At 44.0% G+C, this 216,337-nt stretch overlaps 2 protein-coding genes and 2 non-coding genes across 8 annotated transcripts; 2 read left to right on the top strand and 2 right to left on the bottom strand.

Annotated features, from left to right (window-relative positions):
- Positions 1 to 15,087: 15,087 nt before the first annotated feature.
- On the bottom strand, positions 15,088 to 55,763 carry MDM4 (MDM4 regulator of p53). 3 transcript variants are annotated; one of them, XM_066600146.1, is made up of 11 exons: positions 55,585 to 55,763; positions 52,548 to 52,662; positions 48,181 to 48,255; positions 34,401 to 34,534; positions 33,888 to 33,937; positions 30,387 to 30,448; positions 29,744 to 29,822; positions 25,543 to 25,694; positions 22,277 to 22,426; positions 20,255 to 20,335; positions 15,088 to 18,221 (listed from the first exon to the last, which is right to left on the bottom strand). In XM_066600146.1, exons 2-11 carry the CDS (start codon positions 52,626 to 52,628, stop codon positions 17,697 to 17,699), a joined length of 1,389 nt encoding a protein of 462 aa, XP_066456243.1. In that variant the 5' UTR covers positions 52,629 to 52,662; positions 55,585 to 55,763; the 3' UTR covers positions 15,088 to 17,696. The 3 variants fall into 3 exon arrangements, with proteins under 3 accessions (XP_066456243.1, XP_066456244.1, XP_066456245.1); XM_066600147.1 differs by lacking the exon at positions 55,585 to 55,763 and adding an exon at positions 52,766 to 52,786; XM_066600148.1 differs by lacking the exon at positions 15,088 to 18,221 and adding an exon at positions 18,741 to 19,017.
- A 306-nt stretch (positions 55,764 to 56,069) lies between these two features.
- On the top strand, positions 56,070 to 56,142 carry TRNAK-UUU (transfer RNA lysine (anticodon UUU)). The gene has a single exon. It is a non-coding gene; the product is annotated as a tRNA-Lys (tRNA).
- A 299-nt stretch (positions 56,143 to 56,441) lies between these two features.
- TRNAK-UUU (transfer RNA lysine (anticodon UUU)) lies at positions 56,442 to 56,514 on the bottom strand. Its single transcript has one exon. It is a non-coding gene; the product is annotated as a tRNA-Lys (tRNA).
- A 9,524-nt stretch (positions 56,515 to 66,038) lies between these two features.
- PIK3C2B (phosphatidylinositol-4-phosphate 3-kinase catalytic subunit type 2 beta) lies at positions 66,039 to 191,150 on the top strand. Of its 3 annotated transcripts, none has more exons than XM_066600143.1 (34): positions 66,056 to 66,169; positions 69,786 to 69,884; positions 99,056 to 99,874; positions 100,550 to 100,650; positions 102,866 to 103,020; positions 104,408 to 104,528; positions 108,113 to 108,224; positions 109,610 to 109,689; positions 109,932 to 109,995; positions 111,321 to 111,467; positions 111,797 to 111,830; positions 116,326 to 116,521; positions 121,996 to 122,118; positions 129,236 to 129,403; positions 130,744 to 130,852; positions 145,763 to 145,905; positions 156,192 to 156,380; positions 156,985 to 157,078; positions 157,162 to 157,256; positions 158,877 to 159,057; positions 159,177 to 159,284; positions 159,971 to 160,063; positions 161,874 to 162,003; positions 168,256 to 168,392; positions 169,183 to 169,352; positions 169,484 to 169,640; positions 171,379 to 171,488; positions 171,968 to 172,169; positions 172,583 to 172,707; positions 174,604 to 174,721; positions 179,129 to 179,210; positions 181,278 to 181,384; positions 188,231 to 188,356; positions 189,553 to 191,150. In XM_066600143.1, exons 3-34 carry the CDS (start codon positions 99,152 to 99,154, stop codon positions 189,739 to 189,741), a joined length of 4,689 nt encoding a protein of 1,562 aa, XP_066456240.1. In that variant the 5' UTR covers positions 66,056 to 66,169; positions 69,786 to 69,884; positions 99,056 to 99,151; the 3' UTR covers positions 189,742 to 191,150. The 3 variants fall into 3 exon arrangements, with proteins under 3 accessions (XP_066456239.1, XP_066456240.1, XP_066456242.1); XM_066600145.1 differs by lacking the exon at positions 69,786 to 69,884 and adding an exon at positions 67,560 to 67,670; XM_066600142.1 differs by lacking the exon at positions 69,786 to 69,884 and having other exon boundaries at positions 66,039 to 66,169.
- The last annotated feature ends 25,187 nt before the right edge of the window (positions 191,151 to 216,337 follow it).

Genomic DNA, 216,337 nt, shown 5'->3' with positions numbered 1-216,337 from the left:
CACTATCAGCAACATTAATTGGGACAACGTCCTCAAAAATAACAGGACAGGCGACAAATGGGAGGAGTTTAAAAACATCCTAATGTGAGAAATTTATACTCTTTAAAAATTAAAGAACTACAAGTAGAAGGAAGCCAATGTGGTTCAACAAGACTGTAAGTGGGCCAATAAGCAAAAAAAAAAAAAAAGTTTAAATTATTAAAACAAGAAGGCAGTGAAGAAGCGCTAAAAAGATACAGGGAAAAAATTATTTAAGGAAAAGATCAAAGCTGCCAAGGAGAAGGCAGAAAGACTGATACTATTTTTCAGTTACATAAACGGTAAAAGGATTTGCACTGAAAGCACTGGCCCGTTAACAAATAATGCAGGAGAAACCACAGAAAATGATGGGGAAGGCAAACCTATTAAACAGTTTTTTCTCAAGTGTATTCATGAATGAAAAAGAAATGTCACACAAGATGCAGGGGGATAAAACAAACCCCCCACAAAATATCACCTGCCTAAAGCAGGAGGAAGTGCAGAGTCGGTTAAAAAAAGATTAAAATAGACAAATCACCAGGCCCAGATGGAATACACCCAAGGGTCCTAAGGGAACTAAGTGATGTGATAGACAGACCACTATTTCTTATATTAAGGGACATTATTGAGACAAGGGTTTTACCACTGGATTGGTATATTGCCAATGTGGTTCCAGTATACAAAAAGGGGTCAAGAAGAGAGCCTGGTAACTACAGGCTGGTAAGTCTCACTTCAATAATTAGAAAAATATTCGAGGGGTTTCTGAGAGATAGTCCAGAGAAATTGGAAGTACTCATTCGGAAGGGGGAAGGATACCCAGTAATTTACCTATGTGGTAGTTTTACTGGCCTATATTTTTCCTTCAGCTACCAAAATGATTTTTGCAGCGTTTTTTTTCTATGACAAATAGGGCTATTTTTTAAATATCTTTTTCACTGACTTTATTCCCATTTTTTTTTTTTTTTTATTGTGGGTAAAAAGCTAAAAAAAATTTTTTTTCCCATTTATAGTTATTTTTTTTAATTAGTATATTTACACTAAAATAAAGTATGGGAACGGGTTCCTCATATTGTTTTGGACGTTTTGATATATAACATGTAGGGTTTTGGTTTACAGGGCGCATACGACGATGGTTTTGGTTGGCGCCAGCTTTGGGTTATTTTATTTCTTATGTATATATTGTTGTATTCTGCAATTTTTATTTACTGATGTATGTAATTATGTTTTTTACTATCTATGTCTCCCATGATGTCATATAGGACCTCTGGGAAACATTCACGTTTTTTTTTTAATTTGACATTTTTCCACTGTAGCGGGGCATCCATTGGAGCCCCAGTTACAGGGAAAAACACCCCCTGTAGTGACATTAGTCACTGGCAGAGGTGATCAGGGTCTTCTGGGACCCTGTAGCAGGGAATCCTGGCGGTCACTTGACCCCGGGGCTCCTGTAGTGAAAGTTAGACTTCTACTTTCACTTTTCAGTACACAGCGCTCATCGAGCACTGTGTACTCAGGGAAGGAAAAGGCAGAAAGGGTTAAAAACCCCTTCTGCCTTCTTTTCCGGGTTATCAGCTGTTACTAACAGCTGACAACCCGTCCTGTCTCTGATTGATTGCAGAGCAGGAGGCTTAAATCCCCGCCGTAATTTTACATACGGCTGGGCTTTAAGCTCGGGACCAGGCACTGGAAATTTACAGTGCCTGGTCCTAAGTGGGATAAGGCACTTGTCAGGCCTCACATGGAATACTGTTTACAGTTCTGGAAAGACATTGCAGTGCTTCAGGGGGTTCAAAGAAGGGTAACTGAATTATTAAACGGAATGGGAGGACTAGAATACCCAGAGAGGCTATCAAAATTGGGATTATTCACCCTGGAAAAAAGACGGTTAAGGGGCGATCAAATAACTATGTATAAATACATTAAAGAACAATACAAGGATCTCTCCCATGATCTGTTTATACCCAGCACTGCGACGGTAACAAGAGGGCATCCTCTACATTTGGAGGAACGAAGATTTCATCACCAACGCCAAATGGGGTTCTTTATTGTAAGAGCATTGAGACGTGGAACTCTCTGCCTGAGCACGTGGTGATGGCTAAATTAATAGGAAGAATTCAAGAGGGGACTGATGTCTTTCTAGAGCGCTATGATATTACAGGATATAAACATTAAATAATCAGCAGGGTCGTTAATCCGGGTCTTGGAGTCAGGTAGAAACTTTAAAACGCTGATCCAGGGATTATTCTGACTGTCATTATAGAGTTGGGAAGAAATATTTTTCCTCCAAATGGGCTAAAATGGCTTCGGCCTCATTGGTTTTTTTTGCCTTCCTCTGGATCAACAAGGGGTTGGGGGATGGAAACAGGCTGAACTATATGGACATTGTCTCCTTTCAGCCTAACATACTACCTGTGTGTTACTACTATGTTACTATGCTGCTTGAACTTTATTCAACTTAAAACAAAAGCTAGCTTGTAATCTGCTGCTTCTGTGTTGGTGCCACCTCACTTGTTCTCCGACCAGGGACCGCCTACTAACGCCCACATCCGCTCTTTGGACTCCTCCAGCTGGTACAGCGGCTTCCTTGATCAGGGATTCAGACTACTTGTCCTTTCTTACAAAGGAGCTGCACCCAGAACCCTGTGCAACCCTGCATAACAAAACATAATGCTTTGCACCGATACCCCCATGATAATTGCAAGTCCAAATCTCATCCATGAAATGGACAGAAATAGAACATGCTGCAAATATTTTCACACAGACCATTGGTTTGTGTTCAAAAGTGCTCATGTGAGTAGCCCGATTGCCTATAATGGGCCTCTGTGCTGTTCGTGAAACACATGGACAGCACAAGGAACTATTATACCCCTGTCTGAATAAGCCCATAATACAACTTTTTGCTAATTTTATCTACAGATGCATTCTGATGGTTTGAGGTCTGAGATCAGACTAAAATGTCACAATTTGACATTTGTGGATTGTTTTGAATATATTTTCATCTATTTGAACAGCACTTTGAGTACTGGGTTCTTCTGATAAATTGCCTTAATGAGTAGGAGCCTATCTGTGCACAGTCCATGTTTTCCAACTGTTTATACAATAACGGTATGTTCAGACGTAGCGGCATTTTAACATGCAGAATTTGGCATATGTAAAATCGGCAAATTATCTCCAGTAGTGCTGAGAAATTATTTACAATACACAGCTTTGCAATGGCGGTTAACTTCTCAGTCGGGAAAAATAAGATTTATTTGTTTCTGATAGGGTTATTTGGTTGACACAGTTGTTATTTATAGACTGAGGAAGTAGTATTGGGACACTATAAATGGCAGTAATTAGTAGGCTACACACGTCGAACTGCATGATACTGCTGGCATTATCGGCAAAATCATGGCTACCATTGGTGCAGATTCGGACTGGCTCACCAGGAAGCCCGTGAATCTCCCAATGGGTCCCTGAGCCAGACACATTTGTCGATTACCATGAGTGACTACTGAGGGTCACCCAGGTCTGCTGCTAAAACTTCAGCAGCTGGGAGAGGAAGGGGTTAAATTTATGATTGCATTCACACAACCTTCCCAATGGTGCCCAGCAATCTCTTACAGGTTCACAGCACATTATCACTTCTCACCTGGCTCCGGCACTTACTGTACTTGGAGTACTGGAACACTGGACAGGAGTGAAGACCTCATGCTGTGAGAGATTGCCAGTAGCATTAGGAAGGCTGCGTTAGTGCGATTATAAATTTTACCCCTTCCTCTCCCACCTGGAAGGTAGACAACATGAGTGCATTAAGGAATTTAACCCACTCCTCTCCCAGCCGGTGATGACACCTGTGATCCCTGGAGATAACTGCATTGTAAATCGCTATCAATGTGCTGGTATTTCTGTATACAATATGGTAACTGTATTATTTAGTGGTATACTACAGCTGAGTCACTGGGTGAAATCTGGGTTAACCTACTTCTGTCCAAAGTATATGGTCACCTCTAGCCAAGTAACTGGCATTCAAAGTGATCCAATATTGTTGCTTTCGCAGTCTCAAATAAAGTTCTCCCATCAAAAACAAAACACTCCTTAATGGGGAAAAAGGGGCATCAGCCATTTCATAGCTGTGCATCATCAGCGAGTTATGTCAGTGATCTGTTAGATCTTTTCTAATTGTCCATGTGAACGGACGTTTGGGGACAGTTACAATGTATCAACATCCCTCAGGTATGAAATAGTGATGAATAACACCTGCCAACAATTCACAACGGTGGAATACTGTATACTTCATGGATTAAACAATGTACCAACAGTATAAATAAAAGAGGTGAAGGAGAATAGACTTTCATATAAAAAGCATTTCCCATGACCCTTGCAAAACTATTACTAGATTGCTCTTGCTTCTAAAGGGAACAATAAGAATATATTCGAAAAATGATATTTCTGCAGTTTCCTGACTATACACTACATCACCAACTGTTCCTTATTTCATTTCAAAATCATTGCAATTTGTATGTAGTTGATCCTTTCCGCTGCTAGAACAGACCCTGCTCTTGTGGTAAGGCTTACCTCTGGATTTCAAGACAGATTAGATTCTATTTAGCCACAAAATCACTGCTGGGGTTGAGCAAAGCTGTGGCCAGACAAACCTTTCCTGACAGCCGATGTTCCAATTAATCCTCAGTGTTACACTTAAAGGGGTTTTCAGAGTTAATTTTATATTGTTTTGGGCTCCCCATTCCCCAAACTATATGAATTATACCACCTATAAAGAAATAGATGTAATAATGAAATGTGATTTCAATAAATACTACACACAAAGAAAACAACAAGTTTACTTATCGTCAATACCGAGCCCATGATAGAAGCTATGAAAGAGCTTGCCTCCCTCTGGACAGGAAACAGGACCCTCCCAGATCACTTTAACTGAGGGAACACCTTCCATCTCCTTAGTTCTGTAGCAAGACCCATGAACTATATGAGGCATTTTTCTATTTTATATTATACCTAAACTTTTTTTTTTCACACTTAAACATAGCAGTAGGGGAATATTAGCAGTGCTGTCACCAGAAAACAGGTTACCGGTAATCTAATTTGGTCTTCCATACGCCCATGACAGCACCTATGAGAGATTAAACTAGATAAGTAACTAGGGGGGATGCTAGCTTTAAGTACTATTTCATCGTTGAAGGGTTTTCCTGCACCTGCAGAATAAGGAACCTGTGAGGCCAGAAGTAAAGAACCTTTCCTTCTTGACTTCCAAAGATAGGGGAGCACGAGGATGATTTCAGATCTGGGAGATCTGGGAGGTTCCCGTTTAATATCCATAGGTAGGTGCTGTCATGGTAAGGTAAAAGTAAATTGCTCTACAAAAACCATGAATACATAATAAAACTAACTTATTAATACAAAATGAATACAAATCTGAAAGTTAAAATGGTGAGGACACAATCATGACTACCAAACAAAGGGTTAAATCTAATATAAATAAGCCTACATGCTTTTTCTAGCCCCACACTTTGACCTCTTTGCTTTAGCTTTGGTGTATGATGTTGGTGTCATTAGATGACACACACTCACCGATGCTGTAAAATCATCAAAAGTGAATTTAATACATTCAGGGACCTGCCAGGCGGGTTGAAAAAAAAATAGACAGAGCGAGAGAGCGAGCAGTAGAGAAGCAGACGGAGCGAGCGACAAAGCAGCAGAGCGAGCGACAGAGCAGCAGAGCGAGCGACAGAGAAACAGTCAGACAGAGCGAGCGATAGAGAGACAGAGCGAGCGATAGAGAGACAGAGCGAGCGATAGAGAGACAGAGCGAGCGATAGAGAGACAGAGCGAGCGATAGAGAGACAGAGCGAGCGATAGAGAGACAGAGCGAGCGATAGAGAGACAGAGCGAGCGATAGAGAGACAGAGCGAGCGATAGAGAGACAGAGCGAGCGATAGAGAGACAGAGCGAGCGATAGAGAGACAGAGAAAGACAGACCTAGCTATAGAGAGACCGAGCAATAGAGACACAGAGCGATAGAGACACAGAGAGCTAGACAGACAGACAAAGCAATAGAGACAGAGCAATAAGGAGACAGACAGAAGGAGAGCAATAGAGAAACAGAGAGAGAGTGATAAACAGAGAGACAGAGCAATAGAGAAACAAACAGAGCAATAGATAGAGCAATAGAGAAATAGAGAGTGAGAGAGAGCAATAGAGAGACAGAAAGAGAACGCTAGAGAGACAAAGATAGTGATAGACAGAGAGAAACAGACAGAGAAAGCAAGCAAGAAAGACAAATAGAGATAGCTATAGAGACAGAGAGAAACAGACAGAGAAAGAGCGATAGACAGACAGAACGAGAGCAATAGAGAGAGAGCGCGCGATAGAGAGACCCAGACAAAGTGATCGAGACATAGAGAGAGCGATAGAGAAACAGGGAAAGAAAGAGACAAACAGATAGACAAACTATCAGGGTGTGCTCCTGGAACCCTGTAGTACAACAGATCCCAGCAGCACACCCTGACACAAAGAGAGAAAGACAGAGAGAGACAGATAAACAGAGAGAGAGACCTGTAGGCTTTTTTATATTAGATATCTGCTCCAAATACAAAGTGACACTCTAAATAATCACCTAACTAAGCAGATTTGGAAGTTCACAACCACCACTTTTGAAACATTTTATGTTCGCATAGCAAACATCGGGTCAATCTAGTAATGTAAATAATCATACAAAAAGTTCCCACCAGCTAACAATAACCCCTAAATACAACATATAGCAATTCACAAATACACAAATGCTGCAATGGCAACTTAAAGGGGTTGTCCCACGATAGCAAGTGGTGTTAAGCACTTCTGTATGACCATATTAATGCACTTTGTAATATACATCGTGCATTAAATATTGGCCATACAGAAGTTATACACTTACCCCCTCCGGTGCTGGCGTCCCCGTCTCCATGGCGCCGACCAAAGCCGCCTTCTGCCTGGATTAGACGCGTTTGCGCTGAAGGGGCCGCTCCAGTGTGCCCGCGCCGCACAGGTCTTCTGCGCATGCGCAGAAGGCCTCTGCGGCGCGAGCACGCCGGAGCCGGACAGAAGAGAGCAGACTGCGCAAGCGCATGTAATCCAGGCAGAAGGCGGCTTTGGTCGGCGCCATGGAGACGGGGAGGCCAACACCGGAGGGGGTAAGTGTATAACTTCTGTATGGCCAATATTTAATGCACGATGTATATTACAAAGTGCATTAATATGGTCATACAGAAGTGCTTAACCCCACTTGCTATCGCGGGACAACCCCTTTAAGTAGGGACAGGAACGAGCATCGCTAAGTGAACAAAAGGTGGAGAGGGCCTCCTTTCCCGCGGAATCCGCGGCCCGTCCACAAATCAATTGTGGGCAGTCCACAGATCAGACAGCTTCCATTGACTACGATGGAAGCCGTCTGTGCAGGATCCACAGCAAAATGGGGCATGCTACAATTTGTTTTCCGGACCAGAAGGTCCACAAAACAAATCTGCATGCTTTAATTAAGCTGCGGATGCCCATGTCTCCCTATGGGCGGCTTGAATTGCGGATCTTCTGCATGGGTGCCCCGCGCGAATTCCGCAATTCAAATCATGAGGCCTTAGTCCACGGCTGTCGCAGTCATGAAACGATTTAAAAGTGCTTGAGGATTATTTGTAATACAGAAATGTCATTGTCTGCAGTGACTGCTTGAATACTCAAGTTCATGTGCCCTCCTACACAGTTCTCTGAATGTACGGCCTATGTATTTGTGAGTGCATGGACACGAGGCCAAATAAACCACACCCATTATGGTGCATGTAATACTATGAGTAAAAACATTCTTTGTTGTTAGACGAATCGGAGAAAGTATCCACCACCTCTATAGTGGAACGCACTACACACTTGCAAGGGCAACATCCTCACCTGGGGCCCCGAGAACCAGATATCCGACTTAGAAGCTTTCTTGGATGGTAGCTCCTGACCACGATGTCCCTTAGATTCTTAAACCATTGGAACATAATTGATGGTTTGGCAGGAAAGTATGATCTAAGAATTTGATCAATCAACAAAATGTCCCAATAGATAGCTGGACCAAATGCATATTCCTGCTCCTCAAGTTGAACAACTAAATGAATCTTATCTGTTGGTCATTAAGAGTTCTTGCCTGTGTGCACTCTCCATAAAGCCTATTCTCCTATTTAGAAGAGTAGGCTTTATGAACTAATCTGTCATTATAGTATGAGCCCTAAACTGGTCCCCCAACTCCGTTGCCTGCCTTTCAAAGGCCTCATCAGTGGAGTAAATCCTATACCTATGAAGAAACTGCTCAGCAGGGGGTGCACCCTCCTGAGCGTCTGTACACACTATGTTGGATATATATTTCTATTATCTAATTTTACATCATTAATTACATTCCCTACTTAAGTTTTCATTGCAGCACTTTTGTATTCATGAATTAATGTATGCTGTATTGAGGGGTTATTGTTTGCTGGTGGGAACTTCTTTTTGTATAATTATTTACATTACTTAACCCTTTGTTTGGTAGTCATTATGATTGTGCCCTCATCATGATCAATTTCTTTTGTGTGTGCAAAATGTTATCAAATCTATATAAACACCGTGGCACCAGACCACTGCTTCCGTGGTTCCACGGCATCCGACAGATGTGTTTTCCTTTTTTCTATGACTTTTAAATGCTCATGTAAAAGGACTCAGAAGAGACCGAGGACCCTTGATGCAGGCTGGTGAGCTTGTGTATTTTAGCCAAAATATCAACCAACACCTCAATATTTATCCAAAAATAATGCTGCATGCCCCATTCTTGTCCATATCACGAACAATGTGCAGTGGCCTCCTAAATCCAGGTTGGACAGGTGTCCATGTGCTGTCCACTGCGAGTTACGGGTGAGATTCTCGGGCGCAACTTTCAACATGACTAACCGAATGAGGCCTCAACTGTATGAAGCCATGCTATCTGAATTAGCTCCTATTTAGAAGAGCGAGTCAAATTTTCGTCCCCAAAAAACAGATTGATTTTAATCTGCTTATGTTCAACTTTGACTTCTGTGTTTTTTTAAATCCTTAATACAACAGTGAAAGGAGGTGCAATTTTTATTCCAGCATTGCTTGAGCAATGATGAAATGAAAAACACAGAGCGCACACAAATGTTATCCATGTATATACTTTTTTTTTTTTTTAAACACACTCATCATCTTGAATGGGTGAGTTACAGAGAAATTGGACCAGAATAGAACAGACTTTTTCTTTAACATGAGCTTCACCCCATGTACAGAAAAAACAAAAAACACACGTCTGCATAGCCCCATTAACTATAATGTGCAGTCAGTTGCAAACACACAGCACACAGAAATGAAACTTGCATGTATTAATAAGCCTTTATGCTGTAGCTATTGGGGGAGGGGATTTCCCTACAGCATTACCTCCTGAAAAGAAACTGTGGGGTAAAAATACTCATGAAACTTTTCAGTGGATACATTAAGGGGTGTAGTTTTTAAAATGGGCTATTATTCTGAGAACTGTGAGCCTATGCAATCTTGTCTTGGTGTAGGAAAACAAAGTGTTCCTCAAAATGTTCCTCAAAAGTCTCCTAAATGGTTAAAAAAAAAACAAAAAAAAAAATTAAGGTTTTTCACATGTGCGTCCAGAATAAAGTAAAAAGATAGAATTATACAGCGGGGAAAAAAGTATTTAGTGTGATACCAATAGTACAAGTTCTCCCACTTAAAAAGAGGAGACGCCTGTAATTAACATCATAGGTAGACCTCAACTATGAGAGAAAACACATCCAGAAAAAATCACATTGTCTGATTTTTAACGAATTTATTTGCAAAATTAAGGTGGAAAATAAGTATTTGGTCAATAACAAAAGTTCATCTTAATACTTTGTTACATATCCTTTTTTGGCAAATGTTTTCTGCAAGTCCTCACAAGGTTGGCAAACACTGTTGCTGGTATATTGGCCTATTCCTCCATGCAGATCTCCTCAAGAGCAGTGATGTTTTGGGGCTGTCGCTGGGCAACACGGACTTTCAACTCCCTCCAAAGGTTTTCTATAGGGTTGAGATCTAAAGACTGGCTAGGCCACTCCAGGACCTTGAAATGCTTCTTACGACGCCACTCCTTTGTTGCCCTGGCAGTGTGCTTGGAATCAGTGTCATGCTGAAAGACCCAGCCACGTTTCATCTTTAGTGCCCTTGCTGATGGAAGGAGGTTTGCACTCAAAATCTCACGATACATGGCCTATTCATTCTTTCATGTATACGGATCAATCGTCCTGGTCCCTTTGCAGAGAAACAGCCCCAAAGCATGATGTTGCCACCCCCATGCTTAACAGTAGGTATGGTGTTCTTTGGATGCAACTCAGCATTCTTTCTCCAAAAACGACGAGTTGTGTTTCTGCCAAACAGTTCTACGTTGGTTTCATCTGCCCGTATGACATTCTCCCAATACTCTTCTGGATCATTCAAATGCTCTCTAGCAAACTTCAGTCGGCCCCGGACATATACTGGCTCAAGCAGGGGGACACGTCTGGCACTGCAGGATCTGAGTCCCTGGCGTCGTAGTGTGTTACTGATAGTAGTCTTTGTTACGTTGGTCCCAGCTCTCTGCAGGTCATTCACTAGGTTCCCCCGTGTGGTTCTGGGATTTTTGCTCACCATTCTTGTGATCATTTTGACCCCACAGGGTGAGATCTTGCATGAAGCCCCAGATCGAGGGAGATTATCAGTGGTCTTGTATCTCTTCCATTTTCTAATTATTGCTCCAACAGTTGATTTCTTCACACCAAGCTGCTTACCTATTGCAGATTCAGTCTTCCTAATCTGGTGCAGGGCTACAATTTTGTTTCTGGTGTCCTTCGACGGCTTTTTGGTCTTCACCATAGTGGAGTTTGGTGTGTGACTGCTTGAGGTTGTGGACAGGTGTCTTTTATACTGATAACAAGTTCAAACAGGTGCCATTACTATAGGTAATGAGTGAAGGACAGAGGAGCCTCTTAAAGAAGTTACAGGTCTGTGAGACCCAGAAATCTTGCTTGTTTTTAGGTGACCAAATACTTATTTTCCACCATAATTTGCAAATAAATTTGTTAAAAATCAGGCAATGTGATTTTCTGTATGTGTTTTCTCATGTTGTGTCTCATAGTTGAGGTTTACCTATGATGTCAGTTACAGGCCTCTCATCTTTTTAAGGGGAAGAACTTGTACAATTGGTATGTGACTAAATACTTTTTTCCTCAATGTACCTCATCAAAAATGTGTACAGTATGTTTGCACATATTTGTGCAGTTGAAAAATGTAAAAAAATATATTTTTAGAAATGTTCCCAATTTTGGCACTTTTAACAAATATACACAAATTTTAAAATCGGTCTATTTGTACCACCTAAATAAAGTACAATATGCGAAAAAACAATGTCAAAATTTCTTGGATATGCAAAACCATTACAGAGTTATTCTATGTTAAAGTGACACGTCAGATTTCCAAACTTTGGCCTAGTCATTAAGATGCAAACAGGCTTGGTCACCAAGGGAATAAGATAGGTGTTGTTAAGACTGGTGAGGTTCCAACCACTGAGATCCCAACCAATTACTAGAGGGAACCTAGTCTTCTTTCAGGCTACGAGGTACATTGGTCAAATTGCACTTGTCAGAGTAACAGTTTGGATTGCAGTCTATGATGGCAAACGTTGTGCGCAACTTGTGTCCACAACTTCAACAGTTATGTATTATATGAAACTGCCATGTAATGATAGACTGACAGCTAGGTAGGATTGAAATCATTAGATTGTCGAGTCTTATCGATGCTGGATTGGATCCGCAGATGAAGTAGCCGAGCCGGTCACTGGACAGTAAGAAAAGCCAGGAGTAGTTATCGGGAAGTCACAGTATGCAGTACAAATGGGTGAGACAGAAGCGTAGTCAATGGAAGCCAAAAGGTCAGCAGCAGGAGGTATCTATATGCAGTACAAATGAGATGAGATGGAAGTCTAGTCAATGAAAGCCAAGGTCAGCAGTAGGTATTAGTATGCAGTACAAATGGATGAGACAGAAGCGTAGTCAATGGAAGCCAAAAGGTCAGCAGCAGTAGGCATCAGTATGCTTGTAGAGGAGCCAGAGGAAGAGCAGTTTGATCAAGGTGGTGGAACACAATAGTCACACACTGAGGGAGTGACAAAGCCAGGCTTTTATAGGAGATGCAATGAAGGCAAAAGGCGGGGTCAGGAACAGGAGGCATAAGCTAGTTAACTGCAATCAGAGAACAAGGCTGAGAATTATGCAGGGAAAGTGTTCACAAGATGTATAGCTCAATAAGGCAAAAAAATGTAAATACAGCAGCACTCCTATGGAATACACCTATTTGTGCGAAGCCTGGATCTGATTCTCTCAGAGAATCCCAAATCATTGGACTGCAGAATCCATCACACCAAAGCATAGGCAGAGCAGTACAAACCAGTCGTCCAAATCAGTGCTTCTTTATTGAAAAAACAGTAGCATAGAGCAGCAATGTTTCAACTCCCTCCGGAGTATTTGTCAAACTAACTCAATAAAAACACCATACACTGTATACAATCCACAGACCAATCACAACATAGGATTAAAATGTACAATTAAAACCTACAGCCACCCCCCCCCCCCCCCTATAACATACTTACTCTTCTCATGGTGGCAGGTGTGGGATCGGGAGGAGCTACAGCGTGCAAGTTGGTTCAATGCACATGCACAAGATTTTACAATCATTGCAGGACTTACCAAACACACAGCGTCAGTCCTTAAGAATAACCTCTACATCAAGTTAGAGAAATTTGAGTTAGAGAAATTTGAGTTAGATCAGACCCAAATACAATTTCTGGGATACATTATCTACCCTCCAAAAAGACTTCTTAAAAAAAAAAAAAAAAAAAGAAATTCCACCAGTAGTGGCGTTTTCCCTGTTGAGTCCCTATGCATACCCAATCATCCTCCCAGCAACCTGAGAAGGGGCTTTGTCTTCGAAACATTTTTTGCTGGTTTTTGATTTGGTCTAGTAAAAATAAATAAAAATTATCTTCCACCTGTTTTTTCAGTGTCTTTTTGGAGGGTTGTGCCACAATCCAGTAGTTCTATCTATGTCTCGATATCATGATAATGGCTAAGAATCTTTGTTAGCCAATGGCCAAGACATCTAGCTGCTTTACAAGTCACAACTATCCAGCAGAACAGTGGTTGCCAAACAGTAAATCGTGATCTACATTTATAGACCTCAGAGCCAAACTAAATTTTGATGTCAGGCCACGAAGTGGTTTTCTTAAGATGGCTTCAAATCAGAAGTGATCAATCTGCCTTTTACTTCATATTTAAATGTATGCCTTGTAGCAGCCTTTCCTAGTGAAATCCTGCAAATCATATAGGGACGTCATTCTCCACTAGTATTATCTGCTGCAGGTCTTATAGATTCCCTAATATAACCTCTTGTCGAGAACACAACAAACTTTTGAACCCTACTTAGTTAACTTTATGGTCATATCAGGTTTTAAGTTAGGAAAGAACTCATTTGGACAGATCTCCCCCCCACCCCCACCCCCGTTCCAGGCATCCATCAATCTCAGATTTGTTATTCAGAATATCTTAATTCGGAACTCCAGACTCCAATGGTGGCGAGTTTCTAACCACCCAAGCTTCTGGTTAGAATTGTCCATAGAGTTGTCAGGCATGTATACAATTGTTCACTTATGGAAATCCATTCTAAAAAGTTCATGCTCTTTCAAAAGGCAGTTGAGAACTTTGCAGTGAATGTTGCAAACCAAAGCCAAGTTAGTATACACAAGTCAGTCTTGATCTTACAGACTGTGGCCATCAGTTCCTGTAGGAGCTACAGTTCTCAGAACGTCTCAACAGCACTCAATTACTTAGACATATGACAACTGACTGAATAGGTTGCATCCTGCAGTATTGGCAGGCAATTTGCCTACAAAGATAATGTGAATGTATGTTAAATGGATGAGGCGGAAAATGCACAAATCCACCAATTTGACTGATCACATACTTGGGGCCATGTAGTATAAACTTACCAAAGGTGAACCTGCACCAGATGGTGTGCATATTGCGCCTTTACAGAGTTTTCTTCTTGTTCATCAAGTCAGTGAAGTGGCTAATTAGTTCTCGAGGGCAGTAGAAAAAAAACAAAAAAGACACACAAATATTGAATCAGACTCCATTCACACTGTGCTTAAATCCCCAAGGATCAGCATAGTGTGTAAGGCCAAAAAAAAAAAAAAAAATCCGGAGGAAGGCCGGTCTCACACTACCGGATTTCTATTGCAGAATCCGCAATAGTCACCCGAACAGACAATCCGTGGTATTCCACACACATTAAAAGAATAAAACATTTGCATATCCGCTGAAATAAACGGAAAGTGATTGCGAGTACTGCGAGCGGATTTTAAATCGCAGCATGTTCTATTCTTCTGCAAAATCTACATGGATGGCTTCCACTGAAGTCAACGGAAACCTTCTGACCTGCGGCCCATCTGCAATTAACATTTTGATGGTGTAGGAAAAACATTAAAAAAAATATAGAAATTTGTACTGCTTATGACCGACGGCAAACGTCTGCAATACAGATAAGCTAAGGTACACAGGGTCACCGGCCGTGGTCAAAGCCAGATTCCGTTGAAAGCTCCCGCATGCAGAATCCGACCCGTCCATGTAAGACCAGCTGAAGGTAAGGATGGAAAACATTTCCATTAATGTTAGAGGCTAACCACACAGTCTTTAGCTCTGTCCGTTTCATGTACAAAGTTCCGAAGTGTGTGCCGGAGACCTGTAGTAAAGCCGGACCTGAACGCGAAGCATGATACATGCATATGATGCTTCAAATCAGGGTTCACAGACCCACGGTCAGGCTGGGACGCACTTCGGAACGCTTTAGCTCTGTTTCATGTTTCTCTAGCCCTGAAGAACACTGAACTATTGATATAGCTCTTGAACTATTGATATAACTTAGTCTTCAGAGCCTTTGCCTTCACTCAAGATTTTACAATTTGGTCAAGATTTTAGAAGTCATAAAAAAAGGACAAAAAAGTATTTTACAAAATATGTTGTTTATTTACCAAAACCATAAAACGAAAAATCCAACAAAAGTTATAATCACGGTCTTAATGCATCTATAATTCTCCTTGCTGTGAACAAATGCAGATTACTTGCTACAAAAGGATCATATAGTGCAAATAGGTCTTCTTGTCTTTACTTACATACATCAAAAATCCTCAAAACGGAATAAGCAATAGGCTTCTTACATAGAATCACAAGCTCAGGAGCAGAACAAATCCTCTTTCAGGTCTTCTTTAGGGTTCCTGTCCACGGACGATAGTGCATTGTGTTACTCGCGACGATAATCTGGTCCTGAGTAAACGCAGTGCACGCTTTCCATAGTGTTGCTATGGAAAGCGCAGCCCCCTGTCCATAAGCTGAGAACCATAGCGATTTGTGCGTTTTTCCGCAGTAAGCCTATCTGTCAGGTAGGCTCACCACAGAGAACTGTCAGTTCTCACCCATGGACAGGGGGCCTTAGATGGTAAAAGTGAGCTAACCAAGTTTACCAAACTTGCAGAGCAGAAAATGAGAAAACTCTACTGCTGCCCACATAAGCAGCAATACTCCACAAACAATACGAATGGGTTAACAGTAAAATTGTCACAGATGGATTATAGAGGTGGTCTCACAAAATCGGGACCCTAACTTGCTTTTATATCCTAAGTGTCAGATTATAGAAGTGGGGTGATCATGAGACTCCCCTCTAAACGTCTGACCAGTATAGAGAAAAAAAGGTTAAAATTTCAACTAGACGTGGCAACTAGTTTTGCCTTTACAGTCTGAAATAACTGAACTGCAGATTACATATGAGTAGCTTACAACACTGCAGGACCTCCCTGTAGCTTGCTTTTTTCAAGTTACAATACTGGGATGAAGGAACTGAAAGAACAATACTGGGATGAAGGAACTGAAAGAATAAAAGAATGTGGTTATGAGCAACAAATTAAATGTGGTTTCTTTGGCCACAAAAGCAAAGTTAAGCATATACTTGCATAGAGGATCATAGTACAGAAATACTATATTGCTCAGTGTCGGCAAAATCATATCAACCTTCGGCTAAGTGGTCAGCAGCGCTCAAAAGGCTGGATTCACGCAGGCGCTTACTATATCAATTCGAGAAACTTGGACCAATATCATGATCTTAAATTCACAGTTCTGGATGCGAACGTGATATGTTTTTGCTTGACATCTATGCACCTGTGCTTTTCTGCATGTCAAAAGCTCTCAGGTGCTTCCAACAGCTAAAAAAAAAATTGCATCGCACTGGCATGTCATGCGAGTGTGACGTGAGGATTAAAAAAAAAATCCTATAGAAAATAATGGGTGATGAATCCCCCCAAAATGGGTCATGCGGCGATTTTTCAATCTTGCAGTACCACTTCAAGAGAAAAATCAGTAATGAGAACGCATTGAATTCTGTGTTATTTCCACATACCAGTTCCGTCCATATCACAACTGGGTGGAAATGGAATGTGAAAAATCGCTGCTGTGAATCCAGCCTGAAGAGGGAGATTCACATGTGATATCTTTCCACCACATATTTGGCCATGGTGAGTATGTTGCAAAATATGTATGTGTTGGTTATATGCCTAATTTCTGCACTGCAAAGGGTAAAGTCAACGGCAAATCAGCAGGGAACAAATGCAGATTTTGTATTGGATTTACCATCGCCAAATCTGCAATGAAAATAAATAAATGATGGATTTTGAAAAAAAAACAAAACAGTTGCCTACATCACTTTATCTCAAATGAGATATCACAACAAGTTGGAATTAAATTTTCAGTGGGCAAAAGAAAAAAAAAAAAAAGGAAATATATGACAGATTATAGCAGGTACAAAAGTAAGGTGCAAGAACAATGTTAAAGCAGGCGAGCCTCGGCTATAGTTTTCACGGACATGTAAGTTTTCTAAACACATCCACTATTTTATTTGTGTCATTTGCTTGCTTTCAGAAGTGCACATGCAAATTTAATTTGCTCTGGGCTTGTCAGTCATTTTCACCGTAAAGCCACATGTAAAGGGAACGCTTTAGCAAAATGAGCATCTGTACAATAGAAGAAAAATCACAAGTTTTATTGCCCTCTGCAGATATAGAAGAGCTAAGGGCATTTCTTCAAAATTCTTCATATTCGTGAGAAGGCAACAGAATTATAATACGATGAGAACAAAAGTTGAAACTTGGAAAACTGTAACTTTCTGTGATGCATTGCTGACTGTAGTTGCATTGTGACAGGTTGCAGAAAACACTGGCCGGAAGGGGCTTGAACACAGATTCCAGGCACATCGCACCGTCCAGATATAAATATATACTTATTTCTCCTTTATACATTCTTAGATCTTTATAAATACTCTGTAAGTGTTGTATTCCCGGTCATGCAACAGGAAATACTTCAGGCATAAATCATGGCAGTGATAACGCATGGTCAGGTATGGAAACTGGAATGAGGGGAAAAAATTCCGCTACTCCAGGTAAACAAAAACAAAAAGTCTTTCACAATGCAGCTATCCAGGTCTTCTTCAAACTAAAAAAAAAAAGGTGCTTAAGGAAAAAAACATTAACTTGCAAACAGCTGGAGGCCAGCAGCGCTCCTCGCATGCTACGCCACGTATGTTTTTACCACCATCTGTATTGGTTTCTGGCACACTAGACATCCCTGTCGAGTCTTCTTCAGATTGCACGCACAGAGAAAGCACGTCACCAAGTGGGCCGTCCGCCCATGTACTATATTGCCATTACGTGGTCGCCGGTGGCACAGCCTGCACAGTTCCAGTAACGGGCGGCTTGACTCCAGTGAGGCTTCTTCAGAGCTCAGCAGAGTTTCTGTGCTTTCTGAGAGCGTTCGGACATTTGATGCCAGGTCTAATGGCTCCAGAAAAGGAACTTTGAATTTATCATTGTTTCTCAAACGCACCATGGGGGCAGAAACTGTTCTGCGGCAGTCAGGAATGTCAATGCCATTTGATTCCTGGGAACTGACCTTAGCCGGCAGAGTGGGTGTGGAAAGGGTGTGAGTGAGCTTTGGATAGTCTGCATACCAATCCTTCCGTAGCGCCCAGCAGCGAAAGCAGTAGCGCTTTGAAGGGGAATTAAACTTATGGCAATTGGCGCACTGCCAGGAGTCCTGAAGAAAGACAGATAAAAAAAAAAAAAAAGAAGTGTAAATGTATTGTAAAACTAAACCATCAAAATTAAAAAAGTGGGTTAAAGCGACAAGCATGTCCTAAGGCCTCATGTGCACAGCCATAATGGTAAAACGCTGCGGGTCTCCCTGCAGCGTTTTACTCTTGTCTGTAAATACCGACTCTTTCAGCGGAGAGCCAGCAGAGACCGCATATGGCTGCGAGTGCGCTGTGCATGTCTGCGTATCACACGCACAATCTATTTCTCGTACGTATCTACACGCAGTGTCTACTTGCACATGTGCATAGATCAAGGAGAGTCCTTTGACTCTGTTTACCGCATATCACGTGGCCATCCATCGCACACGTGATACGCGGTGGAAAAACGCCAATGTACATGAGCCCTTAAACAGAGGAGAACCATATACCAGGAAGTCGAAAACATCTACATATGGTAGCTGTGGACAAAACGATCCTACAGATATGGATTGACACAAACCCACCTCCCTTGAAATTCTTTAAAGAAACTCACATTTCTCATGCAGATGGACTGGGTAGAGGCCTCAGCAGCAAAGGACACCCGGGTACACAGGTTTTTTGAAAGTTGGGAAAACTTTATTAACGTGTTGCCCCGATGAGCGAGGAAGGCTATTAATGAATCCTTTAATCTAACATCTTTGTATACAGGAACAATGGAGGGGGATCCCCCCAATAGCCCTGTGACTGATGTGATCCTAGGTGTGGGGAGAGCCCCGTATGAGCAGCCACTATGCAAAACTCCTGGCCGCTATCCGAGTCCTGTTAGGGCAATGCAGGAGGGGAGACGGCAAAAAACAAAAAAACTAAGCTTAAATTACTCATAAAGCCAACAAAGTTTGCTATTCAGTTTCCATTTGTTATAGAGGTTTAGTTACAAGACCTCACGCCTCCCTTCCTCCCTCCTACCCCTATGCAGTCCCCTGTAGTCCAACTCTCCCCCAACTTTCCCTCCAAAACTTTCCTTTATTAAAATGCAACAGGATAGGTTATAAACGTTTGTTCTAAATTACAATCGAATCCTCAGGACCAGACGTATCTACCACAATGCTTGAAAATGATTGCTAAGGATCTGATATCCTATTGCATCTCTATCACGGTATAACGTGCATCTACGTCGTAAGGCCCATTTAAACGCAAAGATGATCGCTCAAAAGATAGGTTTTCAGCGATTGTTTTGCATAAACTGCTAATGGACACGAATGTCTATTAGCAGATCATCACCTTTATTTGCATGTAAATTAGCATCCCGGACCAATATGCAGAGAACAGCAGTGGGTCTGTTCTCTGCATCCAGCTCCTTTGTTCTACCGTGGGGCTTCAAGTTGATTACAATGTGATCAGCAGCTCCCGTGGTGAATACAGCACCATGGACAGCAAACGGTCTATGTTCTCTTCTCTCTGGCTGAACAATGGATTTTATGCCCACCTAAAAATCATCATTCAACCAAATAGTGAAAGATGGAAGCATTTACACACAACGATTATTGCTCAAACGATGGCTTTTGAGCTAATTTTGAGCGATAATCGTTGCGTGTAAATGGGCCTTTACCCCACTTATGAAAAAAGTTAAAACATTTTGAAATAAACAGAAGAGGTGAGACTTAAGGCTCATTTACACACTAAGACAATCTTTCAAACAATTTTACATAAAGTTCTAATGGACACTAGTGCCCATTAGCACTTTATTAGCATGTAAATGAGCCTCCAGGAGCAGCTTGCAGAACACAACAGGTGGTCTGAGCTCTGCAATCAGCTCCTTTGTTCTCGCAGGGGCTGTCAGATGAATAGAAGGTAATTAGCTGCTCTCGTAGAAAGAAGCTCACCTTAAAATCATTGTTCAGCTGAAGAGTGAACGATGGTAGCATTTACACACGCAATGAACATCGTTTGAATGAATTTTGAGTGATGATCGTTGCGTGTAAATGGGGCTTTAGCTACAGAACTAATGGACAGCTGGGGATAAAAATGCAGTAAAGCCAATGTAAACAAGTCAAACCTCAGATTCGATCTCTGTATCTGTATCACTCAAACTTTGTGTGTCCTCTAAATCGTCTCCATTGACTGTAAGCTCGAGCACCTGCGGGGCACCAAGAAACAACTCATTACATGCTTGTATCTGCTATTGCAGCACAAAAAAAAAAAACTTGACTGAAGGAAGAGATAACATTTAAAAAGGATGCCGGCACATCACTTTCTGACACATCGGAGGGATTTAGTAAGCAAATTATGAGGACGAAACAGAAAAAGTGCCAAACGAATTGTGTTTTGACAGTTTTATACCTACCTTCACAGAGTTGTATTCAAAGTAGCGTATAAAGAAAATAACATGTCCAACATGCCTAGTTATACAAGTGGGCTCATAACCTGTTCAGTAGAGTCAGAAGACAAGTTAGCCTTTCCAACGGCATTGGCCATAGGTGCAGCACTCTCCTGACCGTGCTACCAGATTTTGGCAGGGCCCTGAGGAGTGCACAGAGCCCTTTTCACAGAAACATTGTGTAGCGAATTAACCCTTTCCAATCCACTGTTTGACGTCTAAAGTCATTCTGACTGAAGGCTGTACAGCTCCGATGTCGGAAGACGTCCGGCAGGGTATTCTTACTGTATATTACTGGCCGCTCTCTTGTCGTGGGCCTCTCCAGCATGTCCAATACCGCAGTACTGGCTCTAGCCAGCAGATGGCGCTATTGTATAATGGCAGAAAGAAAAAAATCCCTAGGAAAGCCTGAATCCAAAATTGGATTGCAAAGGGTTAAGAGTTGGCAAAGCTTTGCATCTGCTGGAGGATGACAATGGGATAGGGTTGAGCATTCCTACTGTAACCGAAGCGTTTCACTGCATATAGCGGCTTATACTGTGGCAACATTTGTGCAGTGTACGAGTGACATATGAACTGTATTGGTGGCATGTGTCCAATTTTTGAGCAATTAGCCTTCTGCATTCAGTGTGTGTGATGCAATTATCTGAAGTGTATGCTACGCTTGTCAGATGTGTGTTTTGCCCTGGGCTGATGTGTCTCCTACGTGTGTGCTGTGCTGGTCTCATATGTTCCCTGTGTATGCAGCGTGTATCTGTTGTAATTTGCGAGTCACTTAAGGGGGAGCAGTGGGCATACACAAATCTTGCATAGGGGTCCTTTGCTCTCAAATGGCCACAACTGCCTAGTGACTCGTACCAAGTTTATAACAACGCATGCCCAACTTTGATAAAGGCCCCTTTAGATGGAATGATTGCCGTTCAAAAAAAAAATTGTTCAGTCTAAATGCAGCCAACAACTGGACAAATGGTAACACTGTCCAACACAATTTTTGTAACCGATAAGCAGATAGGCCGCTCATAGTAACTTTAGTGCGCTGAATTCAAATATGACATCTGTTTTTTTCTGTCACGTAAGGTTTCCAATTATGGGAAATAATGTAATCCAATTGCTGTTGTATTTTTTGAAAATCTGCCTATACAATTAATCCAGAAGGCTCGCCATTAACCTTGCTTAATGAAAACAAAAGTGATTGCCCAACTATTTGGCAAATCACTGCTACACACACACATGCTGACTGAGCACTATAAGGGTAGGTTTATGTAACATGTAGGATAGGTTTCCACGTGCTGCATAAACGATGGATGATGAGCTGAACGCTGATCGTTCAGTGTAAATAGCGGACATTATGTTAAGTCAATGGAGAGGGGCGGGGAAGCGCGAGGAGAGAAATCTCCTGCAGCCTCTTCGCGCCCCTGCTGGCTGCTTTGTGAGCGAGCCAGCAAAACTAGCTCCCGCGCAACAGCACGGGAGCGAGTGTATGCGGAGATGAGTGTAGGGCATCGATTGCCCAACATTCGTCCCGTCTAAATGGGGCTTTAGGCTCCGTAGTCAGGTGATAAATGCAGGATTTTAAAAATACAGCTTGTAACCGAAAAATTGAAATAAAAAAAATTTAAAAAAAAGGCACCAAAATTCTTAAAATATAGGTTTAATGCAAAAATCTGATTTATATAGAAGATAATTTCCATTTAAACTCACCTTCTTTCCTTCATCTTTCGCCTCTTCATCCTCACCATCTTTAGAGTCCATACTTTCCACTTTCACTTCCACATTGATTTGATCTGAACGACTGTCATTTAAAAACCACAAGTCGTCAGTGGTATCAGAGACAAGTGCTGTATCTATGTCCTGCAAGGTGGAAGAGAAGGTTATTATTGGCAGGAGAAGCGTTCACAGTATATCAAACAAATATCCATTTAAAGCACCATAAACTAACTCGGGTCGCTTTCATACGGCTGGGAAAATTGGTGAAATTTGAATGGGGTCATATACATTAGCAATTTTTCTCTGCATTGCAGTGTGGGGGAAAAAAAACTGCGGCATGTTTTATGTTCGGGCGTTCCCTCAGAACGCTTCGCTCATTGTTTTTGACGGGGGCGCAAAGATATTGCACGGGGTGCAAGGTTTCCCATGGAAAACACATCACGGCCCGTATTGCGCTCGCCCATGTGAAATTAGCCTTATGAGAAGCCGATAGGGAGTCAGGGGAGGTTTTTATTTATTTTATACTCCCTGGTTCCCGCAATACCCACCTCTGAAGGATGTGCGCCAGACAAAAGTCCTGTGTGCATGCTTTCCCATAGACTTGTATGGGCGAGTGTAAGCATGGCAATCTGAAGGATCCAGGGAGCAGGAGTGTATAGAAAAAAAATATATATATACACCTCACCCGGCTCCCTGTCACCTCCCTAACAGCACCATAACTGCTGACAGGTTCCCTTTAAGCACAATTACATTAAAAAACGAGGGAGGAAAAAAGCCGGTGAATTAGCGGAGTCATGCCATCCAATGCAAACTAAAAGTGACCTAATGTCTACCAATCCAATTATATTAGTTCAAAGTTGAACAGAGGGACAGATTTAATAACATGCCGAATAATTAACAAAGTCAACCGAGGTATTCTCTACCCCTAATATAATGAAACCTTGTCAAATGAACAAGAAAGTGTTAGTTTCACTAATGACAGCGAATGGTTTCGTTTGTTTCCATTTTGGGGTTCCATCACAATGCTATTTTTTGCACCTGTGACGTAACCTCCAAACAGAATCAAAGCGTATTTAAAAACACTGTGGGAACGCTCCCCAAGCCATTAACCCCTTGAGTGGCATGCCCAGAGATTTTCCGGGATGACCTCCACTGCCCATTTCCGGGCTATCACTATGGGATCTGTAGAGCACAATGCCACAAGCTGTGGCATTCCTGCACAGTCCCACAGAGAACCAGTACAGGAGAACCAGAAAACAGAAGCAGGAAGATATTGCCGATCTGCCGGCATTCTCCCCCTTCTAAATTCAAACTCCTGTACTGGTTTGTTTACAGGTTGCCATAGAGACCATTGGCTTGTCAGAAGCAAGCCTATCGTCTCTGTGGCAGGGAGAGCTGGTGCTTGGCTGTCAGAGGACAGCCAGGCACCAGCTCTTACAGCAGAGATCAGAGAAAACCTCCGATCTCTGCTGTGTTAACCCTTTACATGTTGCAGTCTATGTGACTGCAGCATGTAAAGGGCTGTCACCATCGGACCCCCGGAATGTGATCAGGGGGTCCTGATGGGTCTCTGTGGAAGTCCCCTAAAGGGACAAAAAAAAAAAAAGGAAAAAAAAATTTTTTTAAAATAAAATAAATAAAAACAAAAAACACTTGTCTCCCTTTACTTTGTAAATAATTAAAATCACACATGTGGTATACCTGCGTCGTAATGACCCAGAGGAGGAAGTTAGTACATTATTTAACCCCTTAATGACATGGCCCCTTTTTTTCTTTTTTCCCCCCTTTTCTTTTTTTCCTCCGCCCGTTTAAAAAATCATAACTCCTTTATTTATCCAATGACGTCGCTGTATGAGGGCTTGTTTTTTGCGGGGTGAGTTGTATTTTTCAATGGTGCTATTTAAAGTACCATATAATGTACTGAAAAACTTTTATGAAATTCTAAGTGGAGTAAAAAGAAAAATGACATTCCGCCATCTTTCAGTGTGTCTTGTTTCTATGGCGCACAAACTGCAACAAAAACGACATGATAACTTTATTCTACGGGTCAGTGCGATTACTACGATACCAAACTTGTATAGTTTTTTTTGCTGTAGTACTTGTAATTTTTTTCAGACATTTAATTTTTTTAAATTATTTTCTGCGATCATCTTGTGTGCGCAATAACTATTTTACTTTTCTGTCGACATAGTTCAGCGAGGGCTCATTTTTTGCGGGATGTCCTGTAGTTCATGTTAGTGCTAATTTGGAATACATATGACTTTTTGTTCGCTTTTTATAGCATTTTTTCTGGGAGACAGGGCGACTGAAAAAGTGCATTTGTGGCGTTCATTTTTTACCGTGCGGGATAAATAATGCACTATTTTGATAGATCGGACATTTACGGACGTGGCGATTTCCCCAAGTGTGAAAAAGTCATGAAAAAGTAAAAAAACTATTACAATTTGGTATTGGTATAATCGTACTGGCCTGTCGAATTACCTTAATACATTATTTATACTGCTCAGAGATTACAGTGAAAAATAAAAAACATGCCAGAATTACAGATTCTGTTAATCTTGCCACTAGAAAAATTAAAATTAAAAAGCAATCAAAATTTTACATGTTCCAAAAAATTAGATAAATGAAGCCTAAAGTTCCTCCCGCAAAAAACAAGGCCTTCTGGGGCTCTGGCAATGGAAAAATAAAATGTATACGGATCTTGGAATGTGGCGACACAAAAGCAAACCTTTAAGAAAAAAATGTTTTAAATGTACAAAAATAGCAAAACATAAAAAACAAAAAAACAAAAAACAAAACAAAAAACCCCCCAAAACTGTATAAACTTGGTATTGCCGGGATCGTGCTGACTCAGAGAATAATGTTATCACACTATTTATTCTGCATGCTGAATGTCGTAAAAATGAAATCCAAAAAACAAATGGCAGAATTTTTTTTATTTACCCAATCTCCCTACAATTTTTTTTTACAAAAGTTATGCAATACATTATATATACCCAAAAATGATGCCATCAAAAAGTACAACTTGTCCCGCAAAAAACAAGCCCTCATATGGCTGTGCCAATGGAAAAATGAAAAAGTTATGGCTCTTGGAACGCAACTGCAAAATAAGTTGAAATTAAATGATTGGCCCATTTAAAAAACCTGCCCTGGTGGGTCTGACAGGGTGGTAGGAAACCCGCCACTGAAGGAGTTAATGAGGCAAACAAACAAAAGAGTATGTTTACATATAGAAATCACTGACATATAAAATATATTACCTGGTTAGAAGGGATGTCTGTGGAACCATTACTAAGTGGATTGTAATTTGTCCGCAGGTTGCCTAAAAACCACCAAGGTAGTCCTGCACCATCCCATTCTTCAAAGGAGAGGTTCAACCCATCAGACGTTAAAATTGCTGGATTTTCATTATCTATAATGGACAAAAACCAGAAACCTTATAAATTTTAGTACCATCTCCACCTGTTAACCACTCTATGAATAGGGAGGGATTTTTTATATACTAAGCTAAAAGATTCTGTTAAATATATTTATCAATGACCTGATAGAGGGTCTGCACAGCGAAACATTGATATATGCAGAAGATACAAAATTATACAAGATAATTAATACGAAAGACAAGCTGGGGGCTTGGGTAGAAAAATGGCAAATGACGTTCAATGTGGATAAATGTAAGGTTATGCACATGGGCGGGAGAAGAAACGAATGTCACCAATATACACTAAATGGGGTACTGCTAGGGAAAAGTGATATGGAAAAAGGGCTGGGGATACTAATGGACTGTAGATTTAGCTGGAGCAATCAATGCCAGTCAGCTACTGCAAAAGCAAGTCTTGGGGTGCATTAAAAGAGGTATAGGGGCGAGAACATTATTCTTCCACTATATAAGGCACTTGTCAGGCCTTACATGGAATACTGTGTACAGTTCTGGACACTGGTGCTCAGGAAAGATGTTGCAGTGCTTGAGGGGGTATAAAGAAGGGCTACATCTAGAAAAAAAAGTAGGCTTCATCACTAACACAGAAAGGGGTTCTTTACTGTAAGAGCAGTGGGACTGGAACTCTCTGCCTGAGGATGTGGTGATGGCAAAATCGATAGAGATTAAAAGGGGACTAGATGCCTTTCTAGACCGCTATAATATTACAGCATATAGACATTAGGCGACCAGCGGGGTTGTTAATCTCAGATGTTGATCCAGGGTTTACTCTAGCTGCCATTATGAAGTCAGGAAGGAATTTTTTTCCTCCAAGTGAGCGGGTGGGATGTTGAAACAGACTGAACTGGATTGACATGGTCTTCATTCAGCCTAACATACTATGTTACTATGTTTTGTTAGCTTAACAGGGTTATCGGACTTGTGTATAAAATAAAGTATTTGCTTTAAACCCTTCATGATCGCCCTTATGCATTTTTACGGCTGTCACCAAGAAGCCTTACTTGCATGAGCATAGGAATAAGGTAGACACTGGTGTCTCGTGCTAGGAGGCTGTCTGTCTGATGGCCGAAACAGCTGGGATCAGAGTTAGCTCAGATTCAAGCCACTTAATCCCTAGGATGCTGCAGTCAATGTGACCACCACATTTGAAAGGCCAACAGAGGGGGAAAAAAATAAATAAATAAAAAAAAAATAATAAAAATCCCCCTCTGTTGCCTTGAAGGTGACCTGAAGGAGAGTGAAGTCAAAGAAGTAGAATAAAACGTGCTTTATTTCAAACAGGTAACACTTTCCATGCCCTTTTCCTGCTTATGCTGCTTTTACGCTGGACAATTCTCGTTTAAACAAGTGCAAGAGAGAATGACATCACCGCTAATTTGTTTGCAGTTGTTTAGACAGGCAGATCGTTGAGAATTGTTCAATACACGCCCGATGCTTCACATTCCTATGTATACATAACGAGGCTGAAACTGAATGACAAACGAAAAGCAAACAAGAAGTGCACAATGACTTGTGTTTATACACAACGAGTGACAACTGTTACGTGTAAATGGGGCTTTGCTCACCACTGCTGGCCATGAATGGTTTCAATTGCCTTTGCACTTAGGACCATGCGAAAGTAATATACAATTCTATTCTTACCCAGCTGTCTGATGAAGAGGTCTGCGATACAATTAAAGGCCCATTTACACGGGACGAGTGTCATGCAAATGATGCCCGACGGAGTTTCCCAGTGCAGCTCGCTCCTGTGTAATTACACAGGAGCGAGTATCGCTGGATCACTCACAAGCGCGACCAGTATGGAGGCGGTGCGGCCAGGTAAAAACGCCCTTCCCCCTGCCCGCCTCCATTCAGAGTAAACAGAATTGAACGACTGCTGTTTACACTAAACGATTGCTGAATGTCAGTTTTCAAGCATGCTGAAACTGAAGGACTTTAATCCAGTTGTTCAGTCTCTGCATGCAGGGTTTTCAAACTACCACCAACGATAACAGTCCTGTGTAAAAGGGCCTTTACCTGCTGGTTTGAAATAAAGCTTCTTGTAATCTACTTCCTTGGCTTCACTCTTATTTGCGTTAATAGCAGGGCCAAGGTCTCTCATAACCCCATTAAGTTATGTCAACAGAAATGTGAAAAAACCCCCCCCAAAAAAAACCAAAAACTGGCTGTAAATTAGGTCGGCTGTCCACGGGCGTTGTGAAGTCCCGCGGCAGATCTCCGCCACGGGAGCCACCGCGGAATCTCCACCGGTTAGGCCTATCTAATAGGCTGACCGCGGAGAATCGGGGCAATTCGCAGCATGCTGCGAATTGCCCGCCGCTAGCGGAGAATTGCAATGGTTCTCCGTTTATTGACAGGAGCAATGCTATGGAAAGCGTCAGCCGGCACGGCCGTCTGCACAAAAATAGGTCGATTCCGCATGCGGGAGCCCGCAGCAGAATCCGACCCTGTGCCCAGCCAGCGCTCGCATGTACCTGTCCTGAAGTCTCCATCTGTACTTTGGATGGTAAAACACTGTGTATAAAATGCAGAGTTTTACCAATGTGTGGAGCTATGATTGCACAGTATCTCACGCATGCTGTCCTGCAACAGCTTCCTGGTTTCTCCTTCTTTCCTTGCTTCCTAGCAACATGTGTAAAAACCGCCACATGTACACAATGAAATTGTGTATGTAAAGAGTTTTCAAACACACAATAGAGAACAATAGGGCTCTATCACACAGTAAAATAGTATGCTCTCAGCCAATCACAGCCGTCACGTTGGTTCAAAGAGAGTGCTGCATTGTTTGGCTAAGAGCAGCGCTCGCTGGCCAATAAGAGACATCACTTCCTGGAGGCAGGATTTATGAATGTCACAACCAGGAAGTAATGTTCTGTCGGCGGCCGAGGAGTGCGGGAAGCCCTGCGGAGCTGTGGAACTTCGAAGACTGGCAAAAGGGACATTGACTGCACCTGCTAAGTAACGTATTCATTTTTTTAAAAAATGGAGTCTAGCTAGGGCTTATTTTTGGGATAGGACTTAAATTTCAAGCCTCTGCGAAAATAGCCAAAAATCGGGGTCAGTCTTATTTTCAGGGAAACACAGTAGCTAGGCTGGCTTCACACGAACAAGATTCTTGCACGGGGTTTGTGCATTGCGAGACGCACAAATCTTGCACAAATATGAACTACATTCTTTTGAATGGGGTCATACATGAGTGATCTTCACGATGAAGGAAAAAAATGAATAAGTCATGGCATGTTCAATCTTTGGCCGTGCTCTCGCATCACATGATCTATTGTTTTCTATGGGGCCAGGGGCAGCATCGCACCACGCTTTAGGTGTATGCAAGTCCGATGCCAGGTTTCCCACAGAAAACAATGGGAGACCCTCCGCGATCCTCTGCGGTGGATCACTGCTTTCTTAAAGTGATGCAAGGCGGTTTAGATATAAAAATGCCTCACTTCCATGGAGAAATTGCATGTTGGCAAGCACAATATGGGATTGTGATTCACGTCTCGATATTGCACTCGTCTATCTGGAGTTAGCCTTAAACCCCATTTACACTGATAGATGATCGCACAAAAGTCACTCAAATGATAGTTTGACAGTTTTGAGTGATCATCTTTGCATACTTTATTGTAGCTAATTAGCTACTATATAATATGCAGCTGGAGCAGGACACTGCCACCACAGCTAATAGAATAATACAGCTGCTTTGCATATGCAAACAGCTGTAGTGTTCTCTGTGCTTACAGCCCCTGCCCCGCTGTGAATTCACAGCAGGACACAGGCACAGAGAATGTTATCAGTGCAGCCAGCTGATAACACCCCGCTCCACTGATAACAGCTTATTGATCAATTCTAGCAAGCTAGAATTCAGCGATTAGCTACTCATGCACGAAACCTGCATGATGTCCCTGCATGCATACAGAACGAGAATCGCTCAAAAGAACGATTTTCGAGCGATTCTCGTTGAGTCTAAAAGGGCATTTAAACATAAAGTTCCATAAATTAGTGTAGTGTGTACAAGATAATCCACGCACCTTGTGCAAGCAGCTTCGGAGATAGGGAGGATGTAACCCCGATGTCCATGATCTCTTCTTTACTAGATTCATCATAACTCTACAGAAAATGCAGGTAAAACAAAGGGAAAAGACATCAACACCAACGTCATGATACTATGCAGAAAAGATGCAGCAATTATATACCAGCCGCCTTCTGAGCACCCGAGAGTGGACGGTTCCAAGAACATTGATGGATTCAGAGATTTACCAGGACTGGTTCAAGAAGAAAAACTCTTCCTCGTAATCATCTCTTCTCCAGAGAGGATCACTTTTGTGACCACATTACATACGCAAGGGTTTTATGTATGTAAATGTGTGCAATTAAGACCTCCTGAATTACATCACTGCTCTGTGAAACTGAGCAAACAGATTGCGCATGGAAGCAAGCAATTTCCTATTAGACAGAACAAGGTGGTGGCCGGTAAAAAACTGCTGCATCACTTTCACAGCTGTAAAGTGAGACGCTGTGAGAGTAGAAAGGGAACAGAGATGGGTAACTCTGTCCCTGCTCCGTGGATTCCAGATGAACCTGAGTGGTTTGTAAAAGCGGTCTGGAGATCCGACGCTGGCAGGTACAGAGAAGGGGGGGCTCTGTACAAGGTCAACAAACACCAGGTTTTACCTTCCGCCGCTCCAAACCGCCCGTAGCCTGCGTTTGGTCTCTTGAGGGACTTTGAGCTGCATCTGTAAAATCGGATGAAAAAAAATCCCTTCCCCAGTAATATCTGCGACTTTTAATCCAAGTTGTGTTAGTTTGTCTATGAGGACGCACACAGGGAGCCCCAAAAGAATGAACACAGTAAGAGGGCCTTGTGTACTTTACCTATGTAGCAAACAAGCTATATGAGTCAGCTGTACTGGAAGAATAGCAAAAACAGTGTAAAGAAATACATTTAGCAACTTCAGAACGGCCCTAAAGGAAACAGAGTTTGTCTCTTTACATAACGGTAACATATGACATGAAGCATACACTCATTTTCACTAAAGTTTGATTATATTATGGTAATGGATCCTAAAAAAATTCTGCAGACCTTCCATACTAGACCATCTCTAGTGTTTTCTCAATTAGAGTAGTAAATGTATCACCCCGTCTGTCCCTACAAAGGGACTATTTCTGGCAAAGCGACTTGTTCCCAGAGTGGGTTCATGCCAGAAAGGATCTAAACAAGCAAGAAGGATAAATCTTTTACAGGGAAAGCTTCACTTTATCCTTTTCTTTTCTTGATCTCTTCATGAAGGACATTTAAAGGAATAAACTGATTCTGAGCAGCAAGAAAGTATAGATCTACCTACAAAGTTAAAGCAGTTGTCCCACCCCAAAAAAAGTAATTCCCTGTCCACAGGATAAGGGGTAACTATCCGATTGTGGGGGGTTGTCTGCTAGAAGCCCGGAGTTCCTAAGTCCCTGTATGAATGGAGAGGTGCTTGAGCATGTGCACTGCAGCTCGACCCGATGCATTCGGGGACCTTCGGAAACACCATTCTTAGGATTAGTGGGGGTCCCAACGGTCTGACCCCCCCACCCCACACAGTTATCTGCTCCCCTGTGAATAGGAATAACTTCATTTAGTGGGAAAAACACCTTTACACCCTTAAATACTTTGCTTTAATCTTGTATGGATTGAGTTACATTCTATTTATTCCGCATTCATGTCTAAAACAATGAAAAATTCTGCCCTTTTCCAGGGATCATTAGGCACAGCACTGTGGAATCCAAAAAGACACACAGCGATATACAGCCGACATGTCAGGCTGCACGTCTGACAGCAAAGTCGACAGTTGACCTGAATGTGGATGGAGAAAATACTAAATAACTCAAAACCAATATTAAAAAGAAAGAAAAAAAAAGTATCCGCAAAGCTAGGCTCTGCTGACACAAAGCATCATGGCTTCCCTTACCAACAAGACATAACGGATCCCATTAACTTCTAATTTGTCTGTCATGTTTGCGGTTTTTTTTGCAGGAGGCTACCCACTATTTGCCATCAAAAAACAATAGAAACTTGAGAGAACTAAACTTAGTCTTACTATGAGCAGAGGCTTACCCAGCTTCTCTGGTAGGTTTAATCAGTGAAAGGTGGTCACAGGCAAAATTAAATGGATATACAGTTACTGTATGTATATGTGTGTGTGTGATACTTTTTGTATCAATTCCTTTTCAAAACCTCTGCTTGCTGCCATTCAAGAGAAGCCTCCATTATTTTCCTTCAACAGGTAAAAAGAATCCTACGTCCGTGTGATCACATGACCACTATGAATTCTTATGGGCCTTTTACACGGGCCAGCAGTCTGGTAAACATCTGCATGAGTGCCGGCATCACCGCTGGGGTCATCTGTGCTCATGCAGAGCGTTTACACTGACAGAGTTGCCGCTGGATAGCGGTCTTCTCGATCAGTGCTTTACCTTCAATGTTTACACAGAAGTAAAAGGCCGCGATCCAGCCATTATTTTATGCTGACTTAAAAGGCATCTCAAAAACCTGTGAACGAAAAAGGAGTGTTTTCTGTACATTTACATTGCACGATTATTCCCATTATTGTTCATTTGAACACATTTTGAGCTATAATCGTCCCGTATAAACGGTCCATAACCTAGAAGAAGTACTGAATGACAGCAGAGATAGTAAAAACCCGATGAATTAATGGTCAAAGTATATAGAGAGGAAAAAAAAAAAAAGCTTAAAAATAACCTTTAGTTATTGAAAGGTGCCATCGTGTGCTGGGAAAGAACTGTTAGAATTTTAATTGCGCTCTCACATTTCAAGAGGACTTATCACCTCCCCAAGCTAATCTCCCTTATTGTATAACTGCTAATCTATACATAAAAGGTTGTTACTGTAGATCTACCTTCTGTAAATAGCGCCCACAGTAGCTCTAATACAGCAGAGCTAATCAGCGATGGTATTAATGATCAAAACTGCTGTATTAGTACTGCAACTAGTGTTTTAGGCAGACTTGTGAGATCCCACGGCTCCCATGGAGTATGCGGCCAGGGGAATTATGGGAGCACGACTGAGCTGGTCTGAAGCCCCACTAATTGGAAGTTTGGGCCAGACTCCTAAGGAAGATCTACAGAGCAAAACAATTTTTTTTGTAGATTGCGTTCACACGTAGCCGATTTGCTGACTATTTTGGTGCAGATCTGCAGCAAACACCCCTTTAATTTGTATTCAATTGAAGGGGTGAAGTCTGCTGCAGTTCTGCACAAAAATCTGCAACAAAATCCACCGCAAATCAGTGATGTGTGAACGCACCGATAAATATGTATTTTAATCAGTCATTAATAGCTAAACGTTTTACCTCCCTACGGACTAAAACCGATGCTGTCAGGAAGGTGATGCATATCAACTAGCATATGTCACCAATCTGTGAGGGATCTGCGGCAGCAACATTAGAAGAGCAACTTGGAATTTGTTGCTTTTTTTCGAAGAAAAAAAAAGTAGTAGATCAACCTCAACCCTTCTATGATGTATACACAAGTCAGTTTTGCCACTTTCTACTTCTTTTGCGATTAAGTAAAAAGCTTTTGTAAAAATCCTGTAATAGCAGCTTGTGTAAATATACCGTTTAAAACTAACCTGTCCCAATGACAGACCAACTAATGGCCCGAGATATTGTGTGCGCTAGTCCTCTCAGCTAATTGGTTGAGAGGGATCATGTGGGCACATTCACGGCACCGTTTGTGCAAAAAATTCACGATGTGAGATAGCTCTGAGGCTTGAAGCCCATATAAAACAGTGTTTTCCAAACTCCACCCCTCGTGTCTTCCAACAGGTCATGATTTCAGGATATCCTATGGAAAGAACACCCGTGGCAATGTCTGAGGTACTAACAATAACCTCACCTGTGCAATACTGAGGAAATCCTGACCTGTTGGGGGTGGTGAGGACTGGAGTTTGGAAAACCTCAAATATAAAAGATGCCCCGATTTAAAAAAGGTCTAACAAACCCTCTATAATAAAGTCTCATGCAGATACACATTGGCTTTTATATTGTGAGATGTCTTAACTCTTCACAAGGTGCTGTTGCTTGCAGTCAAAGTATAGACAACGTTATAGCGAGCGACTGTCAGTGGCCCTAACCTTAATGTAAGATTGTGATATACAAAAGAAGAAATAATTACCTGTGCAAGAAATTTTATGAAGATTCTTCTTCAGCATCTCATACAACGGACTGTAGATGGAGAGCAAAGAAAACGATTACTAAAATTCCAGACCCCCCCCCAACCCCCCAAGCGCCATTATAATAAAGGACTAAGAGCCCTTTTCCATGGATCAACCTGTTGGTTACAGATGCCCGAGAGGTCATTCCAGCGATAATCCTTCCTGTGTCTGTACACAAGGACAAACATCGCTCAGTGAATGGAGGCGGAGCAGCCGGGGATCGTTCCAGCCCACCCACCTCCATTCACAGTAAGCAGGCCATCGTTTATAAGTCATGCTGCCTGTTTACACGGGCCGATCAGTCGTGGCATGAGTTTACACTGAGCAGGAATCTAAGCGATTCATTGACCCATGTAAAAGGGCACTCAATCTGAGCAGAGCCTCTGTAAATATAAATGGTTCCAATTCCAAACGCCTCGACTTATAACCACTTTCAGGTTGAACATATCATGAGTACGTGTAATGTCCATCACCTGGGGTCCTTGACAGAAAATGTTGTGATGCCCAATAACTTCCCAAGTTCATCTGTGCCACAATGTACGATATGTTGCTGCTGCTTGTCATACAACTGTTTGACCATGATGTACTGGCCCAAGAAATACATGACCTATGGAGAGACAAGGCAATTAATTACACAACAGTCACTAGATTTAATTTAAAAAAAATCCTACCCATGAGAGGCTGGATGAGAACAAAACTTCAATGCACTTCAAAATCTGAAATATTTTTTTTGTATTTTTAAGACTGAGTATTGAGATTCTTGTGCGTTTTTAGTTCTGTTTATCCAAAACAATGTCTTTATTCCTTTGGCCTGTAGTGTTAAACACAATACTGGATTGTAATGGAGTAAAGAAATAGTTTTGGACAAACACACAAAAATCTCAGAAATTATTATAACAAAAATCCATGACAAAATCAGAAAATTTCATGACTTTCATAAAATTCCAGGTTTTCCATGACGAGCATGAACCCTGCTTTTGCATTTTTCTTTTTCTACAAGCCAATCACTTAGTACCTCCATCCACATCACTGGAAAACGTCCCAATTCCCAACATTAATAGAATGGCTGCATACTTTATCAGACACCTATCGAACCAAATGTTCATGTGTATTGGGGGGAGCCGCTGAAAACAGCTGTCAGACAATAGATCGCTCATCCAATAGTTGTTGAGGGTGTTTAGGCACTTTCGGATACTTAAAAGTAGTAACTACAGTAATTTATACACCCAGCACAAACACTTTCACAGTTTTGAGTGGTTTTATTGCATTATTGGGTCTACTGACATTGACAGGGTTGTTAAAAAAAAAAAAAAAAAAAAATCACAGAAAGGCATGCTGTGTCATATGATAAAACAGAATTCTAATTTAAAAAAAAACAAACAAAAAACACTATTTGCACCCTAATCCGTCCAAAGCAATAACCTGTATATAGCAGGTGACCGCTCTGAGAAGGACGACCCCGCACAGGAACCTATTTCCTTTGTTCTAGGGTTGGTACTTCAAAACAAAACATCATAAAGATAACTGTACAATATTACTTAATATTGACGCCATTATATCCAGATAACGGCTTCACACCCTCCCTACCTACTAGATTCAAGGTGTTCATCAAGGACCATGAATCAATGACACATGTCATGGTAAAACTTCCAATCATATATAGAACCAGATATTAACATATACTGTGTGTTATCACCCGCACAGGCAGATATGGAACAAACCCCACATCCCAGAAGCTCCCATTTTGAATCTACAGTATATCAGTCAATGGTCATTTCTCGCAGAGAGTGGATCATTGATATATACACCCCTAATGCAAAACTGGTGCCAATATAATATTCTAAAGGATATAGATATTCGATATAGTCAATCTAATTAATATATGCTACACCATGTAGTACTCTGTCTATGCCAATAATTTCGCTGGTGAGATATGTATTAGAATAATCAAGCATTAAGGATCTAGACACCAAATAAAAATGGAACAGAATAGAACCCCTCAAGGTGTGACCCTCACACTAATGCAGATCTAGTGTTACACCGGGGCCACATATTACATCAGTGACCAAGTATCAAATGAATAGTGCAGTACTACACCACACCAGTATGGATAGGGGGTAACTTACAATCTTAGTACAACCCATTAGACCCCATGAAACATGAACAGTTTGTTTTACCATGCCCATAAGGGTATATTCACATATGGCAGATTTCTTACAGGAATTTCTGGTACCCCCTCATTCATCTGTAAGAGGCTTGTAGAAATCCAACCGCATTCACAATTTCAGGTCACAAAGTTCGGCAACAGATCTGCCTCTTGAACGTACCCTCGGAGAGGAGCTACAGGGAGGTGAATCAAGTCCAGCAGCAGTTTAGACATCGCTAAATGCTTTATTGCCTTTATTTCTCCCCGACACCAATTGCAGCTAAATAAGTTATTAAAATGCTCTTGTTTGAAATAAGTCACAGAGTGGCCGACGGGACGGACATACTAGTAATGGGAGCGCAGGATATTTAATGCCTTGCTGACAGAACTACTCTGCTCCTGACCTTCACTCTTGTGGGTGATACGTAGATAAAAAACCTTTGCATTAAGACCCCAGTCAGACATGCAGATAAATCACAGATTAGTCACCACAGTAAGTCTGCCATTGTAGAACTTCTCTGTCAGGCTGCAGACTGGACGATTGGTTAGCAGGTATGGAGAAAGTGACCTCCTTACAAACTTCTTATCCAAGGCATTTAAGGTCAAAGATGCTGATAGAGGTTTATTGCTGGTCCTAAATAAGGGGGCTTTTATACAAAATGAATATCATTCAGTGTAAATGCTGCGCCAACTGAATGATGAATGAGAAGTCTTTTGCTTCTCACAGTCATTCAGTTTCTGCATGCATAAAGCTGAACATATCATTCAGTGTAAACATAGGCGATGGGGGAGGGGGGGGGGGGCTTTCTTCCAAAAATCTTTCGGTTTCTTTCTTCCAGAAATGGAGCAGAGAGATGGAAACCCTGAACTGACCCCAACGCCAGTGTGAAAGCCGTCCAAGTCAGCATGGCTTGCAGGGTTTGTGTGGGTTATCGCGAGACCGTGCCAGTCCTTCATGTACCGAGCCATCTGGAGCACAAGCTGCCGCTCTGGCAGAGGACATATTAAGAGGTGATCATTCTTAAGCACATGCTAATTATTTTGGACATGGCGTTGTCAGTACTACAGTCAGTGTTAAGACTAGGAAACCATTACAGTTTTGGAAGGTCCTTAAAGATTTCCAGTCACAATAATCTACTTCTCGCAGGTCTCCACTTGCTTCACAAGAGCCGCCGCGCTGTTAGATTCTCACTTATTGTACAGTTATTGGAGGAGCGACTCAACGGTTTTAGGAGTGAATCAAATTATAAGAATTCTTTACATCCACATGAAGCGGATGCAACTATTTTTGGAGTATAAACAGGTTATACAGGATTATTTGTAAAGGTGGTGCCATCCGAGCAGCCCTAGTAAATTCACCCCCTAGAATTACTGTCACAACACATAATGGATCACAAATACAGATGAGCGAGCACCAAAATACTCGGGTGCTCGTTACTCGAGACGAAATTTTCGCGATGCTCGAGGGTTCGTTTCGAGTAACAAACCCCATTGAAGTCAATGGGCGACCCGAGCATTTTTGTATATCGCCGATGCTCGCTAAGGTTTTCATGTGTGAAAATCTGGGCAATTCAAGAAAGTGATGGGAACGACACGGCAACGGATAGGGCAGGCGAGGGGCTACATGTTGGGCTGCATCTCAGGTTCCCAGGTCCCACTATTAAGCCACAATAGCGGCAAGAGTGCCCCCCCCCCTCCCAACAATTTTTACTTCTGAAAAGCCCTCATTAGCAATGCATACCTTAGCTAAGCACCACACTACCTCCAACAAAGCACAATCACTGCCTGCATGACACTCCGCTGCCACTTCTCCTGGGTAACATGCTGCCCAACCCCCCCGCACGACCCAGTGTCCACAGCGCACACCCAAGTGTCCCTGCGCAGCCTTCAGCTGCCCTCATGCCACACGCTGGCCTCATAGCCACACCACCCTCATGTCTATTTATAAGTGCGTCTGCCATGAGGAGGAACCGCAGGCACACACTGCAGAGGGTTGGCACGGCCAGGCAGCGACCCTCTTTAAAAGGGGTGGGGCGATAGCCCACAATGCTGTACAGAAGCAATGAGAAATCCAATCCTGTGCCACCTCCATCAGGAGCTGCAAATGTGGGCATAGCAATGGGGAACCCATGTGTCACACACTATTCATTCTGTCATGGTGTTTGCATGCCCCAGTCAGACCGGGGTTTTTTATAAATAGTCACAGGCAGGTACAACTCCGCAATGGGAATTCCGTGTGCACCCACAGCATGGGTGGCTCCCTGGAACCCACCGGCGGTACATAAATGTATCCCATTGCAGTGCCCATCACAGCTGAGGTAACGTCCGATTAAATGCAAGTGGTCTTCGGCCCACACTGCATGCCCCAGTCAGACTAGGGTTCTTTAGAAGTGGACACATGCAGTTACAACTCCGTGTGGACCGACAGCATGGGTGGGTGCCAGGAAGCCACCGGGGGTACATAAATATATCCCATTGCAGTGCCCTTGCAGTGCCCATCACAGCTGAGGTAACATCAGGTTTAATGCAGGTGGGCTTCGGCCCACACTGCATGCCCCAGTCTGACCGGGGTTTTTAATACATAGACACTGGCAGGTACAAATTCCTAATGTGAAGTCCCTGTGGACCCACAGCATGGGTGGCTCCCTGGAACCCACCGGCGGTACATAAATATATCCCATTGCAGTGCCCAGCACAGCTGAGGTAACGTCAGCTTTAATGCAGGTGGGCTAAAAATTACTAGGATTACACTGTAGGCGAGGGCCCAAAAAATTGGTGTACCAAGAGTACTAATGTACCTCAGAAAAATTGCCCATGCCCAACCAAGAGGGCAGGTGAAACCCATTAATCGCTTTGGTTAATGTGGCTTAATTTGTAACTAGGCCTGTAGGCAGCCCAGTTAAAATAAAAATTGGTTCAGGTGCAAGTTTCAACGCTTTATTGAATTGAGAATTGAAACGTATAAACATTGTTTACAAAAGTTATATGACTGAGCCTTGTGGGCCTAAGAAAAATTGCCCGTTCGGCGTGATTATGTGAGGTTTCAGGAGGAGGAGCAGGAGGAGGAGGATGAATATAATACACAGACTGATGAAGCTAAAAGGTCCCTGTTTTTTATGGTGATAGAGAACGATGCTTCCATCCGCGGGTGCAGCCTACGTATTGCTTAGGTATTGCTGCTGTCCGCTGGTGGAGAAGAGAAGTCTGGGGAAATCCAGGCTTTGTTCATCTTTATGATTGTAAGCCTGTCGGCACTGTCGGTTGACAGGCGGGTACGCTTATCCGTGATGATTCCCCCAGCCGCACTAAACACCCTCTCTGACAAGACGCTAGCCGCAGGACAAGCAAGCACCTCCAGGGCATACAGCGCGAGTTCAGGCCACATGTCCAGCTTCGACACCCAGTAGTTGTAGGGGGCAGAGGCGTCACGGAGGACGGTCGTGCGATCGGCTACGTACTCCCTCACCATCCTTGACTCAGCCTTGACTGGGCAGCGGTGACACAGTCTTGCTGGGGAGCCATAAAGCTGTCAAAGGCCTTGGACAGTGTTCCCCTGTGCTGTACATGCTGCCTGATCTCCGCGCCTCCCCTGCTACCTGGCCCTCGGAACTGTACCTTCTGCCACTAGCGCTGTCAGATGGGAATTTTACCATCAGTTTGTCCGCCAGGGCCCTGTGGTATAGCATCACTCTCGAACCCCTTTCCTCTTCGGGTATGAGAGTGGAAAGGTTCTCCTTATACCGTGGGTCGAGCAGTGTGTACACCCAGTAATCCGTAGTGGCCAGAATGCGTGTAACGCGAGGGTCACGAGAAAGGCATCCTAACATGAAGTCAGCCATGTGTGCCAGGGTACCTGTACGCAACACATGGCTGTCCTCACTCGGAAGATCACTTTCAGGATCCTCCTCCTCCTCTTCCTCAGGCCATACACGCTGAAAGGATGACAGGCAAGCAGCATGGGTACCCTCAGCAGTGGGCCAGGCTGTCTCTTCCCCCTCCTCCTCATGCTCCCCCACCTCCTCCTCCTCAACGCGCTGAGATATAGACAGGAGGGTGCTCTGACTATCCAGCAACATACTGTCTTCCCCCGCCTCCGTTTCTGAGCGCAAAGCGTCTGCCTTTATGCTTTGCAGGGAACTTCTCAAGAGGCATAGCAGAGGAATGGTGACGCTAAGGATTGCAGCATCGCCGCTCACCATCTGGGTAGACTCCTCAAAGTTTCCAAGGACCTGGGAGATGTCTGCCAACCAGGCCCACTCTTCTGTAAAGAATTGAGGAGGCTGATTCCCACTACGCCGCCCATGTTGGAGTTGGTATTCCACTATAGCTCTACGCTGCTCATAGAGCCTGGCCAACATGTGGAGCGTAGAGTTCCACCGTGTGGGCACGTCGCACAGCAGTCGGTGCACTGGCAGATTAAACCGATGTTGCAGGGTGCGCAGGGTGGCAGCGTCCGTCTTGGACTTGCGGAAATGTGCGCTGAGCCGGCGCGCCTTTCCGAGCAGGTCTGACAAGCGTGGGTAGCTTTTCAGAAACTGCTGAACCACCAAATTAAAGACGTGGGCCAGGCATGGCACGTGCGTGAGGCTGCAGAGCCGCCACCAGGTTACGGCCGTTGTCACACACGACCATGCCCGGTTGGAGGCTCAGCGGCGAAAGGCAGCCGTCGGTCTGCTCTGTCAGACCCTGCAGCAGTTCGTGGGCCGTGTGCCTCTTCTCTCCTAAGCTGAGTAGTTTCAGCACGGCCTGCTGACGCTTGGCCATAGCTGTGCTGCCACGCCGCGCGACACCGACTGCTGGCGACGTGCTGCTGCTGACACATCTTGATTGCGAGACAGAGGTTGCGGAGAGGGTGGATTAGTGGAGGAAGCATACACCGCCGCAGATACCAGCACCAAGCTGGGGCCCGCAATTCTGGGGGTGGGTAGGACGTGAGCGGTCCCAGGCTCTGACTCGGTCCCAGCCTCCACTAAACTCACCCAATGTGCCGTCAGGGAGATATAGTGGCCCTGCCCACCTGTGCTTGTCCACGTGTCCGTTGTTAAGTGGACCTTGGCAGTAACCGCGTTGGTGAGGGCGCGTACAATGTTGCGGGAGACGTGGTCGTGCAGGGCTGGGACGGCACATCGGGAAAAGTAGTGGCGACTGGGAACCGAGTAGCACGGGGCCGCCCCCGCCATCATGTTTTTGAAAACCTCCGTTTCCACAAGCCTATACGGCAGCATCTCCAGGCTGATCAATTTGGCTATGTGCACGTTTAACGCTTGAGCGTGCGGGCGCGTGGCTGCGTACTTGCGCTTGCGCTCAAACACTTGCGCTAGCGACGGCTGGACGGTGCGCTGACAGACATTGCTGGATGGGGCCGAGGACAGCGGAGGTGAGGGTGTGGGTGCAGGCTGGGAGACGGTCGTGCCTGTGTCCTGAGAGGGGGGTTGGATCTCAGTGGCAGGTTGGGGCACAGGGGGAGAGGCAGTGGTGCAAACCGGAGGCAGTGAACGGCCTTCATCCCACCTTGTGGGGTGCTTGGCCATCATATGCCTGCGCATGCTGGTGGTGGTGGCTCCACGGTTGATCTTGGCGCGACAAAGGTTGCACACCACTGTTCGTCGGCCGTCTGCACTCTCAGTGAAAAACTGCCAGACCTTTGAGCACCTCGGCCTCTGCAGGGTGGCATGGCGCGAGGGGGCGCTTTGGGAAACAGTTGGTGGATTATTTGGTCTGGCCCTGCCTCTACCCCTGGCCACCGCACTGCCTCTTCCAACCTGCCCTGCTGCTGCACTTGCCTCCCCCTCTGAAGACCTGTCCTCAGTAGGCTTAGCAAACCAGGTGGGGTCAGTCACCTCATCGTCCTGCTGCTCTTCCTCCGAATCCTCTGTGCGCTCCTCCCTCTGACTTACTCCAATTACTACTACCTGAGTGATAGACAACTGTGTCTCATCGTCCTCCTCATCCACTGAAAGCTCTTGAGACAGTTGCCGGAAGTCCCCAGCCTCATCCCCCGGACCCCGGGAACTTTCCAAAGGTTGGGCATCGGTCACGACAAACTCCTCCGGTGGGAGAGGAACCATTGCTGCCCACTCTGGGCAGGGGCACGAGAACAGTTCCTGGGAGTCTGCCTGCTCCTCAGAATGTGTCATTGTAATGGAGTGAGGAGGCTGGGAGGAAGGAGGAGCAGCAGCCAGAGGATTCAGAGTTGCAGCAGTGGACGGCGTAGAACTCTGGGTGGTCGATAGTTTGCTGGATGCACTTTCTGCCATCCACGACAGGACCTGCTCACACTGCTCATTTTCTAATAAAGGTCTACCTTGTGGACCCATTAATTGTGAGATTAATCTGGGGACGCCAGAAACGTGCCTCTCTCCTAATCCCACAGCAGTCGGCTGCGATACACCTGGATCAGCAGCTCGGCCTGTGCCCACACCCAGACTTGGGCCTCCGCGTCCCCGCCCGCGTCCACGTCCTCTAGGCCTACCCCTACCCCTCAGCATGGTGTATTACCCGTAGTGCATAAACAGAACGCTGTAATTAAATGTGCCGCTTATTGGCCTGTGGTTGGAGGCTGACTTCGCTTACGGAACGCACAGCAGAGCCAGGAAAGAATTTTGCGCAAGCCTGTAGTGAGACGTAGGTGCGTATGACTGAGCTAGTGGAATTCACAGCGCATAAGCAGTCAAGTGTCCAAAGGCCACTAGTAGGCCTTAAATATTTTGCTTCTATTTTTTTAAAGGCTGAGCTGAGACAGCAGACAGATACTGTAGGCAGCGTATATATGTATACTGTTTCCCTCTGGACGGGATGACGGCGGTGATGTAACGGGCAACGCAGAGCCAGGAAAGAATTTTGCGCAAGCCTGCTCTAACACTTAGCTGCGTATTAATTAGGACTACTACCCCCAGCAGAGACGCAGTACACTCAAGACGGTCACAGGCAGCCCAAAGATAGTATTTTTACCAAATTTGTTTGAAAAAGCCCACTGCCTATATAGACAGTATATCTCTTTCCCTGCCTCACCAGTACTGGCCCTATACTATGTACAATGACTGCAGACTGAGGACGCAATGCTCTGCACGCCCGATATACAAAAAAAAAAAAAAAGTGCAACACTGCTAAAAGCAGCCTCAACAGTACTGCACACGGTCAGATGTGGCCCTAAGAAGGACCGTTGGGGGTTCTTCAATCCTAAAATAACTCCTAACGCTCTCCCTATAGCAGCAGCAGCAGCACTGTCCCTGATCTATGTCAGAATGCATCTGTGGCGAGCCGCGGGCGGGGTAGATTTAAATACCTGATCTCCCCAGCCACTCACTGCAGGGGGGTGGTATAGGGCTGGAACATTACAGGAGGAAGTTGTAATGCCTTCCATGTCTTTCTATTGGCCAGAAAAGAGCGCAAATGTCTCAGAGATGAAAGTGAAAGTAACTCGAACATCGCGTGGTGCTTGCCTCGAGTAACGAGCATCTCGAACACGCTAATACTCGATCGAGCATCAAGCTCGTACGAGTACGTTCGCTCATCTCTAATCACAAACTACTCTTAAAAAGGATTTTCCCTGCAGCAGTCGAAGTGATTGCCTCCATATCCGACTTTATTTCCAAGTACAAAAGCTCGGAAATGAGGGAAATCCGCTCCCTCCCCTATTATCGAAAAGTAGAAACAAGTTAAAAGCAATTGTGCCATATTATACAGAAATTGTATATACTTCATACCAAAAACACAGCAAAATGATGCCAAAACCAAGGCCACCCCAAATTTAATTGTCTAGTATGGAGTAACATCAGCTAAATCTGTACAATAATAATTAATGGGGTTGTCTCGCAGCAAACATCAAAATTTTACATGGGGTCCCCCTGTCACTCCCCTGGCATAAAATAGCAATTTAAAGCAGTTTTTAAACCGCTTGCTACTCACCGATCCAACGAAATAAGGAGTTTAAAAAATCTTCTCCCTAAGATGGCCGCCGGTCCTTTCCCAGGGATGCACTGCGGTTTTCTCCCATGGTGCACCGCGGGTCTTCTCCCATGGTGCACCATGGGCTCTGTGCGTTCCATTGCCGATTCCAGCCTCCTGATTGGCTGGAATCGGCACACGTGACGGGGCGGAGCTACGATGAAGCGTTGACCAGCTCTCCGGCACAAGCGGTCCCATTCACCAGCCAGAAGCACGGACTGCGCAAGAAGACGCCAGAAGACATCCGAATTAGACGGATCCATGGCGACGAGGATGCCAGCAACGGAGCAGGTAAGTGAATAACTTCTGTATGGCTCATATTTAATGCACGATGTATATTACAAAGTGCATTAATATGGCCATACAGAAGTGTATAACCCCACCTGCTGCCGCGAGACAACCCCTTTAGCTAAAACAAAACTTTTAGGCCAGATTCACACGTGTATGCGTATTTTTGCGCGTTTTTGCAAATCGAGTGTTGTGCATCTGAGTGTGCAACTACATTCATTGTACTTTTTATGCACGCAAAAGTCACGCAGTCACGGTCCTTAATATTAAAAATGCTAAATAGCCTAATTAATTGCAGATGCTCCATTTCCCAGCGCAAAAGCCACAGGAAAATAAAGCATGCTGCATATTTTTTTGTGTGACGGAATTACAGTGTCAAAATAGGCGCTTGTGAACGAACCCATTGAAATCAATAGGTTTTGCTCACTGCGTATTGCGCGTGCAAGCATGGCTGTGTGAATCCGGCCCTAATCCTCTCTCACAGCAGCGCATTTCAAATTCATATTTTGCAGACTGGAACACAGACCTTCTGACAGTCATTAGGGCCATTTATATGTGTGGTTTTAAAATACCCAGTATGCGCTACCTTACTGAAGAAGTTCACCCATTATAGTCTATTGAAAGTGATTAAAATTCGGATGCATCCATTGCCATTTTCTATTAGGCAAAAACATGGATCAGTTGTTTGCACAATACTGTAGAATACATATTATGGGATGGAAGGGCGCATCCCATGCAAAGTTGTTGAGAATGCAGAGAGGTGTATGTAGACAACAGGTTAGACCGGAGCAATACATGAGGAAGACAACTAAAGGATGAGGGTAGTGGGTGCAAGGTTAGCAACTTTTAACGCAATTTGCCATGTTTATCCAGTAGGCTATCAGACAGCGTTTCATTTATAAAAAACACAATAATATGCATCCATTTTGGATTTGACCTCCTGTTAAAGGGGTTGTCCCGCCCCCAAAACTATTTTTTTTTCCCCCCATGAATGCCCTGTAGAGGAGAAGCATCACACACAACAGCCTTTCCCATAAAAAAAAACTATATTTTCCTCACCTTTTTATTCCTTTTCTTCCCCTTATAAAAAGCTTGCCTGAACTTTTTAAAGATGGCGCCGCTGGGTAGTTCCCATCATGCACTGCTGCCTCTCTCTACTCAGCGTGCGTGCTCCCGATGCCAGTCACTTTGTGAGGATATATATATATATATTGCCATATGTTCTTTATACTTTTATACCTATATGCAAGTTTTATTCAATTCCAAATAAGAAAAAAAAACTTAATCTGTCGCCTTAACATCAGATATTCCAAGGCTTTAGAAGGCTGAGAGAGATGTTCTAGAAATTCAGAGATGATACCGAACCAGACATGAAGGCCGCATGTACTTGGCCGTTTTCCCAGAAGTGCCGTATCAAGATGTTCAACCATGTACATAATTTTCACTGTCCCAGGCCGGAAATCCGGACTTCTTAGAATTGAGTGGGTGATTCTTTGCATTGGAGTTAATTAAATACGTGATTTTCTGTACAAGCCAGAGGCGCCTCACTGTCTAAGGCGGAAATCCGGACTTCCCATATGTGGTTATAAGCCCATCACCCCTTGTTGGGGAGGGGACAAAGGGTATAAGATCTCATGTAATCTGTAATAAAGCACGTCGGCACAGCGCAGCCATGCCCCGTGTGAGGAATGATACCAGATCCCTGTGTGGTGTCTCTTCTTACCGCCGGCAACGGGGCAAGTGGGGTGGGCCCGATTGGTGCTGTACTTAGAATATTTTATTACCCTGATAACATGACTGGAGGATCGGCGTCATGGAGACTCACGCTTCACTGCTTTGAATGGAGCCGGCAGCCGGCTGGCTCCATTCAAAGCAATGAGAGGGCAGTGCGATCTCTTGCTACTGCTCTGACAGCTGTTAGCAGGAGATTCCTTCATCTCCCTGGCATGTCTCCTCATCACTGGACACTGTGACAGCCCGACTCCCGCACCGACCCCTGCAAAGTGACAGCCGGCCCGCCGACTCCCGCACCCCCCCCTTCCCCCGCAAAGTGACAGCCCGAGCCCGACTCCTGATCAACCCCCCCCAGCCACAAGTGACAGGCCGCCCCCCTCCAACAGCCCAACCACACCCCCTTCCCATTGACTTACCCAGCCCAGAAGGAAGGTCTGCTGGGGGAAGCTACTCCTCTTCCGTCTGCCGGAGCCAGGGGAAGCCAGGTGAAGACTGCGCATGCGCCTGCATCAGGCGCGTTCACAGGGGCCTGAGCAGCCAGAAGATCTACAGCGCCTGTGCGACTGGCAGAAGACCGACTGATGGGAGAAGAGCCAAGGAATGGTCGGAGCCAAGGCAACGGACTGGTAAATATAGGGGGGGGCTGGATCAGGTAAGTATATATCTACTGTATGGCGTATTTACAAAGCACACATTATATTATAAAGTGCTTTGTAATAGCCATACAGAAGTATATAGGGCCATTTGTCACGGTGGGACAACCCCTTTAACCTCTTAGTGACCGGCCCATCATGTTTTTACGTCCTGCAGCTGCAGGACGTGTGGTGATCTCCCTCCATACAACACGGCCGCCGGCCTGTTTCTTAAAGCAGACACCCGGCAGCAAAAACTGCGATAAGCTACATGGCTCATTGGATCAGTTAACCCTTTCAATGCTGTCAATTCTGACAGCGGCGTTTAAATCCCCTGAATGGCCCCCCACAATGAGATCGCAGAGAGCCGTGTGGCTGTCATGACAACATGCCTATCAAGCCATTTCGTGGGGTGGCTTCATAGACTGCCTGCCCGATCGCAGTATGATGTGTAACCTAAGAACTAAATGTAACATCTGGTTTTGTGACCCATTACACTGCCACTTCACACCAGCATCAGCGAGTCCAGAACCTAAATCAGCATCGTTTAGCCTGCCATCCATATATAAACCTAACGTTTATAGTTCTGGCTTGTATCAGTGATGCTTCATCCCCATCTACAACGTCTTGACGCAACTTTTTAATGATATATTTTTTATCTCTCAGTGCTTCATTTGTTACAGCCTGATGAAGAGGCCTTTGTGATTTAACATCACATATTTTCACGACTAACAGCGCCACTATTTTTGCCATCCATCTTATATTTTCCATTATACGTTGGTGTTTTTCTGCCATGTCTGCTGAAATAGAGGGGATTAAATGTTTAAAATCATGGACTCTTGATTTTAATCAAGCATGGTTGAGCCACAGCCCATGGATTTTGCCCTAATTCTTTGAATGAATCTTCCCCTCGCTATCCATACCATTTTGGAGGACAACGACACTTAGGACAGCAGCATCTTAACCACTATACACAAGATTTACACAATTCAAGCCTCTGCGATTTAAGGCCCATTGGGCTCACAGACAGAACTGCCCACAGGAACCCCATATTGGCCGCATAATGCGCTCTGATTGATTTCTTCATTACGCATTAGCCTAATCTGCCATAAAAAACATGAATGGAGTAGCAGTGTGCATGCATTGCCACTGCTCTATTCATTTAAGGAACTTCAGGACCAACGTTCCAGTGATGGGTGGGGGTCCGACCCCTATCAGTTTTCACCTGTCTAGTGAACAGGTAAAAATATGAAAAACAGTCACCTAACCAAAACACTTGGTTACGCAACGTGCTCAATAATACACACGAACGGTACAACTGTTTGAGTGTTACTAGTTTAGCTGGATTGTCATCCTAATCGCATCGACAAGTCCAATCAGACCACATTTAATTATCAATGCAGAGATCCAAATAACTACAAACGCTTCCCTTACTTTTTCTTGCAACTGTATGCATCAAGTGATGAAGAATAAACATAGTGGAGATGAAGAAAAAGAAAAGCTCACCTGTTTTAGGGTAAATGTATCTCCCTTGGCCCCGGCTGTGTGCAGAAGCTTCAGAAGATCTGGTTGTGGTCGTACCTAGAACGTGCAGAGATAACATAAGATTATTCTCAAGGTTATGTTGTGGAGGGAAATCAAAAAGTCTTCCATTACTGGGTAGGACTGCCTAGGAGGAGTGGGTGAAGTTGTGCAGATAAATGCCTACATACCACTGGACTATTTCACAGCACATTTTTCAGAACAGCTTGTTGGAGCGGACTGTTAGGCCGCCTGCAGACGGGCGGAAATCCCGCGGCGGGATTTCCGCCGCTCAAAGCCTGCATAGGAGTGCATTACAATACGCACTCCTATGCTGACGGCCGCGCGAAATGTCGCGCGACAAACAAACCGCGGCATGTCCTATTTTTGTGCGGGGCTCTTAGAGCCTCGCACAGATACGTCACTCACCCGGTCGCCGGCTCCGGTCTGCGCATGCGCCGGCTGCCCGGCAGCCGACACATGAAAGAGCCGGGGCCGCCAAGCACGGGTGAGTACGCGCTCATCTCTGCAGGCACTCAGGTCGGGTCCCGCGGCGAGAATTCTCGCCGCCGGATCCGACCCACTCGTCTGCAGGCGGCCTTAGGATGCCATTACAGGAGTGCCACTTGCTGGGCTGCACTTGGACTTGCATGTCCAGCCCGGCAATTGGCCCTAAATAGCACTAGCACTCATGTATTAGTGTCCTTAGGTTGCTCTCACATGACCAGATTTGAATTGCGGAATCCGCACACATTAAAAAAAATAGTATGTTCGAATATCTGCTCAGATAAGCGGATAGCGATTGTGATTAACGTGAGCGGATTTAAAATCACAGCATATTCTATTTTTAGATTCCATTGAAGTCAATGGAGCCGTCCGACCCATGGCCCACCCGCAATTGACATTGCAAATAGGTTGCGGGTACCCACGTCATCGCCTAGTGACGGCGTGGGCAAAGCCAAGATTTAAAAAAAAATAATAATCTGTACTGCGCATGACCGATGGCGAGCTGCCACGGTCATCTGCAATACAGAAAAGCAAAAAGGTACGCAGGGTCAACGTCCGGAATCTGCTGCGGAGACCGGCCTTACCGTTGTCCAATGTAACAATCTGATAACCACGTTATATCACCCATTCATTACTGGCAGCCATTCTAGGAGTTCTAAAACCATTTATTGGGGTGGTCAGACAGGATGTTTGAGCTGGCAGGAGAAAAGTGCTGCTATCTACAGGGTAGTACAACTACTAGGCTTAGATTTATTTCCATATGGCTTTTAGACAACTATGATGGCTATATAGATGGCTGAATTACCATATCCATATGACAAACACATACTATAAGCATCAATATAATATACACTTATTTAGTCATTAACAGTATTTCCGACAGATATTTGGCTGATTTATTGTTATTTTCAGGACACCACCATCAACACTGGTATATTTTGAACATTTTTTTAAAAAAAGTGTCTAAACGTGTTTTTAGTTTTAGATTAAAGGAGATGTCTCGAGGAAGCAGTTAAATTTTTTTTTTGCCCAGTCCCCCCCATTAAGTACACATTACTAAGCCCCCCTGTAAATGACATTTCTAGCTGGTTCGTACTTACCGTTCCAGCGTTTCAGCAACTTATAAAAGTTTTCTCAAGATGGCCGCCGGCTCTTTCCCCGTCGCTCGCTGCAGCCCGACGTGCGCGCTCCCGAGACGCCGCCAGCTGTGTCTCCATGGCAACCGGACGCATCGCAGCCGCCGACCAGACGCCCCGCAGCCGCCGACCAGACGCCCACCGCCAGGCAGCAGGTAACCGGCGCTAGCCCCCGGCTCCCCAGCGCTAGACCCTCAGCCCAGGTGAAGGCCCCGGAGCCCAGCGCTAGTTCCCCCGGCCTAGCGGCAGCCCCCCCCGGCCTAGCGACAGCCCCCCCCGGCCTAGCGACAGCCCCCCCCGGCCTAGCGACAGCCCCCCCCGGCCTAGCGACAGCCCCCCCATCGCAGCGGCAGCCCCCCCGGCCTAGCGGCAGCCCCCCCCGGCCTAGCGGCAGCCCCCCCCGGCCTAGCGGCAGCCCCCCCATCGCAGCGGCAGCCCCCCCCATCGCAGCGACAGCCCCCCCGGCCTAGCGCTAGTTCCCCCATCACAGCGGCAGCCCCCCCCCCGGCGCAGCCCGGCGCAGCGACAGCCCCCCCCGGCGCAGCCCGGCGCAGCGCTAGTTCCCCCCCGACCCATCACTTACCTGGGACGCTTCTCGGGGCTGGGCTGGGCTTCTCCGCTGGGCAGCTCCAGTTTCTGCACCTTCCTCTAACAGAGGAAGGTGCAGAATGGCCGCTGCAGCGCGCTCCCGAGCAGTGACAGCTCGTCTGCGCATGCGCAGAAGAGCTGTAGCGGGGAGCACACTGAAGCGGCTCGTGCTGAATAGAGAAGACCGGACTGCGCAAGCGCGTCTAAAAAAGAAAGCTGCCAGCGAATTTAGACGGAACCATGGAGACGAGGACGCTAGCAACGGAGCAGGTAAGTGGAATAACTTCTGTATGGCTCATATTTAATGCACAATGTACATTACAAAGTGCATTAATATGGCCATACGGAAGTGTATAACCCCACTTGGTTTCGCGAGACCACCCCTTTAATGATTGGAAATCTGTCCTTACATCATGCAATGTGCAAAGGCACCAGAATTCTGGCACAAATTACACAAAAAGGGGCATACATGCTGTATGCCAACAGCCTTTAGGCACCTTTTGCACTTCACAGAACACCTTTCAAAAGTATCAAGTACTGTGTGTATGGCTGTGTTAAGGTTAATAAGGTTATGAAAGGAAGCCAACCAAGTTGGAGAAAAAAAAAGTGTCCAACCTGTTTATCAAGATGCAGCAAATCTAACTGACAACCTGCACCGCCGTGTAAGATTCGGGGAATCTTCTGCCTGCTTGCTCTGGTTTTAAATTAAGCCTGAAATTCATTTTAAAAAAAACTCATCCATGTTGCATCTGCAAAATACATTTTTTTCTTCCATTTGAAGTTCCATATCACATCCATTTTTTACCTTTGTATACCATCTGCTCTTCACATTCACAAGGAAGACTTACAACATCCTGGTTTGTCAATTTTCTTTTCTACGTCTTAGGCCAACTTTACACAGGCGAGCGCGTTATGGGGCTGTAAATCCCACCCCCATATCGCGCTCGCCATCCATGTGAAATCCCAGAGGATTTTTCATGGCAAAACAGGCTCTCATCACTTCGAAGATCACAGAGTTTCTCCCATCATTTTCAATGGGAGACCTCGGTGCAATGCTGCCACTGGTCCCATTGAAAACAATGGGCGCTGCGATGCAAGAGCACACAGCAAGATAGAACATGCTGTGCTTTGTTTCCCACTTCACATCAAGGGGCCATGCAGGAAGACATCGCTCATGTATGAGCCCTATTCAAAAGAATGGGGTTCATATTGGTGCATCTCGCAACAAACAAATCTTCTACAATTTTGATGCCCGTATGAAGGCAGCCTTAGCAATGGTTCCATAAATACAGATGCATGCGGTCGCTATCCACGTGCTGTCCATTTTTTCTCTCCTTTCTATGTCCCCAATGACTTGAATTGGTGAGTCTTGTTCACAAGTCGGACAAGAATAGTGCTGAGTGGAAAAGCAGATGTATGAATTGGCATACTGACTACAGTCCGAGTCTAGATTGTTGAGTCGGACAGCACAGACTGAAAGTATAGTTGATTTCTTATATTAATATAATCCCTACAGCTCCTGCATCACATGACTGCAACCACCAGTAAAGCTATGTTAGATGTATTACTGGCTATTAGAGTAGGGGGGTGGACTCTATAATACATCCAGCACCCAAAAGCACAAGGGGATGAACAAAGCTCCTGTGCCCATATCATCACTGCGACATAAGTTAATGTAACGGCACGTCAAGGTGTAAGAAAGGGTTAACTGAGCATGCTACCATGTCCAATGGAACATGAGCAGTCAAAACCCTGACTTGAGGCTCCAGATAAGCATAAACCTTAGATTTCTATACCGCTAAATAAAATTTCAAAAGGCTCAACAAGTCACGTAAAAAGAAATGGACAGAGTTTAATTGACTATTCCTATGAGAATACAGAACAGTGATTCTAGCTCAAAAAAGGGTGACAAAATGGTATTTATTTGGGGTGAAACCGTTCCGTACTGCTAGAATAAAATCCTACTATCAGCATGCCTTTGCACGAACATCAGTCTAGAAAATATATATATCACACACACACACACAATCATAATTTACAGAAATTGGCCATCATGTTTGTTGCTTTGAAAACAAAGTGAAACTTTTCTATGATGCCCTGTGATGAGATGCTGTCACATACCGCATCCCCCTCCGAGTCCTGCATGTCACGATTAGAGGGGTCAAGTCCCAGCAGCTGCTGCGAGGAGGTAGAAGTTGACATTTTGGCAGTGTCAAAGCTGTCTGTGAAGATGTACCTATAGAAGAGGAGAGAGAAAGAATGTAATAAGCCACAAACACCCAAGAAACTGATAAACCGAATAGATTCCTGTGAGAGCAGATTGTCCTCCCCACACGGACCCCCAGGTGGATCGCCTCGTTCCTGTGCATTCTTCTCATTAAATAAAACAGAGCGGATGTGGGGGGAGTTCCCTGGGAATGTACCGCCGCACACTTATCTGCCACAACATGCCAAGACATGTGTGGATATCTATAGTACTAAGCGAACAAGGACCCCGGGGACAGTGCATGGTAAGAAACTTCTATCAATGCAAGGGAAGATGCCCTTCCCAGACAAAGCAGCACAGCTAGTACATCCCTTTAATATATATATATTTGGTATTGCCACATACGGAAAAGTCCAATTTATCCTGCAGGTGAATGTTGTCAAGGTGGAAAAAATAAAAAACAAAACAAAAACACCCCGTGCTTATTAGGTTATCCTGTCTGTAAGATAAAGTTTACAAAGAGACCGTCACCTACTTTTATCCCCATAAACTTAGCTTATTGGTTGAAAACCGGTGACCTGAATCCAGGGATGCAAGTGTTAAACTTACCTTACCCATCGTTCCCCCGTGTGAGCACTGGAAACCTCAGTGCATTGAGCGGCGCACCAAGTAGTCCATCCGTTTCAATTACATAATGGGCGGACTTCTTAGCAGAGCCGCTAAATGCGCTGAGCAGCGGCTTCCAGCGATGACACCGGGGAGACAAGGAGAACACTTACATCCCCGGACTCAGCGGGTCGCCTACTTATAACCCAGGAGCTTAGCTCATAACGAATTCCCTTTAATAAAACACAATAAAAAAGTCACATATACCCCAAATGGATACCAGTAGAAACTACCGGCTGTCCCGTAAAGAGAACAAGAACTTCCACGCAACCTTGAAGTTATGGTGGTTAAAAGCTCAGATTTGTTTAGTAGTAAAAAAAAAAATATATATATATATATATATATAAAAACAAAACTGGTCTACTTGTAATCGCACCGACCAGCCGAATAAGGTTAACACGCCATTTTAGCCTCACCGTATATGCTGTGAAAAAACACTGACAAAAGCGTTGCAATTGCATTTTTTCCCCAGTTACAATTTTTTAAACGTTTTCAGTACCCGATATCGTACGTTAAATTGTACCACAAAAAAAACTTAATACAACTTATGCCACAAAAAGAAAAAAAAATACGTAGCATGTCCTGTTTTGATGTGTATTATGCACCGCAATAGCCCATTGAAGTGGATGCGCAAACACGCTGGAAACCTGAGTACTCACTGTATCTGCGCAGCAAACACACGGGCCTTCTGCTTATTTGCGCACACAGAAGTGGGCGAAATACACTGACGCAAGACATTTTCAGTCATGCAAATACACATAGTAGTCACACGACTGAAATACGCCTGAGCCCGTGTGAACGAGCCCTCAGCTATACCGCTATCGCAGCACAACCACTAATACCACCAAGCAGCACGTGTAGGGGATTTGCCACGTGGCACAAGTCAGTTGCTCAATATGGCGCAGATAAGAATAGTACAACCTGGTGTAGTTTAGCAACACTTAGTTAATCCCAAGCTTCCCCCCCCCTCCCCATTTTTTTTTTTAAAAGGGGGGAGGAAAAAATGACAATCATAACTCCTTTATTTATCCATCGACGTCGCTGTATGAGGGCTTGTTGTTTTTTTGCAGGGCGAGTTGTGTTTTTCAATGGAGCTGTTTATTGTACCATATAATGTACTGGAAAACGTTTTAAAAATTCTAAGTGAAGAAAAATCGTTTGGGGGATTTAAATGCCGCTGTCAGAACTGACAGCAGCATTTAAAGAGTTAACAGCTCAGATGAGCCGCACGACTTATTGGAGCTATTGGCTGTAAGAATATGTTGGCAGCCGTGATGTATGGAGGGAGATCACCCGCGATCTCCCTTCATACATGCCCTGCAGCTGCAGGACATAAAAACACTAAGGGGTTAAACGGTACACCATGAGTTGAACGCCACCTTACTGGCACCCCGCCACCTTACTGGGACCCCGGAGCCACTTTGCTGACAAAATGTTACAATTTATTTACTGAGAAGGGCATAAAACCATCAGCAGATGTGACCTGGGGATCTTTTCCAACTATAGATCTACAGAGGTCCTCCTGTTGACGAAGGATACAGGTTGGCTGAGGCGAGATACAGGCACACCAGAAATAATAAACCTTCCCAATGTGCAACCCACAAACAGCACCCCTTATTCAGACTTCACAGCTGTCAAGAGAGAATAGCTGAGGAGGAGGATGTATGAGTAAGGGCGGCTGCACTCGGAGGGATTTGTTTTGTGGGATCTGGACTGGGCATCTTTCAGCGTTTTCATGTTTTTTATTGCATCTCCGCACCCTTCACAGTGATGGGGTGCGTTAAGAAGCGTTGCTGAACGCCGTGACATGCCTTCAAAAATGGCGCTTGAAGTCCTGGCAAAACGCAGCAGTTCCGAGCGGCATTTAACTGAGAGCGGCCGTAGACAGCAGGTTGGCGCCAATGATGGCAGACTTCTCTCTCCTCTGTATACACGCTGAGGGGGAGCGTTTACACGCAGCGAGAAGTCAGCGGACGGGCAATGGTTTGTATGCGGGCTGAATCTGAGGGACGAGCGAAGACGAATAGCAGACGATGGCGGTGCGGTCAGACGTAACGATTAGCACAGACTTTTGCTTGTTTGAAGAATTTTGCGCTCTACCCGTCCCCTAATCCTGCCCGCGGCCCCTCAGGTAATACCCCACGGCCGCCGTCTTCACCCCACGTGACCTGGCCCGCCCCTGGACACGTGACTGCTCGGGCCGCCCGTTACCTCACGCTCTGAGGTGAGACAGTCGGTGAACGTCACCCGCCGGCGCAGGCCAATGTCATCTGTGTAACCTCTCACCCTATTGTCGGCCTATGGCCTCCCGTGCCCACATCCTCGCCAGTTCTCAATCGCCGCCTTCCTGGCTACGACTAAGGACGACCAGACGCCATATCCCGGGGAATCACCGTTTCCGGTTCCCGTAACATGGTATCGCCTTACATGTCCTCCGCTCTAGCTGGTGTGCAGTACGAGGCGGAACTGCGTACCATAGAGATGCCCACGCGGGCTAGACGCACAGTACGTGCTGTACAGTCTGGCTGGTGGTTAGAGCGCCAGGGGGAGGCAGCGGTTGAGAAGGTCACTACTGCTCATGAGCTGTACACATGGCGGCAGTCTTTACGCGGCTACGTCCATCTGTAGACATCACGTTATAGAAGAACGCTCTCTCCGCCTAGTGACGTATGGACATGAGATATCTAGTGTCATAATGGGGTGTTACGGAGGTCATCGCTTGCAGAGAGTCACACACAATAGGCTGTAATGGGTGCAGAGGACTCCAACGAGCCCGGATAGCTCAGTCGGTAGAGCATCAGACTTTTAATCTGAGGGTCCAGGGTTCAAGTCCCTGTTCGGGCGGCTCGTTTCTATTTTATTTTTTAATTATAATTTATCTCACTTTTTCATGACAAATCATCTGCATTTGATGGAAACCTGAGCTCTATTACTACATACATATATATCTTTATATTGTTTTTTTTTCTAGCAATGTCTGTAGTAAAAAGCGCTAGAGGCAGCATACTTATATGTACACTATGACGTATGTCATGTCTATGGGACATTTTTATAGCTGTATATATTATGTTGGGCCAACGGAAAGGATTGGCTTTAGACTCAATGTATTGTTAGACAGAAATAAAACTAAAAAAGATGAGTGCCGCCCGAACAGGGACTTGAACCCTGGACCCTCAGATTAAAAGTCTGATGCTCTACCGACTGAGCTATCCGGGCACTCATGTGTTAGAGTGGGCAGTAGTGCTGAGGGTAGTCGATGCTAGCACTAAACAGCCAATCAGGACACAAGTTGCTCTCACCAGCGTTAGGGTCAGCTCGGGGTTTCCGTCTAGCAATCTCAATGGTGTTTAAAAAAAAACGAAAGGCTTCCATTCCGTCAAGTGTCCATTTTTTGAAAAGAAAATAGCGCAGTCTGCAGCGTTACTTATCCCTAAATAAAACAGAAACATGACGGAGTGGAAGCCTTTCCATTTTTTTTAAATCCCATTGAACTCAATGGGGCAAGGGGGGTTATGGATCATCTTTTTGGCATTTCAATTCTTCTCCTTAAAAAACAGAGCAGAGAGGCGGAAACCCTGAACTGACCCTAACGCAGGTGTGAATACGACCTTGGGTCACTTGCACATCTGCACTGCAAATTCCGTTTGGAGGTGCCGTCACTGATCTGGCAGAAAATACCGGAAGAAATAGCGCGGCATGCAGCATTTTTTCATCCAGTAAAATGCTGGGCAGCTGAGCGGAAACCAAGCGCACCCAATCATAGTCAATGCGCTCCGTTTGTCTTGATATACATTGCTGCTGTAGACAGGGAGCTCCGGCGCTACGGGGGTGGGAATACTACCGGCTCCAGGGACTTGGGGGACAGAAGAGCTGCATTATCATGGCTGGGAATGGTCAGCGAAACTGTTACATAATTCACACACCTTCTTTTCATACTTTTAGAACGTAAGAAAGAATATCTTGGTGTCTCAGGCCCCCTGTCCACGGCCGAGGCGGAATATCGCTATCGATATTCCGCTGCTGGGAGAGGAGGGGGAAGCGCTGACAGCTCTCTGAGGTGAGCCTATCTAATAAATAGGCTCACTGCAGAGAATCACGGCAATCGCAGCATTCCATGATGTAAATCCCACGAGCGGAGAATCGCTATGATTCTCCACTCGTGGACGCCAGCGCTGCGCTTTCCATAGCAACGCTATGGAAAGCTTCACAGAGCATGAGCCTCGCCCGCGGATCATCGCCCGTGGACAGGCAGCCTTAGGCTTTATTCACATCTGCGTTGGAGGGTCCATTCAGAGCCCCCGCTCTGGGGTCCGCCAGAAACAGTTTGGTTCTGTTCTGAGACGGATCCGTTCAGGAGATTCCGTTTTCCTCCTCCCATAATGGAGTCCCCGGCGCAATCTGCAGCATTTTTAATTCGGTAACATTTTGTGCTTGTGTTTCTTTCTGCCATTTTTGACTTTCTATAGAAAACACTTTGGGAAATACAGCAGAAAAAAGCCATTCTGAAAAATCACAGAAGAAGATCACACAAGGACGATTCAGGTTTCTAGCAGGATGCCGCAGGCCTTAAGCGGACTTCACAAACGGCATTTTTTGGAGAACACACTTGCAGATTTTTGAGCCAAAGACAGAAATGGATCCAGCAGGAAGGAGAACTACTGTGTTTCCACGAAAATAAGACCCTATCTTATATTAATTTTTGCCTCACAAGAAGCACTAGGTCTTATTTTCAGGGGACATCTTATTATACGTACCCAGCAGGTTGGGAGCTCCCGCAGGCTTCCTGCAGTCCTCAGCAGCCCACAGAATATTGCTTCCTGTTTATAGGATTCATAAATCCCAAATCTAGGAAGCGAGAGCTCTGATTGGCTCGGCAGCTCCCGAGAACCAATCAATGCAGCACTCAATGAACCAATGCGATGGCTGTGATTGGTTCATCGAGTGCTGTATTGATTGGTTCTCGAGTGCTGCTCAGCCAATCATAGCCATTGGTGTTGTGTAGGTGGGATTTATGAATTGGCTGAGCCACGACACTGATTGGCCAATTCATAAATCCCCCCTCCCCAACACAATGGCTGTGATTGGTTCTCAAGCGCTGCTCAGCCGATCAATGCAGTGCTGCATGAACCAATCACAGCCATCGCATTGGTTTATCGAGCGCTGCATTAATTGACTGGAGAGCAGTGGCAGGACCGAAGCTGCTAGGTAATGTATTGCTTTTTTTACGTAACAGAGCTAGGGCTTATTTTCAGGGTGGGGCTTTTTTTCTGAAAAAAAAAACTGAAAAATCAAGGTAGTGCTTATTTTCAGAGTATGTCTTATTTTCAGGGAAACGCAGTAAAAGTCTTTGCTTTGTAGTTCTCAGTCTTCCTAATCCACTTCTGGCTTTGGCTTAAAACCTGTATTAAGTGTGCATTATAAGACAATATTGTATCATACCCCCACCCCATTATAACACAACATTGTATCATATCCCTGCCTCATTATAACACAACATTCTATCATACCCCAGCTCCATTATAACACAACATTGTATCATACTCCACTCATTTATAATACTTCATTGTATCATATCCCCGACCCATTATAACACAACATTGTATCACACCCCACTCCATTATAACACAACATTGTATCATACTCCGGCTGCATTATAACACAACATTGTAACATAGTAACATAGTTCGTTAGGCTGAATGAAGACAATGTCCATCTAGTCCAGCCTGTCTATCCTCCTGTGTTGATCCAGAGGAAGGCAAAAAACCCCAAGGCCAGAAACCAATTAGCCCTTTTGGGGGAAAAATTCCTTCCCGACTCCCTAATGGCAATCAGACTGTTCCCTGGATCAACCCCTAATAGTTCCTACCTGCCTGTATACCCGGATTGACACTTAACCTAATATTTATATCCTGTAATATCCTTCTTCTCCAGAAAGACATCAAGTCCCCTTTTAAACTCCTCTATGGATTTTGCCATCACCACTTCCTCCGGTAGAGAGTTCCACAGTCTAACTGCTCTTACAGTAAAGAATCCCCTTCTATGTTGGTGATGAAACCTACTTTCCTCCAATCGTAGCGGGTGTCCTCTTGTTACCGTCGTGGTCCTTGGTGTAAACAGATCGCGGGAGAGATCCATGTGTTGTCCCCTCATGTACTTATACATGGTTATTTGGTCGCCTCTTAACCTTCTTTTTTCAAGAGTAAATAGTCCCAATTTGGATAGCCTCTCTGGGTATTCCAGTCCCGTCATTCCATGTATTAGTTTAGTTGCCCTTCTTTGAACCCCCTCCAGTACTGTAACAACTTTCCTGAGCACCGGTGTCCAGAATTGTACGCAGTATTCCATGTGAGGTCTGACAAGTGCCTTCTATAATGGAAGGATAATGTTCTCGTCCTTCGCCCCTATACCTCTTTTAATGCATCCCAAAACTTTATTTGCCTTTGCAGCAGCTGACTGGCATTGGTTACTCCAGTTTAGTCTATTATCCACTAATACCCCCAGATCCTTTTCCATATCACTTTTCCCTAGTGGTACCCCATTAAGTGAATATTGGTGACATCCGTTTCTCCTGCCCATGTGCATAGTCTTACATTTTTCAACATTGAATTTCATTTGCCATTTTTCTGCCCAAGCCCCCAGCTTGTCCAGGTCCGTTTGTAGCTGTACATTGTCCTTCGTTGCATTAATTATATTATATAGTTTTGTGTCATCTGCAAATATTGATATTTTGCTGTGCAGCCCCTCTATCAGGTCATTAATAAATATGTTGAACAGAGTGGGGCCTAATACTGAACCCTGTGGCACCCCGCTAGTGACTGTGGTCCAATCAGAGTATGAGCCATTTATTACCACCCTCTGCTTTCTATCATTGAGCCAATTTTTTACCCACTTACACACGTTTTCGCCCAGTCCGAGCTGCCTCATTTTGTATATTAGCCTATTATGTGGCACGGTGTCAAAGGCTTTAGAGAAGTCCAGATATACAAGATCAATAGATTCTCCCTGGTCCAGCTTAGAGCTTACTTCATCGTAGAAACTGATAAGATTTGTCTGACATGAGCGACCCTTCATGAATCCATGCTGGTGAGGAGTTATTCCCTTAATCTCCTTGAGGTACTCATCGATGGCGTCTCTCAGAATCCCCTCGATGATTTTTCCCGTTACTGAAGTGAGACTTACTGGCCTGTAGTTACCAGGCTCACTTTTGCTCCCTTTTTTGTAAATTGGAACCACGTTGGCAATGCGCCAATCCAATGGTACTACACCGGTCTTGATAGTGTCTAGAAATATTAGGTATAGCGGCCTAGCTATCTTATCACTTAGTACCCTTGGTATCCTTGGGTGTAATCCATCTGGGCCCGGCGATTTATCAATTTTAGTTTTCTTTAGACGCTTCCGCACCTCCTCCTGCGTTAGGTATGAGATATTTTGTGAGGGGTTCGTTTTATTCCCCTGCATCTCGTGTGGCATTTCCTTTTCTTTTGTATCACATCCCACTCCATTATAACACAACATTGTATCATACTCCGGCTGCATTATAACACAACATTGTATCATACTCCGGCTCCATTATAACACAACATTGTATCACACCCCACTCCATTATAACACAACATTGTATCATACTCCGGCTCCATTATAACACAACATTGTATCACACCCCACTCCATTATAACACAACATTGTATCACAGCCCTGCTCTATTATAACACAACATTGTATCACACCCCAGCTCCATTATAACACAACATTGTATCACACCCCACTCCATTATAACACAACATTGTATCATACCCCTGCTCCATTATAACATAACATTGTATCATAGCCCTCTTCATTATAACACAACATTGTATCATACCCCTGCTCCATTATAACACAACATTGTATCACACTCCACTCATTTATAATACTTCATTGTATCATATCCCCGACCCATTATAACACAACATTGTATCACAGCCCTGCTCTATTATAACACAACATTGTATCACACCCCAGCTGCATTATAACACAACATTGTATCACACCCCCACTCCATTATAACACAACATTGTATCATACTCCGGCTGCATTATAGCACAACATTGTATCACACTCCACTCATTTATAATACTTCATTGTATCATATCCCCGACCCATTATAACACAACATTGTATCACAGCCCTGCTCCATTATAACACAACATTGTATCACACCCCACTCCATTATAACACAACATTGTATCACACCCCCACTCCATTATAACACAACATTGTATCATACCCCTGCTCCATTATAACATAACATTGTATCATACCCCTGCTCCATTATAACATAACATTGTATCATACCCCTGCTCCATTATAACATAACATTGTATCATACCCCTCTTCATTATAACACAACATTGTATCACACCCCCACTCCATTATAACACAACATTGTACCATGTCCCTGCTCCATTATAACACAACATTGTATCACCCCCCGCTACATTATAACACAATATTGTATCACACCCCCGCTGCATTATAACACAATATTGTATCACACCCCCGCTGCATTATAACACAACATTTATCATGTCCCTGCTCCATTATAACACAGTATTGAATAATTACCTACTCTATGACTGTCCCTGATTGCATAAATAAGTAATTCCATGTTCCCCGTTTTCATCTTCTTCAGGGTGCGTTCACACGAGCGCATAAACGGCGCGTTTTTGCGCTCAATTGTATAAACATGACCATCTAAGGCATTGGTTTCCAATGTATTCGTTCGCACGGGCGATTTTACGGCGCGTAAAAATGGCAACCCGAAACAAAACGGAACATATGCGACCGAAATACGCGCCAACGCATATTCGATGGCCGAAAAGATAGTTTGCAAAGTAGGAACAAACGATAATACGCTTTCTAGCTCTGGTCATGATCGCCGAAAAACGTTCTTTCCGGCGATTATACGCTGCGCACGTGCGAACGTAAATACGCCTACGCTCGTGTGACCGCGCCCTTACAGTGAGGTTTACATATGTAGAGGAGTTGCCAAATAAATAAATTTGCTATTTAGGCCAATTGAGTTTAATAAGTTCATTTACATGTGTGTGTTTAGCGCACACATTTGATTTGCACAAAAAAATACACAGCATGCTTGTCTTTCCTGCGCACAAAAACAGCACATATTTAACTAATTAAGTTAATTGCCCATTGCAATGAATGGGAGCATGGCTGGGTGTTCTCTTTTGAGCACATAAATGTGCGCAAAGAGTACAGTAAAACACTTATTGCATGCACAAATATTGTATGCAAAGCCCATTGCATAAATATGTGGCGCAAATGCGCTTACACCCAGGTGACACCGACCCAAATAATACGTTCTCATCAGGATGTGGACATGCAGCGCGTTCACTATAAAGAAGTGTATGTCCGTGCGGCCGCCATACTTGATGAGACACTTATCAGCTCGTGTTGTTGCTGTGTTCTGTACATCAATAAATGATGGCGGAGGATGTTTTCCAATACACAGAGGAAGAAGGAAAGCTGCTGGCAAAACGACAATTTTTATAAATGTGCCCCATTGTCAACAAGCTGGTGCCTAACCCCAGTGTTAGCAGATTTCCATCCTGCAAAAAACAAGAACTCCATTATTTCATAAATGAGGATAATTGTCAAACTTGCAAGCACTTGTCGTGGACGTGTCCAACAACGAGAGCTTCATCTCACAGGAAAAGATGGAAATCATGCCTTTACCACCATCACACATGTCCCCCACATTGTATCACTCCTTTATAAAAACCTGACTAGTTGTTCAATGTGGAGTTCTTGGTCAGTGGAGCTGTAATAATCTGCCATGCACCTGGGCTGTTCAATACTGCATGGGTTACCACCAAATATATATAATCTGCCATACACCATAGGCCCTGGGCTGTTCATACTGCTTGAGCCACCACCAAATATATAATCTGCCATGCACCATAGGCCCTGGGCTGTTCATACTGCTTGGCCACCACCAATATATAATCTGCCATGCACCATAGGCCCTGGGCTGTTCACACCGCTTGGACCATCACCAAATATATAATCTGCCATGCACTATAAGCCCTGGGCTGTTCATACTGCTTGGGCCACCACCAATACATAATCTGCCATACACCATAGGCCCTGGTCTATTCATACTGCTTGGGCCCCACCAATATATAATCTGCCATGCACTATAGGCCCTGGGCTGTTCATACTGCTTGGGCCCCACCAAATATATAATCTGCCATGCACTATAGGCCCTGGGCTGTTCATACTGCTTGAGCCACCACCAAATATATAATCTGCCATACACCATAGGCCCTGGGCTGTTCATACTGCTTGGGCCCCACCAAATATATAATCTGCCATGCACCATCAGCCCTGGGTTGTTCATACTGCTTGGGCCACCACCAAATATATAATCTACCATGCACCATAGGCCCTGGGCTGTTCATACTGCATGGGTCACCACCAAATATATATAATCTGCCATACACCATAGGCCCTGGTCTGTTCATACTGCTTGGGCCCCACCAAATATATAATCTGCCATGCACCATAGGCCCTGGGCTGTTCATACTGCTTGGGCCACCACCAATACATAATCTGCCATACACCATAGGCCCTGGGCTGTTCATACTGCTTGGGCCACCACCAATATATAATCTGCCATGCACCATAGGCCCTGAGCTGTTCATACTGCATGGGTCACCACCAAATATATATAATCTGCCATACACCATAGGCCCTGGGCTGTTCATACTGCTTGGGCCACCACCAATATATAATCTGCCATGCACCATAGGCCCTGGGCTGTTCATACTGCTTGGGCCACCACCAATACATAATCTGCCATACACCATAGGCCCTGGGCTGTTCATACTGCTTGGGCCACCACCAATATATAATCTGCCATGCACCATAAGCCCTGGGCTGTTCACACCGCTTGGACCATCACCAAATATATAATCTGCCATGCACTATAGGCCCTGGGCTGTTCATACTGCATGGTTAACCAAGTATATAATCTGCTAATCGTTCTGCGTATCTAAAGCGGTATTCCCATCTTGGGCAATCATGGTCATGTTGGGAACACTGCTCTATACTAGATGCCTGGAAACAACCAAGTAGGTCTGGGCTATTCTGTTTCTGTAACTCCCATAGAAGTCAACAGGAGTTATGCTAAGGCTGGGTTTACATGGGACAGATTTCCAGTGTAATTCTCGCGGATTGGCCTCACTGAAAATCCGCGGGAATTCCACTAGAAAACTGCTGCGTGTTTTGGAGCGGCTTCGCCACCTGCATTTCTTCTGCGGCCATCTCTTCCCATAGAGAGGAGATCTGCTGCTGTGGAAAAAAAATAAAAACATTTTCCGTGCCGAATGGCCGTTTCCGCACCGTTTTTCTGCAACGGATTGTCCACAGCATGTGGACGAGATTTTTGCAAAATCTCGTCCAGTTTGCTGGCTAATCCTGGGATTATGAGATTAGGAGCCGCGTGCAGACAATCCACGCAGCAAATCCATCCCGTGTGAACCCAGCCTTAGAGTGTGTCACAGCCAGCTCTGCTGTTGTCGTCACTTGGGAGGTAAGCAGTGTAGCTCACCGTACTGCGCTGTTTGTACCTCCCATTAACTTCTATGGGACTTGCAGAAACAGCATAGAGAAGATCACTTGGCTATGTCCGTAGTCCTGACCATCCCCCATCACCTCGTACAGCTAAACCAGAAAGGGCCACAACTAGAGATAGTCCTGTGGATCTGCTCTAAAAGTCTGAAATGGGACACCCCTCTAAGCTTTATTCTAAGGCCGCTTTTACTGGGTCTCCGCCAGGTCTTAAAACTTTAGCCACAGACTTCCCTGTCCTCAAGGACGGTATTTTCTTTGCTCAAAAACCTTAAGGGGGTTTTGCAGGCAGCACCGGCTGTCAGTGTCTAGATACACCAGGGTTGGAGTGGAAGCCGCAGCTCTGACCTGTGTGGTGGCCGTTGCTTGTAATTGCAGGCGCAGCTCTCATTGAAATCCCCACATAAACGAGGTCATGGTGCTGCTAGGAGGCCTGACAGGGAGCCGGGGAGGTATTCTCTATACTCGACGGCTCTTTTGATCCAGCGCTGTCACCCGGTGAAGATCGCGCCGCGCGCACAAATCTGACTCTTTTCAGGATCTTGTGCGCAGGCTCTCACAAAGACTTGTATAGGAGAGCGGGCGCACGGGAATCTGAAAAGAGCCAGACATTCGTGTCCTATGTGACCTTCACCGGGTGACAACTACAAACTGTGCCGCATACAACGGCTTCTCGCTTTTTTTTGTTTTTAGTAAAAACAACAGGAAAATGTAATCTTTATTGAAAGGGCTTATTCTCACAAACGCATTTGTGCTGAATCAACGGATTCTATACACTGCATATTGCACGTGCAAATATGCTGGTGTGAATCTGGCTTAATACTGGTGTCATTTTATGTGATGGAGAGGCCTTTGGGCCCGATAGTGACTGCTACCTCTGCATCCCCTGTGGGCCCCCATAGACTACAACACCCATCAGCTGATCCTGGGGCCAAGAACTTTGCAAGGGCCTCTAAAGTATATTTTATTCTAACATTTATTGGAGTTGAGGGGCCAATGGCTCCTAGGTCATTCTTCCACTCTGTTTGCTGGCAGTACAATGTTTTATGCAAATGAGTCAGCCTGCAGTTGTGCCCGCGTCCGACAGGTGGCGCCTGTCCGTGGCTCTCCATTGTCTGGCCGGCGAGCAGTGTGCGGCGGCAGTAGCAGCAGCGGACACATCAGCGCCGACTCTCCAGGATTTCCCTCGGATCTCCGCTGCTCTCTCCGGAGGATTGCGCTGGACTGCTGGAGGCGGAAGCAGGTGAGCGGGGAGCCGGGGGAGCGCGGGGGGCCGCCGGCAACATCTCGCTTTATTTGTAGCAATTCCCCTCCGCGTTAACCCGTGTGCTGCCGGCTCGGCAGGGGTGCGGCTGGTCCTCCCGGCAGCTGCCGATGGATGGAGGACTAGTGGGGAGCTAGGAGGCACGAGGTGTGTGATGCCCCAACACCCTGCAGTGATGTGCCCTGTGCATATCTATAGCAGACAGTAATGTATGGGGCTTATTATATAGGGGGTGGAGGGTGTAGATGGCAGGCGTTATGGGGGAGACTCCTGCACCCCACAAATGGTGACAGCACCCTCCTACCTGCTAGGTCCACAAACATAGCAACAGTGACCGTCACGTGGAGCTCCATGGAATCTGGGGCTGACAAAGGAGGATTGCTGGGAGCGTGCGCCCGTCATGACCTGGTGATGGATGCCGAGAGCTACCTCTACAGTAGGCCACCGACGGGAAGACATGGCCGTGAGAATTCGCAACACGTGTCCTGAGTGGTCATCTCCCACGTTACTCGGGTGACAATTGTCCACCTGTCAGGAATTGCATTCCTTCCTACAATGGTTTTGGGGCGCTTATACACGGAGCGAGAAATCATTCGCCAGAGTGAATGATGGCACCGTTTGTTCATTCGCTCGGCCGTCAATTTAGACACAAAGATAATTCCTATATATATGGGACGGTTCATCTCGCTGTAACGACTGACTGTGGGGTGTTCAAACCAAACGAGCCAACGGGGATTCTCATACTTCCCTGCAGTGGACAGTAATGTGTCCGCTCATCGTTGGATCGCTGGCCGTGCTTACACTGAACCATTATCATTCACACTTGGACGATTCCTGTTATTGTGTCGTTAACGTTTACCCAAAGCAAAGTATGAAGGATGTGACCCAAAGCACCAGGGGATTCCCATCCACTGGAGCTGATTAGTGGCGTAGATGTAAGGGAGGTAGAATTGCCTAGAGCAGCGCTTCCCCGACTCCTGACCTCAGGGCCCCCCAACAGGTCATGTTGTCAGGATCTGCTACAGTGAGAACACCCATGGCAATATCTGAGGACTGGTGCTAATGACATCCCCTGTGTGAGGGTGCATTCACGCAGGCGTACATATGCTGTATATTACATGTGCGTAATACACAGTGAATAGAACGCGTTGATATCAGTGGGTTTGTTCAAATGAGTGCATTTTTCCATGCGATGTGCGATCTTATGAAGAAATATGCAGTATGTCCTATCATATCATAGTGTGTATTATGCACCATAGAAGCCCACTGAAAAGCAACGGGTGTACGTAATCTTGTGTGAAATACTCAAGAAACCTGCATATTCACGCTTAAAATAAATGATATTTTGTGTGTTCTTTTTATGCGCTAGATACACAGTGAAAACACTGCCGATACGCAGAAAAACACAAGCGGCAGTGTATCTTGGCCCTTCAACACGCATAGAGCCGTGTGACTGCACCCTTAGACTGCTTTCACACAGGTGAGAAAATCGCGCAAGATTTGTGTGCTGCAAGACTCGCATATGAATCGCATTCTTTCGGATGGAGATATATGCATGACTGACTTTTTTCTTTTTTGCCGCATTGTTTTACCGGTAAAAATCGCGGCACGTCCTATCTTCGGGTGTTCTTCGGAATACACGCTAAGACAGAGAATGGGGATGTTTGGCACATGGCAGGTACACACTGCATTACATACTTGCTGCGCGCTGCAAAATCCGCTCATGTGAGAGCCCCCGAAGGCCGTGTCCACATTGCCATCCGTTCTTTCTGTAATGGCTTCTGTGATAAATGATAAAAAGATGGCGTGGAGTGCTGCGCTATATCTGTGGGAAGATGACAGAAACTGGCCAGAACCCGCTACAGTCATTGCGGTCCGTCAGGCATCGCTGATTCCCGTGGCGGGTCACACGGATTGTATTTTTTCCCCCGTTTTTCTGTTCCATGACAAAACATCGAAAAAATAATGTTAGTGCGACTGGAGCGAAGAGCGCAGCTGTAGGGGGCGCCGCATACTGCCTACTGGATTCACTTCTGACTTGGGCTCAAAAAACACGTGAAAAAATGCCACAAAACCTGTATGTTTCCAATTCCTGTTAATTGCCGGCTTCTACCTGGAGCAGTAATTTCTAGTCTCAGCGTTAGTGCTTGTGTAATAGTGTCCGTATGGGCGTGCTTAAATACAATGACACACAGGACCCCATAGGCCCCCCGCACATGGGCGGAAATTCTGTGGTGGGATTTCCCGCAGAATCTCCGCCCGTGCCCGCCTGCATAGGATTGCATTACAAAACGCAGTCCAATGCACAGAGCTGCGATTTGTCCGCGTGAAAATACACACTGAAAGCAAATCGTGGCATGTTCTATTTCTGTGCGGGTCTTGCAGAGGCCCGCACAGAAATGTCAGTAGTGACAGGCTGGCCCTGCTCTGCGCATGCGTCGGCTGGTAGTCGGCGCATAACAGGGGACGGAAGACGCCGGTAGCGGGTGAGATGCAGGGGCACGGGTCTGCATCCCGCTGCGAGAATCCTCGCAGCGGGATCCAACCCGGCCATCTGCAAGCGGCCATAGTGTGGGCCGGGCATATCGTATATGGCTGCTCTAACATTACATATAAACACAGACTAAGAGGAAACGGCACAAAGCTACAAATACTTCATTGAAAACATAAATAAACGCCACAACAAGAACGCACAAGGAGGCTGCAATAAAATATCCGTGATACACTGAATAGAGTCAGTGGACTTTCAATGATCCATGCACATGCGTGTAGACACGAGAAATAGATCGCAGCATGCTTTATGTTCTGCATGCCATGCAGCGTGAGCCTCATACATTCGTATGCAAACGCCGCCCATACGTAATACATTATGTATAATATGCAGCCCCGCTATTCAACAGAGCGTGGTATTTAAAGTAAGAGTCCTGCTTGGCTTGTGCAGTATACTCGCTGCCATACACGGTCTTTGCCGGCAGCCCGGTAATTACAAACACCGATAAATCGCTGCGGGGAAACCGTACGGCCGTGGACAGGAGGACAGGAGGCCTCAGCTAGAATGGCATTTTTTGTTTTATGTAATTCAAGCTTGTTTATGTTATAAAGTAAACTGGTTCCACTTTCTTTTTCGCGATCTGTTGTCCGTGCGGGGCACATGCGTGTTTCTGTACATCTGTGAGCCTAATATTTCTCCCAGCTGAGCATTTGCTTGGTCTTGACCAGGTAAGTAGGTAGGTAACTTCTGTGAGGTGGAGATACAGAAGTTATGGACCTTTCATATGGGGATGTTATTACGCCGCCCGATCTATAGCTGCGAAATGTCGCAAAATACTCGGGTCAAACTGCCCGTTTTGATGCGGAACTGCAAGCAGGTTTTAAGCGATCTTCGCTTCCACCTCAATATCCACAGGTAGCTTGCAGATTTTAGTGTAGAATTTAGCGCGGCTTGCGGTGCGTCATGCAACCTGTTCCGTCCCGTGTGAAAGTCCCCTCGGGGTGCGTTCACAGTAGCGTTGTGCATCCTGCACAATTACAGTTTCTCTGTTCTGTCTTTAATTGAAAAGCAGAAAAAAATGTTTTCTTCTCCCTTTAATTCTAGTGGGGGTCTCCGTTTGCTTCTATTCCGTTGGTTGTTTTCGTACTGGACAGAATAGCGCAGCAGACTGTCACCGTGCCGCTCCGTCTGGTAAAACAAAAGGTAACTTAATGGAACGAAAGCAAATGAAAGAGAAATGTACAAATGAAACCCCATTGAAATAAATGGGCGAAGGGAAAAGGGAAGCGTTTATTTCTGTTTTTTTGTTACTAACGATGAAACAAATAAAGACAGAAATTGCGCAGGCCACACCACGCCATTCTGAGCACACCTTTACTGTAGATCCCCCATGATGAAAACATCCTGCCCTCACACAGAAGATACGACTACGTTTAGGTTCCCTGCTGCGCTTCTGCAAGCTTCTACTCATTTGAAAAGTATTTTGACTTTGATTAACCCATTGCAATCCAATTTTGGATTCAGGGTTTCCTAGGGGGCTTTCTCTTTCTGCCATTCTACAATGGCACCATATGCTGGCAAGAGCCAGTACTGTGTTATGGGACATGCTGGAGAGGCCCCCAACAACAGAGCGGTCAGTAATGTACAGTAAGAATACCCTGCCGGACGTTTTCCGACATCAGAGCTTTATAGCCTTCAGTCATAATGTCTTCAGATGTCAGACAGTGGATTGGAAAGGGTTAAAAAAAAAAGTTTTCCCTTTTTTTTTTTTTTTTCGGGCTGATTTTTTTTATGCACCCCTGGATGAGATTTGTTAGACTGTCAGCCACACGGCTTGTACTGTAAATGCTGTGGCCATATAGCTGAGCTATAGCTGACCACACACTAGTGGCTATTGTCATCCGGATGACTCATTTATGACTGTCGGTCGCCCGTTTTACAGGATATGAAAGGCGGCTGTTCTAGATAGGCAGCTGTGGGGCTTATTCACACAAAAGCATTTGCGTGCAGTACGCAGTGACTAGAATCCATTGCTTTCAATTGGTTCTTACACATAAGCATATTTTGTGGGCGCATTTCGTTCACGCAAAAAAATCTGCAGCACGTTCTATTTTCATGCGTATTGCGCACAAACCTATCAACAAACTAATTTAACTTGTGAGAACGATTGCATGTTACGTTTGCTCAAAAACACACAATGTGCGCGCACAAAAAATAGAGTAAACACACAGCTACGTGCAAAAACGCAACACCCATCGCGCAAAGCGGGTTCAGTTCAGGGTTTCCGTCTCTCTGCTCCATTTGTGGCAGACAGAAATTAAAATAAAATGGCGGGAAAAAATGATTTAAGAAAAAAAAAACCCGGAAAAGACCTTAGTTTGCTTCAGCTCTGTTCAGTTTTTTTTTTTATGGACGGGAGAATAGCGTAGTCCGCAGCATTATTTTTCCGTTAAGAAAAAAAAAATGGAAACCTGATGGAATACGATGTTGTTCTTGAAACCCCATTGGAATTGGCGCAGCATTTACACTACGCAATAATCGTTCACATTCTTGCTGGATGCAGAAACCTAAACGATTTATCGGGCCGTGTGAAATGGCGTGAAGGCGTTATGATCTACTGGGGCGTGTCAGAAATCTAGCAGTAGATGCCGATCTGCTGGTAGCCTACAGAGGGTCTGCACAAGCCTGTGTGAGCAAATACCACCAGTAGTGCAGATCTCTTTCCTTCTGTATCCAGCCTTGGTGATCCTATGTACAATCAACCCCTTTAAGTTTCCAGCTTTGATAAATGAGGTCTGCGCTAGTTCTGTCTGTAGATCTAAGGGCTCCTGCACACGAGTGCATTTAATTTGCGGAATCTGGGGCCGGCGGCTGCCCCTGGATTCCGCAGCAAATATCGCCCATAGCCTCGTATGGAAAACCGCGGCTTCCTGCACACGAGAGGAAATCAACTGTGAATTGCGCTCTCAGCAGCGTACTCCATTTCTGTGCGGCTTCTGCCTGGACGGCTTCCATTGAAGTTAATGGATGCCGGCCGTCCCGCGGCCCTTACACAATCATCATTGCGGAATGGTTGTGGGATCCACATCATCGCCTAGTGAAGGCACAGCATAATCTGCGCATGCGCAACGGCCAGCGCTTCCGCAGTACTGATAAAGAAGAGTCCGGACAGGTAAGTAGGATCGCCGGTAGGGCACAGGATCTGATCCTGCATGCCGGTACTGCAGCAAATACTGCCGATAGCGTGCTGTGGGAAATTGATTCTTCTTGCACACCTGCGGAAAACAAATGCGGTTTCCACAAGCAGAGGAAAACTTGCAGCATGCTCCATTTTTGCGTGGATTCCGGGTGGACAGCTTTCATTGAAGTCAATGTAAGCTGTCCGATCTGCAGTTCTTCCGCAATTGGCATTGCGGAAAAGTCGTGAATTCTGCGTTATTGCTAGGCGATGACGCTGGAAAAGCAGTAGTTTAAAAAAAAATAAAATCTGTACTGCGCCTGTCCGACGGCGAGCCGTGCGGAGCATCCGCAGTACAGATGGAAAAGAAAGTAATCAGGTACGCGCGGACGCCGCTGCTCCCAGGGCCGGATTCCGCTGCAGGCTCTGCCGTGTGCAGGAGGCCTAAATAAGAACATTGCCGTTCACTGCCAGCAAATGAGATCTTGAAAATTCTAAGCATTTAAAACACAAGATTTACTAGAAAGCAGAACAATGGTTTAGAAGGACCCAAACTGACCTGATTCTGACAGATTTTCAGAGTGGAAGGCAGCCAGATTGTGCAAGGAAAAAGGCAAAGGAACTTTGGCCCCTTTGTTCTCAGTTGCAGGGGGGGCCCATGGTCAGAACCGCATAATCAGAGTGTTCAGTTCATGCCTTTTTTGGGGAAAGTGGGCGTGGTTCACTGGAGGGGGTGTGTCCGGCAGATTTCTAGTGTAATTTATACCTGAAACTGATATCAATTATACCACAAATCTACTCCAAGTCATACATGCATGTACTATCTGAGATATGCCGAATATATGGCTGGTCATGCACCTCTTCATGTATAAGGGGAATTTTGCGCACGTGTGGATCGAATTAAGACCAGCGATTGAGACCCTGTTCGTAATAAACTTCTCCTTCTGAGTTTAAAGAGACTGTTGCCGTGTTTTTGCAGCCCTAAAAGCACCATAAGGGCTTATTTACACAAGCGTATATCGGCCGGCGTTTTCACGGCTGGCTGATATACGCTTCCATCTAATCAGTTCCCCCCCCCCCTCCCCCTCACTGCCTCTCTCCTCCCCTCTGAGCGGTTTGCAATGGGAGTGGGTGGGACAGGGGTGGAGCTAAGCTCCGTCCTGCCACCTCCCATTGTAAACGCCAGAGTGGAGAAGAGAGGCACTGCTTAGATGGAAGCGTATATGGGAGCGATATCTGCTTGTGTAAATAAGCCCTAAGGTTGTACCTGTCACACTGATTACAGTGGCTCCTGTGTGAATTTGTGCAGTACTTTTGAAGAAACTTGCATTTTGTCAGTAGCCAGACCCAGAAGTAGTCCTGCTTATTCATGAGCTGCATCCAAGCCACATCCACCCCATCCTCCAGCCAATGATTGGCAGCTCTCTATGCACAGTGATAGGCAGACAGCATTCAATCATTCCCTGAGGCTGGAGTGGGTGGAGCTAGCCTGCAGCTCAAGAGTATCAGGACTACTTTAAGTAGTCCTATATGTATGTGCTGCTACTGATAAAAGTCTGGGAAGTGTCATGTGCTGAGAGCAGAACTGAAGAGTTTGTCGCTGTGAAAAGCCGTGTCTGGCTGTACATTTGCCCTACAGTGCTGCCTAGAGAATAGTTGTACTACTGCACTGGGTCGCTTTGTTCTGACCTATAGGGTCTGGGGTGCGTGAGCACTAGACCCCCTCGTCTGAGGCATCCATATCGCCTAAGTCCGCGATGTGCATCAATGTATTCCCAGGTATCCTCCCAGCGTGTGACTATCTGTCCCTGATGACCCAGCGGGCTTGCATCGAGCAGCTGTAAATTGTACCTTTCCTGCACATTCCTATTGCTGTAATCTGGGTTTAACTAGTTGCTCAATATGGGAGTTGTTAGGAAACACTGATTCATCCCATGCATGTTGCTGCAATACGTAAATTAGGAATAGATTATTATTTTTCTAAGAAGTGGAAATGGGTCATGTTAGGATGCTTTCACGCCGGCGTTAGGGTCAGTTCAGGGTTTATTAACCCACTCCATTTTTGGAGGAGAGGAACTGAAATAAAACGGGGGGAAAAAAAACGAATCCGTTTTTTCCCCCTTATTGAATCCAATGGATTTTCACAGAAACAGAAAGCAATAGAGAAAGGCTTCTGTTTGCTTCCATTCGGTCAGGGTTGGGGTTCTTGTACAAGATAATAGCGCAGTTTGGAGTGTTATTTTTTCATCTAAAAAAACTGAACCCCGAAGGTACGGAAGCGATTGCAGTCTGTCCATTTGCTTTCCGCTTTTTTTTTTTATAAATCCCATTGAAATCAATGGAGGGAAAAAACTGATCCTTCTTTTCCGTTGTATTTCAGTTTCTCTCCTCCAAAAATGCAGTGTAGAGACGAAAACCCTGAACTGACCCTAACGCCGGTGTGAAACCAGCTTAAGGGCTCACATCAACGGGTCAGATTCTCCATGCCGATTTCCACAGTGGAAGACCTTAAATCGTTCGTAGAAAGTCATGTGAATGATTGCGGAAGATCAATGATGTGAATGTTTACCGCATGGATGTATGTGTATGCACAGCATAACGTTCACGTGGAAGAAAGATCTCTCAACGTTAATTGCGTATGGGCGACGGGACACGCGCATCCAACGTGGGCCGTCCGCATGGAATCTGCGCTAAAATAGAGCAATGGGCGAGGCGTTCCAAGGAAATGTCCAAAGATAGGACGTGCACCCATTTTTTTTTCTTTTACGTGATTCAAAAAGAATAGTCTTCACATTTGTGCGAGATTTGTGTGTCTCGCGATTTTCTCAGCTGTGTGATTGTGACCATAGTCATTGATATAACAGCTGAATGATTTGTGTGGACGCTACAGTCCACTGCTCATATTTGGTATCTGCATGGGGGGAGCAACCAGTCTGTTTTCAGTCCTTGTTAGTGGACATTTTTCTGCTCATTGGAGATATTACATTTTCGGTGGGTCCTGCTGAGATTGATAGAAACTGCCAGGAAAAATCCTACATCTACAACCAACTTTAGGGCTCATTCACATCACCGCTTAAGAATTCCGTTTCTATGCTCATTTATGGGAGCACGAAAACTGACTCCCTGGTAGAATGGATCCTTCTTATGACTGAATGGTGCCTATTGAATTTAATGAGGTTCGTCCGGCTTCCGTTATGACCTCTGGCATTTTCCTAGATACAATGAACCCTTTTTCAGCTGCGATTTTAACGGAAATCTGATGCGCAGGCTCTGATGCCGATGTGAACAAGCCCCAACACAGTTATAGTTAAACTGTCAAGTCTGTGGACTGCAGAAAAACCATGTATCCCAGGAAGAAATTGGCAGCGTTATATACAATATATAACTTAAAACCGTGCAAAATATGTAAAAGAAAAATATTAACGTTACTAACAACAAAGTAAACTTTTTTCCCTGCTGGTTTTTCCAGTTGAAGAGTTCCCGAGGGGAGTTTACATTACAAGGGCAGAAAGCGTTTGATGTGGATACTGTAATATGCTGGGATTAGAGAACATGTCTCCACCAAGCCGACTACTTTGGAGAGATTAGCAAAAAAACCTAAGCCTAGGAGTTTGTGCTACGTTGGGTTAGTCAGTTGTATATCCTTACACAAGCCGGTGTTTTATGGCTGACAGTTGGAGGGCTGGGTGCACCGTCTGCACAGGGATTGTAAAACCAAGAGGTTAAGCAGTCATCATGAATCCGGCAATACCTGTTTAATTCCTGTTTACCTAAGGTGAGTTGCCTCTTATGTCCATTGTAGATATCGGTTTTCGATAGCATAGCAACATGGATCGGAAAGATGCATAGCGTTGCCAGAGCACTAGAATTTACAAAACCATACCAGTTGCCTGCTGATAAGCTATGCATTATTGCATATCATTGAGCATTATAATATGCTGACATTGCGATTCTCTAGATCTAATTTTAAAAAGGTGACTGACATTAGGGCACATAGTTGCTAAGACCAGCCTTTGATACGCCAGTCTAAGGAAGTTTTGCATCCGCCTAAGTGCACAAGACGCTTAATAGATTTACTAGCTCCTAGCTTGGTGTTAATTATACTACATCTGATGGGCCCGCAAAGTCATGTCCCCCTATTTGTATAGCCACAACCGCTTATAGAAAAGTGGCGGAGGCCAGAGTGAAAATAGAAAAAGTTGCAAATTGTGGCATGTGCCTACCTTCTGATGTTCAAATGCCCTAATAGGACATGGGTACTGGACACTGCAGAAGAAATGTATCATTGCCTGCTGGCCTTTCAAACGAATGGCTATCTGTGCGGTATATGAATGGGCCTTTTCTTTGTTCTTGCTCACAGAGAGGGTCTCAAGTGGGAGACCTCCCTCTTATTACATATGGACTGTATACCCTAATTTGGCATATGGGCATCACGTATCTTTATGAGAAAACACCTTTTAATGTATACAAAAAAAAAGTGGAATAGTACCCATAGTAACCAATCAGGATCAAAGCTTTTATTTGCCTAAGGTTGGTGACAGGTGAGTGTACTCCGGCGTCTGTAATATGGATGAAGAGGCAAGCAAAAAAAAAGCTCCATCGTGTAATACGGCAGTAGGATTATAAGTTGGAAAATTGTTACCTGGGACCATAAATAAATGGCAGTATAGCTGCGTCCTTCTAGCAGCAACTAAATGTCTGTACGACCGCCGGTAAAGGTAATGTGGGAGAAGAAAGACCGCCGGTAAATGGTGCGGTTGGCCACAAGTAGGAGACCGGGAGAGGCAGTGGCAACTTGTTTCAGCAGGTATCCTGAACTGAACAACCAGTATCACAGATTCTTATGATACTCGGAGTTCAGGCCAGGTGATCTGTGGTCATGCCGGCACCCTCCTCCATATTACGGACTCATAAATGTGCCCAGACAACACTGCCCTGTCGCCAACCTAAGATGAGCCGATAATCATTTGATCGAACGAGTCACGTCACCGCTAACTCATTCGCTTGCATGCAGCCTGTTTAGAAAGGCAAATGGCTCATTCAAACGAGAGTTCATTCTGTCACATTCACTGTATAAGTGAATGAAAAGGACTGAACAGTTGTTGTTTAAACCGAACGATAATGAAGAGTGGAAGATTCTCATTTGTTGTTGGCTTGTGTTTAGACTGAACAATATCATTCACTTTTATTCACTTGAATGATTTTTTTGAATGATAATTGTTCCGTCTAAAAAAGGTAGAAAAAAAATGATGTAACTAGTTGCTACGGACTACTGCAGCAGTTATAATCAATGCGGACTGTCACAGCTCAGTGCTGACTGGTGATAAGCCTGGTCAAAGGTCAGTGTCAATGGCTGATGTATAAACAAAGTGTAATTAGCATTATCACTCATGGGAACACTGAATATTTCTCTTCAGAAGGAAGACAAAATAAAACCACAGAGACGTTAGATATCAGGAATGTGAGCGCTTCACACAAGATGGTACATTTCTTTAGAAAGTAAAGAAACTTTCTATAAGTCAGAGGTCTCCAGCCTTTTGTACTTTGGGAGCTGAATTCAGTTCTGAGCGATGGTTGGTATCTGTGACTGATGTGTCGGTTACTGGGACGTCCTCCAAAGTGCCTGCTAAAGATGGAGATGTAGCGGTGGTATGTGATGAATTGCTTACCTTTGTGCCAGATGCTCCTTCTGGAGTGTTTGGTTTCTGCCTCTGTTTTTCCGGGCTAACCGAAGGAGAAGAGGCCACAGACGCCATAGGTTGCTGCTGAGAGGACTTCCGTCTGGCTTCCACGGGTTTTTAGGCGTAGTTGCGATCGGAACTGTGTGCTTGGGAAGGAAAGCCTCGCTGTGCGACGGTTTGGAGCTGTTCCCTCGCTGCCGCTCCATGGAATCTGTGTGCTGGGGCAAGTGCTCCACCGGTTCTGATGTAAGAGAAGTGCCCCATGAGCTTCCAGCTATGCCATCTTGGTCCTGTTCCAGGGACTGGGAAAAGAACAGGTAGACTTGCCTGGATTGACAGTCAACTGCTTTCCCCTCCACGGCATCCTGGAGGTATAAGCAGCAGGTGAGGTCCGTGTAACTGTTCTGCTGCTGTAATGCCTCATTTGGGCCTTGCTACTTCCGGAGCTTTGCACTAGGCAGCTGTTCGGTCCAGCAGCCAAGCAGTGCCCTCTTGAGCGATGGTTGGGAGCCATGTCCAACTCAAAAATGGAGGAGAGCAATGCTTATATTTGGGCTGCATAGCAACTTTCGGCACAACAAACATCGCAAAGGTCTGACTATGATCCTGATACATCCCACTCTAATGTACGTGATTGTGGTCATGTTGCCACTCGCAAGTTATTGCAACTTGACAATCTTAAGAAATCCAACCCTGGTAGATATCTTGCAATAGTCGAGTCATGGGTGCAGCAACTTGCAGGATGCCATAACAGGGCCACCTTAGGCCATACAACACATGTTGTGCCTAAAGCTGTATGTGGAAAAACAAGAAATTGTGAAATTACATAAGTTGCAGATAAATCTGTGTGAAATCTGACACCAGTATTATGCAATCTGAATTGGCGCTGTTTAGTCGCTCAGATCTGTCTGCAATAATGGCAATTGCCAGGAAATGTGGTCAGAATTCTGGAGTCACATAAAGAGCCACACAGCAAGACGTCACAAGCCACAAGTGGCTACCAGGTCTTTGGATGGGGATCACTGATGTAGGGTGTCTATCTGTACACATGCAAGTCCGGAATATCTTGGGTATCTTTCTGCTGCAGACATTGAGTTCTTCCATGAATCAAAAACGCCACTTTGGATATTCGCACTGTGGCCTTGTCATTGCAAATGCTTTATACGTATTTTACTGGCTGATACTGTAACTGAAAAAGGCCACAACCCAGCACCTGATGGTTTTGAAAGTCCATTAATCCAGCACTAGTTTTTAGCAGTTTGTTTAACCCTTTTAACGCCACAGGACGTATGTTAGCACAACAGGACTACACCTACGGGCGGTGGATAGCGCGGCTCAGAAGTCAGAACACTGATTAAATGTACATTGCAAGATGTAAAACTTTCATAAAGGGAGCGCGCTTCTTCTGTGACGTCATTGTCCCTTTGCGATGGCTGCAGCCCCTGTGGTGGCCCATAAATTGGGTGGCACTGCAGGTGTCAACAGAAACCGGAGCGGAGGGCCAAGTGCTGTCTTGGGGCATAGCAGTAGTGGGGAGTATATGACCATTTCTTAGTTTAATGCATGGCGAAGTTATCCAGAGTTCTTACAACTCGGAAAACCCCTTTAACCAAATACTGAATGGAATAGCTTTGTAGCAGGGTGACTCTTCCTTTTGCCGAAAGGAATCGATAAGAACTCTCGCCACCACAACGTGGCTCCCGGAGCAGCTGTAGATTATCTGACGGTTGATGTATTTGCTGGCCAGGATTGAATCTAACTGTAATGAGCACTTGGCCTTCTGTCGTTTGACAAATACTTGGCACGCGCACGGCCAGTCTTAGGTTATAACGCTGCCTGCCTGTGAATCATGTAGCTGCTCTCTACCCTGGAGTTACCAAACTTCTGCTCAGAAATTGCTCTGTTCCAAGTGGGTGAGGATCCCTGTTAAGGCCCCTTCACATGGGATGATAATGGTTAAAACGAGCGGAAATGAACGATAGTTTACACTGAAGGTTAATGGTAATCGTTCACTTTTCGTTGATTCTTTGCAGGCATAAAAATCATCGTTGGCTCGCTCACTTAGGGCTCATGTCCACGGGCGGGTCAGAGCCTGCAGCAGAATCCAACCCTGCCCGAGGACTCTGCTCACCCGTCCGTGCCATCTTTTTTTTTTCTGCGCTGTGGATGTGAGCGCAGTAGAGTTGTTTTGTTTTTTTTCCCAAACTCCTGCTTTCCAGCAGAATGGAATCCATCCATGTGGGATTCGCAGTGAAATGGAGCATGCTGCGATTTGATTTCCACACCCAAAGGTCCGCAAATCAAATCTGCATGTTTTAATTCAGTTGCAGACGCCCATACTTCCCTATGGGTGCCCTGAACTGTGGATTGTCCGCGCGGGTGCCGCAATTCAAATCCACCCCTGGACGTTTAGTCCTTCTCGCTTACACAGTGAATGTGAACGGCTGACTGATTTCTCATTTGAACTAGGCATCGATGTATCTGCCGGTATAAACAGGTATGAGCTGAACTCTGGCATCGTTGGCTCATTCAAACAAGAAATCGGTAGGTCTAAATGGACCCTAACTCCATCCTTTTGAGAATACTTTGTATATCGCAGATTATATACAGTAAGGATCCAGATGGTGATGTAACTTGTTTTTTTGGTGCATTTCCTTCCATATTACTAGAGGTACTGTGTGCTTCGTCATTGATCCGCTGCACTTGCCAGGCTGCATAGAGAATGTCTGCTTTGTGCTCTCTTGATTGTATTGATTTAAAGGCCATCAGCCGTTTCTCCCTGGATGTGAGGTCAGCAGTCTGTAGGTTGTTGAGCTTGTAGTCTGTTACTGCAGTTGCATCGAACATTATTATTTTCTGTTACAGTCCCACCGAATGTCCAACTAGGAATTGTGCTGTAAACGTGAACATATTAAAATATCACTATATGGTATTCTATCACATTGGAAGGCCTAATTAACCAATCATCCTCTTATAAGAAAAGGAATTACCAGGCTCCTTTAGCACTAATGGCTCCTAGCTGCTCTGGCGTTGGGTCATTGACTTTAAGCTGGCCATATACATTAAGGCCCATTTAGACACCGATTATCGCTCAAGGTTCGCTCAAAAATCGTTGTGTGTAAATGTGCGCCCATCCTGCATTGTTTGTTACCTAATTGTTCGTTTTCTTAGTCCGCTTAAAATCCATCGTTTGGCAGCTCACTTTTCGTTTGGTTTAAATGACATTGTTCAGCAATTTGAGGGGAGTGTTTAATCGTTTGGCAGGGCGTACATTTAGCCGGCTAAAGGCAGAGCGGTTGGCTGTCGGGAGGACAAAGCTTCAATTTTAACACGCCCACCTAGTGCTTAAACATTGGATGTGCTGTTGTGACGTACCCTGCAAGCAGCCACCAAGATGCACGTGCTAAGGTCTCAGATTCACGGATTGTTTTTTTTTTTTTTAACTCTTTTTTTATTGACAATTAGGAAGATCGTACATGTACAAAATTTAGTAGTCATCAAAGGTCATGAACTCAAAATATACATTTACAATGGTGATGTCATCTATAGGTGTTAACATGTTTTTTTCTTGTACAATGGTAACAATGTATATAGTTTCGGTCCATACTTATATCTTCCATTTTTTCTTTTTTTCTCCCCCCCCCCCCCTCCCCCCTCCCCTAATTCCCCAACTTTTTAATATTTTGGTTTGAAGATGAAGACCTAAATATCTATAAACTTTTAACTTATCCGCGGTAGATCTCATCAGCACTCAGTCTCTCCCTAGCGTCCTATCATCAAATCTCAAGGGATCCCAGTTGGTTTGTGTCCTGATGGATGTAGTACCATGAAGTGTTGGTAAATTGGTTCATGCATTCGTATATTTCTTGAGGGTTAAGGAAGTTTTCTATAAATCTTTTCCACTTTTTAAAGAATTTTGGGGCTTGAAATTCTACTTGTCTTTCTTTTTTTTTTTTTAAATTCTTTATTTAACATTTTCATTTTCATTTTGGTTACCATATAAGAAAAAACAATCTGTCAGGAGGGTCCTTCTGGGTACAAAATACTTAGATAACTTTAACAGATGTTACTGTAATAACTTGTGATAACATTCTACTATGCTGCGCTGTATGTAACTTCTAAAAATAAACTTGCATTTATTAGAAAAGGAAAAATAGGGCGGAAAGGTTGGGGGAGAAGGGGGGGGGGGGGTCAGGTGGGGTACCACTTATGTCTGAGTAAGATCTCAAAGTTGGGCGTACTCATCTGTGTTCTGGAATTCCATCCAGTGATACCAGGTCTTCCTGAAATTGTCTTGCGTGCCTCTCAGTGTGGCCGTGAGGTCCTCCATCTCCATTATCCAGTTTACCGCGTTTAACCACATCCTTGTACTAGGGGGTTCCGACCGTCTCCATAGTCTGGGGACACAGGATCTCGCCGCATTAATCAGGTGGCGGACCACTGACTTCTTATACGAGGAGATAGGTACGTCACAGTGATGCAGGAGGAAGAGAGCTGGGGTTTTGTTTAGGGTCTACTTGTCTTTCTATCTCTAGCCTTTCTACTTTCAGAAGATGCTTTAATTGTTGTGGGATGTCTTTTAAGCAAGGGGGTTTTTGCTACCAGCCAGTCCTTTAGAAGACATCTTTTGCTGATCAGTAATATTCACGGATTGTTTATTTAGGCTCACGCAGATTTCTGAGCTAGAGATGATTTACATTCCAATGACAAAAATACTATCGTTTGTACCACCTGCTCTTGATAAACCAATCACAGCCATTCAGTGATGTCATTCAATGAATTGCTGTGAGTGATCGAGCGCTGGCTGTGATTGGCTGGCGCTTGATCCAATCACAGTGCTTCCTTACACAACGCTGACTGTGGGGGAATTCAAAACCGAGCCAGGAAGATGACAGCGGGGAGAAGTCTGAGGCAGCTTGCCGCACTGCCAGGGAGAGCATCGCGCCAGGGAGACAGACACCGGCTGGGAGGTGAGTATTGTGTTTTATTTTTTTTGTTTTGTTTTTTGTTTTTTTTACCTCACTCAAGTATAAACCGAGGGGGCTTTTATTTTACCACAAAAAACTCGCCTTATACTCGCGTGTATACAGTAACACTTTCGCAATTCCTTAACTTAGATTGCCTATAATAGGCGTCCTTTTTACTTTTATATTAAAGACCTCTAGTTTCTTTCTGTCACTGCTAAACAGCTAGGTTTTTTTAAAAGACCCGATAAGCGCACCCACGATCTTTACGAGCCAATACAAAGAAGCTTTTTTTTTAAATGTTTTTTATTTTTCCCCTTTCACTAAATGCACACGCCTTCCTAACAAACTATCAACCAATTGACGTTTAATGCACACGCTACACAACGATAGCCTAATGACTGAAAGGCCCGGCTGCTTTGTCCATTTTCTAACGATTTTCGTTAGGTTAAAACGTCTGTGTTTTAAAAGCAAAACCATCGCTTACTTTTGATCGTGATAACGAATTTTGAGTGTTCGTTGTCTAAATGGCCCTTTAGATCAATGTCTGCCAATTCCACTGATTTTGCTGGGACCCGTCAATCATCTAATGCAGGGGCCCCCAACTCCAGTCCTCAGGGACCACCAACAGGTCATGTTTTCAGGATATCCTATAGTAAGAACACCTGTGGCACCGACAATAGTAACATCACCTGTGCAACACTGAGGAAATCCAGAAAACATGACCTGTTAGTGGTCCCTGAGGACTGGAGTTGGGGAACACTGATCTAATGTGTTTGGGAGCCCCGTGACACGACAGCAGATGTCTGGGGAGAGAAGAATCGGTCCGTTTGATCTCGACATGTTCTATTGTTTTATTCTCTGAGGAAATAAGTTGTTCACAGAAGTGTCTGTTGGCGCCCCCCCCCCCCCCCCCCCCCCCCCCCCGCTATACATTGTGAACACATGCACGTATATGGAGAAGTAGGCAGGAATAGCTGTTGGTCAAGCAAGTCTTCTCTCGACAGCTTTCTACCGTAATGTGTTTGGCCAGCCTTCAGATATCTTTACATGGAGCAATTATCGTTAAGATTCTTGCTCGGAAACGTCGTTGAATGTCTGAGCGACAGTCGTTGGTTTGCTTTTACTTGTTTGCCGGATTATCGCTCATAGAGGGATCTCCATGCAAATTCATTTGTATTTGAACGACTTGTGACTTTACACAATGTGACTTTTAAACTGAAACAAAACAACGAATGACTAATTGCTTGTCACCCTACCGGTGGCCATGTTTACTCTGAGCAACTATTGTTTGAATCCGCTCTTTAAGCGATTATTTGGTCAATACTCATCCCATGTTAAGGTACCTCAGTTTCTGCCTTTGACTGTTCACATTAACATTGTGGCTTTCGTTCTTAGTGGAGCCATGATTGGTATGGCAGATTCTTTTTTACAATCTGATCTGATTTGGATTGGATCCCAAAGTAAATCTGTTTAGTTTCCTTTTTATTTATTTATTTTTTTTGACAGCAAGAATTGTGCTATTGGCTGTGTTTTTGCAGTCCAAAAGCAAGTGAAACCTAGCAGAACAGAAAATGGCGCTCACGTGAAGAGCTCTTACTGTTCCTGTTTATATGAATTGTATAATTTTTAGCGAGTCTTGTTATGGGCACCAGGCACTGTAAATTTACAGCATATGGTCCTAGGCTTTAATCCCGGTTAATAGTAAAAAATATAGTGCGATATTAAAGCTCCTACAATGTAGCAGGGGCAAGTGGGTTCCTTGACTATAAGGCGCAAAGCGGTTTTAAAGAAGCTTCTGCCTTCATTGCATTCTACATAGTGCTTAATGGGTGCTATGTTGTAAATAGAGAAAAAGGTGTTAATTCCTCTATTTGACCGTGTGTCACATGACTGTCCGTGCCCCTGCCAAAGCAGAGCTGCAGGGTCTTAGTATACCCAGATCAGCTCTGCTAGTGACTACTGGCACTACAGGTGGATGTTTTCCCCTGTAACTGGGGCTCCTGAGGATGCTGCAGTCACAGTGGAAAAGTGTGAAATTTAAAAAAGAAAACGGGCAATGTGAATGACCCCCAGAGGTCTTATATAATATTAAAAACAAAAAGTTACAAAAATCCTATCAAAATTAAAAAAAAAAAATAAAAAAATTTAAAACTATATGTTTAATAGTTTTACAATACATTATTGAGACACAAGATTAGTATCAATAAAAACTTCAGTTCGCCACGCAAAAACCAAGCCCTCATATGGCCCCGTCAGTGGAAAAATAAAGTTACGGTTTTTGAAATGTGGGAAAATCCTCGAAAAATCATTGCGTCCTCATGGCCCATATAGGCCGTGTTCTTATGGAGTTAAAGCCAACATTTGCAGAAAATCTTCTACGCTACATTTTACTGTACATTCTCATTTGTTTTTACTTTGCTACTTCTGGGGCTCATTTGTCAGTTATTTCCTCCGAGCTATTTTAGTAGTTTTTATAAGTTGGTTTTGCTGTTACTAATTTATTACATATTACAATATCTGACCGCCACGGACGCCGTTACGTGATGTGAGGCGGCTCTGCAGCTCATAAGAGCTTTCCATTTATTGGGTTTATGTTACTTTAAGCAAATGTGTGTTTAGAAAAAGTTGGCTTCTATTACTGGAGCTCGTGGCAAGCGGATCTCCCGCCGGGGAATGATGAGTGTTGTGGAGGCTTTTCATGCCTTTTATTGCTTTGTATTATCCACTTATTATAGGCGGGGAGCAAAATACTTTATTTGCAGTTTTCTCCTTTCTTCAAGAAGGCATGTGCATAAGCACTATTAATATTCGTCAAATTGTTTGCCTCCTTTCCTACGTGCCTCAACGTTGTTTGCAGTATTCAGCAGTTAATGTGTACAAAGCCGTAAGCTAGACTCAGTTGGGCGACTTTTACGTGTTTCGGGTCATGCTGTGGCAATCAATAGACAAGTAATATAAGTGTTTTGGATTACAAAAAAGTTGCAGTCAACAAAAACAACTGGCAGCATAAGGCACCCACACACTATAGTCTTCTGAACTGCCATTTTCGACAGGGCCGGATAATTCCTGTATAAGCATGGGGGTCTCTCTATTTTCCTCAACAGATGATGTCAGGGGAAAGAAGTCTTGGGTATGGTGACTTTCAGCTCCAGATCCTTTTGTTTTCCCTGTAGACTGGCTGCTGCCAGACTGCGGATTACCTCCCTCTCCCCATGTCAACCACATGAATGCTGAACAGTAGTGCGTTCATGGGACTGGGGGATTTGGGGGAACTAGCGGACAGACTGCAGGTGTATGGAGTGCTTTAGGGACTTATATACAGTATCACACTGCATGGAAGAGACTGAAGTTAAAGGGAGCCTGTCAGCAACTATATACTAAGTTATGGCGCTAATAGTACAGGGGACGGGGATTCCGGGGGGCTGTGTCACATACTCGCCTGCTCTTATCGTTCCTTCAGTGTCCCTCGACAAAGTTATCTTGTGCCAGTAGCTTGACGCTTTCAGCGAACACATCTCCCATTAATCTCTGTTGGAAATTCTACGGATTATCCATAGCAGAAAATTCCAAAGCATTTCCATATCAAAATTGGCAACTATAGTGTACCCCCCCCCCCCCCCCACCTGCAGTACTTCATGCTGTCAGCGCATCCTGGCAGCTTCTAGTGAACATCATGCCACTGCTTGGTTGATTCGGAAGTGGCATTACCTGAGCAGCGGCATGGCGCTCACTAGACAGTGAAGGGGTGCGCTGACAGCACAAAGTGTTGAGAGGTGAAGCTGCTGAAATCAATTGTGGATATTCAGCTGGTTTCTAGACAAAAATCTGCACCAATGGTGCAATATTTGACATTTTGATGCGGATTTTGCCGCAGAATGATCTGCGGCAAAATATCTGCAGCATTTCTACTTAATGCGAACATAATCTAAGACTACATTCATTGTGAGAAACTCTGCCCGATCACCACATAGATAGAAAACCACGTGGTGAGATGATGACCCAAACCTGCACTATTGGATGGTCTTCTACAAAGGTGGTCCTCAAGGAAGATGAAAGCAGCCTTCGTTATATCTTCTCTTACCTCCAGGCCCAATATTATGTCTGTTGGCTTGGTAATGAAAAATTTCTGTCCTTTTACCACTGGATCACACATGGACTCCATTTTGTTTTATTTTTTAGGTATTTTTGCTCGCAGAGCGCCTGGTTCGGTATCATTGGGATGTTTTTCTGACCACCTGTGATATGTGGTTGGACTCTCAATAAAGTTGAATTGTTTATTAGAATCTGAATAATTTATAACCCAGATTTGTTATCACTTCCGTGGATTAATCTGGAACTTCTTTTTGGCAGTAAGAATACTTTAGGGTCACATACTTTAGTTCACCTGTTTTAACAAAATGTTGTAATGCTAGAAATATTGACCTGAATGGATGCTTATCAGCAATAGGATTGGCTTCTTGCATGTCTAGCATACGTTTACGGGCCGTACCCGCTATAATTTAGATAGACCTACAAAGCAATTTTTACGTAGTGTTTTGCCATACAGTATTGCGAGCCCGACCTAAAAAATTTGTTTGTAAAATTTGGATCTCCAAAAAGTTCCTGTCCCTGTAAGTAGGCAGAAAAGTGAATGAAGAATTGGCTTATTTTGAGGGAAACAGCTGACTACAACTCAGCCAATCACCATTTAGATGGCATCTGAAGAAGGCCGCCTGCACACCAGTGGATTTGTATTGCAGAATCCAGAGCGGGCGTCTGCCTCCAGATTCCGCAGCAAATGCTGCCCATACGATGCTATGGCAAAATGAGATTTCATGTCCCCGAGCGGAAATCAATTGCGATTTTTCCGCTCACGGAGGAGAAATCGCAGAGATTTTGTGTTGGCTTCGCGTGGACGGCTTCCATTAAAGTTAACGGAAGCCATCTGTGCTGCGGCCCTTTTGCAATCGCCATTGCGGAAAGTTCATGGGATCAGTGTTATCGCCCAGCGACAACGTGGCCTATTCTGTACTGCGCATGTGTGGCAGTGCACCGGCCAGTACATCCGCAGAACAGAATAGAAGATGCCAGACAGGTACGCGGGGTCACCAGCCAGGCACAGTGTTGGATTCCGCTGTGGGATCCGACCCGCCTGTGTGCAGGCTGCCGAACCCGTTCAGAATTGTGAATGTGTCACTGCTAGAAGTCTTAAGGTTGCCAGTGCCATTTTACTTTCTATAGCAGCAAGGGCTCATTCAGACAGGTGTAAGGGCATTTCATCCGTATAAATGCGCTGCGTATTTATGCAGTGTAAATTGCTTACACCCGCTTCTGTGGGGTTTTTGTGAGCGCAAATATACTGTGTTTCAGCATGCAAAAAAAAATACACAAAAGGGTCCATGCATTTGCACCAGCCCATGCTCTTCAATTGCTTATTACATGCTGCGTATGTTTTCATGCGATCGAGCATCACGTGAAAATTATACGCTTATGTGAATGAACCCATTGAAATTAATTTATTCACTATATATTGCACCGTTTTAGTCAGTGGGGTCCGTCCAGTGCTGTTTGGTTCCATCCTAAGATGGACCCATTTGGCCTGGGAATTCCCCTTTCCTGCTACCTGAATGGAGCAGGAAGACGAAATCCCCGTCACAGATGTGACAGCAGCCTAAGCGAATCGACAGGGTTTCCACATTGATTACTAATAAAATGTGTTCTCATTGTTACCTTGTGATTAAACCAATCGCATCCATTCATCGAGTCCTGGCTGTGATTGGCTAAGCGTCAGCCAATCACAGCCAGCGCTTTCAGGAGGCAGGGATTTTTCTATTCCCGGCCAGAAGATGATGAAGAAAAACTGTGGGGGACCGAGAAGAAGCTGCAGCGGCGCCCCGGACAGTGCGGGAGAGGTAATGTATACTTATTTTTTATTTTTATTTTCAGCTACAGCTTATTTTTCGGATAGGGCTTATATCTCTTGCGCCCCCCGCCACCCCCCCTCGTGCCCCCAGAATATCCTTGCATGTGGTGCTACAAAGTCGCGTGACTTTCTTACACCACATGCGACTTTGTAGCACTATGAAGTCGCAGTATCACTGCGAGAAACCGCAGCGATATCACACGGACTATGTGCCATGTTGCTCGTGTGAACGAGGCCTTACATGCAGACTTCATCTGTTTCTGCCCCGAGCTGGATGCCGTTGTAAAGTCAGCATGGCTCGTTGCATAGTTCTGTAGCGGTGCCCACTGACTCTGTTGCCGCTTTTCTTCTTACTCTGCTGTGTTTCAGTACAACTTTTTCTAAGAGTTGGCTCTCTGCATATGAACTAGGAGGTCTCCACTACTCATTGTCAGTGGGTGATGTAGGACATGATTGACATGTTGGCATCAGAAATTGGCGGTGAGTAATGGGGACTGCCTACTTGACGCATACACTGTGCCAGGAGGCAGATCTAAGAAGAGATCACACCGGCAAACGAAGGCAAGTAGCAAAAAAAATTGTTGATTTTTATTACTTCATAACGTGACAGATCCTCATTAAAGAACTCATCCCTGTTGATTATGAACCTCATTAACATATGTTCCAATAACATCATTTTCTCTGGGGTTTTGTCCCCCCCCCCCCCCCCCCAACACACTTTTCTTGCATGATGCATATATTGAAGCAAAAATTTACCTGAAACTGCACCTTTAAATGGAATCTGTCAGCACGACCATGATGCAGTCCTGAGTGCAGACATAATGTTATAGAGCAGGAGAAGCTGAACAGATTTATATATTGTTTTATGGGGAAAGATTCCGTATAACTTGTATTTTATTAATTTATGTGTGTGCTCATTTTGAGTTCAACAGTCCAATGGGCGGACCTATCAGTGTATGACTATACATACAGGGGTTACTGTCAAGCACTGATACAGGGGACCCAGACATGGCTACACAGTGCACCCTTAGTACTTGTCCTAATGTATAGGGGAACCAGACATGGCTACACAGGGCACCCTTAGTACTTGTCCTAATATATAGGGGAACCAGACATGGCTACACAGGGCACCCTTAGTACTTGTCCTAATATATAGGGGAACCAGACATGGCTACACAGGGCACCCTTAGTACTTGTCCTAATATATAGGGGAACCAGACATGGCTACACAGGGCACCCTTAGTACTTGTCCTAATATATAGGAAAACCAGCCATGGCTACACAGTGCACCCTTAGTACTTGTCCTAATATATAGGGAACTAGACATGGCTACACAGTGCACCCTTAGTACTTGTCCTAATATATAGGATATCCAGACATGACTACACAGTGCACCCTTAGTACTTGTCCTAATATATAGGATATCCAGACATGGCTACACAGTGCACCCTTAGTACTTGTCCTAATATATAGGATATCCAGACATGACTACACAGTGCCCCTTAGTACTTGTCCTAATATATAGGAGACCCAGACATGACTACACAGGGCACCCTTAGTACTTGTCCTAATATATAGGAAAACCAGACATGGCTACACAGTGCACCCTTAGTACTTGTCCTAATATATAGGGAACTAGACATGGCTACACAGTGCAGCCTTAGTACTTGTCCTAATATATCGGGAACTAGATATGGCTACACAGTGCACCCTTAGTACTTTTCTGTTCCTGTTGCCCTGCTATGTGCCGCTCCTCTTCATCCTCACATGGAAACTACATGCGAGCCGCTACACATAGATATTTCTGTGTCCAGATATTTGGCTCCGCACATTGTGTACCCTTTGCCTTATTCTATCTCTTATAGCCCCATTTTTATTGCTGGATTCGTTACGTGATGAGATGGTATTAAGGATCCAAAGAAGACGGACGTCTGCGGTCGCTATATTTGTAATTCATTGGTATAAATCACAAACCACACTGATTTCTGTAGAGATTATGTATTGACAGGGATTAAAGGGGAGATTAGAGGGGAGGGGGAGGGGAGTTGTTTACTGTAAAATGCCTTATTTTTGAAAAATTTTAATAAAATCATTCAAGCATAAAAAAGAAAAAAGCATCTGAAGTAAAGGCACAAGAAGGAGGAAGTGAAGCCGGCAGCGGTTACATTGTTACCCGTCGGTACGACCATCAGTAGGCCGCATCGGCACAGGGTGCAGAGTACGAGGACTGAGCAGCGCCGGACGCCTATGTATGTGGTGGGAAACTGCCGTACAGAAATAAACATTCCCCCAGACATTGTGATGAATTTTCCGCTTGATTGGTCTGTAGATGGGGCAGCAGGTGCAGGACACAAGGAGGAGGGGGCTGTGATCATACAGTGTATCCCCCTCCTCCCCGCCATGACTTGTGCTTCCTCCTCTACAGATGGGTAACCCCCCTCCTCCACTCCCATCGCAGGTCATTAGGGAGATGCTGCGCCCTTCACAACAAGGTACCTTGGGAATACGGGGGAAGGGGTGCAAGGAAATGCTTATTTTTAGCCAGTAAACATCGCTTTTTTGGAGGTATGTCATCTGATATAATTGCAGGGATGTTTTGGTAATATTGAGGATCTTTACTTTTAATCAAGGAGGCAAGAAATCCTTATTTGTTAATATTTTTAATTATGTGCATGTAATGGATGATTTTTCTCTTTTTTTTTTTGTTTCTTTTCTTTCAAATTTGACGGTTGCATTAAATATCTGGAGGTTTATAGAGTTGTAATTCAGTCCAACAGATTAGGTGTATTTAATTAGGCTGATTCTGAATATTTTGAATTCACGTACTAGCTGACATTAAAATGTGACCTTTTATTAAAGATGCTTTAGGCCAGTCTCATATGACCAGATTTCAATTGCGGAATCCGCGATCGTCTCCCACGTGGACGATTGGAGGTATTTGGCACCCATTAAAAAAATAGAACATTCGCATGTCCACTCAAATGAGCAGATAGCGATTGCAATTTCCACGAGTGGATTTAAAATCGCAGCATGTTCTATTTTTGTGCGGAATCCGCACAAATAGGTTCCATTGAAGTCAATGGAAGTCATCCAACCTGCAGCCACGGGTATTCGCGTCATTGCCTAGCGATGACGCAGCAAAAGCAAATATAAAAAAAAAAAAATCTGTACTGTGTATGATCGACAGCGAGCGTCCGTGGTCATCCGCAGTACAGGAAGTAAAGGTACGTGGGATCGCCGGCCAGGGTCAGAGTCGGATTCTGCGGTGGGCTCCCGCATGCGGAATTTGACTTGTTCCAATTTTCAGTGTTTCCTCCCCACTTTCGAAAAATCATAATTTTATTTTTCCATTCACACAGCCATCGGAGAGCTTATTTTTCTGCAGGACAAGTTGTATTTTTGGATGGCACTATTTATTACACCATTTAAAGGAGATGTCCCGAGGCAGCAAGTGGGGTTATACACTTCTGTATGGCCATAATAATGCACTTTGTAATATACATTGTGCATTAATTATGAGCCATACAGAAGTTATAAAAAGTTTTTTACTTACCTGCTCCGTTGCTGGCGTCCTGGTCTCCATGGTGCCGACTAATTTTTGGCCTCCGATGGCCAAATTAGCCGCGCTTGCGCAGTCCGGGTCTTCTGCTGTTCTCTATGGGGCTCCGTGTAGCTCCGTGTAGCTCCGCCCCGTCACGTGCCGATTCCAGCCAATCAGGAGGCTGGAATCGGCAGTGGACCGCACAGAAGAGCTGCGGTCCACGAAGATAGAGGATCCCGGCGGCCATCTTCAGCGGTAAGTATTGAAGTCACCGGACCGCCGGGATTCAGGTAAGCGCTGTGCGGGTGGTTTTTTTAACCCCTGCATCGGGGTTGTCTCGCGCCGAACGGGGGGGGGGTTTAAAAAAAAAAAAACCCGTTTCGGCGCGGGACATCTCCTTTAATGTACTGAAAAACTTTTAAGGGGAGTGAGAGAAAAAAAAATGCAATTCCACTAACTTTAGGTGGTCTTGTTATTATGGCGTCGGGCTGAATGCAGACGGCAGAGTCGAATTTTGACTGCGAGATTGTCGCAGCGGTATGCGACGCTGTGCCCCTGCATTGACCCCCAACTTACCTGTCCGACATCTTCACTCTGCGCTGTGGATGTGTCGGCTGGCGCACACCTATACGTGCGCAGTGCAGAGCTGGCTTGTCTGTGAGGCTTGCACTAGAAATAGGACATGCCGCGATTTCCAGCCCACAAGCGGAATATCGCAGTTGATTTCTGCTGTGGACATGGAAATGCATTTTTCAATGCATGTCATATCGAGTGTATTTGCTGCGGCATTTGGAGCTCTGAATCCTGCAGAGCAAATACGCCCGTGTGCATTAGGCGTTAAAAGTGACACAAAGACTTTATTCTACAGGTCAATACATTTACTTCAATACCAAATTTTTAGACGTGTGTGATATATCTAAAATTTATATATAAATGTACTATATTTTGGGGATGTTCTGTTAATAAATATGGGAAAAGGGTTTTTAAAAACTTTTGCTACCTTTTTATTTTTTCTAATCCTTTTTAAAACTTTGTTTTTACATTGTTTTTTTAGTCTCCATAGGGGACTTGAACTTGTGATCATTTGATTACACATAGAGTATAATGCAGTACCATAGTATTGTATTATACCACTTACTTATAGGCAGTCTATCAAACCACACCACAGGCACGGCTTGATCAGCAATCAGCCATGGCAGCCCTATGGGCCTTCAGAAGGCCTCAGGATGCCATGACAACCGAATGGCACCTCGGGATCTTATTGTGTGGGGGCCATTTGGGACCCCCAAACACCGATCAGGGTATATAAATGCAACTGTCAGGATTGACAACGGCATTTAAAAAGTTAGCTGCCACAATCACTGTGAGCACTGATCGCGGCTGTTCCGAGTGGGTGTCAGCTGTCAGACAGCCAACACCCGCCGTGTATGGAGTGGGATCCACCTCCAATTTCTATTCTGAAATGTTTTAGGTCTAAGTAGTTTTATATGTAATATATGTAGGACTGAGAAAAGGCTGCATTTTTCCATTTACAGATTTGTTGTTGAAATTACTTTTTGTTCTCTTCTTGCTTCAGTATCTCCGAGTCTGAGCTTACAAGTGTGTGTACAGCCGGCGTCTACGGTGGGTCTGTGTCATTACCCTGTGGTGTCTTCTGGCATGAAGCAAGTAGTTACTGGGTCAGTCGGCGTCTTGCCGCAGAAACCTCTTGTGGTCTGTGTGCTTCATTGATGTTGGTATGAATGAATGTCTGTGGTCCTGTCCGTTCTTGTGTGTTAGCTTCTGTTAGAATATTCAGCATTTGTTACATTTTCTATACGATTAGTTATATAAGTGATCGCGTACCAGTTATTCTTGATTCAACATACAATTAATGTCCTACAATGGAAGCTCTATGTGGACATGTGCAATATGACTGTTACAGCAGACAGAAGAAAGCGAAAGAATTGAAGTATATTAAATATTAACTGCAGCAACTTTTCACAGCATTGTTCCCTCGATGACCCATATGGGGACAGCAGTCGTTGTCATAGCGCACATCTAGTTGCACTATATAGAAAATAAGTTTAAAGAAGGAAATTACATTTCATGAACCATGCTGAACAGTGAAGAAAAATGTAAGAAAACCGTTGTGTGAGTACAGACTTCTTATAGGCCAGGTAGCGTAGCTATAGGGGGTGCAAAGTTTGCAGTCGCTACTGGGCCCTGGAGCCTTAGGGGGACCCTAAGGCCCCTGTATCATATAAGAAAGGACCAGAATTATAATTGGCAAATGGGTGGTTGGGGGGCTAATGGTAAACTGGCCACATTGACCAACAGTTAAACAGAATAGCATTGCATTTACAGAAAAACTCCCAGGTTATGCCCAATAAATTGCAGAATCCGCACTTTAAGCCGCCCATAGAGAAATATGAGTGTCCGCAGCCAAATTAAAGCATGCCGATTTGTTTTGCTGACCTTTTGGTCTGGAAAACAAATCACAGCATGCTCCATTTCAGTACCGTTCCCGCATGGATGGCTTCTATTGAGGTCAGTGGAAGCCGTCCGATCCGCGGCCCCTTGACATTGATATTGCGGATGGTCCGCAGATTCCATGGGAAAGCAGGAGATTTTAAAAAGAAAAAACATCCACTGTGCATGTGCAGCGGCGCGCCAGCCGGCGCTTCCGCACACATCCGAAGTGAAGACCCGGGCAGGTATGCATGGTATTCAGCCACGTGCAGGGTCGGATTCCGCTGTGGACTCCCGCATGTGGAATCCGACCCTCCTGTGGACAGGAGGCCTTAGGGTGGTTTCACACATGCATCGGGTGTTCCTCTTTCCTGCTATGTTCAGGGAACAAAAAAGGGGAATCACCCTGGCCGAATGGCTCCCTCATGGGTGATCCCACCCCGGAATCATGGCTTCAGCTTTATATGTAGAGGCTGTGGAGTAAACTCGACACTACTTACTTCGTTTTAAAAGCTATAGCTACATATATAAAAGATATACGGTATTTATAGAAGCTTTATAACAGTCTGTGTTGACTTGACTTAAGTGATCATGGAGACCAATTAAAGCTATATGTAAAGTATGCATTCCTTTGTTTCTCTGTGCTAGTTGGCCATTTCCCCTGATGGTGTATCTATCTGTGCTTGTGAGCGCTTCCTCTGGTATCTGTGATTGGTCGGGTTTATACAGTGTAATTCTAGAACGGGGGTCTTTGTCAGCTATTTAGGCTATGGATTCCCTGTGAGCAGTGTGAAGTCTATGCGTTTCCATTGCAGCTAAACATGTGAATAATCCTCCCTCAAGAATTTGTGGAACTCATCTGTTTACTTTCCTCTTCATGAACTACATCTAGATAACGTTCCATCTGTAAAAGCGTTTCTGGAGGGAGTGATGATATTTTCATGTGTTCTCTAGGTTAGTACATGAGCCCTGGCTGCAAACATAGAGGTGTGATGTACACAGAACTATTCTTATACCTCCCTCAGACCTTTTTGTACAGTGTTTAGTGTTGCGTTTTCAGTCTTTACAGCTAAACGCTGTACAACGCTCCCATTCATTTCAATGGGGCTGTTCACACAAGGCTGAAAACGGTGCGCTTTTACAGCAATGCATGTTCTATCTTTGGCCATTTTCAGCCCTGCGTCGCCCACTGAAATGAAGGGGCAGCGGTTTCCGCACACCGAATTGGGCCAACATTTATCTAAGGCCACCTGCACATGGCAGAGCCGCATTCAGCATGTGGGTTCCCACAGTGGAATCTGGCTCTGACCATGGCTGGTGACCCAGCATTCCTGCTTTGGCTGTGCTGCAGACACTCGCCATCGGTCATGCACAGTACAGATTTTTTTAAGCATTTGTTTTTCCTACGCCGCCAATAGGTGATGACACTGGTATCCGTAGCCTATGCACAATGTCAATTGAGGATGGGCTGCAGTTTGGACGTGTTTCATTGACGTCAATGGAAGCTGTCCGCAGCAAAATAAAACGTGCTGCGATTTTTCCTCCACTTGTGGAAATCACAATTAGTTTCCACGAGTGTGAAGGAAAAAGCGAGTTTTCATAGCATGCTTTGAAAGTTATTTGCTGTGGATCGTGGATTTTGCAGCAAAAACCCGTTCATATGCAGGCAGCCTAATGCGTATAGCCATCTTAAAAGGGAAACTGGCCTCTTTGCCTGTAACAACGAATCAGATTTCAGCTTCCATGTCCTAAACTTCTCCAAAAAAGTAATCTGCACTGTGATTGGTTGTTATGGACAAGAAGAGCAGTTTTTTGTTAGTTTTCATAGGAGGTCTCATTAATATCCTCCTGCTCCCTTACCCCCTGTTGTGTTTAGTAGAAGAGCTTGGATTTGTAGTGTGTGGCGCCTCTACGCTTTCTATATGGCTACATTCAGAGTGTATTGGTGACGGAATGAAGCATCCCCACTGCCTAGGACATGTGCATGACAAGCCGTCCCACACAATAACACGGACTACATGATTAGATGTTCCATTATGGAATGCTTTTACAGTGAGTCCGTTGACATGAGTGACCTATCTACAATTCTGGTTATATTTGGATCAAGTAGATGTTTCTTCTCTAATGTAGTTTTGGTGACGTCACTACTTGTCAGATACAAGAACATATTTTACACTTTTTTACGAGTTTGTCTTGTATTGTGTATATTAAAAAAAAATCTTAGGAGCCTTTTTAGTTCCTTTTCGAACATCATCAGTTTCTTATTAATGCTATGCTTTAGCAAGGAGAGGGGCATCATAGCATAAATGACTGACTGAGTGATGACTAAACTCCTCTTCATTGCTCATCAAATGTGTTGTCACCTCCAAGGACCAAACCTCCACCCCCTGCCGACTACTTCATGCTACCATAACAAATGGCCAAAATAACACAAGAAGGATCATGCATCCCAAAGTCTGCCTTTTGGGGCTTGTGGATGCTATCCTGGAGAATGTGGCAACCATCACCCTGTACAAACTTCTGGAAAAAGTAATAGTTTTGCTCAATTGGAAGCATCCTAAAATGCTGAATTCAGGTAGTCAATGGTGTAACATCTCTGTAGAAGATAACATATTGTGCCCATGGCTGCCTAGATAAATTGACAAACATTTGGGGTTGTTAAACAAACTGTTCTGCAACCACATTAAAGTTGGCTGCTTAACTCTCTCCCTTTTGCTTTGAAGTGTAGGAGCCCCGCTTTCTAAGGCTTCATGTCTACGGGCCCACATGGATTCTCCGTACAGAATCCCACAGTGGATTCCTGCCGTGCCCGCAAAAAATACATTTACTCACCTGTCCAGACGTGGCGCAGGTCTCCTCCGTCACAGACGGATCTTCTTTCTTCTGCACAGCGGATGCGCTTGGCGAGCCGGCCGACGTGCCATGCACATGCGCTGTGCCTTTTTTCCTTTTTTAATGTCCTGCTTTCCCTAGGACTCGCGGCACGTCTGCAGTGTCAGCTGCGGGCATGGCGCTTTCTGGATTGCTTCCACTGACTATAATGGAAGCTATCCCTGCGGTATCCGCAAGAAAATTGGAGCCTGCTGCGCTTTTTTTCCTGCGTGCGATCCTAACGCCGGGAAAAAAAATTACACCTGGAGGTATTTAAATACCTGTAAATGCCCAAGGATAGTCTATGGGCATATTGAACTGCGGATCATCCGCAATTCAATTATGCCAGTAGGCATGAGGCCTGAAGTCATGTTATCTATGTCATTCTCTATCCTTGGAAAGTCCATTTATTGCCTTTTTAGAACAGACGATTATTGTTTAGAATTCAAATTGTCGCACTCCCTGGGGAATCTGAACGACCATCGTCCCGTGTAATTATCTGCTTACAATGAATAAAGGCGTTTGGCCCGCTCCTCCTCCATTCCGGTAGCGCTGTGAGCGATGCCACCGATACCCGCTCCTGTGTAACAGCGTGAGAATGAGAATCACTGGGACAAGTATCAGCATTGGTTGCCGGACAGCTTGTCCCATGTAAAGGGACCGTTATCTTTCTTTGTAAAGTCCTGTTATCCCTATCCTTTTCCTGTCAGTCCTGCTGTATGTTGTACCGTTTGTTTTTACGCCTAGTTTATCATGGGTTCCCCGACTAGGGCTCTTTTTCCCTTGGTTTTATGCTTTTATATGAAAAAACAAAAAAAGAGAAATAATGAACCTTATCCCAACAGGTTTATTGCATTGATTCTGGCACAGCATTTTGTACATTGTCATATATTATTTCTTTTCTTCTTATCTTGGTGTACTTGGTGGTAATGTTTTAATGCTGTATTCTGCATGTCTTTCTTTAATTAATGTTCTTTTAAAAAAAAAAGTTAAGAAAACCCACCTCATCCATCTATGGTACCCTCCTATTCAGATAAAGTAATTTCATAGGTCGCCTCTTCTATTGCTTGTAATTCCTGTTCTCTGCATGGATATCTGTAGACAATTGAGGGCTAATAAGTCTGATGCAATGGTATGCTGTAGGTCTTACCGTATGCCACCAGATTGAGGAAGGGGTGGGTTTCTTCCCTTTCAGCCCACCTCACCACAATCTCGCAGCCCAAGTTAGATCAGCACTCCCCAAGCCCTACCTCCATAAAGCCACGGTTTCCATTGTCTGCACTGACGTAGGCCAAGAAGACCAAACCGGCTATATGCAAGAATGGTGCTGCACTTATTAGGCTGTTTCTTTGCTAGTGACTTTGGATGGAAAGTTGGCCACTGGGGGCAAGAAGAAACCATTTGCAGTCAATTATGTCAGGGTGAGGATCAATCTCTTTTTGAGCAGCTGTGTGCTGAAAGTGAGAATGTGAATACTTCTATTTTAGTGATGAATCTGTACTTAACTATGGAGGCAATGTTGCCTTATAAAAAGCAGAAATGAAATGGTTGGAACATGTCTGGAGAATTATTCCAGGCAGTTGAGGGTTTGAGAAGGAAATACTGCTGCAAAATATCATCCAAGAACACATGGTTATAGCTAGAAGGTAGAAAGTGGTCAGGCTAGACATGAGTGTTTAAAGCCTCCTTAGAAGAAAATCACGTGCCAAAGCCTTATTGAGGTAATGACGTACAGCAGTAAATGAAGCTCTGTATTTGATGGTCTGTATTGTCTTTCTTCCAGGTGGCGTTGTGATCATTATGCCTCATTCATCTGTAAAGGAATTTTCCCGGCAGTAGCCCTCTTCTATCTCCTGTTTGTTAATATACGTTTTCAGTAATGTCAACTTCGGGTGGAAAGAAGGAACAATGGAACGGCCTAGAAGCACTGGGAATGAGTCGAAAAGAACTTGCTTTAGCAGAGGCTCTGCAAATGGAGTATGATGCACTCTCCAGAATCCGACGAGATAGTCGACAGTCTTTGACTAATGAAACTCCTCTAATCTCCTGGGAAGATGTTTCCCACTCTTCTTCAACTGTTCCTTCACCTCCGAGAAACAAACCTCCACCATCTGGAGACTACCTGTATATATATGGCGATACATACCACAGAAATGGTCAAGATGAAGGAAGGAGGTCCCCCAAAAATATGTCCCCTCCGGTATCCAACCACTCTGAGGTTATGAAGTATTTTAAAGACGTCTCCTCATCTACTGATAAGACTTCTCAATCTTGGGATGTAAATGTGTACACTGAAGACATGGGAGGTAAACTGCTGAGCCGTAGGATTTCCGAAGAGGAAGATGCAACCTTGTTAAATAGAGGAGAGGAATGCTTGGATTTAGACTATGAGGAAATTAATGATACAATTACCCGACTTAATTTGGCGCCTACCTATGATTCTGACCTTTTGCGCCAAGCCGAAGGACATTGGAAAGATGTACGTTTGAGAAAGGGAGTGACTGGAAAACCAGTAGCACGAAGCAACACATTGCCACCTCAACTACCGCCACGTACCTATGGGCAGAAACAGTACAGGAATACTAGAGCGTCCATTGGCCCTGTGAGTTATATGCACAGTCGAATTATATTATTTGTCATTGCATCACGTAATAAATTTTTTTTCCATAGCCTAAAGTTGAGCTTTAGAAATAAGTTGTAGAAGACTGGAATGAAGTTCCAGTGGTACCATGTGAATATACCATAACTTATGACACAATGTTATCTACTGAAAATATTGCAAGCTGTCAAAATGTTGCCATTGCCGTATCTCCCGCTGTATCCCAGTAGATAAGGGAGTATGTTGTCACAAATCCGGTGACATTTCCTCTCCAATGGGATACCTGCATGGAAGTGTTATGTGGGTGAGAAGGAGGTCGTCAGGGAGTAAGAGCGGAAAGCAGGGTGGATGGAGGGGAAGGAAAGGGAAATGCACAGTAGAACTGGGAGCCCTGAGACCTGGTTTCCTGCTGATTAGCATTTAACAAGTCTTATTAAATAATTCCAGCCTTGGATTATTAGCGTAATGAGCCGCTTTATTGAAAGAGTTTCCTTTTAGTTGTATGATCCTAAAGACCCTGCTGCTTTCTCTTCGGCTCTGATTGTCCCCACCTTTGCTCAGTGGTGTTTACTGTCAGTGACAGACAATCCTCAGTGGGGAGAGCGGGATAGAAGGGTCGTTTCATGAACGGAAGAGGAAGACCTGGAATGTCTTAGTAATGTTGCTGTTCTTGCACAGGATTCCTTGCGGCCGTACCCTCAGCACAACGGCTGCGAGCTGTTTGAGATGTCCGAGCAAAGGGATGAGGAGACGGCTGCATTTTGTCACATGCTGGATGTGTGAGTAAATATTTATTAATGTCTGAAGACCAGAGTCATATGGAAAGGGTTGTGGACAGCGTGGCGGACATATGTTCTGATGAATAGGGCTTTCTACAGAGACTCTACAACCAACGTTCTTCTTTTGCAAAAGAGATCAGTTTGTATAATTTGACATTTTTGAAAACCTTCTGATGCTGTAAAGTGATATTAAAAACTGCGGTCAGTAAAGGTCTGGACCTTAAGGCCCATTTAGACCCAATGATTCATTCACTTTGCATAAGTGTGTAAATGAAGGCTCACACTGTATGCGGGACCGCTATCTTCTGCATACAGCTGTTGTCTTCTCGGAGCGCTTAGCTGGTATGCAGCTGAGCGCACCGAGCGGGGTATACAGAAGACAGCTGGAGCGCTGTCATCTGCATAATCCTACTGTATTCTCCGAGCAGGATACTAGCTGAAACACTGTCAGCGGTATCCCGTTGAGAACTCAGCGCATGGTCCTGATAAGACTCATCTTTGTCTTTCAGCTAGCTGAAGGACCACAATGAGCAAATCGTTAATGAAAGCTGCACGATGGCCACGCGTTAGACACAGCGATTATAGCTCAAAAGATGGCTTTTGAGCGATAATCGTTGTGTCTAAATGGGCCTTAAGACCCCAGATTCAGGATCAATGCAGAGTGCATTGAGCAGGGGGTTGGACCAGATGACCCTGGTGGTCCTTTCCAACTCTACCATTCTAGGAGCGTGATGATGCCCAGAAGAGGTCCACAGCCCTTTCATTTAGTGATTGTGAATGCAATTGCAGTTGTCACTCTTGTGGCCATGGCAAGAACTAAATAGAAAAGTATCAAAGTGTGAGAATTGTAAGAGAAAAGAGAAGGAAATGCTAAAAGAAAGTTTGAGAAAGTTGGTCTTATGTTTGTTTTTCCACCTAAATATAATGGCATATAGCTACTGTGTTTTCCTGAAAATAAGACCTTGTCTTATATTGATTTTTGCCTCAAAAGAGGCACAAGATCTTATTTTCAGGAAATGGCTTATTTTACTTACCTCGATTGGATCGGCAAGAGTTGCTCTCAGCCACTCACAGCCGTTGCGTTGGTTCAGCAAGCTCTGCATTGATTGGCGGAGAGCAGCGCTCGCTGAACCAATGAAAGACATCACTTCCAGGAGGCATGATTTATGAATCCTGCAATCAGGAAATGATGTTCTGTCGGTGGCCGAGGAGTGCAGGACGCACGCTGGAGCTATGGAACCTCATAGATGAGAGGGAGAGACCCAGACTGTGGCTGCTAGATAATGTTTTTGTTTTTTAAATGTAGATGGGGCTTATTTTTGGGGTAGGGCTTATTTCAAGCCTCCCAAAAAAGTCAACGATCAGGGTAGGGCTTATTCTAGAGCTAAATCTTCTTTTCAAGGAAACATGGTAGAACATGTAACCACTTGATAGGTGGGTCATGAACGCTGGGTCTCTCATGATTATGAGACCACAGTTGCAGATGCTCCATTATTTTCTCTGCACTGACTGTACTGCTCCCAGCCAGGCCTGTGTGGAAAATTGTAGCATAAACCCCTGTTCAACTGAGTTGCAATACTTGCAAAGCACCAAGTCTGGATTGGTGTTAAAGGGGTTCTTACACTTCTAGTTTTTTTCTGATAGCTCAATACATTGCACAGTGGCCAAGGTTGGTACTGCAGGCTGAGCCAGTGCACAATGTAAGGTGCGCAAATGGCTAGAAATGGGAGAACCCTTTTTAAGGAGGGGAAAAAAGCTGAAGAGGGCCATTGCGATTAAGTAGCTCTGTAGGCTCTCGTATGCCAGTGTTGGCATATCCTAGCAGTATGACATCACTTATTTAGGTGGAAAAACATTTATTGCTCTAGTTTGTTACCCAGCACTGTCAGGCCACTATCGCACATTGTTTAAGAACACCATTTTCGACCACGTTTGACAGCGTTTTTAACACAGCCCATCATCTCAATGGGTTAGGTGGTGCGTTAAAAACATGCTGAACTCATGAAAATAGAACATACAGCACTTGTTTTAACGTGCGTTAGTGAAGTGTTTCTAAACCGCTCATCTGAGAAGCCCCATTCAAATAAGCAGAAGCGTAGGATCAAACGCCCGCTAAATGCTGTAAAAGACGCCTGTGTGAGAGTGGCCTCAGGCTCAAATCTGTTTGGTGGGATGTTTAATAACCTACATCTGATCATTGTTTCTACCCTTTTAGTCTACGTTCTGGTCAAACTATGACAGATCAGATACATACAGGTATTGTATGGAGTCCTGTTAACCTCAGTCCTGAGCACCTTGGTCCTGGAGTGAGCTTGAAAATTACTGTGATCATTGACGGCGTGAGAGATCCTCTGACTTTCACCTGCGATTGTGAGTTGGTATTTATTCCGAAGTTCAAATGTATTTTGAAGTATTTCCACGATTTATTAGGCAATCACATAACGCACTCCGTAGCGTCAGTCTAGATGTTAGTGCGTCATTTCCTTCTTTTTTAATGTAAAAAGACCGAGTCAGGGCCCTTGTACACGGGCCGATAAAGCACTCAGATTGCCACATCCAGTGATTATCCTTCAGTATAATGCATGCCCCGACTAAACCATGAATGAGAATTCATTCGCTCCTCGTTCATCATTCACTTTTTGCATGCAGAAAACGGAGCGATTAATGATACGAGTGTATGTGTATATATAATATAACTCCCATTGTATGCATTGATAAACCCTACTACATGAACTCCTAAGCTCATCCTAGTGGTGGCTGCTAACCTCTTTAGAGACAGCTCCAACCTCTATAAAGCTACGCTGTATTATGAGGTTAATTGGCACATAATTTTTGACTCTATATAATGATAGCTGCACTTTACAACATTTTTAGGTTAATGTTCCTTCAACATGTTTGTGGGCAGTTCTTGAATTTCAATTTGTCATCGATTACATCACTCCCCCACAGTAAGCCCTCAAATGGCCCATGTTCTGTATGTGCTAATAAAGTATTTTAGTCCACTGCACTATTTATCGAAGCTTAGGAGTCTGAGGGACGTGTTAGTGCCCATTTACACACAACGATTATCACTCAAAATTCGCTCAAAAGACATTTTTTGAACGATAATCATTGTATGTAAATGCTTCCTTCTTTCACTTTTCGGCTGAAAAAGGATTTTTTGGTAAGCATAAAATCCATCGTTTAGTCGGAGAGAAGGTAACACATGCTGTGTTTGCTGTCCATGGTGCTGTACTCTTCATGGGAGCGCTGATTACATTGTATTCAGATTGCAGCCCATCCACAGAACAAAGGAGCTGAATTCAGAGAACAGACCACCTGCTGTTCTCTGCATACAGGTCTCGAAGGCTCATTTACAAGCAAATGAAGGTGATAAGCTGCTAATGGACATTAGTGTCCATTAGCAGGTTTTGAGTGATTGTTTTGCATACACTTTCTTTTTAAGGGTTATCTTTGCGTGTAAATGTGCCTTTACAGTGCAGAGCATGGACCTTTTGCTGGCTTACTGCAGGGGAGTGAAGGTGGCTTCAGAGATGATAATTACATTCTTGGATCTGTCTCTCTTCAGTTCTACACACATTCTAGTAGTTCAGGGTTGTTTTTAATGGTAACAGGTTCTCTTTGTTCTAATGTTCCTATACTGCATATTAACTCTTTATGACACTGTTACTATGTATTTTATTTAATAACACAACTATATGCCTATGTAAAATAACTGTGGGACTTCTCTCCTTAATTAACCCTTTTCTTTCCACAGGTTCTTCTACTGTAGACCTACTCATTTACCAGACTCTCTGCTACACCAATGATGAACTGGAGAATCTCAGTGTTTCTGACTATGTGCTCAAACTATGTGGCTTGGAGGAGTTCCTGCAGAAGTGAGTTCTCGACAGGGCAATGTTATCAAAAGGTTTGGGCAACGTTGATGCTTCAGAAAAGTTATACTATAAGGCACGTTGTGTCATAATTTGTGACTTTTCTCTCATCACTTTTGAAAAGTAACATGGAAGAGTTGGCGGGATTTAGTGACTGGACACAGAAGTTCCTCAAACTTATTTAGTTTCAAGCAAAAAAGCCATAAAAAGCAGCGTAAATCTATACCTGCTCACAGTAGACACTGTTCATTTTCTGGTTTTAGAGAATCCCAAGATGTGCCAAACTTATTAACACATTTGTCTCAATTTCCTTCAACGCACTTCAGATTAAGCCTGGCATGGTGCCACCTGGGTATTCCATGCTGTGATGTAGGGTGTCTCTTTAAAGGGGTTTTCTTGCGAAATCAAGTGGGGTTAAGCACTTCTGTATGGCCATATTAATGCACTTTGTAATTTACATCGTGCATTAAATATGAGCCATACAGAAGTTATTCACTTACCTGCTCCGTTGCTGGCGTCCCCGTCGCCATGGTTCCGTCTAATTTCGGTGTCTTCTTGCTTCTTTAGACGCGCTTGCGCTGTGCGGTCTTCTCCCTTCGGCTCTGCTCGGCAGCATCGGCGTTTTGGCTCCGCCCCCTTGTACGCGTCATCACGTAGCTCCGCCCCATGACGTGTTCCGGTTCCAGCCTCCTGATTGGCGATTGGAGAAGTGAATAACTTCTGTATGGCTCATATTTAATGCACGATGTATATTACAAAGTGCATTAATATGGCCATACAGAAGTGTATACCCCCACTTGATTTCGCGAGACAACCCCTTTAAGTGCAAATCTATGAAATGGGCTTTATCCATTGCGACCAGATTAAAGGGGTTGTCCCGCGCCGAAACGGGTTTTTTTTTTTTTTTTTTTTAACCCCCCCCCCCCCCCCGTTCGGCGCGAGACAACCCCGATGCAGGGGTTAAAAAAACAAACCGCTCAGCGCTTACCTGAATCCCGGCGGTCCGGCGTCTTCATACTTACCTGCTGAAGATGGCCGCCGGGGTCTGCTCCCTCCGTGGACCGCAGCTCTTCTGTGCGGTCCATTGCCGATTCCAGCCTCCTGATTGGCTGGAATCGGCACGTGACGGGGCGGAGCTACACGGAGCCGGCATTCTGCACGAGCGGCTCCATTGAAGAGAGCAGAAGACCCGGACTGCGCAAGCGCGGCTAATTTGGCCATCGGAGGGCGAAAATTAGTCGGCTCCATGGGAACGAGGACGCTAGCAACGGAGCAGGTAAGTATAAAACTTTTTATAACTTCTGTATGGCTCATAATTAATGCACAATGTACATTACAAAGTGCATTATTATGGCCATACAGAAGTGTATAGACCCACTTGCTGCCGCGGGACAACCCCTTTAAGGGCTGCAAAATAACTAGCATTTGCTAAGATATGGTACATCTTCTACTGTGTGTCTATATTTGAACTTGCAGATTTAAACGTGGGAACAGGACACCTCCCCCTATATTGTCAAGGCTGGTCGCCTGAGGATACAGGCGGTGCGGTGATTAAGATTCGGAGCCCTGCCCAGTTCCTGCAGCCGATAAACCTTCACTTACAGAGAGCACTTAGAACTTTATTCTCTCACGTATTCTGCGTCCTTCTGGCGCTATCGCCGTGGGAGTATCTTCTGGTCCCTTTCTCTAAGTATAGGGCAGTACAGAAGGTTCTCGTAATGTTAGATTACACCCTAGGTTGGCATTTGTGCCACCTGGTGGTTGTAATTCCTTGTAACTAAGCATTTTATTTAGATGTAAATGGTTTGTAACATTGTTCTTGAAGGGACATATCATAGGGCAGGGGGTGTCGGACTCGTTTTCACAGAGAACCACATCAGTATTCTGGTTGCCTTCAAAGGGCCAATAATAACTGCTCATTCACACGGGCATATTTACGATTTATGTTACACGCATAATACGGACAGCTCAAACCCCATTGATTTGTATTGAGTTATTCAGACATGCAGTTGTGTGTCCTATTTTGGTTTGTAATATGGACCGAAATTGCCCATTAAAGTCAATGTAATTGTTTAAATTGTGTATTTACAGCATATTTATGCATGAAGGTAGGAGAAATCTGTGGGACTTGGTTTCTTTTTTTTTTTTTTTTTTTTTGCACACATGAAAATCACAGTGAAAAAGTGTGTAAAAAAAGGGCAGGAGGATCCAAATATGCAGTTAATATCCACCATTTTGGTCTGTGAAAATGTTGCATATTTCACTGACCAAAACTGTGTCTGCCCGTGTGAATCAGCCCTAAGTGTTACTACTCCTTACATGGCTATGGAGCTCTCTGCACTATGATGGTGTTTCTTCCCTTCCACCTCTGTAGCACTGAGCTTCCTCCCTTGGAGGGTGGCTAGGGTGCCGGGTGCGGCTGTCAGAGCTGTGCTGCCACCTGTGAGCTGCTGAACAGAGAGGTGTGGAGGTGGGCCGGAGATCAGAATCCAAGATGGCACCTGCTGTGTGTGCTGGCCCCATCCCCCTGCCAAGCGCTGGCTTTTTACCCCGGGGAAGGTGGAGAGATGGTCCTTATGTGTCCATACCTCAATGCGGGTATGTGTCCATACCTCAGCAGTGCACTGAGCTCCCGCCTTCTCTTTGCCCCTTGCTACTATTTGCAATGGGAGGGGGCGGGGTGGAACTTAGCTCTGCCCCTGTCCCGGCCCTCCCATTGCAAACAGTGACAAGGGGCAGAGAGGGGGCGGGAGCTCAGTGCACTGCTCCTGGCCCAACCCGCCTCCTCTCCCTGCAGAAAGAGACACCGTATATTGGCCAGGCGTGAAAACCCGGCGGATATACGGATGTGTGAATAAGCCCTTAAGTTTAGATTAAGGCCAGCGTCTCACGTCTTGCATGAGCGCAGCGTATTTGTGGAATGAACAATGCTTCTTTGTGTGCGCATAGCGGTATTTTACTGTGCTTTTTGCATGTGCTAGTGCTTTTTTTGTGTGCAATAAGGACTACTCACCAATTGAAATTGCTAATTAGTCTGAATTCCAGATGTGTTCTTTTTCCTGTGCAAATATGCAGTGTTTCATGTATCCCTAGCGTATTTTGCATGATTTTACAAATGCACAGGAAAATAGAGCAGGCTGCGTTGTTTTTTGTTTTTTTTTTGTGCAACCAAAATATGCACGTGTGAACCAACCCATCAAAATCAATGGGTTCTATTCTCTGCATATTATGCGTGCAAATACCCACATTTGAAGCCTGCCATAGGAAATATGAGTTGTTTAGAGGGTGGTTCCACTTTCAGGACCCTCATGTCACAATGGAGAAGGGCTGCCATGTGGACTTTTCACTCTGGATGAGTCGGCATGTTCATGTGTCATTCTACCTATAGTTGGAAACTAAACACTTGCTTCTGGTTTCTCCAGCGGATTACAGCTGATTGCTTGGGCCTCCAGCAGAGAAACATCTGCTAACAATTAAGGTTTTCACTTTAAGAAAACCCAAAAGAAGCTCGTTGGTTTCCTTCTACATCCACATGATTACTATTCTCTCTCTAGAAGTATGTAATAATGTTTTGTCTTTCTTGAAAGTGAACAGCCTCTCGGAAGTCACGAATACATCCAGCAGTGCAGAAAGTTTGACAGTGATGTTCGGCTTCAGCTGATGAAGAAAGAGGTGGTCCGGGGGGATCTTGCAAGAACGGTAAGACTGAGAGCCAGTTTGCCAACTATTCTTTCACATGCAAATAAAATATGAACCTTGATATGAAAGGAATAGTGAAGATTATTCTTACCACATATCATTCATTTCAATTCAGACTCCAAGCATCCATATCAGCCATAAGCAATAATAATGTGAAACTTTTTTTTTTTTCGTTTGTCATACTTTTTAAATTTTTTGGTATCGGCTGTAGGTGAATATTTTATAACTATGGGAAGTTTAATTTCCATAAGTCATCTATGCAGTAGTAAGTTGTACAGAAATCAAGGATTGAGTGTATAGAAATGTACACCCATTATCCACAACAATTCCTCCCCTAGAAGGAGTTGTAGGAACTGAATGAAATTTATGATTGTAAATAAGTGATTACAATAACAGAGCAAAAGCATCATTTTTTGTGGAGAACCGACCCCTTGTAGGGAGGCTCTAGTACCCCGTTGTACCGCCTCTAGCTGGGGTACAAGATGTGATACGGGTAGGTATTGCGGCTCTAGTACCTTGTTGTACCACCTCTAGCTTGGATACAAGATGTGCTACATGTGGGCATGGAGGCATACAGGTTCCATATGGTATCCTGCCGCTTATCACTCCACATTTGCTGTAACTGAGCCTCTAGATCATGATGAAGTTGGCATCCCAGATAGTCCCATACATGACGTATTAGTGATAAATCTGGTGACCGGGCAGCCGTGGAAGTGTGACAATGTTGTGAGGATATTCCTGTGATCCCCTTTTATGTGCGGCCGAGCATTATCCTGCTGGAAAATGTCTCATGGAAGTTGCTATGAGAGGAACACGTGGCTGCAGGATGTCCTGAACATATCACTGAGCTGTCATTGTCCCTCATACCACTACTAGGGGCCCCCCAGATCATCACACCAGCAGGGGGCAGTGTGCCTCTTTACAGCAAAGGCAGGATTGAGCCGGGTCACCTTGTGTGTCCTCACACACATCCACTGGTCCCAACAGTCTGGTCAGAACGGCTGGTGAGGGCAATTCATCAATATGACCATGTACATCCAGCTTCTCACATCCCAGTAATGCGCCCCTCTCAGACTCTGGTAATGGAGTGAAATCTCTTCTCTGTGTCGTAGAGGCGTCTAGTGGTCAACAAGCTCTACACAACCGAAAGAAGTTACTGGACACAAGGAGCCTCCGAGAGCCTTTTTATAGGCCAAGGGGGGAACCACTTTTAGGGCCTCAGGTGACAAGAACGTTCACCTAATCACGCCATAACTCATCATTTGTATATCTGGCTGAGATGGAACTGCAGGACGAGTTTTCCAGCAAAATGTCAACTTCTTCTGGGGGTTGGCTTGTTTTTTTTTTTTGACAAATTGTTTATAATAATGCTTTTCTACCTCTAGGCCAGTGATGTCCAAAGCCCATCTACTCTTAACCTTCATATCCACCTCCAGGAGAGACCTGTCAAACAGACCATCACCAGGTAGGAGATGAGGCGCTTATATATAAAACCTTGGAGGCGTTCACATAGTAAAACTAGACTGACATTTCCTATATTTTTAGAAGCATGTTTGGCCTACTCTATCAGTGGTGACATGAATCACCGGCGACGCCGTCATGTTTAGTGTTACGGCTTGACTTATTGTTTCTCTTGCTGTGAGAAGTTTCAGGTCTCCATCACAGGATCCGTCTGGGGACCGCAGCTAATATGTTTCTCCTTCTCAGACAGGCGCTGTCTCTGCTCTTCGACACATTCCAAAATGAGGTGGATGAATTTGTTGCATCGGATGTAAGTACACCTTCATTTGTGGTTCATTTTGGTGTAAAATCAGTTCTAACAAACACTGTGCCTGTCCTTTATACTGTGTATATAAGATTTGACAGGTATATGGAGACAAGTCACATCCTGGAGCCTTCCTAATGGCTCATTCACACGTATATTGGTACGTGAATGCGCAGTACATTTACAAACCAAATACACTAATTCTCTGCATATCTATGCTTATCGGTCCTTTTTGCTACAATCTCAACGATTTCTTGTGTAAATACGCAACAAATACTGTACATTGGTTTCCTGCGTATTTATGCAAGCCCATTGATTTCAATGGGCTATTTTGGTGCATAATATACACCCTAATAGGACATGTTGCTGTTTTTTTTTTTTTTGTTTTTTTTTCATGCAACCGAAAATCGCAGCTATGAATTAACCCATTAAAAGCAAAAGCCTCTGTTAACAGCATATTACATGCCTAAAATGCTGCGTACTTACATTTGTATGATTGAGCCCTTACTCCTGAGATATAGAGGGTGGACAAAAATATGGAAACACCGTATGAAGTGCTTGCCCTAAAATCTGTTTCTACATGTCTTATTGAAATATGATTTATAATCCCATGTAACTTAAGTGGAGGTAATATGACACAAATGCTGTCGGGCAGAGGAATTTCTGCCCAAGCAACAAGGTTCCATTGGTCAGGGGTTTAGGCCACTTAGCTGCTATTATCAGCTGGCTCCCCAAACCACCCAGAGCAAGGCAGGAGGTGAAGTAAACACAAATTTGGTGGAAAAGCTCTCAGCCAAGCAGGGATCAAAAGAGCAGCTCAGTGTCAGTGGTTAAAATCCCATGCATTTCGCACATTTTTTTCATATTTTTGTCCACCCTCTATATGTCTACAAGCTCAATGCAGATGTTTGATATATTGGTAAGTGAAGTGCCGTCACATCAGTTAGGTCCTGGGAGCTGGTTTAGATCACTAATAATCTGATGGAAGAGACTTTGGAATTCATTTGAGGCATTTACAATGGTAGGAACAATTTGGTGGGGCGACCTGAACTCGGCTGTTGTGACCTAACGTGGTATCAGAAAACACTAGAATTAGAATTTCCCTTCAATATTGCACTGTTCTCTGCTAATAAACACATTCAGCATTTTCCACCACATTAGTAACTTGTGGCATTAAATTGTGTCAACCCAAAGAGAATGTAACATTAATAGAAGGCCATGTAATCGTGCTGTCATGTCTGGCTCGCCCCGCCGTTGACGCTGTATTCTTGCCAGTTCTTCAGCTCTGTCTTAGTTTCCATGCCTCATTCTTTCACTTTTCTATTTTCCAGGTTGATTACCATTTACGAGCTGAAAGAGTGGTGCAGTCAGTGAAGGCTATCTGCAATGCTTTAGCAGCTGTCGAAACCCTGGAAATTAGCAATGCTCTCAACCAGCTCCCTCCCTGCCCTTCCAGAGTCCAGATCAAATCCAGTAAGGTACGGAATACTAGATCTGAATTGTTGTCGCTCGACCTATTGTCCTTCTTTGCTTCTTCTATCATAGCATGTATTAGAAAAGTATACATCTAAACCAGTAATGATTTGCATGTGGCTTAGGGGTCTCTTTATAATGGTGTCCTGCAATTGGTTGCAGCCACTCCATGCCCATTATCTTTTATTGAATCCAGGTAGCAGGCTATATTCTATTCGGTGCCAAAGCCTGAAACGCGTTTAGTTAGAGTTTTTGATTTTGCAGCTAGATTTGACATTCTAAACAATAGGCTTTTTAAAATGTTTTTATATTTGTTCCTTTTTTCTTTTTGCAGGACCCCAACTTTCTGACCAAAAGAGAGAACAGAGGTAGCATGTCTATTTTATCATCTTTTTAGTAATGAATAGTATTGAGCTTTCAGGCAAACCGCCTCTGCATGTTAACAGGAATTTTATTTTTTCCTGTCATTGTATAGTAATGAATGGTCCTCCAAAATCTGCTTTGCGAATAATGTTTTAAAGGACTTTTTATTAACTCAAAGGGGTTTTCCAGGCAGCACTGGCTTTTAGTGCCAGGATACACTGAGGTTAAAACGGAAGGTGCTGCTCCGACCCCTGTATAGTGGCCACACTTGTAATTGCAGGCACAGCTCTCATTAAAATCAATGGGAGCTCTGCATGTAATTGTAGGCAGTGGTCCAATTGATTTCAATCAGAGATATGCTTGCAATTATGAGTGCCGATCCCTACACAGGGGTTGGAGCAGCGGCTTCTACTCTGACCTTGTCATATCCTGGCACGGTCAGTTGGCGCATGGCAAAGCCGTTTAACATACTCTAGCAGGCTACAGTACTGTGGATCCTCAATACAAAATTCAACTAAGAGCAACATGTGTATGGAGTTTGCATGGAAAGAACATACAACTCACTGTCTTAGACCATCAAGGAAGCATGCTTTTACCCCTCCATTATGACATGATGGGCTGATGACAATACCCCACTATCCTCACCCCGCTGACAAGGTGGCATTCCGCTCTCCACTCCTTTATACCCCCGGTGATGCTGGCATCAACCTCTTCATTACACTAGACCATCAGGGAAATTTTATATTAGTCTGAAATTATTTTGTCCTTGTTTTCTGTCGCCTTAACTAGGATGTGACTTTTAGTCTGACAAATATGTTTTCTCAAGCAAACCATGCCTTTAAGAGGAAATCGTTTCTTCAGTCTGAGGGCTCATTCACATGGGCGTATTTCCGCAACAGAAAATCGCTTATGCGTGCATATTTCACTTGCTCCTGCAAGGTTTTTATGCGCGCAAATACAATGAGCATTTGCACACGCAAAGAAGTACGCAGAAAAGACCATGTATGTGTTGCGTAAGTACTCAGTGAATACACATTCTTCCTGCGTATTTGCGCCGACCCATTCACTTTATCCCCTATTGCGGTGAGTAATACACACCAAAATAGGACATGCTGCTTAGCTTTTCAAGCGATCACGTGAAAAATATGCTCATGTGAGCAAACCCAATGGGTTCTATTGACTGCGTATTTCATGTGCTAAAATTGCACGCATAGAGGATGTGGCGGAAAATACACCCATGGGAACGAGCCCCAATACTACTTTAGCCAACATGTTGTCTTCATCTGTCATTTAATTAATATAGATAAGGATAAAGTTAAAGGGACTGTAAGATGTTACTGTCGGGCAGTACTGTGATTATCATCTAGTTCTCCGATCTTCTATCAGGAATGACCGCCAGGAATGATCTTTTCATAATAACCGTTTTGATAAAGGAATGCCTATAAACCAAAATTATCAGTTCAAAAAATCTGTTATTTGGAGGCTGCGTGTTCAGTACATATTAATCTTGATCATCACAGACTTGTTTTGCAGAACTTTACTTTTATAGTTGTGTCAGTCTGAGTTCAGTGTTCCCTATAAAATGCTAATGATCAGATTTCCATCACATGTGAAACTGTGTGCTCACCAAAACTAAGATTAAAAAATGACTTGACCAGCAGATCCCTTAGGCTGCCTTATACCTGCATTCGGGGGTTCCATTTCCCACTCAGTTATGGGAGCAGGAAAGGGGAATCCCCTGGCCGAACGGATCTGTCTTATGACAGAACCGAAAGGCGCTAAAAGGATCTCATTGACTTGAATGGTGTCCGCTTGGTCTCCTTTTCAGCTAGCCTGCATTTTACCGGATGAAAAGTCCTGCATGCAGCGCTAGTCTTTCTGTAGTTTTCTGCCAAATCTGTGATAGGAACTTCTGTTCGGCAGTTCTAACGCAGATGTGAAAGTGGCCTAATATACTCATAAGAATCAGCAGAGTTCCTTCCTTCTCTGCAGACGGGTTATTTTCCAACCACCTGTGCCTGCTGCTTCATAGAGTACAGATTGTATTCCACTGGTGAATTCTCAGGGCATCCCTAAGGCATTTGGCTTTTGCACAGACATGTGAGTTTATTATCAGATTGCTTACAAACACCAATTCAGATAAGACTACTAGAGAATAGCTGTTCACACTTGCGCTTGGATTTCTGTTGTTTGGCTCAATCAAGGAACGACACCCAATGGACCCCATTTAATTGGGTCCATTGATCTTGCATTATGTTGTCCAACATTTTTCTGGACCGATAGCGCAGCATGCGGTGCTATTTTGTTTGGGATTTTGTACTAGATCTGCGGCAAAGGCATCAAATGGAGATCCCAGTGCAGCCTTATATATAAATCACTAAGCTTTGTGTGAAATCTGATTGACCATATTAACGATAGCTTCTGTTTGGGAATTACCTGTAGAAAAAGCAAACGAATTATCGATTGTCATTCAGTCTACGCGTGCATTTACACTGAATCTGAATGAATTATTCAAATTCTGATTTGATTCAGTAATTTGAACAATTTATCGGCCTGTGTAAAAGAGCCCTTAGACCAGTGATGGCGAACCTTTTAGAGACCGAGTGCTGAAACTACAACCCAAAACCCACTTATTTATCGCAACGTGCCAACATGTCAGGGGGCGGGGTTTATCACCACGTATGATTTTACCTCTGTCGTTATAAAAAGGACGGGGCGGTTTCGAAATAGATCGGGTGCAGATTTTGACTGCTTTTTGGATGCGGAAATGCTGCAGAATGTCCTCAGTGGAAATTTCCGTGGAAAATTCTGCAGCATTTCTGCATTTAAAAAGCAGTCAAAATCTGCACACTTTCTATTTTGAAGCGGGCCTGTCCACTTCCGCCATATGTAAGCATACCCTAGCGGTTATAGTGACACCCCCCCCACCCCACCCATCCTAGTGGCCCCAGCAATAATAGTGACCCCCTCCAGCGGCCCCAGCAGGCCCCCAGTGTAATAGTGACACCCCACAGCAGGCCCCCAGTATAATAGTGACACCCCACAGCAGGCCCCCAGTACTAATAGTGACACCCCACAGCAGGCCCCCAGTACTAATAGTGACACCCCACAGCAGGCCCCCAGTACTAATAGTGACACCCCACAGCAGGCCCCCCAGTACTAATAGTGACACCCCACAGCAGGCCCCCCAGTACTAATAGTGACATCCCCCAGTAGCCCCCTACCACCCAAGACCCACATACTTATCCCCTCCTCTGCATGGAAGCTCCCCTGCTCTGCCTGGAGGGGTGAGGAGGATCCTGGCTGCAAACTGACATCACAGTGTGGCCTGGATCAGCGCCACTAGCAGCGCAGTGAGTGAATACTGGCAGGGGAGCCGCGGCCCCTGCTGGTATTCACTAACAAGGTGAGAGCAGCTGATAGCCACGTGTGCCAGCAGGGAGGGCTCTGTGTGCCACAGGTTTGCCACCACTGCATTAGACTATAACAACAATTACATTCTGCCAAACGTACATTAGGTGTGGAGAGTTAGGGCGCCTGCACACGAGCGGAAATTCCGCCGCGGGATTTTCAGTGGAATTTCCGCTGCTGGTAGCCTGCATAGCATTGCGTTGACAAACGCAATCCTATGCAGACGGCCGCGGTTTGGCCGCGCGAAATCTCGCACGGCAAACAAACCGTGGCATGTCCTGTTTCTGTGCGGGGCTCGCAGAGCCCCGCACAGGAACGTCACTCACCCGACGCCGGCTCTGGTCTGCGCATGCGCCGACAGCTGGCACATGAAAGAGCCAGGGGCGCGGGTGAGTACGCGCTGGTCCCTGCAGGCGCACGGGTCGGGTCCCGCGGCGAGAATCCTCGCCGCCGGATCCGACCCGCCCATCTGCAGACTGGTAAGTATGTGCTGTATGATCCCCGAAGAGTCTCCAGCACAGGTTGTATTAATTGGAACAGGATCCTTCATTCATTATATGTTTGACTGTACCAGCCAGTATCCTATCTCATCTACCGTAGATCTAGGCTTAATGTATGTTTGGGGGGAAGAAGGCAGTTACCGGTACGCCTTAACAGGAATTGGTATAAATATAACTGTCTTTCCAAGGCCAGACTGTAGTCATAATTATAAAGGAGTCATAAAAAAATCTTCCCACCCCAAAATTTTTGTACAGTAATTTACAATAATTAAAATTGGAGCATTTAAACCCTGGTATGTCTCTGCAGTCTATGTTCCTTCCGCAAAACTGTTGGCCGTTGTTCTTCCTGCCTACGAGAAGCGCAGTTGTATTTCTGGCAGTGCTGAATACTCCAGAATATGTACAGTCTAAGCAGGCTTTTTTTTATACTATGCGATGGGAATGCGCACCACCAAACCTTTTTCTAGTCCTGTTTGGTGCAAAAAATTAATACTATGCTACTATGTATGAATTTGTTTATTGGCTACTATGTAAATCTCAGATTGTCTATGCTTTTCTTATGGATCATATAACACTCACTGTTTTACAGAAAAAGTTGTGGAGAGCCTCACAGCAGCTATTTTGGATCTGGTTCATCTGTATTGCAGCACATTCAATGCCGATTTCCAGACGGTTCTACATGCTGAACGCAAACTAAGTATGACCCAAGAGTCTTCACTCCTTACAAGCCCGCTAGCCTTTACAGTGTATGCAGCACACCGGATCCCCATTTCATGGGCAACCAGGTGAGATACAACTACTAGATAAAACCGTGGTCCTATTTTGCAGCTCGTAGGGTATTTTCTGCAACAGGGACTTTGTAGAATCGCAACTCAGAAGTGTCAATGAAGCAACTTGGATATGGAGTATCCGGTCTTTACAGGACTGTAGAGTGTGTCAAAGACAATCTAGGGGTGGCCATATTCTGTAGATAAAGATCGGCCAAACCTACTGATCATGTAATATGTATGGAGGTCTCCCAATTCTTCCCTGGCAACAGATGTTGAGGGAGATAAGGATCAGGTAATTAGATTTCAACTGCCTGATCCTTTTGTACTTCGGAGATAAAAGGTGTCCGGTAGCAGCTTTCTCCTCTCCCTGCATAAGTAGCTGAGCATGCACGTGTATGGGGGGGTTCGAGAGAAATAACTATCACCCCAAACGAGCGTTCAGTCAGCAGCTGTGTAATGTGTATGGGCAATCTGATGTCTGTGTGAAAAGTCTGTTTTGCCTATAGCTACCTCTAGGTGCACTGAGACGCCACTGCTCTGCGGCGTAACTATAGGATGGAGGGACAAAACTTACTTACACCTCAACTCTGTTGGCCATGTCCCTTATGACACATATACAAATAGATAGCATGGAGACCCTTGTACATATTTTACATTAGAGGACCAGTAGTTTTAACCCCTTAATGACACGGCCCCTTTTTTTCCCCATTTGTTCCCCCCCCCCCCTTAAAAAACAAAACAAAACCGACAGCGGCATTTAAAGGGTTAATAGCTGCTATCAGCTGTGCGGTTGATTGCAGCTATTGCCCGCAGGTGTCAACTGTAATAAACAGGTGACGCCCGCACTGTATGCAGAGAGGTCGCCCCGCAACCTCTCTTACATACCCCGACACTCTAGGACCTAAATGTACGTCCTGGAGCAGGAAGGGGTTCAGCTACTCTTCTGTACTGCTGGTAACACTAGATTTTATTTTATTTTTTACCACAATCGGCATTTTTTTCCAATTGCAAATAAACTGTTTATTGATATATTTGAAAAAGCATACAGTTGTGAAGGTATATAAAAAAAAGTGGGTAGCTAGAATAAAATGTAATATGTATAGAAGTAATACAAGAGCATGGCCTACAATTATACATCCTCTAGGGTACGAGTACAGCAAAGTGCTAACGGTTGGATCCCAGTAGTACAATTGAAAGAAACGGGATGGAGGGAAGAGACCGAAGAGCTTATATGCTATACAGTCAGAAGCTGGAGTAGTGTGGATAATGTGATGGAGGTGTAACTGGTATCTCTGAACATATATGGTCACCTCTATGAATGTAGCAGTCATTCTGTGGTTCAGTTTCGTGACTCTAATATCAGGGATGACCTCCAAGCCTAAGGTGCTTTCACATGGAACAATTGTTCAAAAAAAAAATCGCCAAATTGTTCCAATTTGAACAATAATTGCTCAGTGTAAACACAGGCAACGATTGAACGATGAACGAGAATGCGTTGGCTTAGTGTTCATTTTACGCAAGCATGAAAATCATTGCTGGCTCGTTTGTTAATCGTTCGGTTTAAACATTGATCGTTCAGTTGTTATCATTGACCGGTACAGTGACTGAACGGTCCTGCTAAAAAAAATGGCTCCTCTTTATGTTGTAACTGACCTCCCGAGCAAACTTTGTCATCGTTTCCCCGGCGAACGATTATCACTGTGTGTGAAAGCACCCTGCATATAGTGTGAATTGATCCTTCCGTCCAGGCTTTTATAGGTTTAAGAGGTAAAGATAAATTGAATGTATTTGACGTAATCTAGGCACCACAGACTTCGTTCATCTGGGGATCATCACATTGACCACACATGAACAGCAATATGGACATAGGGCCATCTCTAAATTACATACAAATTAGAACTCTGGCGCTGAAAATAAAGGTATCGCTTAGTTTTAATAATTGGGATATTATATTGTAATTCACTTGTACTCCCTGCCTATTATAGGGGTGACCGATGACTGGCTCCTGCACATGTATGTGTATATCCTGCTGTTTTAAAAAGATGAATGCACCATTATGCCAAACCAGCACTCGTGTCACCCCAGCCCTCTTGGATTGTAAGCTCTTGCAGTAGGACATCGACTCCCCTTATTTAAATTGTTTCATTAACTAGCTTATATTCCTGGTGGTTCCTAGGCTTCCACCCCTACAGCACATTCCAGGAACCTCCGTTTTGCATTTTTTGGCGTGATGATAGCTACGTATCTGGTCCAGTTAATAACTTTTGGATGCTGATCGTTGTCCTTGTGAGGATCATAATGAAGACCTTCCAGTAACAAATTGGAATGTCTTTCCGATCTTTATGCATGACTTTCTCTTTTTTTTTTTCATTCGGGCCTCATGCTGTTCCGAGGTCTCTGCAGCCATTGATGTCCTAGCTCTCTTCCACTTGTTCTTAAAGTGGTTTTCTGAGGAGGATAATATTGATGACTTATCATCAGAATAGGTCATCAATAGTTAATCAGACTGGATACGCCACTTGGGACCCCGACCGATCAGCTGTTTGTACACCCGCTGACAGCAGTGCAAATATACAGGGGTCAGAGTGAAAGCTGTTGCTTCAGGCCCCTGTGTAGTAGCCAGCATTTGTAATTGCAAGTGCAGCTTTTCAAATTAGTGGGCCTTCAGCCTGCAATTACAAGTGCTGGCCACTACACAGGGAACGGAGCAGCGGCTTTCGGTTGGACAGCTGTGTTAATGGGTGTACAATCAGCTGGCTGTTTGGGCTCCCGCATGGCGGACCCCAGACGATTAAACTATTCTGAGAAAATAATTGCAGCGTGTCCTGTATTTGGTAAATTCTGTTTCAGAATCTCCTTTTCTTCCCTATGAGAGCAAAAAAAATACACAACATGCTTGCATGTACATGTGAGTTTCATGCAAATGCGATGCACTTTTGCTCCTGTAGGGAAGAATCGGCAATGTGCAACTGCAACGAGGATTGCAAGTACAGCAAAACTTATTGCATGCGCATAAAATTTGCAGCTTAAGCTCTCGCTCACAGCCTGAAGGTTGTGTGTTAATCCCCGCACGATTCAGGCAGCCAGCTCAAGGTCGACTTGGCCATCCAGCCTTCCGAGGTCGGTAAAATGAGCACCCAGCTTGCTGGGGTGGGGGTAATAAATAAATTACTTGAAAGCACTGCGGAATAAGTTGACTATATACAAATAACAAGACTTTATTTTTTTATTTATTTAAATGCACCCTAAGTGTACAAAATTTGGCTGAGATCCATGAAGGCATTAATGAGACTGAAAAACTAACACACACATTTTGACTATATAGATATGGATATAACTCTGGAATGCCCAATTTTGTGTCTCTGTGGCCTCCAAGTTGCACAATATGTTGGTGTTATATAAAAAATATGTTCATACCGTTTGTTTCCACATTAATAGAAGGGTGAGCTGCCTGCATTAGTATTTCAGGAACGGATATTGTAAATGCAAACCCTGTAATGCATCATTTGACTTTGAGCCACTGACCCGCGGGGGGTTGATGAAGACAGTAGATGTTGCCAGTCCCACCCCTCTTGCTCGACCTTTCTTTCCCTGATCATGAGTTCCACGGGATGAATAGGGAGCAGTTCATTTAGCCGCTCCCCTGTGCCCGCAGCTGTGCTGGAATTCTCTGCTCTTGTCCCATAGCTTCCTCATTCTCTCCCCCCTCCTCATTGCAGTGACAGATGGTCAGTTTCAGGCTTGTCCTAGGCTGCAACATGAGGGAGTTTGAGAAGTTGGGTGGAGGGGATCCCCTTTGTCTAAAGGTGCCTTTCATTCTCTCTGTTGTGCTATGGGAAGAGGAGGAGATTAGAGGAGGTGTGGAAATAGGGGAGAGCGTGACCTTTGGTATTTTTCTCTACACCCTCACCCCTCCCTTAATAAATCTGTTACAACTTGCCTTGTGAATGTCTTTGCAGAGGGTGGAGATGGAGCTTGCAGCTGGGCATTGGCTGCACTTGCTCCTGTACAATGGCTCACGTGCCCCCACTACCCCTCTGCTTAATCTGTTTATATTTATTCCCATGGTCTCCTCCCCCATGCCGCATTTCTACCAGGTTCCTGACATCTCTCACTTTCTCATAGATTTTTTTTAAAGCTCTTTTTATTTGCATACTTTTCCTTCGTCCTTGCTTGACTTTTCTCTCTTCTTCTTCTCTTCTGTCTTCGCACACTTTCCAAAACAAGTCTACAAGTGCCTTCCACGTACACAGCGTCTTGGAGGGTCATGCCGGCTGGAATGTTCATCTTGACGGGACTTTGAATGGAAATAGATAGTGTTTATAATGTAACATTTGGAGCTTCCAAAATTCAATAAAAAGCCAAATATAACAAGATTATTTACACAATCGACACAACAGTTTATATTGTCAGAAGTTGGCCACGGAGGGTGTGCACACATTATTAAAGGGGATTTCAGAGGATGTAAAGCTTTTGTAAAAAAGGTGCTTTATGTAACCTAACTGCTCTAATAAGTATAACCGCTACCTTTTTTTCACTGTTCCACTGCCCAATGACTTCTTCCACCACGCCCACTGCAGTCAGTGATCACTTCACTTTCGCTGTTATCACAAAGGTTTGGGCTCTACTACAACAGGGGTGTGTCAAACTCATTTTCACTAAGGGCCAAATCGGCCTTATGGTTGCTTTCAAAGAGCCGATTGTAATTTTAAGACTGTACAGCAATAGTGACTCCCATACCCCCCCTCCCTCCTCCCCCATGGTGGCCATAGTAGTAATACAAATACAAATAAAGATTATTATTATTATCAGTGACACCCCCTATGGTGGCCACAGTAGTAATAGTGACCCCCCCCCTCCCCTATCCTCCATGACAGCCACAGTAGTAATAGTGATCATCCCATAGTGGCCACAGTAGTAATAGTTCAAGGAGGTGCTCTAATAACTATGTATAATATATCAGGGGACAATACAGAGATCTATCCCATCATCTATTTATAGGACTGTAACAAGGGGGCGCCCTCTTCGTCTAGAGGAAAGAGGGTTTCTACACCAGCATAGGAAAGGGTTCTTTACTGTAAGAGCAGTGAGACTATGGAACTCTTTTATTGAGTTCACCAACACCACATACTCAGGTAGAGTGCAAGTGGGGCCTGGATGTCTTTCTTGAGCGATACAATATTACATGTGTTATCACTGATTACTTCACAAGGGACGGTGATCCGGGGATTGTTCTGATTGCCAGATTGGAGTTGGGAACGAATTTCTTTTTCCCTTAAATGAGAAAAATTGGCATTTCCCTCATTGAGGTTTTTTTTTTTGCCTTCCTTTGTATTCACATTGGTGGTGGTAGTGGGGTGAATAGTCTGAACTGTATGGACATACTGGTATGTTTTTTTTTTCAGCTTTAAACACTTTCGCTAAGTATTAAGTATGGCAAATTGGGCATTTGGAACACAAAATCCTAATGTTTGTCTGTTTCCCTACAGTTATGAGGATTTCTATGTATCCTGTTCTCTGAGCCATGGAGGGAAGGAGCTGTGCAGTCCCTTACAGACTCGCAAGATTCATGTATACAAGTACTTGTTTCATCTCATCGTTTGGGACCAGATGTAAGCATTGAATCTGGGCAAAATCCTGAAAATGTCAAATGTATTGTACTTTTCTCATGCGGTATGTGTGTTCTGCATACAGTAAATGCTGGTAATAAGGCATTCTTGCAATAGTCGAGGTGCGGAATTTAACATCTATATCCTTCATGACTTCATATAAAACCTCTGGGGGTCATTCACATTCTGTCTTTTGTTTATTTTATTTCACACTTTTCCAATATAGCTGGGACATCCATATGAGCCCCAGTTACAGGGGAAAACATCTGTATTGACTTTAGTCACTAGTGGAGCTAATCTGGGCCTTCTAGGACCCTGCAGCTCTGCTGTGGCAGGGGGAACCCTGCAGTCACATGATTGCTGGGTCAAATAGCAGAAATGACACTTCTGCTTTCTCTCTTTACTACATACTTGTAGCGCTCTTTGAGCACCATGTAGCCTGTAAAGGAGAAGGCTTTTGCCTTCTCCTCTGGGTCCTTGGTTGTGACTAACAAATAAGGACTTGACCTGCTACATTCCATGGGCAGGAGCTTTAATCCTGCGCTGTATTTTTACTATAGGCCAGAATTAAAGCCCAGGACCAAGTAGTGTAAATTTACTGTACTTGGTTCTTAAGGGGTTAACAGACTTTCCTGACTCTGTAGACAATACTTGGTGTGGTTGATGCTTGTTTACCTCTAGTGATACCTTCGTTTAAAAACCCCATTAGTTTGTATATGTATTGGAAGTCCTCCCCAGTAATGTAGATATCTGCCCGGGCTTGCGGTGTCTTATTGCACTTATGGGCTTTTGCTTATAGCAGGGCCCAGGAAGGGTTTTGCCCTTTAGCTGAGCCCGGGCTGCACCTTTGTTTTCTGCACCACTCAGAGTCTTAAATCTCAGCTGTGCTCCCAAAATAGCCTGCAGGAATTGACTTTGTCCGTGCCCCGTCCCCTCCCTGCCCTGTGGGGAGCATCCGCAAGCATATGGAAAAGAGATAAAATTAGAAAGGGCTTGATGGCCTGCTAGGAACTCTACGAGACAGGCAAAGTAGACGAGGAGACCGGAAAAGACAAGCAGGGACTGAAAGCAAAGACTTAGGGGAACTTCTACCTCCACTTTTCTTGTTCGCTGTATCAAATCCAAGATACGAAAGCTGCTGACGTCTGGATTAGTTATCTCATGTGATGATATAAATAAACAGCCCTGCGAAGAGGGAATCCAACGCCGCAGTCTGAAGTTCTGAATGGCTGTTATCTTGCAACAAATTTCTCAATCTGAAACTTTTAGAAGTTGGACCTCATGCACCCTTGGGATTGAGTTAAAGGGATTGGAAGTTATGGGAGTTTCCCGTGGTTCCCACAGCTTTTGGATCTAATTGCTAACAAGATTAACCCTACTGGGCCTGGCACTGGGAGGGCAGCCAGCAGTAAGGTAATGCTATAGTGTGCAGTAATTGAGCGTCTGGATTGAATTGAGAAATCATGGGTGAAGATATGTTGCTGCAGAGAATTGGAGCTATTTGGGGAAGTGCATCAGTCATATCAGACAGCATGAATATATGTTCTTTATGATTTCTTGTAGACTGTTGTTCAACCTGTATTAAATACATGTCACCATTACACACTAAATGGGAAACCACTAGGGAACACTGACATGGAAAAGGACTTGGGGGTTTTAGTTAACTGCAAGGAGCAACCAGTGTCAGGCAGCTGCTGCTAAGACAAATAAGATCATGAGATGCATCAACAGAGGTCTAGGGGCACATGACGACAACATTGTTCTTCCTCTTTACAAGTAGGGGTCAGACCACACATGGAATATTGTGGACAGTTTTGGGCATCGGTACTCAAGAAGGATATATCAGAGGCTGAGTCGGTACAAAGGCGGGCAATTAAAGTAATAAATGGAATGGACGGACTACAATACCCAGAGATGTTATTAAAATTGGGGTTATTTCGTTTATAAAAAAAACGACTGAGGGGCGACCTAATAACCATGTATAATATATAAGGGGTCAGTACAGAGATCTCTCCCATCATCTATACCCAGAACTGTAACAAGGGGGCGCTCTAATTACTATGTATAGATCTATCCGGGTACAATACAGAGATCTCTCCCATCATCTATTTATACCCAAGACTGTAACAAGGGGGCGCTCTCTACATCTAGAGGAAAGAAGGTTTCACTACCGACATAGGAGGTTCTTTACTGTAAGAGCAGTGAGACTATGGAACTCTCTGCCTGAGGACGTGGTGATGGTGAACTTGATAAGAGTACAAGAGGGGCCTGGACACCTTTCTTGAGCGTTACAATATTACATGTTATATCACTGATTACTTCAGAAGGGTCGACGACCTGGGAATTATTCTGATTGCTAGATTAGAGTCGGGAAAGAATTTTCTTAGCTAAAATAAGGAAAATTGGCTTCAACCTCACTGTTTTTTTGCCTTCCTCTGGATGAACATTGGGGGATTAATAGGTCATTTTCAGCCTAGAATACTATGTTTTTATTGTTTAGTGAACACAAACTTCCTATTTGTATGTTGCTTTGCCTGTAAACATTTGATTCTGAGTTGAGCCCCATTTACACGGGACGAATGTTGGGCAAACGATGCCTGACACTCATCCCTAAATGTACTCGCTTCCGTATTGTTGACTCATAGCGGGGAGGCTGGAGAAGATTTCTCTCCTCACTTCCCCCCCACCCCTCTCCATTGACTTAACACAGCGGCCATTCAGTATTGAACGACTGCTGTTTACACTGAGCGATCATTGTTCAGGATTTTATGCAGCCTAAACAATGAGGGATGATTCTGATCGCTCAGTGTAAACAGCAGCCATTCAGTACTGAACGGCCGCTGTGTTAAGTCAGGGGGCCGGGGCGGGGGAGAGCGAGGAGAGAAATCTCCATCCGCCCCGGCCCCTTGCTGTTCGCTGTGTCAGAGAGCGAACAATACTGTGTAATAGCATGGGAGCGAGTACACGTAGGGACGAGTGTTGGGCATTATTTGTCCAACATTCGTCCTGTGTAAATAAGGCTTGTCCTGTTGTGACATCCACGTATTTTCTGTGTTTGAAGAATAATATAGGAAGGTAAAAACTATACATTAGCTTAATGTCCTTGCATATATAGATTAGCATTTGCAATCCTTGCATGTAAAGAGTAGGATTATATATTTTTTTAATGTTCTCTGTGAGGACACCACAGACATTCGCTGGACATGGGAATACGCTCCCTTGTATCAGTTATGAAGTTGTTAGTTACCAGGGAAAATAGGGCATAATTTAGCATTCTTTTTATCAAGTGGCAGTCCCTTTTTTGTTTTGCCTTGTTGACACAAATGTTAGACACATTCAGATATCTAAAATTTTTAAACTAATTAATGAACTTTATTATAACAGGAGTCTAAGAGCCCTCCAACACCGGCCAAAAAACCCTTCAGATTCCCACATCCAGCAAAGATCTTAAGATTATTATACAGTGTAAATGCTGCGCCGACTGAACAACACACGAGAACGCAGAAAACTGAAAAATGGATCGTTCCATGTGAACAGGCAGTTAGTATCGCTTATGGAACGGCTGCCTGTTTATTGTGGATGAAGGCGGGCGGCTAGAACCCACTCTGCCTCAATTTACTGAGCAATGCTTCTTCCTGTGTAAAAGCAGATAAAAGCATTTCTCATATAAGCAGTTTTCATTACCCTTTTCCAATCCACTGTCTGACATCTAAAGACATTCTGAGTGAAGGCTGTACAGCTCTGATGTCAGAAGACGTCCGACAGGGTATTCTTACTGTAGATTACTGGCTGCTCTGTTGTGGGGGAATCTCTCCAGCATGTCTTATATCGCAGTACTGGTTCTAGCCAGCAGATGGTGCCATTGTATAATGGCAGAAAGAGAAAGCCCCCTAGGAAACCCTGAATCCAAAATTGGATTGCAAAGTGTTAATAGCATTAAAGATTTCTTCCAAAGTAGGCAGGGTGGAGTTTTTCTAGCATTTTGTGTTTTTTTTTTTCTTATTGGTTTGCGCAATCACTGTTTTATGAGTTAGGCCACCTGCACACAGCAGAGCCGGATTCCGAATGTGAATTTCCACAGCGGATTCCGTCTCTGAGCGCGGCCAGCGCCCCTGCGTACTTGTCTCCTTTATCTTTTCTGTACTGCAGATGTTCGCTGTCAGACATGCGCAGTACAGATTTTTTTTAAACTCCCGCTTTTCCGGCGGAATCCGCAGCCCCTCCGCAATTTCAATTGCGGATGGGCGGCAGGTTGGACGGCCTCCAGTGACTTCAATGGAAGCCGTCCATGCGGACATCGCAGGAAAATGGAGCATGCTGCATTTTTTTTTTCTTCCTTCCTTTTTTGTTTTTTTTTCTTCCACAAGCGGAAACTGCAATTGATAACCGCTTGTGTGCAGGAAGCATGCTATGGACGGTATTTGCTGCGGATCTGTGGTGTAAGCAGTCCATAATATTGACAGTGAGCTTCAATGCCACTGTGGATGAATTAAAAAGTACCTCTTTCAATTTGGCATGATTTTACATTTATACGGTGTCGCCCCACATTCTGCAGTGGCTCATGAGGCTCAGACACAGCCCAATCAGGCACCTGACTCATGACGCTCCGTAAAAAAAACAAAAAAAAAAAAAACACCTGTGACCACCGTAGAAAATGGGTCATTAGGTGGTTAATGCAGATTTTCCAGCATCTACGTTGATATTGAAACATCTGAACATGAAGAGAACGTGAATGCTTATCTGGATAAATACCTTGTTTGGGTTTTTTTGTTTCCTTTTGAGTATTTCTGGCATTTTTTGCAGATATTGAGGTTATAGCTGACATGCTGCCATTATGTGCATTTAAAGCTTTAACCCTTTCCAATCCAATTTGTATCCTGGTTTTCCTAGGGGGCTTACTCTTTTTTTCGCTGTTATACAACGGCGCTATATGCTGGCTAAAGCCAGACTGCATGGGGTGACACGTTGGATAGGTGACATGTTAGTGTTAGGTCTTCAGGAAAAGACAAAAATGGTGGGAAAACAGGGAGGCAGGGCTTTTCCCTGTCCTCCCACGGGACGGGCGAACTGTACGGTGTCTCTCAGTATCCCTGTTCTTCCGGGAGCCGTTCCAACTAGATGACTGTGGTTAGAGATGAGCGAGTATACTCGCTAAGGGCAATTGCTTGAGAGAGCATTGCCTTTAGCGAGTACCTGCGCGCTCGAGAGGAAAGGTTCGGGTGCCGGAATGGGGGAGCGGTGAGTAGCGGCAGTCAGCGGGGGGGAGAGAGGGAGAGAGAGATCTCCCCTCTGTTCCTCCCCGCTCTCCCCCGCAGCTCCCTGCCCACTGCCGGCACCCGAACCTTTCCTCTCGAGCGGGCAGGTACTCGCTAAAGGCAATGCTCTCTCGAGCAATTGCCCTTAGCGAGTATACTCGCTCATCTCTAACTGTGGTACATCCACTTGGCCTTCCCGCCCATATCACATCTTGTATCTAAGCTAGAGGCGGTACAACAGGGTACTAGAGCCTCCATGCCCGCCCGTATCACATCTTGTATCCAATCTACAGGCTTATTGGTGATGGATTTTTTTGACAGAGTGTAGTAATAGCAATAGTAAACACTTTATAGGCCTTCTTGGCATCCGTTACACATCTGCTTGCACATGAGATAATACTTGTCTGTGGTTTCTCTCGACTCGTGTATTTATAAAGCTGCGAAATGATCTGCTGGAAATACAATTACTATTACATTTATGGCTTCCATGTGTTCTGTTTGTTCCCTTCCTGGCTTCAATGAAGTCCACATGTCTGTTACTACATTGGATCTACAAATTGAATTGCGTACGTAAAAATTGAAACATTTGTTTAGATTTATGTGCGGAGTCTGCCATCAGCAGCGGCTCTGGTATCTACAGCGCTAGGAAAAATATCACTTGTGTCTACAGTAACATAAGGCGCTTTATGCTTAAAGCATACCTCCAGTTTTACAAGAAAAGGACTTTGCAATACAATGGATTTTCTATTATGCGTTCACACTTCAATGATTTGCTGCCAATTTTGTCGGGGATTTTGGTGCAGATCTGTAGCAGATTTTATGCTTTTAATTGTGTTTGAATTGAAGGGGTAAAATCTGCTGCAGGTCTGCACCAAAATCCACATCCAATCAGCAACCTGTGAACATATTCTCAGAGTATTTTTCTTTTAAACAGCAGCATGGACTGGGTGCATTCGGTGCTGCAGGCTTAACTAGGCAGCATCCTGCTCTACCTCCTAAGTTACCATTTTTAATGCAGAAGTCAACGCCATAGGATGATATGGCATTGGCTTCCACACAGGTCGATTTCTAGTTAAAGAACCACTCTCCTCAAGCCGGTCATGCGATCGCATTCTGACCACCTGAGGATTATTGGGCTTTATGTTCTCTCAGATTAGTCAGTTTTTCAGACAGCATAACTCTGTGACGGACCCTACCACACAAGCTCTTCAGTGGAGGACACAAACTCCTCTCACAGTTACTGCTGATTTAGAGGTTCCTGTCACACAGTTCTAACGAAGGAGATCACAGCTTATCCTCTTGACTGTAGCTTATTTAGATGAATATAGATTAGAGGTGGTAATGGCACTGTCGTCCTTGCAGGCTAAGATGGTACAGTGTCTAGCTGCTCATGTGATGTGCTGATGCATCATAGGATTCATAGCACAGAACAGTGAAAGAGAAAGCAAGAACATATAGCTCTGCATCAGGATGGTGTCTGATAAGCATCAGACAGGAGGTTGCACTGCATGGAACAGACTGCAATATATATGTAGGAGACATTCGGAGTGTGATAGGCAATTGGTTAAGGGAGGCAGGGATGGAAAAATGTATTTTCACTGTACTGGCCCTTTAATTCCAGCCAGCAGCCAGTGCATGCTGCACTTAAAAAGTAAGATACCCTAATACAGTGAAACTATTGCAAAGTCCTGCATTCTAATATTTTTTTAACTAGAAGTGTGCTTTAGAGACACTAAAGTTTACTTTTTAAAGTACTGTGTTTCAAAACTAAATATCAAATTGGAGAAAACAATGTGGTTGTTCTCGTAGTGCCGTGTATTGTAGCAGACACCTGTGCTTAACCTGCTTTCTATTTTCATATATAGGATCTGCTTTCCAGTCCAGATAAACCACCTGCCACGAGAGACTCTTCTAACAATTACACTGTATGCGGTACCTGTCCCCCCTCCTGGGAGCTCCTCTGATGCTAGCAAGCAGCGACGAAACCCTCAGCCGCTGGGTTGGGTCACCACGCCCCTGTTCAACTTTAGGCAGTAAGTTCTTAGTATCATTCTTCATTAAACGCCCACATTGTTTGATCATGTTTCCCTAGGGCATGTCCTTAGCTTCACCTGAAAGAGGAATTTTAAAGGAAAGTGTTGCATGAAAGGTGATCATAGAGACTTAATGACTGGTAGATATTAACTCCTTCACAACCACCTAATGTAAATTTACAATGGGCGGTCGTGAAGTGTGTATGGAGTGGACTCATGAGCTGAGGCCACTCCATACCTGGTGTCTATCAGCTGTTTCTGACAGCCTACAGCCACTGTTAACTGCCACAGAGTTGGCTTAGGTAACATGAAAAACTGCTATATACTGCAATAATGAAGGGTTGCAGTATATATTACGAGCAATCAAGTGATCTCAAGTTCAAGTCCCATGTGGGGACTAAAGAGTGTAAATAAAATGGAACTTTTTTTTTTTTTTTTTTAACAAAAAAAAAGTATTGAGAGTCCAAAATAAACCCCCCATATTCTCCATAAAAATCTAAACAATTAAAAACACCACATTTGGTATCTTTGTACATAAATGCTGTTAAAATAATGCTATATTTATTCTGCACTGTGAGAGCTGCAAAAAAAAAAAATCGGTATCCCAGGTCCCAATAAATTTGAATAAAAAGTTATCAAAAAAACATATTTCCCAAAATAGTACTAATAGAAACTACAGCTCACCATGGAATAAACAAGCCCTCTTGCAGCCCAATTGACAATAAAAAGAAAGTTTTTTAAAAATAGAAAAATATTTAAAAAACCTATATAAATTTGGTTTTCCCGTAATTATACTCACCCTTCCCCCACCAAAAAAATGCAATTGTTTTTTTTTTTATTTGTCTGATTTTCAACATTTTTAAAAGTTTTTCTGTACATTATATGGTACCTTTAAAAAAAATACGACTTGCCCCGCAAAAATAAGTCCTTATCCTGCAATGTTAATGGAAAAATTAGGACATTATGGCTCTTAGAAGATGGGTACGAAAATGGGGGGAGAAAATCTCTGATCCTGTACTGTATTACAGTATTTTATTATGTTTTCTACATTTACAGTAAAGTATCCAGCTTACAATCCTTATAGTTGCTATTTTGTAAAGAAGGGTCAGTCACCAATGATGACTAATGTCAGATTAGAACAATGTGTTTTTTCAGTTTTCATCTGAAATCTGGATTTTGTTCTCAGAAATTTCTGTTTGGTTCCCACTTTAAGTTCTCAAAGTCTAATAAAGATGGCTACCTCTACAACTTTGTATTTGTGATTGAAGCTGTTGTGCTTCCTTGGTCTTCAATGCAGTAATATTACTTCTCTTATTTTTCTTTCTTTCAACTCCCCTAAGACTTCTAACTTGTGGTCGTCGTTTACTTGGTCTCTGGCCGACTACAAAACATGGCAGTGCTAGTTTCAGTACCCCAAATGTGAACCAACCGGACAGCACCATTCTTCAGGTAAAACAAATAGAAACAAGGTGCAACCAAGGCATTTATTATTTCTAATCAGTAAGTCGTTACTCGTCATGTATTTGGCATTTTGACCTTCGTTCTCTTATTTTCATGAAATTAAGCACAAAGCTTCAGACCATCGGAAACATTTTCTAATGACTGCTTTGTAAAATGTATAACCTGTTTACTTCAATCTTTAAATAGTTGTGGTCAAGTAAATAGAGTTTTTGTATATCTGAGTGCCCGCAACTTTTCCAAAGGACCTCACAATGTTTGTATCTGACCACAATACATTCATTAGTGGTAAAGAACAGTTACTTCAGGAAAGTGTGTGGTAATAGCAATACTTAGGGTAGGGTCACACGAGCGTGTTTTTGTGCGTACATACGTACGCACCTAGGTACGAGCAAAAACGTGCGTGAACACAGCTGCGTGCTTGTTGTCAATGGAGCCGCCGACCACCAACAATGCTCTGCCGGCCACCTGCATTCTTTTTCAGGCAAGGGCTTTACATATAAGCCGTTCCCTGAAAAAAAAGAAACATTTTGGTGCATAAAAAAAAACAACTTACCTCGCTGCTGCTGCCGTGACCCCCGCGGGCATGAAGAACACATCTGCCGCATGCGGCAGACGTTTCCTCCACCCCGCTGGTTAAAAGAATTCCCTGCTGCTGCATCTGCCACATATGTGGCAGATGCAGCAGAGGAATTCTTCAATTCTCAACCGCAGCTGTCACACATGACAGCTGCGGTAGAGAATCCTGCCGCCGGCATCCCTGTCAATGGCTTTTCAGGGAAGGGCTTCATAAGCCCTCCCCTGAAAAGCCATTTAAAAAAGTGTATTTAAAAAAGAAAAAAAAAAATCGTCACCTCCCTTCAGCTGTCGGAGCTCAGCCGGGACTCCTGCCGCTGTCCCCGGCTCTGTAAATCTGAGCTATCAGTAGTCGGGGATTTAAAATCCCCGCCTGCTGGTAGCTCTGATTGTGATTGGCTGAAAACACACTCATAAGAACTATGTCCATCTAGTTCAGCCTGTTACTCCCTTAATGTTGTTCCAGAGGAAGGCAAAAAATCCGCAATGAGGTAGAAGCCAATTTTACACATTTAAGCAGAAAAAATTTCCTTCTGACTTCAATCTGGCAATTAGAACAATCCCCGGATCACTGACCCTTCTGAAGTAATCAGTGATATAACATGTAATATTGTATCGCTCAAGAAAAACGTCCAGGCCCCTCTTGTACTCTTATCGAGTTTTGCATCACTACGTCCTCCCGACAGAGTTCCACAGTATTACTGCTCTTACAGTAAAGAACCCCCCTCTATATCTGTGTAGAAACCTTCTTTCCTCTAGACGTAGAGGACGCCTTCTTGTTACAGTCACAATTCTGGGTATAAATAGACGATGGGAGAGATCTCTGTACTGTCCCCAGATATATTTATACATAGTTATTAGATCGCCCCCTTGTTACAGTCCTGGGTATAAATAGATGATGGGAGAGATGTCTGTATTGCCAACCGGATATATTATGCATAGTTATCAAGTCACTACTCAGTCATCTTTTTTCTAAACTAAATAACCCTAATTTTGATAACCTCCCTGGGTATTGTAGTCCGCCCATTCCATTTATTACTTTAGTTTCCCACCTTTGTACCGGCTCAAGGTCTGTTATATCCTTCTTGAGTACCGGTGCCTGAAACTGTCCACAATATTCCCAATATCTTACCATCACTTTATGATCAGTGGAGGTGCGACTGCAGTAACCTCTGTGTATGAAGGGGCTGCAGTTCTGGTTAAGTGCTCCGTCCCCATATCAATTTTTCCTTGTACAGTAAATGGTTGTGAGCCTTGCAGGGAACTGCAGCACAGCTCCAATCTAGTGAATATAACCCTGGCATTAGCTAACCTGGCATCGCCCCTTTCTGGTCATGTCTGCCTATTTAAATAGCTTTTCTAAATCCTTAGCCTGGCACAGCTGGGGGGAGGAAAGTTGGGCACCAAGTAGCTAGAAATCAGACATCCATAGAAAGTGCTAAGTCGTTACTAGACGATAAAAAGAATGGTATTTCCAATGGAATTATTAATATCTTTCATTGGTGAATCATTGGCGTCTGTCTTTAATCTTTCGTGCTGCTGATGGCCAATGTGTCAGCTTTTGGATTCCTTCCACTAATCTGTGTATTGGCCTCTACGTTTTCCTAGAAAACATGTCCTTAATTTACTTTGTTTCCTTCAATCCATGTACTTGAGCAATTGGACAACTGTACAAAGTACGCCTTTTTTTTTCTAAGTTCGACTGATCTGCCAGAGCCGGTGGCACATTTTATAAGAGTTCGCTTCTTATTTTTTTGCAAGTAGGTGATGATAGGAACAGTAATAATATCCAGAAATATTAGAGGTTCGTTCTGCATCATCATTGCATTGTGCAGCTACTGAAGTTTAAACAGGCCTTGCTTCTCTTCTGTGTCTAGTGGTTCCTTCCATGGGTGTGTAGAGACGTTTACTGCAGGCATCTTAGATATTCACATCACTTAACCAACTTCTAGGGGTTGTGAATTGCAGTGGTAAATAACTTAAAGCGCTGTGTAATTCATGGGATTGATTCTCAGATCCTTCTGCAATGTGTCAGCTGTCACATCTGTGCGGCCGCACCCCTTGCCAAATCATAGCACAAGACTTCTGGCATAGCAGCAGCATGCCCGTCTTTCCTGCAGTTATGAGACGAAGTTGGGTGTTAGAACTGCTAGAAGTACTTGTTGGGGCCAAAGTCGTAGTGTAGTCCTAAGCCTTAGAGGGGAAGCCTGCAGAGGGGAATAAATGCCATATATGTCAGGTAATGGCTGAATATTAGTGTTATTCCTTAGGTACAAACACTGCATCTTATTCTGAAAAGTCAAAGTACACAGGGCACGCTTTAACTCCCTAAGGACCAGATACATTCTAGGGATTTTACCCATGTGGTGGTTTTGCTGCCCTCCTTTTTTTTTTCTATTCTTTTTTTCTCCCCATCACATTTAGGGCTTTTTTTTTTTTTAAATTACATTTTTGTTTCGCAGAATTTTTTAACGTTTTTATTCTGGGTAAAAGGCTAAAAATATAGATTTTTTTTAAATTTTTTTATTTTTTTTATTTAAAGCTTATTTTAGTATAAATATACGAATTCTAAAAATAAAGTACATGAATTGGTTCTCCATTTTGTGTTGGTCATTTTGTGTAGTTTCAGATTACAGTGCGCATATCACGACGGTTTTGGTTGGCGTCTGTGTTGGTTTGTTTTCTATTTTATTTTATTTTATTTTTTTTTAACTTTGCAACCATTTTTTTTACCGTCTATGTCCCCATTACATCATATTAAACCTCTGGGGGTCATTCACATCGTCTTTTCTTTTTTTTTTTTTTAATTACACACTTTTCCACTGTAGCTGGGGCATCCATAGGAACCCTAGTTACAGGGGAAAACATTCCCCTGTCGGGACATCAGTCATTAACAGAGCTCCTCTGGGTCTGCTATACGCAGCAGCTCTGCGGTAACAGGGTACTGGACAGTCACCCAGTTATATAGCGGAAATTATACTTCCGCTTTCTCTCTTCACTTCAGAAGTGATTAAAAAACGCTTCTTTCTTCTCCTCCGGGTCCTCGGCTGTGACTAACAGTTGAAGACCCGTTTTTTTTAATTTTTTTTATTTTTATTTTTTTAAAACCATCATCCGGGATTAAAGCCAAGGACCAAGCGCCTTCTTTAATGAGTTAAAGAAAGGAGGACAATATACAGATCATGGGACATATTTATTCACTGCAGTGTAGTCATGCTGCACAAACAGACTTAACCCCAAGACCAATCAGTCTGGTCTGTAAACCACGAATGCTAATTAAGAAAGGTAATTATATAAAACAGTTTTTCCACACTTTGATCACATAAATGATTACATATTACAATCTTGCAATAAAATGTACTATAATTTTAGGGTAAGATTACATTGTGTACGGGCAACTCTAGTTAAGATTAAAATATCACATTCTAAGATATTTCTTCAGGCTGCGCACCTCTTTAATGGATTAAGGGGGCGCACATTCCACATTGGTGGACCACTACCCATCAAAACAATCCATGTATGGGAGAGACTTGGAACAGTCCACCAGAGTGCAATGCTGAAGTGTATCTATTGAATCCACAAATTAACACAGCTTAAAGAACGTTTTGTGTATTCAACCCTTTCTTCAGGCATGAAGCAATCACATGAAGGCGGTAGTAAGCTCGACTAGAGCTCAAGCAAGTGGAGACACCAGCAGGGAACTGAGCAGTTGGGGCTGGGAGATTTCCCATCACTTCAGCATTGTCCATTGCTGTGCCATTTGCAGGCTCTTCTGTACATGAAATATCAAGTTCTTGACCACGTTCTGTGTTGGGTCATATGGCCTGGGACAGCTAGAGGGGCTGGTGGCGCAAATACTGTTGGTGCTTCAACAAGTCATTCTAATGTAGCCAGGGTATTTGGATACATGGCCAGGGCAGCTAACCAATCTTTGCTCCAGGCGAAGTAAGCCTAGTTATAACTCTGTAGATGGCTTGATCTTTTCTAGATCACATTAAGGCCTTCACTACACTAGCGTATTTGGGGCTGTGTGCTATCCGTGTTAATTCACAAGATGTGCATGGCCTCATTACAGCCTATGGAGCTATACCCACAGACGTTTTTTTTAACATGGGCTGATGGTCGATGTGAAAAAACTCATCACATGTTCTATTTTTGTTTGCTTCAAATATCAATATTGCAGATGATACAAAACTATGTAAAGTAATTTACACAAGAGAGGAAAGAAGCTTTTTGCAAGAGGATCTGGATAAGTTGAGGGCAAAAAAAGTGGTAAATGAGGTTTAACCCTTTCCAATCCATTGTCTGACATCTAAAGACATTATGATTTAAGGCTGTACAGCTCCGATGTTGGAAGGTGCCCGTTGGGGTTCTCTTACTGTATATTGCCAGCCTCTCCGCTGTTGGAGCCTATCCAGCGTGTCACCTCATGCAGTACTGGCTTTAGCCAACATATAGCGCCTTTGTATAACTGTAGAAAAGAATAGGCCCCCTAAGAAAAGCAGGATACAAATTAGATTAGAAAGGGTTAACACTAATAAATGTAAGGTTATGCACAAGGCAGAAGAAATACATGTCACCATTAGACACTAAATGGGAAACCACTGCGTAACACTGACATGGAAAAGAACTTGGGCATTTTAGTTAACTGTAAACTTAGCAACCAGTGTCAGACAGCTGCTGCCAAGGCTAATAGGATCATGGGGTGCATCAAAAGAGGTCTATGGACATGTGATAAGAACATCGTTCTTCCTCTTTACAAGTCACTGGTCAGATAACACATGGAATATTGTGGACATTTTTGGGCACCGGTACTCAAGAAGGACATATCAATGCTGGAGCAGTTTCAAAGGTGGCAACTATAGTAATAAATGGATGGACTTCAATATCCAGAAAGGTTATCAAAATTGGAGTTATCTAGTGTAGCTTAAGACAGCTGAGGGGCGACCTAATAACCATGCATAAATATATCGGGAGGGGGGGGGGGGGGGGAACTATACAGAAATCTCTCCCATCCTCTATTTGTACCCAGGACTGTAACAAGGGAGCGCTCTAATTATGTGTAAATGTATGACGGGTCAGTACACAGATCTCTCCCATCATCTGTTTATACCCAGGACTGCAACAAGGGGACACTCGAATAACTATATATATAATATATCAGGTGACAGTACAGAGGTCTCTCCCATCATCTCTTTATACCCAGGACTGTAACAAGGGGGCACTCTAATAGCTATCTATAATATAACAGGGGACAATGCAGATATCTCTCCCATCATCTATTTATCCCCAGGACTGTGACTGTAACAAGGGGGTGTCCTCTATGTCTAGAGGAAAGAAGGTTTCCACACAAACGTAGAGGGGGGGGGGGGGTTCTTTACTGTAAGAGCAGTGAGACTTTGGAACTCTCTGCCTGAGGACATGGCGATGGTGAACTTACGAAGTGAGGAGAAGAGGGGCCTGGATGCCTTTCTTGAGCGATACAATATTATATGTTATAGTCTCTGATTATTCAGAAGGGTTGGTGGTCTGGGATTATCCTGATTGCCAGATTGGAGTCAGGAAGGAATTTTTCCCCTTAAATGTGGAAAATTGGCTTCTACTTCATTGCTGTTTTTTCACAAACAGTTCCACACGTGTCCACCGGCTTTTTCTGGTATTACATCTCATCCCTATTCAACTGAATGGAGCTGAACTGCAATACGAGACAAAGGCCATGGACAGCCGAGTGGCGCTGTTTCTGGAAAAAAAAATTTTTTTTTAATCTCTAGTCTTGGAAAAACCACTTTAAATCCTTTCAGATAGACCAAAAAATGTATTCCTGTTTCAAACACATCAGCCAGTGACTAGAAAGACCGTCACTTGGTCTGATAAACAGGCCTGCATAGGAGCCTGATTCTTTTACCCCTACTCTGTCTACAAACTGTGTTTCCCTTCTTCATTATTTCGTCTTAATTAGAGATGAGCGAACGTGTTCGTCCGAGCTTGATATTCGTGCGAATATTAGGGTGTTTGGGATGTTCGTTATTCGTAACGAACACCATGCGGTGTTCTGGTTACTTTCACTTCCTTCCCTGAGACGTTTGCGCGCTTTTCTGGCCAATTGAAAGACAGGGAAGGCATTACAACTTCCCCCTGCGTCGTTCAAGCCCTATACCACCCCCCTGCTGTGAGTGGCTGGGGAGATCAGGTGTCCGCCTAATATAAAAGTCGGCCCCTCCCGCGGCTCGCCTCAGATGCCTGGTGAGTTAGATGAGGGACAGTGCTGTTTGTACCGGAGCTGCTGTAGGGAAAGAATTGGTAGTTAGTGTAGGCTTCAAGACCCCCCAAAGGTCCTTATTAGGGCCACTGATAGCTGTGTGTTGGCTGCTGTTAGTGGCAATTTATTTTTTTTTCTCAAAATCGCCTCTGCAGAGCGTTGCACCCGGCATTAGGGACAGAAGTGTTGCATAGGCAGGGAGAGTGTTAGGAGTGAGTGTAGCCTTCAAGAACCTCAACGGTCCTTTCTAGGGCCATATTTAAGCGTGTGCAGTACTGTGCTGGCTGCTGTTAGCTGTGCTGCATATTTTTTTTCTTCTCAAAATCGCCTCTGCAGAGCATTGCACCCTCCATTGATACTGCAGGGAAAGAATTGTGTAGGCAGGGCCACAACACAGTCATTATTCATTGAATATACGCAGTGCTGCCTTTTGCTTGTAAAACAACTGAAAAAAATTGTATTTGTCCAGCCTCTGTCCGTCCTAAGGGCTGTGGACACGTGTGAGCTGCGTGAACAACGTTGAAAAATCAGACGCACCCAGCTACGCTTTACTGCTGGCTTCGCCATTTGCTTTCCTTAATTGGGAAAAAAATACCTGCTCTGCCAGAGTTATAATAACTCTGCTACCCTCACGTTCTGTGACACATTAGCAGGGACACAGCACAGTTATTAAACTTCTCATGTTCATTGAATATACGCAGTGCTGCCTTTTGGTGGAAAAAAACTGAAAACAAATCTATTTGTCCAGCCTCTGTCCGTCCTAAGGGCTGTGGACACGTGTGAGCTGCGTGAACAACGTTGAAAAATCAGACGCACCCAGCTACGCTTTACTGCTGGCTTCGCCATTTGCTTTCCTTAATTGGGAAAAAAAATACCTGCTCTGCCAGAGTTATAATAACTCTGCTACCCTCACGTTCTGTGACACATTAGCAGGGACACAGCACAGTTATTAAACTTAGATTATTCATTCACTAGAGGCAGTGGGGCCTTTCGTTTTCCAAAAAGGGAAAAAATTATATTTGGCCTGCAGTCTTGCGCCAATTTATTTCCTGCCTGTGAAATCAAATCACTGGTAATACAGCATGCTGAGGGGTAGGGGTAGGCCTAGAGGACGTGGACGCGGAGGGCCAAGTCAGGGTGTGGGCACAGGCCGAGCTTCTGATCCCGGTGTGTCGCAGCCGACTGCTGCGCGATTAGGAGAGAGGCACGTTTCTGGCGTCCCCACATTCATCGCCCAATTAATGGGTCCACGGGGGAGACGGTTATTAGAAAATGAGCAGTGTGAGCATGTCCTGTCCTGGATGGCAGAAAGTGCTTCGAGCAACCTATCGTCAACACGCAGTTCTGCGCCGTCCACTGCTGCAAATCCGAATCCTCTGTCTGCTGCTCCTCCTTCCTCCCAGCCTCCTCACTCCACTACAATGACACCTGCTCAGGAGCGGGAACACTCCCAGGAACTGTTCTCGGGCCCCTGCTTAGATTGGGTAGCAGCGGTTCCTCTCCCACCAGAGGAGTTTATCGTCACTGATGCCCAACCATTCGAAAGTTCCCGGGGTCCGGGGGAAGAGGCTGGGGACTTAAGCCAACTGTCTCAACAACTTTCTGTGGGTGAGGAGGACGATGACGATCAGACACAGTTGTCTTGCAGTGAGGTAGTAGTAAGGGCAGTAAGTCCGAGGGAGCAGCGCACAGAGGATTCGGAGGAAGAGCAGCAGGACGATGAGGTGACTGACCCCACCTGGTGTGCAACGCTTACTCAGGAGGACAGGTCTTCAGAGGGGGAGTCAAGGGCATCAGCAGGGCAGGTTGCAAGAGGCAGTGCGGTGGCCAGGGGTAGAGGCAGGGCCAGACCGAATAATCCACCAAGTGTTTCCCAAAGCGCCCCCTCGCGCCATGCCACCCTGCAGAGGCCGAGGTGCTCTAAGGTCTGGCAGTTTTTCACAGAGACGCCTGACGACCGACGAACAGTGGTGTGCAACCTTTGTTGCGCAAAGCTCAGCCGGGGAGCCAACACCAACAGCCTCACCACCACCACCATGCGCAGACATATGATGGCCAAGCACCCCACAAGGTGGGACGAAGGCCGTTCAGCGCCTCCGGTTTGCACCCCTGCCTCTCCCCCTGTGCCCCACCCTGCCACTGAGATGCAACCCCCCTCTCAGGACACAGGCACTACCGCCTCATGGCCCTCACCCACACCCTCATCTCCGCTGTCCTCGGCCCCATCCAGCAGTGTAGTTCAGCGCACCGTTCAGCCGTCGCATGCGCAAGTGTTCGAGCGCAAGCGCAAGTACGCCGCCACGCACCCGCACGCTCAAACGTTAACCGTCCGCATAGCAAAATTCATCAGCCTTGAGATGCTGCCGTATAGGGTTGTGGAAACTGAGTCCTTCAAAAGTATCATAGAGGCGGCGGCCCCGCGCTACTCAGTTCCCAGTCGCCACTACTTTTCCCGATGTGCCGTCCCAGCCCTGCACGACCACGTCTCCCGCAACATTGTACGCGCCATCACTAACGCGGTTACTGCCACGGTCCACTTAACTACGGACACGTGGACAAGCACAGGCGGGCAGGGCCACTACATCTCCCTGACGGCACATTGGGTGAATTTAGTGGAGGCTGGGACAGAGTCAGAGCCTGGGACCGCTCACGTCCTACCCACCCCCAGAATTGCGGGCCCCAGCTCGGTGCTGGTATCTGCGGAGGTGTATGCTTCCTCCACTAAAGCACCCTCCTCCTCCTCCTCCTCCTCCTCCTCCTCCTCCTCTGTCTCGCAATCAAGATGTGTTAGCAGCAGCATGTCGCCAGCAGTCGGTGTCGCGCGGTGTGGCAGCACAGCGGTGGGCAAGCGTCAGCAGGCCGTGCTGAAACTACTCAGCTTAGGCGTTAAGAGGCACACGGCCCACGAACTGCTGCAGGGTCTGACACAGCAGACCGACAGCTGGCTTGCGCCGCTGAGCCTCCAACCGGGCATGGTCGTGTGTGACAACGGCCGTAACCTGGTGGCGGCTCTGCAGCTCGGCAGCCTCACGCACGTGCCATGCCTGGCCCACGTCTTTAATTTGGTGGTTCAGCGCTTTCTGAAAAGCTACCCACGCTTGTCAGACCTGCTCGTAAAGGCGCGCCGGCTCTGCGCACATTTCCGCAAGTCCCACATGGACGCTGCCACCCTGCGCACCCTGCAACATCACTTTAAGCTGCCAGTGCACCGACTGCTGTGCGACGTGCCCACACGGTGGAACTCTACGCTCCACATGTTGGCCAGGCTCTATGAACAACGTAGAGCTATAGTCGAATACCAACTCCAACATGGGCGGCGCAGTGGGAGTCAGCCTCCTCAATTCCTTTCAGAAGAGTGGGCCTGGTTGGCTGACATCTGCCATGTCCTTGGTAATTTTGAGGAGTCTACCCAGGTGGTGAGCGGCGATGCTACAATCATTAGCGTCACCATTCCTCTGCTATGCATCTTGAGAAATTCCCTGCAAACCATAAAGGCAGCTGCTTTGCGCTCGGAAACGGGGGCGGGGGAAGACAGTATGCCGCTGGATAGTCAGGCACCCTCCTGTCTATTTCTCAGCGCGTACAGGAGGAGGAGGAGGAGCATGAGGAGGATGAGGAGGAGGGGGAAGAGACAGCTTGGCCCGCTGCTGACGGTACACCGGCTGATTGCCTGTCATCCTTTCAGCGTGTATGGCCTGAGGAGGAGGAGGAGGAGGATCCTGAAAGTGATCTTCCTAGTGAAGACAGCCATGTGTTGCGTACAGGTACCCTGGCACACATGGCTGACTTCATGTTAGGATGCCTTTCTCGTGACCCTCGCGTTGCACGCATTCTGGCCACGACGGATTACTGGGTGTACACACTGCTCGATCCACGGTATAAGGAGAACCTGCCCACTCTGATTCCCGAAGAGGAAAGGGGTTCGAGAGTGTTGCTATACCACAGGACCCTTGCGGACAAGCTGATGGTAAAATTCCCAGCCGACAGCGCTAGTGGCAGAAGGCGCAGTACCGAGGGCAAGGTAGCAGGGGATGTGCGTAGATCGAGCAGCATGTACATCCCAGGCAGTGCAACAGTCTTTAAGGGCCTGGCCAGCTTTATGGCTCCCCACCAAGACTGTGTCACCGCTCCCCAGTCACGGCTGAGTCGGCGGGAGCACTGTAAAAGGATGGTGAGGGAGTACGTAGCGGATCGCACGACCATCCTCGGTGATGCCTCTGCCCCCTACAACTACTGGGTGTCGAAGCTGGGCACGTGGCCTGAACTAGCGCTGTATGCCCTGGAGGTGCTTGCTTGTCCTGCGGCTAGCGTCTTGTCGGAGAGGGTGTTTAGTGCGGCTGGGGGAATCATCACAGATAAGCGTAGCCGCTTGTCAACCGACAGTGCCGACAGGCTAACACTCATCAAGATGAACAAAGGCTGGATTTCCCCAGACTTCTGTTCTCCACCAGCGGACAGCAGCGATACGTAAGCAATACGTAGGCTGCACCCGCGGATGGAAGCTACGTTCTCTCTCACCATCCAAAACGGGGACATTTCTGCTTCATCAATCTGTGTCTAATATTCCTCCTCCTCCTCCTCCTCCTGCTCCTACTCCTGAAACCTCACGTAATCACGCTGAACGGGCAATTTTTCTTAGGGCCACAAGGCTCACTCAGATAATTTTTCTGAACAATTTTTATAAGTTTCAATGCGCTTAAAAGCGTTGGAACTTTAACTTGAACCAATTTTTCGTTACACTGGGCTGCCTCCAGGCCTAGTTACCACTTAAGCCACATTAACCAAAGCGATTCACCTGCCATCTTGGTTGGGCATGGCCAATTTTTACTGAGGTACATTAGTACTGTTGGTACACCAAATTTTTGGGGCCCTCACCTACAGTGTAATCATAGCAATTTGTATGTTCTTCGCCTGCACTCATGGTACAGAAAGGTGTGTGGGGTTGGCCTACACTTTTTAGCTACATAAATGTAACTTGGGCCTTGGCTATACTAAGGCTACTGAAATGGAACTAAGACTGCGCTCCCGCTATACTGCTGCTTCGGAATTGTTACTGGGGCCTGTCTTGAGTGCTACTATTGCTGACATGGAACGAAGACTGCGCTCCCGCTATACTGCTGGTTCGGAATTGTTACTGGGGCCTGTCTTGAGTGCTACTATTGCTGACATGGAACGAAGACTGCGCTCCTCCTATAATGCTGCTAGTGATATGTTAGTGGGGCCTGTCCTAATGCTACGGCTGAAATGTTACGAATTCTGGCCTCTGCCTATACCGCTGCTAATGGTATGTCTCTGGGGTGTGGAAACAGAGGCTTCCCAAAGACATGATGGCGGCGAGGCCATTTCCCACCAACGCGGTTACTGTAAAGGTGCATATAACCACGGACACGTGGAGAGGACACGTAGTGCCTCAAAAACATCCCCCTCCTCCTCCAACAGGGAAAACATTCTTGGCAAATGTCTTTGCATTGGTTCGTCTGGTGGCAGTCCAAGAATTTCACCTTTACCGACACAACGAGAGCCCCCACACCATCCCCCCGCCACGGCCCACTTAATCCTGGCCGCATTCCGAAAACCAACAAAATACAACCGTGCTACTAGGTCCGCAGTCACCACCACATTACCACCAACGCGGTTACTGTTAAGGTACATATTACCAGTCTGACTGGGGCATGCAGACACCTTGACAGAATGAATAGTGTGTGGCACATAGGTTCCCCATTGCTATGCCCACGTGTGCAGCTCCTGATGGCGGTGGCACAGGATTCTATTTCTCATTGCTTCTGTACAGCATTGTGGGCTATCGCCCCGCCCATTTTAAAGAGGGCCGCTGCCTAGCCATGCCAACCCTCTGGAGTGTGTGCCTGCGGTTCCTCCTCATGGCAGACGCACTTCTAAATAGACATGAGTGTGGCGTGGCATGAGGGCAGCTGAAGGCTGCGCAGGGACACTTTGGTGTGCGCTGTGGGGGAGAGGGGGGGCGGTTGGTCAGCATGTAACCCAGGAGAAGTGGCAGCGGACTGTCATCCAGGCAGTGATTGTGCTTTGTTGTAGCTAGTGTGGTGCTTAGCAAAGGTATGCCATGCTAATGAGGGCTTTTCAGAAGTAAAAGTTGTTGGGAGGGGGGGGGGGGGGGCCCACTCTTGCCGGTATTGTGGCTTAATAGTGGGACCTGGGAACTTGAGATGCAGCCCAACATGTAGCCCCTAGCCTGCCCTATCCGTTTCTGTGTCATTCCCATCACTTTCTTGAATTGCCCAGATTTTCACACATGAAAACCTTAGCGAGCATCGGCGAAATACAAAAATGCTCTGGTCGCCCATTGACTTCAATGGGGTTCGTTGTTCGAAACGAACCCTCGAACATAGCGGGAAGTTCGTTCCGAATAACGAACACCCGAACATTTTGGTGTTCGCTCATCTCTAGTCTTAATCCTTTTTACCAGACATTCTGACTACTACTGAAATTACTCCGCAAAAACATCTTTCACCTCCATACGGTGTAACAGGAACTGTAGGGCCAAACAAGCCTATTCAGAATGTAACTACTGACCAATCCTATACATTGGAGTCCATAATATGAGGGTCCAGCTTGTCCATGGCTTTAGTTCAAGAACTATTATACCTTTCTACCACTTATTATCCCCACCCTGAAAATACCTGTTGGCACCGGCCCCTCGTGTATAGGTCGGGGCTAGAATAAAGGCTGCATGTGCCACGTCCTCCACTCTTTGGATTTGGAAATAAAGCAGCAATTCCCTGGATTAAGAAAAAGGGAAAAAGAATGAATATAAAACAGCTGCTAATGTTGCTTTTGCCAGGAAACTGAGAGCGAAAGAACTTTTGAGTTTAATAATGGAGCATTCTTTTTTCTTTTGTGAAACCTAGACTTTTCTTACCAGTCTGTCCTCCTTTAACCACTGAATTGCTGGTGTAAGGTAGCAAATTCTCTGTCTTATTTTAGGGTGTAATCCCATTAAAATTTGAGGAAATATTGGGTGCAACTATTTGGGTAAGAAAGGATCAGGAGCCTTCAGACACAAATTGTGGAGTAGAATTTTGGGGGGAAAAAATGGCCAGGAAGGATTATTTCTCCTGAAAATTGAATTATTACAGATGGCATTAAATACAGTACTATTATACAAGAAAAGCAATAATGAGGAAATGGACAAGTCGGTCAAGACTGAACTTTATGGTTCAAAAGATATTTTATTAGAGAGCTACATGAACATTTTACATCATGTTAATAGAATATACCCTATTGGAATGAAAATATATTTTCTATATGGTCCATGAAAAGTAGCTGTCCCCTTTTATTCTTTATATCTGAAACAAAGGTTTCTTACCGCAAATTGAGTGGTCTGAGACTTTAACTCTGTGGTTTACCAGAATTTGGAAAAAGAGGAGTAATGGAGATAGGAAGCCGAAAAGAGGAAGAATAGGAAAGAAAGGAGAGAGAGTGAGGAAAAAATAACATATGTGACAGCAAGAGAGATCTACCCATAGCTTAATGTATACCTTGTATCATAGAATAATTATAAAGTTAGGAAGTTACAACAGCAGTAAGAAACCAAGCATTTAGGCGAGGAGATCAGCGAAACATGAACCGGGATGCCAAAATGGTGTAGAAGCTAGAGTATTTATCCTCATTAGCGCTCAGCTCTTCTATATACATCTTGGAATCTAGAGTTTCCAGTCACATCCATCTTATTGGGGGTGATGGTGATTTCTGAAGTTTAGGGATAATCTGACCAAGAAGAAAAATCTGAGAAAACTTTTATTTTAACTTTAGTGAGTCATAGATAGAAGGGCTATTTCCGGAGAGAAAGAAACTGAAGTTTTGTATATCATATTATACAAGATATTTACTTCCTGTCATAGGGGAGAGATTAAGGAGCAGGACTACCAAATATGTGTGATGGTTCACGACTGAATTTTAGTGGTAGCAATAGATGATGATGATATATTAACCTGCTAGCATTTATATGGGAATATTGTGCGCCGGAGAAAAAATTCAACAATGCAGCTTTACCAGATCTTCTCACAACTATTCTGTCTCTGTTGCAGATTGATTTTCCTACGTCTGCTTTTGATGTTAAATTCACAAAACCAGAAGGTGAAGCTTTTAGTCCCAGATACGATATTTCTAGCTTGTCAGAGGAAGACAAAGGCAAGTTACGGGAGGCCATGCAGAAGGAGTCTTTATACTGGTAAGTTCCAGGGTCCCAAAGTGATGAGAAAATTCTCTGTGTATGTGGTGAATATATCTGCTATTGCCCTTTAAAAAAATGATGAAAAAAAGTCTCCCCTCCTCGGACACCTAGTTATAGAAGGTGGAGGGAGACTGTGAGAAAGCTTGGAGAGGAGAGGATGTGTCGGGTCTCCTGGGTCTTAGTACATACCAGAATTCCAGATAGCGTAAGAATGCTGGAGCATCTTTTCTTAGAACTATATTCCTCTGTTATTTCTCCTGGGCAGAAGTCCCAATACATATTTTCCAGAACTGTAAAAATATTCCTCGCAGCAGTTTTGAAGGAGGAGTACGCAATTAGCAATAATGCATACTAACACTACATAGGATGTATTCCATCATGCAACCTATCACTCATGCTTATCACATGCTAGATGGTACATGACTGCTGCAAGCAATCTCTGGCCTTAGCACCGGAGTCCAAAGGTTGGCTACAAGTGCCATCTGGCCTGTGACCGCACTACCCAAAAGAGAGCAGAGCTGAGCAGCGGGGAGTGCGAGGGGCGAGGATCTTGTTTGTTTATTTTACCGCAAACACATGCCAGGATCAGTCTCCTGAGTAGAAATATGCATGAAGCTGACTTCAAAGTGTAATTTTGCTTGTGCAGGCATCAGTGTCGCCTGTAGAGGTGTTATTGTGACATCAGCTCCTGGGATTGTATGAATATATTAACAAATGGTTATTACCATTACTATTGGCAGTGGGGCGGGGCGTGTCCCTACACAATCTGACAGTGTTCAATAGTGTAGAATATAATTTTTCCTTTTTTAGGTGGAAGTATTCTTTACAATAGCAGCCTCTCAATTTTGGATTTCTCTTTTATCTACCAATCCATGTCTCTTAAATGATTATTCCCATCTTACGAAGTGATGATATCTCGCTTGGAATGTGCCATCAGTTTGATTGGTGGTGGTCTGAATTCTGTGACCTCCCCCCCATCGATCTTAAGAATGATGGGCTGTAGCACTGGCTAAGCGCTACATCCCCTTCACTATTTTTACATACACAATGGTCTCCACCTACCTGCAGCGCCATTCAAATGAAATCATTTGCTGCAATCACTTAATTCATAGGATCACTTGCTGTCCCAGAGGTTGGACCTTTACTAGTCATAAAGTGATCTCATATTTTAGCCATATGCCATCACTTTGGAAGACTGAATTAAGCCTTGGAAGGATTTGCCTTGTCAGAAACCATCCTTCCCAGAAGGAGTTGTCAGAAAGGAATGAAACAGCTGTAGGTGAATATAACTATGGGAAGTTTAATTTCCATCAAACTACTAACGACCACTTGTCAGTGAGTATATATGTGAGTGCTTTTCATGCTCCGCCCCTGATGTCATCACTCTGCCCTCTGACGTTATCACTCTGCCCTCTGTTGAGGTCATCGAAGGTCCCACAACATAAATAAAACAGCCTGACCAACAGAAGAATCACAGAGTTAGGGCTCTTGAAAAGGGGAGGACATAATTAACAAAATGATAATACAACTAAGCCGTTATCTCAGACACAACTCAGCAGTCCTGACAGAAGACACCAAGCTACCCCCACCACAGAGATCCGGTGGGCAAAAGGACCTGTGGTGACGTCACTGCTGTGGTAGGAGCTATTCTGCAGTTTGGTAGAAAGTACTGTATGTGGGTTCTTATCGCTCCGTCCCCTGGTGCAGTCATCACAGGTCCTACAGGATATACAAAACACAGAGACCGACTTACAGAAGAACAACACAGTTGCAGCTCTTGAAAAGGAGAGGACAAAAATAACACAATAAGAATACAACTAAGCTGTTATTGTCTCAGCGTCCTGATAGAAGACACCGACTTACCACCACCACAGAGATCCAGTGAACTAAAAGACTTGCGGTAATGGCGCTGCTATGGGAGGAGCCAAGCTGTGTTTGTCTTGTGTGGGAATCAATATGGATGTAGTAGAGCTGTGTGTGTAATGTGTGGGGATCATAATGGATGTACCATGTAGCAGAGCTGCGGGCGTGCTGTGTAATGTGTGGGGTCAGGATGGATGTAGTAGAGCTGTGTGCGTATTGTGCTGTGTGTGTAATGTGTGGGAATCAAGATGGGTGTAGTAGAGTGTTGTGTGTGTGATGTGTGGGGATCATAATGGATGTTGCAGAGCTGTGTGGCGCATCGCGCCACCAGAAACACTGGTAATATGATTTCCTAATAATTACTAGTAAGTCATCTATGCAGTAGTAAGTTTTACTGCACCATTTGTTGAGTGTATAGAAATGTACACCCATTGTCAACAACAATCTGTCCCCTAGAAGGAGTTGTTGGATCCGAATAACACTTTCACTTGTGTGATTGTAACATTGATGTAAGTAAGTGATTACAATATCAGAGCAAAAGGATAATTTATTGTGGAGAACTGACCCCTTGTAGAGAGGCTCTAGTACATGTTCTACCGCATCCAGTTTGGATAAAAGATGTGATACGGGTGGACATGGAGGCTCTAGTACCCTGTTGTACTGCCTCTAGCTTAGATGCAAGATGTGATACAGACATGCAAAGAAGCTCTAGTACCTTGTTGTACTGCCTTTAGCTTGGATACAAGATGTGAAACGGGCAGGCATGGAGGCTCTAGTACCTTGTACTGCCTCTAGCTTGGATACAAGATATGATACGGGCAGGTATGGAGGCTCTAGTACCCTGTATTGCCTCTAGTTTGGATACAAGATGTGATATGGGTGGGCATGGAGGCTCTAGTACCCTGATGTACCGCCTCTAGCTTGGATACCAGATGTGATACGGGCCGCATGGAGGCTCTTGTACCCTGATGTACCGCCTCTAGCTTGTAAGTAAGATGTGATACGGGTGGGCATGGAGGCTCTAGTACCCTGTGGGGCCACCTGTAGCTTGGATACAAGATGTGATACAGGCTGGAATAGAGTCTCTAGTACCCTGTTGTACCGCTTCTAGCTTGAATACAAGTTGTGTTATGGGAAAGGAGGTTCTGTATGGTATTCTGTGGCATATCTCTTCATATCTTCTGTAACTGAGCCTCTAGATCGTGCAAACTCATAGGTTGTTGAAATTGGCATTGCAGATGGTCCCATATATGTTTTATTCTGAGGCATTCTGTCACACTGTTGTGTGTGCCGCTGAGTATTATCCGAAAATACCTCTTGGAAGCCACCATGAGAGGAACACATGTGGCTGCAAGGTGTCCTGAACATATCACTGAGCTGTCATTGTCCCTTATACCACTACTAGGGGTGACCGACAGTTGTATTTGTTGGTCTGCAGACCATCACACCAACAGTCAGGTCAGTGTGCTGCTCCACAGCAAAGGCAGGATTGAGGTGCTCGACCCTATGTTTGCTAAACCTAGATTTGCTGTTGAACACAACCCGGTTTCACTCTGTAGCAGTCCAGTTTTCTCATTCCACTGCAAACAGAGGTGGGTGGGTTGCAAAGGCCGTACTTGTAATGGGTGCTGTGAGACCAAATGTCCTTTAGCCAAGTGCCTAGAAATGGTTCCGACAGACATGTGGGCCTGTAATGATCGTGCCGCCTGTCTCTAGATAGTGGACAACAAACTAATTGGAACTGCTCGAACTGTCGGACGATTCTCTCTACTGGGGGTCTGTCGAGGGTGTCCTGAGCCCGGCCACCTTATGTGCTCTCACACATCCACTAGTCCCAACATCTCCTAACAGTCTGGTCAGAACGGCCCACTGGGGGACAATTCATCGATACGACCACCAAGCTTCTCGCATCCCAATAATGCGCCCCTCTCAGACTCTGGTAACGGGGTGACATCTCTTCCCTGCGTCGTAGAGGCGTCTAGTGACCAACAAGCTCTACACAAGCGGAAGAAGAGGCCACTACACACAAGGAGCCTCTAAGAGCCTTTTATAGGCCAAGGGGGAACCACTTTTAGGGTCTCAGGTGACAAGACCGTTCATCTAATCACACCACAACTCTCATCATTTACATATCTGCCTGAGATGGAACTGCAGGACGAGTTTTACAGTAAAATGACAACTTATAGGGGCGCGTTTGTTTTGACAGTGTATTTCAGTGAGAAACTAAGTGTGGTGTCTGCTGAGTATATCTAATAAGAATGTAAGGGCTGGGCAGCACAAACCATGTAAAATTCAGAAGTCTGTTAGTTTTAGCAGCCCGAAAGGTTTGTGCTTCTCTAGACTAGAAATGTACAAGCTTATATTATAAAGACGTGCATTTTAGGTATTCCCAGAAATCCATTCTATCATCTCATCAAAAGAAGTCACTAGGAAGTACAATGGTGGGAATTTACTAAAGACTGCTGATCTTTTGCCAGTCTTAATCAGCAATGAGCCAGGAAAGATGTGCCAATTTCATTAAGAGGTGAATGTCTATTATTAAGTTTGACTTATTCTTGACTGTTCATGCACCAGGAATGCAAACCTATGCCAGCTATAAGCTGGCATAGATTTGCACTATAATTTACGCTAGTTTCTTGCATAAAATATGGTAAATCTGGTGGGTCATAAGAGGCCTCATCGCTTCCTCAAGCCATGTCAACTTTTCCAAAGTGGCAACAGAAGTGCAAAAAGTCTTAAGTATTACATATGCCATAGCTTGTGCCTTTTTTAATTCCACAATTATGGCACACAGCCCTCAATAAATTTCTCCCAAAGTTCATGCCTATTGACATACTATATGTAGAATGTCTATGGACCACATAGTAATTGTTGATCTGCTCTCTAACATGCCTTCTCTGTGTCTGAAACAGAATATTTCAAAAACTGAATTTGTGTTTACATCATGTACTGACCTACCTAAACCTGATATTTCCATTTCAACATGTGGTGCTATCATAACTCCTACCTGCTGGTTTGGGGTCATATTTGATACTGATCTTTTCTTCTCTCTGTATTCAATGACTTGCTTACTGATGTCACCTTCACATCGAAAAAACAACCAACCTATGTCCTTTTCTTACTGTAGAAACAGTAAAAATTCTAATTGTTGCCTTGATCCATTCTTGCCTTGATTACTATAACTTGCTACTGATCGGCCTCTCTGCCCCGCCCAATAAGCTCTCCCCTTTCCATTCTATCTTGAATGTATCTTCTAGGCTTCCCTTTTTGTCCAGTTGCTATACAAATGCCACCACCCTGTGCCAGTCTTACACCGATGCACCCACTGTGTTCCAGTCACTGCACTGGTAACTTATCCACTATAGAGTGCAATTTAAACTTACTTCCTTCCGTAAAGCTCTCCATCTCCTCTCCTCCCTCATTTCTGTTTACCACCCTACCCATGCTCTGCCCATTCTGTTAATGATGAAGTGCCGCTTTTTTCCAAACCTCCCACTCCTGAGTTGCACCCACAGTTCTAAATACACCCTAAAACATATCCCTTTAGGGAAGCCTATTGCATTCCCTATTTATCCCTCATTGCATTTGACCACAGTCCTATAATCCCTGTATCAACGTTTTGAAAGTTCCTGCCTAACTCCAAGCCCCGGACTAACAACCTCGCTAGTTAATTAATATCTATATCTCGTAATACCATAGGACTCTAGAAAGATGTCTAGCCCCTCTTAAACTCCTCTATCGATTTTTGCTATTGCCACATCCTCAGGCAGAGAGTTCCATAGTCTCACTGCTCTTACAGTAAAGAATCCCCTTCTGTGTTAATGATGGAACCTTCCTTCCTCTAATTGTAGAGGATGCCCTCTTGTTACCATCGCAGTCCTGGGTATAAACAGATCATGGGAGAGATCCTTGTATTGTCCCCTCATGTATTTATACATAGTTATTTGATCACCCCATAACCGTCTTTTTTTCCAGGGTGAATTATCCCAATTTTGATAGCCTCTCTAATCATCTGATTTATTAGTTATTCTGCAGAGGTATTTATAAAAGATATTTGAAATGATGCTAGAACATGCATTGTAAATAATTATAATTCATTTATTATCATTAGTCATTAAAAACTCAGCAAGTGCTGTGGTATCTCTTTAGAAGCAGGACTTTTCTCAGGCCAATTTGAAGCGGTTACTCGTAAGACCTCAGTAAATGTCCTTCGAAAATGGACTTGCATTCCTGTGATAGAAACAATCCTAATATCTGAATATGTGCTAAGGAAAGACAGAGAAATGGAGAAGAGCAGGTTACAAGACAAGATGGAGAATAGAAAATATTATGGCTTCTCTCACAGGAGTGAGGGCCCTTTTCCACAAGTGCTTACAATCCATGAGGGGTTTGATGCATGAGGCAGCAGTACATGTTATGTTTGGTGGTCCGGCCATCTTTTATATCAATAAAGCTGTGCCACCTCTCACCAGGTGGCATCTGCGTATGTACATGTATGAGATGGCTGGACTATTGTACAGAACAAGCACTTTTACGCCTGGCACTCCTATTTCCTCATTGTAGTCGTCTACTTTCTCATGGCGGTTTCTTCCAACAGCCATTGGACAACATTGGCTCTATGCTTTTGTTTCTATGCAATATAATTCCCCTAATAGCTACAATGCCCCCATGACTGTCAAATTCCCCCTGGCCCATCTGCTCAGGCTGCACTTACCATTCGCATAAGGTGGGCTGTTTCTTGTTTGTCAGTTACTTTTATAAAGCGAAATACCCTTGGCCTAAGGTTATTGCTGCTATTACTGCTAGTGTGCAATTGCCAGCGTTGGTTGCTGACCTGGAGTTTCTAGGCCACCAGGCATGTTCTCCCGGTTTAACCACAGGTGTAACGGTGCCACTGCTCATAACCCTGCGTCATGTTTCTTGGTTTTACGTTTCTACTTATTTTCTTGCATTTGAAGATGGCACTAGAGTTCAATCTATCCCTTAAGAAGATGGTCTATTATAAATAGTTTTTTTCCCTACTTGTTAAAGGGAATATCATCAGAAAATGTGATATTGTATACATTTAGTTTTTATTTGGTGATTTTTATTTTATTTTTTTATGTTTATTTTTTATTTTTGATGTCACGATCTGCGTTTCAAAATATGCTGCGGTATTCACACTGACCAGAGCCTAATAGTTTGATGCTTCCTGATCTGTGGAGAAAACATTTCAGCAGTCACCTCATTATTACTACAATGGAAAGTGACATCTATATGTAAATACCATAGTACGCACAATTCACAATAGGTGATTGTCACAACTCACCTCTTCTCCCTCCCTATACAATGACCTCTGCAGAGGTCACAGAACATGTCTAGAACAGTCTCCCTTATAAGTCAATGCGTGGGCTCTTGACCATTGTATGAATGTCCATGAAGCTTTTGTAATGCATCTCTAAAAGCTGCTTTACATTTCAGTTCAGCCAAGATGGCTGCCCCCATAGTCACGTACAATCAATAGAATAAAAAAGTTTCAATCAGAACATTTAAAATGGATTACAAAAATGAAATACATTTCACTATCTTGTTTTAACTAGTAAGTAAATACATAGGAGGTGCATTCCCTTTAAAGGGGTTTTCCAACTTTGAGCTGTTGATGGCCTGACTTTAGGATAGGTCATAAATAGTTAATTTGCAGTGGTCCGCGAACTACCCAGCTGTTTGCCGGGCATAGTCAGTGTAAAGAGCCAGAAGCAGACCATGCCATACACTTTGCAGCAGCCTGGGTTGTTGGTATTGCAGGCACTGTTCCTATTGAATTCAATGCAAATTATTTTGTGGCCATTAATTCAGTGGAAACAATGCCTGAAATACCAGCCCAGGCTGCTGCAAAGTGTATGGAAGGTCCGCTTCTGGCTCTGTACAGTGACTGTTCCCAATGAACAGCTGAGGATAGGTCCTCAAAGCCCAGTGCATCCGCTGGGCCTGGCCTAAAATAAAAAGATGGCATACACGTTTGTGCTATAGCCCTGGGATGCAGCTGAGAGCCGGTGTTGGCGGCAACTTATAGATAAACTGCCTGGCGGAAGTCAGGTGTCCGCTGCAGCCAATCAGAGGCCTCAGTGTCCCCATACAAACTCCTGGTAAGTATGTACGGTGACGGTGAGGCCTTTGATATCAGCGGTGGCTCTCAGCTGCAACCTTGCCCTCTTCTTCCCCCCCTAATTTTAGGCCAGCGACAGCAAGTGGACGGGGTTTTGTTGTAATGACAAAACTCCTTTAAGAACTTTCTTTTCCACTTTCATAGTTGAACATTAAGCTCCAATTATTACCACCGACTACCTGTAGTATCACATGAAGCAGATCCTATTTCTTATCACCCTGAGCTCTGACATGTTCTATTGTTATCATGCAATTGCTGCCTATTCACGATCTCCACAACAGTCTACTTCCAGCTCCTTTGCAAATGTCCCCAAACTCCGGCTGTAGATGTCAAAACCGTTGATAACATGTCATGGGTGTGATCCGTGTGTTCCACATGCTCCCATGCATGGTGCAGCTGTCTCATGGTAACCCAATACGAGGGTCGGCCTGGGAATATAGCAAGAAAAAGGGGCTCTAACAAGGTTTCACAAAGACTTTGCCTTGTGACTGCTTAACCTGTCATTTGAGACTCCTAGGATACTGAGACTCACAAGTGATAGCTCAGACTTCTAGTCTCCAAGAAGCTTTGTTCCACGTTTGCTTGTAGTTACTCAGGTTTTATATTGTAATATTGATTTCCTTTCTGGTTTCTCATTCGAATGCACCAGCTAAACCATTTACTTGCATAATTTACTAAAAGAAATAATTGTTTTAATTAGAAATATTTAAAATGTGGTTAAGAGGATGGTCTGTAAGTGACTGTCTTGTGAGCTCCACTGCACCTGTCCACGTGAGAAGAGCTCATCCGGCTGGAGCGTAATCCGGTCCTGCGCTGCCCTCTAGTGACTGTAGTACTGCACTCTATATAATCGCAGGAATCCAAAGGGAATGGGATGATTCTATGATATTCACATTTAGGGGGAGATTTACCACACCAGGCTAATACTAGAATACGTTGGAGCAAGGTGCACCAAATTTATAAGGACAGGCACGCACTTTAAGACTTTTGACAGATCTTTGGTTGTTTGTGTGCCGGAAATGAATCCTTTGCTTGGTATGATGAGATGTAAATTTGCATTGTGATTTCTGCCATATATTGTTGCAAATTAAAGTAAATCTGTTTGTCAGCAAGAGGCAAAACTGCACCCACTTTTCTTGTTACTTTGTATAAAGTATCAGGTAAACTATAGAAAAGCAAAAGTGTCTGTCTGTGCCTCTCCGCAGTAATTCTGTTTTTTTTCTCCTCTTCTATATTGTTTTAAGTGATTTCCCCCCCCCCCCCCCCCCCCATATGCAATGTTTATTTCTACCATAGATCTCAATGGAGCCCATCCGCGCTAAACTAGAGCACGTTGCGATTTTTTTTCTTTCCTTCAGCTCGTGAAATCCACAATTCCTACCCCCACCATTGAAAGTTCATGCCTTTCAATAGCCACATATTACAGTGTATCGTTCGCGTGGGTGCCAATCGCGGAATCTGCTCGTGGAGGTTGGCCTAAGGGTCTGTTTACACCAAACGATTGTAGTTTTAATGAGCGAGTGATGTCAGAGTTCAGTGGTTAGCTCAGGCAGATACATCGTTGGCTCATTTAAACAAGAAGTCATTAATTCATTCACATTCGTTGTGTAAGTGAGAACGACTGAACGGGCGCCGTTTCAATTTAACGATATGTGAGCAAACCAACAGCGTTTTTGTTTGTTTTTTTTTTTCCCCTTCTAGTCCTGCATAAAATGGACGAACAAAAAGTGAACGTCGTTGGCTGCGTTCAGACTGAACAATTATATTTCACTTCCGCTCTTTTGAACGATTTTTTGAATCCTAATCATTGCATCTAAAAGGCCCTTCAGCTGTATCGATGAGCATGCTGTGACAACACTCGCTGCCATACATTCCTGTGCTGCATGCTTGAATGATCATGCCCTTAGCCTGATTTATACCAAACCAAAACCTTTTGGCGTCTGCTCTGGCGGTCTGCGTCATTTTAATAGAAGAAGATTCGTAAGCTGTGTGATTATAAAATGTGGGACACCTACAACTTTATGGCATGTATATCGGGACTATAGGTTGGTTGTATATATGTAGGGTGAACTTCCTCTTGGTTTGGTCAGTGTTTTAGTTGATCTGTGGACAGTTTGTCTGAAATCTCTGCTATTAAACACGCCTCCTATGAAGGCAGTCCGGATGATTCATTCAATCGTGCTTAATCTACATCCAGCAGCATTAAATGCCGCTGTTGCTTTACTGTACTATATTAGGGATTTTTCACCTTTTTTTTTTTTTTTAAACCTTTCAGGTTGACAGATGCCGATAAGCGGAAACTGTGGGAGATGCGGTATTACTGCCACTCGGAGATTAGCTCTCTACCACTGTTACTGGCTAGCGCACCAAGTTGGCAGTGGTCATGCCTTCCAGACATTTATGCATTACTGGGTCAATGGACTCACATGAAACATCAGGATGCGCTGGGACTCCTTCACGCCACGTAAGTACTTGCTGCAGAGGATGTTGGCTGGGGGGTGGGTTGTTATGGTCATAAAACTTTGGTAACTTTCCACTTGTCAGTCCCCTTGTGAGACTTCTCAGGATGACCATCTTGTTCTCTGTTGATGATATGGGGACAGCCTAGGGAAGCGATTCAGGTAATATACTATAGAACGGTTAATTCCATGAGTGTATATATAATATATATATGTATGTATGTATGAGCTTTTCATGACCTTTCTGTTAAATTAATGTGTTCTTGCCTATTGGTAGTGGTTGATACTGTTAGGCATTCATTTAATATAGCAATCACCCATAAGTTATAGACTTCGGGTTAATGGATACATCAGGAAAAGCTAATGACCTACATATGTATCTGGTGCAATAAGATGGCTTCCATAGGCTAGCATGCTTATATTTAACACTGGGCTCGATGTTTAATTGGCAGTATTCTGATGTATACTAGCCAGACAGAGGCCAAAAAGACTTGATCTTTCTAATGGACTAACCTGCATGTCATTGGCTTTCCCGGCTTATCGGGTAAAAGTAAATAAGAAAAAAAAAAAATGCTGTCACTAAAATCGGTCATGCATGTTATTAAACAGCTTCCCTGATCAAGAAGTAAGACGGACAGCGGTACAGTGGATTGATACCATATCCGATGCTGAGCTTCTGGATTACTTGCCGCAGCTTGTACAGGTGAGGATATACTGTAGAATAAAATTCACTGGAAGAAGGGCTTTTTATTTTTTGCTCATCGACCCTCTATCATCCCTTCACAGGCATTGAAATATGAGTGCTATCTGGATAGCCCGCTTGTCAGGTTCCTACTGAAAAGAGCCATCTGTGACTTAAGAATAACTCACTACTTTTTCTGGCAAGTATCGTCTAACTGTATATAGATTGGTATCTAAATATAATTTCTTGTACTTCTGCATCTGTTTGCCATTCACTTACTGTATATACCGGCGTATAAGACGACTTTTGAACCCCGAAAAATCTGCTCTGAAGTCGGGGGTCGTCTTATGCGCCGGTAATACAAAAAAAAAAAGTGTAGAAAAAAAATCATTACTCACCTCCCCCGGCGTTCTGTCGCGCTCCGGCAGGATGTCGCTCGCTCCTTGTCCCCGGCGCAGCATTGCTTTCTGAATGCGGGGCTTGAAATCCCTGCCTCCAGAAAGCTAATACACACGCCGTCAGCCAGTTACAGCCATTCAATGACAGCATTGAATGGCTGTGATTGGCTGAAGGCGCACGTGTGTTAGCAATCACACCCATTCAATGATGTCATTGAATAGTGTGATTGGCTGAAGCCACGTGTGTTTTAGCCAATCACAGCCATTCAATGATGTCATTGAATGGCTGTAACTGGCTGACGGCGTGTGTATTAGCTTTCTGGAGGCGGGGATTTCAAGCCCCGCATTCAGAAAGCAATGCTGCGCCGGGGACGAGGAGCGAGCGATATCCTGCCGGAGCGTGACAGAACGCCGGGGAAGGTGAGTAATGATTTTTTTTTTTCTCCACTGTATTACCGGCGTATAAGGTGAAAGTTGGGGGGTCGTCTTATACGCCCCGTCGCCTATATACGCCGGTATATACGGTATGTATATTCACCTTTAATTTCTTATTACTGTGTGTGTGTGTATGTATATAATATAAGTATATAATGCACTACAGCTCATTAATTTCCATACAGATAAGGCCAATAACATGCAGGACAAACGCGATACTACTGGTTGTTGGATACATGACATACGAGCTCAAAAATAATGCGTAGAGAAACGTCCACGAGCATTTATACAAGTATATGGAGAATTGCATACGGACATAAAGGCATAGCTGCCAAGCCCTGCATCGTGAACCCTAGACAGCCCTGCAAGATAGCAGTGAAGCACAATGCACATATCACAAACCCCATGAATTGAGCAGAAGGGGGAAAAAATAAACTTTTTTGATAGGTTTCAGTTTTGCTCGTTCTAATTAACTGGCAGCATCTGCAGCCTGAACCTTTAGCAGAAATACACTCCATATCAAAATTCAGGCATCAATACACAGCACAGTGAAAAAACTCATATAGGATGTAGTGGCCAATATTCATGAGCTGCAACTAGCCCCACCTAATCCACCCTCCAGCCACTGATTGACAGCGGTCTGCCTATTACTGTGTATAGAGAGAGCTACCAATCATTGGTTGGTTGAGCGGGGTGGGTGTGGCTAGCCTGCAGCTCATGAATATTGAGGACTAGTTCTGGGTCTGGCTGCTACTAATAAAATGCAAGTTTCTCCTAAACTACTGCACAGATACATAAGACCAACCTGTCACTTTAATCAGCATGACAGTCACCACCTAATGCTGCCATCAGAGGGGACTGCAACAAGTTGGCGACAGATTTCCTTTAACTAGTTATGCAGTGCCTGGTGCAAAGATCACAGACAAGAAATTGCAACAACAAGGAATGCTGGGAGATGTTAATCAAGATTGATATGTCTTCAACAGGCTGCTAAAGGACTGCCTGAAGGACTCGCAGTTCAGCATTCGCTATCAGTACTTGCTCGCCGCCCTGCTGTGCTGTTGTGGGAAAGGTCTGAGAGAGGAGTTTGACCGTCAGTGTTGGCTGGTGAACACACTGACTAAATTGGCGCAGAAGGTTCGAGAGGGAGCCCCTTCATCCAGACCTGTAAGTGTCAGAATTAATTCCTGGTTAATTGTTTCCAGGCTAGTCATGTGACGTGAGCAGAGTCTTTTCAGTTTCTTATTTTATAGTAATAATTTTACTATATCTGATTCTTTATTAAGGAAATCCTGAAAAATGGGTTAGAAGATGTCAAGCAGTTCTTTGTTCTAAATGGATCATGTCGGCTCCCACTAAGCCCCAGCCTTCTTGTTAAAGGGATTGTGCCTCAGGTATGTTTCCATATCTTTAGTCATGTAGGTCAGTGAGCAATTAGATGTAGACCATGTCACATGAATCATGTTCATCCATTGATGAGTGCGGTTTGTGCACACATCGTTACCCAGGCATCCTTGATGTTGCTTCATGGAGCTTAGGATACACAGGTTCTTTACTTCTGGTTGTGAGCTGTTAAATGTATTAATAATACTACTAGAATATTTTGGATTGCTTGCAACTGTACCACCTTCAGGAGCTATGGTGTATTGCATAAGTATTCATCACCCTCCACCTCCGGGTGTTTCCTTGTTTATTGCATTACAACATGGAATTAAAATGGATTTTAATTTAGATTTTATGTAGAGTAATTGGATAAGTTTAATAATAATGCTGCCAGTTATTAGGGCTCGTTCACTGGCCACCGTGCTGGGAGAGTGTTGGCCGTACAGTCACTGGTATTGCTCATTCCAGTAAAAAAAAAAATAGGATTGAAAACCGATCTGCAGGATCCTTTTTATCCCCATAGGGGACCAATGCATTTGGTTGTGGAGCCCTTCTAAAGTGTCAGGACTTCAGATTATAATCTAACATATATGCCCAGCTTCAGGGAAAGTCCTTTATAAAGACCGTTACGGAATAGAATTCATCTGTCAAAAAGTAGTTTAAATCTGTAATTAACCAAACGCTTGTGTTTCACCAGGGCTGCTCACACTTCAACTCCAACGCCGTGCCGCTGAAACTTACTTTCCAGAATGTCGATCCACTGGGGGAGAATATACCCATTATTTTCAAGGTACAGAAAGTAATGGGGAAAATGAAGAAGGAAGAGTTTCTTCTAAGATTAAGATCTTTATGTCACTGGCATACAAGATGTATAGCCCTACAGGCACTCTGTCTGAAGAGTTAGTGTCCGAATAGCGTTTGAACGAGCAAATGTCGTCCGTTCACTCGGGCAGGCTGTTTACACAGGCATATAATACCATTGGCTCACTCAAACAAGAAATCATTCAGTTCTTCACAGTATAAGTGACTGAGAGGGACTGAACAATTGGTTTTTAAAGCGAACGACTAGTGAACGAGCCAACAATGATTTTTATGCCTGCAGAAAATGAACGAAAAGTGATTATCATTCTGGCGTTGGCTTGAGTTTACACTGAACAATTACTGTTCATTTTCATCTGTTTGCACAATCTTTTCAATAATTGTTCAGTCTAAAAGCGCCTTATCTCTCAATCCCAGTTTGCAGGTTTACACTGGATGTTCGTATGGTATAGGCGATTTGTCCTCCTGTAGGTGTAGATGATTGTCACAGAGCTGACAGACTCGTCACATTCATCATTTTTTTGCAAACATTTTCAATGAGAAAGAAATCGGTCACGTTGAAAAGTTCTCACATTCCAAGGAGCTCCTGTTTTACCAAGCTTATTTGATTTTCAAAAAAAAAAGCTATTTTATTTTCTGCTGCCATCTTCTTTTTTTTATTTTTTCATCGACCTAGTTGTGTGGTCCTTAAGGGATTAATACATCATATGGTACATTTGGAATTTTTTTTTTTTATTAGGGTTGGAGAAACGCAAGACTAAAAGATGGCAGCGTCCTCAAAGGGGCCAAATGTCACACTGTTGTGCACCTGCTGACATGTATCTTTTAGAATCCTGCATTTCCTTATTGTGGTTACACAGAAGGTTCCTTGTGTTGCTACAACATTGTAGATGGAGAATGTTTGCTGTCGCTGCTTGCCAACTCTGACTAACTGGAATTTTACCATTACGGTTTCCTTATTGAGGGAAGTAATGGTTATTTGAATTCTATGAACTTCCTCGTTTGTACATAGTTGTGTTATTCAATGCAGTTTGTTGCAAGGACATGTCATGGGGGTTACTATGGATGTGGCTACACTAATTATGTGTAGGGGTTTCATTTTTTTCAAGATTTAAAGCCTTGTATAAATGGGAAAAAAAGTTTTTTGTTTTTTTTCAGTTAAACCTTTTAGATACCTTGGTCAGCAATGACTGCAGCATCTGCAGGGTTAAGTAGCGTAGAGGAATGATTAGATGAGCAGGTCCCCATCATTTCACTCCTTTTCTGGAAAAATAAACCCATATGTGACAATTGGAGAGCAAATATGCTTTCTCAATGATATACTGTATATCTCCTCCGGGACAAGGAGATATGCAGAAGCATCACAGTGCTTCTCTGCTGCTGACTGGTTTCCCCACCCCTCTTACTCCACCCTTCACCCCGTTACTTTGCCCCCCCCCCCCCCTTTCCCCCAACATTGACTTAAAAAGCTGTAAGTTCAGTATTCCCAACTCCACTTCCAACAGTTGTAGCTTCGGTTCTGTTTAGTGTCATTTTAAAGGCAAGATTCTTGGCTTTTAAATGACAGTCTTGGAGGCCCTGACAGAACCAGATCTACAGACGTTAAAATTAGAATGAGTTCTGTTCGTCCAAAACTGTAATGTCCATTTCCTGCTTCCTAAACTGCTGAGGGGTTCATAAATTCCCCCATAGAATTGAATTTGAGTAGCGGAGGGGGACAAGTCTGGACCATATCCTACCATCAAGTTCACATTAATTTACAGTCTTGTCTTCTTCACCAGTGCGGTGATGACCTCCGACAGGACATGTTGACCTTGCAGATGATCCGCATCATGAATAAAATCTGGATACAAGAGGGGTTAGACATGCGCATGGTGATCTTCCGCTGCTTTTCCACGGGACGAGGGAGAGGTAGGTGTAATACTTATTTTAAAGTTGTTGAAAAATTTGCACCTCCTGAACTGTCTCATAAATTCTTACTACATGAAATATACATTTTATTATGTTTATATGTCACCAATGTGAGAAATGCAATTTAATGATGAGAAATCAAAGCGACAAGCAGAGAGTAGCGTGCAATATGTAACATCCGGTAGCTCAAGATGTAGGGTTGTGGTTCTATTTGCTACATAACCCTCGAGAAAATGTCCTCATTGGAGGTGCTACCATTAAAGGGACACCCCAGCCGCTTGCCCAGCTAAGGGTTTACCAGCTTTTGAATTTCAGAGTATCCCTAAACGCCTAGGCACATTGCTTCATCACATGGTTTGTCAAGGAGTTGTTATAGAGTAATCTTGTAGCTAAGGGAGCTTTTGCAGTGAGATCCCACCCTGGGGTTAACAAAATACCGAAAATGATATTAAGAAACTCCCAAATAGAACTATTGACCCGCATTAGAATTCCATCCAGTTTTGTTATATGTAGAGTAAAGAATAGCGCAGTCAACATGGTGTCTGTTGCATCTGTTGCAATGCAAGGGACAGGTTCCCTTCAGGGATTCCATTTTACTGTCATTTTCAGTATTTTGTGACAGAACCTTGAGACTGAATTCCACAGCTTAGTCAATAAAACTCTGGGAATGTGCGCCCCAAGACAACAGTGGCAGTGAGCCTCACATTGGTGATACTTCTCACAACTGTTGCTAATGTGTTTATAAAGTTTTTTACATAGTAATAAAGTTTTCTTAGTTTTCTAATCACTTTGTTACCGAAGGTACATATATTATTTATTAATATAGTATGTTAGGCTGAAAAAGGACATATGTCCTTCTAGTATAGCCTATTCTTCCCCCCTTCCCCCCTCCTTAGTGTTAACCCAGAGGGTGGCAAAACCCCCCAATGAAGTAGAAGCCAATTTTCTCCATTTCAGGTGAAAAAAATTCCTTCCTGACTCCAATCTGGCAATCAGAATAATCCCCGGATCACCGACCCTTCTGAAGTAATCGGTGATATAACATGCAATATTGTATCGCTCAAGAAAGGCATCTCAGCCCCGCTTATACTCTGTTATTGGGTTCGCTATCACTGTGTCCTCAGGCAAGAGAGTACCATAGATTTACTGCTCTTGCAGTAAAGAACCCCCTTTTATGTCAGTGTAGAAACCTTCTTTCCTCTAGTTGTAGAGGGCGCCCCCTTGTTACAGTCCTGGGTATAAGTAGATGGGAGATATCTCTGTATTGTCCCCTGATATATTTATACATAGTTATCAGATCGCCCCTCAGCTGTCTTTTTTCTAATCCCAATTGTGATAACCTTTCTGGGTATTGTAGTCCGCCCATTCCATTTATTACCTTACTTGTAGCCTTTGAATCCGCTCAAGCTCTGATTGTCCTTCTTGAGTAGCGGTGCCCGAAACTGTCCACAATATTCCATGTTTGGTCTGACAAGTGACTTGTAAAGAGGAAGAACAATGTTCTTGTCATGTGCCCCTAGACCTCTTTTGATGCACCTATTTGCTTTGGTAGCAGCTGCCTGACACTGGTTACTCAAGTTAAGTTTACAGCAAACTAAAATCCTCAAGATATATTTTATTTATTTTCAACGCTTTCAAGTCATTGAGCAGGCATATCCCAATATTTGATACTCTGCATACATTTGAATCTTTGCATATTATGGTTTTGGATCTCAGTAAAATATATTGGGGAATAGAGTCGGAGCATGTCCAAAATGGCAGGTCTTGTGATGTGTGCCGGGTATGCAATCGTTAGTGCCTACTAAAAGTGGTGCAAGATGGACCAACCGATTACTGTTGACAGGGCACCCAAGATACGTGGGCAGCCGAGGCTAGTTGGTCTTGTCTTATCCCACAGAAGAGCTACTGTAGCATGGCTGGCTGGAAAGGTTAATACTGGACACAATAGAAAGGGGGTTAGAATGCACAATGCACTGCTTTTCTACGTAGCCACAGACCAGTAAAGGCAGCCGTGCTGACCCCTGTCCACCACCAAACTAGCCTACTCAGGGCCGATTTGCTTGGTACCAGATAACGCAGAACAGCTTCAGAGGCCTTATAAAGTCCATGCTATTATGGGTTACAGCTGTTGATGGCACAAGAGGGATCTACATAACCTGACAGGTAATTTTAATGTTATGGCTCACCAGTGTATTTTCTGATAATTTTGATTAATAACACTGTTGTACAAAAATTAGAAAGTTGTTTGTAATGCAGACATGATCAACGTCTGAAAATTATGTAAGATTAATCACGAAAATACCACCAGAAATGCAAGATTGGTTCTTCTTTAAAAGTTACAAAAAAAAAGGCTCAAAAAATGGAAAATTGCTGTATTTTTGGGATTTAATATATATGTGTTCTAACATTCCGCAGCTGCTTAGTTATACATGTTCTGCCACTGGTGTTCCTTCCTGGGAGTCCGGAAGCCAAGTAGATGAGTTGTGTGCACATTGTCTGTATTTGCATGCGCTACACGGCAGTTATACTTGTTTGTCAGTTATGCAAAGGAATGCAAACTACTTCAGGTCTTCCTCAAGTGGCAGTCTGTGTACATTTATGGTTCTTCCCGGACATAACTGTCACTGAGCTTCCAGGTTCCTAATCTTGGCTTTGGCAATTGCAGAAGAGTGAATGGTTGGACTATCTGCACTATGCGGAATGGAAAGATAGAGTGTGAGTGCGTTAGACCTGTTAATGTGCCGGACAGAACAGACTTTCAGTTCTGCTCGGTAAAGCTGTGTTCACACCTGACGCTTTTTGCTGCGGTTTTGAACTGCAAAAAAAAAACTGCCAGTAAAAACCACAAGGTTTTTTTTTTTTAACTGGTCAAAAGAAAGAAAAAAAAAAGAAAAAAGTTTGAGGCTAATAATGCAGGGGCATTAAAACTTTGAGGCTTTTAAAACTACAACGTGTGAACACAGATTTAGTGTTCTTAAGGCCCCTGAACACAGGTGGAGATTCCACAGCGGGATTTCCCGCAGAATTTCCACCTGTACCTGCTGCCAAAGGATTGCATTAGATGCAATCCTATGCAGACAACCGCGATTTGAACGCGTGAAAACATGCACGCAAAACAAATTGCAGCATGTCTTGCTTCTGTGCAGAGGCCGGCACAGAAACGTCACTGATGACGCACCGGCTCCGCTCTGCTCTGCGCATGCGCCCGCTGGGCACGTAGCAGAGCGGGAAGATGCAGGTGAGCAGGGGCACGGGTCAGATCCCGCTGTGAAAATTCTCGCAATGGGATCTGACCCGGCCGTCAGCAGGATGCCTAACGAAGAAATGTCCCGAAGTCCATTTTAAAAATAAACCCAGTGAATTGCCTTCATGATTACACAACAATCTAGTGGTGTACCATGTTAAAATAAATAAAATATAGAGCAGTTGCTGGTTTGGGGGTACGGACGCACATAGCAGAAATGCTATGGATTTTGTGCAGCTGAAAATTCAGTGGCAATCTGCATTATTTCCACATCAAAAAGTAAACCTCTGCAGCGGACTTCTGGCCTTCTGCACCTCTCACCTCGCCATCAGCAGCCCCTCACTGCAGCACACAGAGCAGCCCTCTACCGGCAACCACTGCTAAGTGCTGCGACCGCTGGTCAGGTGATGCGCCCAATTCTGCATCGCCTAACTAACGGCTGTGGCGCTTGGTAAAGGTTGCCAGGTAAGGAATATGAGGACTGCTCCATGCGCTACCGTGAGGGGGCTGCTGATTGCAGTTTCAGAAAAGTGGCAGGCTGAAATCGGCTGCAGATCTGTATAATTGGAGTCATGATTTGCACCAATGGTTTTTGATGTGGAAATTCTGTGGATCTTGCCACAAAAAAGCTGCAGCATTTTCACTGTGTGTGAACGTACCCCTAACCTCTTAAGAATGCGGCCCTTTTTTCCCATTTTTGGTTTTCCTTCCCCTTTAAAAAAAAATCCTAACGCTTTCATTTATCCATTGCCGTAGCCGTCTAAGGGCCTGTTTTTTGCGGGATGAACCGTATTTTTCAATGGTCCTATATAATGTACCATATAATATACTTATACAAAATTTTCCAAAAATTCTAAGTGGAGGGAAATGGGGAAAAAAAATAAGATTCCGCAATCTTGAGGAGGGCTGGGGGGGACTTGTTTCTATGGCGTACATACTGCAACAAAAATGACATGATAACTTTATTCTATGCGGTCAGTATGATTACTACGATACAAAATTTATATCGTTTTGTTTTTGCTGCACTACTTTTTTTTTTCTTCAAAGATATTTTATTTTTTGAATTCTATTCTGCCGTCATCTTCTGACAGCCATAACCTTTTTATTTTTCCGCTGACATAACAGAGAGGGCTCATTTTTTGCAGGCTATCCTGTAGTTTCTATTACCGTATATACCGGCGTATAAGGCGACGGGGCGTATAAGACGACCCCCCAACTGTCACCTTATACGCCGGTATTCAGTGGAGAAAAAAAAAAAAATTTTATTACTCACCTCCCCCGGCGTCCTGTCGCGCTCCGGCAGGATGTCGCTCGCTCCGGCAGGCTGTCGTCGCTCCTCGTCCCCGCCGCAGCATAGCTTTCTGAATGTGGGGCTTGAAATCCCCGCTTCCAGAAAGCTAATACACACGCCGGCAGCCATGACATCATTGAATGGCTGTGATTGGCTAAAGCACACGTGGCTTCAGCCAATCACACTATTCAATGACATCATTGAATGGGTGTGATTGCTAACACGTGCGCCTTCAGCCAATCACAGCCATTCAATGATGTCATTGAATAGTGTGATTGGCTGAAGCCACGTGTGCTTTAGCCAATCACAGCCATTCAATGCTGTCATGGCTGCCGGCGTGTGTATTAGCTTTCTGGAAGCGGGGATTTCAAGCCCCACATTCAGAAAGCTATGCTGCGGCGGGGACGAGGAGCGACGACAGCCTGCCGGAGCGAGCGACATCCTGCCGGAGCGCGACAGGACGCCGTGGGAGGTGAGTAATAAAATTTTTTTTTTTTACACTTTTTTTTTTTTGTATTACCGGCGCATAAGACGACCCCCGACTGCAGAGCAGATTTTTCGGGGTTCAAAAGTCGTCTTATACGCCGGTATATACGGTAGTACCATTCTGGAGTACATATGACTTTTTGATTACATTTTTTCTTGGAGACGAGGGACCAAAAAAGTGCAATATTGGCGTGGTTTGTTTTTTTCTGACTATGGTCACCGTGTGGGGTAAATAATACGTTAATTTGATAGATTGGACTTTTAGCAACGCAACCATGTTGTTTTTTGTTTTATTATTTAAATTATTTTATTAGAAATACAGCAAAAGAGTGTTTTTTAACCTTTTTATTACCTTTTTATTCTTAGATTATTAGTAAAACTTATTTCTACTTTTTCTACCCCCACAGGGGACAAGAACTTGCTATGCTTTGATCTTGTAGTATGATGTAATGCCATAGTATTACATCATACCTCAATCTGACAGGCATTCTATCAAGCAACACCACAGGCATGGCTTGATAGGCAGTCTGCATTGGTAGCCCTGAGGCCTTTCAGAAGGCCGCCTGCTGCCATGGGAACCGCACAGCAACCCGCAATCTTATTGCAGGGGGCAGTGTGCGAGCCACGAATATCGGTGAGGGCATTTAAATGCCAGTGTCAGAATTGACAGCGGCATTTAAAGGGTTCACAACTTCGATGAGCAGCGTGCCTTATCGGAGCTGTTGTGGGTGGTTGTAAGAAACAGCCGGCACCCACACTTCAAGGCGCGGGATCGGCCCACGATACCTGCCATAGATACCTCAAACCTGCGGGACGTAACTATACGTCCTGTGTCATTAAAGAGCATTCCATATATTATCAGTGTGACCACAAATGGCTACTTATGGGTCTCATTTGTGAGGCACCTAATCCATCACGCGCCCCAGACTCCTAACAGACAAGAGTCCCAGATTCCCCAAGATGACGAGGAACAAAAAGTATATAACATGATCATAACCTAAAGAATCTTCTGTGTTGCTTCTTGAATACTTCTATAAATCCGCCCCCCCGGGGCCGAGACCCACAGTATTCATAGGACTGATTCTTATTTATTGGCACTTATACAAAATATACGTTTAGCATGTTACATTTCTCTGATTTCTACATTTCAATATTCGGTAACATTTTTATTTTCTGAAATTATAATCTAAATAAAAATGAATGAATTTCCTGGTATATAATTGTTTTCCAGGGATGGTTGAGATGATCCCATCTGCAGAAACTCTGAGGAAGATCCAGGTGGAGCATGGCGTCACTGGATCATTCAAAGACAGACCACTGGCTGACTGGCTGCAAAAACATAACCCCACAGAGGACGAGTATGAAAAGGTGATGAAGACTATATCATGCGGCGCTTCTTATGATGATGAACATCCCTGTTGAGATCTCTTCCAACATACATTTTAGCATTCCACAGCACTCTAAGACTTAAAGTGGTTTTCCAGGCAGCGCCAAATGTCTGGTTCAGCAAGAAAACCGCTGCTCCGACCCGTGTAGTGGCTGGCACTTGTAAGTGCAGGGGCAGCTGTTGAAATCAATGGTACACCAGTCACAGCTCTTACTGATTTCAATGAGAGCTGGGCCTGCAATTACCTATGCAGGCCATTAAACAGGTCGGAGCTACGGCTTCCGTTCCAACCTCAATGTTTCCCGGCACTGACAGCCGGCGCCACCTGGAAAACCCCTTTTAACATCAAGTCTCTATTACCCAAAATGTGATGCTGGCATGTAAACTTAGAGGGGTAGATTTAGTGTTTTCGTACACGCAGTGATCGATGATCGCCCATCTATACAAAGTCATAAAAAATGTCAACTAGCAGGACTCTCAGACTCACTTTATAAATCCTTGGCAGCAATTAAATAGCTTTTTTACATGAAAATACTGAATCCACTCGTAGAGTACTATGTATTTCTGAGATCGGCATATACCCTCTAATCTCCTTGAAGAGACCAAAATCTGGTATGTGAAGAAACACAAGGTTATATGTTCATGAGTGATACATGTTTCTTAAATCGGCAGAAACCTGTTATAATTGGGTAATGGTGGCTTAGAAGCTTTTAATCTAGGACGCACTTGGAGATGCTGATTGGTAATCCTGTTCCCGATTTAATTGTGCAGGCCGTTGAGAACTTCATCTACTCTTGCGCTGGTTGCTGCGTAGCCACTTATGTACTTGGGATCTGTGATCGACATAATGACAACATCATGCTAAAAACAAGTGGTCACATGTTCCACATAGACTTTGGCCGCTTCTTGGGACATGCGCAAATGTTTGGAAACATTAAACGGTGGGTGATATTCTGTATGTGTTATATGCCAACATGTTTGTAAAGTGCGCATCAAACACAGAGCATTTTATGTGATACTAAATCCTAAACTGATTATTGTGCAAGTTTCATTGTGGTTTTTCCCATTACAGAGACCGTGCACCGTTTGTCTTCACTTCAGATATGGCATATGTAATTAATGGAGGGGACAAGACTTCCAGCCGCTTCCATGACTTTGTGGACTTGTGCTGCCAGGCATATAATCTCATCCGCAAACATACGCATCTTTTTCTTAATCTGCTGGGATTGGTAAGTGACATTTTCTTGTATTGAATAGAAGTACAAATATTCTGCTAATTTACAAAGTTTTAGGCCTTCTGCACATAAACTGGTTCAGAGCTGTACGGTGCTGTAATACAGTACTATAACAGACTATGGTTCTATATCTGGACACCCTGATTTGTATTCAAATGAATTCATGCAGAGCATAAAGGCAGTATGTTATTTTCTAAGTAATGGCATGTTAATGCTTCTTGGAAGAAGACCTGGGAATGGTTGAGTAACATGGGGTTGTATGGATGCACCATATGGCACTACTCAGAGGGCCCGTGACTCCTCTTATGGAAAAGTAAGGCCGCTGTACTTGTTCCATGCAGGCTGTGCTGTCATTACATAAGACTTAAGAATATTTGTATACTTGAAATGCAAACAAAAAGATCTCTAATAAGCACCCAGCGGCCTAGAAGGTTGGCGGTTATAAAGCCCGCCATTCCCAAGTTTTGCTCCGAGGCCTTCATCCTTTTATTAGATTAGTTTTTCAGTCTTGTTTACTCATTGATTGTCATGCAATTTTATTTTCCCCCCATGTATAGTATGGGTGTTCAATAACTTTGCTGTGAAGTCTGCTATAGCCTGGGTGCCCTGAATTCCATCTTTGCATAATAAAATTGGCTTAAAGGCTTCGCTTTGTATATTGTACACTAGAATATAAGGTTTACAAGGTTAAGCTCTCAAGACCAACAACTTGGTCGGTCTCAAGTAACCCTATTATAAGTCATTGGGAGGTTTGTTTGTGACTGTCAAGTGAGCGATCTGTCACAGTGCCACAACAAATAAGGGAGATGGAATAATACCTCCACAGTGCCACCCATTGGAAGGCAGCATTCCTTGAAGCCAAAGTTAAACTCTTTTTATACAAGCCTTGTAACAATGACTGGGAATTAAAAGCAAAGCCAGACTCCATGTACAGACAGCTGTTTCGGGGTATTTGCCCTTCATCAGTGTACAGTAGGAGTCTGGCTTTGCTAGTGAAAGGCCTGGGATGGGGGTCAGAAACGCTATCTTTCCTCCTCAGGGAGAGCACCTAGACAGTGAGTGAGGAGACTCAAAAGACCATTCATGTATAAAGAGTCTGGCTTTGGCTTGAGGGAATGCTGCCTTCCAATAGGTGGCACTGTAGAGGTATTATTACATCTCCCTTATTTGCATATTACCCAGAGGAGCATAAATGGCCTTTTAAGTCTCCTCACTCACTGTCTAGGTGCTCTCCCTAAGGAGAAAGATAGCATTTCTGAGTGCCAAAACACAGATGTGAAAGTCTTTTACACAAATTACTGTTCCCGACAGAAGGAATGGAATCATTTTGCTTTCATCTTTCAATAAGAGTTATTCGGTGATTATTAATACCTTACCATGCTAGTGTGTCTCTGGGGGTTTAATTAGGGATTTATTGTGACCCTAAGTGAAACTGAAAGTATTGTCCACCCTATTAGATACTGAGTGTCTGTAATATGCCTCCTCTACCAATAATTTACTACATCAGAGTACAAAAAAATAAGTTGAGGAAAAAGTGGCATAAAAGGCAACAAAATCCTATTCCAAAGAATCTATAACGCAAAGGTAGATGTTACATGTATTGACAATGTAGCCAAGGCTAAGTGTCAAAGGTGGAGCTTCGCTTTTAGGGTAAGGCCACACGTAGTGGGTGTGGAGTATTGAATGGTTGGAAACCAAGCTGTTGGGAGCCTAACGTCTCACTCTGCTTTAGATGTTGTCATGTGGAATCCCGGAGCTGTCTGACCTGCAGGATCTGAAGTATGTCTATGACGCTTTGCGCCCACAAGATTCTGAAGCGGATGCCACCACATATTTTACCCGGTAATTGGAGCAGAGTTGTAGGTTTAGCACAGTTAGGCTGCTTTCATACCTGCGTTAGGGTCAGTTCAGGGTTTTGGTCTTTCTGCTCCGTTTTTGGAGGAGAGAAAATGAAATAAAACGGGAAAGAATTGAATTGGTTTTTTTTCCAATTGATATCAGTGGGTTTTCAAGAAAATGCAACACAAATGGAAAAGCTTCCATTCCGTTTACATTGAAATAATACTACAGACTGTGCTGTTAGAATTTAACGAAACTGAAGCAGACTGCAGCCTCTCCGTTTGTTTTGAAACCCCATTGAATTCAATGGGGGAAAAAAAACACCCGTTTTATTTCCATTTCTCGCCTTCAAAAACAGAGCAGAGAGACTGAAAGCCTGAACTGACCCTAAGAGAGGTGTGAAAGCAGCCTAATTCTTGTAGATTTCAGGTTATAATTAAAATACAATTAAACATTATACGTCTTTGGTTTTTCTCCACCAGCCTCATAGAGTCCAGTCTGGGATCAGTAGCCACAAAGTTAAATTTCTTCATTCACAATCTGGCGCAGCTGAAGTTCAGTGGTTCAGATGAGCGATTAACACTCTCTTTCGCGCCAAGAACGCATACGATGAAAACAGATGGGAGGATCCGTGACGTTTTCTTAACCCGTTATAAGAAGATATGCAATCCTAACAAAGGATATGTGAGTGAAGTCCTCTCTACACATTTATGGTCCTTTCCATATTTTAAATTACAGTAGCTAAGCTTATGGGCTGTGAAAATAAGTGGCACTGAGTCCGGGGATGTAAGTGTCATACTTGCCTCCCCTATCGTTCCCCCGGTGTGAGCACTGAAAGCTGCCTCTCAGTGCATTGAGCAGCCCTGGTAAGTAGTCCTCCCATTATAAAATAAGAATGGAAGGACTACTTAGTATGTCGCTCAATGCACTGAGCGACAGATTTCAGTGGTGAATGACAAACTGTAAGTATAACGCATACATCCCCGGACTCAGTGGGTCACCTCCTTTCAGCCAATAAGCTTCACTCATAGGACTAAAACTAGATGACAGATTCGCTTTTTATGTCTCTGAACATCATCTCTGGTGTTTTGTTACAGGTCTACGTTATTAAGGTGGTCCGGGAGAACTTGCATGAGACCACTAACATACAGAGATCCTTTGAGGAATTCCAGGAGCTGCATAGCAAATTGAGGCTACTTTTCCCATCGTCGCAACTCCCAAGGTAACTTCAATATCAGAACTTTGTACACAAGTTTTAAGTCGTGGATATTAAAAGGTATCCTCATTTGCAGTTGTGCTCTTCTGTGATACTGGTGGTGTTGCAGCACTTCAGCCTCCAAATCCCTGTTTTTCCTTACTGGAATTCACCTGTGTTGCTTTCCTGACAATGTTAGGAATTTTATAGCAGTAACCTAATGGAAATAACTTGTGATGTCACAGAGATTTAGGGTCCTTTTACATGGAACACTCGTTCACCGCGTAATAGAAGGACACATTATGATTGGATGAGCGAGCAAACACACAGTCATCGGTTAATCTTCTCGTTTAACTGAGCATAAAGATGCCAGTGGGTCAGCTGCATATCTCCCCCATAAACTGCTAGCTGGATGAGAACAAAGAATCGGGTTACCGCTCATTTGCCCCCATAGAGCAGATCATCTGCCACTGTACGCGGAGAGAAGTGCTGACCTGCTGACATGCTTGTTATCTGTCAGTGGTTGTTCATACAAAGCTCTGCAGCCTACCATCTGGGCTGGAGACTCTGCTGCGTCCTCTGTTTATTATTTTTATCTATGGGTTTAGGACTTTAGGTCTAGATAATCTATCATGAGCTACCTGCATTATCTAAGACTGTAGCAAACATCAGCTAGGCAGAATCTGAATCTCTAATCAGCTTAGGACAGACCATCTTCGAGACGTTCTCTCTCTGGACTTATTTATAATATTGACTGTATTTTATCAAACAGCCTATATCAGTCCCTCAGCGCCCCTCTTTCTCACTCTAGGAATATTTTGGTGTTCATTAGTTTTTTTTTAATCGGTTCTGTATACACAATTCTTGATGGTTCCTGATGAGTCGCATGTTGCGACAAAACGCATAGATTGCACAGAACACGAGAGAACAGAATACGAGAACATATTATGAAATAGAACTGAAACGATTTATTTGCTAGTGGGTGTCATATTTGGTACCATGGCATTGTCACAACTAGAGTGGCATTGTTTTAGGGTGGTCAAGTTTGTACAGTATCTATCTGTTGCATCTTGTACCACTCTTTTCGGAACTGGTCACTCTAGATGGATCAAGTCCTATACCATCCCTTAGGCATTCCGTATTTGATCCGCTTTTCTTTTGACCGTTCCATCATCCCAATATAATTTTTTTTTGTAATTTCTTCATGTTGGTCCTTAAATAGCATATGTTAATAATATTTAACAATAAAGGTTACATTTTAAAGGGTCCTACCAAGCTACTAGGTCGTTCGTACAAACGGATTATCTGTCAGCGTAAACGGACTTTTACTTGACTGTAAAGATCAGTAGGCGTCCTCTGTAACATCAGGAAAACCCACCGCACTTGGGGCCCTTTTATGGTGATCTGATGAGTGCAGATGCCTGATTGGTCGTCCCAGCAGTGATCAATCCTGTGCTTTTACATAGGAATGATCATGGATCACTGAATTGAGCTGGAGTGGATTGTTCCAGCTGCCCGCCTCCATTCACAGTAAGCAGGCAGTCGTTCATAAGTGATATTACCGGTTTACACGGCTCATCCGTTGAATGAAGAGTGAATGAATTCTCATTCGCCGTTTTAATCGGGGAATTTACACTGAACGATAATCAGTTTCCTGATGGATTATGGGAATCTGAACTATAATCGTGTAAAAAGCCCATAACCCTCTAATCAAACTGAGGAAGGCTGGAAACAGACACTAGAGGAACAAGCTGGGTGACAAAGACTTGCCCTGAGCTTCCTTAGAACAGGTCTGCTCCATCACTGCTGAAAGGAGCTGTACGTCTCGTTACCCGCGTATGTAATTAATTGACAAAATTAATTTTATTGTATATCCTTTGTTACAGATTTCTTTTCTCATCTGAATTTCCTTCTTTTTTTCAGTTTCCCAAGTCGCTTTGTTATTGGTCGTTCCCGTGGAGAGGCAGCAGCAGAGCGTCGGAAGGATGACTTGAATGCATACATTTGGCACTTGATCCATGCCCCTCCTCAGGTGGCAGAGGTGAGAACAGGGTTTGGCTTCCTTACATTGAGACTTAGAAGATCTAGTTATTTCTCTGACTATTGCAGTCTGAATGTAACGGGATGTAAGTATACTATGGGGAGCTAGCACCAGAAGAGGATCTACTGGAGTGTCCATTGTTGTCTAGCTAAATGGTATGATCAGAGCACACTTGTACACACCAGCTAAAGCTGCAAGAATTAAGTCTAATAATAAGATTTGTTTTCTTTTTACCAGTAAGCTGCTTCCATTTTTTTGCTAGAGATTTATCAGAAATGTCATATAACTAGATACTAAAGCAAAAAAATAGGCTAGTCACTAAGGGGTTAATGATGCAGCGTAGACCAACAATGACCAAGTCAGGTTATGCTGCGCATTTGACCCTATGCAATGCAAGAGATGAAATCTGCTGCGCATTTGTAGCAGGTATTTTGCTGCAGAAAACTCCACAGCAGATCATCAGTGTGTGAATATTGCCAGATTTCTGAATGCATGAAAACCTTTTGGAAAAACATCCAATAATTCTTAATGTACTACTTTTTAGCAATATGAGGGCTCTCTCACGAGCGTTTTTTGTGATCGTATCTCCCGCGTGAAGAGAATGCAGTAGTATGCAATGCATTGCGTACTGCTGTTGGCTGACAAATCCCCATGCGCTATCTTGGCGTGTATGTTCGCGTAATAAGCACCAACATGGTGTATGTTGCGTTCTTTTCTGCGTGTGCATTTCGCATGCTGTGTGAGAGGCACAAGTAATGTAACATTTATTACCGTGTATTATGCGTGCAAAACCCATGTGCGTAATATGCTGTAAAAAAGCGCCTGTGTGAGAGCCCTCAGGCCCCTCAGGCTTGGTTCACATCAGCGTTGGAGGCTCCACTGATCTCTGTGAAAATCATGAAGAAATAATGCAGCTGCTTTATGATCCGTGCAGATGCTAGTGTGCGTAACGGCCTTGAAAGGAACCTAATGTAGTCAATAGGTTCTATTTGGGTTTGCATGTACCGAACCGGCACTTCCATATTTGCTGCCAGAGTGGAACGGAAATGTTAGTTGCCGGTGTAATGAGCCCTCGCATCTCTCCTCCTGTCAGACTTCAGCATTTACCTGATAAGATGTTAATATTTCACCACATTAGCCTTCTGGCTTGAGCTGCACCTGTCGCATTGTTTGCCAAGCTCTCAAGACTCTTCACGCAGTTGTTTGTTAGTAGAGACGGCGCTCGTTATTTCCGTTATGGCTCCATAGGTCTTCCATGCGCTGCATCTCTCAGCTGTTGGATATTGGCAGAAACTCCCCAGATCTGTCTCCTCTTCCTGTGTAGTCTGGAAAGTTCTATCATCCCAGATCTTGGGATAATGTTTTATTTTATCCTTATAAGTGAGTTTTATAAATCTCAATGACCATCTAATAATCCAGAATTTTTGATAATCTGAGAGAAACTCCAATAAATTATTATATAATATGGTTACAGTAAGCAGTGCGAATATTCATTCATAATATTTTAGGATTTTATGTGGAAATGCACTAGCTTCACAAGCATAAGAGCTTCTTTACACCGAACAACTATCATCCAAATAATCGTTCATTCAAGCAAATACAATTGATAGTTCCACAGCTACCAACGGGGTAAATGAGAATTTGTTCGCTAGTCATTTTGTTTCAGTTCACCTAAAGATAGTTGCTGGTTGACTAATTATTGTCTGGTATAAATAAGCAATCCATTGTCTTTAACGATTAGCCAGTGATTTTTGTAGGGAGGTGTGCACTTCAGTGATTGCAAACATGAGCAACGTTCGCTCTATGTAAAAACACACAAACAATAATCTTTTGCATTGTTAGAGTACTCCTTTGAATTTTGAATCTGCAATAAGGCTACCTGGATCTGAGTCCTCTCATGTGTCCAAATTAATTAACGATGATCATCCAAGTAAGAACACGAGAAATCAACTGTGTGAAGTCACCACTGTGCTGTTTCACAGGAGAATAGCCCAGTGTTGGCTTCATTTATCATGCAAAAGTAAAACAAAGAAAGGTACAGTGTCCAGTCATGGTAGACAACTCCCTAGAAGTAACAAATCATTACAAAGTCTAAAGGTGCATTTACACTGAAAGATTATTTACAGATAAGTATCCTAAAATCTCAATTTTTATTTATAAATAACTAAAATAATTGGGCCATAGACTAACAAAGACACAAAAAACCACATAAACAATAATGATTATGTATGGTGCTGAGGGTCACCCCAAAATTGTGCAGTCCACCATCAGGGCCGGCGGCCACGCTATTTATTATCTTTTTTGTATCTCTTCTTTTGCTTTGGTTATGAGCCGGGTGAGGGGGATTGTTCTTACTCCTTTTGAAGCTTTAGTAGGGTATTGTCCCATAGTATTCATGTGGCTCAGCATTTAACCAGAAGTGAGGAAAGGCAGCTTGGATGAACAGCATAGTGGGACAGCTTAAAGATACCAGCCTGCACTAGTCACTGCTTAGCAATATCTGCTCAGTGTTCTATTGATGGGAGTCATATGAATGGGACTTTTGCATGGCCTGATAACAGCGCAATTAAGGCTGTGACTCTTATGACCCTGATGCCAACATTGCCGAACTGAGTACTGGCATCCATGTGTGGCTAGGGGGGCTGCAAACATAGGTCTCTCACTGACCTAACAAACTTCATTGGTATTAGTCCAATACAATTTAAGCTAAAGAATTATTCTAGCATCAGTCCTGATGTCGTTACTTATCTAGAAAATCTCCCCACTGGTTGATTGTGGGGGATCTGCACAGGAAGGATTAGGGCGATTCCTTGTCCTTTCAGTTATTTAGCCTAAAGACCACCTGGTTCCTGAGGAGTTGAAAGGTCGAACTGAAATGCATTGAGCCAAATGAAACTCACAATCAGAGTGACAAACTGATTGAATTCCTATATACATCAGGTGATATTGCTAGTCTATCTGAATTACGTGCAGGTCAGCACATCGAAGCTGTATCCGCAAACGGGCAATTTCTCTCAGGGTATTACTAACTGAGTGGGAGCACCCCACTTTAAATAAATCTTTTGTGGGGAGTGCTCCTACTACAAATGGAATTGATAATAGACACTTTTAGTAAGGTCCCCAATATTGTGTGCATCTCTAAATCCATCTGAGATATAGCACCCATCATTGAATACTAGGTGCATACAAGGGATCCCCGTGCACAATTTTGGGGTGACCCCAGCACCATACATATTCATTATTGTTTGTCTGATTGTTTTTTGTGTCTTTATTAGGCTATGGCCCAATTATTTTAGTTATTTATCAATAAAGATTGAGATTTTAGGGTACTTACCTGCGAACGGGCTTTATGTATTTGGGTTCCCTCTGCCTTGATGATTTCGTTTACACTGCAAGATGATCGCTCAAACGTCAGTTTGAGTGGCAGTTTTGAGCGATCATCTTTGCATAACTCTTAAATGGCTAATTAGCTACTTCAAGAGTTAAATGCAGGCGGAGCGGGACACCGCTGATGACCCCAAGAAAAACAACTGTTTTGTATATGCAAACAGCTGCTTTGTTTCTCGCAGTTATCAGCCGTGTCCTACTGAGCTGATAGCTACGAGAAATAGCAGGAGCGCTGACAGCTAGCTGCTCTGTTCTTAGAGATTTCAGCTGGTATCCTGCAGAAAATCCCAGTGGGATATCAGCTGAAAGAATGCTATCAGCGCCGCCCACTGAGAAAATACTCGTGTGGTGCTGATAAGTCATTGGTGATTTCCAGCTTGCTACTATTATCGCTCAAAAGCGATAGCTTGCTAGCAATCGCGATGAACGAGCAGTGCACGATGGCCGCACGTTTAGATACAACGGTATCCCTCTGAAGATGGCTTTTGAGTGATAATAGTTGTGTCCAAATGGGCCCTTACACTGACTAATGAATACATATTGTGACATGTGCTTACATTAGAAGAGTAATGTGAATACAATGACTAAATATGGTCTGCTTCTGCAAGTTTTGGACTCATCTATATTAACCCTTGAATTACAAGTGTAAGACAGAATACTTTCCCAGTACACTAACAGCTCTATGTAATGACTATTTTCAGGTAACTATTCAAGCTATATTCTTCAGTGTAAAGCAGTGTTTCCCAACTGCAGTCCTCATGGACCCCCACGGGTCATGTTTTCAGGATATCCTATAGTAAGAACAGCTGAGGCAATGTCTGAGGCACAGACAATAATTACATCACCTGTGTAACACTGAGAAAATCCAGAAAACATGACCTGTTATAAATCCCTGAGGATTGGGAAACACTGGTGTAAACCCACCCTTAGCGTATCACTTAAGCATCAATCAAAGTGATCCTGCTCAATAGCCATTGTTCATGTTTTTTGTATTCACCACCAACTTTTCTCTTTCTACAGTGTGATCTGGTTTATTCCTTTTTCCACTCTTTACCTCGTGATGAAAAGAATCTGAGCAACACAGTAGCACAGAGACCATCAGGTGGAATGTCATACTGTTATGTTTTTCTTTTACATGTTGTATCAGGCTGATATTACTTCTATACATCCCATCACTGTTAAAGTAATTAAAAAATAAATGAGTTGTTAGTGCTGTTAGCACACTTTAAAATAGCCAATATAGTTTGTTTCTGTATACACTAGAAGGCCAAAAAATATATGGACACAATTGCATTTTTGAGTTCAGGTATTTCATCATACAAGCAAACACGGAGCAATGCTATCTCCATAAACAAATATTAGTACTAGTACAGGTTATGTCGAAGAGCTTTGTGACTTCAAACATGGCATTTTCATAGTATGTCACCTTCTTGAAATTTCTGATCTGCTAGAACTGCTCTGGTCAGGTGGATTATTTTGTGAAGTGAAGGGTTTTAGGAGTAACATTAGCTCAGCCTTAAGGCTGTAAATCAACCAAACTTACAAAATAGGGTTCTCACACACTTGTGTTTTTTCAACGCAAACTTCCATGGGGTTTTTTAATGTTAAAAACGCATTGCACAAAAATTGCAAAGCACAAACTAGACAGTCCCATTGACATTTCCGTTCAAAAAACGCAGCGATATCGCAATGTTAAAAAAAAACCGCAAGTGTGTGGAAGTCCTGAGGGCGAAAAAAAAATCTCCTATACTATATAACATCACATTCTACAGAGATCTAAACTGCTTCTGACAGTGACATCAACACAAGAGCTGTGCACCAGAAGCCTCATGTAATGGGTTTCCACGGTCAAACAGCTGTACACAAGCTACCATGCACCATATCAAAGCCTCAGAAGGAGAGGTGCAAAGCCACTGGACTATGGAGTCGTGGAAACGTGTCCTCTGGAGGGATGAATCGTACTTCAGCACTGTCTCAGGCATTCTGTGGGATTGCTGCCTAGCACAGTGAATAATGGCTACTGTGAAATATGGTGGAGGAGGCATAATGGTTTGGGGCTCTTTTTTTAAAGTTTAAATTGGACCCTTATTTCCAGTGAAGGGTGACGTTAATGCTACAGCATGTAAATACATTTTAGACAAGTGTACGCTTCCAACTTTGCTTCAACAGTTTGTAAAAGGCCCTTCGAGGGTGGTTTCACATCTGCATCGGAACCTCCAGCTGGAGATTCCATAACAGATGTGTCTGAAAATACCGACGTTGACATTATAGTCAATAGGGTCACCCCGGAGCTGTTCAGTTCCGTCCAGAGACAGAACCGTTGTGCCTCAGGGATTCTCCTTTCCTGCCTTCTGAACCGAGCATGAGAACAGAATCCCCAGCACAGGTGTGAAAGCACTGTTACTGCTCCAACATGACTGCTGTGCCCCAGTGCACAAAGTAAGGTCTATAACGACATGATTTGAGGAGTTCGATATAGATGGACTTGAATGTCCTACATAGAGCCCTGACATCAACCTCATTAAACACCTTTAGGATGAATTACAGTAGCAACTGTGAGCAGAACCTTGTACTTCGACATTACTAATGTCCTTTTGGCTGAATAGGCAGAAATTCTCACAGACACAAACTAAATCTTGTGGAAAACCTTCCCAGAACACGGAAGGCTGTTATAAGCAAAAAACAAAAGGGGACCAAACTCATGGTTGTGGAATGGGATGTCCAACATCGCCCCAAAATGTGGCATCATGGGGGAAATGATGGGCATCTCATTCCAAAACCAGTAACGCGGGCCACTTTTGCAGCTATAAGTAGCCTCCATTCTTCTGGGACAACTATTTTTCAAGACTTTGGAGTGTGCCTGTTTGAATGACTGCATGACCCTTGACTACATCAGAGGACTAAACCTCATTTTCAGCCAATGCTGGGACAAGAGACAGAGATTCACTCAAAGATATGGGACTCTACATGGTCATATTTAAGGTGAGGTCTCTCCATATACTGTACCATGGATCATCATTAGGCTGACTGCTGTAGGCACCAAGAGCTGGCCCCTCTACCTACTTTCTGGTTGTAGCAATCTAATTGGTTTACTGGAAATATGTGGTGATGCTTATTTTTATAAAATCTAACCATATTTATTAAATACTCTGTATAATTTGTGTTTTAGATGCAACATGGACTGTTCCAGTGGGTAAAGTTGGAGGGGAGGTCAAACTTTCCATTTCCTATAAGAATGACCAACTGTTCATCATGGTGATGCACATCCGGAGCCTGGTAAATGCATGTAGTATTCAGTATGAAACATTGTATCAAACAATGGGTTCTAATATTTATTTTATCTTTTTTTCTTTACCCTTTAACACTTCAGGACGCACAGTTACGTCATGGAGGTTCGGGGTTTGTATTGAGGTGGAATGTGGGTCAATCCCGCTCCATACAGTGCAGGTTTTGGCTGTTTGTTACAGCCAACACCCGCCCTCAAAAGCTCCAATCAGCTGCATTAAAGGAGATGTCCCGCGCCGAAACGGGTTTTTTTTTTTTAACCCCCCCCCCCGATGCAGGGGTTAAAAAAACCACCCGCACAGCGCTTACCTGAATCCCGGCGGTCCGGCGTCTTCATACTCACCTGCTGAAGATGGCCGCCGGGATCTTCTACCTTCGTGGACCGCAGCTCTTCTGTGCGGTCCACTGCCGATTCCAGCCTCCTGATTGGCTGGAATCGGCACGTGACGGGGCGGAGCTACACTGAGCCGCTCTCTGGCACGAGCGGCTCCATAGAAGACTGCTGAAGACCCGGACTGCGCAAGCGCGGCTAATTTGGCCATCGGAGGCCAAAAATTAGTCGGCTCCATGGAGACGAGGACGCTAGCAACGGAGCAGGTAAGTATAAAACTTTTTATAACTTCTGTATGGCTCATAATTAATGCACAATGTACATTACAAAGTGCATTAATATGGCCATACAGAAGTGTATAGACCCACTTGCTGCCGCGGGACAACCCCTTTAAATTCTGACAGCAGCATTTAAATGCCCCAATTGATGTTTGGGGGTCCAAAATGGCTCCCTGGGATGAGATCACGGGGTGCCATGGCAGCTGGGAGTCTTCTGAAAGCCCCCAGGGCTGCCATTGCAGATCGCCAATTAAACCATGCCTGTGTGATTGCCTGTCAGATCGCAGTATAATGTACTACAATGGTATTGCATTATATCGCAGGAATGATCAAACCATCGCCAATTCATGTTCCCAAGGGAAACTTAAAATTTAGTTTTAAAAAGTATTGTTAATTATTAATAAAAACAAATAAGTGTTAAAAAAACAAAAGCCTTTTGCCATATTTGTATTAAGAGAATTTAAATTAAAAAAATCCAAAAACATATTTGGTATCGCCGTGTCTAAAAAAAAAAAAATCTTCAGTCCATTATATGGTACCTTCAGTAGTGCCACTGAAGAGTACAACACGTCCCACAAAGAACAAGCAGCCCTCAGACAGCTACCTTGATGGATTAATAAAAGGGTTATGATTATTTTAAAAGTGGTGAGGAAAAACTGAAATTTTTGGGGGAAAAGGTGGGCTGCATCCTTAAAGGGGTTGTCCCGCGAAACAAAGTGGGGGTATACACTTCTGTATGGCCATATTAATGCACTTTGTAATGTACATTGTGCATTAATTATGAGCCATACAGAAGTTATCAGAAGTTATTCACTTACCTGTTCCGTTGCTAGCGTCCTCGTCTCCATGGTGCCGTCTAATTTTCAGCGTCTAATCGCCGGATTAGACGCGCTTGCGCAGTCCGGTCTTCTTCTTTTCTGAATGGGGCCGCTCGTGTCGGAGAGCGGCTCCTTGTAGCTCCGCCCCGTCACGTGCCGATTCCAGCCAATCAGGAGGCTGGATTCGGCAATGGACCGCACAGAAGCCCTGCGGTCCACCGAGGGTGAAGATCCCGGCGGCCATCTTCACCAGGTAAGTAAGAAGTCACCGGAGCGCGGGGATTCAGGTAAGCACTGCCCAGTTTTCTTTTTTAACCCCTGCATCGGGTTTGTCTCGCGCCGAACGGGGGGGGGGGCTATTGAAAAAAAAAAAAAAACCCGTTTCGGCGCGGGACAACCCCTTTAAGGGCTTAAAGACGTTTCACAACAGGATTTGTAGTACCACGCCAAAATATACAATGGCTGCTGTAATTCGGAATACATTAACACTTGGCAGACTCTGTAAAAGCAATGCTTATCCTGCTTTGCTTCTACTCCAAAAAACACCGGCCTTAGGGCTCCTCTACACAGGCGCTGCGATTTTAGGTCGGCTGCAACACTGCCACAGCGCAGCCGAAATCGCATGAATAAGAGGCAGCCGTGAGCAAGTCATGCCTGCATTTCCTGTTTATGTGCCTGCTCAGACGGCCCCGGCGCTAAACTTTCTCTCCCTCTCCACCCCTTGCCGGCTATTGGCAAAGGGAGGGGGCGGGACAGGGCGGGAGCTAGTGTGCTAATCTCCCACCCCCTCCCTTTGCCAACAGCCGGCGAGAGGGAGGAAGTTTAGTAGAGCTGCTGCTAAACTTTCTCCTATCTCCCTTTTCCGTCAGTTCTCATAGTCTCCCATAGGTCCAGAACTATTTTTTCCGGATGGTGTAAAAAGGGCCGAACTTTTACGCACAGAAAATCCGCCAATTAACTGATGGAATCCAATGCATCGGATGGTCACGTATATCGTCCGGCCATGAAAACGTGTGAATAAGCCCTTATGAGAATATCTCAGGGAAATGGGGGGGGGGGGGGGGGTAGATACCATATCTCCCCAAAAATAAGACCATAAGCTCTACCCTGATTTTCAGGGAGGGCTAGAAGTATAAGCCCTAGCTGCACTACATGGAAAAAACAAAAAAGCAATACTTACCGTATATACCGGCGTATAAGACGACTTTTGAACCCCGAAAAATCTGCTCTGCAGTCGGGGGTCGTCTTATGCGCCGGTAATACAAAAAAAAAAAAGTGTAAAAAAAAAAAAATTTATTACTCACCTCCCACGGCGTCCTGTCGCGCTCCGGCAGGATGTCGCTCGCTCCGGCAGGCTGTCGCTCGCTCCTCGTCCCCGCCGCAGCATAGCTTTCTGAATGCGGGGCTTGAAATCCCCGCTTCCAGAAAGCTAATACACACGCCGGCAGCAATGACAGCATTGAATGGCTGTGATTGGCTAAAGCACACGTGGCTTCAGCCAATCACACTATTCAATGACATCATTGAATGGCTGTGATTGGCTGAAGGCGCACGTGTTAGCAATCACACCCATTCAATGATGTCATTGAATAGTGTGATTGGCTGAAGCCACGTGTGCTTTAGCCAATCACAGCCATTCAATGATGTCATGGCTGCCGGCGTGTGTATTAGCTTTCTGGAAGCGGGGATTTCAAGCCCCACATTCAGAAAGCTATGCTGCGGCGGGGACGAGGAGCGAGCGACAGCCTGCCGGAGCGAGCGACATCCTGCCGGAGCGCGACAGGACGCCGGGGGAGGTGAGTAATAAAATTTTTTTTTTTTTCTCCACTGAATACCGGCGTATAAGGTGACAGTTGGGGGGTCGTCTTATACGCCCCGTCGCCTTATACGCCGGTATATACGGTACATAGCAGGCGCCGTTGGAGTCCCTTCTGCTGGGCTGCGGTTCTTCGGCAAGCTTCCATACAGTCCTCAGTGCCGTTGGAGCATCTCTTGTTGGTGAATACCCCGCCTGCAGAAACCGATTGCTCTGATTAGTTCAGGAGCACTACCTGAGCCAATGAGAGCTAGCGATCGATGAACCAATCACAGCCATTCATTGAATGACATCCCCCCCTTTAGAAAGCAAACAGGGTGCGGCGGTAAGGAGGTGCAGGGGTAGAGGTCGTATGTGATAGGCAGGGTGGAAGGTGTGGTGAGCCATAGGGAGGGGCGGGGGACTAGGTCAGGGGATTGGTATGCCTCCCTAAAGAGGTGCGTTTTTAAGGCGTGTCTGAAATTTCGTGCATCGGGAATTGTCCGGATGCCTTGGGGTAGAGCATTCCAGAGGATGGGTGCTGCTCTGGTGAAGTCCTGGAGGCGAGCATGTGAGGTTCGTATTACAGGGGTGTTTAGTCTGAGTGTGTTAGCGGATCGGAGTAAGCGGGCTGGTTGGTGTACGGACAGGAGGGGGGCGATGTATGGTGGCGGGGCGCCATGCAGAGCTTTGTGGGTGAGGTAGAGAAGTTTAAATTTAGTTTTGCAGTGGATGGGTAGCCAGTGCAGCGACTGGCATAGTGCAGAGGCGTCTGAATAACGGCTGGATAGAAAAATGAGCCTAGCTGCCGCATTTAGTATGGATTGGAGCGAGTCTGGTGCAGGGGAGGCCGATGAGTATCGAGTTTGAGTATTCAAGTCGGGAGTGGATGAGGGCGACCACGAGTGTCTTTAGCATGTCCGTTATGAGGAACGGACGTATTTTAGCAATATTTCTGAGGTGCATGTGGCATGTTTGGGCCAGAGATTGGTTATGGGGGGTAAAGGAGAGGTCAGAGTCCAGTGTGACCCCCAAGGCAGCGGGCATGCTGTTTGGGGGGTTATGATGGTGCCTGACACGAATACTGTGGACCTGAAGCCTGTCTGCGGCTGGAGCGTCCATTAGTTATGAAACGATAATGATTACTTTCTGAGCAGCGTGTGTCGGGCACGGCTTGTCCCCTGTGATTATACTGCTGTTGCTCTTTAGTTGCACAGCCAGGTAAATTACATCAGCTGCTCTATGTGTATTGCACTGTGATGACATCATGTAGCATCAAGACAGCAATTCACATGGGTATAGTCAGTACCAGTGGGGCAGAATGTGTGACCATGCGTTGCAACATTGTGTTGTAATATCAAGCTTAAATTGAGCTGGTTCGGGGTGAGGGCGGCGGTTTTAAACTTGATTAATTTTTGTACCAATTTTAAAACTTGTTTTTAATTATTTATTTTTGCTCCTATAGGGGACTAGAACTTCTGATCGTTTGAACTATACTATTGAATTAGACTGTATTCTGACAGACATCATATTAGGACGTACGCCACTTAATTGGCAATCAATCGTAGCAGCCTTGGGGGCCTTCAGAAAGCCCCAGGCTGCCATTGCAACCATATGGCACCCTGCAAATTCATCGTGAGGGGACCTTTTAGGAGTATCACCATCCCGATTACTACATTTAAATGCTAATTTCAGAATTGACCGGCATTTAAAAAGTCAACATCATGGCTGTTGCTAGCGGGAGTCGATGTCAAGGATAGTTGACAACCCCTGTGTTGGGAGTTGACTTGGCACTTGAGCCTTAAACATGTGGCACCCGATGTGCGTTTCAGGAAGGGGTTAAAGGGGTTGTCTCACGAAAGCAAGTGGGGTTATACACTTCTGTATGGCCATATTAATGCACTTTGTAATATACATCGTGCATTAAATATGAGCCATACAGAAGTTATTCACTTACCTGCTCCGTTGCTAGCGTCCCCGTTGCCATGGTTCCGTCTAACTTCGGTGTCTTCTTGCTTTTTTAGACGCGCTTGCGCAGATGGATCTTCTCCCTTCGGCTGGTCTTGGAAGCATCGGCGTTTTGGCTCCGCCCCCTTGTACGTGTCATCGCGTAGCCCCGCCCCATGACATGTGCCGGTTCCAGCCTCCTGATTGACTGGAATCGGCACGTGACGGGGGCGGAGCTACGCGATGACGCGTACAAAGGGGGCGGAGCCAAAACGCCGATGCTTCCAAGACCAGCCGAAGGGAGAAGATCCATCTGCGCAAGCGCGTCTAAAAAAGCAAGAAGACACCGAAGTTAGACGGAACCATGGCAACGGGGACGCTAGCAACGGAGCAGGTAAGTGAATAACTTCTGTATGGCTCATATTTAATGCACGATGTATATTACAAAGTGCATTAATATGGCCATACAGAAGTGCATAGACCCACTTGCTTTCGTGAGACAACCCCTTTAAGCTCTTATAATACATATGATTTGTTATGCATTTACTAAGTTTTTCTCCATTCATGTAACATTTCAAGGATAGATTGTTCACAAAAGTATCATTTTAATACCAAGATATAAATCCAGTAACGTTCAGTAAAATAATTGCTTTGATGCAAATGATTTACACTTGTAAAATTGTACATCTACAAAGTAAATGTAGAAGGAGCGCCCCCGGGGCGTTGTGGACAGATAGTTTTGTTTTTTTTTTTTTCTTCGAACTACATTTTATACTACATCTTAAAAAAAACTGAGCAAAATGTTAAAAGCCCATTGTTATTGGCTGGATACTAAAGGAAGAGGGAAGAATTCGCCACTTTGTTGTTTGTTTGTCCCACCTCATTCTCTGAATATACATACCGTGCTTCCCTGAAAATAAGACCTACCCTGAAAATTAGCCCTAGCTGGACTACATTTAAAAAAAAACAAACATTTCTTAGCAGCTGCGGTCCGGGTCCGTCCCGCTGCTCTCCGAAGTTCCGTAGCTCCAGTGTGCGTCCTGCACTCCTCAAACGCCGACAGAACATCACTTATTGGTTCGCGGTTCATTAATCCCACTTCCAGGAAGTGATGGCTCTGATTGGTTGAGCGAGCGCTGGTCTCAGCTAATCAATGCAGCACTCGCTGAACTTACGTGATAACTATGATTGGCTGAGAGCAGCGCTTGCTGAATCTATCACAGCCAACGCGTAGGTTTAGCTAACGCTGCTCTCAGCCAATTAATGCAGCACTAACTGAACCAACATGATGGCTATGATTGTCGGAGAGCAGCGCTTGCTGAACCAATCATAGCCGTTGCCATGGTTCAGCGAGCACTGCTCTCAGCCAATCATAGCCCTTGCTTTTTTGAGGCGGGATTTATGAATCCCGCAACTAGGAAAGGGTTTGTCGGTGGCCAAGGAGTGCAGGGTGCTACAGAACTTCTGAAACTAGCGGGAGGGACCCGGACCGTGACTGCTCGGTAAGTAAAATAAGACCTAGTCCCTTTTTGGGGCAAAAATTAAGATAGGACATGGTCTTCTTTTCGGGAAAACACGGTAGTTATACAATATTACATTGAATGTTTATCCACAAGCCCAGTACATGTTGTTTTCTCATCACTTATTTTACTGTCTGTTTCTGAGCAGCCTCTTCAGGATAGCAATGAACCAAATCCATATGTGAAGATCTACCTGTTACCGGATCCACAGAAGACAACAAAGCGGAAAACTAAAGTGGCAAAGAAAACCTGCAACCCAACCTACAATGAAATGGTAAGTATTTGCATAGAGGAGCTTTACAAGCAGTAATTCCATGGAGGTGGGGCTGGAATAAGGTTAAAGAGGATCTGTCAGAGGACTCCTACTATCCAGCTGTAATTAGTGCTGTGACCTCCTTATATGGGTCAAGTTTCTTACTCCTGTTAAGCTTAGAAAGATGGGAGTGTCTACCTCCGATCTTGGCCTTACATGCGAAGCCTCTGAAGGTACCTTCCTGCATTCAGCATTAATGTTCCCAAGGGGGGTTTCCTTCTGGAGAGAGGTCAGTGAGTTTATGCACTCCAAGTTTGACTTCCTAGCTGTCCTGAACCCACAGGTGTGTCTTTTGTGTCACCGCTTGTCTTCTGCATCCAGCGGTTCCCTGCTTGGAGCGCCCGATGTCAGTGCAGTTAGACACAACGATTATAGCTCAAAAGATGGCTTTGAGCAATTTTTGAGTGAAAACCGTTGTCTAAATGGGCCTTTATGTACTGTAAGTTGGAGCTTTCCTGTCTGACCCAATTGTTTCACTACCCCTACTGTGATGTCTAGAATCTAGGTGATCATTAATTAAATGTGTAGACACAAGAGAACACCACTCCTATTACACACAGCGGTTGGTATCCAGGTTGAACACACAAAACTGTTTTGACGTAAGCTGCAAGATATCAAACTGTTAATCACTAGAGAGCTTCCCAACACCATCATGTGGCGGTAATGGAGACAGAGAATTCCTGGAAGTGGTAGACAGAAGGATTTAGTCTGAGAGTATTTCTCTTTAGTTCGTCAATAGTACTGCATAAAAGAAATCTGTCTAGGTTCAGTCTTAGGCCTCATTCACAGGGGTGTATGTTTATATATGTGTTTTTTGGGCCCATATTCATGTTTTGTTGTTTTTAATGTGCACAAAAAATGAAAAAAGGCATGCGTAAAAACACAGTGAGTACGCATGCAACTACATATTTGCTGTGTTTTTCGCGATCTCATAGACTTTAATGGGTCATTTCTCTGTCATACGGATCAAAATAGGACATGCTGTTTTTTTTACGGACGTACGATACGCATGTCTGAATTAACTTAATGCAAATCAGTTACATTTATGCTTCCCGTATTACGTGCGTAAAAAATATGTGCATAATACGGACTGAACATACGCCTGTGTGAATGAGCCCTTAAACTGAGTACAAATTATGTATTTTTTTATTTTACAGTTGGTGTACGATCGGATTCCTAAAGGAGACCTTCAGCAGCGGGAGATCTGGCTAACTGTGCTCAGCGAAGAAGGATTTTGGGAAAACATTCTTCTCGGAGAAGTCACCATTCGACTTAGAGATATAGATCTTAGCTGTGAGAAGACATGCTGGTTCAAGCTTGGTTCTGCTAGCCAAATGGCTAATTAAACAATAGCGTGTGTCACTGGTATGGTGACTGCTCTCTACAATGCCTTGTTTTGTTTATAAGGTCATTGTACCCAGAAACGAGCTCAAGGAGTTTTCATTTTTATTGACAGCGGATATTAATATATATTATATTTTTTTCCAAGGGAATACAAGAGACTGCGAATAATTACTGGCTTCCTTCTAAAGAAGGGTTTCAGACAAAGACTGGAAAAATTACAGTATGCTTAATAAGTTTACCTTGTGTCAAGGGAAGCAGTCCTGTACCGAATTAGCTTAAATTTACTTTTTTCTGATGGGTAGGGCTGCAACATAGATTCTGGTAGTGTAAATGGATTAGTCATTGACATGACATGGGGATAAAGAAACCTAAGAGAACTCCGGGAAGTTGCTTTTGACACTTAGACTTGTGTATCCTGGAGAGTTTAGATGACCGATAGATCTAAGCATCTTTTTTAATGCAGCCGCATTGGAGTTGTATGTATCTTGTTTTACACTTCTCTACATTTCGTTTTATTGTAATTGTCATTGTATTTATTTAATTCCCTCAGCTGGGTCTTCTGATTCTATTCCCATAGAGCAATATCCTTTAACCTCACTAAAACACAGTCTCGGAAAAAAAAATACAAACCAGTAAATATATATATATCCAAATATTAACAAGTAAAGAGGACCAATGGCCGCCGGACCTAGCGTGGAGTACGAGCCCCGGAGAATGTTTGTGCATAAAGGCTAGCCGTTCTGTTAACTTATTATTTAAGGACTGAAGATTGTAAAGCAGCCATGGAGGTCTCTTCATTCGTTCTACCATCCGTGTGAACACTTGAATCCTGCACTGCTCTCATTTTAAAGTTCTCCTTCGTGAACTACATTGGACAAATGGACTACTTTTTGTTTTAGGTGTATGAAGAAAAATAACAATGTGTCAGTATATTATACGTACATGTAAAAACAATGTTGTGTAGTTAGAAACAAGGGGACCATGTGAGGGATCTCCATAGTGATTACGCCTTTGCACAGGCCAGTGGTTGCACTGAGGATGCCAAGAAATTTTATTGACTGTTTAAATAATATTCTTACTGAAATTTTGTACTTGAAAGGATTTTCAGAATATTGGGGACACAAAATTCATTGAAACGTCACCCTGCAGTAAAGTGTCTGCTAACCACAATACAGTCTCTCCAAAGCATGAAGTAAAAAGGTATCACTGACGTTGGAGGTGGCACCTGTCATTCTCAATGATGAGGATTTGGACTCGCATATACTGTGCACCTGTACAATTAAGAATTTGCTTCCCAAGGAGAGCTGCGTTCACGAGGGCAGTGGTTCATCTGCCCCTGCCTATTACTGACCACTAATGCAAAATTTATGATAATGTGTATGTGCTGAATAAACGATGCTGTTCTGATTTCCACTGTATTCCAGTCACTTTATTTGGAGTTTTATGGATTGTTTACCTGTCTAGTTCTTTTTCAGATGATATTGGGTGTTAAAGGGGTCTGCTTTGTTCCCCAAGAAACAACAAAATTAGATGATACAAAACTATGTAAAGTAATAAATTAACACAAAAGAGGACAGAGTATGGCTGTAAATGGATCTGGATAAGATGGGGGTTGGGCAGAAAAGTGGTAAATGAGGTTTAACACTGATGAACGTAAGCTTCTGCACATGAGCAGAGGAAACACCTGTCACTAATTCACAATAAATGGGAAACCACTGGGGAACACTGACATGGAAAAGGACTTGGAGATTTTAGTTAACTGTAAACTTATCTGGAGCAACCAGTGTCAGGTAGCTGCTGCCAAGGCAAATAGGATCATGGAGTGCATCAAAAGAGGTCTAGGGGCACATGACGAGAACATTGTTCTTCCTCTTTACAAGTCACTGGTCAGACCACACATGGAATATTGTGGACAGTTTTGGGCATCGGTACTCAAGAAGGATATATCAGAGCTTGAGCAGGTACAAAGGCGGGTAACTAAAGTAATAAATGGAATGGGTGGACTACAATACCCAGAGGTGCTATAAAAATTGGGATTATTTTTTTTTAGAAAAAAAGACGGCTGAGGGGTGACCTAATAACTATGTATAATATATCAGGGGACAATACAAAGATCTCTCGCATCGTCAATTTATACCCAGGACTGTAACAAGGGGGCGCTCTAATAACTATGTATAAATATAACAGGGGTCAGCACAGAGATCTCTCCCATTGTCTATTTATATCAGGACTTTAACAAGGGGGCGCTCTAATAACTATGTATAAATATATCAGGTGACCATAACATAAATAGATGATGGGAGAGATCTCTATCAGGACTGTAACAAGGCTCTGATAACAATGTATAAATATAACGAGACAATACAGAGATCTCTCCCATCATCTATTTATTTCAGGACTGTAACAAGAGGGTGCTCTAATAACTATGTATAAATATACCAGGGGACAATACAGAGATCTCTTCCATCACCTAATTATACCAGGACTGTAACAAGATGGCGCTCTTATAACTATGTATAAATATAACAGGGGACAATACAGAGATCCCTCCGATCATCTATTTATACCCAGGACTGTGACAAGGGGGCGCCCTCTATGTCTAGAGTAGTGGTTCCCAAAGTGGTCTATATGGACCCCCTAGGCACAAAAAAAATTTGGGGTTGCCTGAGATAGCCTCTGACTATCGTCCAAGCCGCAAAATGGTCTTTTACTTGATATGAGCCCTCTTTTCTGCTCTTCAGGTGATACGGTATCCCTCATTATACTAGCCTTGTGGGGATTACCTACTGAAGAAGCAACTGGTTTATGTTTTTTTTGTGTTCCTTTGGAAACTTGAGATTCAAGTTCCTTTTTAATATATTATTTATTAAAAGTTATATTTTAGTTTTCTTCTCGAACCCTACAGTGAATAGTTTGAACTTATCATCAGGTGTTCGTCCTGCTACAGTGATTTAGATGTAAATGGGGGTCCACGTGAGCGGACTCCATTTAGGTAGGTCATTAACATTTAGGCTTTCTGTAAATGACATAATCCACCTCACACAGACTGTGTACATAATACTTATAATAGACATAAATTACTTACCTCTGATATTTCATAAAATTGTTGATGTAGAGTTCGTGCAAAATGTCTTGGGCTCTGGCTAATTTACCTAAAACATTTCTACTGTGCACCATTTTCACATGATCGGCCCAAAAAGTTTTGCACGAACTATACCTATCTGCTTTGCAGTGTGCTATGTTCATATGCAAGTTTTTACAAGTTTTCATATTGGCAGCAACGCATTGCGTGCGTATCTGTTGCTTATCCTGCACTATGGACTATCTCAAAAAAGTTTTTGATAGATTTTTCATCTTCATACCTCATGAAAAGGGGTTTTAGTGCTTTCGCCAATGTTCTTTACAAAAAATAAATCGATTGCTGGATGTGGAGATTTGAGACTACACCTCTCTAATCTGAAGCCAAGTATTGAACAATTGCTATTAGGGCATCCGGCTCATCCCTCCCATTAATAGCATTATTTGTGGATTAATTTTATGTAAGAATTTTACATATTACAAATCAGAAATTACATAAGAAGGTTCTGATTTTGTTTCGGCCCAAATCCAAATATTTATTTGCAATATGTGTCTTTTCAATAAATATCTGAATAAAAATTGTACGTTTTTTTTCTTGTTTTACAATTGTCCACTCTACAAAAAACCCTAAGTGAGCAGCACTGTGTCAGCTGGGGAAAGCCCATTTGACTTTAGTAAGTTGAGGAAAATACAATATTAGGCTGGCTGGACACTGACGGATTTACATTGCGGAATCCAGAGTGGGTGTCCGCCTCCGGGTTATGCAGCAAATACCGCTCATAACATGCTATTGAAAGATGCTTATTCCTGCAAACAAGCGGAAATCAATTGCAAGGAAATATCGCAACATATTCTATTTTGAAGCTGATTCCACGTGGATGGCTTCCATTGAAGTCAATGGAAGCTGTTCAACCCGTGGCTCTTCCTTAATTGATATTGCGGAAAGGTTGCGGGTTCCGCGTCATCCCTAGGCAATGACAATTGAAAAGCAGGGGTTTAAAAATGACAGGCATGCGCGGATGCCAGGGTCTGATTCCACTGAGGGTTCCCGCATGCGAAATCTTACCCGGTTGTGTGCAGCCAGCCGGGAAGGCGGGGGGTGTCTACGGAAAACCCAAAAAATTGACAAGTGGTCTATGGGGCAAAAAAAGTTTCGGAACCTCTGGTCCAGAGGATTGAAGGTTTCTACACAAAATAGAAGGGGGTTCTTTACTGTAAGAGCAGTGAGACCTACCCTGAGGATGATGTGATGACTAACTCAATAAAAGAGTACAAGAGGATCCTGGTCATCTTTCTTGAGTGATAAAATATGTTACATGTTAAAGTCACTGATGACTTTCAAAGGGTCGGTAGTTCGGGGATTAGTTCGATTGACAGACCTTTTTTTTCCCCTTAACCCCTTGAGTGGCATGCCCGGAAATTTTCCGGGACGAGCTCCACTGCTCATAGCGACATAGCCCGGAAGATTTCCGGGCTATGTATCGCTATGGGAGCTGCAGAGCACAGTGCCACAAGCTGTGACATTGTGCTCTGCCTGAACAGACCCACAGAGAACAAAGCAAGGGCTTTGAAAAACCAGCAGAAGATATTGCCGATATGCCGGCAATTTCCTGCTTTGTTTACAGGTTGCCATAGAGACCATCGGCTTGTCAGAAGCAAGCCGATGGTCTCTGTGGCAGGGAGAGCTTGGTGCTTGGCTGTCAGAGGACAGCTAGGTACTAGCTCTTACAGCAGAGATCAGAGAAAACCTCCGATCTCTGCTGTGTTAACCATTTACATGCGGCAGTCTATGTGACTGCAGCATGTAAAGGGCTGTCACCATCGGACCCCCGGAATGTGATCAGGGGGTCCTGATGGGTCCCTGTGGAAGTCCCTTAAAGGGACAAAAATAAATAAATAAAAATGTTAAAAAAAGGTTAAAAATTATAAAAAAAAATTATAAAAACACTTGTCTCCCTTTACTTTGTAAAAAATCAAAAATACAATCACACATGTGGTATCCCTGCGTCGTAATGACCCAGAGAAGCAAGTTAATACATTATTTAACCCCTTAATGACATGGCCCCTTTTTTTCTTTTTTTCCCCATTTCTGTTTTTCCTCCCCCCTGTTTAAAAAAATCACAACTTGTCCCGCAAAAAAACAAGCCCTTATATGGCCATGTCAATGGAAAAATGAAAAAGTTATAGCTCTTGAGACGCAACTGCAAAATTAGTTGAAATTCAATGATTAGACCATTTTAAAAAACCTGCCCTGGTGGGCACGACAGGGTGGTAGGAAACCTGCCACTCAAGGGGTTAAATGAGGAAACTTGGCTTCTGCCTCATTACAAATTTAGTCTCCCTCTGGATCAACACTTGGGGGGAGGTGTGGGGAAATACATGTTTTGGTTTTTTTTTCCTCAACCTTACATACTGCTGTCTGGTATTGTGGTTTATTCCCTGATGCTGAAAAAAAACTTCTATCTTCATTTCTACTAACATTCTAATATACTGCACTTTTAAACTGTTGCCATCTTGTAGTTGCCAAACTAATTCATGCAATTCAGGTAAACACTGATAACTATGGCAATATTAAAGTTTTCTGTTCTACACAGTTGAGTCACTTTATTATGAGCACCTCCTACTTTCAATGTTGACCATGCGTAGCCCATGAAGGAAGTGATGTGTTGTGGACTGGCTTGGTGGGTATATAAGGGGTGTAACAGATCGTCTGCTCACTTGTCATGGGTAGAAGGGGTAATTTTTATCAGAGTTGCAAAAAGGGATGATGATTGACTTCCGTGCCAAGGGTGGCAGTATTTCGCAAACTGTGCATGGGGCTTCAAAGCAGACTGATTGTCACTGTACCTATTCTAACAACGATGCATTGGAAGAAAAGACTTCAGTTTGCACAGCCATATCGGAATTGGACCACCGTTGATTCGCAAAGGGTTTCCTTCTCCGATAAGTCACGTTCTCTGCTGCTTAGGAATTTTTTATAGCGTTTTCTGGGTCAGCTTATCCATGTGGAAGGCACTATGAACCATTTGGTTATAAATCCATTGACAGACCGCCTGTCCAATCGAAGTATGACATAATGCGTCATTACGTCATACAGCAGGAGCAATCAAAGCATCGTATATTGTAGTCCCCCAGGGGAAGCTTAAAAGAAAAGTGAAAATAAGATAATAAAGTTTTATTAATTGTAAAAAATAAAAAGTAATAAAAGTTTAAATCACCCCCTTTTGCCATATCTATAATAAAAAATCTAAATCATAAAAGAAGACATATTTGGTATTGCCGCGTCTGTAAAAGTCTGATCTATCAAAGTAGTGTGTTATTTACCCCGCACGGTGAACGTCGTCCGAAAAAAAAATAATAAAGAGCGCCAGAAATGCACTTTTCTGGCTACCCTGTCCCCCAGAAGAAATGCAATAAAAAGCGATCAAAAAGTCATGTTTTCCGAATTAGTACTAACGTGAACTACAGGACATCCCGCAAAAAATGAGCCCTCGCACAACTACGTCGACAGAAAAATAAAGTTATTGTGCGCTGAAGATGGCGGCAGAAAAGTATTGAAAAAAATTAAATGTCTTTGAAAAAAGAAAAAAAAAGTAGTATAGTTAAAAAAAAAACTATACAAGTTTGGTATCGTAGCAATCGTACTGACCCATAGAATAAAGTTATCATGTCGTTTTGGTTGCAGTTTATGCGCCGTAGAAACAAGATGCACTGAAAGATGGCGGAATGTCGTTTTCTTTTTTATTTTACTCCACCTAGAATTTTTTAAAGGTTTTTCAGTACATTATATGGTGCATTAAATAGCACCATTGAAAAATATAACTCGTCCTGTAAAAAACAAGCCCTCATACAGCGACGTCGATGGATAAATAAAGGAGTTACGATTTTTTTAAAAGGGAGGTTGGGAGGGACGAAAATGGAAAAAAACAGAGGGCCACGTCTTTGAGAGGTTAAAATAATAGCTTCTGTTTTGGTGCATTTCCCAACACACACAACTTGCACTGGACAATCGCCTGTATAAATATGGCCTAAAGCATTCTATTGCTAGAGTGGGAATTCCTGTTCATCACTCATCTATCTATATACATAAAGACGAAAGGACTCACTGACTGACTGACTCACTCACTGACTCGCCACTAATTCTCCAACTTCCCGATGTCATAGAAACATGAAATTTGGCACTATCATAGATTATGTCCAATATGGGAAAAGTAAAGGGGTCCCAACTCGATTATTCAAGTCTAGCGCAAAAGAACTAGCGTCCAAATTTTACATACAGAATCTAATTATCTCACTTCCCAATGTCATAAAAACTTGAAATTTGGCATGAGCATTGATTGTCAGAAATAGGAAAAGTTAATGGGTCCCAACTCAATTATTCAATTCTAAGCGCAAAAGAATTAGCGTCCAAATTTTACATACGGAATCTAATTCTCTCACTTGAAATTTGGCACAAGCATTGATTATGTCATATATAGGAAAAACTAATGGGTCCCAACTCGATTATTCAATTCTAAGCACAAAAGAATGTGTCCAAATTTTACGTACGTAATCTAATTCTCTCACTTCCTGATGTCATTTTATATAAAGGACACGTCGCATGGTTACCTCCATGTGGTGTTTCCTGGGTAACGCAAAGAACCATGCAAAATGGTGAACATATTTTTTTTTCCTCGGTATCTCTAAAGTAACCATGACTTCATAAGATTTTCCATGTGAACACCAGATAAACACCAGTACCAAATTAACTCGGGCGAAGCTGGGTATATCAGCTAGTAACCCATATCAGAGAGTGGCTATATGTTGACCAGAGCACATCTGTGCATTACATACAGTCCCAATGAATTCAGTGAGCAACATGTAATGCTTCATTTCCCTGTACTGGCGCTGCACCCACACATTACAGCTGATCACTTGAGAGTTCCAACAGGATGATACTCTGGGGCCCTTTCTAACACAAAGGGATTGTTCAAAGCGCTGTTTCTGATTGGTTCTCGAGCGCCGCAGCTCAGCCAATCACTACAGCACTTGATGAACCAATCACAGCTATTTTAATGCGATCATTGAAGTAGACAGCGCCTGATAGGTCATGTATAATTTTTTGTTTTGTTTTTAAAGGCAGATAGGGCTTATTTTGGGGGTAGGATTTATATTTCAAACTCACCCTCTCCCGAAAATCCCAGCAAAAGAGCGTTGCAAAATTGCAATATCGCACAGAACACAGCTGTGATATCACTGTGATTTTCTCATGGCGCTATCACTGTTGCCCATGTGACAGAGGCCTAATGGTGAAGCTACACACAGACCCAGTACACTGCCATACAGAGTCCTTACCACTTCGGCATGGTGCCTAAGAGAGAAACTACTTTTCTTTTTTCCCTAGAGGCACTGTCCTATATTTACTAATACTAGTGTGTTTTATACCAGTCAAAGTGGATGAGGTAGTTGAACTGATTTGTACTTAATTTATTAAATGGTACACACACCTCTAAATAAATTACATTTTTACCTCTGAAACAGGCACACATTTAATTTACTTAAAGGGGTTGTCTCGCGGCGAAAGCGTTTTTTTTTTTTTTAAATGGACCCCTGCATTATGCCCTGTGAAAAAGAAAGCATGTGTTACTTTTTAACAAGCACATTGCACTTACCTGCATCAGCGTTCTGCAGCTTCTTCTTTTAAAGATGGCGCCGCGGGTCTTCCCATGGTGCACCGTGGAGTTTCTTCTTCTGTCTTCCGCGTTCCACTGCCGATACAGCCACCTCATTGGCTGATCGGCACCACGTGACGGAGGCGGAGCTTCGATGACGACGCGGTGACCAGCTCTCCGGCACGAGCGGCCCCATTTACCAGGCAGAAGACCGCACAGCGCAAGCGCGTCTAAAAAAGCAAGAAGCCAGCGAAATTAGACGGAGCCATGGAGACGTGGACGCTAGCAACGGAGCAGGTAAGTGAATAACTTCTGTATGGCTCATATTTAATGCACGATGTACATTACAAAGTGCATTAATATGGCCATACAGAAGTGTATAACCCCACTTGCTTTCGCGAGACAACCCCTTTAATATGTCCTAAAGTAGCTCTTTTTGGAAACCTCTTCCACTTTCTTCATCCTGTTCAAATTTCGAAGAATGTTATGGAAAGTTACAAATGAGTTATACCCCCACATATGGTTCTCATGCCCACTTCTTAAACCCTTCTGGACAGAGATCCAGAAGCTATTAAGCACTATCTTTAAATCCAACATCTCCCCCACCCTGAGACAGTCCTTCTAAACCTAGATTCCCCAGGCCTCACAGCTGAATACAAACCTCCTCTTCCATTCTTCATAAACGCGGCTAAGATCCTAATCCCAAGGTATTGGAGAGACAGTACCGTCCCCTCCATATCGGAATGGTACAAAGAAGTGAATATGATCTGTTCCTTTGAGAGAATCAAGGCCAAACGAGTTGGGGACCCAACGAGACACGATAACCTTTGGAATATTTGGCTCTCCTTTATTCATAACCCATCTCCACAACCCACCGCTACCCCTTAACAGACGAGGTCTCTCTTTAACCACGCATTAACGCGCTATACACTATCGCCGAAGTCCCACCCGGCTTCCATCTGTCAGAGGCCACTTCTCGATGTACCTTCATCAGAGCTGTCACTGTTCCATGTTTGTTATGTATATTGATTGTCTATTTTATTTGTGATTATCCAATGTTTCCCCCGATTTCTTTTTTCTGTAAACCCTCCCCCTGCCCCCACACACACACTTCTTCATACCAATCAAAAATAAAGAAAAGTCACAAATGTGGCACATCTCATTTTTTGTGGACGGTACGTCTTTAGGGCTCTTTCACACGAGCGCTTACAGGGCGACAGCATTTTACATTTTCACACCCGCTCCGTATAAGCCCCTGAACGGGCGTTTTTCTGCGATCACTGCCAGCGTTTTCTCATCCATTCACACGACCATGAGCGTAGTTTTTAGCGAAAAAATACACCGCACTCCGGAAATCCCTCGCTCTGCCACAATCCTTGGGATGCCTTCCAGTGCCTATATAGAGGCACCTGTAAACTTTTCGGAGCGTTGGATGCTGCAAAAAAGCCTCCCCCTCCCTTCTCTTGAGCTGTTCACAGAGGAGTCTATAGGACCCGCTGGCTTATATTGGCCAAAAATAGTTCCAGAAATATCTTTTGGCTGAGCGTATATATGCCGGCAGCGTATATGTTCTAATTTTCACGCTGCCGGCATATTTATGTACCGTATATTCGCTTATGTGAACAAATGCATTGAAAATCACTACCTCTAATGGGCTCATATATACACTCATATGAAAGAGCCCTCAGTTAGCAGAATCTGATTAGTCAATGTGCGTCAATGGGTCATATGCATTACTCCCTGTATGCCAGATTTCTGGCATACAAAAGTCGCAATATTGGTGCACACTCCAAAATTGTGACTTTTTAAGGTTTTATGCTGGGCCCCGACACTTTTTCAAACAGTTGGCCAGGTCTAGCTTTAGAGGATTTGGCCGCCCGCAGCCTATCACATATACTATAATTTATGCCAGAAACTAAATTATAGCTAAAACCAACACATCAGCTTGGAGCTGGCATAGGTAGTAATCTGGTACATGGAGATGCTGCCCGATGAGACCAATGTATTAAGCAGTGCAAGTTTTCAGAGGCTCCTTGTGCATAATGGACCTCTTTTTACACTTGGGCGGAGTTTGTTGACCATTAGATGTGTGATGGTCTGGGGGGCCATCGCAAATGATAGTCGGTCACCCCTAGCAGTGGTATGAAGGACAATGACAGCTCAGCAATATGTTCAGGACATCCTGCAGCCACATGTGTTCCTCTCATGGCGGCTTCCAAGAGGCATTTTCCAGCAGGACAATGCTCAGCCGCACACAGTAAGACGAACTTCACACAGGCGAACACAACATGGAGCCGTGAATCCTGCACCCATACTTTGCTCCCCACCATGTGAAATCCCCAGGCATGCAAGGCGTTTTCATGGGAAAACAGCCTAAGATTACTTCGGGGAACAAGGGAACCCTTGTCGCGGAAGAGGATTGCAGAGTTTTTCCCACTGCTTTTCAATATGGCCGATGCTGCTGCCGCTGGCCCCATTATAGACAATGGGGCTGCAATGCGAGATCTCGCAGCTAGAAACAACATGCTGCAATTCGTTTCCCGCATAGCATCACATCACATCACAGTGCCATGCAGGAAATCTCACTTGTGTATGACCCCATTCAAAGGAATGGGGTTCATATTTGTGCATCTCAAAGCACACAAATATCATGCAATTTTCTCGCTCGCGTGAAACCGGCTTACTGGTGTCACAGGAATGTCCCCACAACATTGCCACACCACCGTGGCTGCCAGTCGCCAGATTTATTACCAATAAAACATGTATGGGACCATCTGGGACACCAACTTTTACAGCCTACGTGTTTGCGCGATCTAGTGGCTCAGTTACAGCAAATGTGGAACGATATGCCACAGGATACCATACAGAACCTGTATGCCTCCATATCCACCCATATCACATCTTGTATTCAAGCTAGAGGCAGTACAACAGGGTACTAGAGCTTCCATGCCCGAATGTGTCACATCTTCTATCCAAGCTAGTTGCAGTAAAACAGAGTAACAGAGCCTCCTTGCCTACCTGTATCACATCTTGTAACCAAGCGAGAGGCGGTACAACAGGGTACTAGAGTTTCCATGCCCCCTGTATCACATCTTGTATCAAAGCTAGAGGCAGTACAACAGAGTACTAGAGTTTCCATGCCCCCTGTATCACATCTTGTATCCAAGCTAGAGGCGGTACAACAAGGTACTAGAGCTTCCCTGCCCAACCGTTTCACAACTTCTATCCAAGCTAGAGGCAGTACAACAGGGTACTAGAGCTTCCATGCCCAACTGTGTCACATCTTCTATCCAAGCTGGTTTCAGTAAAACAGGGTACCAGAGCCTCCATGCTTGCCTGTATCACATCTTGTATCCAAGCTAGAGGCAGTACAACAGAGTACTAGAGTTTCCATGCCCGCCTGTATCACATCTTGTATCCAAGCTAGAGGCGGTACAACAAGGTACTAGAGCTTCCATGCCCAACCGTTTCACAACTTCTATCCACGTTAGAGGCATTACAACAGGGTACTAGAGCTTCCATGCCCCCATATCACATCTTGTATCCAAGCTAGAGGCTGTACAACCGGGTACTAGAGCCTCCATGCCCACTCATATCACATCTTGTATTCAAGCTAGAGGCAGTACAACAGGCTACTAGAGCTTCCATGCCCAACTGTATCAGATCTTCTATCCAAGCTAGAGGTGGTTCAACAGGGTACTAGAGCCTCCATGCCCACTCATATCACATCTTGTATCCAAGCTAGAGGTGGTACAACAGGGTACTAGAACCTCCATGTCCACCTGTATCACATCTTGTATCCAAGCTAGAAGCGGTACAACAGGGTACTAGAGCCTCCATGCCAACCTGTATCACACTTTGTATCCAAGCTAGAGGCTATACAACCAGGTACTAGAGCCTCCCTACAATCACAACTGCAGGGAGTACATCAACGGGGATGTCTGCAGCCTGTAATTGACTGTTGGCTCCCCGGGTAGCAGCCATCCCCTCCCAGAGTGCTACCCACAGTCGGCCTGTGGGCCGTAGCGGTGAAACTGCGTTTTGCGGGGGCCTGTAGGCCCCTCATTTGCTAATGGGCCGCGATGCAATTGCAACCCCTAGTGGTACACCGCTGCTGTGGTCCATTCAATGAGTTGACCGGCGGGGATCCCGTGTAAGCAACACAACCCACAATAACACCAGTAGCAGTAGCTTCCTCTGAACGGACAAGTAGTGGAACTTTCGTGAAGAATAAGAGCAGGGGAGCTGGAGGATTGTCAGCGGGCTGAGCAGGCAGAGACCTGGGAGGTTGGAATAAGTGTCTTTATTAGGAACGAGCAGTAGAGCTGTGCTTTTCTGTATCTGAACAATACCTTTGCGTAGCTCCACTGCTTGCATGCTAAAGATCCTCCCGACCCCCTGCTCCTATCCTGAAGACAGGCCATCAGTTTTAAAAAGTTGGATAACCCAGTGAAGCTTTTTCTGTAATGATATTGACTGACACTTGTCCAGTGTTTTTCTGATGCGCTGTCTGTAATGTATATACACTACAGCAATGTGCAGTATAATAAACATACCCTGTAATAGTATTCAACATTAAATAATGTCCTTCAGTTACAAAACACCCTGATGACATAACATCACCAACTCTAGAGATGTCTTATAAGATGTGGCGCAACTCTAGCACTGTGGCTGAGTAGCGGGTGTGATATATTTACATATGTGCCTACTCATGTAGTCATCTCTGCCTGCAGCCTCCACATCATGTTTCATATGAACAGTACAGTGTGAACTTCAGCACACGGCCGGCCGTACATGCGCACTTGCCACATGGCTGATGCAACATTCACAAAGTGGGAGGGAGAGGGTTACCGTAAATGCACTAATACACTGGCTTTACCATATTCTCAGATTGATCAGTCCACAGCTAAATGCTACAAACTTCTGTATTGTAATGTGTTTCATTTGTATGATTGTTTTTGATTAAAAAACCTAATGTATATTTGTGTCTACAAGGCTGGCTGTGGGGAAGGACTTGTGACTTTTTAATTGCTTGTTTAATTGCTTGTTGAACTGTAAATTTTGTATCATATTTTCATTGTTATAATCTTAAAAGTCGAACAATTAATACAGTTAACCCCTTAAGGAAATGGCTTATTTTGGCCATAGGGACGCAACAATTTTTGGGTGATTTTCATCTTCCCATAACAAAAGCCATAACTTTTTTATTTTTCCATAAGCCATATAAGTGTTTGTTTTTTGTGTGGTGAACTTTAGTTTTTATTGGTACCATTTTTAGGTGCATATAATGTATTATAATTTTTTTTTTTTAAACACATAAATTCTGCCATTGTTTTTTTCTTTACAGCATTATTTTGATATAGACGTAATCATACAGCATAAGGGCTTATTCACAGGAGCGTATACCGGCTGCCATTTTAACGGCCGGACGATATACTCTACCATTTTGAGCTGTCTTCCCTCCCCCTCGCCGACTCTCTGCCTGTCTCCTCCCCTTTGACTGTTTGCAATGGGAGGAGGCAGAGCTAAGCTCCCGTCCCCTCGTCCGCAGCCAGCAATGGGAGGGGGCTGCTTGAGGTGGAGCTTAGCTCCCCCCGTCCCCACCTATTGCAAACAGCCGGAGGGGAGAAGAGAGGCAGGAGGACAGCTCAGATGGTAGCGTATATCATCCAGCCGTGAAAACAGTGGCCGTTATACGCTCCTGTGAATAAGCCCTGACATGATCTGTTTTTGCACAATAAAACCCTTTTTTGGAAATTTTTTTTTTTTCTTTATGTTTCATTCAAAGTCCCACGACTTTTATATTTTCCCATGGACAGAGCTCTGTGACGGCTTGCTTTTTGCGAGATGAGCTGTAGTTTTTATTGGTAACATTTTAATCGCTTTTACTGCATTTTCTTGGGAGGCAAAATGAACAAAATAAGCATATTGTCTCCGTTTTTTTTCTAGGTTTTTCGCTGTGCAGGATAAACAGTGTGTTCAATTTATTGCACAGCTTGTTACGGACATGATATTAACCCCTTCCCGCTGCAGGGCGTAAGTTTACGTCCTGGCAGCCCGGTACTTCCCGCAACAGGGCGTAAACTTACGTCCTGGAGATAGCACGGGATCACATATGATCTCGTGCTATCCCGCAGCCGGAGCCGGCTGTCAGTCACAGCCGGCGTCCCGCTGCTACAGCGGGGGGGCATCGGAGTTGCGCCCCCCGCTGTTAACCCCTTCCCTGCTGCGATCTAAGTAGATCGCGGCAGGGAAAGAGTTCACAGAGGGAGCGCGGCTCCCTCTGTGTCTCCGGCTGGAACTCGCGATGTCATCGCGAGAGCCCGGCCTGTCACCATGGCAACAGGACGCCAGACACTGGCGTCCTGTATTGCCTATGCCTAGGATCGCTGTATAAGCGATAAGGCATGGGAGAGCAGTAGCTCTGCCATGCCTTATACCAGCGATCATCAGGGCAGTGGTTAAAGTCCCTCAGAGGGACTCAAATAGTGTAAAAAAAACAAAGATTAAAAAAATGAATTAAAAAAAATGTAAAAAAAGAATAAAAAAAAACTTTTTTATGCTTTTTCTCAGATTAGCATAAAAAAAGGTAAAAAATAAAATAAAATCCCACATATTTAGTATTGTCGCGTCCGTAACGACGCGTACAATAAGTTGCACATGCTTTTGACTGTGCACGGAAAAAAAACGCTAAAAAAAACACTAAAAAACTGAGGCAAAATGCTAATTCTTAGCATTTTGCCTCACTAAAAATGCAATAAAAGTGATCAAAAAAGCCATATGTACCCCAAAATGGTACCAATAAAATCTACAGCTTGTCTCGCAAAAAATAAGCCCTCATAGAGTGCCGTACATCAAAAAATAAAAAAGTTACAGGACTTTGAATGCAGCGATTTAGAAAAAAAAAAGATTTCCAAGAAAAAGGGTTTTTTTTGCAGAAAAGTGGGAAAACCTAAAAAAAATGTAAGAATTTTGGTATCGTTGTAACCGTAACGACCCGCAGAAAAAATGGAATGTCTCATTTATGCTGCATGATTAACGCTGTAAAAAAAAATAAAAAAATCTATGGCAGAATTGATGCGTTTTCTCTCCCTGCTATCATTAAAAAAAAAAAAAAAAGTTTTACAATATAGTCTATGTACCGAAAAGTGGCACCGATAAAAACTACAGTTCGCCACGCAAAAAACAAGCCCTCATACGGCCGCGTCGACGGAAAAATAAAAAAGTTATGACTTTTGATAAACGGAGAAGAAAATCCGCCAAAAATTGTTGCGTCCTTAAGCTCAAAATAGGCCATGTCATGAAGGGGTTAAAGAATATACAAATAGGAAAGTGCACATCAGGCAGGGTATACATTTTTGTAACACACATCATCAGTCACGTGATCACCTACATTACTCTGAAACTACCTCTTCTTAAAATAACTTTTGCTAATGATCTCAAATTATGGACAGTGAAAAGTGATGTCGACCGCTGCCATCTTAATCTTTCATCCTATACTCTGCCACGACCCTGCTAGTGCCGCTTGGTGCCCTCTTATAGTTTCTCACTTGGAGCTTCCCAAACATGTCGGTCTTTCTATCCTTTAAGGCTCACCCATGTTTTAGCAGCTGCTTGAACTCTCGGCTTTATTCGAACTATGAAGAATTGTGTGACTCTTGAAGTGCCACTTCTGCAAAAGATACTACAAAAAAAGGACAAATATAAGATGCTCAAAAAAGTTAAACTAGTGGGCACTCAGAAAACCCACCGCACAGCACCCTGAGCCAGAATTTAAGACGGTACAGAGTCTCTGGCATCCAGCATAAAAAAGCCTGTTTGTAGCTACAGCTCAATAACCCACAAGCCAGAACTAGGAGTTGCCTGGCAAAACTTCGTAGGGGTCAAGGTGCTGTGGTGCTTAAATTCCCTCGATCTGTGGGTCCTAGTGGTAGGACCTGCACCGAACCCCACTTGATGTTATGTTCGAAAATACTGGCTGTAATTTTTGTAGCATGGCACATATATGGCCTACTTACCTATTATTCTGATTAAATTAGGGGACTTCCATTACTCTCCAAATCATACCTCACTACCTGTGCACTTGACCCAATCCAATCCCACTTCATCCCCAACCTCACCCTCGTGTTCATCCAAGCCCTAACACACCTGTTAAACCTCTCGCTGACTACCGCCATCTTCCTTTTGTCCTTCAAACATGCAGATAAAACTCCCATCCTCAAGAGAAATCCCTTGATTCTTCCTGTCCAGCTACTGCCCCATATCACTGTTCCCTTTTGTGTCAAAACTCCTGGAGCAGCATGTCCACCTTGAACTGTCATCCTATCTCTCCTCCAATTAAAATCCGGTTTCTAATCCCACCACTTTACTGAAACACCCCTAACTAAGGCCGCCTGCAGACGGCCGGGTCGGATCCGGCAGCGAGAATTCTCGCTGTGGGACCCGACCCCCTGCAGAGAGCTGCGCGTACTCACCCGCGCCCGCAGCTCCAGATCTTTCATGTGCCGGCTGCCGGCGCATGCGCAAACCGGAGCCGGCGGCGGGTGAGTGACGTTTCACAGAAATAGGACATGCCGCGGTTTGTTTGCTGCGCGAGATTTCGCGTGGCCAAACCGCAGCCGTCTGCATAGGATTGCGTTTGTTAACGCAATCCTATGCAGGCTTCCAGCGGCGGAAATCCCGCCGCAGAATTTCTGCCCATCTGCAGGCGGCCTAAAGTAGCTAATGTGAAAGAAAACATTGCTGTATACTTCTCTTGTTACACCTGTCCTCTGCCTTTTACATGGTCGACGACCTCCTGCTAAAAACTTTCTTCTCCCTCTGCATCACAAGCTTGGCCCTTTCCTGTATCTCCTTGTACCTCAGACTGAACATTTAGTGTATTTCACTTGCAAACCACATCCTCACCTCGCTCTTTCTTTGTTGTTGTCCTCCAAGGCTCTACTAGGACCGTTACTCTTCTCTATCTACACCCATGGTCTAGGACTGCTCATACAATCCCATGGCTTCCAATACAACCTTCACACTGATCACACTCAAATCTATCTTTCTGGCCCAGTTGTTACTTTTCTTTTATCCAGAAAATGTTGTCGGAATGTTAATAATCAATGTTATATTTGTATGTCTCCTAAATAGTTTTAAAAAACTAAAGTTTTTCCAATGTGCTTCCAGAATAAAGTAAACAGATGGAAATATATATCTTATCAAAAATTTGCACAGTATATTTTCACATATTTGAGACATCTCTGGCCTCATCTCCTGTTAACTCCCCACTCATAACCTCAGGTCTTCGCAAGACCTCCTCCTCTACCCTACCCTAGTGTGCTCCTCCATCTATACTCTGGACCTCGCTACCTCAATCCATCAAACTCTCCACCACTTGCGAAAACCTTCAAAGGGAACCTGAAAAGCCACCTACTGTGTCCTTGTACATTCAGCATCAGAGAGCTAGAAAGCGCAAACCGCACCGCAAATATTTTTGCCACGGATAAACATACAAGAGAACCTAGTGCAGATACAGACGTTATATACACTTTATACAGACCAGCACAATGAAATTATATACACCTCCATACTAACAGCATCCACATATTTCACAGCGGATACTGACCAGCCCAATATTGCATACAGACACATTACAAAGAATATTGTATAAAGACTAGCTCCAGACTATAGGCATATCTCCATACTGACAGCATCCACATATTACACAGCGTATACAGACCGACCCAATACCGGATACCTACACCTCCAAACTGACAGCATCCACATATTACACAGCCTATACCGATTGGCCCAATACTTACAGTATCTGTGAGGGTATATATATATATTGCCATATGTGTTTTTTATGGTTTTATACCTATATGCAAGTTTTATTCAATTCCAAATGAGAAAAAACTTTAATACTTCGCCTTACATCAGATATGCCAAGGCTGAGAGAGATGTTCTAAGAAATTCAGAGAAGATACGGAACCAGACAAGGCCGCATGTACTTGGCCGATTTCCCAGAAACGCAGAAACAAGATATCAAGATGTTCAAATGTACATAATTTTGACTGTCTTAGGCCAGAAATCCGGACTTCCCATATATGGATGTTAGGCCGGACTTCTTAGAATTGTGTGGGTAATTCTTTGTACTGGAGTTAATTGAATACGTGATTTTCTGTATAAGCCAGAGGCGCCTCACTGTCTAAGGCGGAAATCCGGACTGCCCATATATGATTATGAGCCCATCACCCCCTAGTGGTGAGAGGGCAGAGGGTATAAGATCTCATGTAATCTGTAATAAAGGGCGCAGTTTTTTCTCCCGTGTGAGGAATGATACCAGATCTCTGTGTGGTGTCTATTCTTACGGCCGGCAGCGGGGCAAGTGGGGTGGGCCGGATTGGTGTTGCACTTAGAAATTTAACCCTCATAAATGGCGCAACCAACTGGGGCGGTAAAATCGGAGCTTACAGCGCAATTCACCCGGATCCACGCTACTGAGAAACCGTCCTACTGCAAACCGAGCCTGATCAACTCACAAGAACTCCAGGTAAGACAAACATATATTTATGTTGTGTTTTACGCTGAGAGTCTTGCAGCAGGACTGACTATCTGTGGTTTGTGACCGGACGGGTTGGGTTAAGAGTTCTACACGGTAACTCGTGTGGGCTCCGGGTTTGCCGTCATGGACCACTGACCGTGATATGCGCACCAATGGCTCACCCAGAAACTAGTCTGTAGTCTATTTGTTGTTGAAGTCCGTAGCGTTTTAGCGATAGTGGAGATTGTTTGTTGTATCTGCAGAATTTTTTTCTCTTACTTTTTATTTTGTCTCATAGAAGAAGGGACCCTCGGGTTTAGTTTAGTTAGTTAATGGTTTAGCTGAGGAGGAGACGCACTCTATGAGAAGTCTCATAGAAATAGGGACTCTCGGTCGGTTTGCCTTATATATGGGGCTAGCGATTTGATTTCAGAGAGATGCATTTTTATGGGACTGGTTCCATGGAAGAAGATGTCCTCGGTTGTTTTGCCGGTATATAAGGGGCTGACAATTTGGAATTAAGAGGGATTCACTCTATGGAGCGTGTTATTTTTATTATTGTTGATGTTCTAATATGCGTAAGATCTTATTAAAGAAGACAGAGCCCCTCAAGGGCTGCCGCCGTGTGGATAAATCTGTAAAATGTAAGAAAAATCTAATGAAAATGTGTGACACTGACCCGCACGGCAGATTACAAAATGGTGTCTGGGAGGAGGTCTTTAGGACCCAGAGGTGCCTTGGAAGATCAAGGTTTGCTAGAGAGAGAGAGATAGTCAGAGTAAGTTAAGTATATACACATTATTTGTTTAAGAAAGTATCCGTAAGTGAAATGTTGAGAAGTACAGTAAGTGATCAAGAGGGCGTCAGGAGAGTGTCTATTAAAGGTTATATTGGCAGTTAGGTAGGGGAGAGAAATAAGGGGAGCAGGCAAAGTCGATAAGTAAGTTACAATGCATGTGATTTGGTGGCAAAGAAAGAGAGATGAAAATGTGTATAATACAAGATAGATAATAGATAATGTATAATCCATACTAGGTGGATATATATGTGTATATATATATACTGTAAGTGCAAATAGTTAGCTGAAGGGGAGAAGAGTCTGTTGACATATAGCTGCAAAGTCTGTGTAGCCTTCCAAGGTCAGAAAGATAACAGCGAGAGAGAAAATGTAATAACATCCTTGGTTAATATCTTGGCTTGCTTGCAATGAATTGAAATGAATTTAATTAGTTATACTGTCTTAGTAGGCAGGGAAATATAGTAATTTCTAATGTATATTCTTACTTATACAGGGGTTGAAAATGAATGTTGCAAGGTCCCAGCATATGTGTTAATTATGAGTTCAAAATGTTTTTTCAATAGTTTAAGCTAAAACAAATCAGTTTGTGTTTCATAGTCGCGGAGAGATAAGAGATTTGTTTTGAAAAAGTGGGGGCTTTCAGAATTCACTCCAAATTCAGGGTCACAGAAACTAAATACTTTAGCGTTTAATACAGCATATAATAGCTTCAGTAGATAAGAAATATAGAATGTATCAGCAAACTTTTTTCACATAATTTGTCAAAGATAGCGCTCATTCACAATCTCATCTCAATAGAATCATGTACTTTATAATAGCACTCACCTCGGTGTTTTTCAGCTGATGTATGTATGTTTGTCAAACTTTTTTTTTTGTCCGTGCATCTGTATGGACTGGTACACCTTTAAAGGGGGCGACGGAGCAGACTTGAGCGCATGGATGGATGTGAGTTAGTGACCCGTGTTCGGGCTGTGGTGGAATGTGTGATGTGGAAATTGACTGGGGGTAAAAGTCCTACCCCATGCATGGGACTTTGCTTGGTTGAGATGTGGACGTGTAGACGGTTAAGCTGAAATTAAGTTGAGAAGACGGATGCAATGTGCCAATATCGAAGGGGTGGAGCTAGATGATGTAATAGTACGTAATAATGTTTCATCCCTCCTGCACAAGGGAGGGGGGAGAATTTTGAGCAGCTAGGTTTTTTTTCCTGTTTTGTTTTTTTTCTCCTGTCTCAGATTTTGATAAGAAATTGCAGGCAGGAACAGACTAATAATGAATTCACTTAAAGGGATCTCACATTTCAAATATTAGTAGATGTTTTGTAGATTATTCTTCCCCGGTGTAACTCATGTTTCTGTTATAGGTGCTAACATTTTACAGGCTTTATCTGCTTCCATCAAATCTTTTTACAATGTTATACTACCTTGAAACCGGGTGCTCTTGTTCCAATTGAGTACCCTGTTTCAAAGGGGGGAGGAGAAGGCATAGGTGATCTAGGTATTGTAAGTCAGCCATTTTAGGTATTGCAAATCAGCCATTTTTAAATTTTTTGCAAGCCATTTTTAAATTTTTAAATTTTTTGCAACAAGGTTCTGATCTTTTTCAAGTAGAATACCAGCCTGATTTTCCAGCATTGATGCAACAAGAAAATTTAAGTATTAAAAAAGTTACTGAAAGCCCTTGTTAATAATGCATATTTTGAGTTGTTTTTTATAGATGGTACCCAGGGTGATTGACGACTCCACACTGGATATACGGTGGTTACACAACAAGATGTCCTAAAAAGCAGAATGTCTCCGCATGTCGCAGTACAAGAAGCGGAATTAAAAGCACTCACGGAGGCGTGTGGAGTGGCCACAGGTAAGACGGCAAACATTTACACTGACTCCCGGTATGCATTTGGCATAGCTCATGATTAAGGCCCAACATGGAAGGCCAGACAGTTTTTTACCACAGCAGGACAGCCAATTAAGAATGATGCAATGGTGCAGAGTCTCATGGAGGCCCTACTTCTACCTGACAAAGTGGAAAGCTCACACCAATTTCTACACCGGAGAAGCAAGAGGCAACGCCATCACAGGCCACACAGCAAAAGCAACGGCCCTCAAGCCGTGGAAGAAAGAAGAAAAGAAGAATTTGACAATAAATTTGGACTTTGATAAAAATCTTGGACTTTGATATGAACTTGGACTTTGATTATAGCTTTGAACTTTGACTAAAACTACAAATGGACTAAAAAGGGACGGCGTATGGTGAACAGTCAACAGCACTTGCCCACCATAGTCCCTGTGCCCCATGATGGCCCAGCTGACGCACGGAAAGACACACCTCTCGAAGCAGTAATGATGACGACGCTTGAACGAGGACGGGTGGCTCCTTGGTTTTCTGTAGCTGCTGCATCATTTGTCCAATTTTGCATGATCTTTGCCATAAAGCAACAGGGCAGAAGTAAATTTGCCACACCACACTTGCCTAGACCACTCTACCCATTTCAGGGATTGCAAATTGGCTACACTCAGCTCCTACTTGTTGGGAAGCATGAATATGTGCTTGTTGTTGTTAATGCTTTTCAGGTTGGAGACCTACCCTGTTACCAAAATAAATAAGCAGGTAATCGCACAGAAGCTCATGAATGAGGTAATCCGCAGATACGGGGTACCGGAAGTGATTGAGTCAAACAAAGGTACACACTTCACAGGTGAAATAATGCAACACATCATGTCTGTTTTGGGTATATTCCAGGCTTTTCATACACCCTACCATCCGCGGAGTAGTGGGAAAGTAGATACAAAAGGCAATAAAGAAGGTAAAATTTTGAATTGAGTGTCTCCTATTAGTTTTTTTTTCCTTAGGAGGATACATGCCACAGTAGCTGAGTTTGGGGAATGATTTTCTTGTTAATTTTGTCCTAGGTTCCTCCAAGGAATTGTTAGTAATGCATTCTGCAGTCTCTGCTTTTATCCCAGGTCCTACAGATGTGTCACAATCTAAAACCAGGTGACAGGGTCTATGTGAAAAAGTTTGAGAGAAACCCGGTTTAAAGGTCCTTACCAGATGTTGCTCACCACCCCAACTGCAGTCAAGCTCGAAGGAAAGCCCACTTGGATCCACACTTCGCACTGAAAGAACTAATGATCCTGCATATCCTTTAAATGCTATAATTTGGTACAATTCCTCTAACACACACCTTTGACTACTGTACACTAGCCCCCTGTTTCAGAACAAATTAATATAATGAAATGTGCAATAAGCCTACACTGAGGGTAAGAATCCAACACCGCATCGTGCTAGGAGAGACATTGACACTCAAGGTGGTAACTTTGATCCACATGTACACATAGATACAATAGGAGTGCCAAGGGGGGTGCCAGATTAATTTAATTCTAGAGATCAGGTTAAAGCAGGTTTTGAGTCCTTATTTGCTATTGTCACTGTTAATAATAATGTAGATTGGATGAATTATATCTATTACAATCAGCAGAGGTTTGTAAACTACACCAGAGATGCTTTTGCAAGGGTTAATTGACCAGTTAGGGCCCACTGCATCCATGGCGTTCCAAAATAGAGTGGCCGTGGATATGATTTTAGCAGAAAGAGATGGGGTATGTAATTTCCTGTTTGTGTATTATCCCTTTAATGTGACCAAAATTTCCCTTGCTTGAAAAAGATGAAGAGCCAGTTCCGATAATGACAACCAGGTACGTTACCAGAAGAATGGAGAGATGGACTAGTACTGTGTCTGCCTCAGTCTCATAAGATGGACTGTCAGTGGACTTCCCATTTGCCTAGGGAAAGTGCAGAGACCTTAGGTTCCGGCGAGGGCACACCCTGTGGGGTGTTAACTTGTACAGATAGAGGGTATGGAGGCCCGGAAATAAGCCCAGGGAATCCATGGCCTCCTTCTGAGGTGAGGTAGGGATCCCTTCCCTTTTAGGAGTAGGGACTTACGGGCAGTGGAGAAACCCTGACGCAAGGGAGAGACGACCGAGGAAAAGTGCAAGGTCTGATGCTTGATCTCCATATTAAGTTTTTTAGGGGGGTTTGTGAGGGTATATATATATATTGCCATATGTGTTTTTTATGGTTTTATACCTATATGCAAGTTTTATTCAATTCCAAATGAGAAAAAACTTTAATACTTCGCCTTACATCAGATATGCCAAGGCTGAGAGAGATGTTCTAAGAAATTCAGAGAAGATACGGAACCAGACAAGGCCGCATGTACTTGGCCGATTTCCCAGAAACGCAGAAACAAGATATCAAGATGTTCAAATGTACATAATTTTGACTGTCTTAGGCCAGAAATCCGGACTTCCCATATATGGATGTTAGGCCGGACTTCTTAGAATTGTGTGGGTAATTCTTTGTACTGGAGTTAATTGAATACGTGATTTTCTGTATAAGCCAGAGGCGCCTCACTGTCTAAGGCGGAAATCCGGACTGCCCATATATGATTATGAGCCCATCACCCCCTAGTGGTGAGAGGGCAGAGGGTATAAGATCTCATGTAATCTGTAATAAAGGGCGCAGTTTTTTCTCCCGTGTGAGGAATGATACCAGATCTCTGTGTGGTGTCTATTCTTACGGCCGGCAGCGGGGCAAGTGGGGTGGGCCGGATTGGTGTTGCACTTAGAAATTTAACCCTCATATATCCACACTGACATCATCCATATACATTACTCAAGACTTACAGACTGACCCAACAATTAGACAGAGATAGATATACACACACACCAATGCTGACAGCAACCATATATATGACAGCGTATATACATATTAGCTTAACACTGTATACACATACATTATAAATACACCTACTTACTGACAGCACCCATATATATAACACAAGGTATAAAGACCATCCCAACACTGTATACAAATAAAGGGTATATACACTGGGCCAAAACTAGTATGGAGGCGTATAAAACCATATTTTATGCACCTCTATACTGATAGCACCCGTATGTGTGTGTATATATATATATATATATATATATATATATATATATATATGTTACACAGTGTATATCGACCGGTCCAATACTGCATACATAAACAGTACACAGAGTATTGTATAGACTACAGGTATACCTCCATACTGACAGCGTCCACATGCATTGCACTTCTTGTAGCTTTAGCCCACAAGGCAACACATAGTGACATATAGAGCCTATGTCATCCCACCACATATTGCCCATATAGCACTGGGGGCTTCTGCGCTGCACCTTGGGCTCCTGTTCCCAGCTGTCACCTCTATAGCCGTCCCTGTATCCATACACATTCCTGTACACCTGCTCCTCTCCACAGGGGCTGACAGGAGGAGCAGATAGGGGGAACTTACTTTCTGTGGTACTCGTCCCTCTCCCTCTTGACCTTGCTCAGCAAGTTGTAGAAGGCTCAGATCTTCGGGGTGATGGTCTCTATCTGGATCCTGACTCCATCCAGATGCATCCACAACACTCCCAGCCCCTGCAGAGTCTCCAGGCTGCCGCCGCTGCACCACACGTGGGTGTAGCTCCATATGGTGCACGGCAGTTGGCTGTATCGAAGCTGATTGGCGTTGGGCAGCTGGTTGGCTTTGCCAGGGTCAGTCTGCACCACTTGCTCCTGCTAGAACATCTTTCCCTGCTGGCTGTAGTGCTGCTGCTACTTCTCTAGCAGCCAGTTCCGCCACTGTAGCTCATATACTTTAGCGAGGAAGCGTGGCACCCAGGGCGGCCCGTACCTGCTGCATGCCCCTTTATACGCCACTGGCTACATGGTGCACATTTAGTTGTTACTGTTAGCCGTTTACTCTTCATGATCCTCAGTGACCCTAAAGGGGAGCTCCCTGCATGTTTTTCGATTTTGCACTGCTTCTTTTAGTTGTCTGATATCCATGCGAGTATCAAGCTATCATGTTCTTTGATGGCCAAGTCTTCTTTCGCCACTGATCTGTCTAACCATTCTAGATTTTTCTAGCGACTCTGCTCGCATTACATAGCCAAAATCCATGAACCTGAGCCCATTGATCTTGTCCTCCATGAGCCTGAGCCCGGTCATCTTGGCCTCCAGTGATATATTGGGTCTTATACGATTCAGGACTTCTCTGTTTGTTACTCGCCGTCCAGGGTATAAGCAGCTGCTTTTACCAGCACCACAGCTCGAATGCATCTAGCAGCTTTTTTCGCAGTCCAGCTTTCATTCATACATGGCTATGGAGAAAACGGTGGTTTGCACTATTCTGCGTTTAGTTGCCCTGCCGATATCCCTACTTTTCCAGGTTTTGTCCATGTTTAGCATCACGCTTCACCCCAATACTTACATTTTATCTTTGGCATAGACTCTACATCCTAATCAATTTTCAAACCCAGGAAGATGAAGTTTCGCATGCATTCTATGACCTCGTTGTCAATCTTGATTTGAATTTGGCCATTTTTTGCAGTCATAATTCTGGTCTGTAAATTTAGAGGCCAGTTTTTCACTTTCAGTTTTAATCTTACATATCAACTGCCTCAGACCTGCTTCTGCAAGCAGAGTTGTGTCATCCACGAAACAAAGAT

This window comes from Eleutherodactylus coqui, chromosome 4, assembly GCF_035609145.1.
Source record: "Eleutherodactylus coqui strain aEleCoq1 chromosome 4, aEleCoq1.hap1, whole genome shotgun sequence".
NCBI lineage: Eukaryota > Metazoa > Chordata > Amphibia > Anura > Eleutherodactylidae > Eleutherodactylus > Eleutherodactylus coqui.
This window is presented reverse-complemented; position numbering and strand designations above follow the sequence as displayed.

Bases quoted from the DNA above. Each gene is read 5' to 3' on its own strand.
- MDM4 (XM_066600146.1), bottom strand. From the start codon at position 52,628: ATGTCAACTTCTACCTCCTCGCAGCAGCTGCTGGGACTTGACCCCTCT. The intron at 34,535-48,180 runs GTGAGCTTTTCT...GTCTCTCCATAG, and splicing joins ATACATTTACCCTAAAACAG to GTCATGTATTTCTTGGGCCA. The intron at 22,427-25,542 runs GTAATATATTTT...TCCACCTTGCAG, and splicing joins CAGACATCCCTTCTAACCAG to GACATAGATACAGCACTTGT.
- PIK3C2B (XM_066600142.1), top strand. From the start codon at position 99,152: ATGTCAACTTCGGGTGGAAAGAAGGAACAATGGAACGGCCTAGAAGCA. The intron at 168,393-169,182 runs GTGATGAAGACT...TTAATTGTGCAG, and splicing joins CAGAGGACGAGTATGAAAAG to GCCGTTGAGAACTTCATCTA. The intron at 172,708-174,603 runs GTAACTTCAATA...TCTTTTTTTCAG, and splicing joins CCATCGTCGCAACTCCCAAG to TTTCCCAAGTCGCTTTGTTA.